The sequence below is a fragment of the Platalea leucorodia genome (genome assembly GCF_965183815.1).
Source record: "Platalea leucorodia genome assembly, chromosome: 3".
Taxonomy (NCBI): Eukaryota; Metazoa; Chordata; class Aves; order Pelecaniformes; family Threskiornithidae; genus Platalea; species Platalea leucorodia.
The window spans coordinates 102,125,225-102,413,582 of record NC_138825.1 but is presented as its reverse complement, the minus strand read 5'-3'; the positions used below and the strand labels follow the sequence as shown (position 1 = coordinate 102,413,582).

The 288,358-nt window shown below is 38.0% G+C and overlaps 2 protein-coding genes across 3 annotated transcripts; one reads left to right on the top strand and one right to left on the bottom strand.

The window, feature by feature from the left end:
- The first annotated feature begins 133,184 nt into the window (after nucleotides 1–133,184).
- MCPH1 (microcephalin 1) lies at nucleotides 133,185–263,070 on the top strand. The gene is made up of 14 exons (XM_082305802.1): nucleotides 133,185–133,258; nucleotides 135,655–135,746; nucleotides 138,102–138,220; nucleotides 143,827–143,911; nucleotides 144,612–144,732; nucleotides 145,018–145,158; nucleotides 146,382–146,477; nucleotides 148,709–149,731; nucleotides 155,943–156,055; nucleotides 170,704–170,741; nucleotides 173,838–174,000; nucleotides 182,275–182,352; nucleotides 260,718–260,955; nucleotides 262,943–263,070. Exons 1-14 carry the CDS (start codon nucleotides 133,240–133,242, stop codon nucleotides 262,996–262,998), a joined length of 2,382 nt encoding a protein of 793 aa, XP_082161928.1. The 5' UTR covers nucleotides 133,185–133,239; the 3' UTR covers nucleotides 262,999–263,070.
- ANGPT2 (angiopoietin 2) lies at nucleotides 185,539–230,437 on the bottom strand. Of its 2 annotated transcripts, XM_082305803.1 has the most exons (9): nucleotides 229,856–230,437; nucleotides 204,729–204,884; nucleotides 202,715–202,836; nucleotides 200,718–200,950; nucleotides 198,279–198,409; nucleotides 192,047–192,148; nucleotides 191,369–191,535; nucleotides 188,365–188,495; nucleotides 185,539–186,943 (listed from the first exon to the last, which is right to left on the bottom strand). In XM_082305803.1, exons 1-9 carry the CDS (start codon nucleotides 230,138–230,140, stop codon nucleotides 186,783–186,785), a joined length of 1,488 nt encoding a protein of 495 aa, XP_082161929.1. In that variant the 5' UTR covers nucleotides 230,141–230,437; the 3' UTR covers nucleotides 185,539–186,782. The 2 variants fall into 2 exon arrangements, with proteins under 2 accessions (XP_082161929.1, XP_082161930.1); XM_082305804.1 differs by lacking the exon at nucleotides 204,729–204,884.
- Nucleotides 263,071–288,358: the final 25,288 nt, after the last annotated feature.

Genomic DNA, 288,358 nt, shown 5'->3' with positions numbered 1-288,358 from the left:
TCTTTTTGGAAAGAAGGAAAGATATTTTATCTCGCCTTGGGACAGGCCAATGAACAAGATAAGCTCTTGAGGTCACTTCTAGTCCCAGTGTTTATGATTCCGTGACATGTGACAGAGGGCCAGAGCTCTATGTCATTCACATCACTAAAATCTGAATCAAAACTTCAGGTTTCATCCTGAATGACTAGCCTGAAGAGAAATGTAACCTTTTATTCTACAATTGCAGGACTGGTTTTGCTCTATACTTTCTGAAGAGGAAGAATACTTTCTCATCTTCACTGGAGTATAATTTATGAAACTCAGTATTTTTTTAGACATTTTGGACATATTTTCAGGGGTTTTTTTAATACAACTTCAATAATCTTTGTGTCACAAATTCAGATTATGATAGTTTTCTCTTTCAATATCCATATCAGCTGGAATCATACCAATAAAAATGTCATTTAAATATCTTTTCCCTAGGCAATAGGGAAATACAGGAAAAAAAGAGATTGAAATAGTTAGCAACATGCAGAACCTCTGAGAGTCTTAAACACGGGAAGAGCCACTTCAAAATAGCACGAATTTTTGGCATTACCTCTAGGTGTATATTTCATAAATCTGAATTAAACACCTAAAATCTCCATAAAGTAGATGAGGGGGTACAGGCATGTTTTCACAGAATCTACATACTGAGTAGAAAAGCTTCAGGTTCTGGAAAGGGTGCATCTGAAATGCTGCCTACCAGAGCTATTTCCAGCTCTGGGATTCTCTGACAAGAAATACTTGTTGGATTTAAGACTGTACACTGTCAGCTGGATGATTCATACCTTTGTAAAAGATGATTTGCCCGTCTATACAGGGTGTTCTAATAATACTTGAATATTGCTAGATTATTTGCCAGAAACTGAGACATGACATATGTAATTACATGTCCTTCTACACCTTAAGTCATTCCAAACCACATCTTTTTCTCTCTGACTGTGTTATCGCCCTAAACATGAGTCCACACATTTACCAGGTATGCTCCACTGCTCATGAGCAAATGCACAGCCAAGATTATAATTTCATGAGGGTGAGAGAGAACAGTCCTGAGTTCTGATTTCCACTTCTAAAGCTGTTTATTAATCTGGCTTCGAAAGATTCATTGACACTATCTTTCAGCAGTGCTGAAACACAGCCCCAGGATTTCCCCCTTCCAGTAAATATACAGATTTTAAGTAAGCACTGATTTGGAGATAACTTCCTGCTCACTTGCTCCCTTTCAGTACCTATGAACTTTGCATCCTTTGCTGTACTGTGTTACAGCTACAACAGGAAGGCTGGAGAAAATGTCTTTCTCGGCATAGTCTTTAACTTGACAGAAAAAGATGGTTTTAAGGGGGTAGAAAGCACATTTTGAATTCCCTAATGCTCAAGAGGTCAGTGAATGCAGCTTTTCAATTTCTTGCACAAATATAAAATAAATGGTAAAAGATTGACCTTCTCCACCCTCGCTCACAGTTCTCCTTTCGATCAGTGGGCAGCACTACCTTCCCTAACTGTGCTTTTAAATGAATACAGCCACATTGCATGTTTACTGCTGAATTCAATATGGTGAGTCCTTGTAAGGTTTCTTCTGAGCATTCTTAGTCCCCAGGCACTGAAATTCCTACTTTTGTGAATGCTGAACAAGCCTGAATGTTAAATAGAAGGCAGGACACTGTTGAGCCAGGTGGCTTTGTCACTGCAGAACTTGAAGCCCTGGTACTTCACCATGTAATCTTCAACTCTTACATTCTGCGGCACTTATCTGAGTAGATTTAGGTTTTTTGTGGATGTAATTTCTGGACTCACAGTCCTAAATTCCATCAAAGTTGCACTCTAGTTGCCCAAGTACTTTTTTTCAGATCTGGCCATTTGCCAGTATGAAATATGAAATACCAATTAAAGACACAAATACTGGGAATGGGACACCCACACTAAAATAGAATCAGACTATTAAAAATGTATCATAAATGTTAATGAATAGCTCACTTTTACTATATTTTAGAATTGAATTTGGACACGACAGTTGTCAAGGCATAGATTCTACCAGTCACACATGTCCACTATTATTACAGGCTCATCTATATCCCTGAGTATTTCTGGCTTCCTGGATTTCTGGCACACAGAATATTAAAACAGAAATGTTCAAAAAGTGGGTCATTTTATTAAAGTTACTTACAAATCCTAAACTTTGATTTCTTGCTTTTTTGGTTATGTCCACATGACCCATATAATAAGATGTAATAAGGCTAATCTTGCACATCGAGGAGAAATAGTGCATACTTCAGAATGTGTTACTTTTGGAATCGTCTCTTGGAAGATGTTACTCTCTGGATAAAAAGGAAAATAACTTTAGCCACAGTGAAACACACATCCAGGCTTATTTTACTAGACATTATGCTCAGCTTTGGAAAAAAAGTAATGTTGCAGCTAATAACAAGTATTTCTCTGGTTTGTGGCTCCTAGACATTTACAGCAGTACATAGTGCCTTCTCTAAATTAACTTTGTTAGAAGGAAGGGAGAAAACTGGAGAACAAGACAAGGCACAAGCAAACCTCCAAATGACCACTTAGCATGAGTAAAGTATGAGACATGATCAAGCAACAGCAAAGGTTATAGACCTTTAAGATATTTTAGTTATCACTAAATCTGGCCACTGACATAACAAATGAACTGGCCATATAAACATATCAGTCATTAATGTAAAACTCCTGCTATGTGCCTCAATACCAGTTCCAGCCCCACAATCTCTGCTTGCAATACTTGGATTTAACAGCAGTAATAGCTGTAGTCATCTCATCTGATAGACAATATTAAACACAGACATTCTCTTCATCTGGGATTAAATATGTGGAGGAAATACATTATGATACAAACTAAAGACCATTAAATTTGATGTATGTGCTGCTTGAAAAAATGCTTTGTTTTATATGCAGCTGTGGAAACACAGTATTACGAAGAGAGACTGCCGAGTGAGAAGACAGGCAGTAGTTTTCCAATTCTTTTGCAGAAAACTAATGCTCTCCTATACAGAAGTCCCTGGACTACCTCATCCCTCCATCATCATGAAGTCTTTTGGGCTGAAGGATAGGGAGATCTATGAGTTTAGCTTGCCTCACCTCAAAAAAACCCTGGCCAAAGTCCTGCAGCTTAGACACTTAAACCAGAAAAGGTTGAAGCCATACAGGTTCAAAAATCTTTAATTGTTTCGCTTTTTTGAGTGAAGAGAAAATTGAACGTAAAGTATGCAAGACAGCTAATAAATCTGACTTATAGCTTTATTGTTTCCTTAGCCAGGAAGCAATTTTAAATGAAAAAGAAGGAAAGAAAAAAGATGGGTTTTAAATGTCCTTATATTCCTTTGAGCTGTAACTCCCTGCTCCTAAATACATTTCTACCCTACTATCTTCCCGCATATTGGATAAAAGCTGATTATTTTAAAAAACAAGCAAAGAATATTTCTGCATTTTTTAGAACTCAGTTAAGGGACAAAAGGATACCATATAATTCATTTGGCTGCTCAAGGGCCAGTCAAATAGGGAATTCCAGCTATTCTCACCAACAGTAGAATATACAGGTCTTAGACAGCCCAAAATTGTTCATGTCAAAGATTTCAATACAAAATTTTGTTCCAACAATGTGAGTAACAAAACATAAAAATCATAGTCCAGCAATTTGTGAACAGGGGTAGACCAGTTTGGACAAATACATTATTCATAGCAAACCATTTATTGAAGTACCACATTAGCAGTCAGTTGGTTCTGCAGCCGTATTGGATGTCACAGCAAGACTTCTGTGTTTATTTTACTGTATAACTACTTATTTCTTTTGATTGTTTTAATAACAAGAAGTACAGAAAATGTCATTACCTGATAATGCAGTCAAATATTCACAAATAATTTCAAATACAGGAAAAAAAATCTTCTTTTTTCATCAGTAATTTCATATTTGGTTTACAGGACAGATTCTCCTCTCATTTATTGCACTACAGATTCATGATTCTCCTTTCCTAGATTGAAACATTGAAGAAAACATAAGCTCACTTTATAATCTAAGTAAGGTCAGAAGTCCCTTTTATTGAAAGAGTCTTTCTGAAACACTTGGTTGTAGTGTGATACTTATCAGACAATAATTATCAACAGGGAAGAACATCCTACATAGCACTTTCTAAATGCAGTTTGCTTAGGTAAGAAGAGCATTAATGACAGTATCAGCAGCAAAAGCTCCTGGCACTGTGCTAGGTTGGGTACATGTACAGAAGGAGACGTTTTGCTGCTCAAACAGGATTTATGCATATCTTTGGAGTAACTTGCATATTACTAGTGGGATGCTTATCACAGCTTGAGAACTCTGGCCCAGACCCATCTTTATATTTGGATGACACCAGTGTAAGAGTCACCTTAGTCATGTCATGAGACAGAGGCAAAGACTGTGTCTCTGACACCTGGTGCCTGACTGGGTATACAGTGCTCGCCCGTTGAAAGTGCAAAGCCAAGTGTGCTAGCTTAAAACATCTCTGCTGAGCTGAATAACTGAATCATTCTGGACCAGGTGTGCACCCCCATGGTTATGGATATGGCAAAGAGGAGGCTTGCATTAGTCAGTGAAATATTTGTGGCATAAATATGCAAATCTACCCTACTATGGGGAAAAATTAATGGAGGTGATAATGATCATCATCTTAGTTGTTCATGTTGCTTTAAAAAAACTTGAGTGGGATTGTTATTGCATTTTAATTGCTATTTACGAGTTTTATTGATTTTATGCTGACATACATAGAAGACATAGTAGATACACTGTAACTGCTAACATTTAAAACAGAAAATAATGGTTGTTAGTTGCAAACTAGGGTATATTACAGCATATTGAGAGATTTCTTTGTTAATTATTTTTTGTCTTAGCCATGTTCAGAGGTCATTCCTTGCTTTCTAGATTTGCAAGCTTATTGCAGACCAGTCCAAGGTTATACAATTCTCCAAACATAATTATTCAATATTAGCTATCAAGTAATTATAACTACTAGCTGCTCCCAGCTGGTAATATGCTTAGGAAATTCATACATTTGGACTTGTCAGTTTAGGTTAAAGTATTTGAGAAAATGCCTGACTTAAGAGAGTGCCAAGAGAGAGTGATTCAGATACAAATAATTGTATAGGATGTGCTGCTCTTAAAAAGAAATAGTTTAAAATGTAAATATTTTTAGATTCACCATTCCTGTGTTAATTTGTCTCAGAATATGGATTTGAATATATATAATATTGATAACATTTTGATAAAGTACTGAAAGTTCAACTCTGGGAGCACATGCCAGGTGGCAGCGGAGTTACATGGTTTGCATCTATTTTTAACTAAATTACTACTCTGAAGTCAATAATTTTATAGCCATCTTGGATACCAAAGGAAGCCTTTTCTAGCATCTAATCATGCTTAATATCCACTTACTTTCAAAATAATGGAAGTCTTTTCAAATAAGCAGTTCTGCCTTCAAAGACAACTTTCTTCAGTATGTTGGATAATGCTGTTTGGGTTTTTTTCCTTGAGTTTTAAAAGTGTTAGGACACTATTTTTCTAACTAACTCCTGCATTACAAAGAAAAAATAATCAATAACCAGCTAGGAAATAAGAAACTAAGTACCAAAGAAAGAAGGATCTTTAAGATGCAAAAAAAGAGTAGGAGACTGGTAACTTGAACCCCTGATGTTCTGTAGACACTAAAAAATCACTAGAGCAGGAACTTGAGAATTGAGTTGTTAAAATGATTAAGGTGATGTTTTAGCGAAAGATCCAGTGCTGATTTTAGAACAGAACACATAGCTCACAAGAAGTGGAAGTTGTCATGACTCTAAGTGATTTGAGATGCCTTTCAGCTTTGGGATGTTTAATGGGGTCAGCCATCATTGCAGCAGAACAGGTAGTGCCGGAGAATAATCCACATTAGTGTTCAGAGGCAGGCACCAGACTTCCCCAGGAGCTCCACAGCTTTGTACAACTACCTGTATGTTGCTCAGTGCTTTTATACCTCAAAGTCAGGGCCTGTATGGGCCCTTTACCATTTTTCCGCTAGCTAATTTAACCAGGATTCTAGAGCATGTTATATTTATTGGATTTTGTACCAAGGTAAATGGGACTGGACCAATATGCTAAGAAGTAACCTTACCATTTTTGCCACAAAATCATAGAATCATAGAATCAGTTAGGTTGGAAAAGGCCTTTAAGATCTTCGAGTCCAACCATTAACCTAACACTGCCAAGTCCACCACTAAACCATGGCCCTAAGCACCACATCTACCCTTCTTTTAAATACCTCCAGGGATGGGAACTCAGCCACTTCCCTGGGCAGCCTGTTCCAGTGCCTGACTACCCTTTCGGCGAAGAAGTTTTTCCCAATATCCAACCTAAAGCTCCCCTGGCACAACTTGAGGCCATTTCCTCTCATCCTATCAGTTGTTACTTGAGAGAAGAAACCAACCCCCACCTTGCTACAACCTCCTTTCAGGTAGCTGTAGAGAGCAATAATGTCACCCCTCAGCCTCCTCTTCTCCAGGCTAAACAACCCCAGTTCCCTCAGCCACTCCTCATAAGACTTGTGCTCTAGACCCTTCACCAGCTTCGTTGCCCTTCTCTGGACACGCTCCAGCACCTCGATGTCCTTCTTGTAGTGAGGGGCTCAAAACTGAACACAGTACTTGAGATGCAGCCTCACCAGTGCCGAGTCCAGGGGCACTATCACCTCCCTGGTCCTGCTGGCCACACTATTCCTGATACAAGCCAGGATGCCACTGGCCTTCTTGGCCACCTGGGCACACTGCTGGCTCATATTCAGGCGGCTGTTGACCAACACCCCCAGGTCCTTTTCTGCCAGGCAGCTTTCCAGCCACTCCTCCCCAAGCCTGTAGCCTTGCATGGGGTTGTTGTGACCCAAGTGCAGGACCCAGCACTGAGCTTTGTTGAACCTCATACAGTTGGCCTTGGCCCATCAATCCATCCTGTCCAGATCCCTCTGTAGGACCTTCCTACCCTCCAGCAGATCAACACTTCCACCCAACTTGGTGTCGTCTGCAAACTTACTGAGGGTGCACTCGATCCCCTCGTCCAGATCACTGATGAAGATATTAAACAGAACTGGCCCCAATACTGAGCCCTGGGGAGCACCACTTGTGACTGACCACCAACTGGATTTAACTCCATTCACCACAACTCTTTAGGCCCAGCCATCCAGCCAGTTTTTTACCCAGCAAAGAGTACACCCCTCCAAGCCATGAGCAGCCAGTTTCTCCAGGAGAATGCTGTGAGAAACAGTGTCAAAGGCTTTACTGAAGTCCAGGTAGACAACATCCACAGCCTTTCCCTCATCCACCAAGTGGGTCGCCTTGTCATAGAAGGAGACCAGGTTAGTGAAGCAGGACCTGCCTTTCATAAATCCATGCTGGCTGAGCCTGATCCCCTGAAATATGAAATATGTGAGCATATGACAGCATTATATCATGCCTCCAGAAGGCAACCTGATAAAGGTGGAAAGCCAATAAGAACATTAAATTTAAGAATGTGTACTCATAATTTTTTTCATTCTTCTAGTACATGCAGAGTTGCATAGTGTCTTTTGAAACTACATAAGTTAATTTTAGGAAGCATATTTTCTGCACCAGAAAGACCCTCCTTGTGTTGTTTATTGTCCCAAAACACCTTCTTTGCTTTATCAGTTCTCCCCCTGTGAGCTCAGAAATATTACTTCTTGTACTATAACTCCATGTTTTTTCCAGCCCTGCCCATAAAGAGTTTGGGGGTTTTTGAATGCCCTTGTGTCACATAATTCTCCTTCACATTGCATTTTAGAAGAATGAAAAATCTCCTCTGCCATTTAGGGCAGTATCTTGAATAACTTCATCCTAACAAAACCTGTCATTTTAGAATAGACATAACTACAGTATCAAAGTATTTTTCCTGCTGAATTTGCTTTCTCAATCTTCAGAGACTTCACCTTCACTCAGAAAAAGAATGGAGTCAGCCAAACTATAAAAACTGCTCAACTTTCATGGGCAGGTTGATTCAAACCTGGTGGGCAGACTTTACCTAAGATGTTCTGGTTGTTTAAAAAAAAAAAAAAAAAAAAAAAAAGAAAAACCTTTTTGTCTGAGACATTTCCTGTTATTTGTTTGTTTATTAGTTTGTTTTTCTTGGTGAAAATTACGAAATATGCATTTAGTTCACACTGTGCATACTTGTCTGTAGAAGTACGTATGCCCCTGTATACTTCATTTGGCATAACATTGTAGGAGTTCTATACCCATCCTTTACGTGCTTCTTAGTTCCGCTGGGTTGAGCTTTCAAGTCTTTTTTCTTTGATGCACCTTCTAGTTGCTGAGTCTTGTTAAAAGCAAGTTAAAAAGACTGTGCTAGAGCCATCATACCACAGAAAGACTCTAATATACCAGAGCATATGTGCTCACACACTACGGGAGTTACTGATCCACTTGATTTCCTGGGTATCCTCAAATTAATTGTGTCCTTTGCTTTACTTCCTCCTTTAAAACATGACCAATGGCAATGTCACATCCACCCAGCTAAAGTTTTGAGCCTTTTTCTAAGGATGGTCATGGCTTAATTCTTGTAGTATTCACCAAACTATTCTCCTAATGCCTTAGCTATAACTGAACCATGCTGTCACCTACTCCCCTTCCTTTCAGAAATGATCTCCAAAGGAATACGTGTAAAGGAGAATTGCATCACTGCACTTTTACCTAGTTCTGTTCCTGAAAAGAGACCTCTATTTTCTCTGCATCCTCTTGGTCATTGAATTCAGCTAGCTGAGCTATGTACAGTTTATAAATTATTGTACAGCTTAGTGTATGAAAGTAACACCATTATCAGCAGATAAGTAGACCCAGCTACTTAGGCCCACATAAAATGTTTAAGTTCCTTAGTTACAGCAGAAAATTATTTTTAGTGAAATCAATAGGAGAGTTTGTAATGGGATCTTTGTTCTCTTTTAAATTCACTGCTATCCATAGAGTTTGCTGGAGTCAGTCTCTGATAAGGCTAACCCATAAATAGCTGACAGGCAAGAGGCAATTTCTATCAATACAAAATTTGTAAAGGGCAGCCAGGGAGTCATTGAAGACAGGAGCAGAAGAAGATTTGAAGCTTTTAGCTGCCTGAAAAATTTTATACTCTTGGTGAGACGAGTGAATCTAACGCTGGTTCACTAATAACGTGGAAGGTGATACCTCAGTACAATATCACTGCATAAAGTAATATGTCTTCACTCAAAATGTGTTTTGAGTATCAGAAATCTAAGAAGTATAAGATGGCAATCTACATGGCAAAGCATGGAGCACATTTTGCTGAGGAAACTCGCAAGTCTTGGTAGTGCGGTTTGTAAGCCCGCATTCACACTGATAAAATCTTACTGATGCAACTAATCATACCTATCCCATCAACTTTACTCTTAATCTGGCCTTGAGTTTAGAGCTAATAGAAAAGTTTTTCTGGGATGATTATAACTTCAAAAGACACAGCTTATTTTCACCAGACGAAAGAAACTTTAAATGAGTACAGGACTCTATTTTGGCAATATGCCATTTTCCTGAACAAGCACATTTTCACTTGGGCTTGGTTTCACATACTATGTTTTTAGCCAAGATTGTAACCTAATTGTGTGAGAGGAACACAATTAGGTATTTCACTTGAAAGGGGCAGCTGTTAGTTCAATACAAGGCTTCCCCAATGAGTGTTAATGTTACTAAGGACAGAAGCTTTCCTTTAAAAGTTGAGAGCAAGGAAGATACATAACAGAAAGGGAGTTATTTCAATGCTTTGAATAATTTATTTGAGGTTTACCCGTATCACTGTATCTGGTTCACTCATTTCAGACAACAAAGCACATCCCCTGTCCAGCACTCACGGGCACCATTCAGATCTTTAGTGCAGTATACTATGAATATTTTCTAAAGTTAATGAAGCATTCTTCTCCTTCCACAGCAGAAAACTATTCTGGTACTAAGAAAAGGGAGATGCATTCAGTCAAATGTTTAGAGCTTTCAGCTGAATCAGTTGTTAAATAAGCATAATCTGTAGTTTTCACTCTTTGTTGGTTATTCTAGCTTAAAAAATAACCAATCCATTATAGTGTTTGGAGAAAATACACAGTAGAAAGCCCAGGGGATGGTGCCAGAAGCTGCTTTTGGTTCTGAAGTAGATTCAGAAGCTGCCTTCTGGATTTTCAGTATATGTGACAAAAGAGAGAGCTGGAGACTACAGCAGGCTGGATTCTTTTAGCTACAACTAAAAAGGGATCTGAGTCACTTTGTACGATTTTGACTTCATGAAACCTGTAGCATGCTGTCAGCCTACACAGGAGTCCAGCCTTTCATCTAAGTAAACCTAGCTGCAGCACACGAGCCAAGTCAATGTCACGATGTAGGGGAGAAATCTTGGACTCAAGGTCCTACATGGAGCCTCCCTTTGGGAGCACACAGAAGATCCCTCTTGTTCTAGATAGCACATACAAATGGGAGGTAAAGTAATACATGAGGCTTGGTGTTAACACCTGTAAAGGTGTTACAATTATGGAACATTTCATACAGTACCATCAGCAGCCATCTTATGTCTATAAAACCTTCACAGGCTGGTTTTGGACTTCTGAAACATCCACCAAAAAGCCCCTTGGTATATATACATCTACAGGAGCTCCTAAGAAAGGGTAATTGGCATAGGCATTAGTCCTGAAATATGGTACCCCCTTCACTTCTAAGAATAGGTCATGTTGCACTGATAGCCTACAGGATGGGGGTGACGAGTCAGCCAAAAGAAGACAGTGATAGAAATAAGCGTAAGGTAAAAGTTACATGAAGATCTCTTTTTGGCCTCGTAAAAACAAAAGAGAAACTGAATGTGGACCTAGGAGTAGTGACAACAGGCAGCGAGCTGTTTCTTCAAGAGCTTTCATCATCATTTCAGAAACTCACTGCCCTGTTTGCCCACCACAAAGATGACTACTGTGTCCTACAACCTTAGTGACGACAGCTGAGTCAGCACATTGACAGGGAGGAAAGGGAATAGAAATGGTGGGACCACAGGGAGTGGCTTAAGGAAATGAGCTTAGGAAAGGGAAGATGCCTACCAACACCCTTAAGATTTATGCTTTTACTAGTTACAGGATCTGGGAAGAACAGCAGTCCAGAAAGAGCATTTTGACAATGATGAGGTAAAGGAAAGGCAAAAGTGGCACAATGCAACGTGTGTCCGTATGGCCCATGAAATCTCCCAAACCATGGCCAAGCATGGTCTAGGACAGAACAAGCTGGCACAGGCCGGAATTGTGCCAGGGAACTTATGGATAATGATGCATCAGTGTTCAAATTTTTCCGTAGGCACAGTGATTTTATTTACTATAGAAGTAGTCTGTGGGACTATCTTAGACAGTAGGAGGAACAGCTCTACTATGTTATGCAAGACAGCATTGCTGCTATGACAGGGCAATGCAATGTCTGCATACAACTATGAAATGCCCTTGCAAGTGAAACCATAGCTGTAGTACTTGAAGTATCTGAAAACTTATGAAAATAAATTCCTTTACCCATGTGAAAAATAATTCCTTACACTGGATGCCAAGTGAGTGGTAAATAGCAGACCACTATAAAAACTGATTATGTCATATTAGCATGGGAATTTATCATTGCATAATTGTCTGGAAGAGGCACTGGTTGGGCTTAATTTGGGGGTATATTATGAATATATAATATTATGAATTATAGATTGAAAATACATTCCTGTAAATTTCTGGAATTATCATATGGGGACACAGTAATTTTCTATTGGATTAAACTGGTAAATTCAGGCTTTGCAATAGGTTGCAGCAGGTTGATAAGATTTGTGGCATCTTTCAGGAAGGTATGCTGGTGGCATGCTCTTCTGGGAATTCAGAAGAGTTATATCATTCAGATAAGTCACTGAGAATTGACTCTGAATTCTCAAGCAGTTTACTAAACTGGAGGAGATTACCCCTTGTTCTGAAGATGAGCGATAGTCAATAAGAAAAGTGAGAAGGCAGTAACAATGTCTCTATCAGAGGGCATCCAAGACAAGCTCAAGCAGATTTTGATGAGTTTGTTTATGGGAATGTGGATGCTACTTCTGGAATTACAAGACATGCATCAAAAGAAGCCAATTCATATTACCATTTCACCAGCGCAATTTCCAAGATGAAGGAAACAGGACATCGCAAGATGGTGATGAGCTATAAGCAATGCAGTATTCCTGCCTTACAGCAATTCAAAGCAAGACATATTACCTTTTTGGCCTGGTGGTGACTATTTGAAGATTATCTAATCATTGACGGTCAGGTAAGCCCAAAGCAGTTCTTAATTCCTGGCAATGTTAATTGCTAGTGCTTCCGTTATTACCTACAGGTGGGTAAGTAATGGCACTGTGAAGAAGAGAAGCTGTCAGCTATCTCTATTGGAAAGGCTTTACTGATGTTGAGCTAAGGAACAAGAAGGGTCGCTGCTGTCACGATCAGTTTGTGTTCAGGAGAAGCCGGGACCCACCCCAGCAGTGCGCTACTGTACAAGCTGGCAACCTTTTCCTTTCAATAGCTGCAGCTGATATGCTCAGACACAAAGATCAGTAACACAGTTGGTTACTACAGGTCATACAAAAGTAAGGTAAAAGTTTGAAAACACGCAAAGTTGTCATCCTAATCATTTACCTCTGTTACATAAGGGTCAGCTATACTTGCCCCAGTCCTTCTAAAAAATTCCAGTGAAAGAAATGTGCTAGTGTCTGTAGGCAGTCTATTCCAGTGTTTCATTAGCTTTACTGATATCTAACCTGCATATTTCTTTCTGCAATTTAGTAAAACATGTTTGGTTGTAATAAGATTGTCCTATTCATCAGTCTCTGACTGCTTATGCTAGTCCACCCAGATGGAGACCTTGAGGTTATACAACAGATCCTTGTAGGATGAAGGAGAGGATGACACTGCATCAAACCCCAATTATTTCTTGAATACTGGACAGGTCTTTGCTTTTGTGAATCAAGCCAAATGCTGTAAATTGTTCACAACTGGTAACCCAATTAGTTCTTACTTGTTTTTAAATGCCATGCATTTAACTAGAAGGTGTTCAGCAAAAATGTTATTAATTCCAGTATTGCCAATGAGCTTCCTACTCTAAGTACAAAATTCAGACCTTCCTGTTTCTGGGTGGACCTCAAAATTCTGGATTTTTTCTATACACTTCTACTTACATTAAGTACACAAGGTGCCCACCAAAGCCACTCTATCACTCTCCCTCCTCAGCTGGACAGGGGAGACAAAATATAACAAAAGGTTCATGGGTTGAGATAAGGACAGGGAGAGATCACTCACCAATTAGTGTTACGGGCAAAACAGACTCAACTTGGGGAAATGAGTTTAATTTATTACCAATCAAATCAGAGCAGGATAATGAGAAATAAAAACCAAATCTTAAGAAACCTTCTCCCCCCTTCCATGGGGTCACAGCCTCCTTCAGGCATCCACCTACTCCAGCGTGAGGTTCTCCATGGGCTGCAGGTGGATATCTGCTCCACCGTTAACCTCCATGGGCTGCAGGGGGACAGCCTGCCTTCACCAGGGTCTTCACCAGGGGCTGCAGGGGAATCTCTGCTCCAGCACCTGAAGCACCTCCTCCCCCTCCTTCTTCACTGACCTTGGTGTCTGCAGAGTTATTTCTCTCACATATTCTCACTCCTCTCTCCGGCTGCAATTGCACAGGTTGGGTGGGGGTTTTTTCCCTTTCTTAAATACGTTATTCCAGAGGTGCTACCACCATTGCTGATGGGCTCAGCCCTGGCCAGCGGTGGGTCCATCTTGGAGCCGGCTGGCATTGGCTCTATTGGACATAGGGGAAGTTTCTAGCAGCTTCTCACAGAAGACACTCCTGTAGTCCCGCAGCTACCAAAACCTTGCCACACAAACCCAATACAATTATATTACATATAGAAATGACGGTGCTGCTCTAAGATATGTTAATGCTGTCTATGGTGTTTACCTCTATGGTTGTCTTCAGACTATATTTAAGCTCACACCAAAAACACTTAGGAAGTCTATAAGACTGCTTCCACTTGGATTATTTACCAACTTATCTAAAATTAATCTGAGTAGAATTTACATGGACTAACAAACAGAAGGCAATTAGTATAAATGTGAAATGAACCAATTCAAGGAAAAAGGAATCTGAGATTTTTAATCACATACAGAGACGTGCAAGCAAGAAGCAGTTTTGACTGAAGACAGAGATCAAATTTGTCAAATGTGAATGCCTCAGATTTGGCATGGATATACATATCTGGGCAAATAAACAGATGCTTATCTGATTTTCAGAACTGTTGAGCATGTGCAGTCCCTATTGATTCCCTAAGAGCTAAACAGATTTGGTATTTCAAAGAGATGAGAAAACATTTTTATTCAATGTTTATGTGTTTGAGTAATACTATATTTGTGCTGTTAAATTTATTATTTATTATCATCAGAAGTGGTTTAAATGAGACTTCCTCACACAGTCCCATAAGCACGAGTTTGCTCCATTATACCAAACTAACTCCATTTAAACAACTTTGTATTTGAATATTTCCTTGGTTCCCTCATATTTACTGTAGGGTCGCATCTGTTCTTACTGGGTGAACATGGAGCAGGATTACTGACATGATAAACTGGGCAGCTGCTCTTAAGACCTTTGTTTTATTGCACAGTTCTAGATAAAACTAAATCAATGACACTTTATATTATAGGCCTTATAGAGAGCACCCAGAGGTCTATCTGCATAAGGACTGAAGAAGTTGGTTTTTTAAGCACTAGCACTTTCAGTGCTACTAAAAGGAAGGAAATAATAGAATAAAAATGTAGCAAAAAACACCTACCAACAACCCGAGAGCAACATTTCATTCCAGTAGTTATCCAGAAATCTGATTTCCTTTGCTTTGTGTCAGGCACTTAGCATTATTGTTGCAGTTAAGGGAACTTTATGAGAGTGATTAAAATAAAACTTCTTGGAGGAGAGATGTCACAAGAGACTGCAGCATCACCCATGAAGTCATTTATCTACTCTGAAAACACAGGTCTCTTGCTTTATTAAACATCTCTGTACAAGCTCCACTTGATGTCTGATATTCACCTGGCACAGTTCCATGGAAATCAATGAACCCATATTGATTTACACAAGCTGAAAATCTAAACCTCTGAGTTTATTACAGCATCACTAAAAGGGGTGATTAATTGTAGCATAGCATCACAATATGATAATAATGCTCAGAAACCTCTCCGGAGTGGAACAGAAATATGTTATGTCTTTCTGCAAAGCATTTGTTTCATGCAGGGTACCTCTTTTTCATTTGTGGGTTTCTTTTTATTTTTAAAATACAGATGGTAATCTTGTTACCATCTCAGGTTTACCCTGCAAAACACATCATGACAAGGTAGTGGTATGTAATTGCTGAAATCCTAATTGACACTAAGCCCCAGGTACATCATGATCCTCTCGAAGAAGAGTATGCATTCTGCATTTGACAGCGTCCTAGAGAAGATGTGTCCTTCCTGTCCTGCAGGACAGTCGAGTCTGGGCCTTGCGTGCACCCCCAGGCTCTGCAACCTCTGCCCCCCACCCAAGGGTTGGCTGCCTGTGGAGGTGACACAGCCATCTAAGCTGGGATCAGGCTGCTGGGAAAAAAGCTGTGCAAGAGAGCCACGAGAAGCCCCCTCAGGGCCTCCCATTGCTTTGTTTATGTGTTTAAGTTGTAGATGTTGCCCTCAGTCCTGGCCTGAGCCACATTGGAGATATGCCTGTGCCTGGCCCTCATCCTGACCTGCTGACTTGACCTCAGACCTGCCTCATCACCGGGGACTTGCCTGGGCTGTGACTGACCCTGGTTACCATCACTGGACCTGTCCTGCTCTCCTTGCTCAGGCACAGTGGGATTGTGCCCTTGCTGGTGAGGACACTGCCCTGACACCTTGCTGTCACCCTGGCTCCTGGCTCACCTTCTCTGGGGAGAAGCCCACTCTTGTTGCTTCCTGAGAAGATGAACCCTTAACTCCTGCACATACGCTGCTATTGGCAGCGGGCATAAGTGAAAGAGCATATGCTGTTGTTTTTGAAAAACAAAGATGAAGAAATGTGCTTTACAGGACTGTTCTGATTTAATATTACATTTAGCAGGAATGGTAAAAATTGAACCTCTTTTTTTTCGGTTTTGCTACACAGAAATCTTCTGTTTACTAAGAGCTTATAATCTGAGAAGCCAAATGGCAGAGAGAAAATTGCATCCAGAGCACCACAGTCCAAGCAAAGCATTTCTCTGCATTTGCTTTATTTTAATAATAAAGGTGGGTATTAGCACGTTTCCCAAGCTATAGATCTGTCAGCTGTGATGCAGAAGTGTGAGACATACTCAAGGATTCACGCCAGCCTACGGTCTCCTGCAGAGTCCCTGCAGCTCACGTAGCTGTGATGCAGTGTCCCAGCCTCTTCTCCCCACTGAGAGACACCACGTGTGAAGATACAGAGGGGCACAGGAGCGCAGGCCCTGTGCTGTAGCAAAGTCTGGGCCTCTTTATAAAGTGTCCCATACAGAAGTCGCAGCAGAAGACATGCTTACACCACCGCAGTCTCACACCATCATTCCTGTCCTGTCACAAACTCCACACAGGAAAATGAGCTGAGCTGGTGCAGAGGGGCAGGGATACATCCATCACAGGATCCACCTTGTTGAGTCTCACAGGCTAGGTCAAAGAAAAGGTGGAGGTCTGAATGAAGCCATCCTTGACTGGCTCATTTCCTAATTCCCTGCTTCGTGGCAGATCTGGGTCAGGAGAGGGAAAATGAAAAAAGCAAAGGTAATAAACTTAACGCATGAGGTTCCAGTCCCGGCTGCATAGTTTAACTCTGAAAGCACAAAGCCCAAAGCCCGCTTATAGGACTGTAAATAGTCAATAACAATGTAAAGTCAAAACACTTTTAACAGAAAACTCTTAACAGAATTAAAGTGTTAAAAGGACAGATTCTCTTTTCACGGAGGCGTTTAGTATAGGGCTGCACACTCATCTTAGCAGCAGCACTAAATGTTAATAACATGAAGAAATTAGATGCAAGTCTGACAGTTTGGTGTCAAGTTTCTCAGCATGAATAGCTCCCTGCAATGGCAGCAGACATGATACAGATTCGTCCTAATACAGCTGCTGACATGAAATGGTGCTTAGAAGTGTTTTGGGGAGCCAGGCTGGTGGCAAGGTTTCCATCAGAGGCACCCAGGTCCCACAGCATGTCAGACCCAGGGCACTACAGTTCAGCAGCTCATTAAACATTTCATTCATGCCCAGCAGCTCTCTGAATTGTGGTCTTTTCAGTACATCAGTTTTTTTCTCTAATTATATTGATTTTAGCAAATTGCAGTGTCCTTCTGCTGATTTTCGACTATGTACAGCAAAAACTTGGAGTGTGAAAGGAAAAACAAACTCATTGTTCTCCAGCAAGTTATTTTATACCATTAGACCTTTCACAGGACAAAACAGAGTCTTCAGGGCTAAGAACATACGAAAATATTACAGTTATTACAAAAATAAACAGAAGCAACATTTCTAAATGAATATAGACCTTATATTCATCACCCAGCAAAAAAACACCACTCAATTGTCTGGAGCACGAGCTCTGTAATTACATGCCCGTTTATTTTCAGTGTGGAGGGTGTAATTGCCTGTGCCCAGCTTTATCTTTGGGTCATCACAACGGACCGACCATGCTGCATGCTGGCACCTGCCATCTGCAGGCTGTCCTCCCACACCAGAGACCTGAATGCTAGCCCACTCTGCTTCCTAAATCACATCTTAATAAGGCAGAGAGCTACTAAAATTTGCTCCATTAATTAGGGGCTGTCATACAACCTCTAGCAAATGGGCAGCACAACCCCTATCCTGTTTGTTCCCCATGTAGATAAGCTATGATTCCCCCCCTACACTTTCATTTTGCAAAACATTTCAGTAATTTTATTGTTGAATCATGCTAGAGGTAGGACACTTGCATTCGTGCAAATGCACTGAAGTCAATGCAGCTAAATATTATAGCACCAGTAATCTCATTCATGGCGGGAAAAAGAGAAGGGGTACTTGGGTGTTTGGGGAGTATGTTTCTGTTCCTGCGTCTCTGACCTTTTTATTTATTTTAGTGAATGATTTGCTTATACAAAATACTTAAGCAGCTCTGGGAGCCAAGAACAAAGCCCAGAGTGAATGCTTTAACAAGCCAGCCAGCACCAAGAGCATTTTAAAGGACAGTTGAACCCCGGTCCATTCATTCAAGAATGTATGTGCTACATACAGCTATCTGCTGCCTTTGTGGATGTAGCTCCCACATGGTGGGAGATAGTTGGCTCATCACTGCAGGTAAATACCTCGGATTTAGGGAAGGGTACAACACAAATATGCATCTTTCTGCAGTATTGCCCTCTGGTTAACTCCGAGATGCTTCTAGTTCAGTGCTTTTGGTTCAGTCTCTAATAGAGTGAACTGGTCCTTTATCAGATTTAGTTCGTATACTTTACAGATGGTTAGAATTTTATTTTCACCAATCAGCCATGATAATATATACAAAATGTTCATTCTTCTGTTTCTTTGTCGTGGGAAAATTAATACATGTTCACATAACTGGGGTCAATCTAACATTTAGCAGGCAATTTACGCTTGTGTTTTCTGATCTTTTTATTGTGTATAAAACAAATCAGAGGGATACATTCTATAGTTAGATATATTTAGCTATTGTCCTAGGTATGTTTAGCCCTTATCCCAAGAATTTTAGGTCTATACAAAGGGCAAAAATAATTTACACAACACTTAGAAGCTTGAAATGGCGTGTTTAGGGACATATCACATGACTTGCACTTCTTTGTGTTTGGAAATCCCCTTTCTCTGCAATTCAGTAGACACCTTTGCAGGATTTATTAAAGGGACTTACCAGCTTAATAAAAATGTGGAGCTTCAAAACTTAATTTAAAATCTGTTCAGGTAGTTGTTACCCTCACTAAAAATCAATGGACCAAATCTCATACATCTCATATATATCACCAGAATTCCACTTAAATCAAAGAGTTGCCTTAACGTAAGTGAGGAAGGCATTTGCCCGGTGGGAATGTACATTCAAGTAATCACTGCAGGCTTAGGCCTATCCTTGTTAAGAAGTATCAGTCACTCAGCAATGTCAATTTAATTAATTTATTTCCTTTCAAAAATTTTTCCCCATCAGTGAAAGAATTCCATGGAATAAGTAAGAAAAAACTACTGCAAATCATTAACCTGTAAAGATAGGATAAGTGTCTTCCCTTCATTTCTTTCCCTCTTCACCTCCAAGCTGACAGCTCTGAATTAGCAAGACTATCTAGTATCTCTAAAGTTTCAGACTGTATCTTAAACTTAGTGTCCATGAAGGGCTTTGGAGGCTAAGGAGCTGAGTGCCTAGGGAGATGCTGGGGTAAAAAGAAGTAAAGCAAGGCCAGCAGTGGAGGAGTGGAGGGAAGCAATCAAAAAGACTAACTTCAGTCCTGGGGACACCTGACCTGCTTCTCTAAGCTTCTTTACAATGAATGAGGATAATTATGTAGCAGATAAGTCAAAGCAGAAACCTACATTTAGGCCCTCTGAAACTGCACCCCCATGGGAACTTCTTTCTCCATCGTAGACCTCCACGCCCCCAGCTCCAGTGTCCACATTTTAAAAAGCGATATTTTAAAAGTAGACTGTGCACTGAAGGGAAACACAAAAATCATTTAAGGACCGGAGAAAATGCCTGTCTTTCTTTGAGCTTGGTCTGTTTATCTTATCAGAAAAGAAGATCAAGACATGACTAGGTTAAGGTGTATAAATGCTTTCATGAGTAAAACATACTGGGTACTAAAGGAGACTCTAATCTAGCAGAGAAATGCATAACAGGAACCAATTGGCTGGAAGCAGAAGCCAGACAATTCAGATCAGAAATTAAGCACACATTCTTAACAGTGAGAGTCAATAGCTACTGGAACAGGCTACAGAGGAAAATGGTAGATCCTCACCATATTCAGATTTTCAAGACAGTACTAGATGCTAGGCTGAAAGAAAAGTTTTAGTGAAACTATGGGTCTCAATGCAGCGTTACAGTCTGATGCCTAATGGCCTGTGTCATTCAGGAGATTAGATAGTCTAATGGTCCCTCTTAACGTTAAACACTACGAAGCTAAACTCTGTGAATCTGTATCAGTCTCCAGAGATTCAGGTGTAGGCTTTGCATAAAAAGATCATCCCCAAATTCCTTAACTCAACAGTTTTGATAACTTCTGTTATTTTTCAAAACTGACTGACTTCTGAAAGATTTCTGGCCATGACATCGCTTCTGCTGAGAACTGAAGAGCTGAATATAAGCTGAATACAATTGTTACTTGTAGCAATAACTGTTTATTAATAATGGGACTGTTTTCTATTCTGTTATACCAGTGCTTGTAATTTTATGACATAAATTACCATATTTATGGTAATAAATATGACATTTAGCAGCTGCAATTCACCTAGAAATCAAGCTACATAGAGGGATGCAGAGGATGAGAATATTGACGTTATTTGCAAATATTCATTAATTGAACATCACCATAATACTGTGAAGTGAGTAAGTATTATTACCCTGATTTCACAAATATTTTCCCATCTAGGTGAAGTGGCTTGGTCAAAGCTATATGTAAAAAAAAAAAAAAAAGAAGAAGACAATGGCAAAAAAACCATTAAAACCCATATGGGAAACCCTGGCCCTCTTGAAGTCATTTGCAGATTTGGGGGAACTGAACTTTCAACCTGCTGTGTAGCTCAGCTTAAACCTAAATCCATCTTAGGCACAGTGAAATTTTTTTCATTCAGTTTGTATTTGACCTGAAAACTTGTGCCAAAAAAAGTATAATGATCATTCCAGAATTATTTATTTTCTCCTTTTTCTGTACTATGTCTTGTTTGACAATCACACTGAATTATCAGATGGAATTCTTTACTCTCTGCCCATTTTATTATATTTTTAATATATTTCCCATGAGGGTAAAGTGAACTGAGATTAAATTCTGCTAACAGAAACATTTGAAAACCCATAAGAAAAATGTACAGGGAGAATGAAATCAGGCCTTTGTTCCTAGTACTACAGTTGACTTTAGATGTATTCTTCATCTAAGTAATCTGATGTTAAGATTTCCTTTGTACTCAGAAAAAAAAAAAAAAAAAACAAACAACCAAACCATAAAAATGAAGACAAGTCTCATGAATTAAAAGTGATTAAAGCTAAATGAGAAGTACCTGAATGATTTTGTGTGAAAAACATCAATTCTATAACTTGTAACAGTTCTTAACTCTATTTTATTGAAACTCATACCAGGGAAGTAGGGGGTTATCCCAATACATTTACATAGGCTATTAAATAGTTTTTCAGCTAGTTTAAGTGATTTCAATAATTTTGGCTAGCTTTGGCTTGAGCTATTGGGAGGAAGGATGAAGACAACTGAATATAACACTGAGATTCAATATCACCTTTTTCTACCATGTGGCTGCACTCTCTCTGCCCACAGGCACTCTTGCACTGCCCACACATCTGTATGGCTTTTCCCCACCTTCACATCGAAGAGGAGAAATGGGCAGGAAGTCATCACAAAACCATGATCTCTACCCATTTGCCAGTGAAGACCTCTCCTACCCTGACCCTCAATTTCATACATTTCCTCCCCTTAGACTAGGATCCCTTCAGACAAAAACTGCAGTAGCTGAGAGGTATTATTCCTTGATTCAACAGGCCACAAAGCTTTCCTCTCTCTAGCTCTGGACTCTCAAAGCAGGAATTATTTCCCCATCATTTCTACAGCAACTCCTAACTGACTTCTGTCCCTTTACACTCAAGAACTATGCCAATTATCTGGGGTTTAGCAAAGTCAGCAGCAGTTTCCATTTCAGTCACTTGTAAGACATCTGAAGTCTCTCTTCCCAAGGAAATGTTATTATGCAGAAAAGTGATATATGCCACCTGGAAGAAATAGACACTTTGCCTTGATTTCCCTGCAAGGTTATTGTGTAATGGCTTACTACATTTGCAGTACTTTCCTTATATCTAGCAGTAATTATTTCGCTAGACCATCTCCTTCTTCAGGGACTTCTTGCAATATTTCTCCAAGCTATCCCTTTACCTCAGGTGCACAGGAGGGTATTGTTTGAGTCCTCAAATGGACAATATACTTTACAAAATGTGTCACATGGAAACTAAGAAAGTTGAGAATAAACAATGCAAAGAGTTAGATAATACCTACAAGGAGAGGAGGTCAGCAAGAATGACTTTCCTTCTGGCTGCAATATAGAATAAGGATGTGGACGCGATAAAACCTAGATAATCTTCTTCCCAGTCCAAAAAAAAAAATGCACATCAAATTTAAAAACCAGTACCCAGAGTACAAATTAACAGTATCACAGAGAGAGAAAATAGCGTAAAAGTCAATCCCATACTATGATGTCAACTGGAAGGATATGGAGGGCATCCATCTGTGCAGTTGTAAATATAAAATTAAATGGGCTATAAATCTCTTGCCTTTATTTTTCCAGCATCATAAGACTACGATTCTCTAAAGCAGGTGGATAAACAAATGTGTGTAAAGTCTTTACATTTGTTAAACTTGGTAGCAGTCCTAATGCTAGTGGAGTCCTTAGCAGTCCTGAAAGGAAAACACAAAAAGGAATCAAGGTCATTGCCAACGACAAGCTGCAGATCCATCAGGGCTATTGGTGATAGGGTTGATGTTTACCAGCCCATGAGACAGAACAATCAACACAACAATGCCGCCTCTTTTTTACTGAATGCTGCTGAGAAGGTGGGCAGCTATAATCCACTACATGTCTTCTGTAAATCCAAACCTGCCTGGTAACACCAAAGGAAATAGTGACAAAAATCTAACAGCTCCCTTCCCAAAAATACAGAACCTAAAACTCATCAAACAAAGGCCAAATCACAGTAAAACATGAACACTACTGAGCACACAAGTCATGTTAGTCACAGAAAAGATGCATCACTGGAGAACGATCCAAGTATGATGAAAGTTATAAAGCAGTTAAACATTTCTATATCTGGAATAATGATATACACCTACAAGATTTAGACAAAATTTAACCAAAACAGAGTTTCTCTTAAGAAACTAGGAAAAGTCCAGCAACCATGACTACAGGAATAGCAGTGCCAATGAAGCCTTTCAGTATGTAAATGAACCCATCAAACCTCTATGAAAACTGAAGTACTACAATGAAAGTCATCGACTACAGGAAGGCATCCTCACAAGCCGCTTCACCTCCTGTCCGAAGGAACTCCTTTGAGAAAGCAAGAGCACTGAGACCAATTCAGCAGAACCGTACTGAAGAGAAAACCAAAGTGTCTTTCATTGTCAATGAGGGTCAAAGGCTTCACAAGTTCACATAGAACCTGAAAGTTCAACAAATTTGTGAGAACGTCCTTGACAAACTTGTAATTTCTTCACCACTGAGATTTCATCCATGACTTTGAAGTTATTATTATTAGCATTAGTAATGAAGTGCAAGAAAACTATGCTTCTTAAGGAAATCATCTAAAGATTACAAATTGTCAGTATCCCCTGATTCTGTGAGGGACATCTCTGAAATGCTAAGTAGAAGCACAGCATAGTAGACATACGTGAATGCACATGTCATAGAAACATTCAGGATCACCATTCTCCACAGCTGTCTGATTGAGCATACAGAGAAGACAGAGCCAGACCCTACTTAGAGGCACACAGCAATAGGATCAGAGGCAATGAACACAAGGTAGAACACTTTCCTTCAGTTGGAGCTGAAGACTCAGAACAGTTCATTGGTAAAACACCTTCTCCTGATTTTGAGAGCTGAAAATGACAGCAAAATAAAATCAAGCAGATCCTTCCACAATAGAAGTACTTAAGGCTCAGAACTTAGAGTAATTTCAGTCTGATGATACAAAGACAAGGTGAATGGTGGCATCTTAGTAAAAAGGTTGAATCAGTGAAATAAGCTATATTTTTTTAATGCAAAGAATAGCCAGTTACTTCAGCAAAAACAAAATACTTGAAAAAAGTCTGTATTAATACAAACACACATCATGGAAAACACACACAATGAGGTGAAATAGCAGCTGAGAACACCCACTGCCTTCCCTATAGCCCCGAGAACCACCTGTCACGCAGGGAAAAGACAATTCAGTTCTCACAACACAACACAAGCACAGACCACTGACACCTTTACGGTTGTACCCAGTGGTTGAAGTGGAACTGTTGAGCTGCTAGTATGGAAACTGTGACTACAGTTACAGCTAATGCTTTCCCAGTGTTGCGGGTGGGCATGCCGGCAGTGCCAATGCCGCACAGGCCCATTTGACCACTCCCCTTATGTCCTTATCTAAGAAGAAATGCCAAAATGTGACATCCAAACAGCAGAATGTTGTAGAAACAGGTGTTTACCTGTAATTACCCTTTCAGCTTCTCTGAATGATGCTTTTCATGCATAGTTAGGTAATTTCATTTGAAAGAGGCATTGGAGGTAATATTAGGATGTTCGTTCTTTCTTCTGTGTGTGTGTAAAAGTATGTGTATTCTAAGCTTAAGTGCTGTGACTTGAGGATGTTTTTGGAAAGCCTCGCTAGAATGTTTGTCTCATTTTACCCTATCTAATGTGAATCTTCATTTGGGAAAACAGGCTAAACATAGACAAAACAAGGAAAAACATTTCTTAACAATAAGAAGATTGTAAAGACACATACATAGTGTCAAACATTCACATTGCTCTCCTATTATGAGTCACACTAAAGCACTCTCCTCAAAGCATGTTTTCTTAAAATGAACTTTAACTTTGGCTCTGTGAGCTGTCTGAACAACAGACTTAGTGATTTCTAGCGGCATGAACCATGTTAGGTTACAGGTCATTTAACCAAATTGCTTTTGATTTTTGAAATGTGCAGGTTACCTTTGCTGAAGGACCTGTTGGCATGAGAATGCATATTTAAGGTGTATTAAATATGCTAGTTATACAAAAGAGAATGATGCAATTGTTACATTCATACATAAAGGCACAGAGGTGAATATGAATTTAATTCTCCAGAGTGATCAGTCAGGATTTTGTATATAAAATTTGACCCAAAACATTAACATCAATTTATTTTCCGTTTCAGAATAGAAAGCCTTACTAATCTATCATCAAATATCCAAATATATTATAAATAGCACCCTTAAAAACAATTTTAACTTTTCCTGTGAATCTTATAGGATGGGTTAGATAAACTGTTTTAAAATTCATTTTGCTTTCCACTTTCAAGCGTTCTTCTCAAATGACAATATGTAACACATGCAATTTCATCCTGCAGTAATCTGTGGTAGATCTGATGATGTATTGCATATCAACAATAAACTTTTTGTCACCTGCTTTGGCAAGCATCATTTTCATGAAGCCATCAAGAAGGGAGCCTTGGTGCTTCAGGCCCAGTCATGACACAGCCCTGTCGGAAAGACATCTTCAGGCTATGCCATCTGGTGGGACAGTGACCAAGGCTACAATGCAGCTAAGAGAGCGCCATGAAGCAGAAGAGGAAGGTCATTGCAGTAGCTTTTCTCCAATTAGCATTAACTTTGCATTCTCATTTAAAATTCCAGCCAATCTATTTTCATGCTACCAATGACCCAGTGCCTGAAATACAAGCTTCAAAGCTATGAGTTTCATAGAATCATAGAATGTTCATAGAGTTGGAAGGGACCCACAAGGATCATCGAGTCCAACTCCTGACCCTGCATAGGACAACCCCAAAATTCACACCATATGTCTGAGGGCGTTGTCCAAATGCTTCTTGAATATTGTCAGGCTTGGCGCCGTGACTGCCTCCCAGGGGAGCTTGTTCCAGTGCTCCACCACCCTCTGGGTGAAGAACCTTTTCCTAACGTCCAACCTAAACCTCCCCTGGCATATCTTCCTGCCGTTCCCTTGGGCTCTATCATTGGTCGCCAGGGAGAAGAGATCAGCGCCTGCCCCTCCTCCTTCCCTTGTGAGGAAGCTGTAGACCACGATGAGGTCTTCCCTCAGTCTCCTCTTCTCCAGGCTGAACAGACCAAGTGACCTCAGCTGCTCCTCGTATGGCTTCCCCTCTAAACCCTTCACCATCTTCGTGGCTCTCCTCTGGACACTCTCTAGTAGCTTTGTATCCTTTTTTTACTGTGGTGCCCAAAACTGCACACAGCACTCAAGATAACGCCGCACCAGTGCAGAGTAGAGCGAGACAATCGCCTCCCTCGACCAGCTAGCAATACAGTGCTTGATGCACCCCAGGTGTTTGTGGATCTTAGTAGCAGAACTAATAACAAGCTAAATGCCTCTTCATCACAGACCAGCTCCTTATGCTAAGAGCAATGGGGTGTTTCTGCATTCATGCCCAGTAGGCAGGGAAGGTTGCTGCATTTTAAATAACTTTATCAAATGGTGTTGATCAGCACATGACTATGTCCCTTCAGAAGCTGTTTCAGCTTGTGCATATTTGCCCTTGTATCTGAATGTCATCAAGGATGTTCTCCAGGAATTAGTCTGTATGGTTATTGCTCCGTCACATCCTCCTTCTAAATTCACTTCTGTTGAGTGCCTTGGAGAAATCAGGCAACTACTAAAGGTTAGGTTGTGCAGCAGTGAAAAGAAACAGATGTTATTTATTTATTAAAACAAACTTCCAGATGGTTCAAGATCACCACATTGTGCAAAGAGCCAGCTTAAACAACTGCTTGCTTTTGCTGTCATTACCCTCCAGTTTCCTTCTGCCATCACCTAGTGTGTATGTTATGCTTCCTTGCTTCAGCTTGTGTCCAAGCATTATATGTTATTTGAGATATGAACTTTGCGTGCTTATAAGGTTTCTCAAAGCCTTCGGAACAAAAATGGTAAAACAAAAATGGTAACAATGGATGACCAAATCAGAATAAACCTGTCCCTATGACCAGAAATATAAAAGTCCAAACAATCTGATAGTATACATCTATTAGTTTTGAAATTGCTGAAGAGTGAAGTAGCTATGCTTTTAACAAAAACATGTAATTTCTCATAAATATCTAACCGTAAAAAGCAGGAAAATGTCAAGTTAATGCGTTAGTCACAGCCTGTTGTTCACACAGCATGTTTCCACACAGCAACACCTTCTGACTCTCCAGAAGGAATTTTCTTCTGCCTCCAGCTGATAATGCAACACACTACACACATTAATCTCCCTCACAGAACAGCACAAAACCTTACCTGCGACCTCAGCAAAATAACAAGTACTCAGCCCTGAGATGTTTGCCAAGATTAGTTGTGGAGTGTATCACACCTGTTTCAATATAAGACCCCAGCAGACATTTTGCATTGTAGTGTGAAGGAGACCTGTATGTAGTTAGTGCCCATGGAAGATATAAGGCCTCAGCACCTTGTCAAGTGCAGATCCAAAAGGAAACTGAGTGTAGCAAGCTCCCTGACTCAGTTTCTTGCATCCCCAGTTTCCCCATCAGATATAAAGCATCCATAACTCAGTCAAGTTCACACTGTCCTAAGAAGAGCCTGAACTCGAGCATCCCACTTACCTCAGTGACCCTTGCTGCATGCAATGTTGGAATCTCCTTAGAAGGCCCAACTTCTTTAACACTGAGTGCATGAGATGATTAACTTAAAGACTAATCAGATAGACAGTGCTAGACTTGCTTGCCTCAGCTAACTCTGGTAAGGGCAATCACTTTCTGCAGCACATTCAAGAACCTTCATAATTCCCATGCCTGCGTATGACCATGGATGCAATATGAATTCAGGACTGAACGTGACCAAGGTTCATGCTTAAAATGTTGTATTGATCCACCTGATCCTATCTGTTGTGCTTTTACAGCTATAAGATGTTGCTGCTCTTCAGACTAGTGCCACTATAGTGTGCCTTGGCACATTTGGATACTATTAACTATGTTCACTGAAACTGATTCAGGTATTCTTATGCCCTGGTGAGATATATGCTTTAAAAGCACACAACAATAAATAGTTGAAACCCTGTTAATATTTTAACAGGCTGAAAATTATGAAGATATTTTTCAGTGTTGAAATTTTTAACCTACTATTCAAGATAATGATATAGGGTGCATTTATTGTTTATTTTCCTACCACTGCTTTAAGTGGTAGAAGAAAAGCTTATAATTCAAATGCGCTACTTCTCTGAAACTGTCAGACAGCAAGCAATTATAGATGGCTCAGACAGATGGGATTCTGCCCTTACTATGCAAGATCCCAATTATCTCATATACAAACCGCCATGAGGAACAAATGAAGAACTGGGAAGAATAAGAACTTCCTTTAACAGGTGCATTTGTGTAAGTTGTTCTGGGCTTACATCTGAGTAGTGGTGGCCAGGTTGCTCTAAAACAAGGATAAGCCAGCTCTTTAGTGGCATTGGAGCACTGAGTCACTGAAACATGACCACATCTACATAGAATGCCAAAAATATGTGAAAATGTTATTAGTACCCTTAGCGGGAGCAGAATGTTAACTTATCCCCACATAGCTGGATAGCCTAGAGATATGAAGTGTGAAAAAAGGCTAGTGTGTTGTCCAGGCAGTGCATGGCCAATTCAGCATATTCATCATTCAGGTCATTGTGAACAGAAATGAAAGAGACTATTGGTAGCACTTCCCGTCTTTAGCTCTGGAGGATACTACTTCATACAAAGAGTTTCCATTTCTTATTTTCAGACATTAACTGTAGTCATGCCTGAGGGCTGAAAAGGAAGCATCAATGAACATGAAAGGGCTCCAGCAGACCTCGTCAGACAAGAGACCAAAAGGGGACTCACCAGTCGCATGTTGGAGATGCTCAGAATTCCTTCATTTTCTTCTTCTGAGTCCCACTTTGACCTCTTGGAAAATATACTTGATATGAAGTAGTGCCTCCTTTTTGATATATGGGCTTTGTATTTCCACAGACCATTTTGTATGTAAGTATTTGAGCTAGCTGAATCACACCCAGCCTACACTGTACATTTTCAAAGGGACTATAACCTCAGAGAAAGAAAATTACAAGTTTTAGCTTTATTGGAAGTGCTGGATCTAGCTCTATTTAGTTAGCTAAGTGAATAAATGAATGAGCGTACAAACAACTGGAAATGACATTTCAGTTATTTTTGCTAGCTCGGAAGCTGTTAATCTTGTAATTAAAGGGTCTGAGATTTGAAAATCTATTACAGTATTTCTGACAATGAAATATTTCCACAATAGCTCTGGGACTGGAACTCAGACAGGTAAGAACCATCTTGATCATTTTCTTTCCAGCCAAAGAGATTCAAGCTGGGACCAGTGTGCCCTCAAGCACTCATCACAAGTAATTACCCTGCAGAGGGAACACAGCCGGAGAAATGTTATAGCATTACTATTATTACTTTTTTGGATTAAGTAATAAATATTTAAGAGAGTAAAGCTAGCCCACATGAAATGACAAATGAGCACACACCAAAACCCCACCTACTCAGTTGTGCACCTTAAGGCCTCTTCTACCTGAAATAAACAGCAAAAATAATTCCCTTCCCCACCACTGTGGGTTCTTATTTTCCTAATCTAAGCTAAACTCTCCTTGAAAGCTAAACTCTGTTGTGATATTAGTTACTTTTATAAATGTTTCCGGTCTATTTCTTTTAGGAAAAAAAGAGTGAGGTCAAAACATCAGACAGCACAACACAGGGTGGTTTCCATTGTAGAGCTAAGGATGCTTCTCAGTCTTTTCCAGTTTGCAGATCTCCAGGCCTGTCTGAGAGAAGTGCGGGTCCTTGTATAACAGAGTTAACCCTCCTGACCACAGGATCACATTTTTTAGATGCTTTTGCACAGAATTTGAAGGTAATTCAGCCTCCCAAAGACTCACAGATTCTGGAGAGAAAATCAACAAATCTGTTCTGTTTCCAATGCTTAGTCACTCACTCACTGCCCACTCAGCTGGTAATACTCTCTCATACTAAAATTTGTGCCAGAAAATTTGCAAAAATAGATGGTAAAGAAAAAATAATGAACTGTGAGGCATTTATAAATATCTCATTTTATATGTAAGAAATTCACTTCCAATGACCCCATTATTTGATCTTTCACTACACTTTTCCTTAATGCAGGGAAGCAAGATGAAATTTAAGTGGACAGGTATGGTACAAATCTTGGGAAATGCTTAGATTTCTTAGAAGTTATTTCTTGTCATTCTAATATTTCTCTGGTTTTGATAACCTATCAAAGTTCTGTGAATAAAAAATGGCAATTTTGAGGGTTAGCTGGATATTATAGTATATTCTCAGTCCTACCTTTACATACATTTCAAAACAAATTTTTTTTTGCATGTAGTAATAATAAAAAAGATCTTAAAATCCCCGAACATTTTTCATAGGTTAATCTGGTTGATTTAGATCAAAAGCCTACTTTATTGGCAGTTTTAAAAATATTGAAAAAATTATCAGTCATGTGTGAAAATAATCCATGGAAGGCGTAAATTCTACAGATTTTAAAGAACATCTTATTTATTTGTCTATTCATTCGTGCAGCAAGGGCAATCTACATATTTGGTGTATCTGAACTCCTTCAGGTCACGGACACAGGAATGAGGAAACCTGTGGTGTATTGCCAATATTTCTAAAATGCCAACACCTCAGGCAATCCCCTGAATGTAGTTTAGCCCCACCTGAACTATGACAAATTTATGCCTTCATGAATCAGAGCTGCATGTGGCATTCTTCCAAACATCTGCTTTTCATTTTGCAGCTTATGCTTATTTAAAATCACCTGTCTTCTTATAATATGCTTCAATTTCATTGCATCAACAACCAAAGAAAACTTTTTACAGACATAAAAAATCTTCTACTATTATAGAAAAAAAAACTAAGAAATAAGACACTGAAGAACTGTCTTCTTGTCTGTTTACTACCATTACTGCTTTGCTCTAGAAGATTCTGGGGAAGTTCTTATTTCAAATATATATTTCCATAAGGAATCAGAACATGGCTTTCACGTAGACTGATATCTCTAACTAGAACATTATGAGGAAATTCAGGAGTAGTAAATCCAGGAATGCAATCGTATAACTTATTTCTAATAGTATGTAAAGTGTGGCATAGCAAAGGTTCTGATAAGGGTATGCAGTATAGGTGTAAAGTTCTGGAAAGCCAGAAATTTTCTTGATTTTGACTCCACCCTACAAAGGCAAATGCACATCTCTTTTGAGAGATTCAGCTGAAGCCCACAAAGAAAACTTGAGTGCTTAGAGCCAGACCCTGCAGCTCATTTTTATAAAAAAAGATGCCTTAGAGACTCTTGCCCTCAGAGGTATTGATTGAAAGACACATTAAACAGAGAACTTGGTTACTCCTTGAAAAATACAACCTTACAAGATCAGACTAAAACAGCTTCAGTAAGAGAAAATCCCATCTCTTGAATCTGTTAGAAGTGGGCTGGATTCTGGGGGGTGAGGTTAATAAATCAGGATGTAATGGTAACTGCTAAGTCATTTCCAAGCATAGAAGAACATTGGGACATTGATCAGATTCTTTTTTCTCAGGGCAAAATTCCTATCTCCTCATAAAATAAAAGTTAACAAAATGCCAGACATCACTTAAAATATTTTCCAGTTTCAGGCTTCTAACCTGAACACAAGGCTCTGGGACCAGCCTGTTCATCCTTGTACTGTTATCTGCCTGTGCAAGGCCAGCAGGTGCTCAATGCAGCGTACCTGTCATGGCCAGCGCTGCCTCCCTGAGCTGTCCTACAAGGTCACCAGTCTCTCTTCCTAATCCTGCCTCAGGGCTCTCTGCAGCAATATGCAGCCAAAAATAAAGGCAGCTAAAAAAAAACAGGTACTTGTTCTTATCATAAAGAAACTAAAAGTAAATTTTGATAAGTACCACATTTCATACATAATTTTCTACTTCTGATTTTTTTATTTTTTTTTTTTTTTAGAAGAAAGCCTTCTTGCCTTCTTATTGGCAAGGACTAAGTTTTGTCATAAGGGACTTTCCAGGTCCTGATCAGGCTCAAGCCAGCTGGGTGCAATGGTAATCATAGAATCATAGAATCGTTTAGGTTGGAAGAGACATTTAAGATCATCAAGTCCAACTGTAATATAAATATTACACAATAGTTCATATCTCCTTGTGCCCATAGGAGTGAATCCTGGCCCAGACATTTCCCTTGTAGGAAAGTTCTTCAAAATGTACTGCAACTGCAATCCGTATTTACTTAGTTCTCCATCTCCAATATCATATGATGTATAGAATTAAATAAAGCTTGAGGTTTTTTCTATATTCTTAATATCATACTGTGTAAACCTAAAGCTGGTGTGTGTTCGGAATGTCTAATAAATTGTTTAGTGTGAATCTGAGCAACTGTGGAAAAAATATAACATTTTCAGGCTAGTTCTGTGGAACTTTTCTTCAAAACTTAAGACAGAAAACACCGGAAATAACATTAAAAAAATACATAAAGGAACTGATGTCCAGTTATTTTTTCCAAACAATCAACACAACTGCTGAGGTCCAGTGCATGTGCTAAAAATGAAGTTTTTTCTTATAAACAATAGCCATATCTATTTAATTAAAAATAGTTTGAAAACTTATTTATGTAACCAGATGGAAACTTCTTGGTGAGTACTCTTGCAGTGGTTCAGAAACAGTTTATAATTTTTACTTGTAAGTTTACAAATTCAACCAAGCTAACACAATCTGAGCTAATTTGAATTTGGACTCCACAGAGGAATTGTACAAAGCCACTCAAAATACTTACTGGTTTCAGACATAAAAGGCTTTGTGCATAGATATGACCTAAGGTGCCCAGAATTTTAGTCAGTACTTTGACCCACAGCCTCCTAAGAATTAATTTTTACGAGCTCCATATGCCAGAAGAATTTGCTGTAAGATCTCTCTACAACAGAGAGGCCGGAGGGAAAGGCACCCCATTGGTTTGGATCTAATGGCTTCTTTTTTTACCTCCTTCTGTACAGAGACCCATGACAGTAAGTCTGACCCAGAGTTCAGCATAGTTCACATCTATACAGCTCAGATCCAAAACTTTATTCAGTTCTTAAGGCATTTTTTCATATAACTTTAAATATTTAGATTATATTGAAGACTTAATAATGAGACTAATAGGAGTTAATAAGAGATAAGCAAAGAGATTTCAATTCAACCAGAGAAGAAAGCTCTTAGCTCTGATTGACAAAAGCTGGATGCAGCCTTATTATTGGTGGCATTAACTCATCAAAACAGAAGAGAGCCTGAAATTTCTATTGACCAGCTACTAAATCCAGGAATATTAATACATGCAGAAAAAAAAAGAACATGAGCCGAAATTCAAATTATTTCTGACATTCATGAAAAGTCTAGTCATAACACCTTGTCAGGAAAGGAAGAGTTTGCATTCTGTGGAGTATCAATGCAAAAAGTTTGCCCTTACAGAGGATCTCATTTAATTTATTATTTTTTATTATTATTTTAAACTCATTGTTTATTAGTTAAACTTTACTGTATTTTTATCTCCATACTTCTTTGAAATTCCATGTTTATAGGTTCAAATGCAATAATCAAACTGGAAAAAACCAAGATGTTAAACAGAACAGTTCAACAGATGAAAAATATTTGCCAGATTTCTATTGCAAAAACAAACTTCTGGGGAAAAAAATAATGTGCCATGGAAAAAAAACTTTTCCTAACTACAAAAACTTCCATTTTAAACATGAACTCTTGTAAACACTGAGACACCAAATGGGAATGTTGCGTGTTACTCCAGTATTACCATAGCATTAATACATGCCCAGAGCTCTATAGGTTTTCTGTGCATAAAGCTAGTTGACATTTTTAGTAACACTTTGTTCAGAGAGCATCCCAGTTTCATCTGGGAAATTTCACAGCCTAATATTTAATATTTCCACTAAATTTTAGGACAAATGAGGTGGAAGAAAGGCTGTGGAAACTCCCAAATTATAGAAAGCATAACATGTCAAGTCTGCTCCCAGTAGCAACCTTGGGCTTTTTCCCTTCCCTCTCAAAACACACAGTCAGTCCTTGAGTAGATGGGATTTTCTCTCAGGGGTCTCTCCACTTTTCTCAAAGAAAAGGTAATAAGGAAAAAAGACATGGGGACAGACAGACTTTCAATTCTTTAATTCGTCTCTAAAGTTTCTGTCCACTGGTACAGAAACTGGGAGATTTGACCTTTCGCAAGTGGTCACAGAGGAGAGGTAGACAAAGGGTAGGTTTCAACAGATGTAACTGTGGTCGTCCTGGGTTTACCTCTGTCCTTGCTGAAAAGGCCAATTTGGAAAAAAAAAAAAAAAGAGAAACAGGAAAAATCTTAACCAGATACACTTAGAAGCATTTCACAGTGGCAGTTCCTGGTGCATGCTACCATTAACACTAAAAACTCCTCTATTGCAGAATATTAATATAGGGATTAACCTAGATTTTTCCATATTAAAGTTAGCTGCCTAGCTTAGCTAGTCACTTAGGCTGTTCTTTAGTCACTGGAGGACGCATGTACTTCCCAAGATTATTGTTTCCATCACAAACAGGTACTTAAGACATGCAGGATGAGTCAACTGGGACAACTCCAGCAGGGACTCCACCGTGACTGGGCCATCAAGATCCTTCAGAGACTTCAACAGTGACCATCAGGACTCTCCATCTCTTCCCAAGGGAATTTAGAAAGTGTACACTAGACACTCTACTCTTTAGGCAGCTAATAGGTGAAATGGAGCCCACTTTTTGTCCGATACTCAGTGGATACATCTTTCATGTAGTGATTCCCCTAAGCAACACAAAAAATACACTTGAATGCAGGAGGCCTCTTGGAGGGACAGTCAGTCCTATTCCTCTTCCAAGTTTCCTTTTTATATCCCTAGTGCCTGCCCTGTACGCACAAAAAGACAGGCAGGCAGCGCTAAGGGGCAGGGGCAGAGGTCACTATGATGACCCTGCATACCAGTAATACCCAAAGGGACCAAATCACAATTGAGGGCACTACTGGGAACTACTGTCTCCTGGATGCTTTACAGCTATGAGGCAGTGGGACATGGTTTCCTTTCTTTTTCTATTCCAAGCCATACAACAGCACATAACAGCCTTGGCATTCACATGAAGGAAACGAGCTCAGATTGTCACCAGCAGCTCTTCTGTTTCTGTGCCATCTCTGTTTTCCTGTCACCTCTAGCACTCTGGCCAAGGATGAAGGGTAACAGCTTGATTCGACCACTGCCTCTAAGATCCCAGCTTGATCGGTTGTCATGATAATGAGTAGACAGTGGTAACAAGTTACCGAAAGAAATCCATGTTTCCACCACTGAGCGCTGGCTGTTATTAGTAATAATTAAAACACTGCTTTGGAAGCTACTCTCTCTGTCCAGCTGAGAGCTCTTGCCCAGAACTTTTGCCAGTTGTGTCCAGCTTGGCTTCCTCTGAGTCTTTTAAGAATTAACATGCTCAGAGTAACCTCCATCACTGGATTAAAATCCCTGCATTAGAATAGCAAGTGTCTATTCTACCCATTCTGGAAGTACATGGGAGCTTTATGCACATAGCCCAGTTTCCACCATGTAAACACTTACAGAAAGCTCTGAAAAACTTGTGAGGTAAATCTAACAAGGCTAAGGGAAGGTGATAAGCAGGTAGAATAAGCACAGGGAAGCAATGAAATAATACAGGTCAGCAAGAGAGTGCCATAACAAGAGGCACAGCACAAGCAGCCACAGTTTAAAGGGAGAGAGTTTAAAGAGCTGCAAATATCTAAGCAGCAGGAATCACCTAAGAAGAGGTGGCTGAGTTCGAGAGTGGCATTTTTTTATTTGCCTAGGTCTTGGAAAAAAATGCACAGATCTCAATTTATAGTAACATTTCACTATGGGATAAATTTGCATTTTGGGTGAATAAAAAGAAGAAAATGGAGGCAAAGGGGAACTCTCACAACTGAGTACAATTAACACTACAGTGAGTAAACGGCCACCCTGCTTAGGCTGTGCAGGGAGCCCTAATAGAGACAAATAGCCCTGCTGCCTGGCACGATACATGAAAAATAACTTCAGCATTTCACTGAATCATAACGGTTCACCTAATGTAATGACTGCAAAGAAAAGTTATCTGATCTAAAGCAGCATTTTATCTGTGTGGGATATTTTTTTCATCACCAAAACTGTCAGAATCACCAGCCATCTGAATCCCAGAACCTATTCATTTGAGTCGAAGAACCAAGCATCATAAGTGTCTTGCCTGTCCTTTGTGTTCAACATGAAAAAGTGTCTTGCCCAAAAAACAACGAAGTGCCAATCTTGCAAGTCATACCAAGCTTGACTTAATTTAAGGGCTTTCAATATGTTTTTGATCAGTTGCAGGTTTAATCCTACACATCTTTCACAAGCACTTTTAGGACAGAAGTAATAAATTAACTGTATTCTTTTCACATGTCTAGCTCAGTCCCTGCACCAGGATGGAAAGAGTAGATCCTCTTCTACCCAAGGAGCAGAAGCATTTCAACATAAGAAAAGGAATCCCTCGGCACAGCTACCACATAAGTCTATCCAGTGGTCTGCAAGAACAACTTAGTTTCACAATGGGCCAGTTTTTTATTTAATATCTGCTTTTGAAGATGAAGAGGGGAGATGAAGAGGGAAGATGAAGAGGGGAGATGAAGAGGGGAGACCTTATTGCAACCTTTCAGTACATAAAGGGGGCTCATAAGAAAGATGGGGACAGAGTTTTTAGTAGGGCCTGTAGCGATAGGACAAGGAGTAATGGTTTTAAACCAAAAGGGGGTAGATTCAGACTAAATATAAGGAAGACATTTTTTCCGCTGAGGGTGGTGAAGCACTGGAACAGGTTGCCCAGAGAGGTGGTAGATGCCCCATCCTTGGAAACATTCCAGGTCAGGTTGGATGGGGCTCTGAGCAACCTGATCTAGGTGAAGACATCCCTGCCAATTGCAGGGAGGATGGACTGGATGACCTTTAAAGGTCCCTTCCATCCCAAAGCATTCTATGAATCTATGAATCTATAAGGCAATTCTGGCCATTGACAGTTTACACAATGGTGGAAAATACAATCTTTGTAAAAATTCCTTAAGTGAAATATATAAATAGGTTAATAGAAGACACGCTGTTTAAAGGGTACTCAGGAGCTTCTCTCTTTTTTTGTATGTTGGAAAATTAGTCATATTATTCTCTTTCAAAAGATCCAAGCCTCTGGTTTTCCTTTAACAGCAGTTCTACAGGTACAATAAACTGAATCAGTACATAAAGTTACCACTGTTCCCCTGGGATGACAGCTGAAATCACACGCCAATTAAAATCTTTCAATGTGTTCACCTAATAGCAAAATATTACAGCAACCTACACAGCCCAGTAGTGTTCCATATATAAAAATAGCTTTCCAGAAATAACTACTCTGCTGTATCGGACTACTGAATTTCCCAGAGGACCAGTTACTGTTGTTTTATATGTTAACACACTTGCTGTAGAGTGAAAGTACTGAACCTGAATACATTAGCGGTAGCTTGCTTATTGCCTACAAATGGCATTTAAGCAACAGTAATACTGCTTTAGACGTGAAAGGTTTTTGCTTTCAAAATTTTGGCAAGTTGTTGGAATAATTCTGTGCTCCATTCCCAGTGCATAAATCTCAACACAGTGGGTATATATTCTCAGTCAAATTACTGTGAGGGGAGGAAGCCTTGCAGTTGTCTGAATGCAATGAGTTTGGCAAGATAGCTCTATTATTGTACTTTTTAATCCGACATTTTTTTCACTGCTCAGCAAGAGCAAGTAATCAGAACAGAAAGTGATTCCAAAATGTAAATTAAGGTGTCTGATGTAGGGATCCAGTGCATACAAAAAGTCTTGTATCGAAAACATTTCCTTTTCTAGTTCAGTGCTGGCAATAAAACCTTTGAAATTAAAGAACTGCTTTTCTAATCCTGGTGTTATTTTAGTGTTTCTTTTAAGAATGCAGCACATGGGCACACGCATATCATATAACTTTGTTTAGAGGTTGTAGTTTCTATTAAATTTAATTACTTCTTTCTGTGACTTTAAATCTAGTGTAGTTTGAAAGCAAGGGCAGTTTCTGTTAAATACCATAACTTTCTACAGAAACATACATGTTAAAGATGTCTGGCAGAAGTGTGGCTACAAAATGAAGTCTTTTAGTAAAGCACAGCACTATCAAATGAAAATACATGGAAGGTGAGTACTGTTGAGCCATCTCAATGTTAACAGTTTAGACTTTTAGCTTAATGAAGCACATATCCAAAACAGTTAAGACCACAGATCCTTCAATCACTGCATCTTGAAAATGTCATTACAATTATTTTAATGCGGGTGTTAAGAGTTCAGAATCTGTAGGGTCAAAGATTTAAGTAATGTTGACAGTCATTGCTTGAAATTTCGTTCAGCCCTCTTCCGTATTTATTCTGGCATAGGAATCTCAGGTTATGGTATTTAAATAAAATGGAATTAAGAGTAGGAGTTAAGTATATACTGTTAAAAGTTCAGAATACATTATTTAGAAGATGCCTCACAAGGTTGCTTAACCATTTATTTATAGAAAAGAGAGTAGTTAATGTGCATGTAGCATCACTGAAGTATGCAGACTACAAAGGATAAAAGTATTTCACTCAATAAATATGGAAGAATGGATCAGTATGATCACAGAGATCCACTGAACTCAGTAAAGATTCCAATATAGAACTGATTGCAGAAGTTGAGCTCCAGTTCCTGCTTTGACACAGTGCCATGTGATACAGGGAAAAGATTTGACCCCTGTCCAATATAGTATTAAAATCTCTGTATATCCAGGAACATGTATTGCTTCACTGACTTTGCTGTAGCTATGTACAGACACTATTATTATTTATTATTTGCATTATGGTAGCTGCCATCAAGGGCCAGGGCATCAGTGAGTTAGCCATTATAGAGGCATTTACAGAGCTCACAGCTTTCATGAGAGGCAGTATATCAGAAGAGACAAGCATGATTGGGAAGGATGACATTACAAATGAGCAAATCACACAGGGAAGTCTGCTGAAGTCACATTCATTGTTTCTGTGTATAAAGTTACAATCATCCTAAAACATATTTCAAAACAGGGTTCTGTATTAGACAGAAAGGAAGGAGACATACCTACACAATAGAAGATTGTAAGTATTCTTGTTTAAGCAAAGTGCATATAATTTCTAAGATTTTTTTCACCTTTCTGCACACCTTTCATGCTTGTATGGAGGGTTTTTTCTAACGTCATTTCAATTTTAACAGATTGTGATATGTATTTGGGTCATGGACAGAATGAATCCGTCATAGTTACCAAAATTAATTTTTCTATGTGACGCTATCATTTTCCTTGATTTATTATCCTTATGAACATAACAGTTTTGAAAAGAAAGTAACATTGAATTATTGAGAGAAATAAATACCAAACACCATATATGAAACAAGCATCTATTTCCTGTTTGCATTTAATAAGAAAGTAGATGCTGAACAAAAAGACATTTAGCCTTGAACCAAACAATGCTTCTGGGAACAGCTGATTGTTATTCTGTTCAACGTGATCTTGAAAGTTTGGCATTTGCCCTGAATACAGAGCGAAGCAAAAAGGATGTCTTTCAAGTGAAACAACAGCATGCTTCTGTAACAACATTGACAGCAATAAGGACTAGAAGCATGGAAAGAGTGGAGCTCTGCATTTGGTATCATGTCAGCATAAGGAAAAAATGTTAAACTTGAGAATTTTATTTATTAGAATTAGTAATGCTCTTTGACTGTATTATCAGATATGCTTTAAGATGGTTAAAGGAGTTCAGGCTAAATCCCCAGATTTAAATTCTCTGAGGTATTAAGTGTGTTTGAAAATAAAATTTCAATTCAGAACATAATTTCTGAAGTTAGCACATTAAATTAATACAGTAAGCCTGTATCTTCAATCCAGTCACAAAAGTACCAGTATAATCTTAACCTGATTTGAATTTTGCTTGTTTTGCCAAACACCAACTCCTATAAACTGTTTCAAGTATGATCTTCAGAACTTACTACCATCTTAGCTATGGAAGCTAAAAATCAAGCTTCAAAAGTTATTTAAAACCGCCTTTACTGCAACTATTCACTGTGCAAATGTAGCTAAAGTTATCCAAATCACCAAAACTGCCATTTTTAGATTCTGTCTTTTACCTCCTCTTTCAGATGTCACAACTATGCTTCATACAATTTGGAAACTTCAACAATAGATTTGTTTTAACTGTCACCATAGCTAGAGAAATTTTTTACCCTGAAAATTAATGACCCTATGAAAGACTTCTGTAGCAGACAGAAGAATAAGCAAAATTAAAGAGAAAAGAAAAGAAAGTCAACTAGTACTTGGAAACGTTTTTGATTTTACAGTGAAAGTCATTATATTAGGTAGCTGATCTTTAACCATAATTCCTTGGTTATATGAAAATCCTAGCTTTCCTATTTTTCTTTAAATAAAAAAAGAAGAAATATTTGTGTTGTTAACTTCCTATTTGTATAAAAATGATTGAAAAAAAATCCCTAAAAGGCTCAAATCCTGCACATCTTTCAAAATAACTCCAAGTATTTTTTACAACCCCATTGCTTTCAAGCTAAGGCCATAATGAGAGAGGAAGTAAGTTTTGGAGAGAAAACTAAGGCTGATTTCAGTTAGTTCAGTGATATCCCAGGACTTGGGTGTTTGAAAACATAGAAAATTATAAAGTAGGAAGATCCACTCTGACACAGCAAATGCTTGGTTTCGTGCTTCATTTTTCTGTCTTCATTGAAGACAAAATCTACCAGAAATTTACTGATGGGTTATGCACAAAAAGTTCTTACAAATATTCCTGACGTAGTATCTGCAGCAAAGCTGAAACGTTTTTCAAAACCTACTTCTACATATGAAGTAATACAGGAAACTTTGTCTTAGAGCTTCAGTTTCAACATTGCCCACATAACTAAAACACCTGCACTTTCTCCAGAGATCTTAACAATAATATGATTGTAAATGCACCTGAATTTCATGGTAAAATGCAGAAAACAGGTATTGAGAATTATTAACTAACACAACTTTATTCAACAAACATAGTAAGGCAGTATCTGCAGGTAGGGGTAAAGTCTAATAATACATTGTTCTATGGGCTCGTACAATATATGAGGAAGAACTCCAAAATTTCAGCCCTCCTAAAACTGATAATAGCAATGTTTTCAAAAAGCAAAAGCAGATGTTAATTCAAATACTGAAAATAAATGCCATCTGATTTAAAAACAATATTTCCTCCTACTTGGGATTTTTTTCTTAGAATTGTTTCTATAGCTAGTTGAACCACAATCCATCTAAGCATCTTCTGGTGAGAGCCTGAGAAGCTTTGAAGAGGAAGACCAGATTATGTGTTTTGCACTCAACAAAACTGTGTAAATATTTCCAGACAGTTTTGAAAACTGAAATGCTGCTAAAGGTTCTATAAGCACTATGTTAAATAAATGGTAAATTTCTGCTTCTAGAAATTGAAACATATCCTGTCATATTAAATACTATTAGCACAGTTACTTAGAGGTTGTATCAGGGAAACATTTCTTGAGGTCAATAGTAAATTAAATCAAAGAAAACTTGCAACTCAGTTTTTTTAAAAGAGATCTTGGGCACTTTTCATTCTTACGATGGGAACAGACAATCTTTTTGGAGAGTCCCTCTGAGGCGTAGAGCTGCCTGGAACCTCACCAACGTGCTGAATTGGAGGACTTCTCATGAATAATCAAAAAGCCATTTCTTTTGACTCTTGAGCAAAACATATTAGAGAAGCATTCAGACTTCCTGTATGACTATAGTGTTAGGTAATTATCATACATTGGTCGCTAGTTCGTTTCTAAATATTTCCAGGAATAAACACCTATCAGGATTGGCCTAAAACTTGAGGGAAGTAGATCAGGTAAGTGATTTTCTGTGATTCTGTGATCATTGGCATATAGGATCATAGCCAAAGAAAACATCTATTCATTTCTTGGACATTTCTTGCAGGCTTCCCCATGAATTTGAATACCATATATTTGCTGAAATGTAACCAATTTTTATTCAAACCATTTTTATTTTTACGGCCCTAAAAACTGATAGCTAAATCAATTATATTTGGATAGATCAGAGTAGAATAGCATCTTCGGCATTGGCTAAACCTCTACTGAATCACTTTCAGCCACATCCATCTCTGCTGTTGCTATGATTTTTTCTACAGTTGGAATGCATGTTGGTCTTAGAATAGCACCTAAATTTAAATGCACAGAGCTTAATATTTTGTACTGTTTTTAATCCAGTACTAGACAAAGAAGGAAATGACAAGAAGAATTATTCTTAGGTTTGCCAGTCTTTTGCTGGCAAAATTGCTGGCTGGTGAGAGAAATCTTTTCAAATGTGGCTAAGGGCAGAGAGCGCTACTGAAAAGTCAGTTTCTAGCTTTTAGTTGAGGGACTTAACTGTAAATGGACAAAACACTTATATCCTTGGACTTTCTCCCAGTATGTATTCCAAATCCCCAAAATACAAATGCTGTTGTGGGATCCGAAAAAGTAATCTAAAATCAAGTACTAGGTTCCAAATCCAGCCTAGTTAGGATCACTTATTGTCTTTGTGATTATTAACTGTATTGAATATACATACCCCTGTACTGAATCTACCTACATCAGCTGCAAGTCTCACAAGAGCATTCCTGTTGCATTTCCTCTTTCTTCTCTTGCTGATGCTTGTCTCTCACAGGTCTCACAGAAGACTCTCTGTTCCCCACTAAAGATCTCAGACTCGCATATCAAATCTATTAGTGATAAGCTTGAACTCTCTCTGCATTTGAGAATGTGCATGGCCTATCCCGAAATTTTTCATAGGTTTCATTACCTTTGCTAGCCTCTGCGTTGGTTTTACTAATAGCACCAGAGTCAGGTGTGAACCAATAAAAAGTTTTAAACAAATGCTTTTCTCCATTTCCTTTCCTCTCTGGGTCCGTACTCTGACTGTTGCATGAATTAACGGGTGTATCCCGCTGTTATTGCCCTCGATGGAAGTATTGTCATTTACTTCCCTGCAACCTGGATCAGACTACAAGTTATTTAACTGGAAGTTTCTGCAGGGAGAAGAATATTTTATTGTTAGCAAATACAACTTCCTCACACAGTTCAAAACAAAGCTAGGTATTAGCAAGTAAGAAAAAGTATTTAATTCTTATTATAACTCCTTGCCCTCATCATAGGGTCACCTCTAATAGCCATTTACTGTTGTCTTACAACAAAAAAAAAGCAAAAATTACTCCACAGAACTGTTGACCATTTGCCTCTAGGAAATGCCATAAAACATGAATTCCCACTTTAGAGTGGAAACTTAAAAGTAACTCTATACTGCTCTTTGTCTCTAAAATTAATAAATCCTAAATTCTGGCAGGAAAAGAATTAATAATGTGACTTGTTTTCAAGTCCCTCTAGATTGCTGTGTTGTTGGATGGTTGGCCCGACATCACAGCATTTTGCTAGAATTTTAAGCCTGCCATTTACTCATTCCATGCAGCGTAGGAGCCTACAGTTGCCTCCTCCAGTAAAATCTTCTCCTCAGTGGACTTCTGGCACCAGCAAGTCGGAGATACACAAGTGCTGTAATGGAAAACATCTGGTTCATTTGATAGGAAAAAAGAAGAAAATGAATTTATATGAAGATCCTCTTGAAACTTTGAACTGCAAAATAGCATTTGTGTTCTGTTGAGAATTGCAGCAACCTTCTATTCTTTGCATTTATTTGAGTTCTTAAAAACTCATGTGATAAATAAAACATTTAAATAAAATTCCTGTTGACATGATATTTCATTTACTAGGAAGACATGTTTGTCAGGAAAGAGGATTATAACATTTTTTCATTTCACTTCTTTGTTTGACGGATGTGTTATCACTGGTGCAAGAACAATTTGAGAGAAGGGTGGAAGCTGGCTTACCAAAGAAAGATGTAAGTGAGCTCCAGGAGGAAAACATAAATATCAAAAACTGAAGAGAGCATTTAAATGGTGCTGGATTAAGGCAACTGAGAATGTATGAAAGCAGGGAAAAGTCAGAGACTGGAATACAAGAAAATTGAACCCAACTGGAAATGCAGAGGAAGTTATCAAAGGGATTCAAATACAAAGGTAATGGGGGACAGGTAAGACAATTTATGGCAGCATTTTGGAGACTGGATTCTAAAAGGTAAGAAATTGCTGTAACATGGGACCACAACAGATCCATGTAGTAAGGGTAATAATGAAGAATGTAGGGATATTTTTATGAGTAATCAAGTGTAAAACGTAATTCAAATGCTTTGGCAGAGTTCACTTTGCAGTTAAATTACAATTCTCACACATGCTAGGGAAGCTTGAGTATCGCCTTCAAGCAGATATAAAGACATATTTTATTTGTTGTGAATCTTAAACATTAAGATTTTATTTAACAATTAACTTAACCATTAACCTTTTCATTATTCAGAAAAAAAAAAACAACACTACTTTCCAATTTACTTTTTAAAAAAGCCAGGAATGCAAGTGATGGGTCCACAACTAATATGAATGTGTGTGTGCATCAGAAATTTCTGAGGACTGCCCTGAAAAGCATTTAAGAATCAAACAACCATGTAACTGAAGGCTTACACAAGGCAAGCAGATTACATGAAGATACACAACACTATACTCTGAGCAAATGACTCATAAGTAGTCCATAAGCAATATTACAATAAAACAATATCATTTACTGAGCATGAAGAAAACTCACTCACAGAGAAAAATAAGTTTACTGAGTAACTTACCCCATTCTAGTGGGTTATCTGTATATATTTGCATTAATGAAAAACTAACATCTCTACCTTTTCTTTCTCTTTTGTGAGGGACAAACATAGCTACAGATCTTTCTGCATTAGAATTTTTTGAGGGCCCAGCATAAGGAGCAAATGCCCAAGAGAGTGAGGTGGGAGTCCACAGTGACTCATCGCTACAACGCAGAGAAATAATGAGGTGGATCAAGAGAATACAGAAAGAAGGTAAGAGAGCTTGCAGCTTCTAAATTGGTGGTATCACAGGCAGTGGCAATGTGAGATGGAGAGGAGATAATAAGTAAAGCAGAAGACCCCATAGCAGCATTCAGAGGTCTTGAATAAACTGATAACATAGAAGTGCACAAAAAGCAGAAGCTTGAACACATGAATGAGGGGGATTCTAAATAAACAGCAAAATAATGTATGCAAAAAATACTGAAAAGATATGGTTTAAGATCTACTTACCAAGACACAAAGAAAGCAATATGAAGAGAAAGCACATTATATTTCAGTAGGAGTAAGCTGAGGGAAAATATAGACCAATTATTTAAGAGGGAGTGTGAATAAATAATGAATAATACTAATAAACTCAAAGTATTTACTGCCTTTTTGGTATGAGTCTTTGGACAAAAAGATTAATAGCAACCATGCATGTAAGGCAAACTTTATAATACGGTAGCTCAGGCCCCCAGAGGAAAGAACGAGTTATAGAATACTTAGAACAATGAGGTGTATTCAAGACAGTAAATGGGATGGATTTCAATTCATAGTTTTAAAGGAAGTAGCAAAAGTGATCCCTGAATCATTTGCAATTAATTACCTAAGAGACCTTGGGGGGAGGGAGACAGAGGTGACCGTAAACACTGGGAGACTGGAGAACAGTAAATATAGTACTTTTTCTTCAAAATGAGGAAAAAGTAGAACTGTACGTAATGAACCCAGAAAGATCTTGTGGAAAAGTATTAAACAATCATTTAGTTAGTCCCTGAAGGAAATATGATAGGAAACATCTCAAAAGGAAGTACAAAAGCATACCCTGTCAAAATCATTTCATCTTCTTTGACAGTGTAGGGATGATAGGGAAAGCAAAAGATATTTCATATCTTTACTATGGAAATGCACTGCAGCTAAAATTATCTTACAATGGTGAAAAGACTGGACAAAATAACCTGATCAAAGTGTAGCGTTCAGTAGTTTCTGGCTATCTTTCGAGGCTGTACCTATGAAATTCTTTTATAGGCCTGTTCTGGATTTTCACTAATAGCTTGAATGCTGGAGGAGAGAGCACACAAAAAATCTGCACTAACAGCAAGCTGGGTGAGTAGGAAGCACTTTAGGAAAGGCAACTACCTTCAGAATTGTTTTGCTCAATTGAAGAAACAATCTGAATTTAGTAAGATAAAATAAAACTAAGAAGGAAAAAAAAAAAAAGACAAAATGGGGACTAACTTGTCTAGGAAGGAGCTCTACAGAAAAAGCTTGGGGCTAATAATGGGTTGTAAGTATAATAGGAGTCTAAAAGTAGTTCAATAGATATTTTAATCTAACATAAAACAGTCATGCCATTGTAAGGAAGAGTCTTGCTCTTCTGCTGCCACATCCTCCTCCCTTTTGCAATGGAAAAACATTGCTATAGCTATCCTGTAAACCATATCAAAGAAGTAATACAGGTGACAAATGACTTTTTTTGGCAGGTTAGTTTTGAGCTCAGAGTAGACAGATGTGGACAGAGAGAGATGGAGGCTGCAGCAGGACTGACTTATTCCAAGTTAAAGTTTATTCATGTTTTATGCTGGGTTCACAATGTGACACTTTTTAGAAAAAGTGGTGTGTAATGTCCTGAGAGGAACACTGGGTGTAGGACAACAAAGACAGAAAGTCCCATGGCCCTCCACTGCAGTTCAGGAAAGCACAGGATGGCCCATCTAAGAAAGGGGTAGATGGTGTGGAAGGAGTCCAGAGGAGTGTAGTAAAGATAGGAGTCTTTGAAAGGACTGAGGATCTTCTAGCATTGATGGGGTTGGGGCTGGATCAGCATCTTACAGTCTTGGTATGCTGGTTGCTCTTTCAAGTTCCTCAGGTTCCTTCTAGACATGTATTTATAATTTTAAAATGTTTTGGATTTTTTTTGAAAAATACTTTCACTTTTTCATTTATGAAAACTATATACATGCTTTATCATGTCCTGTTATCTCCATTCTATGTAACACAGCAATGTCCACCAACTGTCCAGGTAGCTATGAGTTACATTCCAGCAGTCTGTAGAAATAACTTAATCTTATATATGTTTCTTCATTTCCTGAATGTTTTTGCAAAACATTCAAGATAAAAAAACTAGTCACTTTAATGCAGAATTTAAGCTGTTTTCAAATCAGGCTATTTTTAATTGTTTTTAACAACAGAGGTGCTAGCAAAATTTTCACAACTAAGATTTGAAAATGACAGAGTTTAACAGCAGAGTTACCAGAAAACTTCAGGGTAGACAGTGGTATGGGCAGAATCGTGACATTTTGACCTTTGCAGCTGCTAAGACATTCAAAAGGCTGTTGAAATAATGGCACCAAAATTCCACTGAAAGGTAGTCTGCTGCCACTGAATAAACTTCTTGGGTAAAAAATCACTAGCAGCTGCCTGGAAAGATTTTTCTGTGAAACCTGTGTAATTAATTTTTAGTTTGCTGTTCTTAGTCCATTTGCGGGACATATGGGAAAGACAAGAAGGAGAAGGTCTTTGACACAGTCCCCTACAACATCCTTCTCTCTAAATTGGAGAGATATGGATGTGATGGGTGGATTGTTCGATGGATGAGGAATGGGTTGGATGGATGCATCCAGAGGGTAGTGGTCAATGGCTCAATGTCCAGATGGAGATCAGTGATGAGTGGTGCCTCTCAGGGGTCCGTACTGGGACCAGTACTGTTAAATATCTTCATCAATGACATAGACAGTGGGATCAAGTGCACCCACAGCAAGTTTGCAAATGACACCAAGCTGAGTAGTGAGGTTGACACGCCTGAGGGATGGGATGCCATCCAGGGGGACCTGGACAAGCATGAGAAGTGGGCCCATGGGAACCTCATGAAGTTCAACAAAGCCAAGTGCAAGGTCCTGCACCTGGGTCAGGGCAATCCCTGATATCAATACAGGCTGGGGGATGAAGGGATTGAGAGTAGCCCTGCGGAGTAGGACCTGAGGGTGATTCTGCCCCTCTACTCCATCCTGGTGAGACTCCACCACGAGCACTGCATCCAGCTCTGGAGCCCTCAGCACAGGAAAGACATGGACCTGTTGGACTGCATCCAGAGGAGGGCCACAAAAATGATCAGAGGGATGGAACACCTCTGCTATGAAGACAAGCTGAGAGAGTTAGGGTTGTTCAGCCTGGAGAAGAGCAGGCTCTGGGGAAACCTTATTGCAGCTTTTCAATACTTAAAGGGGGCTTATATGAAAGATGAGGACAAACATTTTAGTAGGGCCTATTGCGATAGGACAAGGGGTAATGGTTTTAAACTGAAAGAGCAAAAATTTAGACTAGATATAAGGAAGAAAGTTTTTACAATGAGGGTAGTGAAACACTGGAACAGGTTGCCCAGACAGGTGGTAGATGCCTGTCTTGGTTTCAGATGGGACAGAGTTAATTTTCTTCCTGGTAGCTGGTATAGTGCTGTGTTTCGGATTTAGGATGAGAATAATGTTGATCACACACTGATGTTTTAGTTGTTGCTAAGTAGTGCTTACACTGGTCAAGGACCTTTCAGCTTCCCATGCTCTGCCAGGTACACAAGAAGCTGGGAGGGAGCACTACCAGAACAGCTGACCCAGACTGGCCAGAGGGATAGTCCATACCATATGACATCATGCTCAGTATATAAACAGGGAAGTTGGCCGGGGGGCAGCAATCGCTGCTCAGGAACAGGTTGGGCATCAGTCGGCAGGTGGTGAGCAATTGCATTGTGCATCACTTGTTTTGTATATTCTATTATTATTATTATTATTATTATTATTATTATTATTATTATTATTATTATTATTATTATTATTATTATTATTTTCTCTTCCTCTGCTGTCCTAGTAAACTGTCTTTATCTCAACCTACGGGGCTTACTTTTTTTTCCAGTTCTCTCCCCCATCCCACCAGGGGAGAGGAGAGTGAGTGAGTGGCTGTGTGGTGCTAGTTGCCAACGGGTTAAACCACAACAATGCCCCATCTCTGGAAACATTCAAGGTCAGGCTGCACAGGGCTGTGAGCAACCTGATCTAGTTGAAGGTGTCCCTGCTCATTGCAGGGGGGGTTGGACTAGGTGACCTTTAAAGGTCCCTTCCAACGCAAATTATTCTATGATTCTATGAGAATGCTGTAGGGCCTCCTAGGGCTGAGATGTGGCAGGGAGGTCTGGGAGGAGCAGTTTTGGGTCCTGGGAACAGCCATCCTGTCATCTCCTCACACATACTGTAAAGATTCACATAAGGATCACATACAAGTTACCAATGAGTCTGAAGTGAAAATGAAGTGGTTGCATGCTATGGAAGAGATTCCCTTCAAATGCCACTGTTTTAACAGTACATGGACATTAAGGTTTGGGTATGCCTAAGACTAAAGTACAATCTTTTCATACTTCATAATGAAGAAACCGAAAAATGTTTAAATTAATGATGTGACATCATACATTTATCTCATATGATTACCATGCTACCTCAGCAGTAAGTGTGTGGACAGTGCAGTAAATGATACTTGTTCTGGCCTGCAAAACTGTTGTTAACCTTCTTAGTGTCCCAAAGAAATCCCTCTTTTTTTAAGAGAGTATTACAGTGTTAATTTCAAACAAAAAAAACCCTTTTTCCTTGCTGATTTTACTTGAAAGAATGATTTAGGCCACTGTAAACATAGAAAATGCCTACAATTTCCTCTAATCCTCAAAGAATATTAATTATAAATGTTGGGTTTGCTCTTTTGGAGACTCATCACTGTAAAAAACCTGTCCTTTAACAACTGCTTACATGTGGAACACATTATTATGCATCTTAGCTGTATCTTGATAGAGTCTAGTGATGTCTATTTGATTCTTTGCTATAGAATAAGCAGAAAATGCATATGAAACAATAATAGAACACTTCAGTATGTTGTGCCAGTCTGCATGCAGCAATTCTGGGCTGAGTTCCTACCATCCTGCTTCCAATTTCACACTCAAATTTACCTCCACTAAGATCCAAAGTTTTGCATAGCAGGGTGGAAAGAACACATGGTTTCCCAAATTTGTTGAGTCAAACATCCTTACCTTGCAGAGATTAAGAGATTTGCAGAAGTACATAACTTTTATTTTGACCCAGCTCTTTTCAAATGAACTAATTCATTCAACAGTAATCCTTGGCATTTTCATTTTATTTGTTTTACAGCTAATAGCAATTTTTCCCCTTTTTACACTTTTGGATAAGGACTAAGTAAGTTTGTATTTTCCTGGTCCATGAAAGAACTAGCAATGCATCTCTGGTAAAGATTGACCAAGCTCAGTTTATCACATTAAATATTTTATTGGATCTTTCTATCTTCTAAATTTCTTTCCTAAGTGTATAGAACTGATTTCAAATTTTTAGTGCTTACATAAGACAATAAAAAATAGCAAAAATCATAAATTTGTTCAATATTCCAGATGTATGGAATGAATGGACTGTGAAGTCCCAGGAGTACAGAATTCTGGTTTTGATCATCCTTAACTGCTTTCTATTTTATTTTCCTTAAACTTTAAAAAATAAAATAAAAATCTACTAACATTGACCTTGGAAATGTCCTCTGTAGATCATACGAAAATTCTGAAATTTTCTAAAATTTTAAGATAGTGTCATACACCCACTATATCCAATGATTTTCACAATAAATTTGAATTCAACTTTCCACATCATCAGTAACCACTTCTTCTGGGGTGGTAAGCAATCAAGGCTTTCACATAAAATGTGTCAGAAGTCATAAGTAAATGGACACCGAGCTTTACCAGTTAGTCTTTATTATACCACTTAGCATGAGGGAGACTGTGAGGTGGTTCAGAAATGTTCAAATCAATTGCAAACCTCTCTGGTTATCAGCTGAAAGGAGCTCTTACTATCCTTTCCTCTTACATACTCTCCTAAAGAAAAAAAATATTCCATACTCCCACCCTTTGGCTAATTTTAAAAGACAACATGCCATAATGGAATTACTTCTCTACTCATTATCTCAGCACCCCACTTCAGCATAACATAGTTATGTTCAACTTACTGGCTTTGATGGCTAAAATTCTGGGAAATATGCACTCTCTTTTGTGAGGGGAAAAAAAAGGAAAGGAGAAAAAAAAAAAAAAAGAGAAGAAAAGAAAGGCTTATGAGCTTCCCTAAGGAAAAGAGACAGAAAAATAGTGAATCACATCTCCCACTTTGCTACAAAGTGCAGTGGATAAGTATATTTTGAGGGTTCGGTCTCCAATTCCCATTTCTGTAATTTTAACTTTGAAGTACAGGAAAAGTAACTTCAGCGATGCCAAATACAAAATGTGTGCTCGATCATGGAAGATAGTTCAATGCTTTTTCGGCTATTGTTGACAGCTCTGCAACAAGCTATTCTGTTGGCAACAGTTAGGGCTGGATCAATAATTATCTTTGTACTAATGCTTTGCTTAGATGGAAGCAGAATGAAGAGTCATTCTTGCCTCTTCAGTGAAGAAAATAGTGAAACAAATCAAAGGAAAACCAGAAATTTTATTAATCATAAATATTTATCAAGCCGTTGATTACCATAATACTGTTGATTATTATATGTTGATTATTATTAAATCTTTTCACTGGAGGGTCACTGGGATTTTGGAGATGTTGATAGGGAGAAAGGTTTCTCACTCTTCTCCACCACAAAACTCCTTGCTGCCCGGATGATCTCAGTCGGGGTGCCCTGTCTCTGAGGGTAAAGAAAGCCACATGAAGGGAGCTACAGAGCAAGGTGCTTGTGGACCCCAGAAACCCCCCGCTCCCTGCCATGAGCACCAAACTCCCCGTGACCTCGTCAGCGGGAGAGCTCTGCTCTGCCATTTCGTGCTGGCACTTTCTCTCAGTGGGGGCCGGGAGGAGAGCTAGGAAAACGGGGGGAAGAGAGAGGTGAAAGCACAACATGGCAGCTAATAACTATTTCGCACGAAAGGAAGGTTGTCTTGGGTCTGTGCAGGTAGTTCACAGGTCCACTCTCCCTTCAGTAAAAGGAGTGCGGGTGATTTTGAGTTAGCAATCCTGCATCATTTCTTTGTGACTGCTTTGAGCTGAGATGGAAAAAGCAAAATGTAGTTCAACTGCTCATGAGTTTGAAATGCTGCCCAGTCCCTGAGGGCAGTAACTGGCCTGACTGTCCCTGCCCAAACCCCAGGGCTCCCCCACCCTGCCCATGGCCCAACACCCCATTTCAGCCCCTGAGGCCATCAGCCTCTGCCCCAGTGATGCCGCAACAGGGCCCATCTCCAGCTCTCCACAGCCCTGCCCTGCCCAGCCATGGGCCCTGCCGAGCCGGGCCTACCCACGGGTCCATGTCCCAGCCCAGTCCTGCCCAGCCCTGGCCCCAGGGATGCACCCAATGTCTGAGGCTGGGACTGCCCTGGCGCCCCCCGCCTTCCCTTCTCCTGGCTGGCGCGGTGGGATGGGCCCCGGCTGCCAGCCCTGCCTGTACTGACAAGGTCTCCATTGACTCCCAAGGGAACTCAAACCATTACCTCACATGCGTGTGGACAGCTACATTGCAGAAACCTAAATGCACATCTCAATCCAAAGCTACCTCCCATCCCTAGAGGTTATTCCAAGAAAATGTCTGGCATAAGGCTTCCTGGACAAAAAGTAGCTTTGACTTTGACTAACGAGAAGTTTTTATTGGTGATAAGGAACTTGATCTTGCACAGTACTACTTCATAAAACCCTCCTGTTTTCCTCTGGGTGAAATACCCAGACTTCTGAATCATTCAGCAAGATGAGTAACACGACCCTGTCAATCAGCTTGGTATCTTTTAAAAATCCATAAAAGTTTATTAAACTTGTGAAAGGCAATAGTCGCTCTCTAATTCCAGCAGAGGCTTTGTTGTGCTGAAGTGACCAGCAAGAATACTGGCGCAGATATATGGTAGCGATAGAGCTGAAGTAATAAATAGATAATGATCACTTTTGTGTGATCCCCCATGCTTTCTGACAAGTTTCTGCAATGTTCTTCTGTTAAGACTATAAGAGTCGTGTATTTCAGTTGATACTGTTTGTGTTCCTTTGCATGGAATTAGTTTATAAAATAAAGATCTTATCTGGGTACCACAGCCTGCTCTCAAAATGCATTGACTCTTGGGCAGAAATAGACCTAACATATATTCTACAGTCTGAATGACAAGGGCTTTGCTAGCATTTTATTAGGAATAGATAAAAGACAGCATTGATAATTTTCAGTCTGACATGCCAACCTTTTTCTTGCGTAGGAGAATAGTAATTGTACTACTATAATCTACTGGTGTGGTCTCATATTCCCAAATTGATACAAATCACAGTTTATGCCCGTGAATAAATGCTGCAGCACCATAATTAAGAGGAGCAAGAGGCAATGCCTTTATGGTCTGGTGAATGGTAACTTGAGCTGATGCACAGCTTTTTGATTTCTTCTGAAGATGGTGGTGCTGCTAGCACTTGAATTGTTTCTGCCTGTGTTTTTTTTCCTCAATTGCCCTCTGTAGAAGGTTAACAGTAGGTTTAGAATGCCAAAGTTTTCTAGCCAGTGAATCACAATTTCAGATTTGTCAGTCAGTGATGTGAAACCAGCTGCTATTTAAAGTGGAACACGTACGCTTCCCCCCCGCCTCGCTCCACAGATGCTCTTTAGTTGTATGAAGAAATTGATCATTTTGTCTCTTCTGCAAGTCTTCAGAATGTCACTAATTTCTTATTTACCACAAATTTTTCATCTTGTGTAAGTTACACTGTAGAAGCGTTACAGCTACCCTATATGCTCTGCACTGATCTCACAGCTGGATAATGAAAGAATGAATTATATCCAGCACAGAATTAAAATTCATAAGTATGGAACTTGTCGTAAACATGAAACTGCATCCTGTCTGTAAATATCCTCTAATGATGCTGTGAATTAGTATACTTAAGTTATTTCCAGGTTAAAAATTCATTACTCCTGCTATGAAGAACAACTTACAGACAGATTAGTAAAACCAAGCTGATTTTACAATTATTATTTTCTTCTGACAGTCATGCTATTTATGTTTTGTGTTTCCCTCGACCTAGACAACTTTTATTACCAAATGTCAGCCTGAAGCAGCTGCAGAGAGTCAGCAGCTCAGATTTGCATTGGTTTCGTTACATCTTCTGGGGCTTTTCTGCTCTCTGCTGCACATTACAAATATTAGCATAAAGGAGATATAGATGAAGTTTTAGACATTTTGATCATCCTCACGAGAAGTCATTGTCAACAGGATTTGGCCAAAACCTTTCTATTCTCAGACCAAAGAGGGAAAAGCCTGTCACTACAGAATACTGACATTTTTAAGCTTGCTTGCTCATCTTTTTTTTTCACCCTCATCATTATGATACTACATCATATATGCTCCTCTGATCTCCATTTCCCCTCTGCTCACAGATCATTCTACATTCAGCTTTTGATAGGTCATTGCATCAGTGTGGAATATGGTCATAGTTCAGCAGCTACAAAAGTGTCATTTGTATAACTAATGGAAACAGCTACTCTAAAATAAGATCTGACTCCACAAAGAGAGTCATGGTTTAACTGGCTAATTGAGGAAAATGTGAAAATGTGTTCCCAAAATTCTAATTAAAAAATGATGACTTTTAGTTAGCTTCTTCATGCTTCAGGAAGAACATTCTAACCAGTTACTCAGCCTGAAATAAGTCTCTGCACTGTGTGAGGAAAAAAAGATACCATAAGTGGTGAGATCCATGTACTGTGTTTCCAGTGTTGTTACCTCTGTGTTCCGAACTGTTATCAGTAGCAAGTAATTGAAGCCCATTGTAGGTCCCTTCCAACTGAAATATTCTATTCTGTTCTATTCTATTCAATTCAATTCAATTCAATTCATCAGCTTAGACATTTTAAAGTATCTTTCCAAATAGAGTGCAGATTTCAAGGATCCACTGTTGATGCCCTGCAAGTCAATAGAAGAGCTAGAGAATATACATTTCTGTCTTACATCCATCACTGTGGTACCTAATATCATAAGAAAAATATCATCGTTAAAATTTCTAATTCAACCTGAAGACATATTTACTAAATTTTAAATGCTTAAGAATGCCAAATAACAGGAAATTGAACTTGTCCCCCTTTCATGCAGAATTAACTCTGATAAAGACTAGTTAAAAATAATCAGACTAGAATTAGCCACTTCCCACTGCATAATTATATATTCTGTTTATTGAGACAGACAAATCTTTGAGCTCTGAATAAAATGTTATGTATAAATAATACTAGCACAGGAATATAATTTGCTCCGGCTAAAGATCATTTGGTATGGAAAGAGTTAAGCTAGTCATTTCATGAAGCTTGAGAATTTCCAGAAAAGTCCTACATACTTTTTAAGTGTAAATACAACCCCCAGGTACATCAAATTAGTATTTGGGTAAAATAAAACAAGTATCTGATTTCTTTTTACACCTGGCATAGATTAATTCAGTACAGGAATCTTTGTCACTGGTATTGATGAAGGATAGATACCCAAAAGCCATTGGATTGATTCTCCATTCTAGAATCAGCATTTACAGTGGTTTTTTCATTATTCCTTAAGTTTTCCAATTTGGACTAGTAAGGAAGTATTATTAAAAATAGACCTTTGGAGAAAATCTTACCTGTACATCATTTTTTTTTTCCCCATCCTCACAGATCCTCAAGGTACAGAGGTAGATGAAACAGCCAAGAATAAAGTTTTCTGAACCTTACGAATGTTTTTTCTGGATCTGATTCAAGGTTAGGATCGATTCTTATTTCATACAAATGAGTTAATTCCTCTCAATATACCATGTCTGGCAATGTAATACACATCCTAACGGAGACACATACTTCAAAAATATTCAAGTGTAAATTAGTAATATGCTTTACGTAAGTAGTTGCTGTGGGGAAGGGGAGGGAATATTATGTATCAGCTACCAGAAGCATCTGAGATACAGTGAGAAGAATATGTGGCTGATCTGCAATGATTTATTAATACTCTGTATTGCCTAGTTGTGGGATGGTACGGCTGTATTAGCTTGCTAGAATGTTTACTATATGCATATGTTGATTTACTTTTATAAGAGAGTAGTTAGAAAACTGCCAAGAAGGCAAAATAAAGATTCTCAATAAGTATCCTGCTGGCAAACATTTCAAAGGCACTATGAAATGACACCTGAATTATTAAGCTATTCCAGGGACCAGCCAGGTAATTTCTTTTGTTAAGACTAAGAGCAATAAGATTAGAACAGTAATGTGGTAAAACAGTCACTCTAGAAGGAGGATGGAAGCTTTATAATGCAAGATTAAACTTTGAGCTTCTGACAGTGATAAAAAGAGGTAAAATCTCTAGACAAAAACTTTCTACTAAGCATTTTAGCTCCACTGAGGATGTAACTGACTGTAATTAGCTTTTCCATGGTTAAATTAACACTGTGAAAGGTGCTGAATCCTGACCTTATTTGGTACAGACACTGAAGAAAAAATATCACTTCTAAACTCCTCTTTACAAATCAAAGCCATTTTTGAATGAAGGTCAAACACATCAGTACATGCAGACAATGGCTTTTGGAAAGCATTTTGTCCTTTCTAGCTTAAGTGATCACTAAGACTGATGACCAGTAAAAACAAATTGCACTGCAATATGAAAGGAGACACATTTTTTCTGGTTTTGCATTGTTACTTTTTTTCCTCCCTGCTGTTTGTATTACACTCTCCAAAGCTTAAAAAAGAAAACTGCTGTCATGGATTTAATGTCTTTCCATGCTCAGACTTCCCTCTTCATGAAGCAGATTGCCAAACAACATTACTGCCCTCAAACTTCGATACAATGGAACTGAATTTTATTGAGTTAGTGTTCGTAAGACTTTTTCTCAATACACAGCAGTCCTAACAAATGCCTGGACCACAGTTAAAATACAGGGATAGGAGCCACTCAAAATCCTGTAATTAGCAGCCACAGCATCTTTGTAAACAGGTAATGTCAAAGGAATCAGAGGCAAGCAAGCATGAAATAGTAAAAACAAGTAGCTTCAGTAATCAGCATCACAACAGGGAACATTCAGGAAACAAACAGAATTAATTTCGAAAGCTTCAGTCCTTTAGACCAACAAAACAATCCACACAGTTCCGCACATGCTTACGTTTACGTGTGTGAGTAGTAGCAAGTTGACTAGAAAAGTGCAAAAAGTTAAAGAAAACTTGCAAACTTTTCCAGGAGCTGCACTGATGTTCCAGTGGTAACAAGATCAAACAAGCATGCAAATTCTGGGAATAAAGTCTAGCACAGGTAGCATGGGTACACTTCAAATCAGAAGGAGTCTTTACTAAGTGCATAGGGACAGAAAACCTGATTCAGTAATAGTGCCGTCAAAACAAAAGAAATTAAAAGACCTAATACTCTACAGTGACTTTCTGAAGTGCTGTGTAGCACTGTCTCAGGAGGTAGGCACAACCCTGTGTAAAAGAAGAACAGAAAGGCAAAAAAAGTCCCAAACACCAAAGTATTGCTCAGCAAGGAAGTCATTCTGGCCAGAGAGCAGAAATCAAAGCTCTATGAAGGCAACCAACACAAAAGTAGCAGGTAGGTCATGAGGTCTCAAAATATGTACATTAATTAAACACTTTGTAAGCTTGAGAGAAAACTGGGTACAGAAAAGATATATCCAAAAGTCTTTGGGGATTTTATGGGAGACTGCAGTTTTCTGATCTCTGTCAAAAGTAGTGCTGCTGGTTTCACAAGCAAACAAATAGTAGAAACCTGACACTGATGGTAACTTCATTACAGTAGGGTCTCAGCGAGAGAGAGAACGAGGGGGACTTTGACTGCAAAAGCAGAATTATCTGAAAGCATATGAATAAGGTAATTTAAAACTCAAAGGGAGACAACTGAAACGTTCAGCTGAGACTGTCATGCAGTATTTCAGCAGCTTTCTATACTGCGTGTTGTACTGACCTGCATTAACTTTGGTTTTTACTTTGTCCTGTATGATTTCTCCTGAGGAAGCATGACACACATACAGAATAAGCACTTGTTTCTATATGAAAAAACTGAGCAAGGTCACCCCATACCATGTTGAAAGAGGCATTAATGGCATCTCAGTATCTTCCAATAACAAACCGATTTATGTATGTCAACACAGTAAAGTACTAAGCTGTCACAGCACTACAGTAAAATTAATCAATATGCAATGTACTGGACTCCGAGCAAAATTTTAGTGCTGTTTTTAAAGGTACCTTGAGGTATGCTTTGGTAAATGGCAACTTGCTAAAGGTAGCCTGAAACCATAACAACAGGATAAGCACACTTGCTTAATTTTCTTTTCAAAAGACTAAAGTATAAAATAGAAAGACATATATCATGCTTTACCTAAGCAGCAATATCCTTTTGCAGATGACAAAATACATGGAAGGTGTTTCTTAAACTTAAGTTGCCTGCAGTCAAATATACATAGAAAATGAATTGTCTGCAAGTTGCTCACAAAGGGAATAATTTCCATTAGGTCAGCCTAATGTGATGCCCCTGTTGACTTACAGGTTATACTTTAAACATACCTCCTATTTCTTGAACTATTTTCAGGCTCTTGAACGCAAGCACATAGTGGGAGCAAGCGTGAGGACATTGACTAGAGGACACAGCAACTTTTTCCAGGAATGCCACTTTTTAGTAATGCTGTATGGGACCTAAACAGGACATGTGTTCAGGGTAGATTGAGTACTTGATCCCAGTCTGACCATGCATGTAGATATAGTGCATATACATATGCACTATAGTGCATATAAATATATATTTTCCCTTTCTTTTCTGTCCTATTAAATTGTCTTTATCTCAACCCACTAGTTTTACCTTTTTTTTTTTTTTTTTAGTCTCTCCCCCATCCCACTAGGGAGGAGTGAGTGAACGGCTGTGTGGTGTTTAGATGCCTGCTGGGTTAAACCACAACAATAGTACGTATATAAATAGGCACCATATTACCTTTAAATATGACACGAGTACTATTGAAACCAAAGGAGTTATCAGTTCGCCTAATCGCTTTACTGTATTGCAGAGTAATCCTTTTTTTCCCAATAGTTGACATCCTCTTGCTATTTTCTGAGGGCCAAATGCAACATATCTGGAGGTACATAGAGTTCTTCTGCAAGAGGACTTGCTTCACATTAATCTTTAGCCTATCTTTTGTATGCGTAGTTCATGCTATAAATTTTAGCAGGCATGAGAAGTGCTGCACAATTCAAATTCCTTATGTCCCATTCCCCTTTTCTCTAAATGCCCATAGGAATCCTACTGGTTTTCATCAGGTTTAGACTAGGATGCCTCAGGACAGCCTGTTTCTGTCAAACAGCCCCATGCAGTTTTTGAATGGGCATTGATAAGCATGTGTTTTACTGAAAAAGACCAGGCCTTTGTTTTAAGTTCAGTATCATGCTTACATCCTTTGTAAGTATGTATGACTTGCTGATTTATTCACCAATAATTACCCCTCATGAGCTGCTCTGCAGTGATTTGCTATCTTCTAATCTTCCCCTTTCCCCTTTTCCTACTCACAGGAGTTTGTTTGGGTTTCTACATTCTCTGTATGATATCCAAAATTCTTCTCCCAGAACCCTAGGATATCTATCTAGTCCTGAGCCATAGGAAATGCAGATAGGCAGGTATCTCTCCCAGTGTTAGACTGAAGAGTCAGGGCTTCAGGAGACACCTCTATCCAGACAGAATCCAGGTTTTGGGATCTTCCCCGGGACTGGGTAAAGAGGCTCTTCCGTTTAGGTCTCTGGCTTCAGTAATTACTATAAATGGTATATTAGGTGATACCACTATCATTAAAAAACAAGTAAATAAACAAAAAAAAAATCTCTTTGAAAGAATAATGGCAGATACCTATTGACAAGGCATTGTAGTTGAGAACTGGAAGACAGAGAACAACTTGGCTTTCTCTTGAACGCTGAAAAAGGACATCAGCAAGAACTGTGATTTAGGGAGACACCGACACCTTTGGGTAGGATGTTGGGGTTTTTTGTCCATTGCTTAGTATTCCCTTCACACTTAATTGAAGACAGAAACCTAAGTCTGGGATGCAGACTGTTTTCAGGAAGCCACAATAGTCTCTGATTTCTGACGCACTTAGATCTTTTACTTGATCAAGTCCCTAACCTGTACATACTATCATGAAAATGATCCAAAACAGAAAGGCAAATAATGTCTATTTTGTCCTTGTTCATGTGAAAAAGAGGATTTTTATCTTACTTAATTGTATTTTATTAATTCAAAATCTGAAACAGTAGTTTTACCCTGCCACTTTATGTGTCATGTACACTGGACACAGCACATTTAAACACCTCCAGGGGTTTATTGGCTGATAAGAAACAATGCCAATACAGTCACGATATTCTTCACAATTTAAATTCATTTAAACTTGAGAAATAAAGGCAGGTAAAGAACATGAAATGGAGCAATTACAACAGCAGGCAAACAAGCAGCAGACGCTACTTAGGGGGAGCTGCCAGGCTGCTTTCTCTCGCTTTCTGCACTTTCCTTTCTTCAAGGACTACCAACTTATTATCTAGGTAGCTTCTCTCTTTGTGTCAACAAGCTCACTTAGCTCTTCGGGGCTTTCCATCCTCTCTTCAGCAAAATACTAGCATTTTTTACTTATTAAATGTTCAAGGACTAATAGCTTAGGCACAGTTTTTCTGTTTAAACAACAGAAACTGCTTAATCTGGTATGACAGAAACTAGGTCCCCAGCTAAATTTCAAAATCTGACTAATAAAGAGATAAAGGATTCACCTTTATCAAATAAAAGGTTTGTTTGATCATTAGGGAATAGATAAAAAAGTTAAGAATCTAAGCTAAAGGTACATGAAAGTAAGAGAAAAGATGGAAGAAAAGAGGAGGGAGGTGAGAGAAACATAACCTTTGCAAATGTTCTGGGTTCTTTCTAAAGCAAACACAGTATAAAGCACTGTATGCATTTGGGCCCCATCAGTTTCAATAATCCAACTATGATCAAAACGATTATTCACAAGAATTAAGTCAAATGCACACAGAAGTGTTTGCAGCATAAGAGCTGTTGTTGCAACAAGATAACAGAAAGTACTAGCCAGAGTCAAGAAGAACAGGGCTTCAGCAACTGTTTGAAATTTTAAAAGGAATATTTGTACTGCAGTAACTAGTGAGGAATCAATATTTTCCTCATTGAGTCTTTCCTTTGCAATTTTGCATGTGTTATATGACTAATATTTCCTTTTAACACAATAAATGGTGCAAACTCTCAACTGTAATTTTAATGTCATTGACTCTGTCACAAGTGGGGAGGGAAACGTCAAATATTAGTTCACAAAAAAATTACTAAACTTGCAGCCAAAATAATTAAGACAATGATGGAAGCTGACAATGAGGAAAAGATGTGATATCCTGCTCTCCTGGAGAGAATAACTGAAATGGCAAGGTCACTAAAAGTGTCTCTGAGTGGCTTAAGAAATGTCATCAATAACTTTTAAATTTAGTATTAGATTTAAATTGAAAACACTGAGAGATCTAGAGAAAAGCAGTACTGTGGTTTAGTAATTTGGAATAAATTAATAAATTGTGAAGAAGCATTTGGACTAAGTATACACCTAACATCAGCATAAGCACATTCTTTGAGTATACTAAGATTAACATTGCCAGTGACTAAAACATCATCACTCTGGCAATGGAACATAAATGGTTTCTCTCCAGCAGGATTCTTTAAGTGATAAACCCATCTCTCATCAGAATATATATGTTACTTAGTCTTTAAAATAAAGATATTGATCCAAAATTAATATTGAGATCTTTAAGTGCACAAAGAACACTGGACTATTAAATTACATGGTTTCAGAAGGGGGTGTTGCAAGCTTGTGCCATGAGATAATTAGTTTTACTTCTATCTTGTTAAAATTTATTTTAAAATTAAGGTGTTTCGTTTTGAATTTCTGCCAAACACTGCGACAAAACATAGGCTGCAGCTGAAGCATCAGGAAAGAGAGAGAGGGAGCTGGGAGCCATCAGCAAAGCAAAAGAATATTATACTGTGATGGTGAAAAATTGAGGTAGAAGACAGCATATAAAAAGAAGAAAATATAATGGTTGTTACGCAGAGCCCCGGGATGGAGCCATTCTACATCAAGCAGAATAAAACGGAAAAAGAGGAGGGAAGAATTTGGTCAACAATCTAATGATGGTCTCAAAGATTTTAGCATAGCCTTCCTAAGGCTAGAAACAGTTGCCAAAGTGGCAGCAAAATATGGTTCAGCAGCACAGAATATTAATTATGGCACTGACTGGAGGGTCTGGTTTAAAGTAGAGATGCATATGCCATGAGAAATAAGTAAATACAATGAGAAAGAAGAGAAATTGGACCTCCAGGAGAGTATAAACAATGTCTCAGCAATGATCTGAAAATAAGAAAAATGGTGGTTTTTCTCCTTCCTCATTGGCATGGAAAGGGTCCATCCCATTTACAGATACAGAATACAAAACAAATCAAAGAAGACAGACAGCACACAACATCAGAAAAGTAAGCCTAAGGTGGCAGTAGGTAAAGCTTGTCACTGCTAAGTATCCATTGGTATAAGAGCTATGTTGACACAAACAAATTCCTAACAGTCAGAAGACAACATCCCAAAGTCAACAAAGGGAATTTGTAGTCATTAATTCTTTATGCTTGTTGTCAGGGTCAGAAAAGAATGAAGAGTAAATGGATACGGAAAATTGAGCAGCCCTTTCACTCTTGCGGCAGCATGTGTGAATGAAGAATGCAGCCCATGGACAAAGGCAATACGAGGAATCCAGCACTCCTGTTAACTGCAAGAGTCTCGCTTGTGCATAACATAGGATGGATGGTCAGGCAAGCACCCTGCAAAATACTGCATTTTTATTTTATTTTACAAATTCATTTTAAAAGGTTTGCAAAGGACTTGGTTGTAGGAAGATTAACAAATACCAGCTACCAGCACCAAAATCGTCTCATCAGCAAGCAACTGAAGGATAAAAGGGTCATTCTTGCTGAATTCTACTTGGAGGTAGAGAGCTGTGAGGTCCTTGAAGGATTATATATTCAGATCCAGTGAAGGACTTTTAGGAAGACCAGTTAAATATCATACACATTTGTCCTGAGAACAGAGCCCAGAGCTAGTGAATGACACGCTGGCTCCCCCATGCAGCCCACACTGAGCACGACTCACTTGTCTCTTGATTGTTCACAGGGGCACTTGATGGCTCCACATTTCACATAATATAACCATCCAAAGTCTGGGGTGCTCATCTGGGGTAGGGAACCCTAAATTCAGTGTCTTTCTTAGCTGGCTGTCCTGCTGTCTTACCAAAAGTACTTGTTGTGTGTACATGCTTCTATCTGTGAGGGCAGTCACATCAAAAAGAAGCTAAAGCAAAACAACAGTGCAGAGTATCTCTGCAGGGAATGCTAGGAGGCAAAGAGAGACTCTACCCTAGGGGATGAGCAGGAAGATGTGGGCTCCTTCCTTTCACTTAGCAGTTTTTCAGTTTTGGGGTGGTTTTAGTTTGGGGCAGGGGGCAGTCCAATAACAATTGGGAAAAAATCCAATTATAAAAGTCCAATGATAAACACTTCTGCCAGGATATAGGACGTGGAATTAGTGCCCTCTCCAAAGCAATAGAAAATTAAGGGTCACGTTAGTGGGATGGCACTGTAATCATGAAGCTATCACATGAGGTGGGCACTGCTACCCGTATGCTGATAGTGCATGGTATGAAGGCTTTGCAAATGCCTATCAAACCAGGTCCTTTGAGGACTTTGCAATCTGTTCAACCTGTTTCTGGATCCTAATCACACTTAGCCCTAAGGTACGTGCTGATCTGCTCAGCACAGTGCAGTTCTACACATGCTCAGAAGACGAACAGTCAGTGCCTGAACTACAGGTATGAGGACAGAACACACAGTGCATTTAAAACTTAGTAGGGACTATATCTTACAGCAAGAACAAACATATTTCAAATGTGTAGTAACACAGCCTGGGTTACTGCAGAATTAAAGAAGTCATCAGCCACTTCATTTTCTTTGTTTTGTTACAAATTGCCCCAAAACCTTTAACATCAGCACTTCAAGAAAAGTAGGCATATAAAGCAAATTTTGAGTGTGGATTAAGTTAAATGAAATCATCAAGCAAATGTGTGTCTTCTCTAGAAAATCCTAGAAATATATATAAATTATATAAATATATATAAAATAAAGCAGATGGCTGCACAAAAGACTGATCCGAAAGAGTGAGACCTTCTTTTATGTCATACGTTGCAGGGCACACAAACCAAGATGGAATTTAGAAGGAATATGTTCTTCAGTTCAGGTGAAGAAACATAATGAAAACTATTTTACCTGGGTCAAACAATGCCTGCACTTTAACATCCAGAGCAACAAGCATCAGAACTCAAATAGAATCGGTTGTCTCTTGAAATAAATTACTTGCATGTTCCTACAGATATGGTTACCATTAACAAATGGAAGTGTAGGATTTCATGAGCTGTCAAAAGTATATATATCTTGTCAGAAGATCTTGAAGGTGACCTAAGCAAACCTTATTCTGTTCTTTTCAGCACGTATAAGTGAGAACAGATTCTAGAATCATATCTTTAACTACAGAATAAAGTAAAAAGTTAAAGTATTAGCCTAGTCAATGTTTGTTTTACAGCAGTTATGCTCATATCTCATTTATAGTATTATTATTTTCAGTTTATTATCATTATCAATTAATATTATTATCGTCGTTGTTGTTGTTGTTATCACTCATTCTGAAAAAGCACTGGAAAATTTGGCCTCACAATATGTATACAATTCTCTCCTAAATCATTGCTTGGAGGAACAGAACTAGTACATGTGTATGTTGATACCATATGAAACATGAGCAATGCACATTCTGCAAGCAGGGTGTTCAACCTGACTTGAAGCAATAATCTTAAAAAAAGGATACTTCACAGCTAGAGGAGGAATTATCCAAATGTGAAAATTTTATTTTAATACATGCAGGGGCACAAATCAAAATTAAAATTTAAATTGTATTAAAAATGTCTTTTGTGAAAACAAGCTCTAATAAGAAACTGGGCAGCTGATTTTTAGGGTAGAATTTATCTTCCATAAGTTTAAATAGCTACAGTGTGGACATTTACACCTGAGCTTCTCACCCTGGCCTCCCCATATAATCAATGCAGAGCAACAGGCACATTCAGGGAGTCATTCATCTGATCTGCTTCCAATGTGTACTGTAGGATAACATACATCACACCCTGGGGAGGCCTATTTCTCTGCAATGACTGTAAAGGGAGCTTCAAGTGATTAATTCACGAAGCACTATAGTTATCTACATTTGTTGAGATGAAACCCACCCTAAATGTGTTCTTGAAGAGGAATGTGATGTATCTTAATGCAAAGAGAATTATGTAGAAAAAGAAGAACATATTGAAGAAGTAGAGTAGAAAAAGAATTTAAATTTCCAGGATCAGTTGCTAAGAAATGACCATAATCGCATCTCTCATAAGTTCTGAACCATGTCTCGTTATATTATAAAAATTCAACTTTAAAAATGAGCTTATTAGCCTACGCTGGCCACCACAACCTGGTAAAATGTATGGAGACAACCTGGAATGGTGAGGCAGAATCCATGAGAAGCTGGGTTAATCACTGTACATACAGGTATGAGAAATAAAGACGATATACCAGAAAAGGCAGGGACACTTGCTTCTTTGAAAACCGTGTAAAGAAAGACTTTTGCATTGCTAAAGATATCAAATGCATTCCTTTAACTTTCCCCAGCTCTGTTAGGCCAGCATAAACAAATCCTGAACCTTTCTGTAATATAAAATTTCCATAAATATAAATTTTAGTGAAATACTTCAGGACAAGGCAAATAAATTTGTACATGAATGGTACACACATATTTGGTAAAAGGTAGGCAGTGCGTGAATGTCTGTTGGTTAGGACCTATTCATCTGCTGTGGGTGGGACATTCATTTAGCCAAGCAGTGGAGGAAGTTGCCCAGAGGAGTTGTGCTGTCTCTGGTTTTGGAGGTTTTCAAGACCTGATGGGACTAAATAAACTTCCACAGTCCCTTCCAACCTATATGATTCTATGATTCCATGTGCATGCGTGTCTCTCAAATGCACACAGATATATAAAGCTATTCTGACTTATAAATTGTGCCAACATAAACTTCTGATTTTCAAGGAACAGTGCATAGTACAAATCTTATAAATGAAATACGGACAAAAATGTAATCAACTATGGCTAAAAGAATACTAAAACTCTCTCTGACACTGTACCTTTCCTTTTGTCTAACACTGAAAGTGATATTGCCAAAAAGGACTAAAAAATCACACCACCATGCTTCTCTTGCATGTCCACACACAAACTCAAAATATAAGACTTATTTCAACTACTTACAAGCTGTGAGTAATCTCAATTTCTGTTCTTCAGAGAGCTGGTCCTCAAGCCAGTATTTAATTTATAGCTACTTTTGTCAGAACTACCAAAATTTTGTAAGAATTGTCCTGATCATGTTTATTTCTCTTCTTTTCTACTTACTTCTTTTAGGTTATCTTTCTTGCCATTTTTCCAAAAGGACAGTTCAGAAAAATGCAAAGAAAAATCCATATCCAATTTACATTTCTGTATATAAATGCTACTTACTCAAAAGGTAAAATCTTGAGCTCAGGCTAATTAGTCATCTGAAGACTTTAAAAAAAGGCTATAAAACACAGGTCTTGTAAGTACACTAAAAATCTGCCAGTAATTTCATTTGAGAGTAGCAACATTTTGTTTCATAAAGGTTATAGATGATACATAGACAATCTCTAACACACTTGCCTATATTTAATTTGGCAGTCTAGGATTAATGAAACATATAATGCTTTTCTCAATTTGAAAACTTGGGTATATAGTGTAAATAAAGATATGGAATTACAGCAATGAAATCAAAGTACATCTTTAAACATACTTGATCAATTAAGGTTTTTTATGAGAACAGTAGTAACAGTAGTGGTTTTTTGTTTTTTGAATATGTATGTAATTTCACGGACCATTGCTCTGTACTAACAAATAGTAAGTCATAAACTTCTGTAAACTCATAGAAGACAGGAATTTGCATTTTATCATTGGAGTTGTGAATATTTTCTGTGGGATCTGATTCTGACTTCATACCAGTCACTACCGCTGTAGTTGCACTAACTTCAATGGTATTGCTCTTGATATTTTTCTGTGTGCTAACAAAATCAGCTCCTAAACAGCTGCATTCATGGTGGTCCATTAGTTAAATCTAATACCCAGATTCCACTGACCATTTATTTCAAAGGTAAAAACCTTTCTGAGGCAGCTGATTTAACACTTACTCCAGCTTAACCCCTAAAGATAATTTTGATCACTGTGGGCAGAATTCATCCACTTCATTTTAGATGTCTGAGAAGTAATCCAGGTGTCTAAACATGGGTGTCTAGAGCCATTTTAGATCTTCTAGGATATCTAAGCCACCTACATGGACTTAGCAGGAATGACACAGAACCTACTGGACACCTACATCTTTCTTTACTAGCAGACGGGGATACCTGGGACCCTTGGGATGACTTTCAACACCTAAGTTGAGGCAACAGAATTCTGTTTTGAAAAATATTTATTAGTATCAGTATTAGCATTAGCACTCGTATTATTTGTCTGAACTAGTTTCATTAGGGTCCCTTTATACTCAATTGGAAGAAGTAAACTCTTCAGGATATAATTCTTATTAATTATTTTGCATATCTACACCTAGCTCAAACGACATACCAGAAGCAGTCATTTCTTTGCACTGAGTATAAAGGAAACCCCAGTAATTGCCTGGCCCTCTGTGCTTTCAATCACTTCTACATCTACTGAACATATAACAACTTAAAGCATTATGATATCGTATGATTCAGTAACTTGCTTTCTTCTATCTAATCAAAATGGCCTGGCCATTAGTTACTATAGCACTGCATGGTGAATATAGAGGAAAAGAGTAGAAAAGTAGTTAAGAGATGTCTGTTTTACACTGATAGCACACTTGAAGGGACAGAGAGAAGATTCATAACAATGATGAAGGATGTATTTATTCTGCTTCACCATGTGTTACACAGAAGCATAATCACAATGATATTACCAAAATAAAATACATCAACAAATGTGCAGTATCTCCAGGTGCGGAGTAAATGTAAGAGTGTGATACATGAGACAACTGATAGTCTCAAGGGTTATTTAAGATATTCTGCTCCTAGATGAACTGTTTGTTATCACGTGCTCGTTTGTAAATGGTTTACATAGAAAGATTTGTAAATTAGCATTTTAATACAAGACACTTTTTCCATCAAAGACCTTCATTGAAATCTTGTTTTAAATAAACTAAGTGTGTTTGGTATGTCACCCTAACCCTCTGTGGATACTGACTACATCACATATGCTTGAAAATTGCCACCACTGGCAAGCCAACAAGGGAAGTCAAGCTCTGCTGCTGAATCAGGGATGAGGTTCGGTGAGATAAAATGAACAGTACAGGCCCAGCTCAGGACACTGATTTCATTCTGACATCAGATGTACGTTATTGATCTCAGCAGTTTAAAAGATGAGCATGTATTTGATGTAGCTGGCAGCAGCCTTCCAGTTAAATTGCTCTTCAGCTGATAGACTATTCTGTGAGCTTTGTTACAGAGCAGATCAGTAAATGCATACATTTTTTGTATTTCTCACAGTAACTAAGACGGTGAACAATATGAACAATTATTTAAACATTTTCAGTCACTGCCTTAAACGGTGTAAATGGAGCCTGCATGCTGGGGTCTTGCTGCTTGCCAACGACTGGTCAGGAAGAATTCACCGCACCAAGTCTGGCCTTCAGTTCAGCCAACAAGATGTGTCAAAAAACACGCTATAGAGAAAATCAGTGAGTCCATCACAGATTTGGGCCTAGAGTGCTTGGGAAAAAAGTCTTTGGGGATGGCATATTGTTGATATGTGATATACTTTGGCCCAGATGGTTCATAAATGGATTTCCGCTGTTAAAGATGCAGTCTTCTTCCTTTCTTTTTCTTGTCACTCAAGGAAATTAAGGAGAAGAAAGGGGAGAAGACAGAGACAAGAAAGCTTTTCCTAAAAATGTAGAAACATGTCGTGGTTTAACCCCAGTCAGCAACTAAGCACCAAGCAGCCGCTTGCTCACCCTCCCCTGCCCCAGTGGGATGGGGGATAGAATCAGAAAAAAAAAAAAAAAAAGTAAAACCCACAGGTTGAGATAAAGACAGTTTAATAGGACAGCAGAGGAAGAAATAATAAGAATATACAAAACAAGTGATGCACAATGCAATTGCTCATCACTTGCCGACCAATGCCTTACCTGTGCCCGAGCAGCGATCACTGCTCCCCGGCCAACTCCCCCCAGTTTATATACTGAGCATGACGTCATATGGTATGGAATAGCCCTTTGGCCAGTCTGGGTCAGCTGTCCTGGCTGTGCTCCCTCCCAGCTTCTTGTGCACCTGGCAGAGCATGGGAAGCTGAAAAGGCCTTGACTAGTACAAACACTACATAGCAACAACTAAAACATCAGTGTGTTATCAACCTTATTCTCATGCTAAATTCAAAACACAGCACTATACCAGCTACTAGGAAGAAAATGAACTCTATCCCAGCTGAAACCAGGACAAAATGTAAAATATTGCCAGAAAAGGATTACAAAAGAGGTATATCTAAAACTTAAAGACACTTCCATGCACCTATTTTTACCTGCTCCTTACAAAACCATTCCTGCCTCACATGTTGTTAATATAGTACATGTAAAGAAATTAAAGCATGGGCTTGTATGAAATAATTATTCCATTATTCCCTAAAAGAATTCCCAGCTGAGGTCTGAAGAATGAGATCACAAACAGCTAAAATCTGAGGGAAAGCTGAGAGAAGAGAAATACAAGGGCTATGCAGAAAAGGTAGTTGTCTAAGGAGAGACACAGAGGGTGAAGAGGCTCAGAAGAAAAGTAGCAGTTAAGAGTAGCCTCGGAGAAGGAAAAACCCAAAAAACCAGAAATAGCTCTTAGAAAAGGGAATGGGAGCCCAGCCAGGAGGAGGAACAGCACTTGTACAAACTCTCTAATGAGGGCATACTTCAGGTGCCTATAAGATTTTCTTGCAGGAAGAGCTTAATGGATAGAGAAGGAATCCATTGATGAAGACAAATACATGTGGTGTCAAATGAATCTCTTGGGCATAACACTACCGCCCTTTACAAAGAACTCCTTTGAAGTTGCAGGTACATTTGTCAACACGGTCTACGTGGTTATCTGAATGGAGACCACGTTTTTATTTTGTGTATATATAATATCCCACACAGGGGCCCTGATCACTAGAGGGTAGACCCTCTTGCTGTTAACATGATATCAGTGATAACTAACAGGATCAAATGCAGTCAGCAACTGAACGGCAGGAGAAAGGGGGGGATTGGATGACTGTGCAGACATTCTCCACCCAAGCACACCATAACACAGAAGGACTAAGTGGGAGGAGTTTTGCTGTCTCCCCTTATAGCTCCTTTCTGGTCCAGGAAAGCTGCACCTAAATAATAGCAAATGTTATTACAATAGCAGTTTTTCCCACCCACTTCACCTGTTGGGTAGGAATTAGCACAGTGATGTGCCACATGTTTGTAAGTGCTCATAAGATGATTATAAATATAAGAAAGTAAACAGCATAATTATGTCATAAATCACTGTACTTTGCAGAAAAGGAAGCTGAACTCAGATAACTTAGGAGCCAATTTTCGTGTATGCCTATCACTGTAAGTACATTGTGCCAAGTCTTTCAATTGTTCCTCTGCAGAAGGCTGAAACCTTCACAAGCAGGGTCTAAAAGTTTGGGCTATTCTGATTATATCATTTCCAAATCTGTTGTGCAGCCACTGCTGTTAACTGGCTGACATGATGCATGACCCCACCGGAGGATAATAGCTCAGCATGCTGCATGAAGCCCACTTGAACTGTTCTGGCAAGAACAAGTGAGTCGTTAATTATCCCACAGCTGAATCTGTTGAAGACTTATTAACACAAATTCACAAGAAGGAGGCTTGTTTGATTCCCAGCAGGGATGGAGAAGCTGAAATAGACTGTTATTAAAATGCACCTAATATTAAGGCAGTACCTCCCAAAGTAATGCAATTTTAAAGTGATATTAGTAAGATGATCTGAAATATCCTTGACTTCTCTATAAATATTACTATTGTATTACTATGCAATTACTGTTCATTGCCAAACCAAACTTTTCTTAACTATGACATTTAGAATAACCTTTAGAGCACCAAACATTATCTGAACTTATTCTAGTTATTCACGGCCAAAAGCTAACTCTGCCTGTTAGGATTTCTTTAATGCTTATTTTAGATATTCAAACTTATTATCATACAGAATTCTGTCATGAATTAATTCAAAAGGAATTAAAGAACACTTGCAAAGTAATTCAAGGAATAATCAAATACTTAAAAAAATTACTATCACTGGCAATTGTAAAATTGCTGTCATAGTAAACCAGAAAGTAGAACTGATATTAATTATATTGACAATAGTTGAGAATTTTTCCGGACTATGAAAACCAACAGTAAATAACAGCTCTAGGCTGAAACTGGAAACAGAAACTGGAAATATATTTTGTATTCCTTTACAAAGTTTGAAAACCCAACAAAACACAAGTTAGGCTTATTGGTATATTTGCATTAAAATAGCAATTTCCATTCTACTTCCACCTGTTTCACCTGTGTAAATCTATATGCAGGCATTATTTTGGGATAAAAGCAGCTTTAAATGTTTTTTTTAATCAATAAAAATTAATCAAGAAGAATGATATAGCAGCTTGGAAGTCTATAATGAGCTAGATTTTCAATTTTTTGAAAATGTATCTAAACCATTAATTTAAAATACATGTTTAAATATTTAATTTAAAAAAATCTTAATTTTACTTTGAAAATTAGTCATTGCTTAAACAGACTTTAAACCTTTAATTTAAATATTCCCTGCCATGATTTTTTAATACAGTCTGGTGCCTGTTGGCATGTTTTGAGAAAAGCTGAAGTGTCTAAAATAGAGTTAGCTGAAAGTTGCAGTCCTGAAAACTGTGTGGATGATGCACAATCATAAAATTGCAAAATCCTAAAGAAATTGTCGATTCACCTCACTTTTTAATTAAAAGTTTCCCAAATTATTTTTCTGGCCATGATCTTTAGCATTTCATTCAGTCTTAAGAGCAGCCTGCTACAAAGCTCATGCCTGGCAATGAAGCATTCCTTTGCTTATATTCATTAACAAAGTATTCTCAGGGTGTCCTTAAATGTAGTTTAGGAATAGAGTATCTATCTATATGCAGTGCAGTTTATTTTTCTTTCCCAAAATCCTGAAGAAAAAAAAATGGTTCCCAGAAAAGGATGGGATTCAGACACTTAAACCCTTTTGGTTTCTCATACTTCTCGTGCTCCGTCAGCCGAGCTGGAAGCATTAGCCTACTAAGCACACCATTTCCCGGAATCCTGTCCCGCCGTGCCCAACCCCTGCCCTGCTCCGCTCAGGGAGCCTTCATGCCTGACACGCAGCTCTGGGGTCCACTTCAGGGAGCAGGCTGGAAGTCAGGCTCCTCAAAAGTCACTCACTCAGTTCTTTTTCATTTTAAGTGAGATCATTTCCCTGACAAAAGAGAAAATGCTCACTGTAGGATGAAATAACTTTGTCATTTGAACCACAGTTGTCTTCGTATCCAGATAGAAAAGATTTCATAAAGATTTTTATCATACCAAAAATGTGGACAAACACTGCCGTTGGCAGCTGGATTGACATAATGCTGCACTATGGTATGTGGAGTCAATACTCTGTAACACTCAAAGCACTATTTATGTAGTGGAAGGCTGTAGTTCTTTAAGGGAGACAGAATGATCACTTTTTAAATGTGAATAAATGGTTAGAGAACAACAAAGCTTTCTCTGAGCTGTTAGGAGAGCCTCATAAAAAAGTGATTATGTCTGGTTGTCTGTTATAAAATCTTCCTGTTACTGAACCACTTTTAATATCCCATACTGAAGCTGCACACTCAGGATCTGCAAGCATTTCCAAAAGTGGCGATGAATTTTCAAACTGATTATAGCAACCTGACAGAAACATTTTTAAAAGCTTGACCCAGCAAAGTGCTGAGCAGTTCTCTAAGGTGTTGGGCAGCCTCAAACCCAATTGTTTTTAGGGAGAGCTGTGGCTACTCACTGAATTTTAGGAACACTCAGCATTTTGCAAGATTTAACTCTGAAGATCCTAATTGAAAGTCAATGAGAGTTAGTTTCCTAAAACTCAGCGTCTCTAAGATATTTCAGTACTTGAAATCAATGGAGTCAGCTCCCTAAGTGCCTTCGAATCTCAGAGTTTTCACTTTGCAGAGTGCAGTGCCATGATGCCTGGCTCCAGCATAAGTGTCCATAATATCTGAAGGATATACTGATGGATTTGCATGTCTGCCATCTTCTGCAACATATTTATAACTGCCAAGGAAACAATAAGTTGGGGGGAGGGATGGGAAAGGCCCTTAGTAATAAGCCCAGACAATTAATCTTTTATGTGTGCCATTTGTAGAAGAGATATCACAATTTTGCAGTGTTAAAGGAAAGTAGAATGGAAAAAAGGAAATAAAGTTGACATTGGAAGAGGACAAAGAAAACCTGGTTTAGCCATCCAGGTGTGTTTGTGCTCCTTATAAAAGCAATACAGATGCATTCCAGTTATTTCATATGGAAATAGTATGCTAGTGTCAAAATTTCAGCTTTACTTTGAAAAAAATGCATCACTAGAGTACTTTTTCATAGGTAATACCAGAACCGGGCATTCAGCAGACACAGCTCATTGCCCCAAAAAGAGTAAGCATATGAAATCTGTGTACCATTTGGCAGAAGACAAAACTAACCCAAAATGCACCACTGCCCTGTTTGAAGAGCCTGATAAGGCATTCACTGATGGTCCCAGCTCTGAGTCCCTTATCTTCCATGACTCCCCTCTTCAGCCTTTTGCAAACCAGTCAGAGGGGAAAAGGAGGAGGCCACCATCAGCACAGTACCCAACACATGGAGAAATTTGAAGTCTCTCCAAGATACAGTCTCTAAGGGTCTGCTTGGCAGATAGACCAAGCTTTGTCCAGAAGCTTCCTCAAGAACTGCCTCCTCCACTTACACTCCCAGCAGCACAGGCTCTCCCCCACATCTCTCAAACGGGGGAAAAGGAATGATCACAATCCAAGTTTGGTAACTCCAGCAGTATTGCTCCCAGCAAGGTCATTATTACTCAGAATATTTTACAAGATCTTTGTTAGGATGTGCTAATAATCCATCTTGTACATGTGCCAAACCTTAGAGAAACAGTTTGGGTGTTAATCTGGTTGTCTCTGATTAACTGACGTGCCCCACGCTGAGGCACCAAAAGCATTGGCCTTGCTGGAGCCCCAGCCTGGCCGGGCTGCCCTCCTCGGCTGTGTCCTTGTGGAGACCCTGTTCAGGAACAAGAAGCACACAGAGAAGCCAGCTGAAGTTATGAGTTTGCAATGGTTTTTCTCTTTACAAAAGCAGAGTTTAGCACTACGGTTTTGCATTAATTTGGGGTAGGTATTTTATCATGCAATTAAAATGCAATTAGACCACTGTCCTCCTGCAATATTGATTTTATTTATAATCTGCTGCTTAAGTCAAATTGTTTTAATATGATCTCTCTCTTGACTCTTTCTCCAAATACTACTTTTTATTACCACATGTATTTTAGGAGACATTTAATCTCATTTTAAATAAAAGGAAAAGAGAAAGTGAGTGTGATACATATAAAAGCAGACATCAACCATTTATGCAGTAAAACTAATCAAGGTACAATCAGGATGACCTCAATAGCTATATTAGGAACATATCAAGTGTTATTCTACATGGTAATGTGTGGTTTGTTTCTGTCTCCCAAATCTTAGCATCTGGACAAAAATGAACGTAGTCTATGCTCTCAGCAAATAAAACCCAGAGCATTCAAAACCAGCAGAAATGCTTGGACACCCCAAGCAAAGGAGTGAATCTATGACTCCGCCTGCCCTACCTCGTCAGCCCACAGAGCATGGTGCTGGCTGTGAAGGGCTGTGGCAGCTGTCACTGCTCTGTTCTTTCCTTCAGGGATATTGCATTTGATTTTGGATAATGCTTCTATCAGCTGCCACAAGAGCTTCTCTTCACATAATGCATAGCAACCTGGAAAAGCTGTAAAGTTACAATTTGTTGTTAAGTATTTGTGAGCTTAGGTCTCAGCTGAAGATGATTAGTCAAATGAACCCTAATGGGTGAATCTCATCACTTAATAATCCCAGCCTACAACCAGAGATACTTAGGTCTGCTACACATGCTTGAGATTCACCACACAAACCTCACCAGCTCAAGCTATACCACATCTTGCAGCCTCATGTGGTTAGAAATTAGGACAGGAAAGAGCTCAGAACTTTGACCTCAGCTAGCTCTACTTCTCTTTCACTTTTAAAAGCAGGAACAAATCTTTTCTAATTACTTTATAGATGTTATTGAGGATTTCCATTCTCTAGTATAAACAATTCATGGTGGAGCACATAATCATGTACTGAAGTGATATTATTAATATGTCCACTTCTATTTATCCTTTTTTCATATGTACAGCTGAAAATATTTATTTAATATGAAGACAATTTTAAAAAATCCACCTGCATACATCTCCAGTTTACCTCAGTACAAGATAATCTTTAAATAAGTGTTCATACTTGTGTATATACAACTAAGCAAAGCTAAATCTGAAAACCTTACTTCACAGAATAATTTTTATTGCTCTCTCTTATTTTTTTAAATGATTTGAACAAAGTTCTTTTGTCAGTATTTATTTATACAGTGCCCAAAAGTGTTCTATCTGCTCTTCAGTTGCTTGTCAATATGTTTATTTATTTAAAAATCAATGTTTTCACCATTACATCTACTGTTGATGACAGATTTTGTACATGTAATAATGTATTTTTAGTGTTGCTTATATATTTTTGAGGAAAAAAACAGCCATCTCGTATTGTTGTAACCACTTTAGTGTTGTCTTCTACATAAAGTATTTTTAATAAAACACATTTTCAGGGTGGTTTGAATCACATGGGATCAGCAGGCAGTTCATTGTGATGCCTGTGAAGAGATATCTAGTACACATTGATTTTACCTTCTGCAGTAATAAACACAGTAAGGATCTTGATTGTTAAAAGCCAGGATACTACAGAAAAAAAGAAAATAAAGTTTAAAAACTAGTTATAGATTTTTCAAGGCTAGAGTTCCTTGCTTCTGGCATCAAACACATTTCACCATCCAAAGAAGTTTCACGCCTACTTTACCTGTTTACGTCTAATAGCTTCTACAGACTCAGGTAACAAATGTAAGACTGCAGTCCTAAAGCACGGCAAGAAGGAGCAGAGAGCCTTGATCAAGCAGTGACTGAGGCTGAAGTAGCTGCAGAGAAACAGAAAGGAAAAAAGCAGAAACTGAGAGAGAGGAGTGAAAATTCAAGGAAATAACATATTCATCCATCTGAGAGTGGAGGTTGGTGTTAAATGAAAGGAGAATATCTTCAGAAATGCCCTTGATAGATGGGTCCCCATGCTTTAAATAAAGCCATAAAACATATTATACAGTGAAAAGTGTTGAGGGTGCAGCTGAAGCAGCAAAATATTCCCAGTGTTGCTCATGAGAAATAGATTTTCAGAATTGAACACAGAAGGCTCAAAATGTTATACATGCCTTTTTCTATTAGCAAGTGATATCTGGTGGTAGATTTACCCCTAAACTATGTCAAATAATTTCACAGATTTTTGAAGGATTACCTGACAAAATCCTAACTGATAACAAAGACAAATGTTGCAGGGAGCTAGAAGTCACATAGCACAACACTCCGAAAACTGGTTTAATAGAATATATTTATCTCAGGCATAATATGAGCTGTGGAAGCCGATAATCAGGCCACTAAATTAGATGCCAGGGTTAGAGCTGCCAATCCCTAACCATCAAAGATTGCAAATATTGGCCTTTGTCTGTAGTACCACCTAGTGTCAAAAACTCTTATCTCTGAGCTGAAACGAACTGGATTGAACTCCATCTATTCTCCTTTATTTCCTTGGTCAAAAACAACACCAGACTATGCAGGAAGGGTGCCCAGAGGGCCTCTTTCATGATGGCAAGCCCAAGGAAGCGTCTTTCATACTTTTCCTTGCTTTATGGAAATAGAATTTTGGGCTTAAAAGGAGTTGGCATTCTTGGCACATCAGATGAAAATTTCCCCAATAATATGCACAATTTTAAGTACAGTTAATTTTTTCCACAGTATAAAGCAGCAGAAATGCTGTAGGGCTTCTCTGCACTGGAAGTGAGAGAAACCCTACAGTGAGCTAGGTTGTGGTGGCATGGTCCACACACTGTTTTGCATTTGTGGGCAGGCCCCAAAGTGGAATCAGAGAACTCGCAAAGAGAAGTGCTCTGCCTGCACACCAAGGGAGTCCTCGCACAGAACAAAACAGAGCCAGCAACACACTGAAAATTCATCTTCCTACTCTCCACGTGTTACTTTGCCCGTGTACATTTTCTTTCAAAAACAAAATGTTCTCCCAGAGATCCCAGGTTCCCAGATTGCCTAGGGAGGTGGCCACGCAGGGAGCCTGCCTCCTCCCTGCCCATCTGGCAGGGAAGCCTGCGCAGCACAGGAGCAGGCGAGCTGGGCAGCCCCGGAGCCAAAGCGCCTGCCTGCCTGCCAAGACAGACAAGCTGCCTGCCTGCCAAAGCTGGGCACCCAGCAGTCCCTCCGGAGCAGGGAGCTCCCAGGCAGCTGGCAAGCTGTGGGAGCAGGGCAGCCTCGTGTCCCTGGAGCCCCGGGGCCGGAGGAGTGGGAAGCGGAGGGAGCCGGACTTGGTGGCCACCCACTCTGGGGGCTGCCAAGGACCTGGGCAGCTCCTGAGCCTGGCAGCTGGGAACCAGTCAGGTGGGCAAGGTGGCAGGTTGCACCTCACCCAACCTAACCAGGGCTTTTTGGATCTCTCCCCTCAAAACCTTTCTAGCGGAAACCTGTTTTGCCCCAGAATTTCTTACCTGCTCTGTTTAGGACTTCCCAAAACATGGTATCTAGAAGAAAAGTTCATAAAGCGACTGTAGGCACAAAAAGTTCACAATATGAATTCAAATTAAGCTAGAACAGATACAGCAAATGTGAAAGGATACACAGCAGACACATTTACTAAACCAGAACGGAGTGTGTCGACTGTGAACTCCCTGGAGATACAGCCAGCCTATGTACGTGGGCCTCTAGTCACAACTCCTGTGACTAATGAGTAACTGCCATGGCAGCTCCATGTATAGTTTGTAGATTTACCTATAAATTTAATACAAGAGCAGGCCAGAGAAACAAGATAAAGATTAAATGTATAACAAAAATTTGTAGCAACATCAGCTAATTGCATAGCGGAGGCAGGAGGTGTTAATTACAATTATAGATGAGCCAGCTAGTAATTCACATTAGTGAGCATAGAGCAATTATCAACCTGCTGGTTTTCTTGCTACTCATAATATACATGTTTTCCCATTTTTGATGGAACATAATAGTTGTATTGAACAATGTAACAGAACAGTAATGGATATAATGCCTATTTAGGTAACCTACAGCTGTGATGTGCAATATTATCACAAAGATATTCTGTTTCATTTGGAATAAGTCACTATCCAGAGAGCTAAGTATTTCTACTGCTAGACTTGAGTAGAAAAAACGTCATGGGCATTTCACAGATGGACAGACACACTTTGTTTCTTGCATTAGGATTTACAAATACAAATTAACCTTGACTGGACTTGAGGCAAAAGTAGAGTTTAAATTATGCACCAGTAAAAAATTAAATCTAAGAGTATCAACATCAGTACATCTGTTTCTAAGTGATAAATTGGAAGAATTTTGCTGACATTCAATTGAAGAAATATGGTCTCCAAGCCTGGCAAACATATTATTCCTATGAGCTTCCAACTGACTTGGTTTAACATGGCTCACCCAGGAGAGACCATGTCATCATTGTGTCAGCAGCCTTATCATATAACACATCATCATATGGGGTACTAGAAAGAAGGCATTAAAGACAAGGTGACCGTCTCAGGAATAGGTCACAAGAGGGCTTTGTGCTTACAAGTCATACCCATGTTCTTCACCATGCATCAATTACAGTGGCAAGGCACTGGATGCACTGTTAGTACACAGCTTCCCAGGGGAAGGCAGAATGCTGGTGCAGCCCAAAAGTCCTGTAGATAGGGGACTGGCAAAATTATCCGTTCTCCATTTACAGAAAGGCAAGCCAGCTAGCCTGGCTATTTTACTCTGCCAATGGCTTGTGCTTTGCACTGTGTACAGACTACAGTGAAAATCCTTTTCAGGCAAAGGAGAGTTACTCATCTCCAACTAGACCTCTTTGGGATGAACGCTGCACATTCGTACTTACAGGATTTTCCACTGGTATGTTCCTGGCAGTGCCTTGCCCTCGATCACTCAAGCCTTAAACAAATGTTAAAAAACACTATTTACTTCATACTGAAGCAGAACGAGTCACATTTTGAACACGTAACACTGTCATTTTAGATGCTTTCCATATATTTATGCCTTAAGTTCAGTCACATTGAAATTCAACACAAGGATATCAAGCAACTATGCAATTTTTGTCTGAAAATTAGTATCTTTCTGGGCAGATGTTTATCAATTAACAGGTTCAACTGGGATATTATAACTAAGCTACACATTTTCTGCTTGTTTAACAATAACTGAAGCTGAATTCAGTATTGTGCATGTATCAAGAGAAAATGAAATCCTTCCTAGGTTAATGTACAAAACAAAGCTTCACAACATTAGCAACATTATTTTCTTACTATTGATGGTTTGAAGTATTTGTAAACTTCAATAGAAGGAATAATAGCTAGAAGCAACTAAATATTTTAAACAAATTCCATGACTATTTGCTCAAATTGTAAAAGAAATTTGTTTTGAGTTGCATCTGCACCACTTGTGTGTTTCATTTCTGGATTACATTCAGCTAAACCACCTGCCCAGCAGAAGATTTCTGTATTAAATAAGTCAACATAGCTGCTATTTTGAGAGCTTAGCTGAGATATAAAGGGAGCATACCCTTCACACTTTCTATGCAGCAATATATATACCTAGAAATATGATATATCTATGTGTGCTTCTTCCTCCAAGTATATATAGGTTATTACCCTGTCTTAATCTGGGATTTTTGATCAGCGTGATTGAAAGGAACTGATCAAGTAGTTCTGACATTATGCATTGCCTTGGGCTTCCTAGGTCCCTGAAGGTCTGACAGTGGAATGGGGATCACATTAGTGCCATAAGCGGATAAATACTTATGGACAACTGTTAAATATCCAGCAAGATTTTGATACTAAAATTTTCTGTGAACTTGAAAAATGATTGTTCGTAGACACACTGTGTGTTTTTCTCTCAAGAAATTTCCAGAGGGGGCACTAGCATTTTCAGACCTTTGAGTCTGAATGTGTTTCAAAGCACGTTTCCATCATCCCTGTGCTGAAATTCTCAGGATCTCCATGATGGTGCTGGGACTTATGTGATGCCAGAGCAGAGGGCTACAAATGGATTATGATTTTCATCTCTACCTCTTCCCTCCCTAACACTCAGAATTAGCAATGTTTTTACTTTCTTTTTGGTTGTTGAAAGGTAATTTTCTTGACAATAACTATAACTGCATACATCTCAAGCCTTGTAGATACTACACTCTTAATCCAAGGAATAATTTCAAGTGTAACCTCACTCTATCAACCTCCATAAATCAAACCCCTCTACACTACATTTCACTTCCGTTGAGTGACCTGTTAGAGAATGTGAGTGAAATTCAAGTACCATTGTTGCTAGAGATGGTGAAGGCATGGAGACTCCAGGCTACTAAAGCAAAAACTCATTGCTGCCTGAGTACCACTTTCACTGGAGACAGATGAAGACAGAGGAGTTGTCTTACTCTTAGGTAAACCCAGGTAACTCAAGCTTGCAGTAAAGACAAGTCCAAAGTTTAGAGGAACATGAGAAGGGTCCTGGCTGGCCAGAGGAAAGAAAGCAGAAAATTTGCCAAGAGTAACAACTCTCTCAGGATAAAAACAGGTATTCAACACACTTAAATACTGAAGAGGACTTCACAGAGTTTAAGTGTGAAGTGCTCTCCCTGTGTGAGTCACTGGAAGATTCTTTACTGATTTCAGTAGAAGCAATACTTTTATCTTTTGTACTCATGCTTGATATAGATGCACCTACATGTTCTACAGAGACTCACGAACAACTAAAATATAAGCAAAGTTTCAAATTTTAAATGTTATTAAGAAAAAACAGAATAAATTTTAGAAGTAATGCTTTGGGATATTTGTTATTGATAGTCAAGCAACAGAGATGATCAAATATAAATAGAGTTTAGAGATTAGTATTAGCTATAGCTCAGATATAAGTACCTTCCTCTGTATCTGAGCATGATCACTGCCCATCATTGGAAATCAAACCGCACACTGATATATGTAACAAGGGAATCATTTGTCACTTTTTCCTTGGTGCCTGTTCACCTGAAGTTACAGCTTCCAAGGTATTTTATAGTGAATGAGGTTAACTTTAGCATCCTTGGACTACTCCCTCCCTTGAAGAAATTATGATGCCTATAACTATGCTGGCTGAGTGCTTTTTGACTGGAAAGCTTCTGAAGCAGTCACCACACTGACAATGCCCCACTCACTCCTGTGTGACGTGCTGTAGGACTTATTTTTATAGGAAAAATCCACAAACATATATTCAGGAACAGATAATAGATAGAGAATCCAGTCCTGCAAAAGAATCAGTCAGGGTTCACTTTTGTTTGTAGCTGCACTGCAATCACCAAATAATGTCATAATGTGAGAGTCAGATATATTGTTCCTTTAGCTGATTTTAATTACTACTAATACTTCTTTTCAATAACCTTATTAACTAAATCTAAAGTTTATAAACAATTTCATTAATAACAATTAAAAGCTAATGCATATGGCTTTACACACAGAAACTCAATGAAATTTTTCAAACAAAATTATTTCTTGCACATGATGATTTACACAGACAGCATTGCATCAGGACTGTCTTTGTAAGCATAAGATCTAGCATAACAGATATTTGATCCAAGCACAGATATCATCTTTTATAGTTATCTATTTTTAATAATTCAGAAGATGCACTGAATTAAAAAATATATGCAAATATAACAAGTTTTGAATCAGTCTTTTGTAATCTAATTGTCATCACTACTCCTAAAACCTGGTTTAGAGGAGTTCATAAGCACTGAACATCAGTTTCTATCCAGGCAGAAATACCTTGGTATCTAAACAGTAAGTTCCTTCTCAAATCAAGCTTGCATTCTTGCTCCAAACCTTGTCATCCACCAAAAAGTTCTTCATCCTCAAGCACAGCTTGAGCTTTCTTTGGGTTCCAGATGCACAACCATATGAGCTGCTACTAGTCTGTCCACCCCAGCCATGAGTTCCTTAATGACATTCCCAACAGCTTCTTGTTCCTCTGTTTTTCAGTCCTGTGTAAACTTTTGCCTCCTATTCCCCCAAAGCTGACAGGTACTTCCTATTGCTGTGTTCTGTTCCCAGTTCTATTTAGCTTTGCAGACCACCAGATAGCCCTAATTCTGCACAGCTGAGGATGTGGCCACAAACACAGCTTTTAAGACCACCGCACTCACATACTAGCATGTACTTGGAAAGGAAGAGTCTAAGAACCATGAGTTTGATACATGATTATAATGCCATCCTAGGACAACAACTAAGTAGACCATCTAATAAGTCCTTAGTTTGGCCATATAGCACAAACTCTTTGAGGACCTACTGGAGCAAAAAAGCAGTAACGGAGCCGCTGAAGAAAAGCTAGTTCTCCAGCAATGCATAATAGAGAAATTCCTAAAAGCTTTCCATTCTGTGGGCTGCTGTGATTCAGTTCCAGAAATTCTAGACATAAATTCCAGAGCAAGCGTAGATGTCATCAGAAGGTGATGCGTGAGAAGCGAGATAGTGCAGAGTCATAGGGGACTTTTCACACAGGTTCTGAGTCATAACGCATGCGTATCTTTCACTTGTGAATATCACATAAAAACTGGCAAAACTATTTTGCTTTTTTAAATTATTGTTGCTTTTTTTGGGGTAGGAAGACATCCATTGTTAAGGATAGGTCCAGTGTCATTCTCATTCTGTGACATCACAGATGACCCCAACCTGTGGTAGATATCATTTGTATTTTGTTTGTCTAGGCACAGCTGCGTTTGGCATGGTGTTGCTAGATGTTATAAAAAGAAGCAGTCCAATGGCAAGAACCTATACCATACCTGAGGAGTGATCTGAGGTAGCTGAAACACTGAGCACAGCCCACTTCCAAACGCGAATTGCCTGTGTTGGGGAATTTTTATGGTACCCCTCAAGGTGAATTAAACACGTTTGTACTTAAATATAAAAGAAAAATTTAATGAACAATGCATTGGGCAGAGTCCTACCACAATACACAGTTCTATACGGAGTCTGCAAAGACACATCACAAGCAGATTCCTTATATACATTCAGATTCCTTATATACAGATTATATGTATACAGATTCCTTATATACATATTTCTGCACCAGCGCCAATCCCAAGAGCAGTTGTATGGGGCATCTCAGCCCACCATGGGTCTATCCCCCAGCCCAGCTCTGATGCCCAAAGGTGGCCCTTGAGCTTGGGCCCCTGAGCGTTCCCATTCCAGGATGGCTACAAGACAATGCTGAGGCTGTTTCTTATCTTATCACCAAGGGAAACTTCACTCCCTTGCAAGGAGTCCATTCTGTCTCTGGTACTCCTGGTTCCAGCCAGTTTAACCCCTTCTTGCAGTTGGGCCTTCTTGCCCTCCATGCCAGATCATTCCTCAGTCACAAATTACCACTGCTGAGCAGTTACAATTGGAATTTCCCCTTCACCTGGATGTGCTAGGAAAGCACGCTCTGAGACACAAAGCAAAAGTCTAGGTAGGTTTTAGGTAACCCCTTCTAATTCTGACTCTCTGCTTTATTTAGTTCATTTGTACTAGAACTCAAATTTAGCCTTCCCAGGAGACATCTGTAGAAGACTGAAACTGAGCTCAATGTAAACAAAAAGCATAAAAATATCATACAAAAATGGTCTGTAAATCATCGTAGTAGCATTCACTCAAATCAGAAGACTCACTGTCTTCCAAACCTAGAAGATACAAAGACAAATTAAAGCTGGCCAGAAACCTGTATAGCTATAAGCACATCATGCAGAACACGTTTCCTGTGTAAGCATAAAAAGGCTTTAACATTTTGAATCCATGTCTTGACATAGGCATAGTACTGCAAGCCCATATCAGGCAGGCACAGCAGAAGTTCAGTGCTGTTGAGATGAATGGGAAAAAAAGGAACACAAAATGCATTACAGAGAAAATTAGGGCAGAATACACCTGAAAGCCTTTAAAGAAATTAGTAGGGGAAAAAGCCTGATCACAAGACAACAAAAGAGGTAATTTTAACAGTTATTTATATGTCCTAGTTACAAAATACAGCACAAATTCAGAGTTACTAAGCAGCCTCTTGGAGCCCTTGGTGGCTGAGGTTACAAGGGCATCCCTGTAGTGATCCGGCCCAGAAGACCACCATACCTCAAGGAATTAGTGATCCAAATAACAGCTAACCTGAGTGGGCGCAGGCCTGTGCTGTGCTATCGTGCACACAGAGCCTGGCCTTCGGCCCTGTGTGGTGCTGCTCATACCCCTTGGCCATAGGATAACCTCACTGTAACGGAGGAGCCGGTGGGCAGCTGCCACGCAGTACCAGAAATTACACCACCTGCCTGACCTTGCCTTTACCTAAAAGCGCAGCAAGAAGTTCTCATGTGAATATCCTTTTTGTCTGACAGTAGAAATGATGAATAAAATTGTTTTCTTTTAAGAAAGCCCTATAAGATCTCAAATGACCAAAAAGGAGTAACCTTTCCACAGATGGGATCCACACAGTGTGCTGTGCCCTGGTTGGAGACCTGTTTGATGCCATGCAACTAGGGGTTCCCAGCATCTGAAGGGACATAAGATTATCTACATTATCCTCTTTTCCTTTATAGTGTTAACATCAAAAAATGGGATTTTAAGTGATACTTCACATACTCTGAGTTCCTTTCTTTCTGGGATCATAAGAAATTGGCACCTTCTGGTGCAAAACAATACCACGCTTTCTTTTTATAGCCTGCGGTAGAAAAGCAGGATTGTTTTTCATTTGTCTAAGTTTATGGGGCTTCATTTTGCTTCATTTTCAAACCTCTTAAAATGTATTAGAAGCTAGTTACTTAAATAAGCCAGGAGTTAAGGGAGACAGTGGTCCTAAGTGTTTTCTGAGCATCCAAACTTTAGTTTTGCCAGCACTAGGAAATAGAAATGTCATTTTGTTTTAGCTCCTTGGCACTTATGATCACAGCATGTCCAATTGCTGGCAGAAAGACAGGCAACGGAAAAGCCCTGACACCGTACTACAGGCATCCATCATTGTGTCACCTTTTGCTTTCACCTTTTATTAAAAACTAAATTAGAAGATTGACTTAAATGTTATCAGATTTGGTCAAAAGCTGACATCTGGCCACAGATCTTGCATGCAAATTTTGAAGTAGAAAGAACAATTTCTAAAGATTTCTTAGGATAAGACGTGGAAGGTAGGCTTATAATGAAAAACTACTACCCCTCTTCAGTGACAGTGGTGTGAAGCATTATTAACAGCTCTATTTATACTACGGGGAAAAAATAGACCAAAAAAAGAAGATGCAGAAAATTTCAAATAAAAGCTAACGTGAGTTTTGTACCTAGGATAGCTCTCTATTTCACTCCAGAAGCTTAAAAGTTGAAGTTAAAAGTGGCTGCTAAAATAGGCATTCTTTTGATGCAAGACAGAGTGAGAGAAAAGATCTAAAGTAAAACATATATTCAGATTTTCTGGAGCTTACCATGGTATCATTTTTGCTATTAATAACTATTCAGAGGTGCACAGCACCAACACTGAAGCACTAAGCACTTGACTGAGTGTGCAGAAGAGCATGAACACCATGTCCCAAGTTGTTCTCTTTCCTTCTCTCCTAGTTCATGGGAGAAATAAAATTAGATCTACTCTGGATCATCACTAGTAGCAGACTATTAGTCCTTGAGATACTTGCTCAGCTGTTCCAGGTAGGGCTCTGCAGGCAGAGATAAGACTCTCACTTGTAAGACAGAGCCCCTGCCCCTACCACTGTGCTTACAATACTGAAGTAAAACTCCATGACCATTAGTGTAAATCCAATATTTCGGCCCAGGTAGTTTTACAAAGCAGGTCTGAAAGAAATGCAATTTTATTTTTTTATTTTACATATTTCCTTTCAGAAAAGTCTGACCATGACATAAAATACTCAGAGAGTTTTAGAAACGATTTCTATCAATCATTGGTGTTTGATGGGGGGTGGCTTTTTCCAGCTTTTTTTTTTTAATTATGATTTTTAAAAAGAAATAGAAATTTTACTTTAAAAAAAAAATAAAAAGCAGTAGAAATCAAAACACTTATTCTCCTGACTCTGTTCTGATGCTCTGCAAAATCAGTGAGAGCGTCAGTGACAGAATGGATGCCATCGCATCTCTCTGGGGTCTGTGACATCTAACCAAAGGAAGAACAGAAAATCTGCAGACTGGATATTTTCCTTGTACTCATGGTGTATTTACTTGCTTATGTGTGTGGTTAACTGTCACATTTGACAAACACACTGGTTAGTTAACCACGCTTTTACATGCAAAGTTACCTGTACTTTGAAGCAGACTACTGGACCACAGCCTAAGGTTCTGTGCCTCTAAATTAAAGCAAAGTAGAGACTGGGTTTGCCCTGGAGATTACAGCCATTACACAGTACCAAGGAATCACTTTGATGTGCTAGCAATAAAAGTAAATAATACAGAACAGAAAAATGATCTTTTCGCTGATATGCTCTCCTTCCAAATAATTAAATCCACTTTTTTGAAAGAAAAAGAAAAAAATATATCTACAAAAATTAAGCCAGCATTTGTAGGCCCTTATTAGTTTTCCTCAATCCCTGCAAGCATACAAAGTTTAATGACCGATGAAACATTAGGCAACAGGAAGAGCTGAAAGACAAAATCCATGTTGGACTCCCATCTCCTTCAATATAATGCACACACTTTATGTAATATAATTAGTAGTGATTTCTTCCTCCAAAGGTCCTCATGACAGCAAGAGGAAAGGCTTGCTATTGTCAGATCTTATGTTGCTATAAGTAACTGTTCAATCTATAAGCAACTTTAAAAATGGGCTGCTTACAGGAACTGCTCCTAGCATTTAGTAGTAAGTACTACGCATAGGTCCTGCCCCTATCTGGAATGCTACAAATCAGATATGAGGCTAAGAAATGTGCTTTTTTTCTAAATTGAGCACATAAAGCAACCAAAGTCACTGAAGGCAATCTATATTGTCCTAGTGCTATCACAGAGAGCACTCGAGCACTTTCAAAATGACCCATTCTGAAAGCTAATGTTCCCTATAGTACAGGGAAGAGAAAATATAGTGAATTGGAGCCCTATAAAACATTCTGATAAATATCTCATTTATTAGACTACTTCAGCAGGATCAATCTTATCAGAAATCAGACTGCTTTCAGAATTGGCTGGAACTGCCATTACCTGGCCACCAAGCAGTGAGAAACAGAATATGTTAATTTAAACATGTAGCGTCCCTCGGCTTCTCTGTATCTACTGTAAATATGACCCAAGCTTTCCAAGAGGGCTTCAACCATTGTTTCACTAAGAAAAGAGCAAGCAGAAGATAGGTTCTGATACGGCTGATGATACTACTGAAGGACCTGTTACATGGCTCGCTGCTTGACCTGTAACGTGTGATAGGCAGCTGCCTTTTACAGCAGCAATGTCTCCAGATGATTATATTTTAGGACAGGTTTTTCTTGCTGAAGGTCACTCTGTTTTACAGACTCCATACCATCATAGCTACAATCATAGCTATACTGGCACAACTGCATTGGAAACCAATCCCCTTCCAAAGGAGATACAAAAACTATGTCCACATTAGCAACCCTTTAAGACAAATAGGAGAAGATCTGCAGAGTGAAACAGTTAGTGGTCGGGACTGGATATCCATTGCTTTTTTATATTGGACTTGCCTTAATCTGGACCCATTGCCCAAATGCTCATTTGCAGCTGGACCTCATCTTCCTGTTTTTCTTTCATCTAAAATCCAATTCATGTGTACTCAGGCCACCCCACAGTGTGAACTGAAGAAAGCAATTGGGGCACATCAGGAGATTCACTCTGAAAGTTCATTCCTGATCTGAACTAAAACACTATTGTCCATATGCCCAGGATGTAAAAACAGGAGGAGTTTTCCTGCTGGTGTAAATCTACTTCCTCTCTAAATGACACAAAGTCCATTACGTTCTTTTCTGCTCAAAGAAGAGCTGAGATTTTTCATGCCCAGATTCAAAGCCAACTTGCTTGTACTGGCAAAAGTCTATTTCATAAACCTCGTATACAAGTAACATCAAAGGCAAATCAGCAGAAAGTATTTCTAAACAATAGACAAAGATTCCTGCATGTACATCGCTCTTGTAAAACTGATAGATATATTATCATACCATAGACAAGCAGAGCTGCTGACACTTAATGCCATTTCTGTATTTTCTGAATTTATTAACACTATGTAAAATGCAGCATCAACCATTCAATGCATAAAATTTTTATTTGTTGGACATTCAGGAGAAAAAATGAATAAACACAAAACCTCTATATGTATGTCTATGTACTTAATCCTTTAAACTATGGTTTGCACAGCAACTATCATTAATTTTAGAAGTCATCCAGTCATATTCTTCCACAAAGCTTTGAGAGTGTAAGAGTAAGCTCACATGTACACGAGAATGATAAATGTATTCCTCTGCCTCACAGATATTATTTATATTCACCAGTGCAATGCCTATCATTTTTATGTAATGCAATGCATTGTAATGACTTCTAAGTAAATAAATACTTTAAAATAAAATAAATCAGAGAACTTCAGGCAAGAGCTTTTTGGAATTTTTCAGTGAAACTTTTATTGTTTGGGAGAGCCCATTTATCAAAGGTTTTTGTGGGATTAGCATGAATGACACTTACTGGGAAAGGCTTCTGATATCTAATATGGACATGCTAGAAATACAGAAAGAAATGCACACAACAGAAGCACTTGCAATTGCAGGAGGTCTTTCTATGTGCCAGACTCTTAGGAGCCTTTCTTTCTCATGATACTTTTTTCCTGTGGGTGGTACATTTTTTATATCTGCAATTAACTATTTATTAGTCCAGAGAGAAAGAAAGGCTATCACACATATACTAGAGCAGTGGTCTCCAAACTGTTTTGATTGCACACCCCTAGCAGTAAAAAATTTCTGAACACATATACCAAATATATTTTTATTTATTTATTTATAAATTACATACATTTACTCCAGTATTAATATAATACATCTATTATAAAACATACACAAAAATAGAAATTAAAAAGGATGAGATAAAGATAAAATAAACAGTATTTTAAAAGTTATTTTATTTACTAATGGTACAAAAAATATTTTCTTCCTGCACCCCAATGGATTGTCTTGAGCAGCCCTGAGGTGTGCGCACACCCTACTTTGGAGACGACTAAGCTAGAGTTCCTTGAAGACATGAGTCCAGCTCCCTCATCTGAATCTAAAAGAGCAGGGACTTGGTTTCCCACAGAAACTTCTTCCAAGGAGTCTTGACTTTGCTGTGACAGTGAAGATGGTAGTACCACATTCCTTTTGTCCAAATTCTTCTCTCACACCACTAGAAGGAACATACGTTGTCATTTCAGCTATCATGAGTCTTGATCACTTGCAAGACTACTCACTAGATTTTCAGTATGAAGTAGTAATGACACGTATAGACATGTATAGACATCCAGTAAAACTGCCATTATCCAACAGAATGGCTCAAAAAGAGTTATCTGTCTGTACTTCTGTAAAAGCATCAGAGTTACTCTCAAATTATTCTTATTAGCCAGCCACCTTTCATACATACTCAAATAACTCTCAAACATAGATAATCATTCTTAAAGTTGCACACAAGACAGCTTATTAAGTCTTGTTTAAGCTCAGACATAATTGCTTAATATCCATTTCTAAGTCCCAAACAGAAAGTCCCCAAAAGCATACCAGTCTTTCTTTACTGGATGCCTGTCTCTGTTTGCCTGATTTCCTAGATGCTCCATGCAAGTCACTAATACATGTGCAGAGTGCCTTTTCCAGAGAGAGATGCACCTCTCTCTTCCCTAATGGGCCATTACTAACCAGGTTTAGCACATGGAAACCCAGTCTCTACCCATGCTATGGGAAGCCTGAAAAATTAGTTGCAGTCAGCAATACAACTAATTTCATCTGCTGTGATGGTAGGTTGTACACCATTTGTATAATGACTAGCTGTTAGAGAACTCACCTAATGGTTGGCAAATAGAGCAGCCTGAGTTCATCCCAGGAGATGTGGGATTAACCATCTGGCTTTCAGTTATTGTGAGGTGGAAGATATGCCATCTGCCTTCAAAACTGATCTGCTGAAAACAGAAAATAGTCAGAAGGTGGGCCAGGCTAGGCCTGCTCTCTAATGGCTAGATAATTCATGGAACAAAGGCATTTAAAGCTCTGAAAATGGTCTAGAGCCATGACTCAAAAGTCTCTTTTTTAATAACAAGTGTTCTCGCTGTTACAACCAGACTTACCCCTGCTGGGTCTTCATCTGGTCCTACGGTACTTTTCACTATGTAAGGGTTCAAGATGCAAGAGAAGGCATGGAAAGTTCATTTATTCATATGGCAAAATAGTGCTACTTTTAGTCAGTAAATTTTAAGTCACATAATACATGAATACAAAAAACTACTGACGAGACCATAACTATAGCTACCTTTTTAATACATCATTGTGAAATCCCAGATATGATGCAAAGTCATAATTTAATCATTGCAGTAATAACATTTCCTTTGGTAATCAAGTAACACAATGAATTTTACATTGCTGATATAAAATCATTAATATATCTTGTCATTCCAGTACATCAGCAAGTAGTTCATTTTGCTATAAAGTAGAGTCATCCTACTGCACCAGCTAAGAGGAAGCTTGCTCCAGGGCTGTATTTTTCATACAGGGTTCTTGCTCCCAACAGAGCCCCTGGTTCCAGGCAGGTACTGAGTACTCTGCCTCCCTCTTAGGTATGTAAAATTGTAGAGTTTTAGCTTGAAATAAAGAAAAATGGTGCTATTTAGAAATTAAATTCTGCTTCACATTAAGTTCACATTGTTTTTACAACTGCCTTTTCTGAACATTTGGGTAAGCAAAGCTTCATCTATATAAATGCCCACAGAAAGCCATTTCTGCATCCATAAAATCCATGTATTTTAGTTTGGGGCCAAAACAATAATTGTCTTCAGTGGAAGTAGAAGTGGATACTGGTTATATGCTTCAGAGTGAATCAGAAGCAGTAAGATAGGGTTTGGCTGACCAGTCATAGCTTGCATATGATTCTAGTCCTACACAAACTGATATGATCAGATGCTCTTTAACCACTCTGAAACATGAAGAATTATGTTAAAAACCATTGGCATGTACAATGGATAAATCATGAATAGGCAAACTGTGCCCTGTTTGCCCTCCCAGCACTCCCAATAATAAATAATGCAGAATTCATTCTCTGACACAGAATCTTTTCTAGAATATTGTCATGCAGAAAACCCTGGAGAATTATTTTTAGAATAAGGATGACTTTGGATTACATTTCTCCCATACCTGACTTCCTGAGGCCCCATGAAAGTACAAGAAGAGATGGCCAATGGCCAGTTGTATCACACAGCTCCTCCTATCCAAAAGCTTAATAAACATAAATTAATCAGTTCAGACACCATCAGAGTGTAGCAGTTTACAGGCCAAATTTGGGGAAAACATTTAAGCGCTTGTATATTGTCTACTACAATATTGCAATTAACCTCAGTATATTCTTATATATGGATACTTTTGTGAATTTGCATATGAAGCTCTTGCTTATCCTGCTTGCGTTCATTCTATGGATTTATTCAATGTAACTAACTCATTCATCATTTACTGAACACTGTTTCAATACATAAAAGCTTTCTTCCACTGACACAATATGCATGTATGTTTTCTTGCCACAACTGCCTCCAACTGCTTATCCCATTCACTCCACCTCTCCCATCCACATGCCCCTTGAAGCCAGTCTCTGTCTCTGATCTTCCTCATGTCTGTCTCTGATCTTTCTTAAGTAACTAAAGTTCTGATTCCTTCCTCCCCAAGGGCTATGGGGCAGGCGATGAACATGGGATTTACAAATGTTGGAGGCAGAGAGGAGCAGCAAGAAGGAAATCAAAAATACGCAAAGGATTCAGAAGATCATGGAAAGGAAGGGAGTTCATCAGGTGAACTGCAAAGTATCAAGGATAATCAGGAGTTTATTTTCTGAGCATACAAATTTTCAGAAATAAAAAGTTACGTATTAGTTGCTTTCAGAGTAGATTTCAGACTGTTCTAAATAAATATACATATACATTCCTTTATTCAGGGCAGGAAGCACATTTGCTTCACATTCTGTGAAGCTCAAATAAATCCTCAGTGCTGAGAAAACAAAAGTACTTATTGACACAATCATGTCTAGCTGATCTCTAGGTTTGGTCTCACTGACTGCAGTAGCAGCCTTTATTGAAGAACTGCTAAGAATTCTAAACATAAGACAAACCCCTGGTTTGTCAAAAATGAACATGGAGGGAACAGGGGAAAACAAAGAGAGCAGGCACAAGCAGCAGACCACTGCTTCAGCACTCTCCTGAGCACTCAGAAAGACAGCTAATAACCTTGCCAGTACACCTCAAGCCTAGACCTGAAAACATCCACAGTCCCTGTATCATGTCAGTGCAGATACTGCTGACGGTTTTTTGAACCTGTTCAGGGATATGTCTCCTAATATGGTCTCCTCAAACCTTCATGGTTAAAATGTCTCATAATACTAAAGTCAGAATATGTTACATGTTATTTCCATTTGTAATGTCGAAGTTACATAATAAGCAAAATGACATTTTTTTGTTTTAAAATATTGCTCCAGTAGCAAGCCACAGATCTGTAACAGTAACTGTCACTGTGATTTATTTTTTTTTAGATCCATTTGCAGAAAATTAAATATGTGTTTTATATCCACCTCTATGCTTAACATAACAGCAGCTATATCAAAAAGTTAGTTTAGCTCTGGTCCAAGCTTTCATACATTATTCTCCAGATGACTGAACCAAGTCCCATAGAAATGTTTTCAAATAAATATAAACATTTATTTAAAGTAGTTACTCACAGGACAGTTTTGTTTTGTTTTGTTTTGTTTTTCCCCCAGAAATTATTACCTGCAGTCTGTTTCTGGAAGCAACATCTTTGCTTTAAGTGGTTTCTGTAGTGTTTGCAAACTCTTCAGACCTACAGTCCATTGATAATACAATTGAAACTGCATGTTGTCTCACCCTACACCAGTTTGTAGTATTGCCTACAAACAAAAGTAAAAGCCAGACCAATTATGGCTTGAACACTACCAGTGTCACACTGATAACTGACTGTCCTTCTTCGTGCTGTTTTTTTTTCTAACACAAGCATAGGATATGCTTCCCTTTCAAGCTCCAGCCCATTCCTGACCTAACAGCTGTCATTCAGTTTGGAAATGATAACTCTCACCTCCATTTGTTCCATGAGGTCAGCCTCCACTGTCCACTTACTTACTCAATTTTCTAACATTTTCACCTTGTTCCATGCCAAATTCATATAGAAATTTCACTAAGCATTTGCAAAGACTGTCTTTCTCCTCCTTCAAGTCATTTGTTGAAATATTCACAGCTAAGATCACTATCAATCATGCTAACCAATATCTCATTGTGTCTTTATGCTCACCCATTTTAAGCATCCTTTCTCCTGCCTGTGCATAGACTGTAAACTGCTTAGGAACTATCTTTTTGTTCTGGGTTTGTATACTGCCTGACACACAGATGATGACTGGCATTCCTATGTGCAGATAGGAAGATAATATATGAATAAAAATAGTAATTTTGGGGAAGAACATCAAGAAGAGCAGCATTTGTAGGAGAAGAGCAGTACTTCATAATGCCCCACGGAAGCTTTTGACCAGTATCTACCCAGAAAGAAGAATGCCATCCACTAAGTGGGTAATACAGGCTTTAATACAGTCATTAAAAGCATCCAGGAGTCTTTTTATGGTAATCATTTGACTTAAGTCAAGCAAACCTACATAATATGAGGGGGAAAAAGTTCAAGATAGCAAGGCAGAAGAAACAAAGAGGTGAAGAGTGTTTTTGAAAAAGAATCTTTTGTTTATCTAACATAGAGCTACACCATAAGAATCTGAATTTTTCCACAACGGTTATTCCACATTCATATTGAAAGACTTGGAACATAAAGAGCTCATTTAATACAGTCATCACTGTTTACAGTGTTTAAAAATTCATGAACTCCCTGTATAAGCCCACTTGCTGAGATTCATGCTAAATATTCTTCCCTGAAAACAGTGCCACACCTGCATAAAAGAAAATTGGGGGAAAAAAAAGTGCAAAAAATGACGTGCAGAATTATTTCTGTACAAGGTTTACCTGACTCAACTTGCACTGAAGAAAATACTATAATTACATAACTATGGAGCTTATCAGACAAATTTATTTTATAACATTAATGTATATCAGACATATGGTGGTACATAACAAGAAGCAGGATGTGCCACAATGCTTACTTCCCCTGAGTCCTCGTTTGCATGTATGTTATACAGATTGTTCTACAGAAATAATAGAACAGATTCATTGTTTGTTTGGTTTTGTCTAAATAGAACACTCTAAATATCAAGCATTCTTTACAGAAACCATAAAGTTAAAATAATATTTGAGGGCAGCATTAGAAAGGAATGATCAATGGGAAGAATAACAGTTTTTCTCTTTTATTTATTATGGTAGCATCTGGGGACCCCACACTTGGACCAGAAAACCATTGTGCTTGGAACTGTGCAAGAATATAAAAAAGAGAAGAAAACATTGCTGATCCTGTAACCCCAACTTCATCGTGACTTGATTTTCATTTCATAACACATAGGTATACTGAGCTTTGTACTCCGCTCAGAATGCAAAGCACAGATACGCTTTGTAGTCAAGTGCAATTTCTTTGCTTTATTCAAGCTATAACAGGAAAGGTCTCCTTATATGTACAAGCACTTCCAAAAGGTTTAGATAAAAGCATCTCTTTTAGGTAATTCATAATACTTCTTACACAACAAGATGAAGATGAAAGAAGTTTGCTTCCTAAAATTGGGACAGAACATCAAGCGAACATGTAGATTTGGCTCTATATGCAACCTGAACAATTTTTCAATATTAAAAGTCATGAAAGTCTTGAAAATCTCTGATATGTTCAAAACATCAGAGTACGTCAACACTATTTATTTGGAACATGATATTACAAGAAATTCCAGCTGCGGTGGACCTATAACTTTGTGACGATATAGCAAAAATACTGAAAAAATAATGGTATGGCACCAACATCAATGTATTATTGTCTATGAACACCAAACTCGTTAAATACAACTAAGCCCAGGGTTTGCATGATGGCAGAAATATTTAAGAAAAGAATGTAAACACATGAGGTAAGTTAGTAATTTTTTTAGATTGAAAAAGTCCTCCAGAAGTTGCATCAGGAATACTGCTTGCTAAAACATCTGCCAAAATGAGAGGTTTCATCTCCTTGGAGCTTTGCTTACTCTATGCCTGAATGACTCCAGGAAAACAAGACTCTGCTTAACTATCTCAGAAAGCAGAAAGCATGCAAAAAAGTTATTTTAATTACCACTCAGTAAAAATTAATATTCAATTTTGTTGAGGTTTTCTTCATGATTGCAATACTCTGATGGCAAATACTGCTCTATCTTATGTACCAAATGTCTCCTTTTTCTTGTTTGTATAAATATTATTTTCAGTCTGGCCACAAAGAGGAATTGACATTAACTTCAGTAAATAACTTACGACCAATAAAATAGTTGCTTTCTGGAATCTGGCAGAGCAAAACATTGAAACCATAATCCTCTGCAGTGGTCATAACCTGAATCAGAAAAATCACCATACAGATATGTAAACATCCACACTAAACTTATGGCATGGTTATCATTTTATTCACAGGCTCAGCATAGTAAAACATGCACAGCTGTTAAGTTCCCCTCTTCTATGGGATCAGGGAAAACTATAAACCTGAACTTGTGATATTATACATCATTTTAATGATCATGTTAAAGGAGTTATGATTAGGACATTATTTAACTCAATATAATCTGTCCACTTGCCTACTCACTAATTAGGGGGGGAAAGATAGAAGTAATTGTGGTGAAATGTGTGGTATCACAGATAAAAGGAGAATGCAAGACTACTTCAAAATCGTGGAAGTTCCAATAGTTACACATTATTGCTTCTGAGATATTGATTTCCAAAAGCAGCATTTGTGATGCATGATGCTGCAATACTGTCTCCTTAAGGGATAGGAGATCAGTAATTATTTTTCCAGCCAAATCAACCAGTCAAGTCTGCAAACAGCAAATCTTTCTTTCCTGCTGCTGGTCTCCCTTGTCACCTTATCTTGGCACATTTCCCCTTCCCTTCCCAGCCAGCAGCTATTTGAATAGCATACTATTGCAAATGCCAATGAGGGTTGTTTTAAACTTTTCCAAAGGTGTTTCTCATTTGTCTTTTGCTGGTCAGACAAGTTAATTCACAAATTTGTAATAAATAATTTAAGCAAGGTGGGAGAATAATTGAAAAGGAAATTGAGTGCTAATAGTGTGATTAGTTCTGATACGCAGTATTCAAGACAAACCAATTTCTTTTTTCACGCTCCGTGCAACTGATTGGACATACAGAAGGTTAAGATACCAATATGGTTGTTTTGGTCAAGACTCTTCCTTTGGAGCTGGTAATGACACTCACTGATACATTCCCAACATCAGCTGGGATAGCTCCCAAGGAATCAGCAAAAGGGTTGCAACACACTCTCTACTGGCCTTGTTCCACTAACAAATAGGAGTTTCTGTCACACACCTTTCTCACTAGTATGAAACCCAAGTGAAGTTGTGGTAGCAGTGCTTCTTAGCAAGGTACTTCTCTGGCGTACTAGAAAAAGCAATTTTTGACTTATGAATATGCTATTGCATCTTTTCCAAAATGAGTTCTTTAGGGTTACTTGAGAATGCCTCCAATGCCTATCCACTGTGCTCACTTAGATGCCATGGTCCAAGGCAGGGGGAGGAGGCAGATGCAGGCACAGCAGAACCCTCTTCTCACCCAGAAAGCCATCTCCGATCGTTCCCCCTTTGCACATGGATAAAGAGGGGCAGAATGGCTAGGTCACTTATAGTTGCATACTTTGACAATTATCCAGGCAATGTAGTTGGAAAAAAGCCTCTAAGAACTGTGTGGACAACAGTGGATAACTTCACCTTTTGGATGAATCAAAGCTATGCTTTCACTGTAAGCTGCTCAGTGAATGCAAGCTGAATGCAGAGTGAATGCAAGCTGAACACTCAGTGAATACATCAGTTAGTTAACTGATGTTTCACTTGAAATGCATATTCCTCAACTGACCTGTCAATATCAAAGAATTTTGTGAATAGTTTTCTTAAACCTCTTGTGAAAGTATTGTTTCCTCTTTTGGATTACTTCTCATCCCTGATTTACATCTTCTGTAGCTGCTAGCCAAAATAATTCTGGAGTTTTAAATATTGCAAAGATATTTTTAATTTAGAAGTACTAGTGTGTCTCCTTGCCCCTTTTCCTGTAAGACCCTTTCACTATCATGTATCAAATATCTGTCGTGACCATTTACACAAAAACTGCATTAGCTATTGCTTTCACTTGCCCTTCATTTCCCTGTACTTCATGAATTACAAGGAAAAATGTGTTAGGGAGCAGACAAAGGCATATATCTGGCATATCTATTTCTCTTTGGCTCATGTTAGGAGTGGAGAGCCAGGAACTCAGTGATAAGCATTAGAAGTACTGCATCTGAAACATTGTTTTTGAAAGCAGAAAATTAAAAACTTCAGCTGGAGTTGTGAAGCCTTTGAATAGGTGTCAGAAATCAGACCATACAGCCCCCGCTAGTACTTTTTTTTTTATTTTGTTCTTTCTAAAGATATGCTGCTCAATCCATCCTCCCATGCACAATCACACACACAAAAAAAAGTATTCTAGTCCAATGATGGAGTAAATCCCAAGGCTAAAAAAACCCAATATACAGCTGTGAGCAAGTGATAAAGCTACCTGCCAGCTCAGCTGTAAAGGCATGTAGGAGGGGTTTTTTCCTCCCTCTGGAACAATGTGAATAGGGTTGTGATTGCTACTTGTGGAGTTTTATCACATAAAACAAAATGCCCATGTTGTGTTGCAACATTTCATCAGTGTCTCATCACTCTTTATTGGATATGTAATGACAGTTCACAACTGCATGGCAACCCTCCTTTGAAATATGAGGATGTCAGGAAACCTAACACCATGTTAGTTCCCTCCCTTCCTTTTAAACCGAAAGCCCAGTCCTACAGAAGTTTCACGTGAAAAATTCTGAATCCAAAGCAGGGGTTTTGTCAAAAAAATGCTGATTCACTGAAATAAAAATATTTTGTATAAGCATCTTGGTTTCAGCTGTTTAAAAGGATTCCAAAGGAGGGTCCCGCCAGTGCACTGTACAATGGCACTAATACTCACATTTCTCTACTGGAAATACTTTACCAGATACATCCTGGGGTTACCTGCCCTTTTCACAGACTTGCCCTATTCTCCTACCCTGGCTGACCCAGATCATTCTCCTTTGTTGTCATTTCCAACTGATGAGCTCCCAGCTTCTGGAAGAAATTCTTGTTATTAGTCCCTAAATGCATGACCTGGCACTTTTCATTATTAAATGTAATACTATTCTATTACTGCAGTCCTTGAGGTCATCCAATTTCTTCTTTGTATTGATAATACTTCCCAAATTTTGTCATCAGCAAATTTCATTACCACATTCCTACTATTTCTGCCAAGATCATTAATTAAACTATTATATGAGATCAACCTCCAAAACCAAACCTTGAGGAAGTCTACAGGCAATCTCTTTCCATCACAATTCTTCTATCAACCAACGTGTTGTCATATTGTCTTCAGCCAGTTCTCGTCTCAGCTCCTGTATTTCTATCCATTTTTGCTATTCTTCATTTTAATTAATATCTTCCCAAATGGTGATGTACCGAATGCTCAGATGAAGATCAGATAGAATGTATTGAATTTCCATCACTTTCCAAATCATCTAAGAGTGATAAAGAGCTTTACATTGGCATAGCTTATAGTCAGGAGTCTTAAACTTGTTAGTTGGCAAACCTAGTATGATTTATGTTCATATAACAAACACTAGGACAGTAAGAAAATTTCAGAAGACTAAATATGTGATCATTTCAGGTAATACCTTTAAAGAAATAAACATTTTAGACATCTGAATAACTAGGTTGTCATCAAAACCAAGCAAAATTGTGGAGAAACCCAGAAATGCTGATAAAGGATTTCTCCAAAAACTTAAGATAGGAATACAATTAATGTCAGGAATTGTGATTTTATGGAAAACAGATGTCATCAAACAAAAGTGATTTCATTCTTTCATAAGACTGATGAATGGAATTATATACACTTAATATATAGACTTGGGAAGCACTTCATGTGCACTGCATTACACTGTGATTAATAAATGAGCATCATACAATATCAATAAAGCACATGGTAAATAGGTTAAAAGCTACTATGGATAGTATATACACTTAATCTTAGGCTGACCTTGGAGTCACCGAAAAGGATGCGCACTGCCATCTCTCGTCTGTATTATACATTCTACCCCCCAGCAAAGCCACCCAGGTTATGGGACAGCTTTTCTTTTTTTTTTTTTTTTTTATATATTTCATGTAGTGGAATCAGAGAGATGAAGTAGGGTGAAAAAATGCCAGAAGTCATTGTTATTTGGAAACTTTTAATACTCAAAGCTTGCATATGCAAGTGAGCTTGAAATATACTTTTGAAAATGTATATCAAAAATACTTTTGAAAATGTATGAACTTATTAAGCAAGCAAATTCAGACTCATCCTGGAAATTCAAGAGAGTCTCCGAAGTGGGGCTGGACCGTCCCTGTGATCAAGCTAAAAGACTGACAAACGAGGAAGGCTGAGAACTTGGACCCAAGGGCAATTGGGTTAAGATCCAGTATAAGATGCTACCTTACTGAAATACCTTCAAGATCTGTTGTCACTGATAAGTTTTCCATTGAATGGGTGTGTCTTTCAGGCAGTCTCAAAGAAACTGGTTCAAGGCCTGATTCTGTTCAACATTTTCATCACTGAGCTAGTTAAAAATCATTCCACATAACTATACAGTCATAGAGCGATAAATAATGATAAGAGAAAAGAATCATGCAGAACAATCCATCTCACTTGCTAAGTTTGGCCTCTATTTAAGCAGCATGTAATTTAGTAATGCAAAATTCATAGTTATATTTGTAGAAATGAAGAATATACGTAAAACCTACAAGTAGGTCACTGAAAAGCAGTGACTAAAAAGCATCTAAGAATCACAGTAGACTAGCAACTAAACATAAACTCCTGGTGCATTGCTATCACTGTGCTGTATACAGTACTGAGGAGAGTAATTCAACGACATTGCATCTAAGTCTACGAGTTATGTCTAGAAAAAGTTGTTGAAAATTCAGCAGTATAGAAAAGAATAGAGAATAATTTGAGGGTTGTAGAAAATGCCTTTCAGTGAGGGACAAAATAGATCCATTCAGTTTTATCAAAAAGATGAAGCTATGAGATGATTACAGAATGTAAGTGCATTTGCAGGGAGAAAATACCAGGTGCTAAGGCTATTTAATCTAGCAGGAGAGAGCGAAGCAGGAACCAGTGGCTTGAAGTTGAATCCACAGAAATTCATTTGAAAGCTAAGGCACAAAATTTCAGCGATGAGAATGTGTAACCATTGAGTTTTCCCATTACTGACAAAAAGCTTCAATTACAGATTTGATCTATTTTCAAAAGATGTGCCTTAGAAAAACAATGTGAAATGCAATGAGCTGTTATGAGCAACTAGATGATCTAGCAATTTTCGCCTTAAATTTATGCATGCCAAACAAATGACAACATAATCTCTCTATCATCTGTCAGACATTCTCTGTATTTCTCAGACTTTACCAAAAAAGGCTACACAAATATTTTTTGTATTTAAGAAATATTATTAGTGTCACTTTCATCTTTCTCCAGCAGTAAAATAAATCCTCTACTATCAGGGGTATAACTGTGCAGACATCTAAAGAAGAGTGAAATGATCACTAACACATTGTAGAAATGTAATAATTAAATATAAATTGCTTTTTCACACATAATATGGCAAGTGCAAGGTCTAGTATTTCAGCAATGACATGATTGATAGAAAGTACTGCACACATTCCATTTGCTTTCCAATGATCTGCCCTGCCAATGGTATACAGCTCCCATTTCTACACTGATGGATCACAAAATACTGGATCTTAATCCTGTCACTGGTACATTACAGAATATTGCCTGTCCTCGGCTTCAGGCCATATTGAAAGAAATTCAGCATTTGTAGTGGAAGCAGAAAGAATGAAATATTTCTCTAGCAAGGTATTTTTTTTCCGTGATTTTCAAAAGAGAAAGTGCATCTTGAAACTAATCAGTAGCTTAGAATGTTAAAAGAAATCCCAGCAGAACTTTATGGGCAAAGTGGAGTAACAGAAATAGGTATCAGATGGATATTACAACTACATCATCATCTGTGGTATGTGGCAGACTTATGAAAGTATGTGTTTAGACCTTAGAAGAAAGCCAGTGGAAACATCTGAAGTGCAAATGAAGTACAGAATTACTACTGATAGCAACATTCAGAATAGAATAGAATAGAACAGAACACAACAGAATATTTCAGTTGGAAGGGACCTACAACCATCATCTAGTCCAACTGCCTGACCAATTCAGGGCTGACCAAAAGTTAAAGCAAATTATTAAAGGCATTGTCCAAATGCCTCTTAAACGCTGACAGGCTTGAGGCATTGACCACCTCTCTAGGAAGCCCGTTCCAGTGCCTGACCACCCTCTCAGTAAAGAAATGCTTCCTAATGTCCAGTCTAAACCTCCCCTGGCGCAGCTTTGTACCATTCCTATGCACCCTATCACTGAATACCAGGGAGAATAGCTCGGCACGTCCCTCTCCACTTCCCCTCCTCGGGAAGCTGTAGGGAGCAATGAGGTCACCCCTCAGCCTCCTTTTCTCCAAACTACACAAGCCCAAAGTCCTTAGCCACTCCTCACAAGACATGCCTTCCAGCCTTTTCACCAGCTTTGTTGCCCTCCTCTGGATGCATTCAAGGACTTTCACATCCTCCCTAAATTGTGGGGCCCAGAACTGCACACAGTACTGCAGGTGAGGCCGCACCAACACTGGATACAGTGGGATAATCACCTCTTCTGACTGGCTGGTTATACTGTGCTTGATGCACCCCATCATAATTGTTATATGATGCAAAATATTACATAGATTGTGTGATTTATGCCGATGTGGGATGGATATTCATACAAGTTATTTAGAAAAAATGCAACAGATGATTGTGATGGGATCCACTCATGCCAGCGGGATGGCAGACAAACTTAACACAAAGGATTGCCTTACTAATTTTCTCTCGAAAATCCTTACGTCAGTCCTTGACACTGTACTTACAAGGACAGGTAATGCTTGGAAACAAATGACATCAACAGTTATTTTGCAAAGTCACTCTAGGAAGCTAGAACTAGTTGTGGAAAGCACTTGCCGCTGGTTAGAGGTCTTCAGGACGCATGTTCAAGGAATACTTTATACCAAATACTAATATTCCACAAAAAAGCATAGGTGCCTTGAGCTTGTGTTGGAATGGATTGAAAGACATTAAGACACTGTAAAAACTTATAGATGTACTTTTATATTTCTCATGAAAATTCCTCTTCAAATAAATGCTGTATAATGGGTAAACGAAAGACTGCTTTTGTTTCTTTGTCTAAAGTTAATGTTTTGTTTTTTTTCTGACAGGTTCACATGCACAAAGATTACCAGGGTCTGTATCAAAGGCATATGGCAAACATAACAGCAAAAGTTACTTTTGGGGAAAGATGAAAACAAAAGGGTGTGGGGAGAGAGAGAGAGAAAGGGAAAAGGGAAGGGAAGACTCCCCAGTAGCCAAATGAGAAGAGAAGAGATGGGAGTTCCCAAGCAACTGTCCTCCCCTAGGAGGGGTCCAGCAACTTGGTTGAAAGTTTACAGAGCTGCAAGCAAAAAGCAGACAGCAGAAATGGGAAGAGAAGGCCCTTAGCACTGCAAAGGCTAAGGGACCTAAGGCACTGTGCAACGTCACCTATACACGAAAACATTAAATTATAGAAAAAAAAAATCTCAGTAATTGTGAGGAGCAACAGAATTTGAACTCAAGAAAGATTCCTGGTTTATCAATTAATTCAACAATTCCAGTCATTGGGGAAAAATGTGTCTTTTCATTTGGCTTCTCAGGTGCTAATCAATTCTTAATTATCTTTAACCATATTAACCTGCTCCCACTCTTTGTGGCATATAGATTAATGAACAACATTCTAAAGAACACAATATCACACTTGGAGAGCAAGGGATTCATGTATTATTCACTCTACATAAATATATACTGTTACTCCTTTTTGACCTAAGCAGTTAGCTGAACTTTGGGGCCGGCAGGTTGTTTGTGTGAGGAGATGCTGATAATGCAATCTTGTTTATTTACATCAACATTGAAAAAATACAAAATCCTTTTTCTATGAACACAGAAAGAAATAAGTCTCTTAGTTTACAGCTCTGCCCTGGAGTTCTTGGTCCCAAAAGCTGCTTTTCTCAGGACCACATTCCCAAGACTGGTTCAGGCTATGCCTGGTACTTCCTTGGTAGCTCCTCTCTTTTCTCCTCTGAATTTTCTGCCTTAATAACAGCCCAAAAAACCTCACCAGCCCTTCATCTGTTTTTCTTTCATACCCAGAAATATGTACCCAGGTTTGGGACTGAGGCTGCAGTCAGTTCTTTGAAGAACTAACTGCTTTTTTTCCCAGTGGTTGTGCTCCCCTCTCTTGATGCAGAAACAACACATTTGGAGGAGGTAAGGAGCTTGAGAGGTCAAAGCATAAAACATAAGAGGGAAAATGCTGTTATGTAGGCAGACTAGGAAAGAGGATGGAAGAAGTCACTGTACATAAACAGAAACACATGCCTCAGGAAAACCCAGGAAAGAAAGAAAAATAGACTTGAAGAGATGAAACTGAAACCGGAGAATTATTTGAGCACTAACCCATGTTCACAAGCCTTTTTCTCCCATGGTGCTCACAGTCAAGCGCAACAAGCTTGTGGAAAACAATCCCCCCCAGTATGCTACACTGAAAAAAAAATACTCCTAGTTTTGTTTGTAATGCTGAGAAAAAGGGGAAGGATATTCTGAATTTGTACTTTGTTCAGCTGAAGATGGAAGTGCCTTTCTGGTTTCTGCTGTCCTTTTCCTAGGCTAACCTAATTTCTCCTGATCAGAGATTGACTGATTTATTCTGGCTTCTGCCAAATGTCATGGGAGCCAACAATCTGTCAGAGCCTACTCTCGCCTCTTCCATGCTCTGCTATTCCTATGAGGGCAGTTGGGACAGGTGCTTGGAGAAGGGTATTCTGACTTTATGGAAGGGAAAGGTTGAGGTCCTTAGGTCACATTTTTTTTCTGTAGCTTTAATGGTTTCATACCAAACAGGAATCTGGCTTCAGAATTATGATGGATGAGTCCTTTGTCTGACTCGCTGATCTGGACAGGAGTGAGATAAGTGAGAACTGGTCTAGCATTTTAAACCAAGGTCTGTAAAACAAAGAAGCATTTTTTTTTCTGTTGATGTAAATAAAAAAGAAGGTTACATGGAGACACACCAGATACACAGAAGACTCAGCAACATACCTGTAAACGTGCATAGAATGAAAACAAGCCCTGCACACAGAAGCCAAAAAAAAAAAAATCCTATCTGACCTTTACGCTCATTTAGAGCCTGTTTTGATAGATGAGGTGGGATTTGAGTGGGTACTTAAATTTGGTGCATATCCTGTCCTGAGGTCTACGCTAGAAGCGCAGTGATTCTAGTTCTCCTGCGCATGGTACAAGTGCAATAACAGCTTTCAAAGACTGCCAGGTAATAATATCGTGCCAGGAGACATGTCACAAATAAACACTGAATTGAAAGAGCATTTGTAGCACCTTGGTATATCAAGCACTGATCCAAGTACTTCTCACAATTTAGAACTTTAATCCTGAACTGTATGTATTTTCAGAATTTAATACTTTGAAAGAGATAAATCCCTCATCAACTATTGCCTTATTCAAAACCTTGGACTTTTCCAAGGATAGATACATATCTTTGTGTATGGTGACATGAAAGGTGATAGTGTAGTTTACAAATCCCTCTCCAAAGCAGAGATTCTATTCCTTACTATGGATTTGCCAATGTTTTAAGTGTCTTTAGATATTCTGCACCATACAGGCAAACTCTTTACAGGAATATGTGTGCTTATGTAACTGTTGCTGCATCAGGGCCCATACGCCTGCTTTACTGCATGGGTGCACAAATGTGCTATTTTAATTCTCTCTTTACTGCTTTCATCTAAAGAACATTTTCCCCTTCTGATCCATGACTAAATATGTAACTAGAGTCACTATAACCTGAAGAGAAGTGAAAGCCAGGGGGAAGATGAGGATGTGGCCAGGGGAACACATGAAGGAGAAGGTTCTTGCAGCCTGCAGCTAAATGCAGCGTGAGTGGAGGCCTATATCAAGTGCCTCTACACAAATGGACGCAGTGTGGAAAATGTCAAGAGGAATTACAAGTTCTTGCGTACCTGTAGAGAAGTGATATCAATGGCATAGAGAAATGTGGTGGGACAGCTCACATGTCTAAGTGCTGCAATGGCTTTTAGTCCGATTTTTTTACATCAGAGGACAGACCAACATGTGTTGTTGTGGTACGTATCTGTTACATATCACATGATCAGGAATACAAGATGTGGTGGGTTGACCCTGACTGGATGCCAGGTGGCCACCAAAGCCACTCTATTAGTCCCCCTCCTCAGCTGGACAGGGGAGAGAAAATACAAGGAAAGGCTCATGTGTCAAGATAAGGACAAGGACAGAACACTCATTAATTACTGTCATGGGCAAAACAGACTCAACTTGGGGAAATTAGTTTAATCCATTACCAATCATAATATACTGGATAATGAGAAATAAAAACCAAATCTTAAAAACACCTTCCCCCCACCCCTCCTTTCTTCCTGGGTGCAACTTCACTCCTGATTTTCTCTACCTCCTCCCCCACAGCGGCGCAGGGGGACGGGGAATGGAGGTTGCATTCAGCTCATCACACATTGTTTCTGTGCCTCCTTCCTCTTCAGGGGGAGGACTCCTCACACTCTTCCTCTCCTCCAGCGTGGGGTCCCTCCCATGGGAGACAGTCCTCCACAAACTTCTCCAACATGAGCCCTTTCCATGGGATGCAGTTCTTCACAAACTGCTCCAGCGTGGGTTCTTTCCATGAGGTGCAGTCCTTCAGGAACAGACTGCTCCAGCGTGGGTCCCCCGTGGGGTCACAAGAATGATAAATCTGTAAATCACTTACTGAAGGGGAATCTCTGCTCTGGTGCCTGGGGCACCTCCTTCCCCTCCTTCTTCACTGACCTTGGTGTTTGCAGGGTTGTTTCTCTCACATATTCTCACCCTTCTCTCCAGCTGCAGTTGTGCAGGGTTGGGGTTTTTTTTCCCTTTCTTAAATATGTTATCCTAGAGGTGCTACCACCATCGCTGATGGGCTCAGCCTTGGCCAGCGGCGGGTCTGTCTTGGAGCTGACGGTGCACTCGATCCCCTCGTCCAGATCTTTGGTAAAGATACTAAACAGAACTGGCCCCAGTACTGAGCTCTGGGGAACACCACTTGTGACCAGGTGCCAACTGGATTTAACTCCATTTACCATAACTCTTTGGGCCCAGCCTTCCAGCCAGTTTTTTACCCAGCAAAGAGTATGCCCATCCAAGCCATGAGCAGCCAGTTTCTTCAGGTGAATGCTGTGGGAAACTGTCAAAGGCTTTACTAAAGTCCAGGTAGACAACATCCACAGCCTTCCCCTCATCATCTAAGTGGGTCACCTTGTCATAGAAGGAGATCAGATTAGTCAAGCAGGACCTGCTAGAGTCTAAATATGAAGACTAAGTGGTGGTTAAAATTTGCATAAGGTATGTAATACAGGCAATACAGACAATATGGATTATATAATGTATATACTTATTATAATGAACATCTAATATATATACGACAATTTTTAAAAGTCCATATGGCATAGCTGGGCCCTAAATATATATACAATCATGTATACCAAGGCAGGAAGGCTGTTAAGAAGATATAACACCTGTAAATGTTCATCAAAGTGAATTTTGGGTTTTCAAGATTTTTTAAAGTCTAGCCCTTGTTAAAGTACATATTAGGAAATGTAACCTCAAATAAGCAAGTATGGACAGAGAGTGGAGCAGGTTATACAGGAGTCAGAAGACTTTAAGCAAAGAATGTTACTTCTCTAGGACTGTTGTATACAGTAAGGGGAGAACATTTTCTCTAGAAGGCACCTCAGGGCAAACTAAACTAGGCTGCTACTCTGAAGTATTTCATAAAGGGGCCTCTACGAAATACTGAGGAAACCTAGAGCAATTAGCCTCCTGCGCCTGAAGTTAATCATCATAAATACCCCCCCATTGTCTTGCTTTATACTATGTCTTTATACAAAAGTAGATCAAATACTTGGACTGCCGTAAAAACATGGCAAAGGTACTTGTGTAGATAAGGAAGGCTTCTTTGTTGTAAATTTGAATTTTGAACTTTAGGAGATGCATGATGTTATTAAACTAAATCAGAAAGAATCCCCGCAGTTGGGAAGACAAAGATAAAAGCAGAATATGGATTTATTCTGCTTCCATTTCTCTCTTTGACCATTAGTTGGAAGCCTAAACTAATGAGTAAAGGAAAAAAAGCAATGTTAATATTTAAATATTAACATTTTCTTACTTTAAAAAAGTAGAGTCTTTTTTTCTTACCTTTATTTACCATTTAATCATTCCATTCTTGTAGGGAACATTTAGACTCTCATTCTAGGATACTTACTTATGAAGACAAGAAATACACATTTAAAACTTGTTTGGGTACAAAATGCAGGATTGGATTCTTTACAAGTCAGAATTTAAATTCTGCTAGACTGTAAAACATGTTAGCCAAATGTCTAATGAAACTTGTTTACACAGCACTATAATAAAAATATAGATGTTATCTATGTGCATCCTAAGCACATCACACCACCAGTCTAAAACATTTTATATCACCCTGAAGGTCCTTTAGACAACAGTTTGAAGCCAATTTTTTGCTTACTCTGATGTTTTTTCCTATTTACATGTCTTGAATATGTACAAGGTTAACTTTGAAAGAGGTGATGCATTCCCTCTGTGCTTTCCATATTGGGAAAGATATTTTGGATGTGTATCTGTTTTATCTTTATTTGAAAGGATTTCACAAATAGATTGTTTTATACTTCTCTTCATGATCAAAAGAGAAAAAGACCTGGATAAGCCATGATCAAAAGAAATTTAAAAACAATCCCATAATAATTTATTTGAGCATAAATAAATAAATAAATGCAAGTCAGATAAGACTGAACAGGCAGATGGCAAATAAAAATCTTAAATAAGTAACAATAAACTTATGACTTTGCATAAGACCTTTCATGCAGTACAAAGAATCTACAAAGACAAAATCAGCAGCAAATAATGTTTTTACTCTTTCTATGTAAAATAAAATCTTCTGCTTAGAATTGAAGAGATGTTTAGTAAAGATATCTTGTTTCTGCAATTTTGCATGGACTATTATGTATCTATTATAGCTTGATATGCAGAACGATTTTTACAAAGGAAAACCATCAGAATAACCAGCATTCATGTGATAGGAATGTCCTTGGATTTGAAAAAGAAAGGCAAAAAAAGAAACGTTGAAATGCCAGTATCCTCAGTGCAACATTTGGTATAAAAACACTGAAATGAAAATATTGGTAAGTGTTTAAGCTCAGTAATTGATTCAGTACTGAGCACTGTTTCAAAGGCTGTGCCTTTGCCTTTAGGAAGTATGACAGTGCAGTAGATTTCAAACCTGTAAAGATTTAGGGATACATTTTTAGTGAGTAATTGTACTGAATTGCATGGAATTTTCAGAATATAAAAGTTTATTTTGCTTATTGTGCATGCTCTAAGGCAATTACAATGCTGTAAATATTCAGTAATTTATCACTGGGGTAGACCAATAATTAAGTCAATCAACATGAGGTAACAAACTCATTGTCTAGTATTTACTTACTATTTTAAATAATGTCTAATATGCCCTAGACAATCACCATATTATGACATGGAATTCACTCAACATCAAATAGGGATGACTTACTTACTCACACAAGAGGTGAATTTAAAAGCTTTGTGAGAAAAAATTATATGGATTCTTCCTAAAATCAATGGAGAAAAGAAAGTTCTCAAGTGAAAAAACAGAAATTTAATTAGGGTCCAACTCTGAACCATCCATAGAAGGAGCCTTTCAATTAGCTCTAAGGAAAGCCAAGGGAAACTAGGGAAAGATAGGTGTTATGAACACCCTCCTCTGTCAGTTTAAAATTGGAACCGTGGCTGCTGAATGGTTATTACAGCTTAGGGTGCAAAACCTTAAATTAATTATCATTAGGCCTGAGAAAGAGAGGAAAAAACCCCTAAGGTTATATCCAAACGGATTAAAATAGAATGGACCCTGAATGGTCACTCACACCTTCTAGTCCTGAACTTCAAAACAATGACTAGGGAATGCATTTCTTGGGATGTCCCAAGTGATTTACAGATTTATCATTCTTCTCCAATATTAATATTATCACTGAACCCTGAGGCCACTGTCAGAATGTTCAACAGGTAATGTTCAACATCTTCAACAGTTTAATGACAAGGAAGACAAGTAACATTAGAGTGGGGGATAGAAGCCTAAAGTCATATACATGTATGCTAAATTACTTATCTACATCTGGCAATTTCTTGCATTTTTATGGATAAGATTGGTAGGACTGCTTGTTATTCAGGTTGGTTGACATTTCCCACTCTAGTATTCTGCAGTTAGCTGCATATAATCTTGCAAAATGTTATCAGTTTCAACTGAAACTTTTTAATTCAAAGGCCAAACTCTTTTGGAAAATCTTTGTCAAGCTGATTCAGCTCCTCCTGAGGGTAAATACAGGGTAAGTTACATTGTAAACTCAAGGCAAAAGTATTCTGAGGGCTAGTTGCCCTGTAAAGATCTGGTACTCAAATGCTTTGACTTGAGGCATGTTTCTAAAATGTGCCTTATCTAACTTCAGGTAATTATATCTAAAATTGTCCAGGTTGGAAAACTCGGGATGTTGCCATTTACACATGCTCTGTAAAAACTTTTAATCTTAACAGCTTTGGCTTGGTGTAGATGCTTTCTTTGCTGCGTAAGCCTGCTTCAGCCAGTGCAGAGTAATACTTTCTACACAGCTGCTAGTTTGGATGGCTGTGGGCCACGAGGAGTCCAGGAGCAAATTCTGTACATCTGTACATAGAGTAGGAGTGCTCTCCTCTGCGTTCACTGAGCGCTGAGGAACTGTGGACATTCAAAACTGGAAAAGAAACAAGCTGAGCCTAAATGGGTATGAGAGAGTAAATTTGGGCCAAAAAAAATCCACCTGAGGGAAGGCAGTACAAAATTGGAACTAGGAGTGCTGTGGATAAGTACAACCGCACAACGGTAGAAACTAGAAAGTGAAACCACAACTGGGTTGGCAAAGACACAGCAAGACAGAGAAAAAAACAAGAGCCAGGGGAACAGGATGCAAGTAGGTACAAGGAAAGAACCAGAGGGGTTAGTGAGCAAAACTAGCTGGCAAGGCATTGGGGCTGAGATTGCGAAGGGAACTGGAAAGGGCACATGTGAAGCAGTGGGACAGATCTCAGGAAGAGCTGGGGTACTGGAGGGATTCAGGGCAAGGCACGTACCGTGCCGTGGCTGTAGGAATGCAGGCACAGGAGGAACAGGAAGACTAGTTGAGAAGCAATGAAAGACAGAGCTGGGACTAACCAAAGAAACTGGGGAAAAGATAGGGTCTGACTGGACAAGAAGATTAAAAGTAGGGTAGAGAGTACGGCAGAAGTCTGGAGTGAGGGGAGCAGTTGGATAATGCCCTGCTGCATCCTGCCACCACGGAAAAGGCGGACGAAGAGTTCTGGGTAAAGCCTGCCTGGTCAGTTGAACAGTCGCCTAGTTATTCAATAAATTACTTAATAAACAAGTCATTTGATCACCAGGTAATGTAGTCAAGTGGCCAGAGAAGGAATGCCTGTTCTTTATATGCTAATGTCAAAGCTCTAAGCATAATATCTCAGATTCTCAACTTGTAAAAAAATGCTGGACTCCAGTGCCAAGATAGAGGTCTGTAAGATTGAAATTCACTTTATTCTCCACATCTGGCAGTGACAAATGACCAGTAGGGCTAGAAAAACTTAATGTACTACTTAATCACAAACTACTATAAGCCATTACTGTGTGGTCACTAAATAAAAGCTGATATAAGTTTGAGCTTGATTGGTTTATGAACATGATTATTTGACATGGTCATTGGTAAAAACAGGAAGTGGCCTAATTAATAGCAGCTTGAAAAATTCTCTATTTCTATCTTCTGCTTTTAGTGAAATTATACAGAGCTACAGTTTTCCTTTGGAAAATAACACACTTCTCAAGCACATGCAGTAGCATTTTCTCATTTTCCTGTTTTATACTGGGAATGTATTTATCTTTCAGCATGATAAATAACAAGTTCTATACAACTCTGCACATTAAATGATGCCAGAGCATAAAAGTGGCAATGCTGCTTCATATTACAAGAATATAAATAGATAAAATGTATGATACTTCAAAGTATTTTCAGGAATTTTAAATGTTATTATTGATATGTAAATAAGTGGTAAAACATGACAAAATGAGGCAGTTTTCAGTGCTATAAAATTTATACAGACTAGATTATTTTCATATATATGTGAGTGAGTGGAGGAAGAGGCAATGCCTCACAGATCAAACACATTACCATAATTTTCTACATGGCCTAAGATACCTACACTGAGACAGTAACTTTCATTCACTTGTTCAAAACATTTCAGCTTTCTGACAAAACAGCTGAGAAATGCATTCCAAATTTCTCTTTAAGATTTCCCTTCTAACCCTCCAAAAGACTTTCTTATCTTTCTACTACGTAAAAAAAATGGGGTTTGTGCATTACTAAGACAATAACATGAACCTCTGGCCCTTTCTACTGCCTTCCATCAGTCTGTTTGAACACCCCTGCCTATAGGTTTTTATCTTAGCTTGTAATGTTGCCACTAAATACCATACCTAGCAAAATCTGAGAAAGTAAGCACAACCACCCAAGTCATAACATGAATTTCATATAACATATAAGTAGGAACACATAGTAAATTATCAGAAAACAGAAAAAATCTGTGCTCTCATCTTACAAAAGCCTAGCATTTTAGGAGATACTTGGAAGTTACATAATTTTAAATTGCAGTTGTGATTGTCAAGTTGATGGTATCCTTTTGAATTTGCTATTTCACTTAAAGATAGTTTAAGTTTTGGGCTTCACTCAGATATTGTCCCTGTTGCAGGATTTCTCCCCTCTTTGTGGCTGTCATTGCAACAAGGATTGCTTTTAAAAAAGTCACAAAATTAGTTTGCTAAAACCTCTTAGAGTAAATCCTTTTAAAAATGTTTTTAATGTATTTTTAAAAGGAATGCTACAAAGTATTATACTTATGTTCCAATACATATATGTGGGGATAATTACCCTGCTAAGCACTCTATTTACAATAAGAAAATGCTGTAATGTTTTGCAAAGCAATTGTTCTATCTTTGCTAAACTACAACTTTAATTGTAACTCAGCAAATGTTTCTAGGCATCTGTAACAAACATTATGAACAGGATGATTCTGATTACACTTTTTTTTTTCTAGAGATTCTATCTTCCTTCTCTAGTTCACCTGTCTCGCAGCCCTGACAAATTCCAAAGCAGAGGAGCACCATCTAGTTGTTTCTATACCAAAGCTGTTGCCCTATTTTTTAAAAGTATTTACTATTTTGATAGTATTCTTTTCAGACATTGTTATTAACAATAAGATGTTAAACAATCATAACTGCTTTAGGTATATTTAAGCATGAACTCCCTTTGCACTGTTTAATATTTCTTTCTCCATGAAAGCAGTAAGATATTCAAACAAGGAAGAACTTGGCATATTAGATTTGCTTGGCTCTATTGTGTGTGTTTGCAAGTAGGATTTTGTGGCTAGACACAGGACAACTCAGCATCATGCATCGGCAGGAATGATCTCAGGAATTGCTTTGTCCTGTTCTCAGAGATGTGAGCAAGACCTGCCAGCACAGTCAGCCTCTGTCAAAGTCCTCAGCAAAGGGGAAAGCAGAAGATGTATGAGATACAGCTTGCTAACGTGGGATACACCTCCATGGCTCTTCAGCCTTTCCTAAAGCAAACACCCATCACTCAGATGGGTTTAGCTTTTTCACTTTTAAATTCAGCTGTAATAATTTTTTACAGTGTTTGGGGTGACACAATCAGGATTTTTAGTCCTAATTTTATCAGCATTCTCCTTATTGAATGCAGCATAGGTATTTTATGCAGAATGCAGAAAAGTGCAGTGTTGGGATCTTTGTTGTAATCAGCTCGCCCGCAGACTAATACTGCAGACTATCCACTAAAAAATTAAAATGGATAATTTTACCTATGAATTCTATAGTTTGTCAGTGTGCTTCCATGCAGTAGTAGTACCAGAACAAAAGAAGGACTTGGCAAAAACTTAATACCTAAAGAGAACTATATAAGTCTGCCTATAAAAGAGTCTGGCAGGAGAACTAAGAAGGTCATGGTATCATTTTTACAGTTTCCCAAGTGAAAATTATCTTCATCCTGAAAAACTTCCTAAGGCTGCATATCCGAAGGCACCTGGAGACCTACACTATATTCTAGACATTAATTTAAGAAATCCAAAAAGACTGTAATACACAGAAGAAAAACCATCTTGTCATAAGCACATTTCTTTGCCCTTGGCTGTTAAAAAAAAAAAAAATCTCCAAGTTAGTTACAAACTAAACAGGCTCAATCGCTGGACTGGGATGAGTAAGATCAGCTATGTATTGACCTATTCTCAGAGACAACAGAATACAAGTAAACCAAAGGTGGAGAATGGTGCACAGGTCTATAGATTTAATGAGGGAGCTGCTATGGGACAGCAAGGAAAAGCACAAAGCACATTTATATGTCTTCAGTGTTATGGTACAGTGTTATGGTATGTGAAGAATTATTAATTGACTGAAGACAAAAAGGGACTAAAGAGCTTGAGAAACAACACTTTAAGTCATTCAAGGTAGAAGTTTGTCTTCACCTGTTATATAATTCACCTTATAAAAGTTGGTACCCCAGGAAACAGATGGATGCTACAAATTCAATTCTTTGAAAGAACTGTTAGAAGCAGCTTTCCATGACTCTTAATGAGGTCAAGGATTAATATGAAATGAGCTAAAGCATTCTAATATTGGAAAAGAACATTGAAAGTTAAAATCACCAAAAGGTATTTTCATGAACTACTGTTAACGGTAGGAATGTTGCCCTTCTTCAGCTTTGCTCCTCTAGGAACCACTAAGCTAGAGAGACTGCATAGATTGAAAGAAAAAAAATCCTTTAAAACAGCAGAAATAGAAACTCCTTTTCTATTTGGATCCTGGAACCCTGCTGAACTTTTATAACCTGGACCCTGAAAATTATCCTGACCTGTCAGATAATTACAAAGAAAAATAAATAAACAAACCCAATAATAATAAACACAAATATAGAAGAGCTGGTGATTTCACATTTAGGAAAGTTAAAATACTCAATACCTTTTATAGAACAATATTGGGACCATTGTGCCAATACCTACTATGCTTCTTAAATCAAGGCCTGGTAATCCTGAACTAGCTTAAAAGAGCCAGAAAAATAAACAGAGGAAATACTTCAATATCTGTATCAGTCAGCTACCCCCGCTGGAAGTGGAACAGTATGTCAGAATATTAAAACAAAGTTACTGGCAAAACTCCAAGATAACAGTTGTACCATACCCAGCAAAGTCATACATCATAACAAACAATCTCTGCAGGAACAGAGACTATCTAAATAAAATAAAAAACGGTTCCGATTCTCTGCTTCTTGGGAAGATCTAGAATGTTACCCAACACTTTGCTAGGTTGCTCTTGGTGATCAGCCCAGCCATGGTGCCCCAGATCACTGTGTGCTTTCTGCATCCATGCAGCAAGTCCTTTAAACATCTGACTTAAATAAGGACTGGGGTGTCCTTGTACAAGCAAACTCTTCCACAGGTATCTGTAAGATGCAGCAAGGCCTTCCTATTGCTTTGCCAACCCCTTTCTGTCTATACTACACAAATTAGTCGATTCACCTCACTGTCCCAGATGCTGCTGCCTTTCACCAACTGCACTGATAACATTGTGTCAGTATGTGAAAAAAAAGAGGTAATTTGTGAGACCAGGGAAAGTCAAGAAAGAGTCTGAGCCCCAAAAGAGCTCTGTCTAGGGAGAAGCAAAATCCAGCATGGTAACATTCCATTTTATCCCAGTCTTTATTCAAAGTGAAAGGTAAGAATTGTCCCATGCATCTCCAGTGGTGCGTTAATTCCACATCTACTACCAAGGAATGAATATCAACCTTGTTGCAGGCAAGAGGAGACTACAGTACAGACATCTCAAGCACTCAGAAATACCGCAGATATTAGAAAAGCGTTCAAGCCTACTCTGTGGGCAGCAGATTCATACCATGGGACCAGGGTTGTATTTGTTTTGAGGAGGAGAGATGTCACTCCAGAAGAGCTATGAGAGAACAGAAAGAACAGTTGAGCTGTAGCTAGGGCTCCAATTTTCCACCTAAACTATGGGTACACTTACCACAAGTGTCTCATTTTTTGTTCACATGACGCAGACTGCTGCAAGCTGCTATTTATTCTTGGGTCCAGAGAAGCAGCCTGGGCAAGGCGAATGAATGCTCTAGAACTGGCCTCCTCCCTCCCACACCTTCCTCTCCCATTGCCCCAGCGAGCTGCTGGCCAAGAACCAAGAGGCAGGAATCTGCAGAGGAACTGGCGTTGCTGCAGCTCCTGTTCCTGGTCCAAAATGAAGTTTCCAGGCTTTTTTTTTTTCCATTTGTTTTTCAAGAGGGAAAAGTCAGGACAATGGCAAGGTCAAAAGAGCAGCAAGGGAGGTGTTATGACAGTGTGTCAAAGGAAAGTATACTCAGCATTCTGGCAATGAGGAATAGTCAGCTCTACTCTGTTAGGGAGTAAAACTGAAATTTTTGGTTGATTTCTGGGTTTGGGTGGGGATTTTTTATGGTCTGTACAAATTCTCTGTCAGCTTGGCTTACTGCTACAATGTTTGTTTAAGGAAGGATTCAGTGTATACCTAAAGTAGCCGCTACAGTGAGCAGAGACTGACCTCTTTCAGGTGAGAGAGAGAGGTGGTGCTGCTGGTGGGCTGGAAGCATCAAGGACATCAGTGGTGGTGCCAGGCAATATTAGCACACGCAATTTAACACTTTTCATTTCCGGTACTGAGGAAAGTCCTTTTTTCTCTCCTTTGTGTCACAGGAATTTAGATGCAGTCAGTAAGTAGTGCTTTTGCTTTGTAAATGCAGTTGGCCAATTTGCTAAGTGTACTACATGGCTGATGATTCTAGTAACATTTTTTTCCCCTGAAGATTTTTCTTTTTTTTAATGTTTCTGAACAAGCATAGTAGCCAACAGTCATTGCCAAAGACTTGCTTCCTTGCTAACAACCTTACCTGGACCTCAGCCACGTTCCTTCCCTGCTACTCTCTCATTTTCTGAAACCATCTTGCTCTCTCTGCTTCCTCTTTCTCTGTTGCAAATACTGTTGATGGGAGAGGAAAGCGCTCTCTCCTTAAAGAATATGTACAACTCCATCCTGTTTACTCCACATTCAGACTGACCTCCTGGTCAAAACAGCAGAGCTGCACCATTTTATCACAATAAATTACAGCCTCTTGAAACAATGAAACTTGAGTTGAAATGTTTCTGCTGAGTATAACAGGACATAAGGGCACCTAGAAAAAAAGCAATGAACAAACATTAACTAATTAATTCGTATAGCATTCCTATGCTACAGGGAAGTAGGAATGATTAAATCAGACTGAGAAAACAGATGAATCTCCTGACATCTTGAAAATATATCATTGCAGGTTTCTCACATTAAAAAGTAAAAATGTTTACATGAACTCCCCCCCACACTACCTTGTTGGTACCTGTTTATATTCAGAAATGAAACCCTTTGGTCATTATCTATGAATCACTTTGGTTACCCTTCAATTTAGTAAATAATGTCTTTATCTCTGTTGGTCAGATAGCCTACTTTCAGAGTGGGAAAGCAAGAGTAATGTTCCTATGATGTAAAAGAAAACTATTGCAAAAATTGCTAGCTGTGTTTCCTTTTTAGTTTCTAGGTGACTTCTGAAATGCAACTGAGATTGAAAAGTTATGTAAGAATAGTTTTAAAAAATGAAGAAACTGCCTTCCCTGCAGCATTTCAGATTAATGATGCTCCTGATTTTCTCTTTGTAACCAGAAGCATTGATCAGCTTTGATTCATGTAAATATCATCTTCTGGTGTGCTTCTTTCTTGTGATGTGATGGATAGAACCTAATTTGCTAAAACTAAATATGCTTGTTTTACTAGCAGAAGTTTTTTTCTTGATTCTTGCTTCCCCCTCCCCCAAATTATGTACATTTCCTGTCTTCACCAATCAAACGTAACTTTTGCAGCAATACACGCCATATCCTGGCTTCATAGCCTGAGTGTGGTGATCCTGATGTTATGATCACAGACAGGTCTGGGACAAAGACATGATTTTCCTTTTTCTCTCTGAGGCCAGATATGAATAAAGTCCTGAATTTTTTTCTCATACAACATACGGTCACAGTCTGGAAAAAGCAAGGACCACCACTGAATAATGCAAAGACAGGCCATGTATAACACAGCAGTCAAAAATGAGGCTGTAGTTCATAATATGCTGTCTTTAACAATGAAGCACACTTAGGAAGTTTCTCATCCTCAAGAGCTCCTTCTGGCCCTTCCTACTTGCTCTGAATCAGATCACTAAAATGAAATAACATTGTTCAAAAAAATGGGTCTTGGAGGAGAAGACATTACCTTTAACCTGAATGCAGCCAACAATGCGTGACAAACATCTAACAGCTTACTGCCACTAAGAGGGGACAGCAAACAACAATGGTATTACCGCGTGTGTATGGAAGGGATAATTTCTTAAGCCTGTTTCACCTTCAAAGATATTTTATCATGGATATACTGCATGAAAATTGTGTGCCCAACTACTTAAGATCTCTACATTTAAAACAAGAGGAGACAGATGTTATCCTTGGTGTTGTCATGAAGTTTAAAACGCCCTTGACATTTATCATACTGAGAATTACAATGAGCCTAATTTGTAGTAGACTTGTAAACTGCTGGAAAGCGTACATCATCCCAGTAATATTTTCTCCATGCTTCTAACAAGACATAGACATACTGGATCCAAAGTTCTTCCTTTACAGGGAGAGAAAAAGACATAGACCTCACTCAAAAAGACACAGACCTTACTCATCCTATTATTTCTCCTGAGCTTTGCTGCTCCTGAAGTTTCTCTCTGTAAGAACACTTTGTCTCTTCCTCAGCCTCAAGAGACATTCAAATCCTTTTTATAACCCAATATATTGCCAGTAAAAACTCCTTGTTCCAACAGGAAGACAAAGCAGATGAATTCCACATCACTGAGTATATTCCTAGAGCATGAATCCTTTTACAATCCCATTTGAGACTTTATATACTACTTTTTATTCAAGCAAGTATAGTGATGCAACTTTTTTCCTAATAATATATTCACTTCCTTTTTGTCTGACACAATTTTGCTGCTACCTGCAAGTCCTACATGAGAGTGCAATTAACTGTTTCTTTGCCCCAATGTTCTGCCATTTTTGAGAATGTTAGGTTTAGGCCTAATTTTTCCAAACCAATTAACTCAATCCAAACTTCTCTACATGTCTTGTTTCAGAGGAAGGCAGATGATATTTTCTAAGACTATCAGCAACTTATCAAGATAAAAATAGTTAACACAGGCCATGAACATGGAATGAATTTGTCATTCCACTGTAACAATTCATGTACATACTTTGTCTCTTGTAAAGATTTTCTCGCTAGTCAGTGAGAAAGGGTAATCAATCATTCACTTGCTTCTAGGTAAGAGTAGTTACTTTTTGGCAGCTTTTGGACAAGCTATTGTGCTGTAAATTAACAGATGAATTCCATAGTGACCTCTCTATAAACCTGTACCTTAACAACAAAAATGTTCTATACAGTAGCCACACTGAAATCTAGGCACCCAAAATTATCATAAGAAGTCTAATTGCAGGTCTGGAGCCTACTAGTCATGCCCAAACTGCTTTTACTGCCAGCCATATCCTCATGAGTCTCAGGCCTTAATTTCTAGCCAACAAAAAAACATGTGAAAACTGCAGCTAGGTGAACAGAAATCAGTTTCGGAAATGTTATGTAGCATTGCCGGACTGCACAAAAGAGTAACTTTCTAACTTTACCAACAGGCATAAGGAAATGTAACATATGTGTGGCAAATTAACACGACACAGCAAGAACAAAGTAATCTTATGGTGTCTAGCTTTGTGTTACACAATATATCAGAACTGCATTATGTGAAAGAATACAGAAACTAAAGTAGCTAGGTAACCACCTCAAAATAATCTCATTCTTGGACTTAGTCCAAAACAATCTTTGCTCTAAAACTTTGGGATGCCTTATAAAAGTCAAATAACAGTCCTGCTATCAGTCAGTAGCTTTCAGTATTTTCCAGTCTGTGGATCTCTACAGCTTTTCCAGTAGATCTATATGTCACTTTAAATTTTCACATCCATTGGATTATCGCATAACAAATGCTGTTCATGTGGCAAATCACTAAGAAGTGATCTATGTATCTGTGGCTCACAGGCTAGAAACACTGCCATAATAAATACAATTCATGTAAGCACTCTGCAAGCATTACATAATGACACTGATCACTCTTAACTGGGAAGCACCCTTTTACCTTGTTTCATTATGTTTTGAACAGTCTAACAAAGTTCCTTACTCTTCTGATAGGTTTTGTTGCATTCTGATGATCCAAATATATTCTGTCTCTGCCTTGCTGAAAGAGAAATTTGAATCCAACTTCAAAAAGCTGAAAAGCAAATGAGTTAATCTTTAGTGCTCCCAAGTCTCTCATCTGCCATTTACCTTCTTCCTTATAATCCATTTCTGAATTTTATTCCATTTAATATTAGATGGGCCATATTCATTACTGGCTTCACTAGAATTGCATAAAAGATTAGTTTGATCCCTGATGACTAAAAACATATGATGAGCAATAGAAACAACCAAAATGGGTTTGCTCTACTTGAACATAAATGGACGTTTATCTAACATTTGTCAGTTGTTCTTTTGCTGCTTGTCTATAGTCTGCTTGCACATGTAACAGTACTAAGAGTTATACTTAGTTCTGTTGTGCTTCTTTCATCCAATTACTGTGACAACAGATTAACTAAGCAGAGCTAGAAGCATGCAAAAAACTTTTCACAGTTCTTATTCTAGATACTGTTTAAACATACCTGAAGAGGAGGGGGGAAATGGACATGCAGAATGAAAAAAAAAAAAAAAACAAAAAAAAAAAAAAAACAAAAAAAAAAAAAAAAAAAACCAAAAAAAAACTTTGCAGATCAATCATTTTATTAGAATGTACAGCACAAAAAGGCATTAGATAATGAGAACTCCAGTTGACTCTATCAATAATTTTTATAAATGCTGCACTAAAAATTAAGTGCTCCATAACATCCTGGAAGACAGCATTCCCTATGGTGACCTGTTCATTGAATCACAGAATCATAGAGTCATAGAATATCTCAAGGTGGAAGGGACCCATAAGGATCATTTGAGTCCAACTCCCTGCTTCTTGCAGGACTGCCTAAAACTAAACCATACGACTAAGAGCATCGTCCAGACGCTCCTTGAACTCTGACAGGCTTGGTGTCATGACCATTTCCCTGGGAAGCCTGTTCCAGTGACCAACCACCCTCTCAGTGAAGAACCTTTTCCTAATGTCCAATCTGAACTTCCCCTGATGCAGCTTCATTCCATTTCCACGTGTCCTATTGCTAGGCACCAGAGAGAGGAGATCCACACCTCCCCCTCCGCTGCCCCCCTTGAGGAAGTTGTAGGATGAGATGAGGTCACCCCTCAGCCTTCTCTTCTCCAAGCTGAACAAACCAAGTGACCTCATCTACTCCTTGTAAGTCTTGCCCTTGAGACCTTTCACCATCCTCGTCACCCTCCTCTGGACAGACTCTAATAGTTTGATGTCCTTCTTATACTGAGGCTCCCAAAACTGCATACAGGACTCGAGGTGGGGCCCCACTGGTGCAGTGTCGAGTGGGACAATCACCTCCCTTGACCAGCTAGCTATGCTGTGCTTGATGCACCCCAGGACATGGTTGGCCCTTTTGGCTGCCAGGGTGCACTGTTGACTCATATCCAACTTGACATCAACCCAAACCCCCAGATCTCTTTCCGCAGGGCTGCCCTCCAGCCTCTCACCCCCAATTTGTGCGTATAACCAGGATTGCCCTGTCCCAGGTGAAGAATCTGGCACTTGCTCCTGTTCAGTTTCATACGGTTGGTGATTGCCCAGCTCACTAATCTATCTAGATCTCTCTGTAAGGCCTCTCTACCCTCGAGGGATTCCACAGCTCCTCCTAGTTTAGTATCATTGGCAAACTTACTTAGAGTACATTCGATTCCTGCATCCAGATAATTTATAAAAACATTAAAGAGCACTGGCCCTAAAAGTGAGCCCTGTGGAACCCCACTAGTTACTGGCCGCCAGCCTGATGTAACCCCATTTACTATAACTCTTTGAGCCCGACCCATCAGCCAGTTGCTCACCCAATGTATTACGGACTTGTCCAGCTGTGTGCCGGACAGTTTATCCAGAAGGATACTGTGAGAGACAGTATTAAAAGCTTTTCTAAAATCCAAACCCACCACATCTACTGGCTTCCCTTGGTCAACTAGATTGGTGACCTTGTCATAAAAGGAAATTAAGGTGGTTAAGCAGGACTTTCCCCTTGGGAACCCGTGCTGGCTATGACCAATGACTGCATTGTCTCTCAGGTATTTTTCAATAACTTCCAGAATAACCTCCTCCATAATTTTACCAGGCACTGAAGTGAGACTGACAGGACTGTAATTACCAGGGTCTTCCTTCTTTCTCTTCTTGAAAATTGGGACATTTGCCAGCTTCCAGTCAACTGGGACCTCTCCAGACTCCCAAGACCATTGAAAAATAATAGAGAGAGGTCCCACAATGACATCAGCCAGCTCTTTCAGTACCCTGGGATGAATCCCACCGGGTCCCATAGATTTATGCGCATCCAGCTGGAGCAGCAAGTCTCAAAGAAGTTCAGGGTCAGCTGGGAGTTTATCATCCCCCAGTCACAGTCTTTCAACACAGGGCTCCGGGGGGCCCAGGACCCATCATTGGTGTTGAAGACAGAGGTGAAGAAGGCATTAAATGTCTCCGTTTTGTCTACATCCCTATTTGTGAGGTGACCAACCCCGTCAAGCAATGGACCAATGTTACCTCTGACTCTCCTTTTGCTGTTAACATATTTTAAAAAGTCCTTTTTGTTGTCCTTCACAGTGCTGGCCAGCTTGAACTCTAATCAAGCTTCGGTTGCATGAACTTTCTCCCTACAGTGGCGAACAGCATCTCTGTAGTCCTCCCATGACGCCTGTCCTTTCTTCCAATGTCCGTACACTTTCCTTTTCTGCCTAAGTTCTAGAAGACGACCCCTGCTCAGCCAAGCCAGCCTTCTGCACCGCTTGCTTGACTTCTGACACTTTGGAATTGCCTGCACCTGCACTCTTAAAACATGACTCTTAAAAAGTGACCAGCATTCATGGACCCCAATACCTTCAAAAGCAGATTCCCAGGCAGCTTTACTAACTGCTCCTTCAGCAGCCCAAAGTCTGCTCTCCCCATATCCAGAGTCGAAGTTTTGCTGGCAGTTTTTCTCCTGTCGCCAATGATTTGAAACTCAACTACTTCATGGTCACCATGACCAAGACAGCCACCAATCGCCACTTCACCCATGAGTCCCTCTCTGTTTACAAAAACAAATCTAGGAGGGTACCTTTCCTAGTTGGTTCCCTAAGTACCTGCACTAGGAAGTTATCTTGAACATGCTTCAGAAATTTCCTGGACCTGTTTGTGTCTTCTGTATGATATTCCCAGTTGATACCTGGGAAGTTAAAATCACCCATAAGGTCAAGGGCAGTTGATCTAGAGATATCCCTTAATTCCTTGTAGAATAATTCATCAGTGTTGCTGTCCTGGCTGAGTGGTTGATAGCAGAGTCCCACAACAACATCCACTTTATTTGCTTTCTCCTTCATCCTTACCCAGAGGTTGTCAACCGTGTCGTCGCCAACTGTAAGCACCATACAATCCAGCCCCTCCCTTACGTACAGTGCCACCTGTCCACCTCACCTGCCCTGCCAGTCCCTCCTGAAGAGCCTATAACCATCCATCACGGCACCCCAGGCACAGGACTCATCCCACCAGGTTTCGCTTATGCCAATGATGTCATAGCTCTGGGACTGGACCACAGCTTCTAGCTCCTCTTGCTTATTCCTCATGTTGCACACATTAGTATAAAGACATTCCAAATGTGCTCCAGTGTACTGAGCACATTGTGGACCTCGCTAGCACACCGTCCCTCAAACATTGGCATGCCACCCCCAGACTTACCTCTAGTGAGACTGGTTTTACCCCTTTCCCCATTCAAATCTAGTTTAAAGCTCTTTCAGTGAGCCCTGCTAACTCCTGTGCAAAGATCCTTTTCCTCCTTTGAGACAGGTGTACCCCATCTGTTGCCAGCAGGCCTGGTGTCATGTACATCGTCCCATGATCAAAAAACCCAAAATTCTGCTGGTGACACCAGGCTCAGAGCCAGGTATTGATCTGCTGGCTCTTCCTGTTTCTTCCCTCATCATTCCCTGCAACTGGAAGGATAGAGGAGAACACTGCTTGTGCTCCTGATCCCTTAAGCAGTTGTCCCAAGGCCCTGAAGTCTCTCTTGATTGCCCTCGGACTTCTCATTGCAACTTCATCGCTGCCTACGTGAAAAATCAATAATGGATAATAATCCGAGGGCCATACCAGGGTAGGAAGTTTTCTTGTCACATCTTTAACTCAGGCCCCAGGGAGGCAGCAGACCTGTTCTCCAAAAGATCAGGTTGCAGGTGTTTTTGTTCCAAGTGTTTTTGTTCCACCTTTAGAACATTGGCTTGATCTACAGCATGAGGTGAAAGATGTCTTGGACTGCTGTGAGGGTGCAGTTCCACAGCAGCGTACACTGGTCCAAGTTGGATGTGCTTCAGCCCCCCGCCTCAATCATCTGGCCCTGTACTCTGCTTCACACAGGCACTGTTGCTCAGAAGTCATGCAGTGACCTGGTTCAGGGAGCTGATCTAGCTGAAAGTTCATAGAATTAAAGAATAAATCTGGTTGGAAGGGATCTTGGTAGTTTGTCTAGTCACGTGCAACACTGAATTGAGACAATGTTTGCTTGGGTCTTCATGCACTCGGCTCTCGAAAACCTCCAAGAACTGATATTCCACAACCTCTCTGGGCAACCTGCACCATTGCTCGGCTGCCCAGCTCCCTCAGTCTCTCCTCAAAGGACGCATGCTCCAGCCATCCTGATGGCACTTCACTGAACTTGCTCCAGTTTACCTATGTCTTTCTTGTACAGGAAGAACCCAAACCTCACTGTATTACTGCCAGAGGTCCTTCCCCCACGTGTAGGACTCTGGATATATCCTTGCTGAATTTAATGAGGTTCCCATAAGCCCATTCAGGTCCCTCTGAATGGCAGTCTTATACTCAGGAATACTGGCCCCGCTCCCCAGTTGGAGCCATTCACAAACTTAATGGATTCCTTTCTTACAGCATCAAGGCTCTCACAATTTGGAACTTAAGAAACATAAAAATATGTATTCTGGGCCAGAGTTTACCTAACCCAGTAACCTCTCTCAGATAGACTGTCAACCTATTTATGGCTTCAGGATTTCCTGAACCAGGCATAGTTGTGATATATTTAGTAGCCCCCTCTATATTTTCCTTCCAGCCTCCACCTGAATTCTATGACCACTTTTGTCATCCACAACACCTGGCTGCCAGGAGTTCTACAGTTTAAGTTCCTGTTGTGTGGAAAAACCCACTTTTTCTTGTTTGTTCTAAATCTGCCTTCTGCTAATTTCTTTTGATGCTCCTACTTCTTTATTGGGAACAGAGAGTGAACAGCCACTCCTCAATTGCCCTCTCCAGGCCACTTATCATTCTATTATTTTATATCCCCCCCTCAGTTGGCTGTTTCCCAGTCCATTTTGAGGTCCATTTAATCATACAGAATCTATTCTATACCTTTGATCATGCCAGTCACACTTCTCTGAACCTGAACCCTACTATACCCTACTTAACTTGGGAGACAAGATCTGCTGACGGGATGTGGGAAAACTATAGTTGCCTGTGTAGTAGCCTTCCTTGTTTTGCTGTCTGTTCCTGAAGAGACAGTACCAGAGGGCTCCTTTCCTGTGTGTACCACTTCATCCATAAGCCTTATCAGAAGCTCTAGTTGGCAAGTAAAGCACTTTAGATGCCTTCAAATGAGCTTTGGTCATTCATGACAGGGAGATAAAAGAAGTTCACACTTACCATTGTTCTCTTTGCTATGTGCACTGCTTCAGGAGCTGCCAGATACAGCAAATGTGCATCAGCACCTTTCCTGCCTCAGTTCACAGCCTGAACTCCAAACTTACCCTACCATCGCTTTTCCTGAGACTCACATAAACTGTGAAGCTCACAGCAGGAGATGGAAACCTCTTTAATTGCTCTCACATGTATCACCAAGACCTGCCTGAACACACGCAACGGGACAGTGTTTTTAAACAGTATCTTTTGGGCTGCTTTGCTAAGTGAGAATAGGATCATGAAGCATTTTGGATACCCTTCCTTAATGCCGTCTTCCATAGTCTGGATCTGCATCTCCACAAAGAGTTGCATGAAGAGCAAGCAGCCTATGGCCAGTAATCCAGTTCTGCATTGCCTGGGAAAATCACAAACCTTCAGCACAGAATTTTAGTACAGAGGTCAAATAAACTGGCTTTCCCACCCCTTCACAGCTGCAGTCATAGCCTGAGCTGCAGGCAGTGAAAGCTCTTCAGCGGGCAGATGCATAAGCCTTCCGCACCAGCATGAACAACACAGACACCTGCTTATTAGCATGTTGTTGAGTCATGCTCTCAATTACATGATAGGCTGTTATTTTTCAGCATGGTGCTGTGTTTTTCTTCCGTGATAGGCCTTTGAGGTCACAGTATGTCAAAGACATTGTCTTACTGGGTGAGTGAAAACTTACAAGGGTAGGTCTCTATCCTATTATCAGCGTTTCACAAACTCAAAATAAAGCTAGTGCTGTGTCAGCAGATTAGCTGTGGCTCTAAAAGGCGTGATTTCTTAAATTACAGGATAGAAAGAGAAAATAAAATTGGTGTCACTGCCTCAGTTGAAAGAAAAAAAATTAACAGAAGGCTTCATACTTAGTACATGTCATTTTCTTGATCATGAACATCAGCATTAAAAATGAACAGTCATCTCATTGGTGAGAACATTCAACAATTTTGTAAGACTACATGATCCATAATATTATACTTTCTTTGAGACAAGAAATGAATGTCCCTCATAATTTTTTCCACATTCCATCAAACACAAATAAGGAGTGAGACCATCAGTAAAGGTTTTTGACAATGATAAATACACATCCATCTGACAAGTTTATGCAACTTTTTTTTACCAATATTGCTCACAAAGATCCTTTGGGTATTAAAAAGCCTCTAATTTTTTTGTTTGCTTGTTTTACTAATATATACTAATACTCCACATAACGTATACTAAAAGAAACAGGGAAAATATGAGATAAGAATTTCCCCGTCTGTTTAGATTGAATTACTCTGCAAAACAGAAAAGCTTTCATTGTTCTGTGGAACAGAAGTGGAAAGCTAAAACATGCCTTTTTAAGCATCAGTCAAAGGAGGAAAACAGGAAAACAAACAAGCCGCTGTTGGCAATCTCAGGAGGCGGTCTGCTTGTGGAGAAGCAATGAGACTAGAGTGCCTGAGACCACCGAGGCGTGACTCCTGTATCTTGTTTACAACAGTTCAACGCAAACTACTGCCAGCATGTTTGTCAGATGACTATGCATGTGGTACGAAAAATGGTAGCGCCAGAGTTTCCTTTCACTAGTATGGCCCCAATTTTGAGCTATATTAGCACCACTTTCAGCTGGTGTCCTGGCCTGTAAATGTACTGTGTGTCAGCAAAATTCAGTTCTAACCAGGTGGAGGTGGCCATTCCTGGGCTCAAAGATGTCTTCCTGGTGCTAACTGGTCACGAACAATTTTGCTGACTTTTATACCGACTAGGATAGGAGAAAGGAAAAGGCATTTAGGGGCAATGTATGGCATAGGGAAGGGACAAAAATTGTCAATTGCATAAATTAGGATTCTTGAGATCATGCTACCATATACCTCTTTTTCATAAGAAAATCGTTTTCTAGACAAAGGTAATAAAGATCAAATCTATGTTGCTTTAATAAACTATTTGATAGATGTTATTACTGTGTAGGAAGAAGGGGGTTTGTTCAAGAAGTCCTAAATGGGGAAGGTAGATAGGGATAAGACAGGTCACAGCAGAGGGAGAACTAAAGAAGATTCTAATGGAGATCCTGAACGAGCAGTTAAAACTCAGTCGTAACTCCAGTTAAGTGTTAGATCCAGTTAAGATCCCATCTTACGTACTATTTGAATTATGAGCTTGGAAATAAAGAAAGCGTGTGCTAAGGAAATTTGCAGATGTCCTGAATAGAGGCTTTATTAAAACAGAGGCAGACCGGAATATAGAAACAATTGGATGAGCTCACATATTGGAATGCAGTGAAATTAGAAACTAATAAACAAGCAGCTACAATGTCTGAGCTTATCAGCTGGAAATATTAGGCTACCGCAGAATAATTATGTGTCCCTGAGGAAAGGCACATACGATCCTAGGGTGGATTATATAAAGTATATCCAGAAGTCCAGTATTAACATCATGGTACACGGCAGCTGAAACGCTGCAACACGCTTAAGAAAGCAACATTCAAACTGAAGCAGGCACAGACAAGAACTGTTAGGGTTACTGAGAAAATGAGGAGTCTACTTTGTCAGCGGAGACTATGATAGTTGATGTGGACAATCAGAGCTGCTTTCTGAGGCTTCCTCCATGAAAGCGACATGCAAGTTTGCACCTCCTCCAAGCATTTCTTCCCATCTCTCCATCTGTAATGGTCAAGTAGCATTGTAGAGAAGATAACTCCAAATATGTTTTGGTATACAAGCATTCAGGTGTTAAATACACAGATTGACTGACTAGCATTTACGACTTTAGGGGAAGTAAGGCACCCCAACTTTTTAGCTGGGACTCGTGATTCACACTTGGAAATTTAAGAATGAAGAAAAATACAAAAGGTTAAAACTGTTGTTTGTCCAAATTGGAAACAGGCCCATAAAGCCAACCAAGCAACCCAACAAACAAATAAACACCTCCCAATAATAAATACACAAAACTAGACTATACTTAAAAATAACAAACCTTCATAATTGTTCTAGGTGTCTTTCACATGCCTAATGTCAAGTCTTAGGGAGTAATTCATAGCCCACCATCTGAACACTGTTTCTGAGAAATTAACCTTGTCTCTGTGTTACAGCCTTACGAAATACCATCCCAAAGATCCCTTCCAATCTATATCAATCAATCAAGGACTGGCTGAGAGGGAACCTTTTGAATTATCAAAGAAATACTTGAAAATATAGCTCCTTTTTATATTTTACTTAATTTTGGAAAACTACTGCATTGTAGTTTGGTTTTTTTTTTAGTTTTTCAAAATTGTTTGGATGCCTGGGAAACGTTTAGGTGTTCCTAGGACTACTGCTTCTTTGGGATGATTACTTCTTTTTGATTAGGAGGTCAAGTGAAACGTAACTTCACTGGTGCTTCCTTTTTCAATGTAATATAACCTGTAAAACCCCTTCTTCCCAGTGCAGCATTCTCTAACCTGTATGACCTAGTAAGTACTGACTGTACAGAAACCATGTCAATCTTAGTTTACGCTATATTCCTAGCTTTATAGACACCATGAAATTGCATATCATCAAGCCAAACAAGCCTATTAAGAGAGCACTTACATTAAGTTTACCTCCACCCCATTTGTTGTCATTTTCAGGAGTTCATTATGTCACGAAATCTAAAACAGCCCGATGTATTCAAACTGGTAAAATAGCAGCTGCAAAAATGTGTTGCTGCTTTCTGTAAGTACTGCAGGATGACAAATGCTAAGGAGGAACTGACAAGACAATACTGGCACATGAACACACAGCTATTAACTACCAGTGGAATTTTGAAGTTTTGTCACCATCTGAGAATGAAGTTCTTGTAAAGCTTGAAGTAACTGTGAGGTCAAAACTTCCAACAGATTAAGACAAAACTGTAAATTCATGACACACTTTTGACATCGTATGTATTTGTCTCTGTAACAAAAAAGGTGGGTATCCCAAGTCCAATGTTCCCCTGAGTAGTCCTAGTCTGCTCCAATAATGAGCTGTACCAGCTTCTTCCAGCCACTACTCTTCACTGTCTCTACCAGCGTAGAATCAGAGCATGCAGGTATAACTGTACATTTCAGCATATTTCCCTTTAGAGTCTATAAAACCTGCTACTACTTTTCAGTTAAAGGCTCAAACACGGCCTGTGTTTTTTTTACTGAAGGTCTTCAGTCTTGTATCCTAGATTAAGTATTATGCCTGGACACATATGTACAGACTGATGGATTTTAATTATGCTGAAATTTCCCTCTCTCCTGATTTTACTTTTATTAGAACTGCTGGCTGTAGGATCCTGTTTATATCAGCTTCGGTCACGTGAGCTGAATTATCCCACTGACACAGCTGGAAACTATTCACAAAAACATCTAGTTTTAAAGGATATGGTGAAGATACTACCACCATTTTCTTATGGTGGTACTATCTCAGCTGTCTCACATTAGACAGTTTCCTATCCCATAGGAATCCAAACAGATTGTGCGGGTGTGTCCAATTTTGAACTAATGTTATTTACACATGCTTAACAGAATTAGATCTGCTTGCTAATTTCCTGAACATCCCAGTTTCATTATGTGTGTTTCCAAACTCCAACTGAAAGCTCACAGCTACTTCTTCTAGCCATAATCACTAATTTAGAAACGGTTCTGAATCTAAGGAAGCACTAACTGAGAGACAAGACTCCCATTAATTTCAGTGGGGATGGAGTTTCAGAGATTAAATGCTGCCTCTTCAATGTTATCATTTCTATATCCCCATACACAACAGAACTCTCACTGAGCAGAAGGTTATCTCCAACTGCATTAAGAACTGAATCTCTCTGACAGTGTGCATTTATATCTCCCCTCTCTGCTTCTGGAATTGTCTTCAGACCAATGGTGTTCATAGACATAGCATTAAGACTAGACTCCCTTTTCCTTGAGCCACGGTTGAGAACCTTTGTAAAAATATTTCATTATTGCCTAGCAAAAGCTGTGTAACATACTGGCAGAAGTACAAAGGATAACTAAATACATGCAAACATATATACATAGATTGACTGGTCACTTTATTCACATAGTGAATACATAAAGTCTGTCACAGGTTCATAAGATGGAGCACCCAACAGCTTGTGCTCAACACATGCCTTAGATCTAGGGTCATATTAATACCCTGGAAATTAAACAAACAGTATTGATGCTGAAATATTATATACTAGATTAGCATTGGTATAGCCATCTGCTTGGTAGACTCCTAGGGGTCAAGATTTAAGTTTTGAGCTTGACCATGAGAGTAAGAATGGGCATAATGGACCACACCAAAGCCTTTTTAGGTCACCACTGTCTCTCCAGTGGTAGATGACTGAAGAAAGAACAAAACAAAACAACAAAAAAACCCAAAACCAACAAAGTGTTCACTATGTGTTCTCAGAGTCCAGCAATCTGCAATTTAGGGCTTTACTGAGGTAAAGGTGGTTTTGTACATTTTTGATAGTCCTAAAATGGATTTCACAAATTTGCTGAATTTGCTTCTAGAAACCACGTGGTTTGCCAGCACTCTGAACGCACTTCCACAGCCTGACGAGGCGCAAAGTGGAAACATCTCTTCCGAGAAGAGCCCATCTGCTAGTTTCATTGGGTGCCCCCAAGTTCTCGTTGGGAACGCGCCACTCCGCAGCCACCTTCTCCACACGCGCGTGATTTTAGAGACCTCTAGCAGATCCACGTTCTGCCACTCCTTTTCCAGGCTGACGAGTCTTTGCCCAAACAGCTATTTCGCATACGGAAATCACGCAGCATCCTTGTTTTGCATCTCTATTGTTTTTCCATTTCTGCTGCATTACTTTTGAGACGAAGAAACAAGGATCGCACATTGAAGATTTCAGAACAGCACCGATTTATACAACCATACAGCAATGCCTGTGCTTCTGAGCTGTGTGAGTTGCTTAATAAAGCTGTGGAGCACCATTTTCCTTTAAAAAAGATGTGGTCCTTCTTTCTCATTGTCTATCTCCTCATACTCACGAATTCCATTATTTCATTATAAATTTTATCAGTTTTTCCTGGGGAAAACATCAGGTTTTCTCTTTCTTACTTCCCCCTGGTATCACATTTGCTACACTCCACCCTTCTAGCACCAAAGCCATTTCAGCTAAGGGTGAGGTCACTATAGTTAATAGTACACTTGCCCTCCAGTAGTTTTGGATTCTTCGGTAAATACCGCCTGGCCATGCCCCGTTTTGTTGGCCTTCTGTGTTATTTTTTTCACTTCAGGCACGGTAGTTTGAGCCACCGGAGAGTTCACTGGTTCTCTAACGCGCCTACAAAGTAAAATTCTTCAGGGAAGCCTCCTCATGGTGCACACAGACACAGAAAGCTCGCCTATCGCCTGGCTCTTCACAGCGCTGTTTTCAGCAGCGTCGGGCTGCCCCGAGGCTGCCCCAGCCCCTGGTGGCTGGCGTGGCCGGGCAGAGCACACGGAGTCCCGACCAGGGCTGCGGGGCGCCAGAACCACTTTGCATCCTGCAGCCACGGCAGGGACGCCGCTCGGACGCCGTCCCTCACGCCTCCAGCCAGGCCCTGCCCGCAGGCCGCCCCTCACCCGCCGGGGCCGCTCAACCGCCGCACGGCCCACCCGCTCCCGCCCCGGGCGGGCCCCGCACCTCCGGTGGCGGCGGCCGGGCGCAACGCGCAGGCGCGGCGGGGGCCGGGAGCAGCAGGCAGCGCGCAGGCCCGGCGGCGGTGCGTGGAGGCGGGTTTGAACGGTGGCGGGTACCGGAGCCTGTCGGTGTTGCGCCGCGCCGCTAATGGAGCCCGTCCTGGAAGGTACCGGCTCGTCAGCTGTGCGGGGGCAGGGCCGGCGGCCGGGCCGCGCTGCTCCCGGCGCGGCTGAGGGGAGCCGCCGGGCTGGAGCGGGTCCGTTTTAAAGCGCTGCCGTGGCACCCCGTCTCCTTGCGGCCCTTTCCCCGTTGCTTCCCGGCGGGGCTGGGGGCCGAGAGCGTCTGGGCCTGGCGGGGCCAGGGCCGCTGTAGGGGCTCCGGCTTGTGGTGGCCGCTTGCCTCCTTCCTCGCCCGGGATCTGTCCCGGGGGCGGCCCGGTGCCTGTCCCGGGATCTGTCCCTCGGGGCGGGTCAGTCTTCAGCTCGACCGGGTGGCTTGGCTCCCCCCGCGGGTGGGAAGCCCTCCCGTGGGCGCGGGACGGAGAGGGCTTCGCTGCGGGGCCGCCGCGGCGAATCGCGAATCCTCCCGAAACCGGCGGCAGGGCCTGGCGGCTGAGCCGCCCCGGGCCTGCCCCGGTGGGACGCGGACTGTGCCCGGCCGCAGGCCCGGCGCGGGTGTGCGGCCGCGGGGGCGGGCAGGGCTGGAGGCGAGGAGGGCCCCTCGGGCAGGGGAGGGAGCGACTGCCCCTTGGGGCGGCTGCCGGTACCGCACCGGCCGCCGCTGCCGCCGCCCCCTCTGCCGCCGCGCTTCGGCGTCTGCCTCCCTCCTCCCGTCCTGGTCGGGCGTGGCTTGATCCCGGCTGGTTTCTTCCACACCTTTCTAAATTTCTGCCTCGCTAGGTTGCCCTCTGATGTTTATCTTCCCCACTGTCACGGCCTTCTCTGAGATCTTCTAGCAAAAGTTGCCCTTTACAAGAACCGAGCTCTACACAGAGCTCTTCTAGTTCAAAAAAGCCCCAAACCCTTCTTCATGTTCCTTTCCATCCACTGTACCAAAATTACAAAGTGCCTTGTCTTTTGTTGGAGTATATTTGATTAGCTAAACTTGGCTATTTATTGTAAAATATACTTTTGATCCTACTGCAGGTGCATGCAGCTTTGAAGTAATGTTCCTCTAAGTTCCTAGTTTGAGCTTCACTGAAATGCTCTAACCTGTGGTTCTAGGAGAATTGTAACTGAAGGTTCTAAAATATTTGATGTAAGAGGAAGGTATTGGTTTTTTGAGTGCGAGTGCAATATTTTTCACAATAGAGCAATCGAGAAGAAAAGCTGCCCTGGTCCAGTAGTAGAATGAACACAGTTAAAAGCGCATTGGAGTAGACTTGTCTTAAGTTCTCATGTATATCTGAAGTCATAGTACTGATTATAAGTTTTTTTTCCCTGTGGTTTGGCTAAGGAGGTGGTTTATATTCCGTATTTCTCTTGTATGTTAAAAGTATTTCTAGCAATTATATAAATATGTTAATCTTTATAAAAGTACTTCTATTGTTGGAGCGTTACTTTTAGTTTTCATTTAGAAAGAAGACAGATGACACGACCTAATAATGAATCAGAAGGACATAGGTAGTAACTAAGATACTTAAGCAATGTTTGCCAAGGATGACCCTTTTAAATTGACACTTTCAATTTTATTCATGAGTTTTGAGAGTTGTCTGGCTTGCAGTTTGTGTAAAGTTTTTTTTTGGTGAACCAGCATTCCTCCAGTTTTCTGGATTCATCATTCAAAATGGGAAACTGGCATGGCCGACGGAGCTGTAGGTCACTTTAGTGCCTGTCCTAAGTAAAATTAATCAAGGGATTGTTATGAGTTTCATTTGCTTATCTCTCCATGTCAATACATCTGTGTTTGTTTGTTTGCTTAAAGACCTTCTAAACCAAGGCTGACTTGAAGAGATTATTAATCTGGTTGGTAAAGGAAGCTATTTAAATGTGATATACCTAAAATTACGTAAAGCAGCTGACATGAAATTGTATTATTCCCTGCGATATGTACTTAATTTGGGGTGATTCAGTATAAATAAGGTGGAATTTAACTCAATTGGAAATTATTAAACAATATTTCTGCAGAGTTTTCTGGGGCCTTGGAGAAGGAATAGTTCCATTACGTTTATTTCATTATGTTCTGTAACTTGTGTTACATCAACTTGTCAAAAAATTTTTGATTAACCTGAAGATTAGCAGTGACTAATGATAAGGCTAAGCAGTCATGTAAAGATACTGTGTTGCTTTTTAAGCTGGTAATGTGTTTTAAATAGACCAAGTGAAAAGTTGTATAACTAGTGTCAAACTTCTAAGTTTGTTCCAGTACAACTAATTTAAGGGACAGAAATACTCTAAAAAGAACATTCTGCTGCTAACATCTGATACTCAGATTATTAAAAGCTATACTTGCTACCGAATGCAATATGTATAAAGGCAAAATTTTGTTGGAAAGGCAGTTTAACCAGTTTTACCATAATATATACTTCATTAGCTGTTTGTTGTTTTCTCTCTTCTGATCCAGGTATATCCGCATTTGTAGAAGTTTGGTCATCTAACAGAACAGAAAATTACTCGAAAACCTTTGAACAGCAACTTCTTGATATGGGAGCAAAAGTAAGGAAACTATTTTGAAATAAATAGAATAGGAAAGCTCTTAATTACAAACCAGCTTGCTTGTTCTGCTTGTCATGTATATTTCTTTGTAATATGAGGTGTTAAAGTGCAGAAAGGAAGATAATCACAGATCTGAGAACAGACAACCGTGCTGTAAAAGTCTTATTAGTGAGAGATGGGAAATGCATTTAAAGCCTCCCTATATCTATAAACCTTTTTGTATATTAATATGATAGCATGCATTTGCTGTGCAGTATTGGGCTTGCCACGTACTGTGAGCAAACCAAATCTAAGTGTTGAAAACCTGTGGTTTTACAGGTATGTACCTTATATTGTTTTGTTTTCTTTAACTTGTAGGCAACTGCTCTGTTGTTACTACAATATTTTCTAACCCAAGTACCATGGCATTTTGTTCTTCCATTCATTCTCCTACAAATGTGGTTCAACTCCAGAAAGTGCTGGTAAAAATACATCTAAGAGTCTTTGTATATGTCTCAGTGATTTTTTTCCATATCAAGCATAGTTGACTTGTAGGTGCAAAATGCGTTTAATTGCCAGCTGTAAAATTTCAATCAAAGACCAAAGTCACACTGCACATCATGCTCTAAATAACACTTGTGTGAACTCCCTGTGCTTTTTAAGTGGGTACGTGTAGGTGTATCTTACTGTAATTTAGGAAGTTTTGCTAATCTCCCCAAAGCCTCTCTTTCTGTATTAATTTAGCTGAGATAGTGTGACAGGACAGTAGAATAACTGGTTTTATTATAAAATCAAATACAACTCTCAATAAATAATTTGAGTAAGAAGTATTTATTTTTCTTTTGTGCTGTACTATCAGATCTATGGAATTCTGATGTTAGGTTTTTCTCGCGGAAAATATGACAAAGTGTAAGGCTTCAGAATTCCTCAAGTTGATCAAAAAGTAGCTGGATATGGTGATAGGTATAGGCAGATGATACAGATGAGCTTATTTAGCAGATCCCTATGACTGAAAAGGGGTAGTCCTGCCCCTTCACTATTCCAGACACTTCCTTCCCTTTTATTGGGCTGAGGAGATGATAGTAAACTGACTTGGCTTACTCTGTCAGGAAAGAAAATTGTAAATTAGGTTTTCACTAGACTATTGATTCAGACATCTCAAGCTAAGGTCAGGTGAGCAGCAGAGGACGTCCAGGGTAAGGGAGGAGACAGGAGAGGTGAGAGGGAGATGTAACGTGGTGCTTCTCTATACTTTGGAGGCAAAGCTATATCAAGCATCTGTGTCCTTAGGACATGGGGCTGTGAGCTGGATAAGCGAGTAAGCAATTGTATCTGCAGTCATAACTTATTCTGAGAGAGATTCATTGGTCCTGTATACCTAGACACTTAAATATCATGGGTTTTTTGTCTTCTAAGATGCAATAAATTGGCCTGCTACCAGAAGTTTTTGGAAAAGCTGAATAGTTTTCTTAAAGCCAAATATAGATCCAACATTTTGGGAGCCAAGTATAGTGATGCAATTGAGAGCACAACAGAAAGCTACACAGCTATTTCCATTTGGCTGTGCCGAGAAGATGCTGCTGTAAAATATGAATTGTACTGACCACACCATGTCAACAATCACAACAACTGATCAAACAGTTTTATGTGTAGGATGTTTAGTCTCCACAAAAGGAAACTTTGGTTGTGAAGAATGGAGTATCTAGAACTAAAAAGGTTATCACTTAGTTGTCAATGGAGGCTGATAGCTGAAGATTTGATCAGTTATAGAACACAATGAAAATGTCATGTATGATATTAGCTGTACTGAATTAAGTTTTCTGTATTTCTCACTTTTTAAAGTGTTCCTATGTAATTTTTTTGTTTGTAGTTGCTTCAGCCTTCCCTCAAAACTAAAAGTGATCTGTATTGATGAGAATTAGTTTAAAGGATGAGTTTAGCTGTACTCTTTAAGCCTCTGAGTTCTTAGCTAAATAAAAAATGTAATTCGGCATTTCTTTGGATAGTGGCAACTACTTTCTGTACTAGCTGTTGCATAAGAAATTATGTTGGGCTACATAAATAAAAATGTTGTAAGATTAGTGATACAGCTAGAGTAGGGAAATGAAAATGTTAACCTAGAGAAAAGAAGTTTGAAAACAAAAGGCTACTCTAGCCCTCTAGCATGCATTGCATTGGCTTGACTAATGAGACTCGAGTTTTGATTGCCTTAGGTTTCTTGCGAAGATGAGAAAGATCAAAAGAGTCCTTGACATAATGTTTGGAATAAGTTTTTACGGTAATGGTTTATACATTAAAAACGGACTACGCTAGCTAGTTTCATTAGCGTTTTCTGATTATCAGACTTAAAGATGAGCTCTCTGTGTACTTCTGCAGGTTTCAAAAACTTTGAACAAGCACGTGACCCACGTAGTCTTCAAAGATGGACGTTTGACTACATGGAGAAAAGCACAGAAGATGGGTGTAAAAATAGTTTCTGTACTCTGGGTGGACAAGTGAGTACTCATGAATATAATGAATGTGACCCATTCCAGAGATAATGGATTCTAGTATTGTTTTATTTAAAAACTTAAGTACAGTACCCGTTTCTTTCATGTACTTGAAATAGTGATAAATCTATGAGTAAATGATAACTTTCCTATGACATTATTGCTATTATTAAGCATATTACTTCCTTAAAAAGGTAAAATGTTAAATCTTGAAAAATGAATGTGTTGAAGTAGTTCTGTAGTATATTTGTTAACCGTTCAGTGTTCCACTCCTTTATTCTCAGGTGGCATGAATAGGCAGTGAAGACCAGATATTTATGTTGAATAGAATTCTTCCATTTTCATATGAAAAAGCACATCAGGGACATTGTACTGTTTCTCTGCTTAACTCCTGTAGACAGAATATCTCCTAGCAAGAAGGAAAAAGATCCATATGTAGTCTGGCTTATGCCTGACATTTGGCAGGTTCAGAACAGCACTGCTTGAAGATTCTCAACTACCATAGGGAAAAAGTTAAATTTAAAAAAAAAAATTTTCTTCAAATTTCAGCTGTGCAGCCAGTTCATGAGAATTTACTAGTCCGTAGCTTCTTCTCTAGTTTCCAAAGTGGTTGTGAGGCCTAACTTAGGTATCAGATGAAGTGTGAAAACACTTACAGTGTTCAAGAATATGCATGTGTTATACTCAAACACTCCAGTTGATAAGTTGCTGTGATGATGGAAATTAGAATGTAAGTCAAGTTAAGAGGCCCTTTCCTATACCAATTGTAATATGCATGGAAAAAAAGAAGTCTGATAAGTGTAAAAGTAAAAAAGCAAAAAAAGGGGGAGAGAGGGGCAAAACTGAGCTCTGCAGCCACTTAAATGTAGGCCAGTATAACCGCAAAACTTGTGATGCCAGTCCATTAGCCAAAAAAGTAGTTCATGCAGTTCTGCAGAAGCAGGATTTTTCTTTTCTTTTTTTTTTATTTTTTAAGAATATCAGATATAGAAGTTACAGCTGCACAAACCAGCCAGCTTTAACACCAAGGAAGAAATACCTTAAGTTCTCAAAAATGAGTGATGCAGAATTTTATTTATGTGAATATATCTTTCTGTGACCTGGTACTATCTGAGTGCGTGAGAATGATGGTCATTTCAGTAGGAGTCTTTGGCTATAAAATTAAATATGCTTTTCAGATGGCTAGGTATATAAATACGGAATTTTAAACCTTAGTCACAGGAACTATGAACTATTTAAGGACTTGGATGTGCTATAGTAAAAAGGATCCCACAGAAGTCCAGGTGAGTAGCACCTGCAATGGAAGAAGAATGAGAGCGCGTTACAGGGAAGAGTCTAGAATGTATCATACAGAAATGCTGTCTCTGTAATAGCAGTTCCACCCCAAAAGTCTCCTCTGCAATCCTGGAAGGTATTGAGTAGATGAATGCTGTAGAAAGCTCAGACACAGAGACAGCTGTATGTGTGATACTGTAGGGGATAGCATGGAGCTTTGAGATCCAGGTGTAAAAACCTCAAGAAACTTTAACTGTTGCTGGATACCAGCAACAAAGGAAGAGACAGGAGAAAGGATCTGGAGGGAAAACTTAAGCTGTTTGGTACAAAAGAGAAGGCTAGCATCTTCGTGGTATTTTTTGAAGAGTTCCTAGTATCATGCTCTGGAAAGGGCAAGGTCTTGCTATATGGCTTAGAAGATGAGGTTCACTGGAACTGGGGAAATCATCTGAAATAGAGAGACGTATTTTACTGGGGGGGGGGGGGAGGGAGACAGACACCCAAGCTGTGAATTATGATTGAACTTCTCTGTAATCTTTTTTTTTCCTGCCTTTTAGTTTAAAGTTAATGCCAAAAGGTACACAATAGCATACAACTTAGATTGATGTATACTCTAGGCAGAATTCATAGGAATATCATACCCTTAAGCAAAGTATAGGTCAGGAGCAGTAGAAGCTTACATAAGAGATAGTAATGAATAGTCTCACTAGTCATAGGGTTAGTCAAATGAGGCACAGACAATACAAAATTAAAATGAGTCTATGCTAGCATACATGCTAAATTTTTTTGTAATAAGATGAGGGAACTGAAGTGCCTGACTTTAAATTATATGCCTGGTATATCAATATCTCAGAAATCTGGTAGGCAGAAGACAGTTTGTTGAATCCTGGGACAGTGTAAACAGGAAGGACTGAATAGTCTGTGCCAGTAAAATAGTGGTCCTGCATGAATGGAAGCTTAGTTTGAAACTGATAACTGTAAGCAAATAATGCAGAATTCATACGAGTTGAAGTTTTAGCATTACTAAAAAAAGATGGCTTGATTAACCAGCTGCTTGGTTCAGTAGAAAGTGGAACTTTCTCAAAATGGTCAGAAATGCTGTGAAATGTCATTTCAGGAAAAGTAATAGTAAAGGGCAACTTTCTGGTGTAGACTGGGGATGGGGTGAGTCCTGTTGGAGTGCAGTGTGAAGACAAATGTTTTAGGTGTTGCTTGGTCTTAATTGGTTTGTGAATGGTTGTTCAAATTATTGCAAAGAACCTTCTTGTAAGTATGGCCACAGTATAACATCAGTGTTCATACTGGAACAGCAAAACCCAAGTTCTGTGACTGCTCAACTTCAAAAAGGAGTCTACTTAAAATGGAAGAAGTTCTGTTAAGAAGAAGCTAAGACAGTGAAGGGAATAAAATTCTTGCTGGTGTCAAGGAGACTAAAGCATAAGTCCTCTTAAGTGTGTCAGAAGGAAGATGGTCATCACATTGTGTGAGGGGAAAATTAAGATTTTGGGACTTACAGTAAATGTTTTCATGGCATTACTACCTCAGCAGTAGTCAAAAATCAAATTAAATAGAACTTAAAACCTCATGTACTGGGATGTCAGCGTTTTATCATGGATTGTTGAGAGAAGATGGCAATGAGCGTGCCTGAAGTTATAAAATAGTTTTCTCACAAGATGTGATTGAAGAAACAAGAATTCTTCCCACTTCAAAGAAGTGGGAGTGGAGGGGGAGAGACTCTTGTGAACACAAAGGTTCATATGCAGAGGCTGAATAGGGAATGATTGTATGTTTTCCTTTCCAGCAGAAGAATTTGAAAGCATCACATGAATCTGTCTGGAGGCAGATTCAGAGAAAACAGTAGAAGATGGTTTTTAGCAAAACATGGTTAGGCTGTGGAACTCCTTGTTGAGAAATCATAGTCAGCAAAGATTTACATGGGTTTAAAAACGTTTTTAAACGTTTAAAGCAATTAAACTTTTAGTTTTATCAAAAAACAAATACAGTATTGCATCTGATAATCTCTAAACCAGAAATCTGTGGAACATAGCAAAGTAAACTGGGAATGTTTGGCTATGTTTTCATGTTTTTAAACACTCTTGGGAATCTTGATATTGGAAACAGGATGCTGCAGTATATGGTATTTAATCTGGATGCTACTTTTTGATATTTGAGCTCTGAAAACACCAGACAAGGAAGCAAATCATAAACAATTACTCCAGCATTTCCTGATTCTTCTGCTTTGTCCCAAATACTCTCCCACTTAACAACTAGTGGACCCCTACTTTCAAACTCTTATGTTTGTACACTGGTGTTATCTTCCCCCGAGCAGTGCTTGAGCCTCTCAGATGAATGTGCCCTATGATTTGAAAAATACTGTAATACTCACTTTTCTCCATAAAAACCACGACAAATTATTAGAGTACAAAGGTTTGTACCGGTATGTAGTGAACATTGCCTTATTGAACTCTCACTGGATTTCCAGTGCTCTTTCCAATGATCTGCCTCAAACTTGTATTGGAAGCTTCTGCTTTATAGTATGAGCATCTAAACCGAATGCAGTTCTACAGTTTAATAGGAAGTAATTTGATTGGGAAGAAGACTTTAAAATAAGATGACAATTGAAATTAAAAAAAATTCCTAACTCCAGAGTAAATGTATTTTTCATTTAAAAAAAAAAAAATGAAGTGTTTTGTTACCTTTTTTTTGTTTTCTAAGAATGGTAGATATGTCTAGATAGTGCACAAAATCATGGACTTGCTATAAGATTCATGCAAATAAATTGCAGTTTTAATGCAAAAGGAGTGAGAGCTTTGGGATCACTGAAAAAAACTTCTTTTAGTGCTTCTTCAACTCAAATACCTCAATGAGCAACCTAAAAAAAAAATCAAAACCCAACAACAAAAAGAACCCTACGTAAGACAGAATTGCTACAATCTGTGTCCAAATTAAGAACATTTAATACTTCCAAATCAAACCCATAATTGGGGAACTCTGCCTGTGTATTCTAGTACAGTAACTCACTTAATGTCACAAATAATATAGATAAATCATTTACATTCAGATTTGTCTGTAAAGTAAAAAATTCTTATAAGATATTTAATGGTCAAATTTTCTTCTCTTTAGCTTCTCTGAATCAATGAAATCTCTGAATTAATGTAAATTTTAATGTAGTCTACATCTATGCTGATTATTATCCAGAATTTAATAATAGCCACTGAAGCATGTTGAATATCATCTCTATTTGATGCTCCAGAGAACTCTAAACTCAGTTAATTTGACAAATACATGTAGTGGTTTGGCTCATCTTTATTCAAAACTAAGTAATTAAGCATTAGATTATAATTCTACAGATACAAACTTTATAGCAGTTAGATCACTAGGTGTCACTAGAATCACAGTTTTGAATGACTTCTGGGGGAATTCTAGTGTAGTCTATTAAGGTTCCATACTCTTTCCCATAATTGATTTTATTATTTATTGTTTGAGAACAAAAGTGTATTTACCTATATAATACCTAATAACCAAATTCTCGTCTCAACATAATCCTTAGTGATCAAAAATACAACAGATATTGTATCATATTCCAAGATAACATCAGTCCTACCGTTCTCAAGTCAGTCTTTGAATATGAAAAGACGGGAAAAACTAGAGGATGGTATCAGTTGGATTTTGGGGTTTGTAATTTAAAAAAAAGTTTGCATAAATATAGATTGCCTCTCAATAAGAGGCTGTTTTTAGCATTGCATATACAAAGAGAAGGCAGAAAACTGAGACTAATGGGTAAGATGTAAAAGCCAGGATCAGATGAAGCCTCCTTCCTCATCTGCCTTAATAGAAAAATTTCCTGCCCCCCCCCCCCCCCCCCCGCCATGACATTCTGTGCATTGTAGTTAGGAGTTTACTGTCATCACAGTGATCAAGTTAAGGTTAAGTTCGTTAGCTAGTGAACAATGAAAGCCTACAGTCCTCACAAAAGTCAGGGCAAGATTTGAGGTTCATGAGGATCTGGCCAGAAGGACTTAATACAGTGAGTTTTGAATGCATGGAAAATAACATATGAGTGGGAATCTTTTGAGTTTCAGAACAGCAATTTAGAGGGCATCATTAGGACAAAAAAATTGTATCATTTCCTATATTTGATGTGTAATAGATAGACTTTTTTTTTTTTTTTTTTAGCATTACAGTAGTTATGCTAAAGTTACATACTTTAGGAAGGGTTGGTGTTTCATTATTAGAGGGCTCAGACAACTCTTTTTACAGTAAAGGTTCTCATTCCTAAAAGAAAAAAAACCCAAAAACACCAAAAAAACCTAAGCCTGCTCTATTTTTTTATACAGGTGTCGAGAAACTGGGGTACGTGTTGATGAATCCTTATTTCCTGCAGTAGACACAAATGAAGGATTACCACTACTGATCAAAAAAGTGAGTATGTGATTTTTTGTTTGTTTGTTTGTTTTGGGTTTGGGTTTTTTGTTGTTGTTGTTTGTTTTGTTTTGTTTTGTTTTGTTTTTAAATGGGCCTGGAGTAGTAAACTTTGAAGTTTGAACTTGACTTCCTGACCTCAGGCATTTTAACTGTTTATTTTCAGAACATTCTGTAAACTCTTATCTATTCATCTGAGTAGGTTTTTAAAGGTAGGCTATGGCTGTGATGATGTGACATCTTATATGAAGAAAGGATAATACAAGTAGAGTTTTTATATTGGTGAATAAAGAAATGAAAATTGAAATTAAAATGACATAATGATTAACTAATCAAAAAACATGACTGTAATGTGGCTTATGTTTCACTGAGTTGCAACAAACCCTAAAATCCTGGTATTTAAAAAAAAATCTTTCAAGCCTTAGCTTTGCTACAAGCTAAAAAGAAAAGATGGTGACTTAGTCTTCTTTTTACTAAAATCTAACCTGAAAAATCTGTTAGGTTCTTTCTTATTTCATATTAAAGTTCACTTTGGAGAATGTTAACTTCTACAATTACCTGTGACTCTCAAGGAGGTGATAATAAGTAGCATAGAGTTAAACACTGATAATATACTGTGATAAAGTGGTAGGCAAATAGGAAGTGTAGGTACTTCTGGCAGTTTTATACCGTATAATTAATAGTTTTGTGTGTGTTGTAGCACAAATGTATGCAGCCAAAAGACTTTGTTGAAAAAACTCCAGAAAATGACAGAAAGCTGCAGAGAAGACTGGACCAGATGGCTAAAGAATTAGCTGTACAAAAGATAGCAATGAATGCTGGTAAGAACTACTTTGGACTAAGATTCAAATATCTTAAGTTATTTCTTTAAAGCACTTGATGGGTTTGGGGGTTTGGTTTTTTTACTTTCATGCATCTCACCGTGAGAAATAAAGTTGACTTACTTTTTACAGAGTTCTTTGCAAGTTTGTGGTATCGAGGCATCTGTAGTAATGTTAGGTATAAGGAACCTAATTTTTTCAAGTTTTTTGGAAAAAAAATGAAACTTCACCTGAAGCTGTTATAGCATGTAAATATTAATGTACAAATGCAATTTCTTTGTGTAGAAACTGATGTACCAGTTTTACTATTTGAAGACAATGGTTCACTTGTATACAGCCCTGTTAATAAGATAAAAGATCAATGCAGTGTAATGGAAAGAAGAATAAAGGAGATGAAGGAAAAAAGAGAAAATCTTTCTCTTACTGGTAAGAAGTTGCATTTTACTTATCCATGAACATGCACAAATGGCTACCATCTTTATTGCTGAATTTTTGGCACACTTGTCTTACTCTGCCCTTCAGAATTTTTTTCATACTTACTTGATTTTATGTTCTCCGTTCTTCCCAGGCTTCAAGTAGGTGTGAATGCTTTAGCTTTTAGTTTCTTTCTATCATAGGGCACAAGAAGTCATGAAAGACAATGATTGCAAAAAGGAATTTCTTAATCACTAGACTGCTTGAGATGACTAATGTTTAAGCTAGACTTTCTAAACTTGTAGATTAACCAAATTGTGATAATATCAAAGTTTACAGTGAGACTCATTTCCTGTTAAATTTTAATGTGAATGCTTTACTTGACAAAGATTGTAATGTTATTACTCCCAGGCCAACAGTTTAAAAAGGAGTCCAAAACTGATGAGACATCTGTCCAGGTACTGAAGAACAGGATTTAAAAAAAAAAAAAATTAATTTGAATGACCCAATGGAATAAATCTAGTTGACTTCAAAATGCACATCCTGGTGAATTAAATCTAATTTGCAGTTTTCAAATCATCTTTTAGTGTTTGCATTACCTTACCATGAAAGTATTGAGGCCTAAGTCATTAGGTTTTGTCAGTTGTAAAAGCTGTTGAAATGTGAAACATCATGGGGTGGGAATCTATAGTATTTGAAGAAGTCTATGTCAGCTAGACTGTTGGTTTATAATTTCAAAAATGATTGTGGGAGGAAAGTAAAGAACCAGTGATACATGGATGAAAAATTAAATCTCATTTATTTTAGCATGGCTTGTATTTGTTTTCTCTTTGAGTTTTAAGGTAATACCTTCCAATGTTTTGAAAAGCATTTCTGCTATATCAAGGCTTTGCTGCTAATTGCAGAATTTGACAGATTCTTTAGTAAAATGCCGCAACTGGCTTAGAAGTTTCTGTAATATTTTCTAAATGTTTTGCCATCATTCTTTAGTTTCAGAAAAATGTGGTGCTGAGTTATCTAGAAAAAATTTGCTTAAAATTGTAGAATATCTAATAGCTTTTTTTGTTAGCATGTAAATTTGAGATGTAGTCTATAATTATTTATATGGGTATAGTTAGTTGGCAAAGCAATGGCTTGTCTCTTACAATTGAGCTGTTTTGAAATAAGAATAGATGTTGTGGAAATCTGTATGTTTGCAAATAGGGCTAACGAGTTTATTATTTACAAATTCGTAGCTTCGCAAATGTCTCAGATACCTCCAAGTAGTTCACCAGGAGACTGCCCGCTGTCTACTTGTGTCTTAACTAATTTAGAAGATGCATTGTTACCAGGTAACTAACACAACTTTATATATTACAGAAATGAAAAATAATACATGGCCTGTCTATCTTATTTGGAAAGTACAGTATACTGAAATGGGAACTGTATATATTTGCTCTATCATTTATATTTAAAGCTGAATTATTTTAGTTTTTCTTAACTGGCAAAGTATGTAGAAGTAAGAATTCAAGGAAAATGGAGCATGAGGAATCACACTGGGTTAATGCTCTGCCTTACTGCTGTGTTCCTTGCCTCACTTCCTCCTCTTTCCTCACACCATTCCCCATTAATGGCTTCTTGTCCTGGCATGGTGTCACTCTTCTCTGCTCTTACAGTGATCTCGTATAGAATACGGCGTGCACACTAAGTAGTGTGATGTGGGAAGCAAAAAAGAGAACTGAATGAGAGAGAGAGACCTCAGAGAACTGAAATGTCTTCCAAATTTTCAATGAAAAAAACCTGAATTTAAAAGGAAACTTAATGTGTTCTCCAGCTTAAGTATTCAGTGATCGAAGAAATAACAAGAGTAAAAATAAATCAGCTTTTAGAATGTTTCATGGTTGCAGGTGAATTCAAGTCGTTCGTTATCAAGGTTCTTATTCTCATGAAGTTAGGGGTTTGTTCCTGTGTTTTGGCATAGTAGCAGGATGTAAGGGAGAAGATTATTGTGAAGGCTGTTGAGCTACGTCAGTGGGCATCTTAACAGCATTAATCATGTATGCATGAGGTCTGAAGTACATACCCATTTTCTTCTGTCAGTCACATGAGCAAAAAGCTGAAGTCAGGTGCTGGTGTTTGATCTCAGTAGAAGAGTAAGGAGAATTAGAATTCATAATGAGGGCCACTCAAGTGGTCTGCATACTCTTGGTTCTACCCCAACAGTAAGCTATACCTCATGCAGTTTTCAAGTGTTGTATTTTGTTGACATCATACAGGAATTCTGTCATGCTGGCTTACATGAGAACAGGGGCGGGATCTTGTAGCCTGAGACAGCTGGGTATATCTTCATGCAATGTTGGGGAGAAGTAATAGCTTAATACTGGAAGTAGCATAGCTGTGCCAACAAACTTTTTTATTTTGGTAAATTAGTTGTGTGCTGATGAGGTTGAACAACGTGATTTGAGAGCTTTACCTTGAGTATGTCCCTCCGACATTGCAACTGTACAATGTAATTTTACATTAAGAATAGACCTCCACATCCTGTGATGATATTCAGTGTAGCTTCCATCTCTGATGCTCTGTGATGGTGGCCCTTTTGTTTGTGCTTGTGAGATACATGAGAATATCTTGGTTAATAGTGGTTAAAAAGTCCAAGAATCAAGTTTAATTTGAGGATTGAAGTTAAGACTTTTTCAGTTGTCATTATGGGAGTCTGATCATGTCATGTGAAACTTCTCTTTTCATCTCTATATATTTCATTTTTCTGAATTTAGCCAGCTACACCATATGTTTAAAAATATTACTTGTATTTAGTAAGCAAATAACATCAAGACTTCCCCTAAAACGTACAGGAGCTCTTACAGAAGGAGAATTGCTGAAACTTTGCACTCAACATATATTTAAACAAAAGCATCTGTTGCAATAATCAGATTGTAGAACAACAGGATTTTTAAAAATGTATTCTGAATAATCAAAGATACTAGCCTGTTTCAGAGGAATTTATTGTGAAGAGTTATGAATAATTCTGTATATCATCTCCCCCCAAATAATTTCATAAGAATAGCTACAAGAAATGATATATTTTTCCACATTCTAATTATTTTTAATACATTGTGTTGATATATGTGGCATGATACTATGATGTTATATTTAATTTCATCTTAACTGCAAAAACTACAAGGTGGTGGTAATGCTGGGGTACTAAAAATGATTATTGAGTTTCCAGTATTACTATAGCTACCTTTATCAGTGTAAAATTATGCTGGTTTTCTCCACAAATGCAAGAGTGAAAGGGAATTCCTCTGCTGCCTTGTTTCAAGAAAGCAGAACAGAACTTATGGATACTTATTACCATGGAAGAAGATATGATAGCTAAAGCTATTGTAGCTTCTTGTCAGCATAGAATGTGCTTTGTTTCTAATCCTTTTTCTGTTTAGTTTTTGATGACTTGCCATATAATATCCAGAGAAGTGGCTAAGTCCTTGTTTTCTTCTTTCAGTAATTTCATATGTGTTTTACTAAGAAATTTGGTACTTTTTCTGTTGTTAAATACATTTATATTGCCACTTTTCATATTTTGCAGGAGAACAAATGGAAGACTGCTTGAACTCAAGTTATGATTGTCTTTGGGGAACTGATAAATTAAAGAGACAGAAAACAGAGGTAGTAAAACACACCTGTGATACTTGGGCTGATATTCATGTATCCATGAGTGCATCAGTGAATTCTCCGTCACATAGCTATGAGCAGAAGAGCTTAACACCAAAACGCCATAGCAGAAGAAGCTTAAGAAAGAACCAGATTGTGCAGTACACTTTGGATGATAAATTGTCTTTAGAAAAGAAAGATCTAAAAGGGTTTCCAGAGAAAAATCAGAAAGATGAAAATAGCATGACTACTTCAGTTGCAAATGGAAGTTCTCTTCTACAAATCAAGGGCTTGGGTCATATTACTCCTTCCCAAAAAATAGTCAAGTTAAATACTGTTCCTGCTTTGACTGGCAGTCTCTCTAATTCACCTATGAACAGTGAAGACTTAAATACGTGTTCATTGGACAGAAGCTTCCCTGTTGACAGAAACGATTGTATTCTTGAAAACAAGAAGAGGAAGAAACTACAAACACTATCTAGTTTGAAACCAGCTACCTCAGAACTGGGTGCATCAGGGTCTAAAGAGTTCTTGCAAGCAGTTACTACATATAGAAAGTCTTTTTGTGATGAAGAGGCTTCTTATGAAGATTTCTTTTCATCATCTAATTTGAATGAAAATGAAGTACAGGTACGAGTACCAAAGGAATCACAGAATCCTCCTGAGGTTTTTCGCAAAGACTCTTTTAGAAGCCTGGACTCACTTGATGTTAGTTTCTGTAAGACACGTGCTACTCCCAAGAAAAGTAGGGAAAAGTCTATTCCAGCAAATGATGTTTCAGTAAAGAAAAACTTCAAACCAGCTGAACATCCTGGAAGTGTGCCATTAAATTATATGTCAGATGGTGAAAAAGCTGACACTGCAGAAGCTCTAGATTCTGATGATGTGAATAGGCTGCTTCAGCATGCTCATGAAAAATCCTACAGAACCAATGTGAATTACTGTACTCACACCACTGGTAAGTTGCTACATAGAGCTGGAAAATGAAAAGATATCATACTGCATTAGATACACTCATGCAACTAAATTGCAAAATGAACTGCTATTCCCAAGGGAAAAATATTTCAGAATTACACCAAAAGAAGAAAATACTGCAGTACTGACTTTATTTTTGAGTAAAATAAATGAGTGCATAGGATCCAAAAGAACACCCTTTATTTTTTTCTCATACATTACAAACACAAAGAAGTCCCCAAGAGATAAGGAATCTGTGCTCACAAAACGCAAGAAAAGTATGTGAGCCTTCTTTTCCCCTAATGCTTGGTATTCTGTAAACTTTCTGCTGCTATTCAAAATCTGCTTAAGAAACCAAGGTCTTTCTGTTTTAAATGTTAAGGTGGTCTTGCAAATTGTTTATAAGTAACTCCTCATCATAGGGTCCCTTGTTCAAATTATTTTTATTTCACAAGTTTAAAATTGCTACTTTAGATTAATTGCAGTTAAGGGCATAAAATCTCTAGTGGAAAAAAAATATTTGAGCAATTTCTAACTCATGCTATGTTGAAGATTGAATAAGACATTTGAGGGCATGTGCAAGAGTTGCAATGTAAGCATCTTTTTCAACCATGGCTTTTTTATATGGAACTGATCTTAGTTTTTAATAATAATTTTAAGAGTATTTTTTATATTTGAGCATTTTCAAGTTGGTTTAGCCTAACTTATTTCAATATAAATGTATATTAGACTATTGAATCTTGGGAACTTCCCTGAAAAATGCTCCTAACTTGCATTGGGATAATCACTTCGAGTTTGATATTTTGAGCTCTGTTTGTCAAGGTTTACACAGGGTTAAATATTTATAATTATAATTGTATATTTCGGTCATTTTGTTTTCCCTAGAAAATTCTGCAGCGGTGCATCAATGAATTACATAAAATTAATTATTAACTTAAAGGGCTCAGCAAACTTTGTATCAGATTTATGAAATCATCCAGTGGAAATGTTGAATGGTCACTGTGCTTATATCTGTGGGTAATAAGTTACTGAACTGTGAGCTGCTATTTTGGGTTCACTGCATCTGTATTTTGATACCTGGAGTGCATCATTATAACACAGTTTAAAAAAAAGTTGATGCTGGTGTATGTTATACAAGTATAAATGTACATCCATAAATGTATGAACCCACTGTATGGGTTTTTTTGCCATGTGGCAATGTACTAGAAGATGATCCTTAAATTATGTATTTCTTAATGTCAGAGAACAGTCTGTTTTTCATTAAACAATCATGAAAACAAATGGGGAGGAGAAAATGTTTACTACTTTTAAACTTAGGTATGCTATTTAATTTTAGAGGTAATTCTAACTTTTACATTCTAGTGATTAAATTATGATCAATGTTCTAGCATGTTATGCTTTTATTTTCTTGCTGGACAACTTGTTTAAGAACAGATTTTGGAGGAGAGGAAAAAAGAACAGCATTCAGCAAGCTAGTTATCTGATGTTTATACTTTTTATCCTTTTTTTTAGGAGCTTCTGTAAGTCTCAATTTGTATTTCTAGTGATTTTAATAATATTTGTGATTTATGAGTGATCCCAAATATAATGTATTCAGCTTCATGCATCTGTTGTGCAGTCAAGTAGAACCTCAAGTCTGACAGTTCGAATGAGCTCACTTGAAAATGGAAGGACTCAGTAATGGAAGATGTATTTTCTCTAATGCAAGTTCTGTGGAAGAAAATTAAAATCTTGTTTTAAACTTACTATTGTGACACTGTGGTGGAGTAATTGATTTTTATTAAATATAGGTTTAATATTTCCTTTTTTTTGCTTGACTGTAAGTTATTTCTTGTCCCTGTTAATTAGTAAATAAATAGTAAATTGCTTTGTTTTTCTGTATGTTGCACGTGATTTGAAAACTGGTAAATACAGTATATTATTTTTAAAAGCTAAAGAATTCTTTTCACTTATATATATACAGTTAGGAGTAATCAAATATCCATATAAAATTTAATTATATCTGTATATATTTTAAATATCAAACATTTTTCTTTCCCATTTTTTCCCCTGCTGTTTTTAGGTCAGTGGCAGTCTTACCCAGTGTCTTTAATGACAAGAAGTAAGATTTGATAAGCTTTCTTTCCACAGACTACTTGGAACATTTGATTTCAAAGTAGAAGTCTAATATGCAGGCTAATCTGAAATGAACTTTTCAAGTCCTGATGCTCATGTTGTAGCAAACTTCAGGTTCCTTTGTAGGGTACACTCAAGGCTGTCCAGTTGTTCTGCTGAACAGCACAGGCGTAAATGTGGCTTTTTATTTTTATCTTACTCCAAGTCATAAATCAAGTAGAGAACTGTCACAGATACAAGAGTTGAAATTAATTAGGCATTATAAGAATATTAAAAGATGTTTTCCTATTCAGATTCACTTTTGCTTTCTCAGCTTTGTTTCTGGAGATGAAATAAATTTTCTGTCTTTCTGATTAAACCAGCCATACCTGATAAATTTCAGTGCTCTCTAATCAATAAGTGCTATGTATCTGCGTTTTGTGTGTCAGTGCCTAAATTTTTAGCAGTTACAAAGTGAGAAAAAACAGTGGCTTTTCTCTGTCATGATTATAAGTTTATGGAAATGCAATAATACTGTCTTTTGTGGAAAATTAATGATCTATGTTACTAGGAGAGTCTAAGAACTTCTTTGTGTTTCATGTTGTAAATTGGTTTACTTTGAAATCCAGTCCATCTGCTTATAACTTTTTTAGTAGGGCTGATAGTAGGATAAGTTGGCACTTGAACCACATGGTTTAGAATGCCAATACTTGCTCAGATTTGATGAATTCCTATGACTTTTCATCTGAAAGCTACAACAATAAATAATATTGGCAAGGAATGCAAGAGTACGCTCTTTTAAGCTTTTATCATCCTAAAATCGTTTAGAAATTTGAACTGGGACTGAGCATTATTTCCAGTCTTAAAAATAAACTTAAGGCTGAGCTGAGTGAATTTTAGATATTTATGGTGAATGTGGGAAGCAAATATTATCTTAGTTGGCCAAAAAACATAAACTAAGACCCATTATAGTGTAATTAATGTAGTTCAATGTTAAGATGGGGAATCTGGAATCTCATTCTGTTACTTGGTGCAAAAATGATGAAGTTTTAATTTAGATGAATGAGTTTTACCTGAGGTGCTAGGTGCTTCATGCTGCTAAAATACCGTTTATGTCTTTAAAAACACACACGTGAAAACTTCCTTAGATTTTATGTGCCTTTTTTTTTCCTTCTGTTTTAGAAGAAGACAAGCTCACTAAAAATATTGTATAGTGTACTCTCTTGACATTTTATTATGTCCTTTCAAAAAACAAATGGGGGATGAAGAAGAGAATTTCTTGTTTGATTCCTTGTTTTGATTATCTTCACAAAAAGTTTAATTGTAACTATTAAAACAAAAAAGGGCATATTTCTGAATAGAGGAACAGGTTGAGGATTATTTTGATGCAGTCAAATTTACAAAGCCTGATGACACTTGTCCTAGAGCATGTAACAAACTAGATAAAATTGTTTTAAACTATTAACAGGTTCTCTTTGAGAACCTGGTGGGCACATAAGCTTTCAGAAGAATTGAAGAAATTCTGTTCTGAATAGCAAACACTTGTTATTTGCCCATGCTGGAATAGCTACAATAATAACAACACAAGTTATTAAATATTCTGTGTATATGTACCTGAAGGATTACTAATGATGACAACATCAAGCTTACTTTCTTCATAGTTGGGGTAAATAACTGTGAATAAGTACAAAATAGCAGATATGATATAGCTTAATTTCAGTGACACTTCATTATGATATTCTTAAGTAGAACACTATACTATAGATAAAACTTTTATTAGAGAGACATGATAGATTTGATTGAACAAAAGCTAGCTCATTGTGCCTAATCATTACTTTGTTTTTTAACTCAAAGGAGGTAGCAAATGGAATTTTTAAGATAATATTCTGGTTCAAAACGTCTCACTGGTGATAAATGATCATGAGTTAGTAGAAGCTTAAATTGCAGATTAAATTCACTCTAATTTGTTATAATACTTCAGAGGGCTATCAGAGTTGTTAATTTTTATACCAGTCATTGAGCAATATTTTAGAAAAGAATTCAAGGGATCTAATGGACCACAGTGGCATGAGTTACCTGTGTATTTGAACTAAATTTAGGGATAACTAACAGTGGATGGAATTGCTTCAAAAAGTTCTGTTGACCTTATCCGAAATACCCTAGGAAAAGCTACAAAAGATGAAAACTCCTTACTTGTGACTGAGCAACTGCTTTAAAAAGAAGCAATCAGGGAGAAACAGACAATAGACAGTGAAGCTTGAGACCTACAGGATGGAAAGTGCTTGAGAAGTCCTGATGGTCAGGAGACAATAAGTAGGAACTGGATTGCAAAGAGTAGTCCTTATTTATGTAACGCATAAGATTCCCAAGCTGATAATCAGAGGAGGTGATGGACCTCATCCCCTGTTCCTGCTTTCCTGTAAATATGAAGAACCAATGAGAATGAAGCATAACTGGAAAGAGGTCCAAGCATACAGGTCTTGTGACTTTTAATCCCAAGTGGGACAAGAACTGCAGAGCTTGAGCATTCAGGCAAAGAGTGGCAAAAGGAATATTACACCACTTCTTGCTGCCCCCCACCCCTCCAAAAAAAAAACCCAAAATGGTGGATCGTCCTTTTACAGTGACTGAAATAACTTACTGGGAATTAACAGAGACATACCTTGCTTTACCCCCATCTGCTCGGGGGTAAAGCAGTGGAGTAGATGATCTCCTGACATCCTTTGCAGTCCTGCGTTGTTGGGGTTTTTTTAAGATCCAAAATGCATGTTTAAAAATTCTGTTTTCCACGTAAAAGGAGTTAAATTTAAATTTCTTAGCTTTTTTTTTTGTTGTGTGGCAAGATCTTTTCTCCTCTTCTACTTGCCATCAGTCTTCCTCAGTGACTGATTAAATTAATGATCGTACCTGAAAGACAAGTTTACTTGTATTACACAAAAATTACTGTAATACTGTGCAAATGCATGTGAAACTTGTAACTTTAGTGTGAAGTGATAAAATTTTGAGTGGTTTAAAGGTTATAATTTAAAATAAGTAATCAGTAATGGAAAATGTTTGTCTTTTTTGTGTTGTAATTTGTTGTTCTGTCACCTCAAGGATTAAGAGTTTCAGTAGCTGACAGAGGAAAAACAAATGATTCTTAGTTCTATATGCAGTCAGACTAGTAAATATGGATAGTACCCTTCAGTATTTTCAAAAAGTAATCAGAAGCAGCTTATCTGGGAGGAGCTGAATTTCGGCCATTTTAATCACTAATTATTAAACTTTCTTTAACTGGTCTCATGCATTTCTTTGAAATGAAAAATTAATAAATGTCCTAAAGTAGACTCCATAGAATTTGGGAAAAATTATCTACTTAAATCTTCGGTAATTAAAACTTCATTGATCAAAAGATAGACCAAAGTTTTTCATCTTATGCAATCAAGCTAATTTCTCAAATGAGTCAGAAGTTTATTATTTAGTGCTTTTAAAAGTCATCCTGACGGTGCTGAAGAATTAAATGTATGTTAATTCACAAAATAAATGATGAAAATTACTGCTTTTTGGCAGCCACATTAGAGTACATTCTTATGGATGGTGCCTTTTTATAAATAATAGGACTAATAAGCCTGCTGGTGCACACAATTCCTGCCTGCTAACAGCTTGCTAGATTTGCTTGTAAAGTGTTTGAAAACACGTTTCAGACCTTCAGGTCATTTCAGATAAACACAGCGTGTACTGAAAGCGTTGACGTTTCAATAAGAAAGTAAAAATCTAGCCACTGCTGCTTCAAAGTCTCAAATATCTCTGTATTCAGAGAAATTGCAAATTTTGTAATATATATAAAGCAATTTAGTTGATTCTCTACTTGTAGTTAATGTATGGTTTTCAAAATATTGGAAATTGGGAAATACTCTACAACTAGTTTATTTACAAGATCAGATACTGAAAGATGAAGTCAGATGGTTGAGTGTCCCTTCTTTTTTCCATAACTGAACTATAATGGAAAAATAACTGGTATGAATTATTAACTCAGGTATTTTAATTGTACATAGCTCTATGTGCTATGATAAAATAATTGGTGGCAGTTTCATTTCACAAGATTGCATTTTTCATTTCAAGTTTCTAAATTTGGTTTCTAGGTGATGAAAACGAAGTTTCAAAGTGTCATGTTACTGATGGCTCTTGCAGAGTTTTTAATGAACGAAAGAATAAGCACAATGGGGGGTTAAGAAAAACTAGAAGACTCCAAAAGGTCAGTTTAACTGGACATATTATTTGTTAAGCTCTTTCTTTTTCTTGGAGAATTGCTGAGTGCCTTTGTACGTGCAAAGAAGAAATGCATTCTCTGTGCACTATCAATTTAAAAACTTTCCTGAATCTCACTTTTCTTGAAATATTACGAGAATGGTGTTCAAAGACAATACAGACAACCATGGAACTCAGCTTTCTGGTAACTTGTGGTGACAGAGTCTGTGCCAAGTTGACATTGCAAGGGAGGTTGGTAAGCCAGCTCAAACTCTTTCAGTTGAAAAGCCGCTGAAGTAACCTGAAAAAATGCCTGTCCTTTTTGGAGGAGATATTAAATGGGGTAGGGTTTTTTGTTTGTTTTATAGTGGATCATCCCCAGTGGATGTTTCTGCAGGATAAAGATTTATGCGATATTTTCTTCTAGGTTCAGGTAAAGCTAACTTTCTAAACTTACTATTTGAGCTCAGTTTGGATGTAAAAAAAAGGGAGAGGATTGGGTCAGCACTGAATCTTTTTTAGGTGTTTTTCCCTTGTAGAAGTTTTTTCTAAGTAAATATAAAACTGATCAGGAAAATAAATAGGAGTTCTTTTTATCAGTAAGTAGCAAGTAATAAAATTAAAATGTGCACTGAATTGTTTTGAGAATGGGAAATCCTAAAGCACTGAAAGATGTCTGAGGTAATTGAAATAAATGAAATAAAAGACAGGTGTTTCATTGGTAGCTATTGGTGGAGTTTCAAAGAGATTGATCACAGATTTTGGTCCTCTTATATGTAAAAGTTCTGAGCAGGTGCAATTACTAGGCTGTTGAACCTTTTAAACCTTCTGAAGATGACATATTAATCTCCATGGACCAGTGATCTTCGCTGGGTTAAAATTATTATTTGACTTCTTCCCTGCATCTTACTGCTTGTTACTTTTCTTAAGTATTTGTTCACTTTCTTTTCATAAATATATACATATATTTAATTTGTATAACTAATAACTAAGTATTATGTAGAATGTATAAGTCAACTTCACTCTAGATCCATGTCCTATAGAAATGTTATAAGACAGTCACTTTTTAGGCTAAAGCATCTATCCAGCACAGTTTCATTCCCTGCCACAGAAATCTGTCTAAAGCTGCTAAACGTATATCCACAAACTACAGTCAATGGCTCTTCCTAAGGCTGTCTGCAGAAATGGTGCTTGGAGATTTATCAGATTTGTTGGTAGCGATTCCTTCTCCTGTGTAATTACGCTACAAGAGCATTATACAGCAGTGCTAGTTTTGATTCATTTCTCTTAAGGAAAGATCCCAACATAACTATTATATACCAAAGAGAAACAAAAAATGATATGAAGTTCTTTTTTATTGTTGCCCTTTTTCAAACCTGGCCTTGCAGTCAAAGGTGGTATCTTTGAATGGTTCTGCTTGGTGTCTGCTTGCAAAGCCTGCTCTGTGAGGTGTTTAACAGTAGCAAAAGCTAAGTAGTAGCTGGAGAAAATTCCTATTCAGTGTTTTGAGATGGCTTCTTTCATCCATCCATTTCAGCCGGCTGATAATACAATTTGACTCAAATATCAGTAAAATAGCAGCACATACTTTCTTTCACATCGTGAATGCTTTTTGAATAATTTTAAAGGTTTCCAGTTGCAGTTTGACTGTGCAAATTCATATAGAGACAATGTTGGGTTTTTTTGATTGAAAAGTAGAAAGAACTTCACAAAAAGATTTTATGTGGTCAACCAGACTGTTGCACTGAAAAGTTTTACTTCATATTTTCCTGAAGCAATTGCCTGTTAATATATATTAAATGTTTATTGATATGTCTATTTAAGATCTATTTTCCATTGTTTTTATGCAGACCTACATGCAAAAAAGCCAATGTTGGAGATCCCTAGGAAATGCTTAGTGAAGCAATTTTAAGAGGAGATTGTTTTGAACAAAATTAGACTGAGTGTCTAAATTTTTGTAAAGAATTATGTTGCAAAGCTTCTGTAGTACCAGTCACAATATGTTCTTGAAGCTTTTTAAAAACAACCAAACATTATACAAATTTTTAATAAACACTTTTTTCCAATGGCTGCAGCTTAAACATTGCAACATTTTGCTAATGTTTGACAAAGTAAAAAGTGAAGTTAGAAAATTTTAGTTTGTTTCCTTTGCCCAAAGGAAAAAGTGTATGAGAGAAATAGCACAAATATTTTTAAAAATATGATTTTATTAAATCATAGTATTATGAAAATTTTCTAATGTTTATTTAAATCTTAAAAGAAAGTTTATGTTAAAAATACAAATGCAAAAGAAATGCCATTTCCTAGGTATCTTAATGGACTAACGTTTCCAGAAATGTGACTATGTGAATCTCCAGACCTTTCATATCTAAAAAAGAAAAAAAAAAAAAAACCTTTAAATTATAGTCATTGTAGAGTATATGCAGATTTGCACTGAATAATTCCAATATGAGGCTTCAGATCATATTGCTGGTGTTCTGGGAATCTGTTGTAAGTATAATCTGTTAAGTTCATTACTTAGCTATAAGTCTCTTAATTTGGGAAGCAATGTAAATTGCAGTTAGTGGTTTTCATAGAAAAAGAGTTTGAAATCTAATGCCTCTTTAAAAACATTTTGGATGTTTGCTGAATCTAATTCCTAGGCAATGTCTGAACAGAAAGTTTTGAGTACTTTAGTTATATACTATACTTTAGTTATATAACAGTGTATACTACAGTGAACACTACGCTTATAACTCATTCGCTACATTGAATGCATGTCAGTAGGCATTTGGAGTTCACTATGTGATGGTAAATATTAAAAAAGTCATACAAAAATATCTTTAGGAAATATGACCAGGTGTGTTAACATTATTTACTTCCATGGTTATTTCAATTTGTTATTTATAGTTTCTTTAATTTAATATAAGTCAAGCTGTAGATTCTGTATTTCTCTGCTGTGCTATTGTGCTATGCATTTGTTTTCTTCAAAACCTCATGCAGTTTGAGTGTCTTTTGTTTTAGCTGAAGTTAAAATCAAGAATGACTTTGTTCAGGTGCTTTTATATCACAATTTTAGATTACAAGTACTCATATTTTCTTTATCTATAATATTTATATAGGCATGCTTATTGTACTCTTAACATAGAAGACTTCTAATCAAAGATATCTAAAATTGTACTGTCAGCTAGCAAAAGCCATGAAGACAGCAGTTTGTAATGGCAGCTGCAGGCACACCGGGGGAAGATAAGTAAGATTTTCAGGAATCTTTAATGGCTTCAGGAACAAGCCTTTTGGGTTTAAAACACCACTACCAACCCAAAAAACCAAGGAGTTTTGGTGTGTTGTACATGTTCAAATGCAGCGCATAAAGATAGATTTATAAAACTGGCCTATAGGTTTGAAATTATGAGTTTTGAGACATGACAACCCGTAATTGAGGATAGTTCCAGAATCTTCTCATACAGAGTTGGTAAGGATAAACACTGTGGATTAATGCCTATGAATGTCAGCAGGTGGCTTCCCTGATCTAGAAATATAAGTTGATGATACTGGATGCAGGGATAAAATAAACCCTTCACGCAATGGAATACATAGTTCTTTGTTGCTTTGCATAGGGAGGACAAAGTGAAATAACTGAAAATCATAAAGCCAAAAATGTATTCAAACAAGTTAATTACAGTGGTGTTAATCTGGTGGTATGAGGGTTGAGTGCTCATTTCATTGCTTAATGTTACATTTATCACAACACCTGTTGCATGTCACAAATGTAAACATCTTGTACTTTAAACACATCAGAGAAAGTCTCATTATGAATAACCAGCTACCTGCCATTTTTATTCAAATAAAAAGTTGTTTCATATTTTTAGAGGGATATGAGAAGTGATAGATATCTTTTAAAGGATCTAACAGTATCACATCACTAGAAATGCGATTGGAATAAATTTTACACTCAAAAAAACCCCTTAAAATACTGTCTTCTGAGTGAATAGAAGAAACTCTTCAACCATGTGAAAAAAAACAGTTAAGCATCATGAGGGATAATTAAAACTATATTTTCACAGAGAAGACAGTATGGACTTAACTGAAATTGTTTCAGTTTTGTTTTTAAATGGATTCATCTTGGCTTGTATTTCTGTAGCTCTTGGATTTGTGTGAAGGTAAATTTATCAACATGAAACTTAAAGAGATTTTTGAGAGAAGAGAAAATTTTTACAAAGAATCTAAGCTCATGCTGCGGAACAATTAGTGTGAAACAGGCCATCATTAGATCCTTCAAAATCCTTCTTTTTGAAAATATTTTATTCATAGCAAAACAAATTTTAATATCCTGAAAAATCTGTAACTATAAAACATGAAGCATCTTGCCAGACATTCAGGAAAGTAACTTTATGTCTATATTTGATATGTGCATTTGTAGACTGTCTTAAACAGATTGTATCGGTTTAGGGGACAACATCTTTTTATGTTTTCCTTCCAATTTTGATTTTGTAGTTGCTTTGAATAGGCACATATTTTAAACACTGATACTTGAAATGTTACTGACTTTGAGCCACAAATGAACATTAAACTAGTGTGAATTACACAGAGTGGAAGCATACAAGCTCATTTATAGTTAACAGTGAAGAAACTGGAACTACTTCTACGTTTATGGTCTGGGGAAAATATTTGATGTAATGGGGGTAGTGGACAAGTGGTCATTGAAAATTTTTCAAATTGATTGCTTCTGGGTGTAGCAATGAGATGAGTGACTGAAGCTACAAATTACAAGAGTGCTTGCATGGTACCGTTGAGAAACTTTTACGATACTGACCGAATGTCTGGTGGTGTCATTTTATGCATATCTGATTTGATCCTAGAATGTTTCTTGTTTAAAAGATGTCGCATATTACACAAAGTAATCCTGAAGGTGTCTGACCAACTCTAGCTGATGACAACTGAAGAGTTGATTATTGTTTAACTGTAGTTATCTAGTTGACTCAACATAAAGTTGAAGAAACAAGTTGTTGGGAAACAAGCTTTTGAGCAGACTACCTTGTAGGACAAGTAACTTTGAAACTGGCAGTGATAAAAGGATCTAATGTTATGCATCACTGCAGAAAATTTGCTTCCTTGGAGTGTCTGAAATATACCACTGAATAGGACATTGAAATCCAACAAGAAAGTTTATTTTTACTGGCAAGACACAGCTTATGCTATCACTATATCCAAAATATAGCTGCAGTCATTTGTTTGTTCCAAATGTCCAGGTTTTGTAATAATACTAGCATTTGAGAACAAAATGTCATATCAATAAGTAGTGTTAGTATTTGTTTCAGATAAATGAAATATGCAGATACTCATTTGATAAAATGCTGCTTTTCTTTCTTCTGGTATAAAGTTAAGTAATGAAAAAAAATCTTAAGAACTTCTTATTGTTCTAATGGATTTTAAAAATACTGAATGCTATAAGAATGATGAATAGGAAAAACTAAAATGAGTATCAGCAAGGTTAATATGAGATGGCTAAAACCACTGAAAAATTTAGTAAGTATTTGAAAAGCAGAGTCCCAAAATACTGCCTGTGACTTAGTATTTACTGGTCACACTCAAGCTTTTCAGAGGATAGCACTGTAAAGGATGCCTAGGTATCCCATGGTTTGAGACAGTTTTATAAGTCCTGCTGTATGTTTAATCTCATGAGTATTTTCACTTAACCTTTGCAAGGCAGTTCTGGTTCTGGCCTTTGTCCAGCTAGTGAATTTGTTCCCCACACTTCTCCCACATCTAGCTAAGGGCTTCCAGAACAGAAGCCATACTCTTGGCATCTGCTGCTCCACCTTTCGGTGCATCCTTTGGGTCATGTCCTAATGGCAACAGCTTCGTTATCACTTAGGGATGCTACCATTCCTGCCAGGAAGATCTCCCGTAGATGGACCTAGTGGGCTGATTCATGGCCTTGGGTCCCTAGAAATCATTCTCTTTATGATAGGTTTCATGCTCTCTGTTCTGAACTACCTACTGAAGTGCTATGGTCTATTTCTTAACTTGAAAAAAACTGTCTTTTCAAGTCAGTACTTTTCTATGGCAAAAGGCACAACCTTCTCTCAACTCAAGTTTAGGGTGTTTCCTGTTGTCCCAGGGACACTTGCAGCTGCTGTTCACGCTCTTGTGTGGGTTGCTGTTTGGAACACTGGAAGTGTGTGCCGTGACAGGGATATAGGAGGTGGTTGACTTTGCAGTTTGTCATCTTAGCAGGGAGGGGAGTTGAGATCCAGGAGTTGAATTCTCCCGAGTTTTTATATAAAATTGTCACTAAATTTCTGTTCAGTCAACAGATTGACATATTGGTTCTTTTTCAGAACCTTATTCAAGAAATAGTGGCTTAAGTATATGGAGACTTTTGATTTTTGTCTGCATAGAATTAAGAAAAAAAACTTCACTGGTTGTTTGGGGTTTTTTATCCCCCCGCCCTTCCCAGGAGATTAGTAGGTATGGTGATTTTTGGTCCAGAGACTATTTATGAGGTTTTATGTAAAGTCAGAATACATTTTTTATTATTACTTTTAGGCAAGTAGGAAATTGCTCAAGAGCTATCCATGGTGAACAGTAGATAGGGATAAACATCGAGAATAAAATCCTAGAATTCCAAGTTATTCAAAATACATCTATACCAGCTCCATCCTTTTATTTAAAAGTCAATGGCATTCTTGGATTTGATGGTGGAAGGGAGGCTTAGGTGCAAGAAACAGATGTAACTCTTTCTGGCTCAGAGCATGAGGGGAACAGTGCATAAACATTGTGTAAGAAGTGAGAGCATACAGCCCGTGCTTGAGACATACATACCTCACTGCTGAAGACATGTATGTATGCTGTAACTTAACTCTAGTTACTGGTAAATCACAATTCTTTTCTAGTTTTGGGGTACACTGTTACATTTAACACTGAGGTCATAACCATCATGCCAGAAAACCAAACAATCCACTGGACTGCAGCTGGTTTGGCAAAGAATCAGTGTAAAACTGAAACTATTTTCCCTCTTGGCATCGGAAACCACCAGGAGGAAAAGCAACTCCTGGTTAGATCCTCTTTTTCTGGGAAATTCAACTCCTGGAAAAATGAACGCCCTACATAAACCTACTGGTATCTGGCATGACTCTATAGGCTGGAAATCCTTTAGTTGATGGAACTGCTTTCTAAATGATAGCCTCACAGCTCTTGAAAACTGTTGAAAATCAATCTGAACAAAAGACTTTCTAAACTCCATTTCATCAGCATTTGACGTCTTCATTAACATATTTTTTAATAATTTAACAAATACTACCATTCTTTTCTACATTGAAATGAAACATTTTATGGATTAGTAGCATGATCTTTTTAGAATTGATTTATGAGTTCATAAAGAAGTCTGAGTGGAACAGGAATATAAATATGCAATTGGTTAAATAGGAAAAAATCTTGCACCATATTACTCCTTAATAGATGTACTACTTCCTACTAGTAGGATTCCTAAAGAATCAGAAATGCTGAAAACAGTGGCTGTTGGTATGTACACACTACCAAAAAAGATTGTGTGCATGTATGATTAATTCATAATCCTTCAAGATCCTAAAAATAAAAGTGGTTTTGCTTTTTTAATTATTATTCTACCCTTCATAATATTGCTGTTGAACCTCAAAGCCTGAAATAAGGATTGTTTGGGCAGTAAAGCTTTAACTCACATTGTTGACTATCATCAAGTGGGTTACAATCTTGTCAGCAGAGTATTTACGGAAGTTTGTAGTCTTGTATCTTAACACAAACCTAACATAAATCGAGGCTTGACTTTTTTGGCTGCAAACATGTTCAGGAGTATCTTCACCTGAAATTCCACTCATTGCTGCATAGTTGGCAATCTCTGGAAGACTTCAACTACCCAAATTAACCTCACGGTGTTAATAATTCTGCAAACCCAGTATTTAACAGTTGGGGTATGCAAAATGGTTCTTTCCCTCTTAAAATGGTTCCATCCCTACAGCCTGTGCAATGGAAGTGTGTCTCTGTGCCTCAGTTGCTTCTGCCCAATGTATGACCCATTGTAACTGAGCCACTGACGTCTGCAATGAAGTAGCTGAGGCAGACGTCATGTCTAATGAACCTTCCATGGTGGGTGGCAACCACCGTTACCAAAAATGGAATGGATGGCTGATGAGGGCTTAAAAATCAAACCATTAATTTCACTGAAGCTACTCCACTGTTGCCCGCTACCCTTGTGGCTTTGTTTTTATCTCACAGTTAGGGCATAGGGTATCTCGGCTGAAGCTTTATAAAGTCCTTTTAGTTGGTCATAAGTCAGTTGTCCAAATAAATTTTTCACTTCATTGGATCATTATGAAAGCATAAACAGTTTTTAATGTCTGAACAGATGAAGCAGATTCACTCCTACCTCATGCTTATTTTTTTGTTGAAATTATTCACAGAAGGGTACAAACTATTTTTAAGCTTGGTGATCTGGGAGGTGGGGGGAAGAAGTTCATGTTGCTTAAAATTTCAGCAGAAAATAATTAACTGCCTGATTTTCTCACAGATCATTTGGGAAGGTGAGCATACATTGGGCATTATTTGGTGCTAATGACAGAATTAACTTATGCCTTAGTGTGGTCTTTAAAATGTTTCTGCTTGTATGTATGAGTTTTCTCTGGAACATAGTGTTGCCCCATGATAGCCCTTGTTCCTCTTTCTCCTGTCTTGTGACTTTTTTGAGGTGAGGGAGTGTCCTTCCTTCATCTGAGCTTTCATTTTCTGTTAGAATCTAAACTATAAAGTAGCTTTCTCCTCCCCTTAGCATCCCACTTCTTGAGATTCACTTCTGTCACATTGGCAGTCTCTCCCTCTCTTGTCTCCTCAGGTTTCACATTATATGGTCTAGAGGTGAAACTTTCCTAGTAAAAGACAGTTGAGAACAGGGCTGCTTCTCTTCCTGAGTGATGCTGACTGGGAAGCCCACACCTAATTTGCATCTGTTGGAAAGGCTTGGGATTCCCATCAGAATGGGAATCACTGCTGCCTGTGCTTGCAGAAATGCTAATCATGCTTGTGGGCTTTTTTCATGTCATGTTGATTGACTTGGAAATTTTTGCTTGCAGTCAAAGGGGTGGTAAGGATTATCTGCGCTCCCCTTAATCTTTGTCTGTCCTACCAGAAAAAGTCAGTCTCTAGTTTTGCTCATGATCCCAGCCAGAGAAACCTGTCCTTTGAAGTTGCAGAATGCTGTGAAAGCTGTCTGTTGCTAGAGTTTTGTATCCCCCATGGTTGATTTTTTTTTTTTAATATAGTTTTTAGCTATTACAGTTGCATGTGGAAAACTGAAAATGTCAGTAAGTTGTAAACTGTGACACTGTTAGTCTGAAGTCTGAAGCTATTCATCATCCTTAATCTTGCCAACAGAAGTCCTAGGGGTTCCTATGTCTGTGATTACAGGATTTCTCATTTTTTCTCATCTTTTGCAGGGAAGAAAAGCTGATGCCTAGGCACCTGTCATGTCATCTTATTTTTCTGTCTTATAGCCTGCTTTGTTTTTTCATCTTTTCCCATGGTAATATTGATTTAGTTAGGATGGGTGCATTTTTCACATCTTTCTAGGACCAAAGCAGAGGTACTATATTTGGTCAGGAAATTACAGTCGAAATTGAGTTTGCAGCCAGAGGAAACTGGAAAAATATCAGTATCAAAGGACTGATAAGAGGAGAAAGGCCAGCCAGAAAGTAAATTACAGCTTTGAATAATTGCTGTTTAAAACTACTGAACAGTAATTATTCATAATAATTACCAATTATTTTCAGCTATGAGCCACTATTACTTGAATAGAATAAATTAATGTAGCCCAATTTATAGATTGTTTCTAAAAACAGCCTTAAAGTTTTGGATCCTCATTACAACCTTCCTAGATAAAAGCAGAGTGAAATTAACCTGATTCTTGAATATTTCCATGCTACACATTGGCTCGTGTACTAGTAGGACTGAAGATTGTTACTTCTGAAATACAGCTGTGAAGATCAAAAGTGAGTATACGAGTTCTGAACCAATTTCAGAACCATCTGATGGACCTACAATAGCCAGAGGAAAAAAGGGATTGGAAGAGTAGCATAATAATACAGATATAATAAAACAGATAGCATAATAATCTTGTACTCTCCCTTACACTTTATTTGCACATGCATGCACTACTTTCCCCTGTCTCCCTCCCACCGCCCAAAAAGTCCTTTATCCCTGGTATACTGGCCAAACCACATAGGATAAGTATCTCGTTGAGTCTGAAGGTCTTTTTTTACTCCATCACAGCATACATCTGAGAGTACACTGAAGCTTATTTCTTTCAGAACTTCAGTCAACTTTAAGGCATAAGAGGATCATTTTGACCAAGTAATATATATTTCAAAAGTGGTATATATTGGTTGAAATCCTTTCTTGAAAAGTATCTGAGGCCTGGGTTCTTGACCCAAAGACAAAATGACATCTAATATAGTTAGGTTGGAATTTAACCAGTCACAAATGTGAAATTATCAAGTCAATTCTTAGCATGAATGCACTTTACTCTTGCAAACTGGCCTGGAAAAACATATTTTATGGTCACATTTTAATTTGTCACTTATGGAAAACAGCTCATGACATTCTTAAGGAAACAAAATTTGAGTTCACTTTCTTGAAAAGCAGGTTGTACAAAACAGGACTCTTCTCTTATTGTCCTTCAGCTCCAAGAAACAACTGCTCAAATGCAGAAGAAAAAAAGAATACATTTTGAGGTTGGATGCTTCTTTTGTGGTGTAGGTCAGTTAGCATGCAGGAAGCATCACGTTGTCTCTTAAATACTGGGAAGATTTACAAATACTATTTCTTTTGAGCTACTGAAATGCATGTTTTATCTTTCAGATGACTTGGAAAAATCTTCTTGTTGGCAGACTCTAAAGAAATACTTAATGCAACTGTGCTCCTAAGAAATATATAAAGGAAAGCTGAAGCATGTTATTTATAACACAGCCTGTATTCCAGACCTAAAAAATAATTCAGAAAGAAGTGTGTTCTGATTTAGACTACAGATATGCAACTCTTCAGGATTCAGAGGTTAATGATAAATAAAAGGACCAATTAACTTAATACCACCTTTTCCAGTGTTTTATTAAAAATAATCCTGCTACAAATGTGCATTAGAACTCATAATGATGCTCACCAGATGTCTTTTTGCTGGTCAGAAAAGAAAATGCTAACGCAAAAAAATTTTTTGCAATAAAAGCAACATGTAAAATAAAACAGACACAAAGACCATAGAAGAAAAATTGCATAGCAAGGAGGGGAAGCAATTAACTTGAAAAATGTACAACTGAAAATTAAAACATAGTTTGGCTAAGTTTTCTGCCTGGTAACTAATTAAAGAGGACTGCTTGTCTTACTGAAGCAATAAAACAAAATGTTGTCTGCTTAGCAAATGACCTCTAACTTGCAAAAATATGCAGTCCTGAATGAAAATGAAATAATAGTTTGGAAGAAATTACATTTATTCCAATTTCTACGTTTTGTATGCATCCTTCTACATTCTTGAGTCTTTGAATCACTTTGAAGCGCACTGACAGAACATTTGCCCAGAGTACTCACTGTACCATCTTGTATGCTATGTGTTGTAGCATAAAAGCTACAATTCAAAAGCTGACTTTGCAGGGTAATGTCAGGACAGGCTGCAGGTTTCCCAGTTTGTGTGGATCCAGTATTTTCACTTCACTATAGATAAGGTATTAAGGAACTGTTAACAAACATTTCTGCTCTGACACTGAAGAAGCAGCTGTAGGATCTCAAGCTGCTCTGGCCTTGGTTTATAGTAATGCTTTTTTTTACCCAAGTTTGGCAAAAGTAGTGGTCTGATTTGTAATACTTCCATGACATTTCATTTATAAAAAGTTGTGAGGAAAGGTATTTTTCTGCACATTCTGAACAGGCACATCAGGATCTGGCTTTGGAACTAGTATTGTACAGGGGCCCCAAGAACCTAGTACAATTCTTCTGTATGTAACTGGATGTAACTCCAGATTTTTAGCCAAAGAGCTTCATTCTGATGGCAGTGAGGCTTGGCTTCAGATACTGAAGGAGAACATCATGACGATGCTGAAGCATACATGTTTGACATAGATGAGGTTTTCAGCCCAGAAAGATTGAACAGAGAAGAGTAAAACCTTGCTTTTAAGCCATATTTTGTGCCTTCCCAGGCTGTCATATCCCAGGATCCTTTAATGTTCAGGAGTTTATGCAAATCCAACAACATGTATTAAGACAGGATGAGGTATGTCCTCACTATTGTATAATGTGGGCCCATGTCCAATTTCAATCATCTGACCTCACCTGTGTAGTAGAGTGCCTAATATTGCAGTCCTTCTGCCACGACAACCCTTACTCGATGTCTTACTAGATGTCTTTTTGAGTGTTTATATACTCAAATTTTGAGTTTATATTACTTAATATTTAATGCTAACTATATTAATGTTATGATAGATATATTTAATATATATTGTTGCATTGTTATTATTTTTGCTCAAACTCTTTGCGTAGAAAACTCAAATGTGGATTTGAAGCTGTGAAGTTCTTAAACTTCCAAGAGCAATTAAATATGACTGCTTATTTGGAGTTGAAAGTAATGCAGTAGAAAGTCTTTTCACTAAGAATACAACAAATTTTGGTCACAGATAAGTGCATGTTATCTTCTCTTCAGCTGTCAGGCTAGCAGTAGGCTAAGGCATCATCAGTAAGTACTGCTGGCAATAAGTTAGAACTTGGAAACTTACATTTCCAAAAATACTGCATAGAATTTCTCTCAAAGAAATATTTCAATATAAAAGTTTCATCCTTTCCTCATTTGAAGTTTTATTCCATTCTATCATTGATTGTTTTTACATTTTCACATTGTATTTTCACATTATCACATTTTACATTTTCAGTTCTGAAGTATTGTATAGCTTAGATAATGTTGTCTGAGTACAAGTTTATAATGAATTTAAAAAATTATTGAATATGCTACATTATGTTGCTTCTGAAGACTTAAATAGTATCAGGGTTTTATGTTTTTCAAATTTACCCAACCACAGAATGAAATTACCATGTGTATGTTGAAAAGACTACTACTTAGGTTATCTTTAATATCTAGCTTGTCAATGGTATCTAAATTGTGTTTTATTTATGAAAAATTGTTCATATAATGAACAGTCACAGTGCACACTACTAGTCTACAGTCTATTAGTCTACAGAAATAATTCCAAGGAACTCCATTCTTAAACGTGACAAATTGCTTGAACACTTAATGGAGAACAGTTCTGTACTGATAAGAGAGGACAGATGGAGTTGCATCAGAGTATGTTCTCTCTTCTGTTCTGTGATTCATTACTGGGTAAAATGAGTTGCCCTTGGGTCTTTTTTGGCCTGTGCTACCCGCTGTAATCCAATTCAAAAGGTTTTTGTGGGCTCAGCTCAATATATTACTCAAAGGAAACTGAATTTTAGCAGAGACTTTGGGAGCTTACTGCTTGCCGTTGTGGTAATATATTGGGGGGGGCAGAAACGGGAATGATTATTTCTTATGGAGAAGTAGTTATCTAGAGAAATAATTTGAAAATCATATATTGATTTTGAAGACTATGAGTTGTTTGAAATCATTGTATAAAGGTCAGTCAATCTACTTTTTCTACAAAATTAAAATGTTTATGTATACATACTTGTGCATATTCATGTAGCTACAAGTAATTCTTACATATATATTTTTTGTGACCATGTTATGTTCAGTTTATGTATTTCTCTGATACTGCTAAAATTCATGTTCCGTCCTACCTTTGTGCATGCTGGAGGCTTTCATGATCATTGCTGATGACCAAAGGATACTTCTTCTTCTTCTGACTTCTATAATACTGATTCTTGAAAAGTTTATTTAAAGTCTGTATGGGGCAAATACTCCTACTTTGCACATAAGCTATGGACGGTATTGCAGGGGAATGGGGGTGCTTTTTAAGGTGTCTCAGAATTGCTGGTTTAAGGATTGCTGTACTCTTTGAGTATACCTTGTTGTGTTATATTACTCTGACAACTTTTATTCACTAGACAAGATTTAAGAGTGAAAGAAAGTTTACTTAAAAACCTGGACTTAAAATACTGAAGTTGTGCCCCACCCCCCAAAAAAAAAGTTACAGTCAAAAATAAAATTATTAACATTATACTTTAAAATAAATATACTTCTGTTTCTACCGCATCTCAGCAAGTTTCTGCCATTCTTTTGGAAGAAACAGGAATAATTTTAAATTGCAGGTTTTCTTTGTTGAAAGTAAGCTGCCTTTTCCTTTCCACCTGATCAGAAGGAAGAGGCAAAGACAAATATCATCCTTTTTTCTGTGGCGTCCCAGACTGGAAATCCCTTGCTTTTTGTTTTCACTAATGAAAACTTACATTCCTGTCTTCTACTATATTGGATGCTTTGATACCCGACGTGATGAAGGGGTTTCCTTCCTTCCGTGTCCTCAAAGTTTAATATTTCTAGTATGTAAGTTAATTAGTACAGCCTTTTCCCAAGTTGATACCGTAATTATGAAGTATTTTAGTCCTTTTAATGGAACAGTTTCTAATGTAAAGTTTTTTTCAAAGGGGAAAACTTTTCAGATTTTTGACGTTTTCTTGTCTCTTTCCTATCTCTAGCCAACAAGGACGCTAGTTATGACGAGTATGTCTTCTGAGTAAGTATTAAACATTTTGACTCTTTAGTCAGCACACTGTTTAAACTTGAATGTTGATAATCTTTTTATGCCTATACAAAATGAAATTTATCTTTGAGCCATATGGCAAAATACTTTATTTCATTCTGTATTCTAGCTAGAAACATGTACACACATGTATATATCATTGCTATCTACGGTGTGTGTGCATGTTTGTGTTGCTATGGTGCAGACTGAAATAGTTGTTCCACAGGTGAGTTCAACAGGGCTTCAGAGCAATGAAACTAAAATGTTAAGCAAGTTTTGAATTTTTCTGAAGGAAGCATAAAAAGGAACTTTATGTAGTAAATGGTTCAGACTTTCAGCCCAAGATTTAGCTTTTTCCCCATACATTTTAATTGTTTCTATTTAAAAAGTCATAATCCGAAACATCAGTTCAAAATGTTTTCTTTCATATAAATAGTTGCTGAAGAAATATCGGTTGTAGGCTTTTTAGCCACTTAGTTTCAAAACATTAGAAGCAGCTGCCACTGCATATTTTGGGGGAGAGTTAATAATTTTCTGGCATGCTCTTATCGTTCTCTTAAAAGTCTTACAGCATAAAGAACATCCAACAAAAACACAATTCCATATTTTATACTACACTTGCTTACAGTTTTTTGAATTCTTTTTCAAAGCTCAAGCTATTCCTACTACCCACAAATCTGTTTCAGGTTTGAAGTAATTTAATCTTGACAGTTCCATAGATATAAGTACTCAGAAACAGCACTTGGTGGCTGTCCTTTTAGAAGTTCTTTGTAAATGGTTGTCAATAGCTATTAACAAGTATACTAATATATGTCAGGAACGTAAAATGGAATTAATACTAGCATCCAGTCACATTAAATACAAGAAAAGTAACACCAAGACTGTAAAATGCACTTTGCAAGTCATGCAATACAGGATCACTGTGGGGGAGGCAGAGATAAGAGCTACAGTGCAGATAGGAGTAGTGGAAAACAGAGGCTGTGATCTGCGTAAAAGAAGAGAACAAATCCTGGCAGAGCTGGGGAAAAAGTTCTTTTGTTGAAAGAAGTCATTAATATATTACTTCTTTTATGTTGCTTGTATGTTGATTTTTCCCACTAGCCAATTACTATTTTATTAAATAAAAATGTCTGGTGATAACAAGAAGTTCTTCAGAACTTCTTCATCAAGATTGTGCTTTTGGCTGTCTACAGTTGTAGGCATTCATCAGCCTGTAAATGGGTGAAGGGAAAGGGACGGCAGTCCTCCAAGGTGTACAACCCAATGGCCAAAAGCCAATTCTGCTACCCAGTAGCTACAGCCTCAAAAGTGGTTCATTAGAATTTAAATCTAAAGATCACAAGTGCAGTGGGTTTATGGCATTGGGTTTTGAGATTATATTAAATGCTGCTCACTGATTCACTGCCAGCAGCTACCTGTTTTTCTGAATCACAAATTCAATGAAATTGTTCTGTAAATTTGCATCCAGCAGTTTTTGTGGCTGACTGAAGTATAAACTAGTGAGTTTTCACTGTAATTTATAAGATATCTTAGATTCAATTCTTGGACAACAGGACTTTCGCTCTCATTGTAAGGAATTTTGTGTAGACAGAAGAAAGAAGAAAAGCTTCAGGTAAAGCGTGGAAATGCATCCCCTGAGCATGCACTCTAGGCAGGGCCAGCTCCTATGGATTGCAGTGTTGCAAAAACATTCCCTTGTAGGCTATGTCAAGTTAAAGCTCATCAAATGAAAAGGGAATAGTAAATATTTCAGTAACATTCAAGGCAATATAGCCAAGGCCAGAATTCACACTAACAGGTGTCTGGAGTGAGGCAGTTAAGTCAGTGGTTTGATTTTTTTTTTTTTTAAAGTGTCTCCATGTACAATATCACCTTTTGACTTAAGTAAGTTAATTTGCTATATTGTTTGCTGTTACTATTCATTTATTTGTTTGAAACTTCTTGAAAAAATAGATTGTTGCATTCTCTGTGAAGAATTGTTTGCAGGTTTTGTTATAGTTCTTCTAAGTAGCGTCTGCTTTAGCTGTGGTATTTGGGGAGCTTTAACTGAGTTACTGTCTGTGGAGCGAAATGTAGCAAGAAGGAAAGTAACCCCAGAGGCTTCTGGAGATGTTCTGAGTGTGCTCACATTATGTCAGTGATTAACTTAAATGTTTTACCTGAGAGGATCACCATTGTGATGGATGTGACTGTTCAAGGTTGTGCTTAATTGTTTTATCTTGTATAGCATGCCGGGGGCATTTCCAAGTCAGCCGAGGGCAGCAGGGAGGGCACTGGAACTGGGCTTGCAATTACAGAACTTTAATGATCATTTGTAATAATGATTTATAATAATAATCATTAACAGAGCAGTAAATTGTTCTCATGCAACAGCTTTTTCTCTCTCTCTAGTGATACCAAGATCTCACTGTTTTCACGATTATATATTTGTATGCTTCAGTGTAGCTATGTAGAGAACTCAAATTAGAATTCTAGTTATAGGTGGCCATTCTGGATGCTATATTTAATTCAAATTGTATTTAAGGATAAGTTTCAATTTCAGTTTTTAATTGAAACATTGGCTCAGATGTATAGGTAGCAAGACAGAACTTTAGGACTTCTCTCTAAATTTAGACACAGCATTTTATTCAGATGCTGAAAATCTGGTGCTTCCTAATAAAAACCTCTTAAGAGTGCTATGTCTAAATGTTTACATTTCCTAGTAATACTTTTTTTGATAGCACTACAAAAGCAAACAAGAATGAGGATCTGTTGTACTAGGCATTGTACACAAACAATATGTTAGATAATTCCTGACTCAAAAGCTTCTGTTTAAACAGACAAGATAGATGTGGGGGACAAAAGAGCTTTGATGTGCAAGTAGATATGATTGTGTGATGACAGAAAAGGGTCTGTTTGGACTCTGTGGGAAGGCTAATGAATTTAGGGCTAGCAAATGGGTAGAGGCTCAGTGACAAAAGGATAAGAAATGATTAGTGAGGAAAGAAATGAAGTGAGTTTGAGTTAATTTGTGTTGTCCGTATATGCTTTTATAATTCTGCATATCCATTCAACATTGAATGTTTTTTTTTTTCCTTTTCTTCTTTTTAGGAAACAAAATACAGTAATTCAGGTGGTGAATAAACTTGGAGACTTTTTGTTCTCAGATGATGTATGTGAAACAACAACTCATGTAGTTACAGGGAGTCCTCGTCGTACCTTGAATGTTATGCTGGGAATTGCTCGTGGGTGTTGGATTGTTTCTTATGAATGGGTAAGAAATATTTTTAAATTTTACTACAGAATAAATTAAACTTATTTTGTATAGCTGAAGTATCAACCATATAACAATGTTTGTGTCCATGCTATGTACAGTGGTGTAATGTTCAGGTATTCAGGCTTACCTAGAGTTAGCTCAATTAGAGGACATTTGTCTGTGTGAAGCTGTTACCATGACTTTGTCTTTCAGTACTTCATCTAACCAAAGTATTCCTGTGTTGTACCTCAGCAGGTATTTTAGAAATGCCTGAAGTCTTATCTCGTGGATGAGAAACTCATGTCACATGCATTATTTTTGGACAGATTAAATGCTAAACAAACAATTTCTGCTTAACATTAGCCAAGTCACATTATTCAGATTGAATTTTTTATATACTGATTTAATATATTTCTACTGTGTTCCAAGACATGTATTGTGTTCAGCATTGGTAAAAATGAAGGGGAATTGCTAGATATTTTGCTGCATAGTGGGAAAACTATAAAATAGCAAAAAAATAAGGAAAGCTCTTTGTAGATGAGTAGATTGGAGACTTTGTGATTTACAGAAAGGGTTCCCAGACATCCAGATCAAATAATCACTGTGTATCCTCAAAATTTCTTGTGGACTACCACATAAAGTTACCAGACTATTACCATAAAGACAAGATAATCATGAATTGCTGTACTGGGTCTGGCTGGGATGGAGTTAATTTTCTTCATCATAGCCTGCATGATGCATTTGTATTAGACTGGTGACCAAAATGGTGGTGATAACCCACCAGTGTTTTAGCTATTGTTCAACAGTGCTTACACAGCTTCAAGGTGTTCTCTGTTTTTTTGGTCAGCACCCCCCAGCAAGTAGGTCAGGGGTGCACGAGAAGTTGGGAGGGGACTCAGCTGGGACAGCTGACCCCAACTGATCGAAGACATTTTCCATATCATGTGACATCACATGATGGCTCAGTTATGAAACTGGAAGGCCTTTTTCCAAAGCAGCCATTGCTCGGAGACTGGCTGGGCATCAATCTGCTGGTGGGAATGATTACTTTTACATCATTTGGGTTTTTTTTTTTACTTTTTTTTCCCCCCTTCGCTTATTAGCTGTCTTTATCTTAACCCACAAGGTGGGGCTTTTCTTGCTTTCACCCTTCCAATTCTCTGCCCCAGGCTGCTGGGGCAGGGAAAGAGTAGTGACCGGGTGATGAGCTTACCTGTCAGCCCAAGGTTAAACCATCTCAATTGCTCACTGTGTTAATACAGATTAACCACTCAGTCTGACATTGCAGATTACAGGTTTTCAGCTTTCCTCGTGTTTCCAGAGCTATAGAACAGCTGTTTGGAATTTATATGGAAATAGCTCATCTTATACAGAAAAGGGTTGTAGAATAACTTTAAATTTCTTGGGTTCCTTTTTCTTATAAACACTTCGTTGTGGGGATGAAAACAAAATAAACTCCTGTTGCCTTTTTGTTTTCAAGATGTCTGGCACTTACCAGTGTGGATCTTGTCCTATATGATATACAGGTAGTTATCTGAAGAAGCTGTTATGGTATACGTTGGAGCTTTCAGTTCTTGGTGATTAATTTCCCTTGGAATAAAGGGGGTTGCATCTTTGGTCACCTTTACGATCCAGTAATGTGCCTTTGTGGCAAAAAAAGACCAATAGCATCCTTGGCTGCATTAAGAGGAACATGTTTGATCAGGGGATTTGGACAAGACAATCTCCACAGGTCCATTCCTGCCTCAACTATTATATGATTCTATGTGTCTATGAATGAAATACATTGAAAGATCTGTCCCACACTTAGCTTTGTATGGAGTTTTAAACAAGTAACAACATATTTGCTGTAAATTACTTTCTCATAACAGGGTAGTCAAACATGAAAGCTGTATATTTCCTTGAGAAAAAGCTTCGAGTAACTACTAAGATAGCTAAAGATGTAGATAACTACTACAAAAATCCAGTAAAATAGTTTTCTATCTTTGTACACAAGGCAGTATTTGGATAATCAGTATTCTGGCAATTGCTGTCCTGGAATTTCATTGCCCATTTTACGCACTGTGTTTCTATGAACTAATCCGTGGTGAAAACATCAACACATGCTCTTCATAGACCAGTATTGACTAGTAACAATGCCAAATTTTCTCCTGCTGACTTACAGTCTACCTTTTACACTCATCACAGGATCATCTATATCCCTCATATAATGCCAATAAGTTAAAGGGAATTGTTCCAAGGATTAGTTTGTTCCTGTAAGTACTATTGGATCAAATGCTGAAGCTGTCTTCACTCATTTTATCGAGCTGCTATTTAGAAAAAGTTCTAAAGTTACTAGGAGAGCCGCATGAGAAGAGAAAAACTTCAGAATTCCATTCTCCAAATCACAAGTTCGTTCAGTCTTATAGTATCTGCTTATCTGTGAATATTGCTATTTTTAATTTTCTTAGAACTGTGCTTAAATCTTTCACTGAGGCTGGGTACAACTTTGTGCATAGATGTCTAATCCCTCAAGTAATTAAGTAATTTATTTCACTGAAAGAAAATATTGCTTTGAACTTTTTAAAAAATTATTTCTTAAGCTGGTTAAATCTATGCATCTTATCACATAAGAGCATTATTTTTTTATTTCTAATTGTGTCACTGGCATAATTTTGCCATCTTTTAACCCAAATTCGTTAACTGACTACTTTAACTAGAGAAGAGAAAGCTGAAGCCTAACTTAACCATCATGAGGAATTTTACAGAAAATTAGTCAGGAGAATTTCATTTAAGCAAGCAAAATAATATTTTCCTTTTATTGATGCTACAATACTGAATCCTTTAAAAGCCTTTCTATACTGTATTCAATCCTACCATAAGTACTTTCATTGGTAAAACACTTCAAATTGATCTTTTTAAAGATGGATGTTGGAGAAATATCAAATTTACCATTAGACATTTAATCTTCATAGCACTCTGTTTACATATTTCAGGTTCAGTTATTCAAGTACAAATACCATATGATCATACAGTGTGCTAGCTGGATAGGTAAGAGTCCTTAAATAATGACTAGTCAAACAGTGTTTTCAGACCTTTGAGAAGCTGATGTTTGACATCAATTTTCCTACATGGTGTGAATAAAAGAACATAGCTGATATGGACATGCAAAGGAAAACTTTGCACCAAGGCTAACCTTATAGCTGTATAACCTGCAGGACACTTGTTGGTGCTCCATGCCATACAGGTTGCCTCTTACTGAATTATATAAAATAGTCCATACTTGAGGATGGAGTAACAGAAGACTGATCAACTTGATTCTAGAGTCCAAAGCCAATTGAAAACATTCTTTAAGGTTGTAAGAAGTCCACAGAAAAATTATGCTTTTCCCAGTCTCTTCTTCCCTCCCTATTTCCTCCTTTCTTGGGTCCTCCATGACCAGCAAGACTTCATTCTACTAGAATCTGATATGTTCTTAATATCTCAATGTTATCAGCTGTATTTTCCTAACTTCTGATGTTCCTATATCTATCACTCATGCTTGATCCATACTGTACTGCTTTATCATTACATTTTAAGCTAAATCATAGAATCATAGAATGGTTTGGCTTGGAAGAAGATCATCTAGTTCCAACCCCCCTGCCATGGGCAGGGACGCCTTCCACTAGACCAGGTTGCTCAAAGTCCCCTCCAACCTGGCCTTGAACACTTCCAGGGATGAGGCAACCACAACTTCTCTGGGCAAGCTGTTCCAGTGCCTCACCACCCTCATAGAGAAGAATTTCTTCCCTCTATCTCATCTAAATCTACCCTCTTTCAGTTTAAAGCCATTACCCCTTGTCCTGTCACTATGTGTCCTTGTAAAAAGTCCCTCTCCAGCTTTCTTGTAGGCCCCCTTCAGGTACTGGAAGGCTGCTATAAGGTTTTCCTGGAGCCTTCTCTTCCCCAGGCTGAACAACCCCAACCCTCTCAGCCTGTCTTTATAGGAGAGGTGCTCCGGCCCATTGATCATCTTCGTGGCCCTGCTCTGGGTTTGCTCCAACAGGTCCATGTCCTTCTTATGTTGTGGGCCTCAGAGCCGAACGCAGTACTCCAGGTGCAGTCTCACCAGAGCAGAGTAGAGGGGCAGAATCACCTCCCTTGACCTGCTGGCTACGCTTCTTTTGATGCAGCCCAGGATACGGTTGGCTTTCTGGGCTGCAAGTGCACATTGCCAGGACATGTCGAGTTTCTCATCAACCAACACCCCCAAGTCCTTCTCCTCAGGGCTGCTCTCAATCAATTCTCTGCCCAACGTGTATTTGTGCTTGGGATTGCCCCAACCCATGTGCAGGACCTTGCACTTGGCTGTGTTGAACTTCATGAGATTCGCACGGGCTCACCTCTCCAGCTTGTCAAGGTTGCTCTGGATGGCATCCCTTCCCTCCAGCACATCGGCCGCACAACACAGCTTGGTGCCATCAGCAAACTCGCTGAGGGTGCAATTAATCCCACTGTCCATGTTGCTGACAAAGATGTTAAACAGCACCAGTCCCAGTACTGACCCCTGAAGAATGCCACTCGTCACTGGTCTCCACTTGGACATCAAGCTGTTGACCGCAACTCTCTGAGTGCGACCATCCAGCCAATTCCTTATCCACTGAGTGGTCCATCCATTAAATCTATGTCTCTCCAATTTAGAGACAAGGATGTCATGCAGGGCAGTGTCAAATGCTTTGCACAAGTGCAGTTACAAATCTTTTGTCACTGCACACTTGAAAACTTCTAGATAGCTCTTTCTTCTCAATGTAAACACTTCTATGTTCTGAAGTATTTCAGCTTTTCTTAGTCCTTTTCCACATTCTAAGGAACTGTTGAATATGAAGATATTACTGACTTAACAAGTAGTTTACTCAAGAATAATATTGCAAATCATAACTTGTTTTTGTCCTACATGAATTTGAAGCATTTTTTTAGTGTTGCTATGAAAATATACTGGTTGAAAATTTGTCTCTGCCAAAGTCAGAAGCAAACTTTCCGTGACTTAGAATGGAGAGCTCTTGCTTTTGTGTTCATGAAAACTGAATGTTTTAGTGAGTGGTGACCTAATTATTTACTGCAGGACCTGTTCATGAACTCTGTATCTAATTTTCTTTTTATCTAGGAAAGTAGATATGATGCCTTTGTACTCAATTCCAGAACCATGATAGACAAGCATTAATCCATCTTTTGTTAAGACAAACAAAATTCATTTCTAAACAAAATTCTGTAAATACTACAAGGATTGACAGAGGTTGTTACTGTAAAATTGGCCTGGAAAATGAAATGGGATTACTTAATCATAACTAATCTTTTGGGTTTATGTTTTAAGCTATTTGGGTTGTTTGCCAGTTAGCCTTGGTACAAACATCATTTTGGTACTATAAGGACATGATGTACACATTATACAGCATGATACATCTGTTCCTGCTCAAGGTTATTTACGAAGAAATTATTTTCATGCAGCATGTCTTTAAGAATTGTATTAGAAGTTACAATTTTTTTGGTTTAGTTAAAGTTGATTTATACTGTGATTAGAAGAGAAATGGCTTGGATTAACAAGTTTCTTTTATTTGCAATAAATATATACAGCTATAAGTATAAAGATAACAGATTTCAATATTCTTATTGCAAATTGTAAAAAGTAATTGTAAAAAATATACGCAGGTACCACTTAAAATTTATAACTTAAAATTCTAAGTTGTAGTCTTAACTGTATGTTTTTAAGAAGTTACTATACTTTTCTTAGCTAAACACAGCAATGCATTATTACATTTTGAATATTTTTTTAAAGGTCATTGATTTATTAATACACTTATTTTTAGGTTTGGTATGATATAATGACTATAGAAATTATTTTCTCTTTTTGTACAGCTGTTGTATTTTTAAATATTTGGTTGTGTTTTCTAAAAGTAAACATAATATTCTTTGGATTTTTATAATAAAGTTCAACCATAAGTTTGAAGATGTGCTGCTTTTCATTATCAACAAAAAAAACCACTGTTCGCTTCCAATAGCCTGCAAAATTGGACACCTCCCCTCACAAGTAAAACACCAGTTGCCACATCACACAAAGCACCAGCTTTTGTAGCAGTTCATATACAAGGTTGCTTGTTCCCCTGAAAGTTGTCAAGCATAAGCTACTTTGCACTAAAGACTATAGAACTTGGTTTTGATAGCAAAATTAGTTTCTAAATTTAGTTTGCAATTTAGTTCTTGTAGCAACAGATTTGGGGCAAAGGAGCCCTTTACAGAAAGTTATTTTCCTACAATTAGACCATTTTATGAGATTTACATTACTAGTTTATAATCAGTCTGTTCAGCTTAGAATCTTGTTTAGTTAGTGAGCTGTAACATTGTAAAGGATAACTTTATCATGCTTGATGTCTATTTTGCCAATTTTTGTCTAAGGGGAACATCTCATAGCACTGCTTCCTAAATTTCATGAGGTAAAGTTTTATAGTTTAAATTAAAGCTAATAATATATGGATTTGTATGGCATCTTCCAAAAGAATAAAAAAAATACAGAATATTTCAGTTAATTGTGAATCAAGCATGGGAATAATTTCGCGCACTGATGAAATTCAGCTTGTTCTAAGGTGAATGATGACAACACTTTAACGGTGCATGGCTGTGCTAACAGTAAGAAACAGACATCATCTATTTGGAATGGCTAGAGAACTATTTAGGGAAATTGTGACTGCCAGAGGTAGAATTATCCTAAACACAGGGATTTACTTTCTAATAAATTCCATATCCCATTTTGGGTATATATGTGCACTTGTTCACTTCATACTACCTGTTGGTGTAGGAGCAGCAGGGTATTGGGGGTTGCTGTGGTTTTTAAGGTTGCATGTATGAATTGTGCTGTCTCTCACTAGTGGCTAACAATGCTTTTTTTGACTCATATTTAAGGCGTGCCAAATGGCAACTACAGGAACGATGTTGTGAAGCTCAAATATCTGTAAAAGGGGAAAGTTGTTGAGTTGTGTGACAGTGGACAAACTTGGCAAAGAACTTACCGGTCTTTTACCTACATGAGAAGCTTTATGGCTCAGCTCACAGTGATGAAGCCAATGAGAAAAATTAACTCCTCTTCCATCAAAGTGTGCTTCAGAATTTAGACTACCTAGAAATTAGTAGGAAAATGCCCTTTACACAACTCAAGGGCAGAGCCATGGTAGGAACTTCAGTCTTTTTCCATTTTCCCATAAAGACGATGCTTTTACGACTTGAGGGATAGTCTGAACACTCTTTGTGAGGGTTCTGATATTATAGTCTACCAGCTGCAACTTAGTATGACAAATTGTTTTGAAGAATGGTTTAGAAAATCAACCCAGGAAAAATGCTGGATGGAGCAGTTTTGGGAAAGTTTTACAAAAAAAAAAAATATTAAAAATAGTGTATTTCAGAAACTGAAAATAGAACCGTTTCAAGTAGGTTTTTTTCTGCTGCTCATTTTGTGATGGCCCTGATGGGAACAGAAGTCTGAAAGTAGTCCAAAATGTTAGGATTGCTAGTCTCCAAGGATCATATTGATCCAGCATTTCAGAGCTCAGTTGAACACAAATTATCATGTTTTTTCCAGAGAGTCAGTACTCTGCACTGTTAGCAACCATTTTTATGCTCTAGAATTTGATGTTGACAGAAGAGGATACCGAAGAGAATGAAATTGAGCTTTTCATCTTTGCAGGCTGATTTATGTATGTAATGTGGATTATATACAATAGTTGCATAATCCCAGTCAGTAGTAGGGGTTGATACTGGTCCAATATTGTTTAACATCATCACTTATGATCTGGATGATGGGGAAGAGTGCACCCTCAGCAAGTTTGCAGGTGTTACAAAATTGTGAGGAGTGTTTGATACACCAGATGGGTGTTCCCATTCAGAGGGACCTTGACAGGCTGGAGAAATGGGCCAACAGGAACCTCATGAAGTTAAATGATTAACTGAACCAAGAGAACAGAACTAGAATAGCATGACTTCCCTTTTTAAATCTTTACCCTAATTTATGTCTTGTGATACAAAAAGTTGACTTTTCTAATATCCTCACAAGGTTTTAAAATTTAATGTAGCTATGCATAGAAATATGACTTTGGTATTTTAATGGTTTGTTTTAGTTGTAAAATTTGTATCTTTCTTATTGCTTGATTTTTCAGCAAATCATTTGATTTGGGTAAATGAAATATCAAACCAACTATTGCAACTGCACTGTTACCTCTAACCACACATTCAAAGAGTTTGTTATTTTAGAAATTATAAGAGTTCTACTTACTGCTTAATTTATTTTAGGTTCTGTGGTCTTTGGAATTGGGCCACTGGATCTCAGAGGAACCATATGAGCTTTCATCCAGCTTCCCTGCAGCTCCTGTAAGTTTAATGGCCCTTTAAGCTTGTGAACCTTCTTTTGTTTATCTGGAAAATGATTGGCCCTCTACATAGGTTTTGTGAACAAGAAGGCCTACTAGAAAAAATATTTTTTTAAAGAAAACACTGTAAGGAGTTATTTTCTCCTTCGTTCACTACTTTTTGAAGCGTGTGCAAAAACTTTGGTATGCATGGAAAATGCAAAAAATTGGTTCACTAGTTAATGTCTGAAGAAACTAGCTTCTTCTTTAAGTATAAATGTCCTTTAATGTATTTGTGACATATTTTATTTCTATCCGTGCTTGTCTATAACCTGGAGAGGCATGTTATCACCTAATGGAAAAATTATTCAGGTGATGGACTCAGTATTTTCAGTCCAGAAATGACTTTGGCAATGGAAAATTACTGTGGGCTTCTAAAACTACCAAGTAGGTAAAATGAAGGATTTTTCCTGCCTTTAATGATCACTCTCAAGTACTGAATTGTGAACTAGTGCAAAAGCGTGTATGTGAGGGCATGGTGTATCTGTGCAGACCCAAGTGTACCTGCACTTCATGTGTTGTAATTGATTAAACAGTAATTTTATTTTGGTTTTAAAACAAGTAGAATTCTAGCAGGTTACTAGTCAATCATTCTAATAGTTTTGCCAAAAAAGGTTTCACAATTTCTTTTATATTGTAGCAGCTAGTTAAATACATTATCATCTGCTACTTGTTTCTCAAAGTTTCATACGGGCTTTGAAGAAAGAACATTTAATGGGGTTTGAACTTTATTTTTACTATTTTATTAACTGTTAAGAACTTATTTTTAACATTCTTTCTATAATTCCTGTAAATTTACATGTTCGAGATGAAGACTTTATTTCATAAGTTGCATGTTTTCAAAGTGTAGGGAAACTGTAACAGTTATTCTGAAATCAGCCCAAAGAAATTAATCATCCATTATAATGTAGTATTTTTTCTAAAAGGAGAAAGTAGTTTTTTTTATATAGCAAATACATTAAGAATGGTAAAGCTTAATGTGAAAAATAAATAAGAAGCATGTTCTTTTTTTCCCCCTTTTCTGTATTGGTATGAAAAAAAGAACACAGTACTTCAGATTAAGCAGTTTTGAGTTTTCTGTTTCTTCTCAGACTACCTTGTTTAATAACCAAGTATGCTATCAGTAACAATCTACATAGTGTTCTTTGGAAGTGATTGCTGCTGAGGTTGTTTTTTAGATCCTGTTTACAGTTTTTACTCCTAAAGCAGAAGTAAGGAGGGCTTGAGAGATGGTGAGAAGATAAAATTGAGGGAGGTTATGGTTGTGCTGAGAACCTGAATCATTTCTGTTTGCAGTGTGCTTCTCTTGCAGAGGAACAAAGTCAGTGTCCAAGGTGATATTTTCATCACCTTTCCAATCATCCCCTTCTCGAGTCATTCTGGTTTCCTACTGTAACAGATATCTTAAAGATACAATTATTATTTGAGCATGAATGGTGTTTATATTCCCTTTTCTTGTTATTTCTTTTCTGCTGTGTAAGAAGTATTTAGAGAAAATGGAAGTGCATTCTAGTTTTATATACCGTTTATTTGATTACAGAAAGGAATTCAAAGACGGGGTTATCTTGCTGTTATGTTTTAATTGTTTGTACCAAGTCCAAAGCAGTTGTTGCAGCCTTCTTTTTCCTATTATTGCATTCCTTCCGGAATGTCCTCCTCTCACTTCACTTTGGTGTTTGCAGTTTAAGCCATGCAATCTCATTTAGATAAAAAGTCTTTTAAAAACATATTCACTCTAAATTTTTACATTTGTGTTGACAAATGACTCCCTTTTCCCAAAAAATGAAAAAGTCTAATTAAACAATTGATCCATTCAATGTCTACATCAATATCTTCGATCACTTTCCCAGAATAGTCATCAAAAAGCCTTAAGCTTTATAAAGACTCTTTTCCAGCAAATCGAAACTAGCCATGCAATATTTAATTATTCTTGTCATATAGTGTTTTCTTACTAAAATAATGAAGGTTAATGTCAGCCAGAAGTTAGCACTATTTTCCTTTGCCAGGGTGAGCATTCATACTGTGCCAGATTCCATCATGGGTTTTAAGACATGCTTCCCCCCCTGCCCCGATTATTGGGCTGGATATGCTTACTATCTCAAATATTGGCAGTATTTTCTTTACTTGTCTGATTAAATGCAGTGGAGCAGGAAATACAGTAATCTAGACTCAGCATTTCTATTAAATTTCATAGAATCATAAAATATTTTCGATTAGAAGGGACCTCTGAAGGTTGTCTAGTTCAACACTCTGCTCCAAGGGACTTGTCGAATTCACCCTCATGGTAATAAATGAATAAATTAAAAATAAAATCCAATTCCCCCAATTGCAGCTTGTGTTTGCTGCCTCTTATCCCTGTCTCTTGTCCTATTGCGTTGCACCTCCAAGAAGGGTCTAGCTCTGACTTCTGCATGTCCTTGATCAGGCAGCTGCAGACAGCAGCAAGGTCTCCCCTTTCCCTTCTCTTCTCCAGGCTGAAAAAGGGCAGCTCTCTCAGCCTCTCTTGGGATGTCGTGTGCTTCTTGGTATGTCTAGCTCCTTTACTAGTTTGGTGGGCCTCTGCTAGACTTGCTCTTTAAGACATTTCTTAGAAATTCATGAAAGCAATTTTATGAAGTATTTTTTTAGTTTAGGATATGTTTATCCTTACAAGTTTGCTAGGATAAACAATAAAATACTTACTTAAACAGTAATCTTAAATACATTCAGACTATTTTATGCAACTCTTCAGATGATGACTGTTAATTTACATTCATTAGGTTTATTTAAAATCAGATCGTGAAGTAATATTAGAATTATTTTTTGTCTCTGCTACACTTTAGTAATGCTGACACATTTTCAGTGAAGAATGGTGGTGGTGTGAGTGGTGGCATACTCTCACAGCAGCTTTAATGACTGTCAGTATGAAATGAAGAGTTTTCTTCCATCTTTCTCAAAATCATTTACTGTTTTTAAGATACAATACCTTTTGTTAAGTAAGCCTCCAGAAATGTTGTGTTTGGGGTTTTTGTTTTGTTTTGGTATATGTTCTTGTCTTGTAACTAATTCAGTCATCTGCTGAAATTAAAAATTTACCAAATAAGGCAAAGACTAAGCATGAGAATTAAAACCTAAAGTTCATTTGGGGAAAAATCTGCACAAAATTATTTTGTGTGATTTATGAAGAAATATCTTCTCAATCAGAACTGCAGTGTACAGTACACAATTTTAAAGCATATAGTAATAAAAAATTAAAAAAGCAAAAATCACCCAGTAGAGTAATTTATTCACATTCTGTCATACATTGAGAGCCTACCTACAGAGAATTTCTAGGGAGAAGTCCTAACCTTACTGAAAAAAACCCAATAGTATGACCTTAGATAACTTTAAGATTTTTTTTTCTTGTTTTTAAAATGTAGTAATTTGTGTCTTAAGTCATGAACATAAATTTAATTGTATCAAAGAACATGCATATGTTTTTCAGTTAGGTTATTTTTACAAAACATATAGATGTACTACAGCACCAGGTGATAACTCATTGTCATAGACAACCGGACATTTGGTGTTAATGCCGTTGTCTCGGTTCATAAAATACTGATCAGTTATTTTACAGGTAAATGACAAGGAAAGGAAAAAAGTGCAATCTTCATAAAAATATAAAGAAACACATATTATATTGTAATTTGCAGGGATTTTTGTAACTTAAAGATAGTGACTGTAATAAGTACAAACTGAAAGAAATGGTGATTTTTGTACACAGTATTTCCCAAGAATAAATGCAAAGTACTTAAATGCTATTTTTCCTCTGTTAAATAAAGTAATACAGGCTATTGGAAAAAATCCCTGAATAAATGTAAGACGTTGTTTAGGAGACTGTGGGGGGAAAGAATGTATTCTTTAACTATAGTATTGAGCTAATTACAGGACAATTTTTTTTTTATGTACATAAAAGGCAAACATGACACAGAGATAAATAGTTCTAGATCTAGTTAAGTGTTTTATATTAGAGTAATGTTTAAAGTTCAGTGATGAGGCAAAATGCATACTTCTAAAACTATTTTAGGTCTTCTTCACAGTTCCAGTTATTTACTAACACATACATAACATAAATGATCAGTAAAACAGAGTCCTTAAATTGTCTGACAGCTTCTTGGATGTTCTTTTTATTCAGTCATTTGGCCAAATCACTGTTATACCAGGTTGATGCTTTAGACTGTGTCTGGCTGAATAATACGAGCTTTAGCTGATCAAGGCTATTGCAATTCAGGAATTGTACTGAACTGATCCCTTCAGAACACTAGTGCATGTTTTCTGGGCTTGAAAATGAGACAAGTTGCAGATGTGTGTTTACATGCTTGGCAAATGAAGTCTTTGAAGACTATACAATACATAATTCACATAATGCAAAAGCATTTAGAAATCTGCTGGTCGAATCATCATAGTCGTGGCTTTGAGAGAGTATCCTGAGCCTTTCCAGTAGTACCACTTGATACCGTTGAACTTGTTGTTGTTCTGTCGTAATGGATAATACATTCCGTTGAGGTTAGAAGGACCACATGCATCAAACCACCATCCTGCAAGACAGAAAGCAAAGAAAAACATCAGCAGATGAAAATGTCAGCACAGGTAGTTTTCGCAGTAGTATATAAGGAAACTTCGTTGTCCTGAAATGAAAATCTAAAACCAGGTTTTCATTCTTATGATTTGGAAGTGTCGGTATAAAATATGCCCCTCAAACTCAGCAAGGAAATGTATTTATGTATTCAGTACATATTCTTGAAGCTTATGTAATACACAGTAGTTTAAAATTGAGAAGGGAAGGCCTTCAACCAAGCTTAATTTACTATTGATATCAAACATTATTGTTGACTGTCTCAGGGCAGAACTTGACTTGAACTATCACAATATAGAGTCTTCTTTGGTTTTTATCTACTCTTTGGTAAATTCCTGTTCTTCACAGATTTAAACTCCTTTCTTAATTGTTTTTAGAGGATTAATTCAGTTATCTGTTTCAGTTCTCTGTGCAGATTAGTTCAAAACCTCTGTGCTGAAACTTGTTAAGAAGGAAAAGGAGAAAAAAGCAGCCCAAACTTATTTTGTATCCTTGTGGTCCGACCTGTTAGTGGGTCATAAGGAAAATTTATTTTTGTTAATAAGACAATATTTTTATACTTCTGTTATGATGGTGATAATGTGTGTGTTCTGTTTTGCAGGGCAGTAATCCAATTATCCTTTTGGATAAACTGAAGCTGTCTTTTGTCTTGCAACTTGTACTATAGGGAAACAAACCATTGCTTAAGAGATAACAGGAAGAGAAGTCAAATTTACAAAGCAGTTGTTTACATTTCAGAATGTGGAATTCTAGATTGACAAATTATAAAATGGCTTGTGTGGTTCAAGATAAAAATACCACCTAAAACTCCAATAACTAGTGAACAATCATTAGAAAAAAGTAGATATCTCATATATGTGGTGTATCATAAATTTATATATTGCCATTTCATAATTATGCTGAAATATGCAATTAAATATTTGTACCCTTCTGCAGCATGTACAGTATACAGCAGCTTTTGGGGTTTTTTTCTCCTCTGAATAGTTAGGGGACAGGTTTGTGCCTAAAGAACCAGGAGCCATTTCACTGACCAACTGAATCTCTAAAACAAGGGAGTTAAGTGTTTTGATCTCTGGGACTATGTTATCTCATTCCTTGGAAGAATCTGCTGTTGCTCTGGTTAGTTCCACAATTACAGACTTTCTTGTACCCCAACTTGAGAGACTAGTTTTTTTTCTCCAGTTTTAACTTCTTTTGTTTTACTTTCACTAGCCTTTGTCCAATGACAAAATACTTCATTTGGAGTCACCATGCTAGCACTTCTATCTGTTTTGGACTTCTTCAATAGTCAAAATTTACTGTCAAAATTATCACTATTTATCTCACAGACAATTTCAGTGCCAATAAAAATAGGAAGACTGAGAAACAAAAAAACATTCCTACCTCCTGTTAGCATTTGTGAACATTTGCAAATACATTTGTCATTGTCTGCATCCTTTGTGCTAAAATCATTTCCTGGTTGGCTTATACTACTTATTTTGCCCGCTGTCCCAGTAAGTCCTTTAAGGTAGATCCTGTAGAAGTGAGGAATGGAAAAACAATTACTACGTGGAAGTTAATGGTAGTTGATCTGCAAAATAATGATGGAATAGTTTGCAATAAATATCCTGTTCAAATATTTCAGTTCTGTTCTGGCTAATGTACTGTTCTAAGCTGTTTTGCAGCGTAATGTTTTTATATGAGCGGAAATGGTCAGCACAATATTCTAATGAACAGCCTCCACATTTGTAGAGATGACGGTTTTGTTCATGTCATATTAGAAGAAAATGAGAGCAGGCAGAGAATAAATCCTGGAATTTTTCATATATATCATGCATTTCTTAATACTGTAAGTACATTGTGTGCAATTTTTTTTTTTAATTGAGTTCAAAAGCTTAAACCAAAACTTTTTTGATTCCTACTTTGCTGTTAGCACAACATGGCAATGTAGCATTACAACTTTGCATCTGTATGAGATAATACCATTACCTGAACTACTAATTACCAACTAGTAACTGATATTTTAGGAGTTTCTCAATATTTCCCTTTCCGCTTTCCTAATTACTCTTTCTTTTCACACCCTTCATAGATTTATTAGTATTGAATCGTAGAATCATAGAATCATTTAGGTTGGAAAAGACGCTTAAGATCATCGAGTCCAACCATAAACCTAAGAGTGCCAAGTCCACCACTAAACCATGTCCCTAAGCACCACATCTACACATCTTTTACATACCTCCAGGAATGATGAGGTCATTAAGAACAAATGAATTTTTATTCCTTTAGGTTTCAAAAGATCAGCTCATTACAGATTTTCTCAAAAATCTCTTCCAAAAAGTTAAATATTCTGTTTTTTCTTAAGGTGAGTTCAAAATTCTGTAAGTCAGTTTCTAACATAAATGGTATTAAAGGTTCCAAATATAATGTATGAGCTTAGGCTTCATGTTCAAATATCATTTGAAGTCTAATGTAAGCAGAGTGTTATTCATTTATTATTATTAGTATTCAATTTTTAAAAGTACAGCTTAGTATAACAGAAGATGAGAGGCAGTGGATGTAAATTAAAATGAGAGATTCTGACATGGCATCAGGAAAACCTTGTTCGCCATGAGAACGGACAAGCAGTGGAACAGGTTGTGCAGTCTCCACCTTTGGAGGTTATCAAGACTCAGCTGGATAAAGCCTTGAGCAACCTGGCCTGACCTCATAGCTTTGAGATGACAAAGTTTGACTCAAATGAAGTCCAGTCTGATCTCAATTTTTCTATGAATCTATGAAATGTCAGTTTTATGACCCAACTCATTATCATTCATAGAATCATAGAATCATAGAATTGTTAAGGTTGGAAAAGACCCTTAAGATCATTGAGTCCAACCGTTAACCTATCACTGCCAAGTCCATCACTAAACCATGTCCTCATTCCAGCATTCAGAATGTGTTAATGTTTTTAATGTAATGAAAGTTGCTCTTAATTGAATACTTTCTTAGCTTTTTCTTTTTAATGATGTTAAATATGTTCTTTAATCCACTGCATCTGTGATGCATTCCATGTCTGGTTGCATTTTAAAATAAAGTATCATCTATTTACAGACAACCATCTTAGTTTTCAGTAATTATTTTTTAATATTGTAAGTGGACAAGGGTAATGACCCATTTTGCAAAGGTTGCCTTTATAAGTATTTTAAAGTATTACTTTAAAAAAATCTCTGCTGTAGATTCTGACTGTTTCCAGATGAAAAAATATTTGCTTTGGAGTTGAGACAACTGTATACTACTAAGGCATTAAGATCTAATGTTTTGGGGAAGGGAGATGCTGATAGTTGCACTGATTTGCATATAAGACTTGAGTTGAAGTAACAGCATCAGTTCTCTCGAGTGTCAGATTGACTTTGTTTACAACAAATAGTTGCTAGAAATCTTGGAGAAATTAATCTAAATTTAGGCAATTTTTCTGCCCAGTCACCTAAAGCTCCATGAATCTGTAAGATTCTTATAAAGAAACATTTCCTGGAGCATGTAGTAGGAAAGCATCTGTCATACTCTGGAGTCTCTAGTTTATTCTGTAACCAGTCAAACAGTATCTACTGCATTTACAGAGAGCCTGCAGAATGAAGTATGAACTGCCCATATACTTCAGCTGTGGCTGATACTGTTTCAAAATGTATAACACTATGATACTATTTAAAATGTATAATACAATGATAATATTTATTTATATATAAAGTATTTATTTTAAATGTGTGTTATTTCCTATTTTAACCAAATATGGAAGGAGAAATTGTGAAGCTTTATGTTTTACAGAATGATGGGAGCATCAATAGTAGGTCCATTAAAATCTGGTGTTTAAATTGACAAGTTTGTAGAGAGTGAGACTGGACATTTTCTATTAGCTTCATTTTCAGAAGTACGAGCGTTATTCTTTGAGATTCCAAGCCAGTGGGTCATGCAAGGAGAAGGCAGCATTATCTCAGTGTGCTCTTCTTGACAACAGAACAGGTCCTACTAGCCACTGACTTAGGTGGAAAATCTCCTTGCAGTACTGTTCATCTTAGTCATCCACCTTCCAGAAATGTATTTATTGCCTGGAATCAGGATTTGATAGCAACTGCAGACAGGTTCCTATTGCCCTGAATATTGTGCACTGCCATCCGCTATATTGGCAAGTATGTACCATACCATAACATCTCCTCATCTTTGTGCATCTTGTGTGTTACACTCACCCAATGTGCACTAGTAAAATATACATTGCCTCCGCTGGGAAAAAAAATTGATTATTAAGACTGAAAAATGGAGCAAACATTATTTTCTGAGTGAATTTTTAAAAAATCATAATTGGTATGAAATAAGGTCATGCATCTACACAGTCTAGAATGATCTTTTTTTATTCAGATCTGATTTTTCTGCTTACCTGTATTTTAGTTCCTCGCTTGCTAGAGAGAAGTGGTCATACAGTGAATACGCCTCATTTCCTTCCCAGTCTTTCAGGTGTATTTTAAGAACGTAACGCTTCTGATTAGTCAGTTGAGAAACAAACTCATTTCCCAGCCAGTACTCCCCAGCAGGATCACCAAATCCCTGTAATTCAAGTTGTATATTTAAATAGCTTTGTTTTGGTCTTTTTGAGTTTGAAATGATCACTTTATCAGTTTTTCAAGTTTAATAATTTTCAATCTGTCAAAAATTTACTGCGTCTGTGAGGGTTATAGATCTGTAATATTTCAAAAAGTTATTTTCGTCAAAGATGAACTCGGGAATCTTAAATAGAAATCAATATTACTTAGTAGATTTGGAGCAGTTTTTACCGTTGCCACTAGAAACACAAATATAAATAACTCCAAAAATGTAGATGTATCATGGAACAGCTGATTAAAGAAAAGTGAGGTTTCTCTTTAAAAACAAACACCGCACTTGCAAGTCTGCTTAGGCAAACAACGTATACTACTCTGACATTTCCTAAATGAACATCTAAGGACAAAGACAACTTCTCAAACCTGCTTACATTCTAAGGATGCTATTAATATAACTTTATTATATCAGATTTCAGATAATAATAACTAATATTAAGGCTTCAGAAAACATTGTTTACCATCTTGTACTCTTTCCACGTGCGGTGAAAGTCCACACTGCCATCTTCACGTCTCTGAATAATGGTCCAACCTCCTCCACCAGTTTCCATGTCACAATAGGCCTACCAGAGTAAGCATGAGCATAAGTGCATGCAGTCATGGGAAAACAAAAACACAAAGCAGGTACTTTGCATAATTCTATATAGTGGCATGTTTTAAAGTGTACAAGTGCAAAATGTGTATTCACCTAAAATGCTGTTTTTCATAGCTTTCATACAAATCAGTTGTGGTTGTCCACAAATAAATGTGATTCCTCAGTATATATTACGCTTAACAGAATACAAATGACACCTTAAAAATAGCTGATAGCTGGTATTAAAGGAAGAAAAAAATGAATGTAGCTTCTGATTCTATACTTCCCTCTTGCACTAATATTTTTGTGAGTTTCCTGATGAAATATTTCTCCTGAAAGATGTTTTCATTTTTCCAGCTTTTTTGTGAGAGATCCATTCAAATTTCCCATGGTTTGTCAGAGTTAAATTCAGGCAGTGTGCAATCTGAAATATGTTTTTATTTCCACTGTCATTGTCCAACACCTTTGCAGATGGTCTGACCCCAAAATAAAATCTAGGTGTAGAACTATTATTATCTGAAAGTTAAATCTTGATGCCATGTTATTATATATACAGACTGCAATGAATATCTTATATTCTAGAGCAAAAAAGCAATGACTGTAAGATGTTTCCAAATATTCATAAATCATCTTTGATTTTACCAAGTTATTGCTAAACATTTGAAAGGATTAACACATAATAGGCAGTTCACTGAACTCAGTTTTAGAATACCAAATAAATGCATCCTGGCACAGTAAAATTCAAGTTTATTGGTGACTTGTTCAGTCAATCTTCTTCTAGATTAAAGTAGAAAATGACTGAGTTAAATAGAATTCTGATGTATGTTCACTGCAGTGTCAGAGGTAAAAGGTATTACTGGGGGTGCCAATATACTGAGGAGATGCTGACGGAAAAAAATCTTTTGAAAATTTAGAGAGAATTTTTGAGTGATGTTTAGGAGACATAGGGGATAACTTAACAAGAAAGTCTTGTGAATATGTGAATATTTAGGACCATTTTTTTTGAGAAAGGATTTAAAGTTGTTGCATCTAATTCTGCTTTTCTGAGCTAGCAGAACTTAAATGTACATGTGTGAAGTCAGTGGAGCTAAGGTGGTGTAAAACAGTATAATGAAAGTCAAACTGAAATCAGTATCTATTTAAATTGCATGTTCTTACCAATACTAACTTTAAGAAAAATCTTAAATTCCTTGTACAAATATTCCTGTTTGGAGAGTTCACAGTTAATGCTCCAGGCTTTCTCATTTGGAAGTTTAAATTTTTTTTACCACCCTCTGCCAAGATACTGAAGTTCTGAGTCTTTTTCAAAATTATTTCACATCTTTGTGAAGTTGTAGTTTGAGTATTAAACTACATTAACTTCTAATCTGTATTCTAGATCTTTCATCAATTAAGTGAAGTTGTTGTTTGACATTTCAGTGTATGGTTTCTAACTGCTGTACTTCATGGTTGCACACTTGCTCCCTTGAACTAGCTAAAAAGTGAAAATTCTTTTTACCAGCTATTATGTTAGCATCATACAGTGAAATGTTTTGCTTTCAGGCTTGACCGGCAATCCAGAACCCTACCTTTCAAGCCCTCACATATGCAGCTTTGCTCATGAAATCATTCCTTTGCTTTCCAGACCATTTCCCTAGAAATCAATTCTCTGACTAAACAAGATGAAAATACCTACTGTAAAACTAGGAACTTCAAATTTACATACACACTTGACTTTTAATTTGGGAAAGAATAAGTCAATGAAGAAAAATGGCAGTAAAGATTACAGAAAGAAAATTCATGAAATAAGTTGATCTATTTTTATTACTTTTTATTAAAAATACTTAAGTGAATTATGTATATTCATAAGTCATTTTAAGGATGGAGATAGGCTATTCAGTAAAATGAAGATTAAGGAAAGGATTTGCTTAGTTTAAAATCAACACAATAAATTGCTGTGTCAGTCTGCAGAGGGAACAATTTCTTCATGATGTATGTGAAAGATGAGGGGAGAGGAAGCATTTATCTGGACTATAACCTCTTTTTTTAAAAAAGCTTCATTCTCCAGTAAAATGATATGCATATGAGGCTTTCTCTAGCACTCATTACTAGAACAGAACTCTTCTGACCTTTCAGCCTAGCCTAGGTTTTATATTCAAAACGAAGAAATGTAACATTTCATAAAACTAGTAAAAATAGATACCAAGATTAGGCAGGCAGCAGGAGTCTTCAAACAGATGCCAAAAAGAATAAAGAGATTAGCCTCTCAAATTACAACAAATTGGCAGGGGGAATATTTGGTTTATCTTGCGAACTGCTTCAGTACTTACAGTTCTAGCAGCTGTAGCACTGAGAGCTAAGGTCAGCTGTTTATATTTTTCACCTTCAGCTAAATATCAGCACTGTATTTTTGAAAATGCTGTAAGGTGTGTGTAACCAGAAGTAGTCCCTTCTCCAAAGACTATAAGCACGTAACCTGTGAGCAGTCAATTTGATGTCTTCGCTGTCTACGAAGTTGACTTTCAGAGCAAGTAATTTTTCTTCTTTTTTCTTGTACGTTAGGATATTTGCAGTTTTCAGACCTACTTTCTGAATGGTAAGGCTCTGGCTGAGTTATCAGGATGAGTTTTTATACCAAAGCAAGTGCGGTTGCCACATCTGTGCAGTTTCCCTTCGCATCACTTTTGGCTATTGTCTGAACACTTTTGAGTCATGATACCCAATGACTTTGTATTCAGCTGTCTCTAGCTCCTAGAGATGTGACTAGATAAGAATTGTGGTCTTAGTTTCCTCGTTCTGGAAAAAATAGCTACACACGTGGTTTATAATGTAATTTAACCTAATACCAGTTACCAGTGAAAAACACAGATGATGAGACTTCTGAAATTCACAAAAAAAACCCCTCATCTCACCTCTTACTGTATTGGAGAAGCTAAACATACGCTCTTTTTTAATGCTTGGGGTTGGAAACAATTTGTGTATGTGTATTTTAAACGTAAGGTCCATGGCATGGGCTCCTTTTGAAATGACTAGCTAGTTGTCTGGATGATCACTTTTTAAGAAAGTTACGCAAAACCATTTTTGTTGGTAAATTCAAACTTGTCCAAATCACTTTCTGCAAGCAAGTTTTGGTTAAAAAGGCCTTGGCTTGGAATGTGTGTCAGTTCTGGGATGAAAACTCAGCTCAACGGGAGTTGGAATGGGGAAGAGCTTAGCCTCTGCTTCAGCCACTATTTTAAGATTTGGGGTAAGATTTTGGTAATAGTTGTGGTAATGGTTGAGCTAATATATTCGGGTCATCCAGACTCAACTATTCTGCCTGGTTAAGAGCAGGAGGTTAATTGGTTCAGGTAACTGCTGTAAACATGAAGCTATTGACTTTTCATGGGTTTGCCTCTGCCGTTTTTCCTCGTGTCAGCAGTCTTGCTGTTTTTCCTCCGTGCTTTTAAAAGGACTTAGCTTTTGTCCTGGTGCAGAACAGGAAAGCTTGAAAGCTTGAAAATATAAATGGAATGAAATAATTGTTTTCCTCTCAGCTCTCGTATGCAATTCTTTAGCTTTGGATTATGATGGGAGACAAATTAGTAAAGTGGGATCAGTTACAGATTACACAGAAGTTGTTTATAAGCCTGTTGGGAGGTCAGAAGGTGTTACAAGAGGAAAAGACGAAAACATAAACAGCAGTGCAGCACTTTTGGCAAATAAAAAAGGTCATTCTGTTTCCTGGTCCCAGTGGCCATCCACATCATAAATAGTTGAAAATGGTGTAACGTGTTGATTATCCCTAAACCTTCACTTCCCTTGACAATTCCTCTTATGCATCTGTATTTGTATAAAAAATCTGCATCAGATTAAAACTTTAGTCTCTTACTTTTTCATGTCATATAGTAAGTAAAACCTTCGCTGTCTTTTTAAGTGTCTTTTTCATTCTATCTGAAGTGGGCAGAATAAGATTAAAATTCTTTATTATTACTAATTTAATTAAATTATTACATTTTAACTACTTTTTTTTAACATAGTCATTTGCCAAAATGGGTATTTTTGTTAAGTGTTTTAAGCCTCCACGTTCAAATGTAAAGCATTTAATATTTTATAGTCTAGGAAATTTGCGATTGTACTTTTGTTTCAGGGATACAATATTTTGGGAGGTTTCAGTTTTGTAGAACTGTACGTTGGTCTGGCTTCTCAGATCATATAAATTACTTAAACATTTATGGCTTTGAAAATGCAGTGTTAAAGTTTATGACAGAAATTTTCATTCTGTAATATGGTTGTGTCTGCTTTTAGAAAATATTCGTGCTCTGTGTATTATATTTGATAATGAAATTAAAACCAAAGGTAAAAGCTTGAGACAAGTAATATTAAGAGATTCAAGGAATGTAACCCTTCCTGAGATATCTAACAAAGACTGCTGCAATCTGTTACTTTAGAGATGCAGTAGCTTGCACCTCCTTTAGCATTTAAAATTGTGATCATAGATATCTATGCTATTTAAATACCATTCTGCTCCATGTGTAATAAAACATTTTATTGCATGTTATGTAACTAATTTTCTTGTGAAACAGATGTATTGAATATAGACTAGACTATTCCAAAGAAAAAACAGCTGCTTTTTTTTTTTTCCCCAGAAAGGCAGACTGCAGATAACATCATTTCTCTAGATGATATCTGCAAAAATTGCAGGTTTTATGTATTGTATTTTATAGATCTTACCCAAACAAATTGCTTATTTCCTGTAGTTGAGAGCTTTGTAAGGGTAAAGATCACAAAGTCTGGCTTGGGCTAGATGAAGTTCTGGCACTTCAAAGAGTAGTCACTGGTGAACTTACTTAATTTCTAAACCTTTGCTACCAAAACTTGGGGAAAAAATGCCTTCTCTGTCAGAGTTTTACCAATTGCTTTTCCACATGTGCCCTCATTTTTCTTTGCTTTTGTACATTTTCTGTTAGGTTTTTTTTCCCCCAAGTATTTCTGATATAATAAAGTAGAGTCTTAGGAATTCCATAAAATACTTCCTTTTTTGTAAGGAAATGTCGACAATATGAAATTATAAATTAAAAACATTAGAGAATTATTTAGTGTTTGTCTAAGAAATATATTAAGCACTTTTGTTTCTATTCAAATGTCCCTTAGCCTCCTCAGCCTGCTGTGTCTGAAAAGCTGGAAACAAACATTCATCATTTGAGCCCCACTCCTCAGAATGGTCACTGCAGTTTTTGGTTCTTTATCCTCACAATCCACCTGGGACGTTTCTCCCTTTCAGATTTTATTGATTGTTTCAACTAAATTATACTATCTGAAGCTTTATCATTTTCTTTACTTCAGTAGGTGGAGCATCTCTGTCAGGCATCCAGTGTTTCATCCACTGAGTGCCACTTTTAGCTCAAGGTCTCTTCTATAGAGGTATGGTATACTGCTTTAACTTAAATTGACATTGAAGTTCATTTCAGGTAAACACATAGGGGAAAAAATATCCATAGAGGAATTTAAACTGATCTAATGAAACCACTGCAAACTCACCTTTTATTTAAATCCGAGCAGTATTTTCCAGGAAAGTCCTCTCAGTCCAACCCAGTGCCAGTTGTGCTGATCTAATTGCTAATCTAATTGTTACACAAATACCCTTAAAACTCTGCATAACAAAGAACTGGAACCCATACATGAGTCCAGTACTAGTAGATTGCTTACATGAGTACACATCCATGAGTGCTCTTCCATGCCCCTGATTTTACCTCCTTTGGCCACCTGAAGGAACTTGGGCATATGAAGGAACTAAGAAATTATAGGAGACAGGAGACTGCTGATCATGCAGAGCAATTGTGTTGGAGTTGGAGATCTTATAAAGAAATTACAGTACTATATTACTTTAACTGTGTTAATTATGTGGAAACAAAGAATGAAATTCTGGCATGCTGAAGTGAACAACAAAATGCTCATTCATTTCAACTGAGCCAAGATTTCATGTGAAGGACTTTTTTCTTCCTGTGAGATACTCAGATCTATAAGTGATTAAATGCTCATAAAAAAACATGGTAAGTAATAAACTTCACTATTAACTAGCCTTTAAAATAGCATATTTACCAGATCAAATAACTTTTTAACATGCAGTATGCCTAGGTAGCACTTTATAGCCATCCTACCTTCTTTTCTTGTGCAGTGTTTGGAACTGTTAAAGTGTAGATTCCACTTGTTGTCAGTCCAGATTTGAAAGCTTCAGCACAGTCTTTGAAGCTGATTTGCTCCTCTTTAGCTATGAAGTTGTTCTTAGCTGCTAAAAGTACAATAGAAATTGAAGGCATTAAGCAGAGATGAATAGAAGTTACTAAGAAGCAATTAATGATGTAATCAGCTTAAAGCTTTGCAGTTCTGAAAAATATGCCTGGTCCTGAAAGAAATGACAGATCAAGGTATTAATTATGTGTGTTGTTACTTTATATTATTTAGAGATGTTATTCTGATATGAGCATGGTTGCTTGATAGGTTGAAAAGCAATACTTATTAATATGTTGAATAAGAAATCAGGATATAGCATCTCATTCAGTTGAACAGTTTCTGCTTCCATTCATTGCCTTTGCTGGACTCTTACATGCATTACAACCTCTGCATGCATTAACTACTATTAAAAAACATATCTAACTAGCAACTGATTATAGTAATAATGACCTTTGGCCAGTACTCTAAAATTGTGAAATCTAATAAGAGTTATGATATCTTTTATAATACAGCTGCCTGGAATAACTACTCTTACAAAGTTTTAGCTTGTTTTTTTGCCCCTGTGCTGAGCAGCAACAATGTTGTATGTACCAAGCTGAAGCTTGGTAGCTCACCCCAACCCACTAAGGAAACATCCATTCTGGAATTCATTTGTGTAAAAACTACATTTTAATATGCCTAAGCCTTCTTGTTTTACAGAACAATCTAAAGCTCATCTTTTTGTTCAGTTCTTTATTAACTATGGAGGTTGGAATTTCCTGGCATTTCGCCTGCTGACTGATATTTCATATTTGACCCTTTTGAGGTTGGTTCTGTGTATTTTCCCTTTTAATTTAATCTAACAAGCATAGCCAGTTAGTACAAAGTTTTAGGTGCCAAACAAGTATATGCTTATATTACAGTTGCTTATTATGTTCTTTTTAGCTTGCTTATTTGTTATTTACCAGTTTACATGCTTTGCCTTAAATATAAAAATAACACGTTCAGTGTTTTAATTGCTTTTCCACACTCTATTGTTTGTATACTGTCTTAGAAGCTTTCCCTGCTAATTTTGTCTTTTTGGCAAACATTCATTATTTTTTCCACTCTGGGTTTAACAGTGTTGTAGCCAACATGACTTTGACTTGTTTACTTATTTGTGCACTATCACAGCAGATAACATCAGCAGGAACATGTACAGCCTTGGTAATAGTATTTAAGGGGATAGTGTCAGTTATTAAAACAAAAAACTTGGGATTTACTTTGTTGAGAAAAACATACAACAACATTATTATTTAGGACACTACTGAAAGCGAGGACTTCCAAACACCCTTTTCCTTTTTTGTGATCCAGCTTACAGCAATGTAGCATAGTCCATCTATATTCTTTTAAGTTGTAATGACAACTCTTTTAAAGTTTTCCTAGTATTTAATTTTAAATCCTTTTTTTAGAGATTCTGTATGCTTGTGTATTTCCACCCCTGAGAACTTTACAGGCAAGCATGCCAGATTCTCTACTCTTTTACACAGAACAGCTATACCTTCCTTATTTGTCAATGTTCTGTACCAGACATGAAATTCAAGGTAAGGAATTTGTTCATTTGTTTAAATCCTGTTTAGCCATAACTTTCTGCTTATGGTTTGTGTGGGTTTTTTATGGAGCATGTGAATCTGCATCAATTTGGAAGCTATGCTTGGTGGCTATGATTTGTTGCAGGGCTGTCAGGCATTTAGGGGTGAGGTTATTGCCTATAAAATTTGCTAGGCTGAGGGATTTTTAGGATGAATAGGGAAGCTTCAGTGAAAGACTGGAGGACTTCTGGGAGTACTTGCTGCCCTGGGCTGGTGCTTTCTGTTGTTTGGGGCATACATAGGTGCTAAAAAGTGGGCCAGTGCTGATTCCTTTGCCTTTAATAGCCACTATAATTTGTCCTTTCTTTGATCAACTCTATCTGCGTAGAGCAATGAGAGGTGGCAGAAGCAACCTTCGTGAGCCAGGAAGAAAAGCTACAGGCCTACATCATTCAGTCTAACCTAGATACATGGTCAAGGAAGTGTGTATTGCCAGATGAATGAATGCCATGTGACATGAATGATATTTGGCATCTCTGTATTTTGTTGAACCACTAGAGAAGTGGGCAGGCAAACCAATATAAACCACAGAAGACGAGCAAAATGTTGAAGAGAAACCACATAAATGTTGTGGTTGTTCCCCCCTCCCCTGCCCCTAAAAAACAGGCTAGTTAGATGCAGAATTTAAGGAAAAAAAATACCTACTTTTTGAGAAGCAGAAGTGTGGGGAAACTGGTTGTAAGATTTTATAGGTAATAATGTACACAAATTAGGGAATGTCACTCAAATGATATAAACATGTCTGCTTTTACTTACAGTTTGGTGTAGATATCATAGTAAGCAAGTTATGAACAGTCTCCATCAGATCATGTTGCTGTTTTTGCAGAACAGAGTTGTTTACTGTAGCTGTAACTAACTGTTTTTCTAGTTCTTCTATAATAGAATTCTGTCTGGCTACTAGGACTTGAAGCTGATCTTTTTCATCTTTTATTGACTTCAGCTGAAGTGTGTGCTTGTCTTCCATCTCAAGAACTCTTTTTTCTAGAAAGCTAAATAAAAGATTACAATTAGGCTCCTCAGAAACAATTTGAGCTGATGTCAAGAGAATCAAGCCTGTTGCAGAAGCTTCTTTCTTCATAAGTACTCAACTTCATTCTTTGGTGCCATACATGGAGAGGAAAGCTAAATGAAAGCTGAGTTTAGTTTGCTATACATGCTTTAATTTATTACATAACTAATTAGTACATTAGTAAACAGCATTATAGAGTATAGTCTGTATCACAGGCTTTTAAAGTGTAACAACTGGGTGTCTGATAATTCAACATTATGAAAAGGAAGATATAGTTTGGCCCTGAAAAAAGGATAGTAGTGCTAGAAGTACAGGGAGTATAAAATGGATGTAGACCCAAAGTAACCATTACTTATGAAGTGTCTTGAATACCATTCTCTCAGAGTTTAGGCATAATAGTGAAGGATTTCATGTTTTTAGCTGATTAAAAGATGAAATTCATTCAAAGATGATCCTAGGAACTTTTCAAATGTCCTGTATCATAATAAAATATATTCTTAACAGAAATGAATGTTACGGTGTTAAGACAGGGAAACCTGCAAATAGTTACTTGAAGACGTGTTACCCATCTCCGGTTCTGGAGCTGGTGTGAGTAGGTGACTGGCTGGAAAATTATTTCATTGGTAATTGTTCTGATACAGACTCTGAGAAAGCTGATGTTAAAAGATGCATGGCTGGAAGGGAGAAGTTCACCTAAAATCCGTTACTGTTACTGAAAAAAATCCTGAACCTCATAATTATGTTTCAAGCAGATTAACTTGATGTCAGATCATCTTTTGTTAGGTGAGAAACAATGGTTTTGTGTTTACATGGGTTTTACAAGGGTAGTCTAAAGTCTGCTGAGGTCAACACAAAAAAGTGACATTTTAAAATTCACTATTTACTTTGCTTTCCATTTGATAAGGATGCTTGTTTTTATTAAGCTGGTAGATAAAACCTTTAGGGAGCATATATAAATGTAGTAGAGTAGTGAACAAAAATGTCAAAACATGTCTCCTGGTTTTTTTAAGCTAATTCTTTTAAAATAAAAAGCACTTTGCACATATGGTTCTCATTGAAAAACATGGCTTTGAAGGAGAAAACTTACTGTTATTGCTGCTTTTAGATTTCTCTGTAAACCATTTATGGCCAAAAGTAAAATAAGACCCTGGTGATATGAAAATGAAACTAGCTGAAAAAAGGTATGAGCCTTTGGACAACAGCTGAGTACAGAAAGGGACAGGAGTAAGAGTTGGTTATCAGTCTGAATTGTAAAAGATTGACTAGTAAGGAACACTGAATATGAGTAGTATTTGACTTTTCTGAACAGGTTAGAAAAAAATTGTGGCAGTGACCTGATTGTGTATTAGGATAGCTGTGTACTACATGGAAATTTTAGAGATGTGATTGCACTGGGTTAGTTTGAGTCAGCTACATAATCCATAACTTCATCTGGATAAGTCTAAATAAGAATACGAATTGGCTACAACTGAAGTACTGAGAAGTATTTCAGTTTTAACCTTAAGTTCCTCATATAAAGGAGAACTTTAGCTAGTGAAGAATGACGTACAAATAGAACGCAGGAAGAATAAACGTGCATGATTCTCTAGGCCTTAAATAATATATGACCTTTGTAATGAGCATAGCTGGGTGTGGGGAGCTTCTGTACAAGGCCTTATTTTCCTACTTGAGTACATTTGTTTCTAAAAGCATTAGAAGGGCACTGCAGGGAATAGCATTTTATTGGGCTGATAGGCAAACTTACCTGTTTTTTTCTTGTAATTTAGTTATCTCGTTGGTCTGATCTGAAATCTGTCTTTCTAGTTTGTTTGTTGAAAGAGAGTGTTCCAAAAGCTGAAGTTCAAGTCTGGTTGTCTGGTTTAATACCTAAATAAAATGTATAAAAATACTTTAAAATCAAGATACTTCTTTTAAATAGATTGTGATTTCTTTATGTTGTGAAATCGTGCAAATCTCTACTTAAGCCTATAATTAAAAAATATTTTTGAACACTTAATTTGGGCACAAATGCTCATAGAAGTAGAATGCAGAAGAATACACAGAGTTGCACTAATTTTGTTGTTACATTACCATGTATCATTGGGAATATTTCAGCAGTATGCTGTCTTTCTGATCAATGGCTCAGAGTTACTGTGTACTTTAGTTCTGCTGTCATACCTTCCCCTCTGTTATGATATTCTTATTTCATTACTGGAACTGGTTGTTGTTCAGAGAATAATTTGAGTTGTTTTCTCAATCTGATGTAGAAAGTAAGTATTTTGCGTATCTCTCACTGGTTGAAATCTTGGCCCAGTCCTGAAATCGCTAGGTAGTTCCCTTTTAGCTGTTTTCCTTAATCCTAAGTTATAGTTTTAAGTGTTTATCATGTGACCACACTTCTGTTGACTCATTCTTTGCATTTTAATGTTACCTTTTCTATATGTAATGTTTACTTTCTAAATTTATTTGCATCTTTAAATGAAGAAATGCAGATATTAGGAAACATGGAAGATACTTTCCGGTTTTTATCAGATTGCATTGCTTGAGGCATGTTTTCTAGAAATATTTTCGCATTGTTTCAGAACAGCTTTTTTTATCTCAGCAGAATTTGGCTTTTGTCGGCAGGAAGAATTGATTACTCATGTCCTTTATGTTAAACAGTCATTCAGGACATGATTTCACACTTAAGTGTAATTGAGAACTATTGCCAAAAGTAAGTGTCCTTGAGAGAGCAATTGTTTGGTTAATTTCCTTATGTTGTTAATTAAGCCCTTAACCCAGTCACCAGTAATTACAAGCATAGTAGGAAAGTTACAGTGATGATCTTCTTCCTCTAAGCAGAAAATAATTGAATAATTTCCATAAAGACATTACTGTGAATGAATAAATACATTCTCTCAACATGTGCAAAATAATAGGCTCCTGAATAATACAATCAGAAAGTTGAATTCATCACTCCTGTGAGTTATGAACTATCAGTTTATCAAAGAGTTCACAAAGGCTTGTTTTAGGTTAAAAAATGCAATTGCATCATCGGATGAATTATACAGATAGTAAAATGTCTAACAAGGATTTTACGTTTTGCATGCTATTTACATTATCTAAAATGTTATATGCTACATACTATATTCACACTTTCTTTTGGGAGTTACATATTTGAATCTTCCTACCATGTTAGCACATCTCTGGTTTATTTATCCCTCTGATAAATAGCAATACTATAGTGCATTGTACTGGAAATGAACCGTTATCCCACTTCTAGTATCTGTGAAAACATTCATTTAAAAGATGCATTTTTATTGATAAAATATTTTAAAAAACACCAAAAAAATTAAATGCAAAAAAGCAATTAGCCTGGTAAGTGGAACAAAGGCAAAGTTTGAAGGAACTCTCCTTTAGCTAAGATCTGGTGGTGAGAAGTGAATAATCAACAGAGATATACAACAAGGGTTGTATAAAAGCATACTAGTACCCAATTGATGCTTAGATATACTCTAGTGTTTTTAGGTACATTATCTTTAAAGATGAACGTAACAATTGTCTTGCTGGACATAGTTCAAATCCTGCTGGAAGGGAAGTCTTTCAAGTGACAACAGTGAGCTTGAGACAGAGCTATGTATTACCAAATACCAATGTTTCCTTAAGCTGGGTAGAGCTGTTGATTATAATGATTGACTTCTAATTGTTGAACTGAATAGTGTAACACTAAAGTGTGTTAAATGTATAGCTGTAGGTGTTTGGGACGCAGAAGCGTTTTTAGGTTGAAATTCATTACTTACTTGTGCTTCAACATCTGTTAATTTGCGGGTCTGTTCAGCTGTTTGATTTAGTAAGTTTGTGCCTATTTCAATCATTACTGCAGTCTGGTTCTGTACTGCAGTTTGCTGGATCTCTACCATTTCTTTCTTCATACTGTCTTGGATGTAATTCTCAAGCTACATGGGAAAGGAAAGAGAGAAGATAGTTGCATTCTTTAAATGTTGGAAGGGGGGTTAGTACAGTAAGTCTGCTGGCTGCCTTGCTAAACAAATTTGTTCCTTGTCCTTGTCTGTTACACATTTATGTGAAGTTTCCCAATGTTAAGCTCTGTGAGAGGAAGCGTAAATATGACAAGGAATGTGTGGTCACCCGTTTTCTAAAGGCAGGAACCGAGATTTGCAGGAGGTAGGTAGAAGGCACGGCGGTGAGAATGCTTGCGGACACTTGGAAGCTTTTCTGCCTCAGTGCCCCCACCATTGTAACCATCAGAGGAGCTTCACCAGCTTTGGCAGCGATGGGAATTTTTTAGAAGACAAAAGCTTAGGAGTTTAGTCATCTTCCTGTATCTAGACTTAAATATTTTCAAAAGCATTTTTCATCACATGGCTAGAAGTCACAGAAGAGGTCAGATGTCATTTAACACTGTTATGTGCACATTTTTATCAGAGAGAATTTCAGAGACATGAAACAGTAGGAAAACCTATAAATACTTTAAATACGTAATATTTAGGAATGCAAAGACTGGTTTAAATACTTGATTCCAAAGTAATTTCTATGTCTAAACTAATAAGGCTTTTTTTGGTTGTCATTTTATAAGAGAATACACTGCTTTCAAGGAAAGCAATGAGAAAATTAGTAGCAAGGAGAAAATTCAGTTAACCTTTCATGAAGTCTTTCTTTGAAGTCTTTCCACATGTCTGGAGTATCCAAAAGCAGTCTGATTTTTCTCCATGCTTCTTTAATATCATTTTCTCAATAACTTTGCAAATATTTCATATTTCTTTCATGAGTCATTGCTTATGTTTGAATTCTCTGTTAAAAATCCTGGCCATGTGATTTCTTTTTTTGTTGTTGTTGACTGGGGAAATTTGTAGAAATTTCTAGAATCAAAATTCTACTTCACTCCAACATTGTTCTAGCAAGAGAACCATAATCATTTTTGAGCTTCATGCTGTACCTACAAAGAGGATACTAGCTAGTAACAAATAGCTAGTGTCATTAAGCACAAATTATGAACCACCACCAATTCCTAATCTAAGGAAAATGGTAAAACAGGTTGATATCTTGATTTTTTAAAAAGATTATTTTGAGAATACTGTCTTGATATGAATAATGGCTTGTACTGTCTTGATATGAATAATGGCTTGGAGCTTTGAACATTATTGGATGGCTATTTTCCATAGCAGTGAGGAAAAAGCAGCTTATGATTTAATATTCTACCAAACCATGGTTCAGATATAGCCATTCCACTTCTGACCAGTTAAAATCAACTGTCAGATCTATCAGCTTGGAATGTTTCCCCCTTAAATATTACTTGAGCAAGGACTGGATTTTTTATTTCTGACTTCACAGTTGTTTTGTAAAAGTGACAAATGGAGAAAATAGGGTGTAGTAAGAAGTTAAAACCTCTAAAACCGGAAGTATATTCTTAGTTTGAATTAAGCATTATTTCTTTTCATCCACTGTGACCAAACTTTCAAAGCAGTATTTGTGTGTCCACTCCAGTCTCCCCATGCAGCTGGTGAACTGCAATGCACAACAGATTTCAGATCTGGCACAAGCTTTGACCCACGTCTACTATACTGCTGCATAAGTGTACTTACTTCGCAGATGTACCACAAGGATTTAAAAGTAGCTTTTAGAGAGCCTTTAGGTGTTCTTTTTGTATCACCTTTTTGAATACTAAAAGTGAGCATACAATCAACTGGTTTTTGGCATGATAATTTAACATGGGTATCTTTAATTGCCATCACACTGTGGCAATTAGAGTTCTTCCCTATTCACAGGATCAGTTCTTAACTGTTACGTTTTGCTCCTAGATAGTCCTCATTTTCAAAATCTTCCCCACCCAGAGACAAATGTAATTTGACCAAACATGTTGGAAATTTTTAAAATTTTAGTGACATCTTTTAGGTCAGCTGCTTATTTTCTGTTGGAGTAAGATCAGTGGCTTTTAACTGTGTAGTAATGGTAAGATATCTTTGGTCCTTGTTGATTAGGCTATGAGATGTTGGAGCAGAGTGATCATTTAATTTAAAAAGTAGTGCAAGATGGTATTTAGTGCACTGTAGTCCAAGGAGATGTGCAAAATTCTGAAGTCTTTTATATAGAAAAAAATCAGTAATTTTTCACTAAAGTTAGATGCTGCTCCATGAAGACCAAGAACAACAATTAACGTGTCCCTCTGAAAAGGCTAGACATCTGGAGATTAAACGATTTATATGAGTCCAAATTAACTTTAGCAACTGAAGCTGGAGAACTAGACATCATTATAGACAACTTGGAAAAGGCCTTTTCTCAAGTGCACCTCTGTTAAAAGAAAATGAAGGGAGATCTCCAGAATGCATTTTATTTGCCTCAGTACCACAGTCAAGTATTGTAATGCCTTTATAAAGATCAAGGATATGGCCTCACCTGGCAGACTCAATGCACATCTGCAGTTAGAAGGGACATTGGGAAAAAAAAAAAAGACATACAGATAAAAAAAGGAGTGAGACACCTCAGGTATCGGAGTGCTACCATATGAGAAAGCATTGAAAATATTGCATCTTTTTTAATATAGAAAAAAGGCCCACAAAAAAAAAAAGAAAGAAGGCAATACACAGACGAACAAAGAAAGATTGATCCAGAGCTTTGATTCTTTCATAAAATAATTATGGATATTAAACCTTATTCTTCAAGGTTGATTCCTTGTTCACTAGAAGAGAGATCAGAATGAGAATCTGAGCAAAGTCAGCTCTGCAAATACGATTACAGAACTGCATTACTTCTTTGAAAATGTTATCACTGAGTTATTCCAAAACACACTACTAGAAAATGAGTTAATTCTGGGCTTAAAGGTAAGGTAAACATTTTACGGTAGGCTTAGGCAATTGCCCAGTTAGAACACACAGCTGTAAGGTTGTTCTGATTACAGTACACAAAACCTGTGATTACAATTTAAGGCATCTGGTGGTTCTGTTTGCCAGATTTTTATACCCCTTGTCACTGTGCTTACAACCTTAGGAAGCAGTTTTGTTTGGACACACAGATCTGCATTTTCATAATTTATTTTATTTGAATATCTGTAAGTATAAGCCTGTCTCCAAGTATCTAACCTCTTTCAAATAACACCTCATTCATGTGATGTATTCTAAATCATTGAAGTATTCTCTTGACTCCAGTTTAACAGTTTGTCTTCACATCTGTTTTTCAACTTAAAAATATTAAATAAGTAACTTAGGGAATATGGTATTTGTGCTTACATGAAAGCATGAAATATGAACATAAAAGGGATTTATTTTAAGATTTAAAGCCAGTTTCATGATCTGGCTCATTTATTCTAATTTACAGCAACATGAAGTGTCAAAATGATATTGACCTATTGAGTGGCTTTGGAGCTTCTTGTGGGTTTTTCTTCCTAAAAATCCTACAAAGCATGATTACATAAATCCCTTCTGTTCTTCCCTTCATATTCACTAATCTTCTTCCACTTTTGTGCATTCTCTGCATGTACACATCATAAAATCTCTTTTCCTGACCTGAAACAAGATATGAACTCATCCCTCTGCTTATACTCCCCTCTCTCTTCATCATAAAATGCAAAAGTGTAGAAAGTAGGACTTTTTACAACTACATTTCATATTTTTTTTTAGCAGCAGGTGCTTACTTTCATCTTTCTTCAAAGATGAATAAAAGAACTACTTTCATCCAAAATGCCCATCATCACCCACTGACCTTAGTGAGAGCAGAACACGTTCCCATTGCATACTCTTGGAAAGCCAGGCTCTTGGGTTTCCCTGAGAGGGGGGGTGGAAGGTCTTTTTCAATACAGGCTCCAGTTAAGGCAGCCGAGGCTGAGCTTCATCAACACTAGACTGCAGTTCTTTGTGGCACACTTTTTTGCAGAGTACTATTCATCAGCTCCTGCCAAGGAGCCTCCTTCCTTTACAAGCAGTAACACAGAATTTCTGAAGGGGGGAGAATGGTTTGGGGCATTTACAAGAGGGAATGGCACAAGGATGAAATGCTTCAGTCCCCATCCATGAGTTCAGAAGCTTGGCAGTTTGGTTTGTACAGCATGTCTGTCTTCTCCAACATTTTGCTCAAATTTGGAAGGTACAGCAGGGATTATTTGCCAGATTTCTTCTTTTCCACATGGCTAGTTATGGGAAGATAATTTTTAATCTCTTTTTAATTTGATTAATAGCTGGCTTATAAGACTTGTGTTGATATATGTTAACTTAGATTACCTGATGGTTATTTTGGACAAAGTAATTGTCAAAACCTAATAGCTGACTATTAGTGATGCATCTTCATTTAGAAATTCTGATTGTGAGGGAGTAAGTCAATCAATGAATCTTATCTTAAGGAAATTGCACAGGAGAGGGAAAGAGGTATTAATACATTCAGATCTGAAAGAAGGAATAGTTAGTTAATATTTCAGTAATTCTTCGTGGGATTTTTTCATTAAACATTCTAATTTTTGTGTAAGACTTTGGCTGGCATGTATTCTTGAAGAAAGTAAATACAAAAATGAAAGCACAGATGGGAAAAAGCATGTCTCTTAAAGTATGCTTAAATGGCAAAAACAGCTAGGAAAATTGAAAAAAAAAGATTTCACAATTAAGGTTTGTAATATAGCTATGGTGATGCCTTTTTAGAGAGACAACATTCTCTAAAGTCATCAGTTTGGGGCTGTCATGCTTTATTACTTCAAATCATATAAAATCATAAAATTCGATGAAAATACTTTAGCTGAGTTGCCAAAAGAATGAGGACAGATCAATCATATTGGAACACATTGCACAACATTGCTTTTATAGCCAAGATTGTCTTTTTTTAAGCAAGCTTTAAACTGGCAAGAAAGAAAAGACAACATGTAGAATACGCGTTAAATTTGTTTTCTAACCACTGGCAGAGATAGTATTAATCCTTTATGAAGGGTTGCCAATACTTATTCAAATGAAGAGCCTTCCTGATTGCCATTGTATGGTTTGTGTCCATATTACAGAACAATTTTCCAAAGAATCAATAACTTATTTGTGCATTTTGTAGACACTTTAGCTTACCATTTTTTCATTTAAAGTTATACATGAGGTCTTTGCTGCCGAATGGTTAGTCTATACTAATGAAATGGTCATGTTCTCGGCAGCATTTATAGCTGTATGAATATATACAACCTTTCTTTGCCAAATGTTACCCCGTATAAATGGTACAAATAGTACTGGCTGCTAGTTTCATTTTATAGAATTTGTCAGTTATTGAAGCAGTCTTTCCAAATAAAGTTTGGTGATTTTCTTAATGTTTATAATCTGATTCTGTCAACTGTAACATTTCTTTTCAGAGAGTGCGGTAATGTTAATCATGAGTTTCTACATAGTGCTGTGTCCCCTAGAAGAAGTAAGTAGATGGCTAGAGCTCCATGATCCTTTGTATCCATCCCTAAGATCATCAGAATCTATCAAGATCTTTTTTCCTTAAATCAAATATGGATTACTAAACTAAGTAATTTACCACTTTCAGGGAATTCATCTGTACGTCTGAGAATATTCCAAAAGCACTGTTTTTAGGCTTTCTCACAACTTGTCTACTGAAATCTGAAGATAATCTTTAGTCTTACAATAAAGCATCCATACTAAAACTGTACCTGCTAGGAGAAATAGCAGAGATGTCGAAGTTTATCTGCAGTCATATCTCTCTAACTCTGTATTTAGATCAGGAGATTCATTGCATAAAAAATGTCATTAGTTCCTTAAACTCAGCAACTGCTATGTGCTATATACTGTACAAAGCTCAGCTGCATTTGGGTTGTTCATTCTATCTAACAGCTGATTGCTTGCCAAATGGAGAAGTCATACACCTCCATGCCCCAGCCATGTGTTCCAGCTCCCTTCCTTGCACCGGCTCTCACATTTGTTGTTGGCCTTTTGACTAAGCCTGGAGGCACTAACCTAAAAGAAAACAAGGGACAATTTCCTGTCAAGTTTGTGGATTGTGGATCTCTCCTAGATGTCAAAACTGTTACTAAGATAACTATGGCTGTTGATAGTGTAAACAAGTTATTTTAAGAAGTAACATGATTTAAAATTATATGCTAGAGTTGGAAATACAGACTTTGCCTAACATTCTCCTAAGGATATCAGTGCATGTGAGGGTCATTATCTTCCTCTGATTGCAGTGACAACTGTTTTCCTGCCATTAATTTGAAGTTTTAGATCCTTCATATTCTTGGCAGCAGCAGTCTGATAAATATGGAGTAATTTAACTAAAACTAGCTTTCTTCATATTTTCAAGGGGGAAAAACCAAAGAATATGCATAAGGTTTCCATGAGAAACAGCTATTTCTATTCAGACCTTGATTGTGCTTAGTAAGTAATTTACAAAATAGTTCAAAGAATTTGCAGAAGTATTGAACAGGTTGTATTATAACACATATTGCATGCTTAGTCATCTAAGTCATCTTAGTCATCTCTGTATCTAATGTAGATACAGAGAAAATTGCATGGATAATCACAGAATCATAGAATTGTGTAGGCTGGAAAAGACCTTTAAGATCAAGTCCAACCGTTAACCTAACACTGCCAAGTCCACCACTAAACCATGGCCCTAAGCACCACATCTACCCATCTTTTAAATACCTCGAGGGATGGGGACTCAACCACTTCCCAGAGCAACCTGTTCCAATGCTTGCCAACCCTTTCGGTGAATAAATTTTTCCTAGTATCCAATCTAAACCTCCCCTGGCACAACTTGAGGCCATTTCCTCTTGTCCTATCACTTGTTACTAGGGAGAAGAGACCGACCCCCTACCTCGCTACAGCCTCCTTTCAGGTAGTTGTAGAGAGCAATAAGGTCTCCCCTCAGCCTCCTCTTCTCCAGACTAAACAACCCCAGCTCCCTCAGCTGCTCCTCATAAGACTTGTGCTCTAGACCCTTCACCAACTTCGCTGCCCTTCTTTGGACACGCTCCAGCACCTCAATGCCTTTCTTGCAGTGAGGGGAAACCAAAGTGAATACAGTGTTCAAGGTACGGCCCCACCAGTGCCGAGTACAGAGAGATGATCACTTCCCTGGTTCTGCTGGCCACACTATTTCTGATACAAGCCAGGATGCTATTGGCCTTTTTGGCCACCTGGGCACACTGCTGGCTCATATTCAGCCGGCTGTCGATGAACATCCCCAGGTCCTTTTCCACAGGGCAGCTCTCCAGCCACTCTTCCCCAAGCCTGTAGCATTGCATGGGGTTGTTGTGACCCAAGTGCAGGACCTGGCACTGAGCCTTGTTGAATCTCATAAAACGGGCCTCGGTGCATCGGTCCAGCCTGTTCAGTCAGCTGGGACCTCCCCGATGAGCCAGGACTGCTGATAAATGATGGAAAGTGGCTCAGTGAGCACTTCCACCAGCTCCCTCAGTACCCTTGGGTGGATCCCATCTGGCCCCATAGACTTGTGTGTGTCTAAGTGGTGTAGCAGGTCACGAACCATTTCCCCTTGGATTATGGGGGCTTCATTCTGCTCCCCGTCCCTGTCTTCCAGCTCAGGGGGCTGGGTACCCCGAGAACAACTGGTCTGACTATTAAAGACTCAGGCAAAGAAAGCATTAAGTACCTCAGCCTTTTCCCTGTCCTCTGTCACTGTGTTTCCCCCCACATCCCATAAAGGATGGAGAGTCTCCTTAGCCCTCCTTTTGTTGCTAATGTATTTGTAGAAACATTTTTTGTTGTCTTTTATGGCAGTAGCCAGATTAAGTTCCAGCTGGGCTTTGGCCCTTCTAATCCTCTCCCTGCATAACCTCACGACATCCTTGTAGTCCTCCTGAGTTGCCTGCCCCTTCTTCCAAAGGTCGTAAACTCTCCTTTTTTCCTGAGTTCTAGCCAAAGGTCTCTGTTCAGCCAGCCTGGTCTCCTCCCCCGCCAGCTCATCTTTCGGCACATGGGGACGGCCTGCTCCTGTGCCTTTAAGATTTCCTTCTTGAAGGATGCCCAGCCTTCGTGGACTCCTTTGCCCTTCAGGACTGCCCCCCAAGGGACTCTGTCAACCAGGCTCCTAAACAGGCCAAAGTCTGCCCTCCAGAAGTCCAAGGTGGCAGTTCTGCTGACCCCCCTCCTTACTTCTCCAAGAATCAAAAACTCTATCATTTCATGATTATCAATTTCATGATCGCTACGCCCAAGACAGCCTCCAACCATCACATCACCCACAAGTCCCTCTCTGTTCACAAACAAGAGGTCCAGCAGGGCGCCTTCCCTAGCTGGCTCACTCACCAGCTGTGTCAGGAATTCATCTTCTACACACTCCAGGAACCTCCTAGACTGTTTCCCCTCTGCTGTATTGTATTCCCAGCAGACATCTGGTAAGTTGAAATCCCCCACGAGAACAACGGCTAGCAATTGTGAGACTTCTCCCAGCTGCTTATAGAATATTCCGTCCGCTTCTTCATCCTGGTTGGGTGGTCTATAACAGACTGCCACCAAGATACCTGCCTTGTTGGCCTTCCCCCTGATTCTTACCCATAAACACTAAACCCTATCGTCACCATCATCAAGCTTGAGACAATCAAAACACTCCCTAACATACAGGGCTACCCCACTGCCTCTCCTTCCTTGCCTGTCCCTTCTGAAGAGTTTATAGCCAGCCATTGCAGCACTCCAGTTGTGTGAGTCATCCCACCATGTTTCTGTGATGGCAACTATGTCATAGTTTTCCTGCCGGACAATGGCTTCCAGCTCCTCCTGTTTGTTGCCCATGCCACGTGCACTGAAGCAGATGCACTTCAGTTGGGCTATTGATCCCGCCACCTTTCTGGCGGGAGAAGCCCTAATTCCTACGTGACCATTCTCAGGCGCTTCCATGGTTTCTAACACACCAATAACCCTTGCGTCTTTGCTGCCTCATGGATTCCTTCCCCTGCCTCCACTGAGATGGCCGACTGAAGGACCTCGCTAGCACACCATCCCTCAAACATTGGCATGCCACCCCCAGACTTATCTCTAGCGAGACTGGTTTCACCCCTTTCCCCACTCAAATCTAGTTTAAAGCTCTTTCAGTGAGCCCTGCTAACTCCTGTGCAAAGATCCTTTTCCCCCTTTGAGACAGGTGTACCCCATCTGTTGCCAGCAGGCCTGGTATCATGTAGACCAACCCGTGATCAAAAAATCCAAAATTCTGCCAGTGACACCAGTCTCGGAGCCAGGTATTGACCTGCTGGCTCTTCCTGTTTCTTCCCTCATCATTCCCTGCAACTGGAAGGATAAAGGAGAACACTACTTGTGCTGTCTGTAGTGGTTTTCCTCTAATTTTCGTTTTGAATTTCCAAAAGTGGAGTAGGTCCAGTAAAAAAAACCTAGCAACAGAAAATACAACATTTACAGCTAGGCATTTTTTAAATATGCATTGAAGCTACAGTGTTTGACATATACTAAGCTATCAAAAGCTTTTTGAGTTACTGTTCTTGCATCCCTACTAAAAACGTCCTGTGCTTTATTCAAAACTTTGTGAATTTAAACCAAAGGAACTTAATCAGCCCTTCCAACACCTGCGGTCATCAACCCGACATTTTGTTCCCTAAGACGTTTAGTTTATACACAAAAGTGAGCAAGATGGAAAATGAACTTAAGCATCCATAATCAGTTTTGCTTAGTTCTAGTGACAGGGCAAAATAAGAAAACTGCTGATGAGCCTCATCAGTTATTTTTCTGAATACTTTTCCAGAGTACAGATGAGACCTTCCTACTTCTCATACTCTAGATGTCTTGAGTTATCTTTAACCCAGTAATGCTTGGTCTTATTTGCCTGCCCTTATTTCAGAGTGGTGGTGTTCTTTGGATTGTGACCACATCTGGTTTCTTTATGAGTAATCTGAAGTAGCATTTAGTCCATAATTTGAAACATTTTTTCAAACTCTGTGCCAATGTGCAGCTGTCACATTGTCGAAGGTTATCCACATATGCCACAGAATCCTTCAATTTCTGATTCACAGATATATTTCCGTATATAAAGACAGAAAATACAGTTTTGTCAAGGACTATTTTAACAGACTTTGCTTTCAATTAAAATACTAAATATGTAAATTGTTTATCTGTGGTATAATTGAATTCTGCACACTAGGAAAGTTTTCTTGGGATGAGACTATCTTCTTGGATCCTATTGAACATGGATAACAGTGAAATTTAATACAGTCTTTATAAAAAGAGAAAACAGTATCATTAAATAGGTGAACACAACAATTTCATCACAGCAGTTCAGCATTTTACCCACGTATATATGCCACACATGCTGCTTAATATGCATGTATGTAATGAATGGAGCACAATATTGCCAGGCTCTCCATGTATGTTTATATTTATATTTCCACATCACTGCAATGTATTGGTGTTGTGAAGACAAAATACTGTAAAAATGTCAATTTTGCAGGCAGCTTTGTTCTCTTTAAAACAGCTTTTCATAGTTGTTTTCACAGTCTATCAATATTGCTACTGCTTAAAGTTAGAATAAAAGTGGAACTAACCCTTCCAAGATCCATTTATCTTGACAGATCTAAGGGAACACATTTTTAATGGCATTGCATCAATCCCCATCAATAATATATATTAAGCTATTTTAAATTAGCTTTTAATACAATAATATATATTTTCTATGTTTTCTGTAAGTCAGTTATCAATTTTAGTAGCTTGTAACTTTTGGGAAAAAATAGTAAGCTGCAGAAGAAAAAAGCAATCATGTCTGGAAAAGAGACTTTTTAAATTGCCTTTTTTTTTCCTTTTTTTTTTTTTTTTCCCCCCTTCTCCTGGGGCAGGAAGTCCCTATGGACTATGTGTTGTTTCTCAAGGGAGGGAAAAAAATCTTTTGGGAATGTATATGGGAATGCTTGAGATGTCTCTACGCTATTAGCTTCTTACATGCCCCATCGAGCATGTCTGCCAGTCCAGACCTCCAGCTAAGATTTTTCTCTTATCTCATTTTCCTGTCAGCAAACAAAAGGTGAAAGTAACATCATAAATGAATGCTAGCTGAAAGTGAGTTGTGATTTATTGTAAAATATTCAAGTTAAAATTGTGTAATAAAATACTAAAGGTTTAAATGCTAGCTCTTAAAATAGTAAATACAGACTTCAAAGTAAATTATATGCAGGAGATGGTTCAGTTAATGCCACTTGTGCACTAAATGAAAGCTTACCAACTTATTCTCATGCCTGATTATGTCTCAATTAGAGGAAACTGTTTGTTATGCTTTTATAATTTATACTTTCTAGCAGAAGTAAAAAATTCTCCCCTTCATTAGGAATAATCTACTTGCATAAAAAACAAATATTTCATTAATATAACATGAAACTAAATGCATGAAATGCCTTCCTTGTCTGCACAAATATTTATGAAGAAGGACTTTCACTCTGTGTTCTTGACTGGAAGTATTTTGTTCCTACGGCTAAAAGGTATTACAGCATGATCATACTTTCTACTGTATGTTTTGAACTAACTACAAAAGTTACAATCAAAATGATGACCTAGAAAAATCAAAAGAGTGCATAGGAAAAGGAAAGAGACTTTGAGAGCTGAAACTATCCCAAAGGCTGTTTTAGAGTTGAGCTCCCACGACTCCAGACACCAAGCTTGTTTTGCACATGTCGTATTGCACTCCTGCTTTCCTAACTGCATATGCATTTTCACGTGGTTTGTCACTTGGAGGATGACATAGGTTCTTTATACTGTATATGATGCATATACTTTATACAGTGCAGAGATGTGCATTTTTTTAAGAGATGTAAATAAAATTGCAAATGAAAAATATTCTTGAGATTTAAAAAAAATGTTGTTACTAAGTAGTAGCCTTGACAAATCTTTTAATAGTCTGAGTTTCTATATGGGTAAGGAAATAATTTAAAAGCAAAATTTAACAGTATCTTCAGAACTAAAACCAATTATATGGTGATTAACCATCCTCATTAAGAGTTAAGGATATTCTTTAAGGCAGTAATCTAAGATTCTGAATCACCTTTTTTCAAGACCACAGCTAAGTGGTATTTCTCTTAGAAATCAGGGAAGGAATTCATAAAGTTCCCATTAGTCTAAAAATAAAGAATAAATAAATAAATAGTCTGAGTCATGAATGGCATTTTGCCGAAGTTCAGTAGCAGCGAAGCCAGGAAGACAAGAAGCCAATGATGCCTCTGCCATTCACTGAAATGAATATAAATATTCCTCATTATGTGCAACAAGCCACCAACATTCAAAATTAGTATTTCTTCTTTATGAACAGTATAAGAAATACTGCTAATTGATACTTGATTTTTAAATACTAGGTTATAGCGTTGGGCTATAATTTCACAAATTGAATATTCAAACTTTTTGGAGGCAAGCCTACATGTTTTTAGTCATATTTTGTACTTGCATGCTACCATCAGTGAATCAGGAATTTACCACACTGGTACAAAGATGAGATTCTGCCCTAAAAAGCCCACATTTGAATAAACACATGCTAAGATCCCAGATCTAAAGTAATCCTTTCCCGTTTGCATATTTTTTTCCATTGCACTGAGCAACAGGCAGCTGAAATAAAAACTGATGGTAGGGGTACTTAAGACATTTTTCACGAAAGGCATTGGCTATGTAGCCTTATAAACTTTATCAAATTTTTAACGAATTTGTATCTGGCACAGATTTTTCTTAATATAAAACCATTTCCCTTTTTTCTTTCAACTTACAATATCAAGTTAATTTTGTTATCAATTCCTCTTTCAACAGGACAGCCTATATTACAGAATAGCTCATGATGTGACGGAGCAAATCATAGTGCAATTTTTTGAGGAAATATGAAGCAAATTCTTCTTTTCAAAATATGTTATTGGGGAAGTGAAAAAGAGCTAGGCATTCGCAGTTCATTCTCAGCATTGCTTTCTAGGGAAGCAGTCATCTTGCATTCCACTTCCAACCAGAAGGAAGAATGATTCGGAGTTCAAGGATCAAACTAGTTAGGAAGCTGTGGAACACAATTAGTCCCTTTTGTAAGCTATAAAACTGGGTGTCTCCTGTTTCAAAGCTGTGTTCACAGAGCATCTTTCAGCATGAAAAATCATTAGATTTTTTTTTTAACTTCACAGATAAAGGAAACTGAAAGCATTTTGAGTAGTTCTTAAACTTTGCAAGATAGTGGCTTCTAAATATAGCTTATGGAGCTTTTATAAGATTTTTTTCTTGAAGAAGAAGCCTCAATGATGATGCTACCAAGAGAGAACCAGTCATTTGAGCTGAAGGCCTGCCAATTTTCGAATGCTCAAGACTTTGAGACAGTACACGTCAGCTGCCGATTTCAGTTTTGAAGGACTGAATTTCTCTATTAAGAACTCATGCGCTGATTTTCCTGTACATTTGCAAAGAAAAAAAAAATAAGGTAATTTGCTCTGTTAAGGGCTATAGTTCTTTCTTTAAGATGTGCTGCATCTTTCTCTCCACTATTTCCATTGCTAATAAGCTAGATGGACAGGGAAGGTAGTGTGTCTGAAAAGCTGCTACATTCTGAAAATTCCTTGCTTGCTAGACCAGACCTGTCAGAGAACTTCCCTGAGGTTTCCAAAACAGTGGGTGGGGGAAGCAGCACCCCAAAACCAAAACGGACTTGACTGTGACTACAGAAGGCACCAAGTGCAGCCTTAAGTAAGGGAAGCTCAGGTGGTCACCTCTGCTTAGTTAAAAAACTGAGCATCTTAGTATGTTCTTGTCAAATGCCACTTACTTATTTCCCTTTGCTGTTCCATTAGCACAACTAAGAGTCTTTAAAGCAAAAGCTTCTGAGGAATTCCATGCTTGAAAGATAAAACAGGAAGCTACTGTGTTAAGAGTGGACAAACACAAATATTTGGAAATAAGACCAGCACGTATAGGCAGCATAGTTGCAGAAACAAAATGTAGTGTGTGATGCAGAAAAAAAAAGTATGATGTAATCCTGATAAAAAATACATTTTTTTTTGCCTCAATAGCTAGGATTATCCATCTAAAAGCAGGCAGTTTAGTTTGTTGGAACAGAACCAAGAAGAAAAGTCTTTCCAGCCATTGCTTCCGAAAGTTCCTCTTTGCCTCGGGTGCCCCACAGAGCACTGCGGCAGGGATGGAAAGTCACCTCTCGAGCTGAGTTCCAGTCAGTGCTCCTGAAAGTCTGAAGCCAGGCAGCTGTCAGTTGGTGCCCTTCTATGAAGACCAGAAACTGGAGCCAGGTCTTCTCAAAACAAATGAAGCTATTGGCATTGATTATAATAGAAGAGGAGGAAATCTCAGCAAAAATGCCTGAGAACCAAAGCTATGCACTACAGGATGGGTATTTAATGGCAGGAAACTGTCCCTGTCTGTCAAGATCTGATGGGATGGGCCACTGAAGAGGGAGACTTTTCCATGCAGTTTCAAGAGACTCCTTTGGATGCAAGGCTCTGCTCTCAAGATGAGTAACCACATCTAGCAACGGAGATAGTACAATGTTATTGATACTGCATGCAGCTAGCCAGAGAAAGAAGCGGTCTTAATACCCAAGAGAGGTGGGGGTCAAAAAGAAATTTAACGAGGACAAAATAATCCAGAACTGAGAATCCTGAATGACAAGGGATGTAGAGAAAAGGGAGATCGGACTGGACAGCCAGGAAGCTGAATGGTCTGAATGAAGGGAAAGAAGAAGGAAAAAAAAAAAAAGGAACTGAATCTGTGTGAGCAGAATTTTAAAAATGGATGTGTCAGGGATAGGAATTCATAAAGGCAATGAGCTGCAAAAGGGGCTGGAAGACTGATCTTAAAGCCAGCTGAGGGAAGGAATTATCTGGTTGGCTTGAAGGTTAAAAAACATTGTGAAGTTGGAAGGAAATTCACTGAGGAAAATGGTGAGTGCAAAGGACTTGACTGGATGAGACTCTTGGGACGTGTTCCTCCCACATGGACTTGAGAGGGAGAAGAAAAGAAAAATGTGTATTTCCTTGTGATTAAAATTATCACTCTTTTTTCTATTCCAATAGCATCCTTACTAGTTAGAGGTAGTCCACATGAAGTAAGCCTTAAAGCACATGTCTGATTCACTGGTTTACTCCATTATCAACTTCAAATAGTTTTAAAAAAAAGTTTCACCTTTTGAGTCAAATGAGTTTTTAGATACATCAGATGACATCTCAGTTTCACTAAGTCGTCAGTGGGAATTTTTCTACTTGCTTGAAGCGGAGCTATGTTTTTGTATGCTGTCCTCAGAGCCTTTTTAAAATAATAAAGTTTACCATAACAAAGAAGCTGAACTCAAGACATGGATAAGTTTTCTCTAGATGCAAGTCAAATAAACTTATGTGTCAGGGGAAAAAATTAGGGTATTATTAACTATATTTAAACTTTCTTCCGTAGCTGGTAAACTAGTTGTCAGAATCCTTGCTTGTACGTGGTGAGATTTCAACAGGGTCAGATTGTTTATATTTGTTGCAGTTTATACTCTTTCTAAAGGTTAGGTTATTAGTCTTGGGGTTTACCTTCTAGTTATTTGAACTTTTTTTCATAAATAAATGTCAGAGTAGTTTTCAGAAAACACTCCCAGTAAGGCTCCAGTAGCACTTACAACAGGGTTTTTTAATTTATTATTACTTTACAAGTGATCAGTATATCTGATAGAAAATCTGGCATCAGGATGGAAGTTTGACATAAGTGAAAAACACAGGGATAGTTAATATGGTCAAAGTTCAGACCTCACGCAAGGAAGTTTAGTTTTATTTAAATCAATTCCTTAGAAGCAGAAAAATACAAGATTTTGTCTGGTGTAACTCAATTCACTTAAGCTGTCTTTTGCCTACTTTATCCATTTTTTTTTTAAGTTGTATTAAGAAACTGGAAGCTCGTGTTCCCTTTGAATAGTTGAATTACCCTATTTATAGAAAAGCTTTCTGAAAAGAAAATCAAAAACATGGTAATTGTTTCATTAAGTCTTCACCAGGGAATTTTCTTGAATATTGAACTGTCTGAATAGACACAATATTTGTTAATGCAATAGGAAAGTATGGGAAGCGTGTTTTCCATTGCTACATATATTTCAGTCTTGATATGCAGCTTTTTTGATGTTTGAATGTTGACTTTTTGCACAGTTGAGATTGTCAGCTGACAGCTGATACCATGGAAAAATGAAGCTACTGCTTCTTGACCGATTGGCACATTCTCCTTAAGGGGCTGGTTTATATTTCAGTTCGAAACTGTGGGTTTGAACTACTACTTTGCAGGTGATTACATCTTGCAAATGGAAATTGGGGCAAAAATTGTTATACAGAGGCAGTTGTACAGAACATAATGTTGTTGTTCAAAGGAAAGGACCTAAAGGAAGTATATGAAGTATCTTAGTATGATCTCCACAAGCTCTTTGGAGGAAGAGAAAATGATTTTTACATGCCGGCTATCAAAATTAAACCTCTCAGCTTACTCATATACCTCAGTGTAAGACTATACATCGGGTCATATGATGAAAGGCAGGCCTCTGGTACACTGACGTCATATCATATGTAGAAGAGCTGCTGGTGGGGTAAGGGCTATGGCTATTGCCCAGGAAATGTCCTTTCCACTCAGCTGGGTGTCTCCCCATTCCCACACCCTGACAGAATGGAACAAAAGAGGCTTTTTCCTTCCAGGATCACGCACGTCAGGTACAGGCCTGACCCAAAAAGCAAGCATAGAGATGAAGCTGATATCGTGAGTACACGAGGTGAATGACTCTTAATGCTTGCAGCGTGAGAATGAACAGGCCTGCAAAGCTGTTGTTTGGACAGGGCTTAATACACTGTTCAGTCACTTTTATACTAGAGATTTGAAGAAGATGCTACCATTTTTACATGGATACAATTTTTCTTTCTCCAAAGATGAGAACTTTTAGCTTTTCTCCCTGTCAAAAAGTTCTATTAAGCGGCATGATAACTGAAGATCAAACATTTGCCTAGTGTGTTTTCATGTGATTTTGACAAACACTTTATTCAAAAGGCATACTAAAACATTGCTTCTGAAGTAGCTCAAATTATGACAGTTGTGTGATTGATTATGCTGTACCACACCAGAATGCTCTAATATGCTAGTTTTGACTTCATACTGAATTACTCTGGTCCTCGTGTATGCTTTAACACAGCCTTTGAAATGCATGTAGCTATTTTGAATTTCTTGAGAATTACATTATTAAAAGGTACTACAGAGTGTCGAATTGGATGCCTCTTAAAGAATTTCAGTTGCTAACATTGAGAGAGCTGTAATGTATCAAGCAAGGCTTCCCCCCCACCACCACTTCTGGAAGCTTAAATAGTAAGATGTCATAGCTAGCTATTCATTAAAATAGTCTGTTAAGCTCTCAGCTGTGTTACCACAACACACTGATTTTAATCCCTGACCAAAATCAATGATAGAAAGTTGATATGTTGTTCTCCAGAGGATAAAGGTATGCTATATAGTTTCCCTTTTTTTTTTAACCTCTGTCATGATGCTTGAGACCTGAATACAAATACAAAACTGAAAAGTTTTTTTCCTTGCAGTATTAAAGGGAGTTTGAGCATAGTTAGGACACTATAGGCCACATGGGTTTAACAGGAATCTCTAGAGACAGCTGAATTAGAAAGAAAGTTGCTGTCATCTAAGAATTCTGAAGTATTCACTCACCTAGAGAGGAAAATGTTTCACTCCTTACAGCTTTTGTGAATAATGAAACTCCGTGAAGAATACTAGATTTCCATCCATACTTTTACTAGCGGAGAGAGAACTTAGCGGAGAGAAGGTTGCATATTCTATCAGTCTTCTCTTTTTAGCAGTAAGACCTTGTAATGACCTCAGCAGGCTCCTGGCAGATTATTAGATAAACTGATAAAGCTTTGTATGGGCAGTATAAAGACAGCAGAAAAGTTCCTGTAGCTTCCCTCTCTCTGTCCAGACTAAGCCATAATGTGCTGGAAGTTGGAATGAGAACAGATATCTCCTAATCATACAAATTGCAGGATACATTGGCTGAGCTTTGTAAACAACATCTTAATTTTAGGGTTAACCTGTTCCACAAACAGATAAAAACTAATACGATTTTCATTATTTGGAATGTAGTAAGCATTTCTTTTAAAAAAGGCATTTAAGGAGTAGTAATATTTTTTCCTAGGCAGCTTGAAAACTGACACAGTGAGTGTTTGCAGAACTATTTAGGTGTGGGATTTTTTTTTATACAAAACATGGATCTGGATTTTGTAACCTGAAGAATTCTTTAACATTTCCTCTGAGCTTGGTTTACTTGGAATAGACTTTAGGTTCACCAAACAGTATTTCATTTATTCTCACTAGAGAATAAATACAATTCTTTTTTCCTCTGCCCCATTTCCTAGAGATATCTCTGTTAAAGGAAATGAAATGATCACAGTATTTCCAGTTGTAAAGCACTTTTTAACTTTTTGTGTGTGTGTGTGTGTGTGTGAGGTTATTTGGTTTAATTTGTCCCACCGTGGAACATGCTGTATCTGTAAGGAATTTCTAAGTATTAAATTACTGTGCCGTACCTTTTTTTTTCCCCAGATGCTTAGCCCTATGAAATTATCTGATGCTCCTATTATTTTTTTTCACCTGTAATTTATATTTGGCTAGTCTGAAAAATTCAAAGAATAAAATGGCAGATAAAATTGCCTGTGCTTATTTCTGAAACTTTTTATTCAATACCACAGAAACTCTCCTTTTCTTGAAGGTTATAGTGATATTTATGGTCCACTGACAATTGTTTTCTGAGTGGTTTAGCTGTTACTACCAGTGAGAGATTTCCTAGTGAGAGCATTTGGACTACCAAAATATCTATATTTTCTGTGTGTGACATCCTTGTTTCATATACTAGTACATACATTTTTTTTATTTTTTTATTCAAGAGACATCTTCTTCTGTTTTCCCTTCTGCAGTCTGTACAGGTATCTTTAAGGCTCCCATCAGTATCTTACTGCTAACTAGGTACCAGAACGTTTTTTCTCTGAAGTACAACTTGCATCTTCTGTTCCAGGAAGAACTTTTTTATTATAAGGGTGATGAGACACTGGAAGACGTTGCCCAGAGAAGTTGTGGATGCCCCATCATTGGAAGTGTTCAAGGTCAGGTTGGATGAGGCTTTGAGCAACCTGGTCTAGTGGAAGGTGTCCCTGCCCATGGCAGGGGGGTTGGACTTGATGATCTTTGAAGGTCCCCCTTCCAAACCAAACCATTCTGTGATTCTATGATTCCTGTCATAGAATCATAGAATTCTATGGGGAGACACCAAACTCTATGGAAAGGCCATCAGACCCAATTTGACTCTTGTACCTAAGGTGTTTTAACAAGTGGGAAACATAATGTTTATCTATATATTCGTATCACATTTGCAGCCTAGTCCATATTTCTGTTTTCTACCTGACTCTTGACTCTGAGGCTTATGAACTTTAGTGCCAAAGTAGTATGCCAGGATGACAGCTGTGCAGCATGCTAGCTTTTGCAACTTCTTCAGCAATGCTGACAAATCTGCCTCTCCACGAGGGATTTCTTTCAAGTTTTCCATTCCTCTATTTCTCTCTCTTCCAGGCTGAAGAGACAGACTGAACTTACTCTAGGGAGCTAATTAAGATAGACTGAGTCATCTGATGAAACTCTGGGTTTGCTAAGCTCCAGAGAAGGATCCGAGAGTGGCATTTCTCTGTTGTAGACCCTAATCTAAGGTCTGAGACTATGTCTTCTAAATCAGTTGGCAGCATTTTGCATGTCTAGCCCTATAATAATGGTAATGGTGGAGGAAGACAGTCTTACTTTGCCCCCATCCTGGCTTTCAGCCAAAGCTATGTAAAATCCCATGAAATAACAGATGCAACAGGAGGTTCTTGCATTTAATGTAAAAGGTTGTTAAATAAATAGTGGTTCACTAAGCTGCCTTGGTTTATTGTAAGAAGTATTGTAAATCAAATAATGTATAATGTGGTACATTTTCAAAAACACAAATACTGTAGTATGAAAAAGACAGTATAATACAGTCACTGAAGATACTAGATATCATATTTTGAAGGTTAGAAATGGGTATCTGTGTCTTCTGGGCAAAATTCCGTTCTAAGCAATGCATACATGATAGCTTCTTTCTTGTGATTAGGAATCAAGCAAATTATATCAGTTGTTTCCCTTGGTAAATTATGGGGAGATGCACGTTATTGAATTTGTTCATAATTAACAGCAAAAAAGGAGCAGTAGCAAGATAATTGTCTTTAAAAGAAACACCATTCTGAACCTCAGTTTCTCTGCAAAAGTTTCTAAGATACTCTAAAGGTTATGCTGTTAAGTTTTGTATGTTAAGTGGGTATGCAAAAAAAAAGGGCTGGAAACTGTCAACTCAAGCATCTCCAGGCTCATTTCATATATGTGCATTTGAAGAAAGGGAAAAAAAGAAGAAAAATAAAGACCTTGATGTCAATAATTGATAGAGAAAGTCTTCCAATTTGCTGTTGGGACCAGTCGAAGATGATAAGTTTATGATTGTATTAATAACAAACAAAGTACATGAAAATATATCTTGAATGCTAGTAAGAGACTTGTTCAGTAAATCAAGCCTCTGTTTATCACATTTTTTACTGGTAACATCTTGGAGATGGTGAGCTCTCAACTTCAGTTTTGTCTTGTAGATCTGTACATGAAAATCTCTAGTCCTCTTTCTTGATTTTGTACAATTTCATACCTGTATCACCAATTTGGTATTTGTGGAATGACACAGAAATGGTCTTTACAACATAGTTTTTAAACACATGAAAAAGTGTAATTTCAGATCCTTTCACAGAAATTTACCTACAGGAGATGTAACAAGAAACTGCATAGTCAGATCATTTAAATTAGCATGGAAACTTTATCCGATAACATGTACTAATCTGAAAGTAAAAAAGCATTTTCTTTCGGATCCTGCCAGTACTCTTTTGCTTAGCAAATACATAGCTGATAGACAGAAACAAGCACTTTTCACAATAAGTGAAAACAGATGCATTACTTAAGAAAGGAATGCAGCTCTTGATTCAGAGTCAGAATCATGTCTTGCGTACTTCAAAATCCAGCACTGTACAATATATTTGTCCTTGTCTGTTGTGTGCAGATGTTTTTGGATGACGGCACGTCAGAATATCTTTTTGTATTTGAGATACGAAGTTCAGTACAAGTACGACAACAATTATACCCTTTCATTGGTAATTACTCATCAAAAATTATAAGCATTCATTCCCGTACATCTTAAAACATCTGATTTTATTGTGCTTAGAGAAGAAATACATTTCCAATTGACAAAGGGTTTTTAGCTTTCCTTTAGCAAGGAAAAACGAATCTCAGTGCAGAGTATCCAAAGAGACTGCATCTCTATCAGCAAAGTGTCCCCCTCCCAGTCTGCTGGGATGGTTCAGGATGAAGTTCTGGTCTCAGGCTTAGATGTTGACTCCTGGCAAAGACTTTTATTTTCTAGTCTTTTGATCTGCTGATAAACTACAAATAAATTACCTATATTCCATATGCTATAATCAATTTGATCATACACTGTTTTCAAATGGTTATAACAGGGAAGACTAAGAAAGTATGACCCGTTTCTTTTACGCTATTGCTTTGAAGAGACTCCTATCTCCCGAGTCACAGGATCTAGTTTATGTACTAAGAAGTAAATTCAAGTTAGCACTCAGTTATTTCAATGTCTTAATACCTGGAAGAAACGCAGTTGCTTGAGTAGAAATGCTGTGATCCAAATGGTAAAGCTGCCATCAATTCAGATAGAGATTTGTTTCATTGTGGAACTTACAGGAACTGCCTGCCTTCTAGGAATATCTGAAAACCTGATGTTGTTGTTATGTAAAAAACTTCCAAAGTATAATAGCCAACATACATGTCTACATTTAAAATTTCCAGTCTGTATCTCAGCTGTATGCCAATCTGCTATCCTCTCAAATTAGTTGAAAATCTTATTATTGAGAGGTTTGTTCTCCCTGCCCACACACGCATTAAAAAAACCCTTACACTTCAATATACAAATTGATTCCAAGGTAGGGAAAGTCAAAGAAGAAAGTTCATTTCAGGTACATTGCTGCACAGTTGATCTAGGGTTTTGGCCTTTGCTCTATAGCATCGCTTACTGCTAACCACTGGATTAAGTGGAATAGTGGTTTGTTCTAGTATGTCATCTGAATGCTTAGCATAATCTACTTTTGAAAAGACATTCCAGTTTTAGGTATGGTATGTACAGTAGTGGCATAAGGCATTAATACAGTTCAGACCAAAAAAATGTGTTTTCATGAAGCAGCAATTTGTAGCAATCGTAGAACAAAGTCTTCTGCTCCCTGTGCAGGAGCAGATCAGAAAAGAACCTGGACCTACATAACTCATTTTTCTTCCCATTGTGTTTGCCCATTAACCAGATGAAGTGCACACTTCCCATGCTGTTCCATTCATACAGCCTGGTGTTCATTCAGAAACAGAATGTTTCCTTTAGTTGATGGATTAAAGGCAGGAGGGGGGGAGGAGTGTAAAAATGGTTTGGGATGTGCAATACTTCAGAAACAACGTTTAAAGGTTAATTCACACTAAAAGCTTGTAATGTATTTTTTTTTTTACACAACTTCAAAGCAAAGCGGGTGCTGCCTCTTAAATGAGCAAAAGTAGCTTTTAAAAAAGCAAGACCTAGATCAGTTTTTTGTGCAATTGCTGAGAAGTTCATGTCAGGTTATTTTTTAAAATCACTCTTATATTACACTTTCAATACAGTATAAAAACTAAGTGAACACATTTTTTTTTGCCATGCCTTGATTAATCTAGTATTATATTTTCGTAAGTTGAAATATGAACCTAGGAATGTGTATTAGTGACCTTAAAAAAACAGCACGTAAACTCTGTAAGCAACTTTAAAGGTTATTGTTTGCTTTCCATCTTCACTTGCAAACCAGGTGTCTCTAGCAAAGCAAATCTGAGGAAAAGCTACTTTTGTTGGAGTCTCTTTGTGAACAAAACAGATGACATAAAGAGCAGGTGTTAAAATAGTGGAAAAGACAAACAGCAGTTATTTTACAGGATGTTTAGCTGTGGAACAGCTAGGAAAAAATCAGGCTATTCTAAAGCATCTTATTTGGAAATCTTTGCTCAAATAAAAGAAACATTTCTCTGTCTTGTAAAACAGAAAATCTGCCTTTTGATCCCTCAAAGAATGGGTTAGATATACTTACCCTGTTCCTCTTGTAACTGATTTCCCAGGGACTGACAGGAAAAAGCATAGTTTTTACTAAATAAGGATGCTGGAATTTGCTTACTGGTTTCTGTTTACCTGATGCCACTTACGATAGTGTGTTTGCCTACTTAAGTGGCATTTGGCACTGGAGTCCTGTGTGTGATTTTACTATTTATGTTAGGAAATTGCTTAGCAGCTGGGTAGATTAGACTGTTTTACTTTGTGTGTTTTTCATCCTGCATTGCACATCTGTTAATGTTGGTCTTAACATCACAATAGTGAGCATTGTAAATTAATAAGTAGAAAGGTAAGTATGTGGAGGGACGTATGTTTGCCTGTGAGATTAAAAAAACAAAAGCTACTGAACTGACATTATTTGCGTCTAAATTAAGCATCCTAAACCCACAAAGACAGAAATAGAGGCCCACACTGCAGCCTTCAAGTGTAAGCATTTTGGATTTAACCTTCAAGGTTCATTTTCAGGTAGATGAAAACACTATGCTTTCTGCTTTGAAGTGTGACTTCTGTTTCCTACACACACAAATCCTCTGGCAGGTTCATTTTAATTCTATCATGCTAGTTCTGTAATGTTGTAACTGATGAGAGAAGTGAACCCTAATGCAAAATTATTTTATAGTCATGTAAGCTTAGAATAAAGAATTGGCTACTCATTGTAGACAATTGTGAATTCTCTCCACTGGCAACAAATTTTTATTTCTTTATGAAAAAAACCCTTATGACATCACTTGATCACTTATTTGGAGATACTATGTCAACTGCTCCATTAAGTCCTGAAAATATTTATTGCTTAGAAGATAGGCATCTTGGTATGAGACATAAACACTCACAAATTTACTATGCAATTAAACTATGCTATCACACTTTTTCAGGTACCAGTGAAGTAAAGGTTTATTAAATCAAAATCTATTGAACTGTAAAGAATCAAATGAGTTTCTATAGAAATGTGGAATAGTGATCGGGTTTATTCTCCAGCAATATTAAGAACCTATGCAGTACACATTTTTTTCTGTTGTTTCAGGTATAATTTTACGAATGTTGCCACTTTGGCAATAAACACGTCATTCTCCCTTAGTTACAATGGGGTTGCATTAAAGGAAGCTATGTGGCATCTGCAACACCTTTTCCAGACTATTTTTCCCCTGAATATTGTATATTTGAGTGGAAATGTTACAGGATGCGAAGGATATCCGCTAGTGAACCTTCTTGAAATTCTATCCCTTCACTAGGCTCATTTCACTGCAAGTCAGACTTGTAGTCCTTGCTTAGAATTACAATTCTTTATTTAATTTATATGTTAATTTCTGCATGCAAGTTTTGAAAACATGTTTCAAGTAACATTTTTCAAACATGCCTTGGGTAAAGGTACATTCTATATTCTTTAAATAGAGATACAGTAGTTCTTGTCAGTTAATTATAAATTAGTAGCTGGTTCTTTCATGTCAGAAATGTCAGGCATGCTCCCAGTCTGCCTGGGTATGTAATTACTATTTGTCCAAGCAACTCAGATGTAACGACAAACTTTAAAGCACGAGCGCTGCACACCAGTGCAGTCCTCTCTTCCTTTCTAGTCAGTAAAATTATGTTCTCAGACTTCGAAACAACTTTTTGATGGAAAGGTAACTCGTTTAGATAACGCATTTTGTGACTTCAGAAACTGTCAGAAGACAAAACACCGCAATGAAATAGATAACAGGATGCTGTAAGCAAGATTTTTAGACTAGAAATTATATTATCCTACCTTCATTAGCCACTGAGTGTTGTTTTCCATGATGTTTTCAAGTAGTTGCAGTCTTTGAACTGAATCGTCATAATCTAAAGGTGCATCCCTTTGCACGGCGTTGGAGACGTACGAAGTAGAAGATCGGCAGTTGTCGGTCTCGGGCAAAAGGAAGGTATAGCTGCACGACCCGTGCTGAACCTGGTACTGCTTCTTGCCTATCGTCTCCATGCTCTTACTAAAGGAGTTGTATCCTGAAGCTAAGAAAATACTGCAGCCCCAAAAGAAGTAAACAGTCAGCGGCATTTTAATTCCTGCGGTGACCCAGCGAACCTAGAGTGCTTTAGCGCGCTGGCGAGAGCCCGGACCTAGCTAATAACCTGCGCTGAAATTGCGTGCTCTGCTGCCATGTGCCGCCTGAATGAGGGCTGGGCTTTTTTTCACTCTCCTCGTTGCAAACTGGAAGCGTGCCGTCCTCTGCCCCGCCGCCCTGCCCGGCGCTGTCAGACGCGGAAAGGCAGGAGCAGCCCCCGGGACGCTGCGGGCTGCGGCCGCGCTTGGCCCCCCGGCCCTGAGGCTGCCTCCTCCGCGCCCGCGGCAGCACCGTGCGGCCTCGCTGCCCGAGTCAATCACTTGCCTTCCCTTATATGATAAGTTGATAAGAGCAGGCAGACATGTGGAGCGGAGCCGCTCCTCCCCCGGCTTCGCCAGTGCCTTCCTGCAGCGGGGGCGGGGGGGGCACTCGCAAAGCGGGAGGCAGGCAGCGCGCGCCCGGGCGCGGGGCGGCGCGGGGCTGCGCGGGGCGGCGCGGGGCGAGAGGAAACCCCGGGGCGGAGCCGGCGGCAACAGGAGCCCTGCGAATTCCTGCAGCACGGCTCCAATTAAGAAGTTCCTAGACAGAGCAATCAGTTCCGATAGCCTCCAACTACGCTTGTAAATGATTCGGGGTGGCAATCATTTTTAAACACCGACCAAAAAAAAAAAAAAAGTTCCTGGGCTTGTTTGTTCTTCTTAAAGAATTTTTTTTTTTTTTTAAATGTGCTGAACCAAGATGTAATTTCGTTTGTGTTTAATGCATTGTGTAATTACAGAGAAAGACACTGTCCTAAGCGTACAAAAGCAGGCTTGGGCACGTCCTTGCAAAGAGAACAAGAGAAGGGTTTTAATTACAAGTTTTCAGTTGAACACAGAATTTGTATTTTACTGAATCTGAGCTGAATACTCATTTTCAGGCATGTCTTTCAAGAGTTAAGTGTTTTTAAGCCTTTTTTTTTTTTTTTAAGGCTTTTTTGTCTGTATTAAATAGCTCTCTTTGGAAGTGCTAACATTAGCAAGAGTTACAAATCACAAGTCAGCTGAGACTGGAAGAGGGAATAACTCTCCGGACACAGTGGCAGCAAGGCATGCCTCGGGAAGCGGCATGGCTGAATAGCAGTTCCCGCATCAGCTCTTGCTAGCCCAATTCCACGCCCTGGGAAGTGGGAAATACCTGTAAAAGGTGAGGGAAAATTCTAATAACGTAAGTATTTGAAATATATATGTAAGAGTAAAAAGAAGCTTCCCCCTACTTCCCACTCCCGGGTTCTCTGCAATGATCAGTGATCTTGAAAAAGCGGAAAATTACTAACCAACTTACCAAACCCTGGGAAAAAGTTGATTCCACTGGAATTTTGGAAAAGTTTGCTTCTCTGTATTAGACAATGTCTTCTTGAAACCAGCATGATAGTATACTGATTCCTGAAGACAAACTGCCTGAGAGTTTTGCTAGGTCTGGATCTGGAAGCTATAGATTTTTCTTAATTAAAATAAACAAAGGGAATGCCATGCTAGTCAAACTAACATGAATTACAGACCAAAGGTTCTCTAACACGAGGAAAATCCCAGCATGCCTTGGGATCTCTTAGGACAGACTTTTTTACACAACTTGCTATATTTCATATAGTGTATTAATGTAGTTTTTACTTTTTAAATCCTGGAAGTTGTGTTCAGGGGTTATCAAAAATAGTTGTAGCAGCTAAAATGCATGCCTTGCATTGTTGGAAGCTGTTGGGATTTCTTTACATACTACATAGTTACCTTTGGAAAGGAAAATCTCTAGAATTCAATTCTGGAGACTTCCAGAAAGGTTCTAACTAGGACTGTGACCTGTGGAACCAATTTGTCAGATTTTTTTTCCTGTGGAGTATTCATCTCTCATTGTACATCCTTCCAGCCCGAGGAAAGGGAGGAATATGTTTGGAACTTGGGATACAGTCAAGATTATGTTTTACAAAATGTACATATTTGGAGGGTCTGGCATATAAATTACACATTCTCCATCCCTTCAACTTTGTATTGCAATAGCAAAGCAAATTAATGTGACAGGTACCTGCATTGTTAATGAAGTTTCAAAAGCTTTTTATATACTGATTTCTACTTTTCAATGTATTGAAGTCTTTGAAAGAACGTTAAATTCCATGTGAATAACAGTTTTTGCAATGTAGTTGAGAAACCCACTATTATCCAAGACCGCATGTAGGATTGGATTTGTACACTAGACTGTGTGAAGCATTTCTAGGTATCTAACCAGACATTCACATTTAATTTTTTTTTTCTGTTATTTGAGTATTTTTAATTCATTTGCTAGGTTAAATGAGAATTTCCTATTATGACTTGTATTTGTCCTTAAACTCATCTGTTCCCTGCTTTCTTTTCCTCTCACAGCTAGCCGCAAAAATATAGGGCCCTCAATAGAGTAGTGGAGAAAATAAGATTGCTCCAGCCCTGAAAGTATCTGTCTCCTAATGGGGAAGAACTGGAGGATAATCTTAATTTTTATGATTATATTTTCATAGATTTTTTTAATCCTTTAGTTAGATATTAAAGGTAAACATGAGACCGACCAGTGTAGTCTTTCAGAAGTTTTCTTTTTAATTATTAGACCTCTACTCAAGGGACTGTACATATATAAAAGACAAAATTTAAGGGATGCTGAGAATTCATTAGACAGGATCTCCACGAGAGGCTTGATTAAATCAATAGTTTTTGAAATGCCGTGAAGCCTGCCATCTGTATGCCACACTGGTGAGTCAGATCACCAACATAATCTGGCAGCTCAGTTTTGCTGGGTTTTTGAGGAGAGACTGGAGTGTCTCTAAAGGGTTGAACTGGAGTCTGTTTTCCTTTAGGAAAGGCCGATGCATGACCCCAGGAGGCCCTTGAGCCGTAATGGGGCCAGGAACAAAACTGAACTTGGAGGCTGCCTAACAAGGGTTGCTGTATCTTGGACCTCCACTAGGGAGAACTGTGGTTGTATGAATACTGGGAAGAGAAACTAGTTCACCTTTTACTTGGCTGGATTTGCTTTTTTGTGGGTTTTTGGTGTTTTGGGTTTTTTTGAATGAATGAATGAATGGCCAGTTGCTATGGCAGCTGTCAGCAGTTCAGGGAAAAGGTATGGAAAGCGCAGGTATTATTCTGAGAGTGACAACAAATTACTCGGGGAAGACCCTTACCAGCACAGCAGGCACCACCAGTTAGCTACTCTGCTGTGCTTCTCATCTAGCTCTTGGAGTAACACCCTGAGGTTCACCATGGTAATGTTTTCCCCAACTTTTCCTTAATTCTTCCAGGCTGTAGGGGCAATAACTGGAATACAAGCCCCAACACACACATAACTGAGGGAGGATTCTGCTGTTTCCCCATCTGGGTCCGATGGACTCATATTGTTTAATGAAGCGCTCTTTCCCACTGCCCAGGAAAATCAGTGAGCGTTCACCTTGCCAACAAAATAAATATACATCCCTTTAACCCTTCACTACAGGATAGTGCTGTATTTGGTGCATCTTTTGGAGCATTTGATTGTGATCCTTCACCCTTTCCATCCCTTTGGGAGCAGCTTTCCCAGCTGTGGAGGAGGAAGTGGTCTTCTCTGCCTCCCCAGGGAGTCAAAGACAGTCAGAGTTCAGGGGGAAAGAAAGTAGTAACAGCTAAATTTAGAAAACTGGTGTGAAAAGTAAGGCAAGTTAAATACATTTTTGTCCTTGAAAACTGAAGAGGAGGAAGGAAGATGCCTGAATACAGCCTTTTTACTGAGCCTCTGAGGCATAATAACAAGTCTGCTTGCAGGGCAGGGCTTATTCCAGAAAAGCTGAATGACAGAGAAGATCTGTCGCACGTCAATTACGAGAAGGAACATCTCATTGTTAGACATGTTGAAGTAGGAAGGAATTTAAATAATTTGGCATGGAATCTTATATATGCCAGTATGAAATTGAGTAAAAAGTTACAATTCAGATCAGTTGCTTCCTCTCAGTGGTTTTTTCATGTTCATTGTTCTCATCTTTAATTTCTGCTGTCGATATGGAGTGGCGTGTTTGCGTTCATGATGATACATTTATTCTGCAAACTGAAATATAGCTGCTTAGCCTGTGATTTCCTGTTGCTTTATAGCTGAGTGTATATAGTATTTGACATAAAATAGCAAATAGTGGCTTGGTATATTTAAAGTACAAATTAGATCTTTCCCTTTTTAGAAAGAAGATACCCACTCTACAGAACTCACCTTTTAAGAAGAGCTGAAATGTATATTTTTTCAAAACTAAACATTTAGAACGTTTTGCCAGATGTGTTGCAGACAGTTTCCTTTCCTGGGAAACAGTAAATTCCCTTACTCAGCCAATCCTGTTTTTATTCCATACAGCATATGACTAAGCTGCTTTGAGAGAGATGCCTGAATACCACTAACATTATCTTTCCAATTATCATTTTACTTACAGCTGCACAGCTTCTGTTTGACAGGCAAATACAGAGATCTTGTGAGATCTCTGATAGAAAAGGAAGTATAAAAGTTTCTGAGGTAATGTAGGAAAATGTTGACTTGGCTTTAGTTTGCTATCTGCAGACTTTGCCACCTAAAACTTTCAAGATGTTGATTTAGTAGATAAGCAAGTTCTCATTTCAGCAGTTTTCTTGTTTTAGCAAGGGAAAAATATGTCCTGAAATACGTGCAAAATAAAGGCAGAACAATGTAAACAAGTAGGTTTTGGTGCTGCATTCTTATAGGGATATTTGATCTACATATATAAACGAAAATGCTGTAGTGTGAGAATACGGAACTTCAAAATCAAATCTGAGATTAAAAATTTCCTGAAACTTGGAATAAATTAATGAAGTATTTTATGTATTCCTGGTATTTACATTCCTCACATTTGGACACTCAGTGTTAAGTCCCCACCTTTGGTTCCTGGTACTTTAATATTAGTTTATGGTAGTTCCATTTGCTGGCTTCAAAATATTTTCTTTCACTGGGAGCATTTTAGCATGTTTCCCAGGAACAAATGTCAACAAGGACAAGACTCATGAACTCGTAACTTAAAAAACAGGGAACAGGATCTTGGAGCCTACTAGATTTTTAGCCTGCTGAAAATCTTATCTGTTTTGAGATCTTACACTCTCTTTGAAAGAGAAGAGTGCCAGATTATTATGTTTTCCGATAAGCCAAAACAAATTGTTTTCATCCAGACCCATAGTTCAGTTCTTTAGCACTTCTAAAATTAGTGGTAAGATCTTACCAATTGTTCCTCCTTTCCCCACCACTTGCCTATTATCCTTTTTATTTGGTCTGAACTTCTCCACTGGTCTCTCCCGACTTCTTTAACAAAATCTCAGGATTCCGCTTACTTTCTCAGCTGCTGCTTATTTCTAATCAATCAGAACATCTGATGTGACATCTTGTGAATTTATAGTCGTCTTTATGTTCCGTCTCTGATGTTTCCTCACATCTCCTTTGAGAGCCCTTCCTTTCAAGGGAGAGCATTTACCCAGTAATTCTCATCTTGTACTTTTGCTGAAGAGACAAGAGGTCAATAATCTGATCCACTGAAAATTTCAGTTACCACTCTGTCTTGGTGACTCAGTCTGTTTGTTCCCATCTTGCCTTGTAACATCCAATCCATCATTTCAGTGCACAGTATTTTTCCTAGACATTAGTGGAAGCGTAATGTGGTCAAAACCAGACTTTTTATCTTCCCTTGGAAATGCTTGCATGCTATCTCCTTTTTCTCTTTCACAGTTGATACTGCCACCGTCCTTCAATGCATTTAAATCTATAATCTGCAAGTTATGTTTATATCCCTTTGTTTCTTTGGTATTTTATTCTCACCCTTTTTTGATGCTATGCTTTCATTAATGCCTCTAAAATTTCTATGTTGATCCTCATCATCAACACATTGAATTTTGTAACATATTCTGTCTGGCTCCCCCATAACATTTGAAATGTGACTTGCTTATGAAGCTTATTATATTAGTTCTGCCTCTCAGTAAATTACATTCAACTTTATTTTCATAAGAATTGTTAGACAACTGTCAGAGCTTCGTGCAAGTAGGCTATCTACTTAATTGCTTCTAATTTATTTGCATTTTTGGAAGCTCTAAATTCAGCACCTCTCCTACCAAATATGTCAGCTTCATTGCTTACTTTGCAGGCACTGACTGGATTGGCTTTCTTGGACTGTTTTGGTTAAACTTGGGATGTCTTTTCTCAGTTAATCTGACATTTAACGTGACCATATTTTCCACTTATAGACTTATTTTGATATCCCACTTTTGTTATATAACATCTGCTCAAGGCTTTTTCACTGAGATTATATTAACATTAAAAGAAATTATATATTTACATAGATACATACTTAGATCTATATATGTGTATATGCTTAGTATGTTGTAGATGCCACTGTACCTAGAATATAATTAGTCATGTTAATTTAGATTGGGACTTCATGATATTGCATCTTGAGCAATAACAATAATGTGAATGAATGTGAAATTCCTGTCATTATCACTTTCACATTCCAAAACCTTCTTAAATGCAAAATGCTTCTTAGTTTTTACTGTTTCATTATTTTTATAGTGATTTTCTTCATCAATCCAAATTTTCAAGGTATATCTAAAGTAGAATACACAAATATCTATAAAACTGTGATCTATACAAATAATGTATGCAGATCTCTAAGGTGATTCTCACAGTGTATTAATGAAGTTCCTATTTGTAGGACAGATGGTAGTTTCTTTCACTGTGAGCATTTTTTAAAAATGAATGTTATATTAATCGGTGAAAGGTGAATCATGCACGTACAGAAGTAGGAAGTGAGTCCCAGGATTATGAAGAATAGTTGCTGTATGTCCTTCCTCCTTAACATTTTTATATTGTTTGGCTATAGCGCCCAAAGGCTGTGCTCATTCTCTTCAGAGTTACACGATGACAGCAAACTTTAGCTGGTAACAAGTGTAATTACATCTTAAACTCAAATAGCATGAGTTCAAAGTTAACATGGAAATTACTGCTAATGTTAAGGATCTTAGAATTGGACTGCTGAATATCTTTGACAGTGTTAAGTGCTGTGCCTCATCTATCTCCCATACTGGGCAAAGCATAATACAGCACTTGTTTAAACAGGTTACCATGGGTTTGAAACTGAATGAAATAACTTGCATGCTCATGTGTAGCAACTAGCTCTAGTAAGGCCTTTAAAACCTGTTTTTAAAAATTTTTTCCATAGCACATGCATATTTACTCTTCATTGTTGAATTATATGTGAAAAAATTAGTAGATATTCTTGCTTTATATGCTCATATACTGTGTATATGCTCTTTGAAAAATGTCTTTTTAATTACAGTTTTGTGCATTTGGACAATTTAAACCTAAAATCTTTATGTAAGGTTTTGACTTTTGTTGTACTATGTGAATGTTGTATTATGTTGATGTGAAAAGGCAGCAGACTGTGAAAGAATCCAGAAGGCTTTTGGAAAATGAGAAATCTGCCTTACTGACATCTTAAAGAAAAATGCATATGCCGTTTGTTTAAAGGAATGTATTTTTAAAATGTCTAAGCAGTTGACAGTAATCTAGCCTTACAAATCACCCCAGTCCCTGTGATTTAAACCCTTCCTCTTGTAAGCAGTCATTCAGGTTAGCGGAAGGTTCTCTCATCTGGTAATAGCACACTTATTTGATAATAACAGCATGTCATACTTCCGAAGAGCATGTTCAAGTTAAGAATCTGAATTCAAAGATAAACTGATGTCAAAGAGAGAATGAAAAGGAAGTGAGAAACTGTGTAAGAGGAATAAACAAAGCTTTCAGAGAGAGAGAGGACATTTATGGCAACAGTAAGGTACCTAGTTCCTGACATCTGTTTCCCTCAAGAAAAAAATACAGTACATACGCTAACCTTTTTACGGAGAGTGCAAGAAAAATATTTGCAGCATATTTTCATGTATTCATATTTGTTGAACTATACTATGGATGTGTAATTTGAAGAGGACGGAGCAACTGCAAATTATTTTTGCACTCCATAAAGATAAATCTTTTTTCAGTACTAATAAACATAGGTCAGTAACAGTTCTCAAAAACAGTGCCCACCCTCTTGCTGCTTCTGCTACAAAAACTGGGCATTGTTTTTATTGTTGCTCTTACTGCTGTACAAGCAAAGGAAGGAACTAAACTATTTTTTCCCCTGGTTAGCGAGGCATCAGAATCTGTGATGGGACAGGAGCAAGATTACCTGCGTACTGATAAGAAGATTAGGGCTCCTTTGAGCTTGGACTCCTTGCCTCCATACGACCGTCTAGCGAAACTCCTATTGCTGAGTAAATATTAACATAAGTACCTCACTGGCTGAGTAACAGTCTCTTCTTTATCTCTCCAAATAAATCATTTGCTGGAAAGATAATCCTCCATCTCCAGTGGAATGTGCACAGAAGATCAAATCACTTACGAGTATCCTATCATGAAAATGGTATATTTTCTTCCCAGCACAAACCAATTAGAAAGTCTTCTTACTGGTCTTTCACTTTATCTAAATCTGAATCATTACTTGACTAGTTTCACTACACGGAGAAAATTCCAGTCTTTGAAAATCTTTATTTTGTCCCATTAGAAATACATGTAAATGAAATTCGGATACTGTCATTGGTGATGTCTGTACTGTTTGAACATGAATGCCCATTCAGGCTAGCCACAGCCAGACTGACTTATATTTACAAAACCTATCAAATAGTTCAATCTTAGCTTACTAGCTTCATTTTAAACTTGATTATAGAAGGTCTTGCTTGTAGTTGTATGTTCTCACTTGATTTTTAAGTCAATATCTTCAGACAAATCTGTGATCAAATTCTACTTTAAGTAACTAATACGGCTTTACCTTTAGTGTTAAATGATATATTATCAGTTGTTACTGCTTCGGCTGTAGTCTCTGGGACGTTATTAATAGCAATGTCCAGTGAATAGCATTTTTCTTGAACATAAATAACTTCATATCTAGTTCGTCAAATTAATGACCAGCTGATGTTATTCTACTAATTTCTGCCTTCCTTTGCCTGTTCGCACACTCAAGTATCATTTTTAAGAACAAAAATGCATACATTAAAGTGAAAATATTTACTAGATGATGCCATGACAATCGGAAGAATATCTCCTAACTCGGCCAGCTTAGAATATTTTCCTCTTCTATTAATGAAGATTGTATCCTTGCGTAGAGTGTCAAGGTGGCCCTCTTTGGTTTAATACAAAGATCAGGTCACCCAAGGCTTCCTTGTAGAGTCAGAGAGATTTCTCTCTGTTGATCAGAAGGGGACTCTTGAGTAACGAGCTCAGATGAAAGTGTCTGAAGTTAGGTGAAATGAATGTCATGAAGTTCACTAGACAGTACAAATGCTGGCTTCATGCTTATTATAAAAATCTCGTTGCTGTAAACTGCATGGGAAGGACAGGAGCCTTTTCCAAACCACTTTTCTGCAGAAGGTGATGAGAACGGAGGATAAACCCACCTGAGTTCTTGTCTTTTGCTAAAAGTTCTCGTTTGACTTATTGAAAAAAGTGATGGTTGTTCCAGATTTCAGATGTGTTCCATTGTCTCAAAGTGCAGTTATTAGTATATTATCAGTATTTTTTATTTTATTATAATTTTCAGACTATTGTATCCCAACTTTATTGTTTTGACTCTCATCCTTTTCAGTAATGGATTCACTTGGATTATGAATTGATTAAAAAACAGTCCACCAAGAAATTTGGTCTAAACAGAGTATTCACCCTGGAAAGATAATTCTTTTATGCTGTAGGCACATTTTTCAAGGTTAAGAGCACTAAATAGATGTCAGTTGAAATGTTTAAGCAGTGCCCATTCTGGAGCCCCATTGTAGCCCTCCCTTATAGGTGGTGAGGGAGGATGGGCCAGCGGGAGACTGAGTTTTCAGCCAGGTGTGAAGTATTCCAGGCAGGACTACAGCAGGCAGGGAAACCATTAGAAGTCACGGCCTAAACTTTGTTTTAATTTTATACCAAGTATAAAGAAATATTTTCTGAGGTTAAGATCTATGAGGCTGTAGAAAAGCCTCTCATGAGAAGCGGTGGAATCTCTGTTGCATGAGTAATCTAATATAGATGGGCAAAACACTGAAATATGTAAAGGAAAATCCTGTACTGGCAGCAGTAAGAATTAAATGACCTAATAAGCTTTTTCATCTCTTAATTTCTCTCATTAAACCTCATCACTTTGCTGAAAGAAAGAAAAATGTTTATGTTGGACCTCCATGTGAAAAGTGCTCATACAAAAAATATCCCTCTTCAGATGATAAAAATATAATTAATATATTTGAAGTAATTCTTGCATTTTCTCACAGCCATGAAATTAAACCTGTCAGCCACAAGCTAATATTAATGCCTGCAAACTGCTAAACACAATTATTGCAATATAATGCAGTAGTGGTTTTAATATTGGAAATTATTATGCTTTTAGATTTCATTGCAATATTGAAACAACTTCATTTTATATTATTAATTCTACCAGTGACATGCAAAAGAATATAGTTCGTCCTATTACTAAAAGCATCAGAGTGAGACTGTACTTCATAGACTATTATTGCCCACATGCGAACCTGCTTGGCTAACTGAGACATTTACAACCAGACAAATTATTCTCAACTATCAATAGCATAATTACTACTTTTGTTTTCAGATTTTTTAAAAAAATACTTATTTAAACATGTTTACAATGAACAATTTAAAAAATGCACTTCATAGACATCATCAACATAACGAGCCACAAAGTTTACATCAAAATCAGATTGCTCTTGGTTTTTATTAACTTGAGACAGATTCGTTTCTGAGTTTTAAAACCTCTATTTTGGAACATTTATTCTATGTGAAGCGGGCTCCTTTGCATTCGTGTATTTTACCTTGCTGGTTCTGCAGTAGGGTGGAGAAAATCTGCCGTCACCTACCTCTTACCTAACTCTGCTGGCCCACAATTTTAGACTGGCAATATACCCAATAAAAGAAAATAGCACATACTTTTAAGATAGTGATTTCAATAAACTGATAGCCTGGAGGACTAAGAAAAAAGTGATGCTTTAAGGGCAAACTGTGGGCCTCTTGTTTAGAGGACTTTTCTAGTATCAGTCAGAACCGTTTTCTGATGTGTCTAGCATGCGCAATGGTCAGAAGCTGCTGAAGTAAACAAAATGTGAGTCTGTTCTCCATTATTATAATTTGCAGATACCCTGTGTCTGCTCACAGAGGATGGCCCAAGGCTTTTAAAGCTGTTAATGACATGAACAGTGGCCAAGAACTGTCTTTATTTGAAATACAAGTGTATTTTAAAAGTAAACCAGAACATGTGAATCCTCAACAAGTTGCTATTTGCATTAACTTTACACACTGAGGATTTTTTTTAAAGATGCAGATTTCTCACCAAACATTCACTGGACTATTTAAACGATTGGCAGTATTTTCAAGAGGTGTCAGCACTAGTTAAAATATTGGCTTTCATGGCTGGTCAAATGAGAATCAGGCTTTACAGTAAGTGAAACTTGGTTCTCTCATTGATTTCTCAATGTTCGTAAATTCATTAAATGCTCCTTCATCAAATTCCGTCTCTTTGCTGCCTCTTCCATGTCAGAATGAGGCATCTGTTTCCAAAAAAACTAAGTGGCAGATGGTTTAGTAAGTATTGCCCCATATTACAGCTGTGGGAATGAAGTAATTTTAATGAACAGAAGACAAACAGAAATTAAGGTATTCAGGATTAAAAATAAGGGAGAGAGGGTTTCTTATCTCCTCTTTTTTTTTCCTAGTTAATCTTCCTTTATAAAAGTAGAGTTGTGAGTCCTAAATACTAAATGTTGAAATTCAAGACAGTTTGGGACTGTTAACAGCTCTGCACATGGACATCAAATACACTGTAGTTGGTACCGCATCTGCTGTACATGTAAGTTTTATCCATGTATGCCCTGTGTCATTTTTCCAGTTTACTAGGCATCTGAAAAACAGCCTGGTTTCTATGAAAATATGTGGAAAGCCATGCCTCATATGCTTTTCATATGAGACACAAGACTGGACTGTGTAATACAGGACATCCCCTGTTATGTGGGACATCTGCCAAGCCCAGCAGAAAGACAAGATACAGGCAAGAGAACAAAACCAGAGGAATAAATGATTACTAAATCCTTACTCTGTTTTTAATGTTTATATTCTGCTCTGGTCTCAACTGTCCACTTTTAACAAGGTCTCTGAGCTGGAATAGTCATATATTCTGTACTTTCTAGTGTATTGAATGCTTTATGGTATAAAGCTTTAAAATGTTTAATGTTCATAAGTGAATGACAGTCAGATTTTCAAAGGTAGTATGCGATACAGGCTTTGAGTCTTCCACAAATCCTAGTGTCCCTTTGCATCTTTAGGTAACAATGTATCTCTGACCCACAAACATGGATAAGCGTAACAGCCTTTTAAAACTTATGTGCATGAGTACTTTAGGTTATATTTGAAAGCTGAACTGCAGCTATTATAAATTTTCTCAACAGTTTTGGGGTAAAAAACAAATGTTACCTTGTTTGGGGGCATACCAGTGTTCCCAGTGCTTATGTTACTCAGAGATTTTGGTCTGTTACAACCTGGGTTGTAAACTAATTAGATGAAGAAAAAAATGATAGTTTAAATTTAAGGAAAATAATTCTTTTCCTCATGGTTACAGAAGCATGAAAATGTTGCCCTGCAAAATGGCAATACAAGGTGGCAAATACACATAATTTTGTTTTTTGCCTGATTTTGGAAGCCAGAATCCTGATTTCTGGGTAGTTCAGTTAGCAGTCCTGAACATGTAATTCCCACTGAAAATCTCATTGTAAGACCTTTCTTTCACATTTCCAAAGTTGGTCATGTAAAAAATTATAATAATCTACAGATTTGACTTTGCTTTTGAGACTTTTTTCTTGTATCTATTTGTATATCTAATACTGTTCAGCCCCTCTTTATTGGCATGTATGTGTTTACTATACCTAATGAGAAGCAAATTCTCTGACTACCTTTGATACTGTTGAAAACTTCAAATTATATTGGAATTGGGTGTCCTGCCTACAGGAGCACAATACGATCCACAGTTGCATACAGCTTTCACTTATTAAAACTTACTGTGGTGGCTGCAGGTAGAAATTTTATAATGTGCAAGCTAGTGCATATGGAGTTTTTTTCTAAGCACTTTAACTCCCAGTCTCACAGAAGGAATCCTGAGAAATATTTACCTTCATTTGTCATGTTTCCAGTGTTAACTATGTTACTAGAGATGGCAGAAACCACTACCTGGCATCATCTCACTTTGAATACGCAGGTGCCACCAGGCCATCGCTTTTTGCAAGTCATATGCTGCTTCTCTGTCTAATATTCTACTGCTGTTAGTCTGTCTGTGTTACATCTGTGAAACTCAGAATAATTTCTATATTCATCTGATACATTGCTACAGACAAGAAAGAAAGAAAGGAACTTTTATATATTCAGGATGAGAATGCAGATGACTATTTTTATTTAATAAAGACAGATTGTTGAGCCTGGCACTAATTTTATCCTTTATTACCAGTGAAGACATGAGAACTCAAAGTACATCCTGCTTCCATACCAGGGAAATTGGCTCAAACTGGAAGGAGGAAGACATAGTGTAGTTTTTTGTGGACTGTGTCCTTTAAATGTTAGTTTACAAAGGCATTCTGAGTCAAAAGGCCAATTTTATCCAAAAGATGTTTTTTAAGACATACACAGCATATTTGGACAAAACAGCCAAGATGAAACAGTTTCAGAAACCTGTTGGACTTTATGGATGCACCTGATTACTGCTCAGGAGCCCGTTCTGGGAGGGATACCCACCTACCTGTGTGGCGTCTGGCTGGTGGACTCGATTTATGCACTTGAGCACATGATCATGTCCTGTAAGGGTTTACAAAGAGCACGTGACACCCCAACTAGCTGCTAAAAAGACCTCTGTTTTAGCTACATAGCTCATGCTCCAGGATAAAGATCAGTCTCTATAATTCCTTTTTACCACTTTGTAGTCCTGGTTACAGCATGATGGACTTGTAGATCGCACTGATAGGATCCCGATGCCTTGCTACACTTTGGTCACAAAAACTTTTCATCGGTTACTTTGTTTGTAATTTTAATATATGCCACCAGTTTCCTCTGCATTCAACTGGTTTGAACTAACATGGAAGTGAAAAATGAGTGAATGTAAATTTTTTGCTAAAGGAAGGCGCTAAGTGTTGACAGGATGGCTGATTCCAGCCCAGAATTTTCTCTGCATATAAACACAGAATACATTTCATAAACCAAAACTGCAGGTTTTGTTTGTTTGCTTTTGGGTTTTGTTCCAAGTTTCTTGGGAGGAGATGATCCTTAAATGAAAAGAAACACTAGGATGTGTTTCCATAAACTTATATGGGAAATACTGTGATAACAAGGCACCAGAAGAGCAAGCAAAACCTGGAAGCTGAAATTAATGTACAGATATTAAAAAGAACAGAGCTGGGCCCAGTCGTCTTTGCAGCCAATATTCATTGCTAGGAAGAAATAGAGGTTTACATTGTTCTGTTGATACAGTGTTGGTACATTTCTGGCTTGCTGTAATTGTAACACATTCTACTTTTAGATTATTGTCTGAACCGTAACCTCACACTTCTAGAAAATCTGCATTTGGGGAAGCTGTGTTATCATATAAAAACACAATCAAAGTTTTATTTTGGTCTTTTTTCCACGGTAGCAAAAGTCTGGTTAAGTGTATGTGCCTTTGTCTTTTTTTTTTTCTCTGCTGGTGATGTTACACTGTGATTGTGTTTGCCTATGATTCATTACAAGTTTGCTGGCAGATGGTCACGTACACTTTGCAAGAGTGCTTGATGCTAATAATAATCAGCTTTTAGCTTTTATGTATTTTTTTCCTAGGGTAAGTAATGTATGTTATCCTAATGCCTAGGAAATCATGGTTATTTTCATCTAAATACTTTTATCCTTCAGTAAAAAAGGTTTCTCTGTACATGCTTAACATTTGATAAGTGAAAGTTAAATTGCATTTATAGATGGTAGCGACAGAAGAATTAGTGTTCTGTCTTTCTTATATGAACAAGGTGGAAGAATAAGTGTTTCATGGGACCAGTATGTGCTAGAAAACCTCCTGGCTCCTGCATGTGAATGATTTTTTGTTGGTTAAGCCACTGGAGCCCCACAGGGGCTATATAGCTAAAGCTTCAGAAATCCTGCTTTGTCTCACTTGATCCCCACACTTGTTATGGTAGAAGGAAATTGTTTATGTGTATTTTATTGCATAACAGTATATCAAGCTTATATGCAGTGTTTATCTGTCATGGTTAAAATGCTGTCAGTCCAAAATACATTCCATTTATTTAAATGGTGAAATTTTAAAGAACTACTTCTATGTAGCGCAGTAAAATGTGTATTTCAAGTAACATTGTTTTTTAAGAGGAAAAATGTGTTGAATTATGTGCTCTTATCATTATAATATGACACAGACATATTTCATGTTTTTTTTTAATACCAAGACTAACATGTATTTAACAGTAGTTCTAGATGGAATAGCTGAAGAAGCCACAATATGGTGGAACTTCATGGGGACTGTTTATAGCTATCTTTATGTTGGAAAAGGAATATTTCTAGTCTAGCGGTTTTAGCAGACAGCTGTTGAGATGCTCTTGTTGGCTTTTGTTTATGATAATTGTAGTACACTATATCCAGGCAATAAAATTAGTTACAAATCTGACTCCCTCAAAACACAATGTCATGCAGTGGTTCCAGCAAAAGTGATTCTTAGTCATTTAATTAAAGTTCCCTTATTTTTCACAAATTCCTTGCTCTGTTTCTTCATTTAGTCATAAGCAAAAGGATGTATTGCAACTCTACTTATGTTCTTGCAAGAGCATATGACACTAAAGTCCATGACAAGGTCTCTACAGTGCAGGATCATGGCCTACAGACCTAATAAGATATTTTTCTGAATGTAATTCTCAGTTACAGAGCCTTATTCATCTCCTGAGCACACTAGAAAGTACATTTTAGCTGATACAGCTCCTCTTCTCAGGTTCTTTCATACGTGTGTCTAAGGTATGGTCTTAACTGCTCCATTCTGTCCTCCAAAATCCAGGCTAAATTAATTCACAGCTAATACGAAGAAAACACTCCATGAACCTGTGCCAAATTCTGTCCTGCTAGTCTTAGTTTCACTGATATGAAAGTTGTAATAGGCTCCTTTGTTTCCTAACTCCCATACTTTTGCTCCAACCACACAAAAAAAATAATCAATTTTAAAAATTATTTATAAGATAGTTGCAGAACCAAATTCCAACTTCAGCTGATTTATTTTGCATTGTTTTTGATTTATTGGGCTTGTGAGTATATGTATGTATATATAGACATACTTCTGTTCTTGTTCTTACTATTTTGTGATTTATTATGTGTTGATGAGATTCTGTTGTAGACCTTGGAGGCTTTTTCAAAGACAAGAAGTTCCATTGTCATGTTTGTCTTACAATGATTTATGTCTTGTGTATCGAAGTTATTTATCAGAACTATTTAAAAGATCATCTAAATTCATAATTTTTAAAAACACTGTTATTTAATATTAGCCTAAAGTTGGTCCCAGAGGCTGCAATCAAAAAAGGGCCTCACTTTGCCAGTCAGTATATTACTATTATAATGGTAGTACTTCTTCATTATTTTCCACTGAACATAAAACCGGACTTTGCATCTTAACACACTGTACAAATCCAAAACAAAAGATATTGTCTGCCCCAGGGACCTTTTGATCTACGGAAGAATAATTCCATCCTTTCTTTTCACGATCTGGCTGACAGGTCACACTTTACACATATTCCATTTTACCAAATTTATTTGTGGCCCGGAGGCTTTATCAACTTAATTCCAAGCAGAAGACTCTGGCAATAGTTGACATGAGGGACTTTCACCTGTGGAGCTGATTCCAGGCAGCCTGATTCTGCTGACCTTCAATAGTCTTTGCTGCATGGCATGACTATTTTTAAAGCTATTGGAGAGAGAGAGATTTAATGAGAGTATGTTTGCCTGGGGGAGGGGAGTTTTATGGGTAGTCTGAACCGGGTGGAATTCTGTTGGCTGTTTTAACAGTAACTGTTAATTGGTATGTTTTAAATAAATACATTTTGGACAATCCAGGGAAAAAGTGTAAAAATTCTGTTTCATACTAACTTCCTAGAATCAAAGGAAATAAACATTTAAGAATCAACTTTAAAGGTTCCTTGCTAGCATGTTAGAACTGAAAAACTTGCCTTAAAGCTTTAGAGGTCTATCAAAAGTTTTGCCAAGCCTCAGAGATTCCTACCCGAATCAAGGTAAGTTTTAAGTGCCTGAAAGAGCTGCAGTTTCAACACAAAGCGAGGTCAAACTTCACAGGTTTTTTTGAGTATTATTATTGAACTTCTGGGTTTAGTCTAACACAAAGGAGGTAAACAACCATGTGTATGTTGATTAAGAAGTTTTGCACAAAACTTTGTCATCTGAAATTTTGTAGTTGAGTTGATTGTGGCTTACAAGAAAAACTATAAAATAGGAATGGCATAAATAATGGAAAGCTCTGTTTGTCCCATCCCATTGAGTTTTTGGTGTGGCTCAGCACATGCTTATAAAACAAAAGATGTGCCTTCTTGAAGTGGTAGCATAGTGTGATCCCATCATATTCTCTGTCCTGTGTGGATTGGGCTGGTTGCTGCTTACTTGTGTAGGAGATGCCTGAAGGAGATACATTGGTTCATCTGACATGCAATTGGGTTTTTCTGTTTTTTTCTGGAGGTTGATGAGATCGTTTCTCAAATTTAGGATTTTTGCAGGATTAACTGGACTATTTCTATTTTTATGCTGTCTTTGGAGGATGTTGCAGACGTGGTAGTGACTATTTCTGTGATCAGAAGTCTTCAGCATCCTCTACTGGCTTCAACCATTTACAGTGCATGTTTCTTCTACTGCATTCCAGATTTGTCTAGAACACAACCCTGAGCAGCCGACTGGGGTTTTAACTGCATTTGCCTAACAATTTACCGTTGGTTTATAAGCAAAAGAAGCAGTGCTCTCCACAAAGATATAATGTGCACATGGACACCTTTTAGTAATGGTGAATTTACTTATCCAAAATAGCATTTGTCTGATTAATTATAACTCCTGTTATAATGTCATTTTAAGTTTGAACTTCTGCCTTGGTGAATCAGCAATTCCAATTCCGCAGTTAAATAAATTTAGGAAAGAGACCACATATGTTGTAATATATAGGCTGCATTTTACTTAACCAGACAATTATGTTACGTTGTGTTTGCAGGTCTGGTGTTTAACTTTTTGTGGGAAGTTGTCTTTCTCATGGTAACTGCAAATGAAGTAGACAGAGGTCTTTCATCTGTAATCTAAATGTTAGCAAAACCTAAAAATTAAGGAAAGAGGACATTGTAAAGGATTCTTATTACTCTGATCTTATAGACCATGCTGAAGAAAACACAGGATCATTTCCATTTAAAAAAAAAATTATTTTCAAATTATATGTTAAGGCATCTAGCAAGTTATAATAGTAGGTGAATTTTGCTGCAGAATAGTGTATTTCAAGTATTCTGGTGTTCTAAAAATGTTTTTGCATCCCTTCACACAGATGGTATTATGTTTGTATGGCATTAGAGGAATCTATTATTACCTTTACTAGTTTTCATGAGACACTATTAGTGAAAACTCTGTTACCTGTGTTGCATCTCAGAGAACTGCATGCCATAATTAAGTGCACTTCAAAAGCCAAATTAAACTGAATGAACGAAGTAACCAGTAAGGATGTTCTCTTGAGCATTCATTCTTACCATGATGAATGATGCTTGTTTTTCTCTTCTCTTTAATTAGAATGTTTCTACATTTGCCAAAGAAAATGTTGGAATGCGGACAAAAACTGAAATTATAGGAACAGGGCTTGATGTAATAGCTTATTTGTAAAGGAAACACAACTTGTTTGGTATTTTATTGAAACAGGAAGTTCAGAACCTCAGTACACACAAGCACAACAAATTCTCAGGTGCTAGTTGAGTCATCTGTTGTTGGAAGTAGTCTCATAGAAGGCTTCCCCTTGATTTAGTTTTAATCTTCAATTAACAAAGGGAAGGAAATTACATACAGATTTAGTTTTAGATTATGCGCAAAGCTCTCTGTTGCTTTTTAGCTGTCACCCTGGTGTGCATGCTTTGTGAGTATATCACATTGGCACAACCTGAGTGTGTCCGAGAGAATATATTCAGCTTTTAATGAGCAAAAGAAACTTATATGTATTACATTTATGACTTATATGTATTACATTTATGAAATAATGTAAGGCTTGCTTAATCAAAATACTCTGATTTTTTCCTCCTTCTAGTCATCTCATACCTGATTTCAGCTTTACTGAAAGCTGTAAAAGTAATCATCTGTGATAAGGTGATAACTGATAAAACTAGTGGTTTAAGTTTAGTATGGGATTATTTATTGTTTAATTGTCATGTTTGTTTGTAATAATAGGTCTGTTATACAGCAGAGCAGAGCATGATGATACCATGCAGTTTTGTTTAGCTATGATATCTTTAAAAGGCACTTGGGAGTTTGTGTGTGTATCTATCTATCTTCTCTGTAGAGGACTTAGCTTTTCCCCTCCTTTAAAGGTCTGTATGACACTGGCCTTCTTTGAATGAGAAGGATTTTATTGAATTCCCTCCAGATCCCATCGTTACTGTTCCTCTGTTTAACCCCAGGAGTACTCCAGTGTTGTGCAGTGAGTTCTCCTTTCCTCCACCAATGGTCTGAGCAATGATGGCTTTGTAGCTTTCCCAGTACTGGTCCATAGCATAAGGATAAGTGCATTAGCACTTTAATCAATAATGTCATTCTAAGAAAAAATTCCATGGGTAGCATTAGAACTATCATGTCAGCTCCTAAATTTTAAAGTTAATATAATTTTAAAATAAAAATAGACACATGATCCAGTGAATGTGCAGGACATTTTTAAACCTTTGCCCTTATGCAGGGCTAGCTGGATTAGATTCTTCTTCCCCATCCTCTGAGTAGTGTATATACTTTAGTGTAGTATGTATGCATACAAACAGTACCTTCTGTTACACCATGGTAGTTTGTATTGTTATAGGGCTAAAGCTGTATTCCTGATACACCCACCTTATTCCCACTGATTTTAGTGGGAATTCTGGGCTGGAACAGAGCCAGAGATGGTAAATATTTATTTACAGGCTTTAACTAGAAAACTAGTGTGTAGGACAGGAGTTATTGAGCATGTGTATTTTACCTAAGCTATCCAGTTGTTTGACTAGGAAATAATTAGTAATTTTGCTTGAAGACCACAACTGTTTCTGTGCTTCAGAGTATTTATCCTGCATCTAAATTCAAATACCCAGTTGCTCATATTTTGTATGCAGTACTTGCTGGGTATCCTTTGGTTTTCAAATTGCAACTGCTTGCTTATGCAATGACAACCTCATGAAAAGGCTTTCTGCTCTCACTAAAGCACTTCAGATAAAATCCAGATAGGCTAAAAAGTAGTAGCCTCTCTGTCCTGCATCATTCTTAGATGAAGAGCAGTAGGAATATAGGAAAGGAACTCAGAAAGGAGGACAGGGTCAGCAGTTTGACCCTACAAACTTTGCCCAGCTAGCATGAGAAGTCGCTGAAAGTCCACTACCATAATAAGCCTGCCTAGTTCTCTGTATTTAACCATGTCATAGCTGGTGATCTTAAAACCAAATTCTGTATGGAATTTATAACAATATTTCTGTTTTTAAAAAGTTTTTAACAAGATCATCATTACATCTGCAGTAAACAGAAGTGGACTTTTCTGTGAATCAGTGATTCACTTTCAAGTGAATTGTCCTGCCGCTTTAGATTTGCACTTTAATAGCTTCACCTGTAGAGTCACACATTTATTTTATCTTCATTAAGATAGTTCCCGCAAGACCAAATGCGAATATCAGATAAGTCAAATGAATATTGCTCTGTTATCTTTGTAACTAAAAAAAATTAAACTAGAAATAAGTGCTAGAAAAGAAAAAAGTGGAAAAGTTATCACATCTCGAAATCCCAAATGCATTTGAAATCCTAATCAGGAGTAAGATTATATTCTAAATGAGACTTAGGTTCTAAAATGGCTTCTTCTTACTTGCAGCAACAACTGAGATCCAATGCTAGACTTCTGTTTTCCTCCAGCATTTGATAAGGTTACTGACAGTGTCTACTTTGCCTCCTGTAGACTCTTGAGAAGAAAGCAGTGAGGCAATATTCTGTAAATGGGTTTGGTGTATCAGCTCACAAGCTGATAAGCGTCAACTTCTCAAAGCAGATATTGGAATCAGTTATTTTTAGAGGGGGCATCATTTGGTACCATGTACAACTTATCATTTTGGTTTGTGAATTATTTTTTCACTTTGTTAAAATAAACCCTTTTCAAAGGCTTGCCATTAACTTGAAAAATTCTCTGGTTGAAAAAAAAAAAGAAGAAAAGCAGAGAGAATAAATTTGGTGTCAGGTACTGTGCCTTTACCCTACCAACTTTCATAGCTTTAAAATTACTCTGTATTCACAACACAAATCGTTCTCCCTCAGCTATACAGAAGACCATCCCAACTTGCTGTCACAATATAGCCAAAATTCTTTCTTCTGTAATCTTATATTATTTTCATGCTAAAGAGTACAAGAGTTCATGAAAAAAATCTTCAAACAGAAAATGTTAATTGTGTCCTTTGTTTAGCGCCTATGAAGAAAGTGGTGCTCTCAAAGAAACTTTTCTTGAGTAATTGTCATTTAAAAACATCATCGACAAAAAGCACCTGGTCAAATATTTAAACTCTTTTTTTGTTGTGTGTGCTGGCAGCTCCACTTGCTACTCGCAGCGCTGGAGTATTAAATGTCTTTGCTTTCCATACTTCCTATGGGATCTTTTCTTCCAATTTGTGACATAGATTGAGTGAAGAAGAGATGTTATTACACATAAAGAAGTATTTCTGCCAAGGAGTACTAATCAGGGAAATTGTAGACCAGAAGTGATTGTGATAGTCGTTCTATCAGGAGTTTCTGAAAGCAACCCAAACCTGGTATAGTTTTGCAGTTGGCGGCATTGCACAGCAGTGGCGTCCAGTTGTGTGATGCCAAGTAATCTCTTCCAGTGGGTTTATTTCAGTAGTTCTCAGACAATGTTAAGGATTTTTCTCTGTTGAATATTGATGTAATTTCAACTGACTCTTTAGTTTGTATTTTAAAACCCAAGCGTTCCCTGCTACTTATCATTGTAGTGCATGTGTTTCACTGTAAGCACAGAGCGTTACATATAATTTCTGAATGCAACTCTCAGGGTTTCTGCTGTGCTCAGTCATTACCATGCATCTTTTTTAAACAATTTAAGAAAAACACAAGCTTTTAATTATACATCACTTTTTCATTAACATGTGGTCTGTTATGTTGTAATACATTGGGTGCTGAACAGAAGCATTTTATGTTTTTGTTGATGAGGGAATACTTTAGGCTGCCCTGCTTAAAGGGTACTTTTTTCCTCTGTTGATACTAAGAAAAAAAAGAACAAAGCAACTTTTTAAAAAAGTAATTTGCTGATGCTGTTTTTTTAAAGCCAAGTCCGTTTTATTTGTCTCGCTGCAGCATATCAAAAAAAGATTGAGAAAAGTCAGTCCTAAGAAACTTGAAGGAAAACGAACTCACTGTGTTCAAGCTTTGACATATTTCATAAAGCTGTTGAAAACCAAACCATGAAAGCCAGATTTATGAGCTTTTTTAAAGTTATTTGTAGATTCCCAAGACGATTGTGTTCCCATCACTTACTGTAGCCTTTAAAACTCAAATGACGCTTAAAAATATTCATGTTTGGCACACACTGAGTTACTGCTGGGCGTTGCAATGGCATTCAGCTAAAACTAAAGAGTAGAAAGAAGAATGTACTCTGCCTTCGCTTAAATCATTTCAGCCTGTTGAGGTAGAGCAAAAGGACTCACATATTCATATTTTAAAGATAAAACTAGGAATTATTTTTAATGTTAAGATTACTTTTATTGTGGGTTAATACAACTGTTTGGGGAAAGAGCCTTTTGGGAGCGTCTGTGTAACCCTTCACATTTGCCAGGCTTTTCCTTTCAACAAGATCACTCATTTTGTTATTACTGGAATAGAAAACCCTTTTATTTATCAAAGCATTATTCATCTGTGCTTTGCCAGGTATAGCAAATCTGCTGACAGCACTGGATTTATCATTTACTGTTAAAGGAGAATGGAAGGATTCCCCACGTGCCTAAGCCAGCAAAACAAATGTCATTCTTGAAGCTTGCTGCACAATATCCTGTGTTGATTAAAAAAGAAAGTTGGACTGTCCAAAATGATTCAGTATTTGAAAAGTCTAAGGTAGTTGAAATGAGGTTATAATTTTTAACATATTTTATGCAAATACTGGGCTTCCATGCCTTGTATCTTCACTATATGTAGTATTTAACCATGGGGAATATCAAGTTATTTTCCATGAACTGCAGCATGTTATTAGCTAGTGGAATTTCTGTTTCAGTGCAGCCTTTCACCAGTAAAATATACTTAGCTGGGAACGTATTATTTCAGTCTGTGTAAATGCAGATATGTTTACTCCCATATGATTAAACATTGCAATTTACTTCATTAATACTTCACTCCTTAATCTACTCCACTGAAATTAATGACCTATTCATAGATTAGGTACTGGTCTCATGCAATAGGTACTAGTCTGTTTAAAATAAAAAAAACCAAACCCCAACAATTGGCCTTATGTGGGCTGGGAGAGTTCAGCAAGCCTAGAGAATACTATATATAAAACATGGGTAAGTGGTTGCAATATGGGGGGATAAACGCCAAGATGCAACTGATGTTCCTCCTTCCTGTTGCCATGTGAGAATGAACTAGGAGATAACAATAAGGGCAAGTTGCAACTGTTATCATTAAAAAAAATAGGCTAAATTTAGTTGAGGTCATTATTTTTGTGCAGGTAATAATTCAGTTTGAAAGCAGCATCCCATACCTCTATCACTACCCCATTACATCTGCCAGAAGTGACTTCACGCTCACTTGTGCCTGCGTCTCTAAGCCAGTAATGCAGATGAAAGGAAAGGGATCTGCAGAGTGCATGAGCTAGTGCCGAGAACACCTTGCACACAACACATGCTTCAGGGCTCTGGGCTTGTTCCAGTCTGCTCCCCTGCACTGAGCACATCTTCTGACTGTATTTCATCCAAAAGGAGCACAGTCTGTGCCCTTGATGACTGCTCCACAGCGGGAACCAAAAGTACACTCAATAAGAATGACCAAGAGATTAGTTTCAAAAGTGCACTCCCAGCTTGAACTAAACCAGTAAGAAAATAAGTATCTTTTCTGCAGAAGGTCTTGTGAGGATATATCCAGCAAGAATAGATCTTTGTCAGCTGTGAGGAAAAACATGTCCATGTACGTATCGCATACCTTTTAAAGGCATGGATAGTTGTCTAAAGCAAATTATTTGGAGGCTGAGATTTTCTTGGTTTGTACATTGGCTCAGCTGCGTTTGTTCAACAGTCAGTTGAGTTAAGGGAAAAGACCTGATTTTACTTTATTTCCTTTTTGGTTTTGAGACATAGGACCTTCAAAAACTGAGTTAGATGGGGAGTCCCACCAATAGTGCCAGATACAAAATGGTGGATTCAACATGGCTCACTTAGATCTGCTGCACAGATGGATCTGTATATGCTCAGATCAGCTCTTTGTCATACACGTGAAGAGGCCATCACACCAGCACACGTAGGAATCATTGGCATAAAACGTACAACTATCCCATCCGTATACTGCATTTGTTGACTAGGATTTTGCTAAGCTACCAGGCTGGAAAATCTGATTAATCATGGCTTAAAGTAGTAGAACTGGATTGACTCTGTCCATTTTTTAATTACTAAGCTGTCTTCATCTCAACCCATGAGTTTTCTCACTTTCACCCTTCTGATTCTCCCCACTGAGGTGCGGGGGAGCAAGTGGCTGTGTGGTGCTTAGCTGCCTACCAGGGTTAAACCACAACAGATTGGAATTAAAATAACCATGAGAGATATAAGAAGTGATCAGAAATAGGTGTGATGGAGTTCAGTAAGGACAAGTGCAAAGTAGGGAGAAATAATCACCTGCAGAAACAGAGAATGAGATTGACAATGCGGTATTTCTGCCAAGAGAGCAACTGAGTATTTTAGAGGATCCAAAACAGTATGTCACCTATGTCATATTCCGATAAAAGAAGCAGGCATGCTAGGATGTGTTAACAGGAATGCTATACGTAAGAGACATGAATTGTTTGCAGTGTGCAGAGCAGTGGTGGGGCCTGAGCTGGAGTACTGTGTCTAGCTTTGGGCACTGCACTTCAGGAAAGATGTGGATCCACTGGAGAGAATCCAGGGGAGAATAACGAAATGATCAGAGGTCTACAAAATATGACCCATGAGCCAAGACTGGAAGAACTGTGTTTGTTTAGTCTAGAGAAGAGAAGACTGAAGGGAGACATGATAACAGTCTTCAAATATTTAAAAGGTTGTTGCAAATAGGAAGAGAATAAATTGTTTTCCATGTCCCTTGGCACTAAGACAAGAAGTAACGGGCTCAAAATGCAGCAGAGGCAATTTAGGTTATATTGTTAAGAAAAGCTTTCAACTGCAGGAGAAGATAAGCATTGGACTAGATTGTGTATGGAGGTGGAGAATCTCTGTCTTTGAATTTTAATGGGTTTCTTGGGGGCTTGTCACATGTAGTACGTGTAACCCTTGTGATATGCCAGTGATGCAGGGCACAACGTCGAATGTGCCACACGTGTATACAGCTTCGGAGAGATGCATGGCACAGTGCTGCTTTATTGATATTCGGATGAGGAAAACACCTCCCAATTATAACTGGTAATTATTTGCAGAATTTTGACATAAATTCGCAATTTCAGTTTGCAGTCTTATCACTGTCTGGTAGTCACTTGAGTTTAAGTCTCTTGAAATAAGACAAAACCAAGGATCGACAAGTTCTTGAGGTATTTTTGAAGCAAGGTTTAAATTTCTAATCCTGAAAAAATCATTCCTTTGTTACCTAATCTGTACTGAAAGGATGTCTTAAGTTTCAAAAATAATCGGTTTGCGTTGAAACGAAATGCAAATATATTTTATTCACAGTTGTTTTGAAGTTATAAACAAATAGTTATAGTAAAGTGACCACATCTTACAATCTTAGCAGAGTGTTTTTAAGTGATGTATATTGGAAATACAACTCCTTGATTTAGAAGTCATACTTATTCTCAAAAGGGAAAAGACTTATTGTTTTACCCTAATTTGTTTTTTATTAATCTATAGTTGATAATGTTGATATTACCTAGTATTTAAAAATAGTTCTACCTCTGGAAAACAAGGAAATTAAACTAAAAATAAGTGAATTTGTTATCTTTTTTCCTGCAAAAATTTGCTATGCCGGAAAAAATGGTTCCAACATCTTCCAGTATAATTTTGAATATCTGCCAAACAGTAGATTTATTTGCCAAACATTTTCATACAGTATTCCCACCGGGACTCAGTCTTTCAGAGAATAAATTGGTGAAATTAACTTTTCTTATCAGTTGATGGGATTTGAGAGAAGCAAGGTTGGCTGCCAACACACAGTGGAAAGAAACAATATCAGCTAAATTGTCTGGATTCAAGCATTCTTCCCTTCACCCTCGGCTTGGCCAGGAAACACTTACATGAAGGACTGTACAGAGGAGGGGAAGAAACTGTGTTTTGAAGAATTTTCCAGATAATATAGTCTTGACTGTATGCCATTTGTCCTTCTTTTACTTTCCTTTTTATTTTTCAAGACCAGATATTGAAGGTTTCTTTTTTCTGGACGAAATTTTCCACTCTGTCTCCCCCCACTTCTGGCTCCCAGCTCAGTGCACCATCCACCTTCTGCCACACACATATACCACGTTTGCCTATACGTAATCTCCGTTTGTGTGCACGTGCTGGGGTGCTGATGTAGCCTTATCAAGCGCTCAAAAAGTACGTTCTCACTTCTGTCTGTCTGAAGGCTTATGCTTCTCTAATTTGACAGAAAGGGAGCTTCTATTTTAGCCAAATGATATTGATAACCAATGGGAAAGCGTTGTTTCAATAAATATTCAGAATAAGGATGCAATATTTGTAAATAATTTACAAGAATGTTGCAAGTTGAGTTTTGCTCTGAGAATGAAAAACATTGCTAGCAATAAGAAGTGCATTTCGTGCCAAAGTGTGGAATGAGGCTCTGGGTGCTGTTGAGATAATAGTACGGTAGTGCAGCTTGAACCAGTTGGGGTCCTGCAGCCGTGTGATGTTCCATGAACTTAGATAAGATTCTTCAAAGCTGAGGATCTATTTCTTTGTGAAACAGCTTGCTGAAGGAAGTTGTTTCCAGCTCTTAGCATGCTCTCTTATACTGGACAGCACCAATTTCTTTATCTGGTATAGCATTTCAATGTAATTTTTAAAGCTTTTAGTGAATACTATTTCAATTTTAGTATTCTCAATGTGTTAAAAAATATCAGCAAACTGCTAAAATAAATTATAAGAAATCAAACTAAAATGATGAGCTTTGAATTCAAGTAGAAAATACATGTCATACATTGTTCCTACAAAAATAGAGTTGCTCTTTGGTTAGTTGCTTCTATTCTCCTATTAAACCTGATATTTAGAAAGGTGAAAAAGAGAGCATTTCTTTTTTGTCCTGCAGGAGTACTGCATTGTTAACACAAACTTCCTTGATCCCTGTAGGATCCTGCAGATTCTGCAAATTCCTCACTGCAGGATAACTGTACTTCCAGAAGTCTGCATGCTGCAATACGCTCCTCTTTATCAGAAGCAGGCTGATGCTCCACTTGTGTTGATGTGTGTGAGCCCTTGATCTTTACATGTACATGGGGTTCCACATATGTGTTTTTCTTTTAAATTTTTACTAAATGACAGACTGTCTGAAAGCGCATATAACCGTGCAAGGGTAATGCTTCCTAACAGTGGTGTAGCTTCGAGTGCATTCTTCACGAGGTCTCTGTACAGAATTACAGTAACTGAAAATGTAAACATTACTTGGCCAGTATATTTATCCATACTGAAATCATATGAATATTAAAATCTTAGAGCTTAATATTTCCCCAGCAACATCACCCAACTATATTAAATGAATATGCTATTTTATGTGTCTCTGTTAAATTTGTACATTATCAGACCATAAAGTCTGCTTTTTTTTGGTTTTATCAGTTTTATGGGTTTCTGTCATTTCGTAGTTGCAGAGTGGTGAGCTAATCCGTAAGACTTCAGCAGTCAGATCCTTTTCTTTTTAGTGAAAATGAGCAATTTCTCATCAACTTCAAATGAAGTAATACTTGGTCTTTGGATAGATATAAACCATAAAATATACAATCATTGCTCTTCAAACTTATGTCTGCAATTTCATCTTCTGATGTTTGCATTTAATAAAATGTATTTATTATTTTTGCAAGTAACGGTAACGAAGATATAATTACAGCTTTCCCTAGGTTCAGTAAATACTTCATTAAAAATAGCCTTTTCAAATTGGTGTTGGTAAGGTTTCCAATCCTATATTAAATGCTCAAATAGTAATGATAAAATAAATCATAAGTTTATTTCTGTAGATTTATTTATCTCTGGTGAATAATTGAACTTAAGAATAAAGATTTACCATAATGCATACATTGATTGTGTAATGCATGCACAAATTTTCAGACATGTATAATTATTACAGATGGCTACACTGTATATATTTTTGAAGCTAGTACTTCACATTTTCAATTCTAGCCTCCAAATACAATTTCTATTAATTGCAATAAATCATAACCATATCCTCCATTTAGGTTTTGTGAAGTATTAACATTCTAATAGCATTTTAGACTGGAAATTTTGTCATGTGCTATTTTCTGGAAATACACTGAAAATTGTGTGCAGTACATAGGACATTAGCAGTGTCATTGCTGAAAGATTTCAAAATACATCCAGATGAACGATTTTTCTTACATTTTCTATTGCATGAATTTAGGTATCCATTCAGAGGTAATACCTTTGTGGGACTTGATGGCTATCTCCTGAGCCTCATGAAAAGATCACACCCTTGGACTTTTATGGGGTTTTGTGTTTGTTCCCACACCCCACCCAGTGGGAGTTATTTTCATAAAGTTATAGGCCAAGCTGCAAAGTTTTGGGTTTTTTATAATATATGCTCTTTTGGCTTGTGGGGATTGAAAATCAGTCACAGGAGGGACAATAGTTGTTGGAATGTTTCTTGATTTTTTTTTTCCTTTCAAAACTTAGGTTCAAACAAACATCTAAATTAATGGTACATTTATGAGAAATGCATACATATAAGAGGCATCTTCCTGCCGTTCATCCAGCTAGTGAAAGAATGAGGTTAACACTTAGGATCTTACAAGAGTAAATAGATGCTTTTATAACTTTTTGTCTTTCTGTCCATCTGCTAACGAATATAATTAGAAAGGAAAATTGGTGCTGTCTGTTACAATAGGGACTGACACAATTGTAACCATAACTACCAACTGATACATACACAATTTGTGGAAATAGTCACTTTTGGGGTCCGATATTTTCCCAGGCTTGGTCTCTGCTGAGGAATTATTCATTTATTTGTAAAAGCTTACGTGAAATGTGTATGGTTTCAAAGGGCTGGGAGCACCCCTGGAGTGCCGCGAAGGCTTTGATGTTGCGAAGGCAGCTGAGTCAATTCAGGGGTAAGAGCTAGATTGTGCCCTCTCATCCCACCGCCAAACCCTGTGTGGTCAGCTAGCTGCCTTTTCAGCCACCGGCTAGTGGCATTTCTTTCAGGTTAGTGGTCCAGAAAGCAAAGTTAACCTTTCAGACTCCTTTCTGAGCTCTGAACATAAAGGCTATGATTTTCCCTAGCTCTAAGACCTGTGTGTGGATCCAGTGCACTTGAGCAAGCACAGCCTGTCAGAAAAGCTGTGGCGGTGGTGATTCGGACGAAGGAGACATAAAGATGACATTCCATGTGGAAGCTTTCCTTTGACAATGCCACCAAGATGTACTGTGTTCTTGCCATGTCCTCCTCTCAACTGTACTGATAATACACACAGCTGGAATTTTAAAGGCAGTTTAAGAAAAACCTCTCTGTACCGTGTCAGCATTTCACTTTTCTGGGTTCCTTTAATATATACTAAATGTACAGAATAAAGCATGCTATTTGTGGACATCAGGCAAGGAGGGTGCTCAAAATTTGAATTTCCTGATTTGATGGTTACCTGTGTACACATTTGCTTTTAATATTATTTTAATCCAACAGTTCTTTCTATATGAAGATGTATCATATGAATTCTTTGTATAGTTTACCCAAGAGTTTCTGATACACCTGAAAAAGTAAAGTTCAAACTCATATACTATAATTCTGAATTAATGAAGACAAAGATTAGTTTTAGTCTGAGTGGAAATGCAACACATTGGTTAATTAATTTCCTTGTTTCCTCAAATACAGATCTGCAGACTTCAGCGTCACCTATCAACAGGAAAATACCAGCAGAATCTCTTTTCAAACCAGCCTGTCATGTTTGTATCTCCTACCAGTCAGCCACCCTGCAAAAAGCTAATTGAACTCATACAGCTGTCAGGAGGGAAAATATGTAAAGCCTTACGTCAGGCAAAAATCTGTATAGGAAAAAACCCAGGAAAGAAGTACCAGGAAATAAAAAGTTTATCAGAAAAATGGGTATTAGGTAAGACACTAAATTTCAACTCATATAAAATATTGCGGAATATGTATTCAAAAATTGACTGTAAATAGTTCACTATAGTTCAGAGCAAACAGACTGCTACAATTAGGTTTTCAGGAAGGTTGTCTCCATGGTGAGGACTTTCTCTTACAACTAAGACTGCTTTTTGATGGTCCTGGTACTCACCATTGTAATTTTACCAAGAACAAATTTCATCCAAAGATTTTCAAATTTATCTTTTGTATGGTTGTTTCATTTAGAGCAAACTAAATTATGGGGAAACTCCCATAGGATAAGTGCTTTTTATAATGGCATGTACTTCAATTTTAGATGTAGTAAGAAAAATTTTTAACTGGTATAAACTGGCGTAGCACTACTGAAATATGGTAATTGGCACCCTCTGATAATCTGTCCTGAATTATATATTGTACATCTGAAAGACGATTTTCTGCAGTCTCTATTTCACTTGCAAAAAGTTTCTTTTTAAAATCTGCTGTTAAGTTTCTAAGAGTTGTTAGTCCATTGCTTTTCCATTAATCCACCACAGTTCTAACAGTTATCTGTTTGCAGGGAATCGGATGTAAAATTGCAATATCCTCACCCTCAAAGAAAAGCTTTTGATAATCTATGTAGGATTCACAACTTCCAGCCTGACACTCTTCCTTCTTCAGACAAGATAAGGGTATTTTCCAAAAAAGGACCTTTTGCATACTAGAAAAAATAAGATTAAATTTTCATCATACACTATGTCAGACTTCTCTAGACAGTGCCTCACTCAGACTCTAGCAATAAATGCACTACATGAATTGATGTTATATGAGACCAGCCAAGCAAGTCCTAATCTCTTGACCGTTAATGCTATCAGATCATAATGACTTAAAACCTGAAAGAAAATACCACTAAAGAAGAAAGGAAAAGTGAGCCATAAGGGAAAAATACTCATCTAAATGCAAATATTATTCGATACTTTCTTAAAGTATAAGATAAAATTGTGAAGATTTGAGAGAGAGGCATAAGAAGGTGGCATTGTTCATTGTGCCTTTCTCTGGCTTCAGAGTGACCAGATGAGGAAACCAGAGGTTTGTGCAAGACTAAAAATATGATGTAGTAAATTAAACACAAAAGTTTCATATAGTAGTACTCCAGTCATAAATTCCAGATGAACAACGGTAATGATCTAAAGTGGCATGCAACTCCTGAGGCACATCCCACTCTTTTACTGGTCTCATGGAGTTCTGCCTCACCCCAAGTCCAGTATCTCGTGAGCTTACTGCAGCTGGACAGGCCATGCTCAGCCCATCAGTGGGCTGAAGGAACTGCATAGCCAGCTGCTAGTGAAAAAGGACTCTGAATTCTTTGTGCCCTTTGCAAATTTCTCAGTTCTCTTTTGCAGTCTGATGGTGCCTGTTCTAATTGTTATCTCCCGCTCACAAGGCACAGTTAGGCAAGCTCCGGCTAATGGAGTTTACATGATGAATCATCAAAACTCAGAAAAAAGAAGTATTTCTATATGATAAGGAAGGATACATGCCTTTGAAGCTCAGCCCCTCTCTCAGCAACTGTTTACATAATAGTATGAACAGTGTCACCTATAAATTGCCATCTTAATCAAATAAATCAAATCAGATCTGAAGTTTTGTCTAATCTTTGACACTTCACTGTTGCAATCCAGTTGTTTTGTGGCTATCATCTGCTTTCTCCTGTTAAAACCGACTGCCAATTAATTTACTCAAGGCTGACCACAATAAAAAGCATATATAATACGCTAATAATAAGGTAGATAATGCAGCACCTTTTTTAAACTTAAATAAATGATAAGTTTTTGCAGTATTATCATTTGACTGCTTTTTTTTTAGGGTCCTCCTCTCTCTAGGTTCTCAGCTCCACCAAACTGTTTTATACCAGAAATTGCTCTGAAGTACGTTGTTGCTTTAGAACTTGTTTCTTGTGCATTTTATCTTAAATAATCCTGGTTTTTTATTTCTTTTAGATTCAATCACTCAGCATACAATATGTCCCATGGAAAACTACATTTTTCAGCTGTGAGCTAACTCAAGAGCTTCCATATGGCTGTAAGGAAACAAGCCTAGTTTGGATTCAACAACAATAATAAGCTGTGAATAGAATTTCTAAGAAAACGCAAGTTACGTATTTATAAATACAGGGAAATGTTGTCTACTTTTTTATTTCTTGTGTAAGTGTCCATCTTGTGAAATCTTTAGTTTATTATAATAAAGTACTTCCCTAATAAAAGTCATCTTGTTTTTATTATTTGTTGAAGATCTTTGGATGTAAAAGTTGAATGAATCATTATTCACTGGGAGGAAGTGGAAAGATATTTTCCAATCTCTAAGCGAAGCTGATCGTGCTACAGTGCAATTAGAAGATGTGCATGCAGTGTGGGTGAGCGTGCCTGAGCTAGTTCTGGTGTAGTCAGCAGGAGCTGTGCTACCAATGCAGATGCATGGATTCTGTAGGCTCCTCTATTCCGAGTGCCTCTGCGGACAGCTGAAAGCCCATGTTGCCACATCTTCATGACCATTGCTAATTACATTTTTTTGGTAAAAGGATAAGGTTGCCCATCATGCTCAGCTGACCCCTGCGGGTGTAAACTTGCACTTCTAAATTGAGTTTTCAAAAAGTAATTGAAACTCAGTAATTATGCTCAGATGCATAGTTAAGATATTCGTTTATTTCAATACCTTTAATTGAATTTCAAACTGCGTCTACGTTACATCTAGGCTGAAACCATACACAGCTACTGATCCTGAGCCAAATGAATTAAGACAACACATCATTCAAGTGCTAAAATCTGTTGAAAATGGAACATATCATTAAATCCTTTAGGTATGCTTGAAAAATGTATGCAAATGTCTTAAATGTTAAATTCCTCTTCAACCTGTGGTTTTGTTTTTAGCGGGTACAAAGTAAGATTTGTACATAAAGTATGTTGTGTAACACTTGCTTATCTATAAATGCACAACCTCTTTTAAATATTTGCAAGGTCCATCAAAATGATATATCATCATCATAGAGAACAATGTATTATCAAGTAACTTAATGGCAACTCATAACTCACACCTTCCAAACTCACTGCTCCCCTTGGAGTACTGTCAGTGTAAGGCAATGGAAACCCTGTACTAAAAATAATTATTTCAAATTAACATTATGGAACAATCAAGGTACAATGGTCTATAAATGTTGCCATTCTATTGCATTGTTCTAATTTCTTGGTCTTTTTAAGGGATTTGAATGTGCAATTTCTGTAAACTTGAGGATTATACAAATTTTTTCTTCCAAACAAGTTCAGCAGTATCCGGGTGGCAGGCTGTGTCAGGCACAAATTGCATTTGTATAGTTGCTCTGTAAAATGTTAAACGTACTTCTTAATGGAAAAACTCCAAGTTATGATTATTTTATGGAAAATGAAACTGACTATTTTCAGAAATACTGAGCACCTGTAACTCAAAAGGTTAAGAACTCATTTTCAAGTATCTAAGTGCTATAGAGCTGGTTTTAGTATATAAACTAGAAAATATAATTTATTGAGGTCTTTTCCTTGCTTAGTTTTCTGACATGCACAGTTTTAACAGCATCTTAAGACTGGTATGTTTGATACAAAAATTGGTAATCAGGGCTGTCTACAAATTGTACTGTTTATAATTGAAACTATTTACCAATTTACTGCAGAGCACTGGTAACATGGTATCACTCTTCACCCTTGACCTTATGAGCCCCTTTATTAAGAAACTAGTTGCCAAGTACTATAGACTAAAATATAAATACTTAAATAGGTTGTGACATGTGAACATATGGTTCCCAGTAAATAACAGAATAATTTGTTTGTATTATATTGCTTAACTTTGAATATTACGACCTCCTAGTTTATTTTGTAGTCATTTCCTAAGTGTAATACCCATAAAAATCTGTCACTATTAATTTAAATAATACAACATTCCAAATCAGTTTTCTCATAAATCTTCTTAAGATTAATCTCAGCTATTTAAGTTGTAAATTCTTGGATCAACTTGTTGGTCTTTATTAGTCACACATGTAACAGACTTGACAATGAAAAGTCTAATATACTTTTTTCTAAATTAAAATGTTTCAGATAAAACAATCTGTCAATTTAGATAATTTCATCTTAAATTATATGGTTTGATAGAAATCCCTGTCTATTGGCTGTTCTTGAAAAATTTGTGGTACACAGGTAAATATAGCCAGCAAGAAATTATGTGCCTAAATTTGGTCTCACATTACGGGCAATAGGAGTGCTGTCCATCCAGACTGACTATTGCTTTGTAATAGTACATGGCGAATACAGAAGAGGTTAGAGTTAAATCCGAAGACTAGCATGTTGTACAGGCAGTAAAAAAGAAATACTATTTCATGTTTATAGCCTGGAGTCTTTCACACAAACAGCTTCTGACCTACATACCCTAGTGTGGGTTCTCAACCACCTCAGCATTGGAAGGAAGGCGCGTTTCTACCCGAGACCTCAATAGGAAGAGACACCGCCTCTGGTCATCCCCTCCGTAAACCAACACAGGAGGGGGAATGATGAAAACTTGTCCAATGATTCATTTGTCAAAAGAAATCCACCAACTGAAAAAACACTTGTACTTGATACCAAGGTCCTAGGAATGGTAACACACAGAAGAAAAGGCACAAAACCCAGCAAAGTGAAGCATCATTGATTCATGGGTAGTTTTGAGTTGATCAGTGCCAAGATCTTTGCGACATAAGGTGCTTAACTGACATTCTGCCATAGTACAGCACAGCCGCGCTGCCTCCTCTACAAAATGGTACCATGCTCACCTTATCAGGAATCTACTGTTTTGGGGTTTTTTTTGTTTTTTTTTTTTTCTCTCAATCTTTTTTTGTGGAGGAGAGGTTGTCTTAACCTTATCTTTTTTATCCTGCATGACTATTTTTGCCACTCATTTGTGAAAACGACTTAGCTCAGCTGGTGTCTCTCCTTCTCAGAGAGCTCCTGCACCCCTGCTAGAGGCTGCCTCTAACAAAATCACATTAGCATGACTAAAGGTCTTTCTAAGTTAGCTTAATTTGATTAGGAATCTATTTAAACTAAAATAAATTGAAAAGCCAAAATAAGTATTATTCCTTCCTGAGATTCACATTGGCTGACTTTTACTTAATTTTTAAAAGTAGTTTAACTCCCAGCACAGGTCCTATTTTAACTCATTTCACTTGCATCATTTCACTTGGCATAGGTGATATCCCTCGGATGCACAGACCGCCAACATCCCTTCCCTCCTTCCTCTTCCAGAGGTAAGAAGAGGTTTTACCACACTTTGCGTAATTTACTGGGGACTCACATTGGCAAATGCAGAAATACTGAGGACAAGCACAGGCATGACTTTGAAGAATGTGTTGCTTAAGTTGTGTCAGAATGGCAGCAGAATCGGTGTCCTCTTCAAACAATATAGCCTTAAAAATAAATTAGGATCTAAAACAATTTCTCTATAGTTGCAGCGACTAATCATGTGAGATTGGCTAAGGATGTGTTTGAAAGCAAGACTGCCAGAAACTTGTAAAGTGGGTGGATTATACATCTCTTTTTTTCCCCTTTCTCTGTTTTTGTAATCAGTTTTAGATTGCAACTGCATTTGGGGTGTGTATATCAAGTGAGTAAAAAAAATCTGTAAATATTCACAGTGATCCTAGTATATGAGCCATCTGGTATTGACTTATTAAAGTGCAGATTTGTTGAGTTGGTTTTATGTTTATGGATATTTTCCTCACTCAACTACAGGCAACTTTTTGGAGATTGTTACTTTTTAAATAAAAATAACTAGTAAAAGCTATTGCATCACTTGATTTTCTGTTTATAGTTCCACTATAATAAACTCCTGCTATCTTAATTGATCTGAAGAATGTAATTTTGGCATGACTGCATTATGTGGTAAAGTGTTATCAGCGCTTCAGGACTAGGAAGCTGCTAGCACACACATGCACTTTTTGGTGAAACTTATATCATAGAATCATAGAATCATAGAATACCAGGTTGGAAGGAGCCTCAGGAATCATCTGGTCCAACCTTTCTAGCACAATCTAGATGAGATGGCCCAGCACCATGTCCAGCTGAGTCTTAAACATGTTCAGAGTAGCAGGGTCAACCACTTCCCAGGGGAGATTATTCCAATGATTGACTGTTCTCGCTGTGAAAAATTTACCTCTCGTGTCCAGTCGGAATCTCCCTGGGAGTAACTTGTACCCGTTACCCCTTGTCCTCACCATGGGACTCCTTGTAAAAAGGGAGTCTCCATCTTCTTTGTAGCTCCCCTTTAAGTACTGGTACACGGTGATGAGAAAATCAGCTTAGGGACTGTAAGGCAAAGGTGCTTTTAATTAGTATTTCTGAGAAGTAACTGTGGCTTTGTGGAGCTGTGTTTCTAACAATTCTAGAGCATAAAATGGAGGTATCCCAGGAACAACGTCTAGAAAGCTGATTAAACTATTTTCTTCCTCAAGAGCAACACACAACCCTAGAAAAAAAAATTGAATATTTGCTCCATTTGCTGAAAACTGGAAAGCATAAAAAAGTCTGTGTCTGTGCCAGCAGTCTGACTTCTTTAATGACAGATCTAATAACAGAAAACCAAATGGCTGTAGTCCTATTGCATTAAGCAGAGTTTTATTTCTAATCTCCTTTTATTGCTGTATTTCAGAATGAGCTCTTTGCGTGATATGACCAAATGGTGGGCTCTGGAAGAGCATCACCCTTACTACAGCATCATGCAGCAGCTGAAAATAAGGTGGTTTAAAACTACCAGTAGTAAATAAATAACAGTGGGTGTTATCAGGTTATCAGCACAGGTGTCTGATAACAGCTTTTGCTGGAAGCTGGCAAAGCAGAGTTTTTCTCTTGTTGATACAGATGTGAAACAACACTCCAAGCACCCAGGAGTGGCTCAAACTCCTGCGCGGGACTGAGGTGTTGACAGGTAGCAGCCAGGTGTAGTGTAGGACTGCAAATTTCTTTGAACTGCACGAGTCAGCATCCTTCAGAGGGACTGGCAGTGATTTGTGCCATAGTGCTGGAGAAGGTCCACACCTTCCTCACCCCTGGGAATCCCAAGGTCATGCTAGCTGAACCTTCATAGGACTTCTTGCAAGCCAGCTTGTGTTGTTTGCCTAGTAGCTTCTGTTATCTGGAGAGCACCTGAACTACCACTAGAGACAGAACCACCCTGTGGTGTTTATTTCCCAAGGAGATTTATTGATGCCCAGAATGACTTTCATGTTGTTCTTGGATATATAAAAAAACACCTGCAGTTACATGTGAGGTGGCGAAAGGATTGGTACTCCTGTCCAGACAGGATTGAGGTTTGCTTTTTCCTTCTTCATGATAGGTTTTATGGAACGATACAGTTAGGGCTTCTAAGAGAGAAAAAACTAGGTCTTTAGGGAGGAGTGTGCGGAGGGAGGTGATTTCACAATATTATCACTGTTACATGATCTTTTAATAACAAGCAAAGCAGCTGAAGCTGAAACTTGGAAACTCTTCCATAGGTACTCTTTCTGCAGTACATAGGTCTCTCTTAAGACCCTGCTTTTTCAGAACTTTGGATAATTAAAGAAATACACTTTTAAAATTGCAGGAGGAAATAGCTTTATAGTTGAGGACTGTTACAGAGATGATCTCACATCTAAATTACAGTGCAGGATATTTACACACAAAAATCAAAAGAATGCAGCCTGGAGCACTGTGTAAGTAAGGATGAAATAGCCTTGTCAAAGATGGAAAAACCTCCTTGATAAGGCTATCACAGACCTTGCTACTAGGCAGTGAAGTACTCTCTGCAGAGGAACAGGAACAAGCAAATACTTTCACTCAAATCAAGAAGAGACACAACTTTTATATTATACAGTGACTGAGCATCATCATCTTTTCCCCCTTCATGTTCTTCCAAATTAACTATTTCTTTATAGTGCCTACAGATTCCATAGTCTTGTGTCAATCAAGTTCATAAAACATAGTCTATCTGACTGGATGCTCCTCTCTAAAGCATAAATGTTTTCCTCAGCCAGGCACCATGATTTTGATGGAAACTTCAAGTTGCATCCTTCCCTCTCTGCCAGAACTACTGTCCAAGCCCAGAATTATATTTTTCTTCTGCTCTTATCTTTCCCTCAGTCAACACTTCCAATATCAGTTCCTCTTGTCCACCAAACTCCTGTTCCTAAGACTATTTGTGCAGTTCTTTGCTATCTTCCCTATTTTTTCCTTGTTTCATTCCTCCAGTTCATCAAACAAAACCTTCCTTTCTTCTCTAAGCTCTCATCACTGTAGTCTCACCCTCCCTATCAGATCTGACATTTACCTACTTTTTGATTTTTACTTTTGATTCAGGATACCAGCCTTAAGCATTAAGTCTTGGGGGGAGAGAATGGGATGGGACTGTTAATAACCATTTTCATGCTTCTCTTTTCAGACCTCCCTTTTACAAGTTACTGTAGAAATCCATTGTGCAGTACTCCATCCTCTCCACACCCTACTTCAAAGCCCTCTGCAACTACCTGGTTAGGGGTAGAAAGCTATACTCGGAGCTTCTGATGGGCCAAGAACTGTATATTTGCTGTTGAATTTAGATGATGTTACTCTGCTCCATCTGTTCCAGCCCTCTGGTTCATCTGCCTCCTTTGCATGTTCCCAGGTGAAGCTCTCCAGCACATTGATGTGTTTGTGAGTGAAAAAGTGCCTGGGACCATCAGACTCTACCTTGCCATAAAAATGGAAGGAGAGTCATAACAGAAGAGATTCCCATCATATTAAGGTAAGACACGGGACATGTACTTTACACAACCCTGTGCCTCTTCTCAACAAACGGTAAATACTCTAACATGTTATCCCAGGAAGGCTGTGCAGACTCAGAGCGTATGCAACACACATGATATGCTTGAGCCTTAAATTACTTTCCAGGCTTTCCTTCAGCTCGGGTAAGGCTGTTTTTTCTTTAGATCATTTTTAGTTGTTGACTCGGTTACAAGTATGGGGAGAGGTAAAGGAAAAGCACTTTCCATATTTTCTGCTCTGGAGTGAAACATTCCAGCTCATTCACTCACGAACGAGAAGTTCAGTCAGGGGGAGTTTTTCTAAGTAGTCCCTGGGATCCAGACATAAGCCTAAAGCCAAGATGAATTCTATGTATGCAGTACGGAAGACGGCATGACTTTAAATGTTCTGTACAACGTACGTGGGTAAAAGTCTTTTGTCAATGTGCCTAACTAAACCAACATCCAAAATTCTGCATTATACTCTTTAAATGTTAAGTTGAGCAAACCCAGGGTTTTTGATTTTAACAGCTCTGGGGAGGGGTAAAGGTTTTAGTTCAAGAAATGAACAAATATGGACCTGCTCTGATTATAACCTAATGTGTCAATTCAGATGAAAATCAAGACACTTGGAAACACTACTACAAGCTTGCAGATACTTGACCTTTGTGAAGAGCCTGACTGGTCACTCTGCCACTTTTAATGTGCACTTAAAGAAATCTGGTGCTCTTCCTCCCCCCACTGATGACTGAATATTTCTGAATAACTTGAAATTCACACCCACTTGAAATGCTGACTTGGGAATACACTTTTTTGGACACATGCTTCATCATATTTCAGCTGTACACAAAGATAAGCATTTTAGAAGTTGGAGGCAGAGCATTTCCTCCTACAGAAGAGAATTTATATTTTCCCTGACATTGCCCAGGCAACACAGGCTTGAATAAAAAATTGACGCTAAAAGCAGAGTTCTCTAGTCTGGGAATCAACACTGTTATTTTATTCCCAGCTACATTCAGTATCCTACTTGACGAAGAGAAGAATGTCCTTCATAAGTGCAGGGATGTTGAACATATTTTGATGACCCATATAAAAGCTATCAGAGGGCATGAAGATGCAAATAAAAGAATGTGGAGTTATAGAATGATCCAACTTGAGATTCACTTTTCCCCAACTTTATCCAGCCTTTTCTCCTTCTGTGTTTTCTTGTCTTCTCTTTTTTTTTTTCTTTTTCCCTCTCTTATTAGTAGTGGTATTTCATGTCCATTATATTAAAAAATGTTGTATGAGAGACTGAAACCCATATTCTCTAAACACTACTCTCCTGAACAGTATCGTAGCCACTGAGCTACAGAATCAGATCTCCTCTTCTGCCTTCCCGTTTGAAATTTTTTATATACCTAGAACAGCAGTGGTGAGCCACACACAAACTAGGAAGCTATAGAAATCCCATGGGAGATATGAGCTTGAATCTGCCCAGGCTAACAAGGGCTTTGGACTCAAGTCTTCAGTTCTCTAGATGCCTTTATGAAGGTTACTCATAGCATCTACTTTGCTATCTGACATGCAATTTAGAGCATCTACGTCAGAACCCTAGGTGAGCATGAAGACAGCAGAAGCAGGAAGACTCCTAATAAAAGCTGTCTGAATATCCAGCTGAAGATTTCCAGGAGATTATATCATTAATGAAGAGAGGTGTGTTCCTTCGTCTCATGCCCAAATTAGATAGCTGAAGGTACAAGTAACTCAAAAGGTGTCTGTACGTTGAATTCAGGAAAGGTTCCTTACTTCCTGCCCAACTAGCAGCATCTTCCTTTGCATTTCCAAGCATGCAGCTATGCAGTTCTGATCTGCCTGTATCTAAACGGATACAGAACATGTTGAAAAGGCTCAGAGAGGGGCAGGAAATTCAAACCTACAAAGTGATCTCCGTATGAGAAGTGATTACGTAGACTGGGATTCTCCTGCCTGGAAAAGAGATGGCTGAGAGGGCAATGTTGCTGTTCACACAAAATATAATCAAGCTTGGGATGTTAAAAGTTTATATGGATTTAAAAACAACCAGACACATTCAAATTGGAATAATCTGGCTTAGGAAGTTCCTGAGCTAGGAATTGTTGGAGTCTGGACAACTCTGCTGAATGACATGGTGGCTCCCTCGATCTTGATGGGACCAATTCCAGGTGCTTTCTTGCCTTTTTGCTGCCAGGCAGCAGTTATACAAGATATTATGCACCTTGCAAAACTAGTTGGAAGTGGAACCTACAACGGTTTGCAACACTGCAGACAGACAACATCCCTCCTGATGATGAACCATCACATCTGGTCAGGGCAGCAAATACAATGTGTGTTGCATCAGTGGTATGGCACAGTTTGCGGAAACTAATGACAGCCAAGTCTGCTATGGCTTCATTTGTGACTGTCACCCTGAAATAGTGTGGGTTGAATCTTATGGGTACCATACCGCCTAACCATCATCTTTCTAACCCTGGAGGTGGAAGTCAGCATTCAAATAATGCTGGCAATCTTACGTTTGCGGTCCCATCATTACTGCACCAAATAAGAGCTGCCTTTCCTTTCTTGAAGTTCTTCCTACACTGCTGAAAGACCATGCCTTCCCGTAGCAGCAGCACAAACCCATCACTCTTCACGGACCAGAGACTATGAAACGGGTATATAACCATAGGAAATGACTTGCAAAGTAGTCAGCTCTGCTTACTCTTAACTCTCCTGGCACAGATGCCATGAGCTGTTCTTTGTGGCATGCAGTGAGTAGGAAAGCTTGCTCACTTCATGAGGACTCTCAATACAGTTGCCAACCATCTCCATGTCTGTAGACAGAAATGGAGCTGTGCTGCTGCTGCAACTACAGCAACTACAGTGGTCCCAGGGAAAGCTGAAAATGGCATATTGCTCATACCCACCAAAGAGGGTCAGAGGTGCTTCATCCTTGGTGATTGCCCATGGCCTCTTCCTTAATAAGGGGAAAGACCAACATTTGAACTGGATCAGCAGTGATGTGCCATGGCACCTTCTGCAATGCTGGTCCTTGTGGTGGCTGATTTGAGAAACATCTTTTCACAGGAGCTGCCCAAATTTACATGTAGTGTAAGCCCTTAAACAGCACACGGGGTCGGGCAGCGGTAGGCTGGGCGCAGTGCAGCCCTGCAATACAACCAAGAAGCATCTGGCTGAGAAATTACTATTGGGTGCTTTTTTAATTTGTTGCTGTTCGCTGGAAATGTGTTCCTTATAGCTGCGCCTCTATTGCCAAACGCTCAGATCCAGGGCTCCAGATCATGAAATCGCACCCCTAATGAATCAGCTTTGGAAAAAATAGTGTTCCTGTCTGCATTGCTGCTTAGTTATTCACACATACGCCTTCCTAGTAATGGCTAGGAATCATTCAATACTTGAAGTAATCATATTCTACTTCTTTTTTCTCCCTCCCTGAAGCCATTTGCTTAGTAGCTAGCAGTAGCTACTGACTAATACTACCCCTTATATCTAAAATAATACCAGAATTCTTTCCAACTAATCAAAGAATAGTGTTCCAGGTATCTTTAGGAAGCAAAAATGTTTGAAATTATCTATAAATAACTGAAGCCATGCTTGATCTCAACTTGATAACTTTTTGCCTTATTATTTTTGGCAGAATTAGCTTTAGTTACTGAGGTAAGAAAATCTTTGCTTTTTGCAAATCAGGAACAAGTGCTCTGCTCTGTCATAACTAATACAATTTACTCACATCAGTGGTCTTATCTTTTCTCAAATTCTATCTTAGTAGCTGGACTCTGTAAAACCAGCAATTCACTAAGATGATTACTACTGTACTCCATAGCAAGACAGAATTCTTAAGCCACCTTCCAAATGCAGGCTTTCAACTTCTAATGCAGAGAAAAAAATGTGTACAAATGTACGATCCCAAGTTATACAAGGAAAGTACAAATACAGGGGTCTCTCAGGAAAACTGGATAGTGCAAATCGAGTGTGGGAAAATGCTAAGAGCTTCAGGTCATGGCTGACATTTAAACTCAACACCTCTGCTTCTGCGTTGCTATTACTGGTAGTCAGTGACGTAAAACACTGCTTTGCTGTGGGTTTGATATTGAGATAATTTGTTCAATGAACTACTGAATACAGCTACATTTACAGACTTAATAAACTCTTTCTGCAGAATATGAGGATGGCTACCTAGAAGCAATGTTCCTTTTTAACTAGCAGAGTTATGCTTTTTTGTATGACCTGCACATGGACAGTACCAATATCTGCCTCTTTACAAGTGTTTTCTACCCCATTATTATTGCCCATGATTCAGGTAATTGAATACCTGAAAACTGACAGCTAAATTTTGCAAGTTAGAAAATTCCAAAAGAAATTAGTGAGGTGATTTCCCTCCACACTTTATTTTTGCTGCACCAGAGAGGGTCAGAGGTGCTTCATCCTTGGTGACTGCCTGTGGCCTCCTCCTTAATAAGGGGAAAGACCAACATTTGAACTGGATCAGCACAGGCTCTGTCAGGCCACCGCTCCTGCAAAACAGTCTGGTGGTCTGGCTTATGGACAAATTATGCTATTTCTTTTCCATACTGTTTTTTAAATATGTTGCTGTAAAACATTTTTCTATCTTTTAGAGAAAGAAAACTCTTGATGAATTTGAGGTTTGGAAAAAAGGGGGCTGAAATGCCAACAGAGAGGGAAAATAAGTTTGAAAATATCCTTTAAAATAGCATTGTCTTAGGGAATACTCAAGTAATATATGTATGGCTGCTAATAAGGCTGTAAATGGCTGCATTACAGACGCCATCTGGTAGGTCTGCCTATTAAAACACAGGTTAGTCTGAAGCCTTTTAATCTGTTTTTTCTTGCTGCAGGAGGTTGCTGAATCATTAAGAGAATCATGGTAGTGTTAATAAAATTATTTATGAAGTTATCAAAATGCCAGTTGTGATAAATTAGATCCTAAACTCAAGCCACTCTTAAATTGGGCTTTGACTTTGTCAAACCAACTTTACCCCAACTTTGGTCATCAGCCCTTCATGATATGAAGGGAAGTAAAAGCACAAGTGCAACAAGTCAAGCTCTGATGGCTTTCTTCTTTCAACAGTGAATGCTGAGGGCTTTACCTGAGGGAGTTATTCTGCATGCACATCAGCATGTGATTGCAATGTCATCTGTGAAACCTCTTACACCTGAAGGGAGAGGTGGGGCGAAAAAAGGATACCCTACTTCCAAGGGTATTTTTCACCCCCAGAAACCTCTTTGTCCACTCCACTGTGGGTCACTACAGAAACAGAGCCAAGTTGGGGGACGTAGGGTCAGATAACGGCAGAACAGGCAGGTGGCTTGTACATGCACGTATCCACCCCACGTTTCTATTCACAGAGACTGCAGGCACAAGGTAAGACAATCTAGACACCCAATGCAAACATGCTTGTTCCAAGGGCTGGAAGGACCAACAAAAGCACTAGCAAGCAAAAATCCATTTTAAGTCAGAGGTTATCGACTACCTGATTAGTGGCATCACCACGCAGCAGCTCTTTGCTGACCCTAAAACCATAGCAAACTGCAAATGGTACAAGGTTTAAAGACACTTGCACAAATTTCAGCATTAGGCAGGACCAAGTAGAAGCTTGGCTTAGAGCAAAAATAATAGACAACTCTCATTTGAAATGAGATGTTTAAATCCACTATTCAAAGAACAAATACTAATTAATACAGATACTAAAAGATGCTTCTTTCAATACTTGAAATAATCCATTTATCAGTGATACTAATTGAAAGATATTCTAGTCAGGCAGAGTAAAAAGTGTTGGAAGATAAGAGAAAAAAGTTTTTTTAATAATAATAGTAATACTTTATGAGGTTTGGGCTTGGGGATTTTTAAAGAGACAGAGTTGATACTAACTTCACTAACTTCATCAATGAAGCACAGCAGTGGGAAGGCATGCATCACTGTGATTCCATGTTTGACATCATGCAGGTTACAGTAGGAAAAGCTTCCCCCTTAAATGTTTAGTTACATTAATAGTGTTATTTTATATGATATTGTTGTACTAATGAGCTGCAGTTCAATGTCTTTCTCAGGTTGTACAGGACATTTATGTTTAGATGTCAGTTTGCATCTGTTGATTGTGTTCAACTGTCAGTAGATTGGTAAAGAGATATTCCTAAAGACATCTCTAATTCCTATGGCAAATTCAGGCTTGCTCCAGACAATTTTGACAAACACGTGAAAAGCTTTAGAGAGGATTTATTTTTGAAATGTAGTCAGTTACCAAGGTGCTGTGAGGATGGGGTGCCCCGGCCAGTCCAAGAAACCACCCCTGCAGCCCAGCCTGCCGCCTTCCACACGCGGGCAATCCCGGCTGCTGGAGCTTCAGAGGGCAGCCCACCACTAAGCACAGCCGGGAATGTGCAAAATAACGCACCAGTGATACCCAGCTCCTGCTGGTGCCTAGAGAAGCTCACTGAAGAAAGGGCTCATGTACACACTTCCAAGGATTTAAAGCATAAAGAGATTCAATACACCAAAACAGGTAACGATAGGGGCTCTAACACTCCTGGCATGGGTTTCCTCTAACAGCCAGTACGAATAAGCCTCTGGCAGTGGAAAACACTAACTTGCTGTCAACAGCCACAGCTAAAGAGCAAGCGTGCAGGTCCCGACCACCCCTCGGCACCAGGCGAAGTGGGCAGGTGCTGGGGGGCAGTCTCGGCCGCCACGGGGCCCTGCGCAGGAGCCCGTTCCTGTTTTCGCAACATGGCGTGTGTTTCGCCAAATTAGTGTCTTCACCTCGTCTTTGGCTTCTCCTTTTCATCAATCTCCGCTAGCCCCATCCCATGCTCAGAAGTCCTATTTAATATAACCGGTGGATAAAAAGCATATGCAACTTTTTCAATAAGATTTCTGACTTCACCCTTTTAACCCAAAGAATAACTATAAATAGTTTATAATGTCTGGGATTTCCACAGCCTAAGTGCAGCTATAAATAGTTCTAAACATTTTCCCACTTCATGCTTTTGAAAAGAACATTCTCCACTTCCTTTCTTGGAGAACCCCTGGGAATAACGCTAGATCACAGCTCAGAAAATATGTATATTAGGAGAGTTTAACAAAACAGAGCTAACAAAGTTGCTAACAGCAGCTCTCAAACTAATTTCGCGTAAGGAAAGGCTCAGGCGTCCTTTGCAACAAGTTCATATTCATAATTCACCCCAGGACGCTCAAGCCAGCCATGTGTGGTATGTATTCACTCAGCCCATCAGGGTATTTTGGGGGGTTGTTTGTTTTTGCAAGGAATTCGTTGTTCTCCGCGCCCCACAGGCAATGGCAGGATTTATTTGTATTTACTTGAAGTACGTGTGTGTTCAGCGTTTGGTATTTTAAACACTAAAGCAGGACACGTCCTTTCGACTTATTTTTATGCGTGACTTCAGCAGCCTCCCGGAGACGCCCGTCTGCGCCGAGCCCGAGCCCCGCGGCCCGGCCGGGGCGGGAAGGGAAGGGCCCCTCCGCGCCGATCCGGCCCCGCGAAGCCCTTCCCGGGGCGGCCGCGCTCCGCGGGCCGGGGCCGCCTGCCCGCGCTGCCCGCGCTGCCCGCCCTGCCCGCGCTGCCCGCCCTGCCCGCGCGGCGGCGCCCCCTGCCGGCGCGCCGGGCGCGGCCGTTGCTGCCTGCCTGCACGGCGGCAGAGCCACTGCCGCCGCGGCCGGCGCTCCGAGGGACGGCGAAAGGGGGTAGGAACTCGCTGTTTTGCGAAGGGTAAGGTAGTTTTGAAAGGAGCTAGGAAGCGGAAAGCTGGTCAGACTGCAGCTCGGGAGCGGGTGGTTCCGAAGGGGAAGAAAAAAGGGGAAAAAAAGCCTGACCTAATGGCAAATTATGTCCTTCTGCCACTGTCCTTCATTTCCTCCATGCTGCATTTTTTATCTTAAGTCCCCACACTCTTTTTGCTTAAAAACCTCTGATATCTATTTTACCCTTGATGTGAAGGTATTTGAAGTTGATGATCAGAAAAGACTGGAATTTATCATTACAAAAGATCGTTTTCCCAGTGACGGCAGATCACGCATCTCCTAATGAACAGGTATTTGCAAGATGCAGCTACAGGGAATGGCTTGACACAAACAATTTAGGAAGCACAGACCAGTAGAACAGCTCAGTTTAGAGACCCAGCCCATCTATTCTGAGCAGCCCAGCAAAGCGTTCGTGTGAAAACAGAAAATCCCATAATGCCATTATATCTTTTCAAAATACAGAGCAGTTTGCTGAGACCATTTTATGCATGGCTTACGTGTATACAAAAATCTGGATGAGCAGTAATGAAAGGCCAGATTCAAAACAAACATTTTTAAATTGGGCCTAGGAACTGGCAGGGATGTTGAGTTCCTAATATTAGATGGCAATGACTTCTGTAAACAAGGATCATGAGAAGAGAAAGTCCTAACCCCACAGGACTCCAGCAGCTCAGAGAACGTCCGTAGCGTAAGGTCTAAAGTGTGAGATGGCTAACACTAAGAGCACAGTGAAATGGTTTAGCATAGATAAAATCAAGCTGAGATGCCTCCAGGAATTCAAACTTGCTTTCTTTTGAGGCTTTACATCAAAATAGTTTTAAATGTGTATCTATGCAGTGGCAAACTTGTATACAAAATGAATGCAAATTGTCTGATGTAAGCAAAACAAAGATGCCCATTCCTTAAAAAGAGCCAGAGCTTCCACAGGTATTACTACTGCAGCCTGTTTGCTGATTTGTCACATGGTGTGGAAACTCTGCGCCCACTTAAATGCTCAAGCACTGAACAAAGTCAGGCTCACTTCAAAAATACCTCCTTTTTTCATTGGTTCCATTTTAGCTCGCCCAGATAAAAAAAGTTGTTGCGGTAATGGAGAATTCATTGTAACAGAGAAGATCTGACTGTGCACAGGAACAGAGAGGTCTCTGCATGGCCACCTCTCACAACATCATTGAAGACTTTGGTAGCTGCACGTTGTGGAGGGGACTGGATATTTTTTTCTTGAATCCACTGCAGATAGAATGTGGGAACATAACAAACCTTTGTATCACAGCTGATCAACCAAAAAGAAACCATCCAATCAGTGACTGCTCTGTACTCCACTTAAAAACACTCTACTCATCACAGGTTACCTCTATATTAGGCTAGTTGTGAGAAAAGAGAAGCAATGGCTCCATGGCTGATGATAAAAGACAAGCTTGATCTCTTGATCAGGGAGAGTAGGTAGTGGCCAGCACGTACTCTCATTCAGGGTATTTCTGAATCAGAATTGAGATGCCTATACCAGCAGACCAGTAAAATGATTCTGCTGTTTTGACAGTAGGAACATAAGCCCCAAGCAAAGCTAGAGAAATAACCACAACTTCGATACACAACACTCCTCCCTCCTTGGAAAGAGCACTGAGAATGCCCCAAGAAGTATGTTGCACTTGCAGTTATGTGGGATAATTCCAGAAATTTCTGTTAAAAAAAAAAGTTATTGCTTCTGTCTTATTGCCACAAAGTATTCTGTAAGCACTCGTGCTCCTTGGCCCTGTTTCTTTTCCTTCCAATCTTGCTTTTCAAGCCGAACTCCTTTACTAGTAAGCATTCATTTAAATAGTCATAGCATGAGCCATGGCCTCTGAACTGGCAATTTCATTAATCTCCCTCCTGTGCAGTGTTTTTCTTCTGCATGTCCCTATCTCTGTAGGGTATAATGCAATTCAGTCTAATGGATTCAGCTCAAAATGCTGCTCCCATTTGGCACGGAGCAAGGTCTTACAGAACCCAAAAGCCAAACGCATGTTTTCCAAACAGAAGTAATATGCTGAGAGGGCTTAGTTCAAGATTCAAGCCTTAACGCTATTCTAGGCGTTAGTACTATGCAGCTGAATATGGAAGTAAGCTGAGCTAGGAAAGAGTTAAATGATCAAGCTGAAATGTTATTTAAATATCATGAATTAAAAGCTCTAGCCTAGCTTCAAAGAATAAAAAAGGGCACAAGCTTGGCAATGTTCCTAAGGCAGTAAAAGCGATGTTTAGAGAGAAAGAAATCTTTGTCTGAATGCAAAAAGGAAACTCAAATTGGCAAAATGGAGCAAGGAAAATGTATCTGGGTGATAGCAAACTGACAGAATACAAATTTCCCTCAATACAAGGAGAATCTCCATGAATTTCAGCATGGCCACTGTCAAAGACCTCATAATATAGTCAAGGTGAAACCCCAGCAATTTCATAGTCTATTTTTAAAACTGCATTTAATTTGTTCCTGTCACATCTCACTCTCCTCTTTTTCCCATTCCGAGGGAGGAAGGTCAGTCACTTCTTCCTCACTCATCTATGTTATAAGAAATGCTGTCTGAGAACTGAAATTCTCTCCCATTGGCACCAATGGGGTTTTTGCTGATGATTTCAGTAAAATCGGAACATGGACACCAGCTTCCCTGGAAAATCTGCAGCAAGTGGAAAGGAACCTAAACCTCTTGCCTCTTCAAAGGAAACCATTAGCCAGGGGAGTGAGATCATACTAAGTTGACGTGATTGCTGACTGACACCAAAAAGAGTGGTCCCACCGCCTCCTCTGCAGGGAGCCCAATCCAGCATGGGCACGTTGAGATGGATCAGTTTGCTGATCTGGCAGAATGATTACCCTTTGTTTCTTGTTTCGATGGGTTAGTTTCTGTGGAGTCACCTGCTTGATCAGGTTCAACTTGTGCTCGCAGGACATCTAGACCCCACCTCAGGGAAGCAGTATGTGAGCACAGGACTGTGGGGAGTAGGCCCACTCCATCAAGTTGGGTATACTGTGAAATTGCCTCATGAGAAGAGTATGATCAGAAGCCTTAGTGCTAGACCGTGAAGGACTAGGATGAGTTTCTACAGGGTGTAATTAATGAGATTGCTGAGCATCCCTTTTCTTTAATGGCAAGCCTGCCAGTGAAAACAGAGTGGGGAAAATTATTCAATTTCTTGGAGGTTTCTATTGCTTCAGAGTGCATTCCTCCTCCCACCTCACCATGGCAGCAAGAAAGTCTCCACGCAAGGCTCTGGAGGAGGGATGTGTGCTGCCCTGGAGCTGCAAAGTCCTTTAAACCTGCTAGACTGGGTAGATGGGGCAGGGAGGTGAGGTGAGCTCTGTCAGTCAGCACGGTGGCTGACATGATGCTCTATCCAACTCTGCAAACCCTGCAGGAAGGTTGCTCTGTCCACATTTTTTCAGTGGGTTTAACTCTGCCTACCACGTCCTTGCCACCCAACTCACAGTGTCGCTGGCAGGGGGGCACTAATAATAATTGAGCTACAGCAAATCTCATCACTTCCCACAGGCGCTCAGAGCTTCAACCCAACGGGGGGAAAAGGGACATTCCTCACCCAGTGTGAATACAATCAAAACATGTCACAATACTTCTAATTAAATCCTACTTAAAATGATTGCTTCTGTAGAATTGCCTGTAAGGAAAAACCCCAGAATAACTCAGTGAACATCTAGTTCAATTCAGGATTGTTGTCTGTGACCAATGCCAAACACATCCGAGAAAAGGCCATCACTGACATAAATTCCTGCAATCATATGAACAAGTAGAAATGCCTTCCTGACCATACCTGGGATTTGGCCAACAATACATTAATAGCCTTTGTAATTTTGTCGTAGGTAGTGTAACCACAGGGGCTCTCTACACTGAAATATTAGGACTTTGGAGATTCCCTAAAAAAGTTCCCATGAGAAGAGGGTTTCTGGGTAAGGTTTCAGGACTCTGGTAAATTGCTCAAGCTGGAATATGATGACATTATTCTTTGCAGTGGCAGAAAGTCAGAAATCGCAAGATAATACTGGAAATGGATCCCCTCAGCTGGAAATGGGATATTACATGATCTGCTAATATTTGTTTCCTTCTTTCTGTTTTCAAAGCAAAGTTGGATGCATGGTACCTATCTGCTGTGCTGGTACTGACTGATGAAACATTTTGGAAATTATCTGCTCATATACCTATATGCTTATTACAAAATAAGGATGGAAATTTAACTGTACTCAGCACTTTTATAGCCAGCTTTTTTCTTATGAATCTAACTTTAGTTTTACAGGACTGGTTCTGTGAAACTAAGGAGTACACTTGTGCTGCTGCATGGGAAATGTCTTGTTTTTAATGAGTTGCCAACTTAATGACCTGTGGGATTTCAAAGTTCCTTTTTGGTTTTAAAGGAAATGATTAATATATATTCTGTCTTTAATTACAGTGCTATAATTGCGTGAAAGGAATTCCATTCATTCTTTTCTTCATTTAAATGTTTTACATTTGTGATTATTAGACAGTGTATTCTCCTAAAAGGTCTGTCTATAAAAGAGATGTATAATATTATTCACTTTCAAACTGGAAAGTAATGAGAATAATGGTACCCTCAGTTTTGGGGCATAATATTTTGATTCTTACTTTAAAACCATACACAAGTTGTTTAAATGATTACTTGACTAAAATAAGGTGGATTTATATAGAAATAAATGCCTGGCTTCAAATATCTATTATTGTAATACTGTCACTTATTTTTTACAACAAAAAAATATTTTATAAAACAGGAAATCTCATGTGTATATTTTTGTTGATACTGTAATTGGCTGCTATAGCCCACTATCAAACGTCCTCGGATAAATTTGGATAAATGGTAGTTATACTTCAGAAAGGAAATCTTAATCCTACTGTTCTGCCTGCATAATCTAAGGATTTTCTAGTTCTGAAAATGATTCGTGACTTCTTTCCCCTGTTTTTGCCCCAAGTAATTGGGAGATTAAGTTTCTAGGTTTTTAAGAGCTTATATATGTGCCACATACAAATCCCATCCCTGTGACTCAGATGTTTTGATCCCTTGGTTATCAGCCAGACATTTTTAAGCAACCTGTGAATCTCTGGAAATAATCTCTTTGATCTGACTATCCCTTATACCTAAGGAGAGCTTGATTTTGCAAGAACTTGGTTTAGAAAAACCTTGCAGTGTGCACAACACCACCCCACACGGATGCAGAACACCCTTCTCCCGCTACCTACTCCGCTTTCCTGTAGCCAGCACCACACCAGGTGCTCATCACCAGGGATCCCTAATTTGCTTTCCCAGACAGTTTGGCCCAGGGACCGAGACCTGCTCCTTGACATGGGTCACGAGGACAACATAGACTTAACGTATGAGACTGGAAACCTTTTATTTCGCATATGTCTGAAACCTTTGTTTCTTTGGGGTTTTGAATAGTCCCCAGTCCTTTAGAAAAATGTGTGAAACTTCTATTTGCTAATGTAATTCACAGTTTCTCATATGCACCTCTCCATCCTACCAGAGACAACTGGCTCTTCCCTCAGCAGCAGCACCACCAGAAAAGGAACACAGACTAGGAAAGGACTACCTGGCTCATCAAATCCCAGTCATCTGCTATCTCAGGACCATGTCATATAATTCATTTATAAAGTTATCAAGCTCAATCTTAAGACTACTTGGGCTTTGTTGCCTCTCTACATCTGTTGGGAAGCCCTCATTTCCAAGAGATAAGCTTCAATCATCTAACAGGAATACCTAGTATTAATCCTTCAGTGAATTGACTTGCATTTTGCATGATTACGTTTAATCCCACTTCCACTTCTCCAGTTCTCATCTATGCTGTTAACCTTTGGTGTTTTGCCTTTACAGAGCTGCATCGGGAAGGATGTAAGTTCAAGAAGTTTATTTGATACACAAGAACTGCATTATCATTCTCCTGATAAACAGAAAATGCTCTACTATCCTAGCAAGGTTACAGTGACCTTGCTCGTTAGTTCAGAAAGAAAAATATGCACTTTCTTTCTGTTAAATGAGTGTGCCGGCATCTTCTGCTAGAAGTGAAGTGCAAAGTTAAATTGCAATAATACATCACCACAGGATTACAAAAGGACTATTGAGGTAATTTTCACAAATGTAATTGCGTAGCCAAAAAGAATTCCACTATGTTAACTGATATAATTATAACCTAATATATTAATGTAAGAATCAGTATGATTATGAAATACTTAGAAAAAGAACTGGCAAAGCAGATAACAGACAAAAACATAAGTAAGGCTAATTTTCGGCAGCTTTCCCTCAGCCGTGTTTCTGGAAACTCTGCCTCTAGCTTAACTGTCAGCCATGTCAAAATGAACAAGATAAGCAACTTAGAAAAACAGGAATGATAACTTTATTTCTCTTTAAGTAGGCCCGTAGCTTTGGTAATAATTTTGTCGTGTCCACACGTGAACCAGCACACCCCAGGAGCCAGTCTGATGGGCCATTGCCATTACAGGCAGATGTTCCTACCTCCTCTGTCCTCACCCAGCTACTCAGCTTTGTGCCATTAGGAAATGACAATATCACAGACCTACTTTTTGCGGCAAAGTCATTACAGAAAACATTTAACAGTATCAGGCTCAAGACCAGTCTTCGAGGAACTCTGCTTTCACCCTAGTTCTCTTTTCTATTTAGCCAGTTTCTCACCTTGCCTACAGTTCTAACACTTAACCTTCAGGTTCTCCACCTTAATTAATAATTTTCCTTTTGGCACTGTATCAGGTCCTCTACAGAAGCTGACAGCTCTATTGCATTTTTTCAGTTACCTTATTAAAGAAAAGTACCAAGTGTGTCTGGCATGAACTACTGCTGCCAAATGCAATTTACATTTTATCCTCTTTTACAGCAACTTTAGTCTCTTTAATCATTTTTTCCATCAAAAATAGATTTTAAAGTCCTGTGAAGACAGACTGACAAGCTATCCAGAATTCCTTTCCTAAATATAGCACCATGTATTGACATAATTGAAACCTTGCAAGCTGCAGAATCAATGTTATCTGTTTCTTTATGCACATTCTGCCTACCCTCAGTAGACCATGAAAGCACTGTTGGTAGATGAGCAGTAATTTAAAAAGTCAATAAATTCCTCCATCAGGCATTTCAAGTAGGTTAATGAGAAATGAATAAATTTTATATTGCCCAAAGCAGAATTGCATAACTTATTTGCATTTACTCTGGATGACATTGCCAATCATTGTACCAGTGCAGCAGCTCCCTGCAGGCCCCTGTGAGTGAGAACATAATTTCTGCAGTCTGTGATGATGATTCCCAGCTATGTTTCTAACTGCTCTTCTCCAGAACTTTGAACAGATACTTGAAATGATTATGTCTGAAAGGAGGAGCTAGGCGTATCTCACAAAAAGTAGGTCTACGGCATATTATGTCCTCGGTTCTACAGTCCACAGTGTATGTGGGAGATAGTCCTTCCTTATACTGCAGCCACCTTTGACAGAATAACACTGCTCTTTCTTTTTTTTCCATACTGTTCCTTTCAGAATGTCTTCTCAGGTAGAATACCAGTGGTCCTGGGTGTTCACACATGGTTCATCATTTTGATTCTCCCTTTCTGGCTGCTTGGTTCTTATGTCTCCAAGAAAAAGCATTTGTAAAACATGAAATAATTATTCTGTTCTGTTCTGTTTAGGAGAGATTTTAAAACTTGTGCTTTAAGAAGAAGTTAACAAAACAGGGAGAGTCAAGAAAAAACAAGTGATATGAGACAAGATTTAGAAATTGTGGCATAGAAATAAAAGACTGAAGAAATTAGATTTGTTTGCTCCAGGATAAACATAACTGAAGAGACTTCAGGAAAGAAGTCTGGTAATAACCTTTGTAAAAGATGTAAAAGACTAACTAGGTATGTTTGAGCTTTTCTTAATGCAAGGGGCCTGAAGTTGATAGTCTCTGACATGTGTCAGTTTTGCATTTCTATGCTTTTGTCTCAAGACAGAAAGTCATTACCAATGTCGCCAACAGACATTTTGGGCCTGGCAATTTCACCATCAGTTACTTTGAGCATTGAGATGGTTGTTTTCATGCATATATCTGTATATAAACCATTTTATTTTTCTTTTCTCGAGTAGTTCTTTGCAGGATACAGAGATAAAGATGGCGTATAGCCAAAGAGGGGGCAACCCTCTACCCTGTTACATCTATTCATTCACAAATTACAGGTGAACGTACATAGAATTGTGACTTTGCCTGTGTGCATCTCCTATGAAGTCTTTGACTGCTGTATGTCCTTATTAGTCCTTTGGAGATGAACAGAGATTAGTTTTGCTGATGCTGGACATATTATTAAAACATTATGTATGCTACCCTTTTTCTTTGGTGTTACAATGTCAGGTAAGGACATCACCTGCCCTTTACAGGAAGAAGGAGTAGGCAGAGTGAAGATCAGTGAACTACTTCCAGCTCTGTTCTTACACCAGGGTCCCATCCGTAGGCGAATGGCTTGAGCAATGTACTTAGTGGTCTGAGACTGGAAACTGTGATGAAAGTATTGTGAGAGGCAGTGAAAGGACTAACTTTAACTGCCGTGTCGGTCTTCTTTCTACATGGGTTATTGCTTCTTAAACAGAGGGCTATACTTCTCCTTGTCTTATGCAACGTACCAGCATTAAAGCAAAAGACAGTCCTGCTCTGAAAAGCTGAATAGAGAAGGGTAACTTTGTTTTGCGGAAGACACTGTTATTTCAGAATATGGTTTCTTTCTGTTGGGAACAATCCCTTATTTAGAAAAAAAGGCGTGAAACTGCGGCTCCAGGGAACTGGAGGTGGACTGCCCCAAAGCCACGAGCAATGGGAGTCCCCGCGCAGCAGGCTGCCCCACAGCTGCGGACACTGAGAGCCACAGCTATCAAGGAAGAATGAGCCTGGAAGCCCTGAGAGCCACAGCTCCCGGCACTTCCCAGATCTCTGCCAAGGAACCAGGTCAGCAAGCTGTCAGGAAGCTGGGTAGGGTTCTCATTGAAACACTAGATTTTGATGAGTCAGCAAATGCTCAATTAAAAACATATCAGAATTTTTCCAAACGGCACTACTCACAATCTAAACAAATAGAGGGTGTGGGGAGGAAATACTGTCCTTATTTTACACCAGAGGGACTGAAGCACAGAGATATGAAGTAACTTATGCCAGGTGCTACAGAAAGTCTGCAGTCAGGAGGCAAACTTAGATTCCATGCCGTCCCTTAATCACAAGAGTATCCTTCCTCTAAAGTTAATTAATTTGCCATTACAATGACCTTGTGAAATAAGTATTACTTTCATTTTATAAACGGGAAACCAAAGTAACTTGTACAGCAGCAGATAGGAAGCCTGTATCTGAGCCAGGACTTGAACCCCATGTTCCTAAAGCTGCTAAGCTTTAGTAGCAAGCCTACCAGTTTCTTTCATGAGCAAGGGACACAGACAATATACAGTCAATCTTGGATGACCTTACTTACCTAACCATACTAATTGCAGCAACGGTACAGATTCCTACAGCAAAATACTTCTGTGCTACAGTCTTGTTATACTGAAGCCATACAAAAATGCTGTTCTACTATGAATAAAGCCCTTGTATGTGGTTGTGGGTAGTACAGATCTAAAACTGTAGATAGAATGAGGTAACTAATGCTTCCCTAAACACTCATATATACAGTTCAACTGGCTTTCCTGGTTCTGCTAAACATAAGCAGCTATATCTATACCTAGGCACACCATGTAAGCTCTTTTCCCAAGTCTTTTATGATCCCAGGTTTCTTAGGCTTCTGTATGTAAATATTAACTCGTCCTTCAGCTGGATTTCCACTTTGAACACAGCCCTAATTAAAGGCAAGAACTGTAGCATCACTGGATACTAAAGTCAGTTCAGTTTTCATCAATAGACTTTGATTTCAAATGTCAGGGCTTTTCTTTGTTGTCTTATCTTTCCCTATTTTAAAATTTGGGATTGAAATTTCCTAAACTGTGCTCTTTTCAGGAAGATAGCTATGGAAAAGATGTTATTTTGCTGGTGTTAGCATCCTTGTAACCTTTTTTCTTTTCCACTACTTCTGGCTTCTGAAGAGGAATTTGAAATTTGATAAGGTAGTGAGTAGCATTTAAGCTACAGATGCGTCCTCTGCTGCTACTATGAAAATCTGCTCAAATTTGGCCAAGTCATAGACTTTTGATAAATCTGTTTGCAAGTGCACAACAGCGACCTCAGAGTTTACCAACTAAAATGCACAAATTGTATAGATGCTGTCCTTTCTGAGAGATGGCATGCTCTATCTCCTTCGGGCTCTCCAAGGACCAGCTGGAGGGCCACGGTACCTTATTTCTGCCATTCGCTCAGTGCTCTCCCTGCCGGCACCCAAGTGCCACAGAAGAGGCCATCCAAGTGACATACAAAGGGAATGAGAGCTTGAGCAAAGAAGGGGAAAAAGGGAAAACTAAAACTGCTAGTCGAGGGTGAAGCTGTGGCTGAGAATTGTTGAGGAAAGACTGGACTTTGACCAAGTAGGCAGGAAGTAAAAATTAGAATCGCTCGAGCAAAGAGACTTTGACATACAGAAGAGGGGATAACAGGATTAGGAGCTCTCAAGGGAAATTAAGAGCAAACTAGGATTCACTAGGAAAAAAAGACTGACGTTGTGTGAGAAATGTGAATGGGATGCACAGGAGTCATGGGAGTAGAATTAGCTAGGTTTGCCTGGGAAGGAGATTGGAAAAAAACATGTAGAGACAGAGCAGAGCTGAGAACAAAGGATGCACTTTGGAAGGGAGACTGAGAGTTTGATGGGTG

Coding starts and splice junctions, on each gene's coding strand:
- ANGPT2 (XM_082305803.1), bottom strand. CDS start 230,140: ATGCCGCTGACTGTTTACTTCTTTTGGGGCTGCAGTATTTTCTTAGCT. Junction 202,837..204,728: donor TAACAGATGTTGAAGCACAA/GTAAGTAATGAA, acceptor CATTTTATTTAG/GTATTAAACCAGACAACCAG. Junction 198,410..200,717: donor TATGATATCTACACCAAACT/GTAAGTAAAAGC, acceptor TTGTACTTTTAG/CAGCTAAGAACAACTTCATA.
- MCPH1 (XM_082305802.1), top strand. Junction 135,747..138,101: donor TTCTTGATATGGGAGCAAAA/GTAAGGAAACTA, acceptor GTACTTCTGCAG/GTTTCAAAAACTTTGAACAA. Junction 174,001..182,274: donor GGATTGTTTCTTATGAATGG/GTAAGAAATATT, acceptor AATTTATTTTAG/GTTCTGTGGTCTTTGGAATT.